The sequence below is a fragment of the Pipra filicauda genome, unplaced genomic scaffold, assembly GCF_003945595.2.
Source record: "Pipra filicauda isolate LSUMZ 115617 unplaced genomic scaffold, ASM394559v2 scaffold3_size10097308_pilon, whole genome shotgun sequence".
NCBI classification, from domain to species: domain Eukaryota; kingdom Metazoa; phylum Chordata; class Aves; order Passeriformes; family Pipridae; genus Pipra; species Pipra filicauda.
This window is the reverse complement of record NW_024104532.1, coordinates 5,778,569-6,059,944: the sequence shown is the minus strand read 5'-3', so window position 1 is coordinate 6,059,944 and position 281,376 is coordinate 5,778,569. Positions and strand designations below refer to the sequence as shown.

At 48.9% G+C, this 281,376-nt stretch overlaps 7 protein-coding genes and 2 long non-coding RNA genes across 21 annotated transcripts in view; 5 read left to right on the top strand and 4 right to left on the bottom strand.

Moving 5' to 3' along the window:
- Window positions 1-66,385, top strand: part of PPP2R2B (protein phosphatase 2 regulatory subunit Bbeta) — a 67,216-nt gene extending 831 nt beyond the window's left edge. The window contains exons 1-9 of one of the 3 annotated variants that reach the window (XM_039385249.1): window positions 1,710-1,807; window positions 48,551-48,648; window positions 50,198-50,363; window positions 51,546-51,658; window positions 58,306-58,483; window positions 59,710-59,874; window positions 63,043-63,212; window positions 63,760-63,851; window positions 64,375-66,385. In XM_039385249.1, coding sequence (XP_039241183.1) covers window positions 1,729-1,807; window positions 48,551-48,648; window positions 50,198-50,363; window positions 51,546-51,658; window positions 58,306-58,483; window positions 59,710-59,874; window positions 63,043-63,212; window positions 63,760-63,851; window positions 64,375-64,654 — 1,341 coding nt within the window. In that variant the 5' untranslated portion in view covers window positions 1,710-1,728 and the 3' untranslated portion in view covers window positions 64,655-66,385. Of the gene's footprint in view, window positions 1-1,709; window positions 1,808-19,297; window positions 19,460-48,550; window positions 48,649-50,197; window positions 50,364-51,545; window positions 51,659-58,305; window positions 58,484-59,709; window positions 59,875-63,042; window positions 63,213-63,759; window positions 63,852-64,374 lie in introns of those variants that run through there. The other 2 variants (XM_027718764.2, XM_027718763.2) reach the window with 2 other exon arrangements.
- A 1,436-nt stretch (window positions 66,386-67,821) lies between these two features.
- On the bottom strand, window positions 67,822-98,498 carry TCERG1 (transcription elongation regulator 1). Of its 7 annotated transcripts, none has more exons than XM_027718533.2 (22): window positions 98,421-98,498; window positions 97,423-97,648; window positions 96,635-96,667; window positions 94,594-94,746; window positions 94,195-94,438; window positions 91,405-91,647; window positions 87,794-87,856; window positions 86,367-86,567; window positions 84,990-85,105; window positions 83,772-83,860; window positions 82,621-82,781; window positions 81,739-81,805; window positions 80,634-80,769; window positions 79,759-79,848; window positions 78,917-79,035; window positions 76,785-76,935; window positions 72,269-72,433; window positions 71,372-71,554; window positions 70,721-70,900; window positions 69,756-69,839; window positions 69,401-69,501; window positions 67,822-69,019 (listed from the first exon to the last, which is right to left on the bottom strand). In XM_027718533.2, exons 1-22 carry the CDS (start codon window positions 98,495-98,497, stop codon window positions 68,818-68,820), a joined length of 3,084 nt encoding a protein of 1,027 aa, XP_027574334.2. In that variant the 5' UTR covers window position 98,498; the 3' UTR covers window positions 67,822-68,817. The 7 variants fall into 7 exon arrangements, with proteins under 7 accessions (XP_027574334.2, XP_027574335.2, XP_027574338.2 ...); XM_027718534.2 differs by having other exon boundaries at window positions 83,772-83,857; XM_027718537.2 differs by lacking the exon at window positions 87,794-87,856.
- Window positions 98,499-109,153: 10,655 nt separating this feature from the next.
- Window positions 109,154-110,531, bottom strand: POU4F3 (POU class 4 homeobox 3). Its single transcript, XM_027718709.2, has 2 exons — window positions 110,372-110,531; window positions 109,154-110,103 (listed from the first exon to the last, which is right to left on the bottom strand). Exons 1-2 carry the CDS (start codon window positions 110,489-110,491, stop codon window positions 109,243-109,245), a joined length of 981 nt encoding a protein of 326 aa, XP_027574510.1. The 5' UTR covers window positions 110,492-110,531; the 3' UTR covers window positions 109,154-109,242.
- A 7,120-nt stretch (window positions 110,532-117,651) lies between these two features.
- Window positions 117,652-140,644, bottom strand: RBM27 (RNA binding motif protein 27). 5 transcript variants are annotated; one of them, XM_027718683.2, is made up of 22 exons: window positions 140,546-140,644; window positions 137,633-137,751; window positions 136,747-136,871; window positions 134,858-134,964; window positions 134,090-134,280; window positions 133,583-133,669; window positions 133,010-133,273; window positions 132,230-132,463; window positions 130,961-131,095; window positions 128,794-128,943; window positions 126,803-126,950; window positions 126,379-126,532; window positions 124,974-125,234; window positions 124,746-124,874; window positions 123,835-123,957; window positions 123,249-123,323; window positions 122,976-123,140; window positions 122,468-122,572; window positions 122,183-122,374; window positions 121,826-121,912; window positions 121,274-121,384; window positions 117,652-120,670 (listed from the first exon to the last, which is right to left on the bottom strand). In XM_027718683.2, the coding sequence occupies exons 1-22, from the start codon at window positions 140,602-140,604 to the stop codon at window positions 120,584-120,586; spliced, it is 3,108 nt and encodes a 1,035-aa protein (XP_027574484.1). In that variant the 5' UTR covers window positions 140,605-140,644; the 3' UTR covers window positions 117,652-120,583. The 5 variants fall into 5 exon arrangements, with proteins under 5 accessions (XP_027574484.1, XP_039241187.1, XP_027574486.1 ...); XM_039385253.1 differs by having other exon boundaries at window positions 134,858-134,949; XM_027718685.2 differs by lacking the exon at window positions 128,794-128,943.
- Window positions 140,645-142,019: 1,375 nt separating this feature from the next.
- On the top strand, window positions 142,020-168,215 carry LARS1 (leucyl-tRNA synthetase 1). Its single transcript, XM_027718596.2, has 31 exons — window positions 142,020-142,138; window positions 143,888-143,975; window positions 144,613-144,693; window positions 145,132-145,272; window positions 146,380-146,541; window positions 147,216-147,328; window positions 147,676-147,739; window positions 148,253-148,320; window positions 148,668-148,893; window positions 149,979-150,066; window positions 150,157-150,233; window positions 150,849-150,902; window positions 151,552-151,692; window positions 152,378-152,455; window positions 153,380-153,465; window positions 153,556-153,621; window positions 153,717-153,799; window positions 154,431-154,569; window positions 156,613-156,825; window positions 157,725-157,782; window positions 158,534-158,597; window positions 159,229-159,412; window positions 159,641-159,731; window positions 160,562-160,702; window positions 161,240-161,380; window positions 161,464-161,574; window positions 162,418-162,528; window positions 164,529-164,633; window positions 166,534-166,629; window positions 167,001-167,133; window positions 167,903-168,215. Exons 2-31 carry the CDS (start codon window positions 143,925-143,927, stop codon window positions 168,106-168,108), a joined length of 3,372 nt encoding a protein of 1,123 aa, XP_027574397.2. The 5' UTR covers window positions 142,020-142,138; window positions 143,888-143,924; the 3' UTR covers window positions 168,109-168,215.
- A 2,571-nt stretch (window positions 168,216-170,786) lies between these two features.
- Window positions 170,787-197,276, bottom strand: SH3RF2 (SH3 domain containing ring finger 2). The gene is made up of 8 exons (XM_027718597.2): window positions 196,733-197,276; window positions 185,509-185,778; window positions 183,427-183,750; window positions 179,011-179,105; window positions 177,618-177,788; window positions 177,293-177,507; window positions 176,378-176,742; window positions 170,787-175,442 (listed from the first exon to the last, which is right to left on the bottom strand). The coding sequence occupies exons 1-8, from the start codon at window positions 197,102-197,104 to the stop codon at window positions 175,164-175,166; spliced, it is 2,091 nt and encodes a 696-aa protein (XP_027574398.1). The 5' UTR covers window positions 197,105-197,276; the 3' UTR covers window positions 170,787-175,163.
- A 10,777-nt stretch (window positions 197,277-208,053) lies between these two features.
- GRXCR2 (glutaredoxin and cysteine rich domain containing 2) lies at window positions 208,054-211,377 on the top strand. Its single transcript, XM_027718801.2, has 4 exons — window positions 208,054-208,372; window positions 209,313-209,332; window positions 209,902-210,117; window positions 211,198-211,377. Exons 1-4 carry the CDS (start codon window positions 208,054-208,056, stop codon window positions 211,375-211,377), a joined length of 735 nt encoding a protein of 244 aa, XP_027574602.1.
- A 13,935-nt stretch (window positions 211,378-225,312) lies between these two features.
- On the top strand, window positions 225,313-228,811 carry LOC120324011. Its single transcript, XR_005565000.1, has 4 exons — window positions 225,313-225,474; window positions 226,676-226,808; window positions 227,932-227,993; window positions 228,791-228,811. It is a non-coding gene; the product is annotated as an uncharacterized LOC120324011 (long non-coding RNA).
- Window positions 228,812-229,416: 605 nt separating this feature from the next.
- LOC120324012 lies at window positions 229,417-232,375 on the top strand. The gene is made up of 3 exons (XR_005565001.1): window positions 229,417-229,840; window positions 230,779-230,817; window positions 232,098-232,375. It is a non-coding gene; the product is annotated as an uncharacterized LOC120324012 (long non-coding RNA).
- Window positions 232,376-281,376: the final 49,001 nt, after the last annotated feature.

The following is a 281,376-nucleotide window of genomic DNA, read 5'->3' as shown; positions in this document are numbered from 1 at the left end:
CTGTAACCACTGGAGACTGCAGTGGGGCACACAGGAGAATATTTAATTATTTATTAAATCTCTAGAGAAAAATCCCACCACAGTGATTAAAGCCAAAATATTTTTTTACTTTTTTTTCCAAATTGTTTGCAAGTGTTTTGAGCTTTTACTGTAGAATCTGCAGATCTTTGTAAATGATCAGGAGCACTTGTTTGCTACTTTAGGATTAATGAAATGTAAGGCTGCCTCTTCTTGCTCACTATTCTTTTCTTAATGTAACCAGCTGAGGATTATAAGCTTTCTTTTTTTACCATTGGAGGCTCAGTGCTGGAGGAATCCAGAGGCATGATGACAGGAAGGAACCCCTGTGATTTTTTTCTTGAGGTAACCTGGGCTCACAGAAGAGTAAATTCTGATTTTTATCTGATGGATAACACTTAAAAACTGTATTCAGTGAAACCAGTAGTGAAAAGGTGATACCATTGGTGTGCTGAGTCTGGCCAACAGGTACAAATAATATCACCATGACTGAGTAGGAAGCTTAGGAGAGTGTTAGATGTGGGATGGGCTTTGGTTCTTGTGCTGGTTTGTGTTTGTATCTGAATGTGCATGTATACAGATGTATACACACACATGAATGTGGTGTATACAGATGTGGTACCACAGATACCTCACCGTCATCAGAAGTTCATCCATAACTTGTTACTGTTATGTGAGTCTTTGTGGCACATTTTTGACCTTCAGAACTCTTGGCAACATCCAAGCACCCTGAATTTGCATGAGGTGATTTCATTAGTAATTAGGAAGCATGTAGTTGTGTGCAGTCAGGTGAAAGATGTTACTGTTATGTTTACAATGTTCTGCACCTTTGAATGTAGTAGAGCCTTCCTCCTTCAGCAGGATGGACTGTCATTCTGGTTTTCAAATAAGATGATACTTCAAATGTTGCCAATAATTCTGCATTAATTCAATGCTAATTGCTTGCTCTTTTCCACACGTGTGAAGCTGCATGAACAGATCTACACAAACTTTCTAATTTTGTTCTTTCCTTGTTTGTTGCTTTCCTTAACTTGAAGAATGGCACCACAGTCCATGGTACTTGTCCCGATGAAACCACGGGTGTAATGGATCCTTTAACCGACGCAACTGTGGGGATGAATGAGCTCCCTTGTGCATACATGGGAGGCTGGGACATCTTTCAGCTGCTCAAACACTGATTTCAGTGTTAAACGTGAAGTACATGATGTTGCTGGTTGCCGTTGTGGTGTCACAGTGCTTTGATCTACATTTCCTTACTGCCAAAAGGAAACAAGTTTTAGAGATCTTTCCCTATTTTGATACATTGATAATTAGCAGTCTAGTGTAGAAATCCGCAAACCCAAGAGGTGAAATCTCCTCGGGGCTGCTCATTCGGCTCCGGTTCCGGGAGCGCGGCAGTTTCGGGACGCGCGTCCGTCTCCCCCGGGATGCGCTCCCGGTGCTCGGCTCCCGCCGGCCGGGGGGGGCCGCGGCGGAGCGGGGCGGGCTGGGACGGCCCCGGCCCGGGGCCCTGCGGCTCCTGCGGGCCCCGGGGGTGTGTTCGCGGGCGGGACGGGCTTAGTCAGCGCTCCCGGTCGCGCCGCAGCCGATGCGGCGGCGGGGCCGGGCCGGAGCGCTCCGCTCCGCCGGGGCCGGGGCCGGGCCGGCAGCCCGGGGACCGGCCCTCCCCGCCGGTATCGCTCGGTGTTTTAGCTCGGTCCGGGGCGGAAGATGAAATGCTTCTCGCGGTACCTCCCGTACCTGTTCCGGCCGCCCGGCGCGCTGCGCTCCGCCAGCTGCCACGCGGAAGGTACGCGGGGGCGCGGGGGGCGCGGGGGCCCGGCGGGCACCGCTGGGAACGCGGGAGCTGCGGTGACGGTGCCGCACGGCTCCAGCTGTGCGTAGCTTGTAGATGTGGCCTTTAATGCATCCGGATATTCCCGAGGAAATGGAACCATCCTGCCGTGCTCTGCCCGCCTCCGGTTACCCGAGACCTCTCCCTCCAGCAGCAGAGCCTGTTTCCAGGTCTTGGCGAAAACAGCTTTGCAGCAATTTGGGAAAAGGGAAATGTTCTCAGCAGTGTTTGAACTTTGCGTTTCCAAGGTAGGAGTGCAAAGTACCGGGGGTGTGTTCGCCGAGACTTCCGTGGGACTCTCCCACCGGAGAGCCCGTTCTTGCGGATTCATCCCCGTCTGACGCGGTGTGGGAGCTGCTGGACGGGTCTGCGGATCATCCGCAGTCACCGAACAGCTCCACGGGATCTACATTCCCAGCACGGCTGCTCCCCGTGTGGAACCGCGGCGGCTTTCCACATTTGCCCTAAACAAAATTAGTTAATGAGGAAAACCACCACCCTGTCACCCAGCTTTCTGCAGACCCATGAGTCTGTGTGCATGGCTGAAGAACCAACCTGACCCGAGAGGAAAATCCAGGCGAACGCTGCAGGGATGTGAAGGAAAGGGGCAAGCAGGGCGCACTTGGCAGCAGGTGATGACACTCCAGGCTAAGTTATTACATTAGCTGAAGTAGTTCAGTGCAAGCAGGCAGTATAGACTTTTTTTTTTGTTGTTTTAAAGTTTCTCTGAAGTTCTAAGCAGCTATAATGATCCCAGTGGATAACTAACTATGAAGTTCTTTCTTTGAAAATTTCTCTGAAGATTTCTTTCTGTTTTCATGTTGACTTTGTCCAAAGGCACAGTCTCTTAAGATATCCTGAATAAGTCACTTCTGGATTTTTGTACTGGAATAAGTAAGTCAATGGAGAAGCAGACCTTGCTGTTTTAGGGGAGGTCATATGAGACTACTGAGAGGGAAAAAAAAAGAGTTAGAGAAAGAATGTCACATCAGTATGCAATCTATTGCAAACAATATAGAAAGAATGAAACTTGAACAGAACTGTTTCTTAGACCCATTATCAAATGCATATAATAAACTTGGGATGAAATTGAGGTTTGGAGAGTTTAAATAACCCTGTTCCAGGCTAAATCAATAGCAAAACCAAGAGGAGAACCCAGGTAAGAGCTGTATCCTGCTCGAAAAGACAGTTGAATAAATAGATTTTTAAAAAAATCACTGGGGTAAATATTATGTATTTGACAATGAGTGTTTCTTTCAAGGCCCCTGAAGAACGGCTGGCACCACGCCGGGGCTGCAGCTGCGGCCGAGGCACAGGGCAGGGACTGTCTGCGGCGAGGGTGGGCACGGGCCGGCGGTGCAGCCCCGCTCTGCCCTGCCCCCGGGGACAGACGGTCCTTGTGCCCGACCTCCGCCATCCCCCGAGGGAGGGCACAGCCGCCGGTGTTGTCCCGAGGGGCGCCAGGACGAGCAGGGCTGTTGGCCCCGTCCCACGTGGTGCCCACTGCTGCTGCCCCAGCCGTGAGCCCACGGGGAGCTCGGCCGGCCACGGAGAGCTCTCCTCCCACCAGCAGTCCAGGTCTGTCCTGCAGCAGTTCAAACAGAAAGTGAATTTACATTTAATCTTCAGGAATTACGTGTGCTTCCAAATTACAGACTGCATCTGGAGGGCAAGGGAGGGCACGGATGAAGTCTGATCTCTGCTGCTTGATAAGTCAGAGCAGCTCCTCCCTTTTCTGTAGCTTCTGTGTCTTTTCCTGTTTGGAAGTTATGATAATTCCCAGAGCATTTTTATGAGTAGTTCCCTGGCTTACAAATGCTCCAAAGAGCAGAGCAGTACCCGTGTTTCAGTAGATCTGAGGTAACTCTCTGTTTGTTTTCTCTGAAACCTTTTACAGATTTCTGTTTTTCCATGTCTTCTCAGCTTGTAACCAGGCTTTGACCAGCGTTTTGGAGGTTCCAGTGGAGGTGACATGAAGGCCGGGATGTTTAATCACTTGTGTTAGAGCTGATATTAAAGCTTAGCTCAAAGGTGCCCTTAAGCTAGAGGGTTAGCTTTGTAGGGGTCTTTAACATGAAAGCTCAGCCAGAGGCACCTTAAACCTAAGCTCTTTACCTTGGGGGCACCTCCAGGCCAAGCTTTTGGCCTTTGGAATATTTTTGAGTGATATATGTAAAAAGTAATAATGATTTCCTCATACACTCCAGACAGAAGATTCCTCCATGAGTGACCGCAGGAAGTGTGTTCAGGTTTCAGTGGGATCAGTGGAATAGGCCAATTAACAATGTGAGGAAAGGTCTGCTTGGGAACTGTTTAAAATGTGCTGCAAAGCTCCTGGTCCCCAGTGCCACCCTGTCAGAGGGACAGAGCAGGGACCAGCTGGCTGGTGGCTGAGGGGTTCCTCCACTGCACTCGGTCCCTGCATGGTGTGTCACAGAGCAAACCCTGGTCCTCATGCTGGAGAGCTCTCACACAAAATCCTCGGCCTGCAATCAACCTAAAATAGCCCGTTTTCAAGACTTTACCTTTGTTATTATGATGACCCTCACACTTGCCACCAACTTGTCAGTTTTGTTCCTGCTGTGTTGACCGTGAGTGGGTTGATTTTCCTAGTGAGCCATTCCAATGGCTCTGACTCAAGTTAATTAGGCATCAGCAGTTGGGAACTTTACTGAAGTCCTGAATGACCCTGGAATGAAACCCACATAAATTAAGTTTGCAGCAGCACTAATCCTACAGGATGGTGTGAATTAGAGGTGCAGTATGGTTGTGTAAGTATGCAAATATGGTTTGGTGTAAGGAATAGTCTATAATTCCATGAAGAGAGTCCATTAGTGTAAGGCTGATGGAGGAGAACACCAAGTTAAGACTGAGCTTTCTACAATAATTGCATTTCCTGATTTAGCTGTTCTGCAGTTTCTCATTCTGAATGCCACATCAACCCTCTCTTTTGAGTGAAGAACATCAGACCGGCTCTAATCTCAGGTCTTACATTAATCAGGGCTTGCACCATGTGCAGGAGTCCAACTGTTTGGTCAGTTTGTTCCACAATAGTAAATGAGGTTAATTCTGTGTGGTCACAAAGAACTGGATTGTGGCTTGGGGAAAAAGGGCAAATTCCCTATCCAAAATACAAAGCATGGTGTCAAGCTGAAGCAGCACAGTGTGTGGAAACTATTCCTCCTTCCAGTGAGCTTAAGGCCTTGTTTCTGTGACAACCATTTCTCCTCTTTCATTCCTGTTTGGCTGAAGGAGGTGAATCCCAGAGCATGGCCCCGCTCTGGCGGTGGTTCCAGGTGAGAGGCGGGCGATGTGCCACAGCAGGGATGGGAGAGGAGTGTTGTTGGCCTGCTTTAATGTGAGACATGATGAGCCATGTCCTGGCTGGGCATGGCAGGGAGCTGCCATGGCAGGGATGCTGCTCAGGACCCAGCAGGATGCCCAACCCACTGTTACCAGGCTCAGGTACTGGTGTTCGGGCTTGGCGGTGATGCAGGTGGGTCAGTTTGTTCCACTGGGGATGGTCAGTGCATCTGTATTTTTGTTGTGGTAACTCAGGAGCTGGAAATACTTTTCCTTGGCTGCGCTGATTTGCACTTTTTTTTACTCTATCCATATCAAAGCCTTTTACAAAAAAAAAAAAAATATCATTTTTGTGTCTGCTGCTGCTCCTTGTACGAGTGGGTCCCATCCCTGTATGGACGCTGGGCTCCGAGCTGGGAGCTCATGGCTGAAAGCTGGATAAACAGGGATGGAGGTCTGAGCTCATTCTGTGCTTGCATCAGTTCGGGGTGGAATTTTTTAATTCTTGTGAGTGGCATTTCTAAACCTCTTAATGCCACATAAAAGTGCTTTGTGTCTGTAAGTGAGCTCTGATAGTATAAACGTTTCTATACTGAGGCCATGATCACTCACATGATCTTACACTACTGTAAGTTTACAGCTAGAAGTGATAGAACAGTGCTGAAGGAGTTTTTTTTTTTTTAAAGAGGAAAAACTAAAAAGCCTGGTAACTCATAGGTTCAGGTATAGCCTGACTTGGAGATCAGCTTTAATTGTTTCAAAAGTCTGTGCTTTTGCACCAGTTTTCCAGGCTGAGGGGTGGAACGAGCATGAGCTCGCTTATGTTCTCTTAAATATGTTGGGTAGAGAGTGGGGTTGAATTTGGTTTTAAATTTTCATGAGTGTGACACTGAGCTGCTGTTTTAAATGAATTAATGTTCACATCCCCCTGTGACCCTTCTGAGCATCTGAGTAAGCCCCACCAAGGGGGTTGTTGGAGTGTTCCCTTTGGGTGGGCAGTGGGCAGGGCCACAGAACTTGTGTGGGTAACACAGGATTGTCTTTGATCAGACTTTGTGGTGATTGACTGGAATCAGGCTGCTGTGTGGAGGAAACTGGGACCAGTCAGTCCTTTTAGGTTTTGCTCTTTAGGGACACTTCTTTGTGCTTGATGGCCAAGGGAAAATTCCTGACCACAGAGTTCATTATAGAGAGTGGGAATGAATGTCGAGCAGGAGGTAATTCTGCTGAGTTAGGAGTCTTCAAAGTTTTAATTAATAGAGTTGAAATGGTGGCTCTCAATTAGCCCTGCTAGGAGGGGGGTCACGGGGGATGCGTATGGTTTGCTTAAACAGCTCCTTGAGGGCGTTGTGTGCTAAAGCTTCGTCTCCAGGCCTCAAAGCTGCAGATTTTATCTTAAAAAACACCCAAACATGATATCGCCTGTTCGCAGGAGGCGAGCTCCACCTACGGGGAGGTGTCACTGCTGCACAGGGCAGGGGCCGGGAAGTCGTGCTCGAAAATACACCTGGAACCACCTGCGCCCGGCCCCGCCCCGTTATCCCGCCCCGCCCGCCGCGGGCGCGCTCCCGCCGGCTACCGAGCGGGGGCGCGCTCGGCGGCGGGATCGGTGCCGGTGCCGATGGGGGTCTCGGTGCCCTTGGGGGTCTCTGTATCCGCCCCTCTGGCTCCGTTCTTTGGCCCCTCCCCGTGGCTCTGACCCCCCGCCGCTCCCCTCGGGACCCCCGCCCTGCGAGGGATACTCGGGGCGGCCCCTCCCCGGACCGGCGCTGCCCCGCGGGGCGAGCGCTCGTCTTCGATGACAGAAAATGTCGCTGAGGGCTTTTCGTTTGTTTTCATTAAAAAATACTTTTAGTTGTGGATGCTCCGCCCTGGCGACGGAGGATTTTGAGAAGGATTTTTCACGTGCCGCAGTTTCCGGTGGGACGCTGCTCCCCGTCCCGCTCCCGTGCTGATCCCAGTCCCGTGTGACAGGAGGTCTCTTCAGGCTGCCTGGAGCTCAGGCTTCCTGCGATTTTCATGTCAAACCGGCTTCAACAAAAGCAAAAGCCGAATTAAGAGCACGTTTCCAAGGCTCTGGAGATATTTCCATTCTGTGACTGTATTTCCCTCACTACAGATGGGTTCAGCTGTAGCTTCCCAGCGTTCCCCTGTTGTCTATATTTAGTTAGTGCTTAAATCAGCACAAAGGTGCCTTCTGTCATCCCTCCCACTCGGAAGGGACCTGATGGAGGTTGCAGGGAAATGCTTCTGAGTGAGAGGGGAGAGCAGCTGGCGGGGGCTGAGCTTCAGAGCAGATCTCGGGCTGCCTTCAAATGGAGTTATTTTAGGCGCTCTTGGGGAAGGCAGGATGGTGAGTGTGGTCAGGGTGACCTACCTGTAAGAAAAAAAAGAGAAGTTGTCTCTACTTGTTGTCCCCACCACGAGCAGCTTTGCCTGTGTAGTGGTGGGATTGCCAAAACCATTCTCCTTCCCAGGGCTGGGGCGAGGGCGAGCGCTTCCCCCATTGTTTGGCACAGCCATGGGCACAGCTCAGCAGCTCTGGTCAGACCCAGAGGCATGTTTAGCTGTTGTCCTGGCTTGGCAGACCCAGTGGGAAATACCCAGAGACAGCCTGCAGCCCCTCGGGTTTTGGGTGCCATCTCCCCCAACCCCACCCAGGAATGTCACAGGGCCACACATGTGACTCAGTGAAAACGTTTACAAAACAATAGGGTTTTTTTCTTTTCTCTGCAGGCAGTTTTGTAGAACAAGGTCACCCAAAAGGTCTCAGAAATTCCTTAAATGTTTTGATGTTGTAGTGGAGCTGCACAGGTGTGATTTCTGTACATGAGACCCGGCTCTTACCATGAACTTCTGTTACACCAGTGACCCAACAAATCGTGTTTGATATTACACTCTAAATAGTTTTCTGATGTGGATTATAAAAGAAAACCAGGCTGTCAGGGGCTGATTTGGCTATATTTGGGAAATAAACACACTCAGCTTTATAAAGCCATATGGTGGATTTATTCACAATCAGCAGTTCCTTTCAAATGCAAGTTCGTGGCATTTAGTAATACATTTTCCACTATACAGCTCAGCACTCTGTTTTCTGTGTTTCCTCTTCCAGCGTGTGATCTGGGAGCGGTCAGCTGGCCGTGGCCACGGGCCACCTCTTGTCTGGGCAATGCACATTCAGCAATATAATTAAGCACTTACATTAGTGAGTTCTTACCAGCTTCTGTGGACTTCATCAGCAGTTTTTGCCCCTGCATGTTTCCAGTGCTGCTGGCTGCTATTTTCCTTTGTGTGCAGCGTTGCACAACAGTGTGACTTTTAGCTCAGTTTCATGGTGCTGTAAGACCCTGCATGGAGCACATGTCCGTGTGGCCATCAGAGTTCAGGATTTTCACACGCACATCCAGGCAAACAGGCAGGCACACGTGTCCAGACCCTGCCAATATAAGCCTGCTGGCGGGCATTACTTCTCTTTAATCTGGTTTCTCACTAACCTCCCTGAAGTGGAAATTTTACAACAAAACCCAAGTGTTCAAAAGCAGGAGCTGATGAGAAGGCTTCCCTTTTATTTTTGCCTTGATTCTCCCTTAAAATTCGATGTTCCTCAGCTGAAATGAAAGAGTAATCAACTCACAAGCAGATGGCAACAAACCCACCACACTAACCCATGAAGAAAAACCATCAAGGTGCATTTTTTGACCCGCTGCCACATAGTCAGATGTTGTTCTGTTGAAGGAGGCTAATTGACTTGCCTGTTTCAGCTAATAGCGGCTTAGGCTTCTCTCCATCCCCACTGTTAATCTGAAGTCTTAAGTGACAGAATAATGGAAGAAGAAAACAAATAATGCAACTGATTAAAAACAGGAGCAGCCTAAGAGGAAGAGGCAAAAGCATTTGGAAAACACGAGGCAGTCGTGTTCCTGCTACGGTTCTTGTCTGTGGTGTCCCCACAGGCATGAGCACCACCACGGGCCATTGCTCCCTGTGGTGGGACAGGCTGTGTCCCCAGGATGGGGTCCTGGGGGCACTCCAGGAGGGCTCCCAGCCTGAGGGTCTGGAGCCCTGCAGCTTGTGGGAGGAGAGTGTCTAGAGTTGCTGAGAGCTGCTCACTTTCAGGAGAGATGCAGGACAGCAGTGACAATTCCTGGTGCACGAGCGGGTCCAGACCCAAGGACACCTGGTGTAGAGCAAGGAGTGAAACTTGGCCCTGTGTGGGGTGAACAGAGGTTGCCCAAGGTTGCTGTGTGCCCCTGGGGGGTCCTGTGCCTTCCCTGGAGGCAGACATCCCCCCATCTTCTGGGGATGCTGTGTCCTGACCACAAACACACATACAGCCACACGACAAAGTCATTGCCTGCAGAGGAGCCCATTTGTAGTCCCCCACTGCTCGGGCTGCCCTCAAATCTTCGTCTTCTTTTTGTGCTGGCTTCGTAATTTTTCAAGGGTAGTTGTCCTTGAGAGGAAAGGCACTGCAGGTTTGCTCTGCTTGAATCAGTCTCTGTGTTGTCGAAACTTAAAAGCCATAAAATTCACACTGATGGATTTTCATGTGTGTGAGTCTGGGAAGGCCACAGAGAATGTTTCTGATGGACTGTCATGCCCATATTTTTCTGACACCAATTATTTGAGGGCAGGAGTTAGGGGAACATTGCTGTTACACCTTTGACATTCCGCTCCCATAAATTTGGGTCTCAGGAAAATGAAGCACTGAAGCCTCTCTGCCATAGCCCATATGATGGTGTGTGGATAGGTCTAAAATAGACTGTGCAGTCAGCAGGATGAAAACTAACTCTTTCTGGTTGGTTGTGGCAGGTTGGAGTGGAAGGGTTGAGAGAGCTGACGTGTGGGAGGTGCTCAGGACAAGCTGGGGGACCGAGAGCTCCTGGGGGATCCTGCAGTTCGTGTGGGAGGAGGAGGGTGCACTGTCTCCTGCCCACGGCATCCTGCGGCAGTACCGTGTCTGTTGCTGAGGAGGGAGTTGCTGATATGGGTGAAATACACCTCATGTGAAACACACTGTTCAAATGCCTCTTTTTAATGAGCACAATTACTTGTTCTGTGTGAGCAATCACGGTAAGACTGCTACAAGTTGGCACCCAGCAATGCACATACAGGGCATGAAGGATGGCTGTGGAGAGTTCCATGGGCTGCGCTGGGTGTCCGGAGAACGCACAGACAGATTGACCATGTTCATGCTAATGAGTCAATTACTCTCCATGCGTGAATGTTTCTCCCTTTAAATGTTCAGAAATCACTCACAAACATGACAGGAATGAAATCAGTTTTGTTTATTCAATTGGATTAAAGTAGCTGGATTCCCATGTGGACAGAGGCAATTGGATTTAATGTTACTTTGCATATTGTTCCAGTCTCATCTTGGGGAGGGGTAGTTGTCTGTTTGAGGAAGTAATTTTTTTTAAAGGACCATAAAATCTTAATGATCACATCATCACATTTCAATGTAGACTTTTATGCCTAATGTCATACTGACCTCATTGCTGATGTTGTTATATGTTATTCAGGAAAAGGGCTTGGGAAAGGCACATGCATGTGTTTGTGTGTGCTGGAGCCTGGGTGCTGCTGCTTGATTCATGGCTGGGTCGGGGCTATTGAATTTCCTTCCCTCAGGCATTTTATAATCTGTTTAACATAACACAGTCATTTGTCTTGTTTGCTGACTGCTTAACAGATGGATATGTGGTTTTCGTAATTACTATATGAACGTTAATAAGACGTGATATCTTTTATTAATTAACACTTTTCCAGGTTTGTTTTTCCAAATGACATGAGGTAGATTATATGTAAATATTAGTGACATACAAATATCAGGTTTACAGCACTGGCGTTCTGAGAAGTTGTGCAAACTTTTGAGGCTCCCCATGGTGTCTCTTGTTTTTATTTTTCCCCTCCCCTGAGCTTTACTTCATGATGATTCTCTGGTAGCACAATTGGGTTTATGTTTTGATAAAGGTTAGTCTCTCATTAGTGTAAGGAAAGCCTAGACCTGGCCGATGCCCTAAGCCATCCTGTATATTTATCCTGCCAGTGTAGTGTTCTTCCAGCCTATATCTATACTTGTGTGATACATCCCATCTTTTCTCCTGGAGATTTCCAGAAGTGGGAGTCCGTGTAAACAAGTATGAAGACTGGATACCACACAGGAGAGAAAACTTCTCTCGCTGCAGCTATGGCCATTCCTGGGATCTCTCCCTGTCTGGTGTCTGAAGAGGAGCCTGGAGAAAGGAGCTCAATTCTCCTGGGAAGCAGCAGGAGACTGGCAGCTCTGGGCAGGGCTCTGCAAGATCTATTTGCACGGGTGAGACCTTGGTCACACCTGGACCTTGCACTGAGACTCCAAAAAGGGGGTATATTTTTGTTTTGTGACGGAGCAGCCCCATCTGCTACCTAGGAGGGGGCCAGCGGGTCCCAGGGCCCATCTAGGGATGGGGACCCAGTTAATCCCAGAGCTGCCTTTCCCAAGCTGCTGTTTTTGCTGAAGGCACCTGGAGGTCCCATGGAGGAGGAGGCACAGCCCTGGGAGTGATGGGTAAAGCTGGAATGCTGAATTTCAGGTGTTCACAGTGAACGAATGACTGACCCGGGGCGAGGTGGAGGGCAGGGCTGGGCAGAGCCAGGGCCACAGGCACTCCCATGTCGGCCACTCCCTGTTCACGGCTCTGAGTCAAGGAGGAGTACTACTGACTGGACCTAGGACTATGTGCACATAAGAAATGTTGAACAGGATCAGCATAACACTCTCTGATGCTCCATTAATGCTTGGATGCTTTGCACACGAACTGTGTGCTGAAAGGTTCGCTCCTTGGGAGCTCTTTTGTAGGACGATCTTGTATAACGTGTTGTATCATCTCATAATGGAGAGTGCAGCCGTGAGGAGAGCGCGGTGCACCCCTACCCTGCCGGCTCCCAGCCCAGGCTGCAGCTGCCCAGTGCTCCCACACTGCTCCCTGGGCTCACCCAGGTCTGGTGGGAGGCTCACGGGCCCCCTTGGTGCCGCAGCTGTTGTCACTTGTGGCAGCGCCACCGTGCTCACAAGACCTGTGGCTGTGGGTACCAGAGCAGCGGGTGAATCAGAGCATGGTGTGATGACTTCTTGTGATTTTCCCCATGCCAGAATGGTTTCATGCTTAGAACATGTTCTGGGTTAACTGAGGCGTGCATGAGCCGGGCTGGCTCTCCAGCACTTCTCTGGGTTCCAGACGTGATTTGTCGTGGGATGTTGCCAACAGACGGGGCCCCTCTGCCGGGGCAGCACGGGGGAAACCTGGTTATTTGGGCAGGCCCTTCGCCTGAGTTTGCTGTTGCTTTGTGAAGTACCACTAAAATTTGACAAGTTCCTGTGAATGTGGAAACAGCTGGTGAGTCAATCACTCCTGATGGGCTCTCCATTCCCCGGCTCTCAGCATCACAGCCAGCAGTGGCTCTGTTTTGCCATATCCCGTTTTGCACTTCCCACCAGCCTGGTTTTGGGTCCCCATCTGTCCTTCTGATGGTTGTGGAACTTCAGCTAATCCCTGTGCAGGTTGGGAGTGCTGCTCTGCCAGTCACCCAGTTTCCTTTTCTTTGGGGAATTAATCCTGTCTGACTGATTAGCCCTTGTGCTTTCCATTTTGCAAGGGTGGCCAGGCTGCATCTGTGTGTGCTTTACTCTACTGCTGCTGGGTGACATCTGAGGACGAGAACGATGATTTTTATAAAGTAATAATCCCAGCTCCAGGTTCACAGTGCTGTGAAATTTACTGTGCTTGTGTTGCAAGATGTGGGCAGCCCTAGTTTTAATTTATATTATGATTTCATTACTTTTTGATGTGGGACACATTCAAATTAACTGAAGGCCATGGAGTAATTGCAGTTTAGGAAACACAATTCACAATGATCTGGATGTGTTGGTGTTTCATGGATATACATCCTTTCAAATAAAATCCATCTTTGGGGCCACACAAAATTTTGCATATTAATTGCTAATTGAACAGAAATAAATGCTAAATAGTTATTTGCACAAATAATATCCCATCTGAGCGCCCAGTGTAAATACTCTGCATGACAAAGTTTGCTTTTTCTTCACTCAGTCTAACCCCAGTTTCCACTCATGGTTTTCCCATGAATGATGTTCCAGTGTCCTCTTGCAACATCTTTACCTCTTGTATCACATTTGGCTGCAGCAGCCTGTGAGCCCTTTAGGGCAAGGACCTGGGGTGTGTGTGATGTGGTGGCTGTACCTTGGCAGTGTGCTCTGTGTCCAATGCTCCCCAGGAGACCTGCACTGGTGCCCTGCGATGGTCTTTCACTCCCAGATACCCAACCAATGCCTGTCAGGTTTGGCCTTCCACTGTCACCTGTGGTGGTGTTTGTTACTCCAGGTAAAACCCAAACCCAGAGGAGCAGGCAGAACACCAACATGGACTGGCCTTACTTGCAGCACTGCTCAGAGTAGCTGTTTTCAAGCAAAAACTTACTCCTCTGGTTCAGATGCTCCGATGCTGTAGCATGTGGCCTTAATCTTCAAAAGTGGCAAATCCTATTTACAGTGTAAGTATTTAAGCTAATTATATCTCTGATGTGAGGAACATGTGACAAACAGTTTACACTGTATCCTTTAAAAGACATTGATGTCTCAGACCCTCATGAAATATTCTGTGCCTCGTTTCATTTTTGGGGTATCACTTGTGTTCTGTAGTGTATTTAGCAATAATATAATTCAGTAATAATATAGAAGACATGAGTATGTTATGGCTGGATCGTCTGTAGAGTAGAGTAAGAAATAATTCATAGCAAGTTTTTCCTGGAAGCACCATGGTTGTGTTGCAGTTGCACAGTTAGGTGGCTGTTGCATGATAGGAGAGATCTAGTGAATAAGATGATGTTTGGGCTTCAGAAAAGCCTGGCATTAAAATGCTTAGTAGGGAAAGAGTGAATCTGAAGAAAGGGCTACTAAAATGCTGCAGAAGCTGGTTGGTCTAATTGGAGGCAGGAGAGAAAGCCCTTGGGGAGCAGCTGTTCCCTGAGCGGGGCTGGGTGTGTGGCAGTGCTCGTTACTGGTGTGTTGTTAATCATGTACAGCTTGTACCAGCACCCGTAACAGTGCAACAGGGGTCAAGGCCAAGTAGATCAATTTATCATACAACCTTTGGGAGGCAGAAGTCTTTGCCTACTTTGCATTCAATGAACTGATTCTTCCCTTTTTTGCCCCGAGGTCCTGACCCTTGTTCTCTGTCTTTCGTGAAGGAGAAGGCTTCAGCCTGCCCTCTGCATGCAACCTGGCTTCCCAATTTTTTTGATCTTGGTTTAATCTGGTAAATTATTGGTCTTCCTCAAGTCATGCTAATTAAGGTTCCTGTGATTGGGACTTCACCCTGGATGTGGGTTATGGCTTCCTTAGCTTGCTTATGTGATTTACAGGAGAAAACATGAGAAGCAAACTGACTTAGTGCAGCGAAGTCAGCTCTTTTGCTGTGCTGCAGGAGCACAAGGGCAGGGCTCCAGAGCGCAGTGGGCAGTGTGCAGGGGCTCAGTGAGGATGGCAACGTGTGGTGGGGGTTGCAGATATTCCCATGCAGCAGCCCAGTGCTCTGTCTGTGGGGGAAGAAGACTGTCCTCCCACACAAGGCATTCACCAGGAAAGTGTTCATCTAGAGTGGGTTCACCCACCCTGCATGGCTGGATGGGAATGGTCTTTGTTGGCTGGCACAAGCTGGTGCCCTTCCTGAGCCTTCCCCAGGCTCCCTGGGCTGGAAGTGAGGAGCATTGGTCTCTCTGGGTTCCCAGCTCTGCTGCTGGGGTAATATTTATCCACCAGATATGAAGGTCTTCTGGAGAGCAGAGTCCCTGACCTGCTGTCTATGTCTCTGGCCATTCCGGGAACACTGCACCTGTGGTGTCAGACGTGTTCAGCACTGGGGATGGTGAGAAGCTCTGGGTCCCTGCAGTGTGTGCAGCATGGGGGGCTCTGTCCTGACGCAGCCCTTTCCCTTTTGGGTTGTCCCTTGAATATGGGCCAGCCAGCCACCAGCCTGCTGGCTGACACTGATTACATGTGGGAGAGTAGGAGTGTAATTATGCATTTTTGCTGCATAATTAGCTTCTCAGATTTGTGAAGCCTAAGTGCTGTGTCTACTGGAATCTGCAAGCTGAAGGGCTCGGAACACATTGGGAACTGGACACGATGAGAGAAATTGTACAAGGGCTTTAAGTGCTCTTCCTCTCAGAATACTAATTGTGTGCCATGACCTTCACCCAGATCATAGACCAGGTGCTGGCTCTGGTGCGAGATGCTGAGAAGTGTCACACCAGCCCTGGCTTCTTTTCCCACACAGAGATGGGCTTTCAGTTAAAGCATCTCAGACCTGGTTAGTGCAGAGGGAGCTGCCCACCACCTGTGTTGGTCCATAGTTTGATAAGTCTACAAATCTGAGATGCTGCAGGGTGGCAGCATGTACCACTTTCAGAGAGCGGTTCCCTGTCCTACCCTGGAGCAGGGGGACGTTCCAGCCACGGGAAGAGGCAGAGCCAGGGCAGCAGTGTCTGCCCATGGCCCAAGGTCACTGTGCTGCCCACATACCCGTAGCAGGCAGAGCACAGGACACCAGGGCTTTCACTGCCAGCCCTGTCCCCTACGCCGTGGGCACAGGCTGTCAGCCGTGTTTCTCCATGCAGGCTGACCTCTGGCACTGTCCAACAAGCTGGCACCCTGCTGATGGCACTGTGCTAATGACCAGTTAACTAACAAAAATAATTATTACAGGTTTAAAAGAAATTCTGTTGCCTATATATAATGGTTAAAAGATTAGGGTAGTGTTCTAACCCAGAGCAGTAATTAGGAAAATAGATTTAGTGCTCATGGATGGAAGGGTAAAATAAATGAGGTGAAGGAAGTTCTGCGCCAAGCATAAAATCGGAGGTTTGATTCAATTATTCTTCACACACAGTTTAGATCTCACAGAAACCTGAGCATGGAGCTCTTAAACCTCTAATTGAAGCAAAAATCATTGGAGTGGAAAGTGTCCTGGCTCTTCAGGAGATGTCAAAGTACAGAACATGATGGACACCTGGGGGTTTGGAAAACAGTGACAGCTACAAGCTGACCTTTGGCGAATTTAATCTGCAAATGGATTCCTGCTTAGGACAGCTAATGCTTTTAGTTATTGTAAAGGCTCGTTCCTGGATTTTAAAAAGCTGAGAATAAATGGATTTCATGATGCAGCTCCTATGCACATTGCATAACAAACAGGTGGCTTGTGGATGTGTTTAAATGATACCGTGTGTTGAAAAACTTTGCAGGACTTATGATACATAATTATAATTCATGCACAATGGGGAGAATAATTTTTCTAGTTAATAAAGGAGAAAGGACTTGGCACTTGTTAAAACGGAAATACACTGAAAACAGAATCTGCTGAAAAGGAAGGAAAGGGGGTCATTGGTTCTGTTTATGATATTCATGGGTGTTGCAGGGGCTTGTTACTCACCTGGGCATTGCCTTTGGCCTGGGGTTTACCATTTGAGATCTGATGGGAGGAGGTGATATGGTAACAACTGCTTACTCAAAATTCATCTTTATTTTTCTTTTCTGGAGTTGCTCCTGTCCCTTACAGGACACCTGTGGGCAAACACACCTCGTAGGCAGAGGAATCCCATTTCCTGGGGGTACTGTTGTGGTATAGTTTGAATCTTCCTTTTCCTTCTCTCTTTCCCTGTGGGAGGTCCATGCCTTTCCTCTCCCTTGGGAGACAGGAGACCACAGACAGAGGTGTCAGCTGACTTGCCCAAAGCCAGCAGCAGTTCTGAGTCCTGTGGTGTCATGTTCAGGTCTGGTCCCCTGTGCTGTCGCATGTACGAGGAGCTGTCAGCAGCACAGAAGTTATTTGTCAAGCACAGTGTTAATGCTGTGGCTCTCTTTGGCCTGCAGGAGAGCTTTGGTCAACACATCTCTGTGCTGTGCTGTGAAACCACGGCCCGGTCCTGTGCCTTGTCACAGGGAGCGAATTCAGAGTAACCTGTGGCTCTCACCCCCTGTAGCTGAGAGCAACCTCAGCCTCAAACACAATGTGTTTGGTTGACTTACACATGTGTCTGGTGATTATAGCAAGTAACTCACATTCCAGCATAATTCAGTAAAGGCTTGGGCACGGAGACTTCAGGCTCATGCCTGTCTGATGAATGCTTCTGGCTTGTCACATCAGTAATCCCTGTATTAATGAGTGGCCTATGATGTGCTGTGGTTGACTGACAAATCCTGAAGTTGCATATGCATATGAGTAATTGCCAGAGTTCTCCAAGGTGCAATTTTACAATGCCTTATATCAACCTCCGTGTGACAGCATGTCAGAAAACGTCCCGGGGAGGCAGGCAGCTGTGGGCCTGGGAATTCACCTTTCCCTCATAAGGACATGACATGGGTAGAATGAGCTTTCCCTCTCTCTTGCCTCTCATCTGAGAGGATCCACACACTCCTCCAAAAGGCGTGTGGCAGTGCTATGGTGTGGGGGCTGTGGTGGGGGGGGGGTGTGGTGGTGCAGCAGTGTAGGGTGATGCCCACAACACCTGCATACTGGATGTGCTGGAGTCCTTGAGCCTTCTCACTCAGAGATGCTCTCTCCTGCACATCCCCTGAAATAAGCAGCCCCAAGGAGTCAGTGTAATCTCAGCAGAATAGTAACACAGGCTGCAAAATTTTGCACCTTCCCAATGAGATTTTAGTTGTGGAACTACAGTTGTAAGAGGAAATTGAGCTGCAGTGCACCACTGTATTTACAATGTTATCCACTGTCTTTGTCCATTCCCTCTGCATCCTCCAGTTCCATGAACAGTAATGCTCCCCACTGATGTGGCCCTGGGCTGTCAAGCAGCTCCTGTGCCATGGCACTCTGAGCTCTGCAGTTCCTGCAGCTGACCCCAGCTTCGTGGTGTGGGGGGCTTGAGAGGTGCTGGCCAGGTGGGCACACAGTGCAGAGGTGCCACAGGGCCTGTGCCCATGTGCACAGCCAGTGCTCAGCACCGATGATGTTCCTGGCCAGAGTGAACCCAGGCAGTGCTGAGGTGGGTCTTGGCAGCAGTGTGGGGCAGGGGTGTGCTCTGGGGTGGAGGCCTGGGTCAGACCCCAGGCTGTGTCCATGCATGTTTCCCTTCAGCAGCTGTTTGGGGAGTGGAGAGTGGGGGGCAGAGGGAACACTGTGGGTTGGTTTGGGTGCTGGTGTGAGAGTGTGGTGTTGTGCCTGTTCCCCCCCAGCTGCCCCGTGTGCACGTCGCTGCCTGGCTGGGGACATCTCATGCCCTGACACTGAGGTTGGGTTTTACCTCCAACTTCAAGTGCAGGAGTTGAGGGAATTTGCTCCCTATGAGTTTCCTCCCTGTCTGCCAGTGGCTCAGCCAGTGCCAAGGCTTCTTCCTGGACTATGCCAAGGCACAAAATCCTCCCAAGGAACAATTGTTTCCCTTTGGCGTGCACCAGATGATATGTCCAGAATACAGCCCTGGTATGCCTTGACCAGGAGAGCCCTCCCTTCTCCCATGGCCCCTGTGCTTATCCTTTTCCCTGGATGCCACCAATCCCCCCACCCACACTGATCTTCACAGCCATAAGTCACTGAGCATCCCTGCCCCCTTCCACAGCCGAGACAGGGTGAGCCTGGGCCAGGTGCCCGTGGGCACACACCTTGGCACTGCTGGCATGGTCACCCCCGTGGCCCTTGCTGCATCCCCTGTCCTGGGTCACCCGGAGTTCACATGCTGTGGTGCTGCCAAAAAACGATCTAGTGTCATCTGGCGGCTGGAATCTTGTGTTTGGGGCAGGCGGGTCAGGGAGCAGCGGTCCTTCTGCCTGAGAGCTGGAGGAGCTTCTCCCAGGGGCAGTGGCGCCCCGGGCAGTAAGGAGCATCCCCGGGCAGAAGGGAGCGTCCGAGGGCAGGAGTATCCCCCGGGCAGGACTGTCCCCGGTGCAAGTGCGTCCCCGGACAGGAGGGAGCGTCCCGTGACAGGAGCATCCCGTGGCAGGAGCATCCCCGGGCAGGAGCGTCCCCCGGGTCCGGGGCTGAGCCGCGCCGCGCTCCGCCCGCCCGCGCGGTGCCGGTCGGTGCCGTATGGGAGGAGCCACCGGGCACCACCGCCCCTGCGCCCCCCCCGCCGCATTTGGCGGCCGCCGCCGCGGAGCAGGGCGCGGGGGGGGATGATGGATCCGCGGCTGCGGCTGCTGACGCCCCGCGCCCGCCTGCCCGCCGTCAATGGAGGAGGACGCTGAGACCCGCAAGATCAGCAGCAGTTTCCTGCGAGACCACAGCTATGCCACGGAAGGTGAGCCCGGCCCGCAGCCCCCGGCCCCGGCCCGCCTGCAGCAGGTGAGGCCGCCCCGCAGCGGCCCCGGCCCCCGCCCGCATCGCCCCGCATCGCCCCGCTCCCTCCCCCGCGGCTCCCCGCGGCTCCCCGCGCCCCGGCTGTCCCGGGACCGGCACCGCTGCCCCCGGCCGGGCCGGGCAGCCCCGCGGCGGCGGCTCCGGAGGGTCGGTGCGGGCGCGGCGGAGCCGCTCCGGTGACTCAGCAGCGCCGGGTGCCGCCGGGTGGGCTCCCCCGGGCCGGGCGGGTCCCTCGGCGGGCGCGGGGCCGGCTGAGCCGGGGCTCCGAGAGCCGTCCGCAGCAGCGCTCGGGGCGCAGCCGCCCCCGTCTCCCGCCCCGGGGCGGCCGCAGCCCCGCGCTCCCGCCCGGCCGCCGAGCCCCCAGCCCCGCCGGGCCCCTCCGAGAGCCCCCGCGCCCTCGCCGGGCTCCTCCGGCTCCGGGAGCGAGGGGAGTCCCGGCCCCTCCGCAACCCCTTCCCGCTGGAGCGGAGCCCGCGGGGCCGGAGGGATGCGGGGCTCGCTGGAAGCCGGAGGGATGCGGGCGGCGGCCGCGGTTCGAGATCGGTTTTCTCAGTCTCCGAGGGCGTTCGCGGTGCCGCAGGTGGCTGGAGCCGCGCTGTGAGGTGCAGGAATACGGCAAACGCTAGTGGCAGGTCTCGTCACCGAATGGAACAGTTGTCTCGGGGCTGTTTTGCCTACAAGCCGCTGCAGGAAGGAATGCGAATCCTGACTGGTGCGTTGCAGAGGCGAGTAGATGCCAAGGCTGTTGGACATGGATAATGTCACAGCCCCAGTGAGGCTCATGGTGCATTTGAAAGTGGTTTCCCATAATGGCTCGGGAGTGGAAGAGACGGTGTGGCCATGTTCGGTTCAGGCATCGGAACGTGAGCTCACCCGGCACATGACGCCGCAGCCGCCACAAAGGCAGCTCCACCAGTGAGGGGTGAAGGAGGGATGGGGAGGGAGCTGCAGCCGCCTCTGCTGTCCTCCCTGGCAGCCGAAGAGCTGTCGACTTCAGCTCTGTCACAACCTCCCTTTGCTCCCTCGCTTCGGGAGGAAAGTGACGCTGCTGTAAAGCAAAACCGAACCCCCCATCCCTCCCGGTAGCGCTGACCCCTTCCATGAGGCTTCAAAAACCAGACCCCATAGCAGGATCTGAACAGGCTTATTCATAGCTTAATTAGTAGCCAAAGAGGCTTTCCCTTACTGTGTCGTTCTCCTGAGGCTTAGAGGAAGCCAACATGCAATCAGACTTTGGGAATTTTATGTCTCCAGCACATGGCTAAAGGAGGGTTTATCTAGTGGGAAGTCTTTGGCTTCGTTTAGTAATGGAAAGCTTTGGATACCTGGTGAGAAAATGATCGTTCGTGTTGCTTATTTGTAGCTGGAACGTGAGTGCTCGGCGTGACAGCCCCCCGAGGCAGGGGAGGTGATGCCCGGGGCACCCGTGGCTCTGCTCCTCCCCTTGGGTGTCTCACACCGTGGGGCCAGGGGGTGGGTGGACCCACCGTGGGACTGTGATGGACCTGTGGAGGCCACGCCACACTGGCAGGACGTTTCTGCTGGGAGGGATGGTGTGAGCCCGTGCTTCCAGGAGGGTGGTGTGGCCAGGATGAGGCTGAGCTCGCAGTCGTCTGGCTCACATCACCATGTGCTGTGCGCCGTGGAAGGACGAGTTTGCCGTTTGCTGCATTCTAAAAGGCAGCTGTAACAGACAGTAAATAAAAAAATAGGCTGTAGCTGCCTGGTTGTGACCTGCTGAGAACTTGGGTTTCCTGGTTGAGAGGGATGGAGGGTTGAGATGAGCCCGCAGTGATTCTGTGACACCAGGAGGTCTGGGGATTTTTCAACCCGAGGTTTCAGTGAGGTTTCAGTCTGTCTGGTAATCTGTGGCTGTATGCTGGCATTTTCAGAAGAGCCTTGTGCATCTACTAGTGAGCTATAGCAATCCCCCTCCGTAGAAACGAAACAGCCAGAGGCGTTTGTGCAGTTGGTGACCGACTCGGCTGGGGTGGTCCCTGCTGTGGTGGCGGGGCGGGGGGAAGTACGGGAGGGGCTTAATGGCTGTGTATCAGCTATGAATTTCTCTTCACCTCATGCTGTGTAGGACCCCTGAGTCTCCATGCAGTGGTTCTGCTAGAGGGAGGCTGAGTGCACTTTGAAATGGTAGACCTTGCTAGTGGGTAAAAAAATAATTAAGTAATTCAGTTTTATTTTTTTGTACATGTGAAAGCAGCATATTCTTAAAACGCTGTGGCTGGTAATCTGTCTTCTGGTTAAAAAAAGAAAAAGATCCTTCCAAACGCTGTGCAGCAGGTGCAGACTTGCTTTGGAAATGAAGGTGTCTCTGGTGTGTCAGCTGAGAGAACAAGGCAGGTTATGTAATTTGGTTTAGTGAAGTGGTGTTGTCACTTAAATAGGTCTTGTATTTTCATGCAAATGTGGGGTGAGGATGGTATTTCACAAGTGCACACTTGAATGCCTTGTTCTTGTGCGGCTCCAAGTACTGCCGAGAAGGAACTCTGCCCTTGTGCTAATTCGACTCGGGTCACCAGGGAGTGTGGAGGTGCTGAGGTGCAGAGCACAACCCCGGCCATGTCATGGGGTTCGCCGGGTGCAGGGAGCGGGGTGAGTGGGTTCCAGGGCGATGCCGGCTCAGATCTCAGAGCACTGCCCCGGAACGGCAGATCTCATGTGAAAAATGTCCAGAAAATATGCTTGGTTTGTTCTGCTGCATAAATCTGTCTTCATTGGCAATTCTGCTGAGCACCCAGACAAAAGTAGGACAAATTGAGACACTTGAATACAAACAACCATTGGAGTAGCTTCCACTTTTAGACATGCTTGCCGGAGATGTAGAAGGGCCCTTTACGCCTCCCCCTTTCCCCCCAGCCCCGAGTTGGCCCATTTCAGCGGCTGGATCCAAAATGCCTGTCTCCTGAAGGCTTCAGGCTGTGGGTGTCACCTTTTTTGTGCAGCAGTTCTATCCACCTGGCCATCTCTGAGTCCACAGTTGGACAAATACCTCCAAATGAGGGAGGAATGGGAGGAATGGCATGAACACCCCTTTCCATGAGCCCTGCCCTGAGGGAGCAGCCATGGGACCAGCTTGTGTGCTCAGCGGATTTAGGTGGGACAGGAGCTCAGTCATGGCTCAGCCCAGTAGGACAACGCCTCATGTTGGTGTTCCATGTCTGTGCACACCTGCCCTGTTGCAGGTGTCCTCTTGATGGAGGAGGGATGCTGAGCACCAGGCTGGCCCGAGGGCTGTGGGTCTCTCCCTGGGGTGGGGAGCTCTGGTGGCAGGGCTGGGTGGGCCAAGGTCATGCTGGCACTGCCTGTCCTGTCCCCCACCTGTGAGTGTGGCCGGGACCACAGCCCTGCATGTCTCCCTTTGGGCACCTTGCTGTTGGGACAGGATTCCCCTATCCAGCTCTGTCCCTGCCCTGATGCTGTCAGATGTCCTGGTCTCCATGTGAAAAACCCTCAGACCTTAACCCCCCATGGGGTCCTTGACCCCCCAATGGCCATGGCAGAGTCACCCTTTCACATGGAAACAGAGACATATCCCTTCTTGCTGGCATGATGCAACAGAAGGAACTGTTCCAGGACGTGATCGGTGCCCTGCGCCCCCCACGCTGGGGACCTGCTCTGGGAAGGCACTGACAGGAGTCTTTGGGTGGGGTGTGCATTTGGGGGACTGCATTTTGGGGTGTGTGCTTTGGCTTTTGACACGGTGTCAATGCCTCAGACTCATCAATGGCTGTGGATGACAGAGGTGTGGCACAGCCCTGGCACCCACAATTCCCAGCATGACGCTGGGAGGAGGAACAGCAGCCTCGCCTGGGCTGTGTGGGAAGGTGGCCATGGCCAGGTGGTTGTGCTGTTGGAGGAGGACCCTTGGGAGTACCTATGGCCATGATGTGGGGCTGCTCTGCAGCCAGCTGGGTCCCTGGCCCCTCCAGAGGGACATTCCTGATTTCTGATGGCTCTGCCAAGGGACCTTCTCCCCTGCAGGCATGGGGCTGACCCTTCTGGGGCTGTGTGGCCTCAGGGATATGCCATGCCCACTGGGCGGGATGGTCATGACACACTGCAGCCACTCCTGGCCGCCCATGGCTGCTCCCTGCACCCTTTCCCCAGGCACTGGCTGATGCGCTGGCAAATCTTTAATCTCCTGGGGGAGTGTTTCCCAAAATGAATAGGTTTTGCAGTTGAGAAATCTACCACTAAGCCTTCATTTCCTTTTCCTGGTTTAATCTTGTTATTCCCTCTGTAACCCCCTTGCCTCTCTGTCATTCCTGTCTGTATCCCTGCCCTGCCATCCTGCTGCAGGAAAGGGCCCTGATGCCAGGGCAGTTTGTCTCAAGCTCTCTGTGGTACAGAGGTGGCTTTTTTAAAAATCTGTGTGTAGTCCCCAGGAAAGCACCAAGTGAGGCGTTTCCCAGTGCTGGGTTAGGGCAAGAGCTGTTGGGTATTTCTGTTGTCGCAAATGATGTGAGTTGCTGTTTGGAGATCATCTGGATTGAGATTTAATTAATCCAGGAACCTCCATGAAGTTGTTTTATCAGATAAGTACTTTGATTACGAAACACAATCCTATCCTTTCTGCTTTTTATTTATACACATACTGTATTTAGAACTCCCTTGCTTTCCCTGAGCCTGTGCTCCCACTGGGTGGGAAGGACCCACGGACATGTCTCCTTCTGCCTAATCCAGGATCACTGCAGGAGCAAAGCGTAACTCAGCTGTTTGCAGTGCACTGCGCCAAAGCCGATTTGGGGATACTTTAATCCAGAGATTAATGAGAGAATAGATGTGCCTGGGGACTCTGTAATCTAGGGATTACTGAGAGGACTGGGAGCAGGTAATGATGTGACTGACCCACCGCTGTGGGTCTGAGATGGGCTGTGATGAGGATGCCTGGTCACTGGTGATGGCATCTGGGGGACTTGCATCTGTCTCCTCCTCCTCATCTCTGAGGACCAAGCTGGGAGCTGCTCCCCCTCCAATGCTGGGGAAAGCTGGGTCACTCCCAGCAGGCACCAACAGCAACATGGAGTGGTGTGGCCTTACAATGCAGTATTGCCCCAGTCCCTGTTGCTCTGGGGTCCTCCTACTCTGGGGACCAGCTGCAGCAGATCAGAACACAGCACTGGTCTTTCCCTCGAGCCCAAGACCTTGGGGCGTGCTGTGGGTGCTCGCATGGCAGTCCTTGGGGTGCCAGCCAGGACAGCCCCATCCTCAGGTTTCCAAATGGAACTGTGGGACTTAGTGAAAGTGGTCGAGGTTTACTAAATGCAGAGAGACCACCTTGGCTAAGGATCCTCCTGAGCTGAACGTTGCAGAGGGTGAGAGAATATTAGTGGAAACGTTGCATGATTGCCCTGTTTGTATGCATTGCCTGTTGCCCATTGGAGATGGGATGCTGGGTTGGATGTGCTCCTGATGTGACCCAGCCTGTCCTTGCTCCCGGGCAAGGTTTTTGTGGCTGCTTGGGTGAACAGGAGTCTGCAGGGCTCTGCCAAACCCCTGATGCCTGCTCCCCAAAGAGCTGGCAAGATCTGGTGCCTGGAAGGTCAGCAGGTTAAAGAGCTGCATGCCATGGCAGACCAGGTAACCACCAGCTTCCCTAGCTCTGGGAGCTGGAGCAGAGGCAATACCCCTGCCAGCAGGTTTAGAATCATAGAATCATTAAGATTGGAAAAGACCTCCAAGATCATTAAGTCCAACCTTGCTCGGTGGTGATCGGCTGGGAGAATAAATGCTTGTGGAAGAAATCCTTTGAGAATATAAGCCCCAGCTGCCGGGTCTCTGGAAGTGCTGCTGGTGCGGGCTGGTGCCTCCTCCCGTAACCGCTGTGAGAGGTGTGTGTCGGTGTCGGCTGGCGCGGAGGTGAGGCCGCAGAGCCGGCACACGGAGCGGAGCCGAGCCGTGTTGACCTGGCAGGATGCTGATCAGGCAGGTTAAAAATAGCGGCTGCTTCCTCCCTGCTCCTCCCCATCTCGGCTGTGCGGCTGCGGCCGGGAGCTGGCAGCGCTCACGCCGATGTGCTGAGCAGGCACAAAGCCCCAGCTGCAGCCAGGGCTGGCTCGGGCACCACGGGGAGCGCCCGGGCAGTGCTGTGTGGGCACCCACCGAGGGTCTGGGCAGTGGGTACACACCAGGGGTCTGGGCAGCCAGCATTGGTGGAGCTGCTACTCAGCCAGTCTGCCTGGAGCTGGTGGGTAAACACCAAAAGACCTCCGGACTTCTCGTCCCAGCATCCCTGTGTAGATCTGCCGTGACTCCTGGACACTCAGCATCCCTAAGCAGTGACACCTGAGCTCCTCACAGCCCTCCCAAAGTCCTCAGGAGTTGGGGAGCTGGAGACTGTCCTGCCCTGGAAAGGGAGGTTGGGACAGAGTGAACCCGAGACTGGCCTGGGCCCGTCCCCAGCATTCCGCTAAAGGGTGAGATGCCACAGTGGCCACCTGCCCCAGCTCCTGGCCACTGGAACCCGGATGTGTGGACACTGGTGCGTTGTTTGTACATTGTCAGGAACACTGTGTCCAGCTCACCACTGTGCCATCCTCCCCAGTAAAGGCATAATTGAGCTGTTGGAGTCAATGTCTCCATTTAGGGCAGTTCCAGCAGTGGTTGTTGTTTTCTCCTGATGCATCATGAGCCCGATTTCTTGAGGGGAAAGGGCCGTCCTCCCTGGCCCGGGTCCTGGGATGGGACAGATTGGCTGCATGGCTTATGTAGGGTTTCTGTTGTTTTGGGTTTCAGCCTTTAGCTGCTTAAACCCTCTGCAGCGTAGCCCTTACCACGGCTCCAGCTCACTGTTTGAGGCTCAGCTTACAGAGGGTGTTGTGGTACTCTGAGGTGCGATGTGTCCCTTGGGAAGGAGGAAAAATGCCAGGCAGGTCAGGAGGTCTGTGTTGCAGCCCCTCAGGGGGCTGCAGGAGCCCAGGCAGCAGGTCTGGGGTAAAGAGGAGAGTCATTTTCAGGCAGCTGAGTATCCAGAAGGATCCTGCCTCCGTGGCAGTGCTGTTTGTCTGCATTGCACAGAACTGTTCTGCAGCCTTTTTGTTTCCTTTAAAGCCTGTTTCCTCGCTCACTCGGGTGCCACCAGTCAGCTGTTCAGCCACGCGCGTGCACTGTCTCTCTGAACGCTGCACTGAGGCAGGTCCCGGGAATGGAAAGGTAACCAGAATAGAAACCAGAAACCAAAATAGCCGATTAATCTCCCGTTTCGATCTTCTCTGTCCCGCGTTTCAGCTGATTCCCTGGTGTGGTCGTAAAACACAACCATTATCTCAGCTTCCCCAGTATGCAAACAAATTGCTGTGATTTTCCTACCCTTGGATCAGTCCGTATCCATATTCTCTGAACAACAATAAAACGGTAATGGAGATAAAGACTGTTATCTCCCTCATGTCTATTTTGTCATTGGAATAACAACTTTAAATGTTAAGAGTGCTGAGATTTATAATGCCAAGCCTGCTCAGCAAAAATAAATCATGTTCCATAGCGCACATTACCATTTATTGCTGCTGTATTATCTGAAGCCAAGAGTGGGTGTTAACCCTGTGATAACATCCTCAAAGGGGATTTTAAGTAATTTTGTAGTTTAATTTAAAAATTCTGTTGGCTGCCTGGTTTGTTCTGCAACTCATTTTAGTGCAGGGGTATCAAAGTGGAACCTCTCCAAATGCTGATAACGAGCTCCCCGAGAAGTACATCAGCAGGAGGTGCCCTGGACCCCAAAACAGCCACTGTTTCAGCTGTGGCTTCAGTGAACCCAGCCCTGCAGGTGGGGCTCCCCAAATGTATTCCCTTCCAAGGTTTCGTAGACTTTGGAAGACCATTGGGTTTTCTAAGCTTCATCTTGGTGTTTTCATCCTTGATATCCAAGCCCTCAGTGACATACATGTTGCAAGCAAGAGAGACGTGTCTCAATTGTGATTTGACATGTGACATGAGCTGGTGTGGCTCCACAGTCATTGCCCTTGGGGTCCTGCCTTGCCCTCGCCCTGCCCTGGCACCCTGACCCCTGTCAGGGATGGAGTGATGCCGTGCCCCAACAGCACATGGTGATGGCCAGCTCCAGACTGGCGTTCTGTGCCCAGTGCCAGCTGCTCTGGGTGTCCCTTGGTCGGTCCCCACCGTGTTATGGTGGTGGTGCTGCCCCTGGATGCCTTGGCAGAGCTGGGGGCAGTCCTTGGGCCCCTGCCCATGTGCTGCTGTGTCAGCAGGCAGCTCTGAAATGAGCAGGGCAGCCTTGGAGCCGAGTTACTCGCATTTCCTTGCATTCTCTTTCTTAGCTCTCTGAGTAAAGGAAAAGTGATTGGACTCTGATGAACAGCAACTTCTCTGAGGAGTGCAGACATTGACCAAACACTGTGTGCCACGACCTGACAGCCCATTCCCGTGCCTGCCTTGGAGCAGCTGCAGCTGGTGCGTGGGGGTGAGGGATCGCTTCCCTTGAAGGCTGAGTCAGTTTTACCGAGCGAGAAGGGGAGGAGGTCAGGGTGGGCAGGGCAGCAGCCCGTGCACCTCGTGCTGTTCCCAGTGCACGCTGATGAGTCTGTCTCACCGCGGAGCTCAGACTGATGGTGCCAGATGCTGACCGGCGTTGGGGGGGGCTGTAGCTTGTTTAACACCTGGCTCCTACCCATTAAACTCGCTCAGACGCACAATGCACAGCACCAAGTGTTTGTCCCTGGGTGTTTGAGGTGCAGCTCCTGCACAATCCTGCTGCCGGCAAGAGCATCCATCTCACGTGTGGTGTTCCAGGGGCACAGGAGCCCTACGGAAGGTGCCTGGAGAGCCACAGGTGTGTGCGCGTGAGGCTGTTCAGCCAGCAGGAAAATGCTTGTGAGAAAATAAGCATGGCTTCTGTGGGCCCCTGCTCTGTAGCTGCCTGAGGTGCTGTCCTGAATGTGGGGTGCATGGTGTTGCCCCTGGAGGCAGGTGAGGAACTCCGGTGACAGCTCAACCACCCTACCTACACCTTCCTCCAGATAGGGCACGTGCCTGCTGCTCCCAGTCTCACTGGAAGCCTCTGTAATGGTTGGGGGGACCATTGCACTTGCTGTTTCGGAGCAGGAGATGGGGTCTGCTGCTGGAGGTCGGATGTCAGCAGAGGTAGAGGTTGCTTTAACCTCAGCTGGCAAGCTGTCCATGGAAACACGTGTCTCTGTGGGATCAGGGGAATGAAAGAGAGAGAATTAGAGAGGCTGTTTTGGAGAGCCCTCCCTCACGATCCCTAAATAAACTTGGCCTTAGTTGCAGCAGGCTGACAGACCCTTAATTATAATAACAGCATGAACAGTGTTGCTTTGTAACTGGTTCCCCACTGAAAATTTCTGGCGAGCAGGAGCAGTGTGCCAGATGTCTGCTTGTGATTGCCTCTGCTTGGGAAGATCCGTTTGGGTAACGCTCTCAGCTGGAGGATACGAGTCATGCAGGGATCCAGGGGTGCTCGGGTTGTTTACCTGATTTCTTGGCAGAAGCCAGAGTCCCATTGGAATCCTTGCAAGTGTCTCTGCAGCAGTTTCCTTCCTCAGAGTTTCTCTGTTACAAGGCACTGGAGTGAATGGGGACCTGCACCTCCCCCAGCAGTGACGAACTTCTGTGTTTCAGCTGATTTTTGGTGACAGTGTCCCCCTACCCTGGCCTTAGGTGGAGGTTCTGGTCTGGTCTGGGGGTTTGTGCAGCCACCAGATCCAGCATAATTTGTGTCTCCAGCACGTGGCTGCTACGATGGGGCCCTGCCCGGCCCCGGTGATGCCTGTGAGTCCCAGGAGCTTTGCTGGGCTGGAAAGTGCTGCTCTGAGCTGTGAGCTGTGCTTCTGCTGTGCTCTTTGTGTCGAGTGGAAACCAGCCCAGGAGCTGGGTGATGGGAGACAGCTGGAGGCACAGTCACTGTGAGGAGCCTCCGGACTGGTAGCAAGTGTGTTGTGGCGATGGAGAAAACCCAATGCTGGCAAGCTGTCACTCTGCCAGTATCCTGGAGGTATCTGCTGGAAGCTCTTCTTCCCCTGTACAGCTCTATCCGAGTTTCCCTGCAGCAGAACGTTTTGGCTGTGGATCCCGTTTCATACTGTGGTTTGACACCTTGATGTGATGTTTTCATTAGGAGTCCTGCAAAGTGCAGAAGTGAGGTGTTACTGACAGAGCATCTCCAGCTACAACTGGGTATTCAGCTTTTTTCAGCAATGGAAGCAAAGCAGCATCATCCTTTATTAGTCATTGTGCATAAAAACAAAGCCAGAGGTCAGTACCTGTGCCACTGACCGGTCGAGTTCACCCAAGATTGTGTTCGTGATGGTGTGCAGAGGTCACCTTGTAGTTGGGGATGTTTCTGATGTCAGTGGAGCCAGATTCATGTTTCCCGTGGGTCTTGAGATGGTTGGAGTTCCCCATTGTTGTGATACCTGTCAGTGGCAACAATCTCTGCTTCCAGGCTGGTTCAGAGATCAGCCTTAGGTGCTTGGAATCTGCATCTGGCTGTGGTGTTGACAGGAGAATAGTAGCTCCTGGTTCTTATCCAGCACTCCTTCACTAGCAGGTTTCAAAGCACTTCATAAACGAGATGAGGCTTCTTGCTAGTATTTTACAGATGTATTTGCTGCTTCTTGCCTGTTAGTGCACTGCCAGGCTGGGCATGGATCCTGCTTTGAAGCTGGAGCTGAAGTCTGCAGTGTTAACTCGTCTGCACAGGGCTCTGGGGAGGACACTGAAATCTTGTCATATTTGGACATTTGATCTAATGTAAGAACTTTCTAATTAGGATGTTTATGAGTTAATCACATGTGACACTTGGTTTGCTCCCTGCTGCAAGCCTGAGATGTGTGTGAGGATATGGGGAAGTGGATCATCCTTTTTTTGGCTTTGTGTCACCCTAATGCATTATCTCCATCTGGTTGTCTCCTCCCCCCTCGTGTCCCTCAGCTGGAAGTAAGTGTGTACCAGTGGCTATTAATAGATGAATCCTGCAACAGTCTGCTCTTGCAGATGGGATTCTCAGCTTCTGAAGCCTAAAACTCATTACAAATAAAGCAATACGCTGTGTGGTCCTTAATACAATTAGCCTTACTCTAAGTTAGGCTCTCGGGGCCAAATGCCACCCTCGGTTTTCCATGTAAAGGTTGCCCGGGAGTGTCCTGGCCTGTAGATCCCAACCAGGACGTCCCCTCATTGCTCATTTTGCTGATTACAGACACAGCCATGGTGCTTTGTCTGTTAAATACAGGTGTAAGATCCCGTCCCCGCGATCTCTGGCTGTGTGGTCCCCATGTCCTGTGTGGTTTACAGCAGCAGGACAGGAGCACTGTGGTTCTACACTTGTCTACGGTGCTGGAGGGTTTTAGCTTGCCCCTGTCCTACCATCTCCTTGAACAACCAAAAAGCTAGGTGCCCTCTTTGCATGAAGGTTCTCTGTCTGGCAGACAGAAGCCATCTCCCCCTTTCTGATGGGGTGTTCCACCCGTGGGAGGAGGCAGAAGGGCAGGGGAGTGTTCATAGGCATTTCAGGGACCCCCTTTCTCAAGGGATAAGCAGTTGTGAATTCAACAGCCCTTATGGCTGCAGGCAGTTGGTTGTGCCTTCACTTGCCACTGTGGGTATCTGTGTGCTTGGCTGCACACACACACACACTCACACTCTCACTTGTCACTACCACTAGTGCCCTCTTCTGCTGCTCAGCTTGGAGTCATGACTCCTGCCCTTTTCCTTCACTCAGCCCTGCCCTTTCCTGGCTCCCCATCTTCATGTGGGTCAGGTGGGTCCGGCCATGGACCTGCAGATGGGGGAGCAGTAGGAGAGCAGTGTAGGGTGAGCCAGAGAGACTCTTCACAGAACTACCAGAAATTGCTCCAAATTGTGCTCACGTCTGGTGTGCTTCCCCTTGCCAGGGACCTATGCAGCCCTGGGAACCAGAAAGGCTTTAGAGTCCTATTCTTAAAGTCTTTGTTTCTTTAATTGAGAGAGTGTTCTGCTTTCTCTTGAGAAAGGAACCTGCAAGGCTGTTTTGAGATTCATTTTACTGCTCTTGTGCTTTCCTGAGGGATGCATCTCCGTAGGGATGCTCGTGTTCCCATGCACAGGAGGCATCTGTCCCTCTCGGGCTGGGGGTCCTGTCCTGTCTTGGCACTTGCTGGGGATGGGCAAAGCATCTTGCCTGATGTCTTCAGTGTGTTTGTAGACCATGGCTTGGCCTTGAGGAGTGATGACCGTGATGAGCATGGCCAGTGCCAGGGCTCCTTTCCAAACAGGGCCACTGCAATGCTGGCTCTGCCTTGCGGTGTGTTGTCCCACAGTGATGGTGTAGCCAGGCTGAGGAATATGTGGGTTTCACTTTGCTGGCTGGGAATGATTGTTCTGACTCCAGACAGGTGCTGTGCCCTGGTTAGAGGTACTGCCATACAGCTGAATTCCTGCCTTTGGGAGCACTTTGTTCTTGATCTCCTGAGAGCTGCTGCCTCACCAAGCCTCTTTCTTTCCTTGCAATCTGTTTCTGACAACGTGTGAAGTTATTGACGAGGTGATGAAAATCAGTGGACTAGGGTTTGCCAGAAAATGTTTTTTTTTCCCCTGCATATGCAGTCTCAGGCCTTCAAATGAAACCACCCCCCTGTAAAACCCGGGTGCGGCGGCCTGGATGGTGGTCTCATGGCCCGTGGGTTCAGTGGTACCTTCTCAGTGCATGTGCAGGCCTGGAGAGAGATGCAGGGGGTAATTAGGAGTAGAAAAATGCCCCATGATATCGTCCATGCGAGCTGTCCCCCGCTGGGTGCTGGGTACACACAGCAGCGTGTTCCCGCCATCGCGCCGGCTGCCTCCCGAGCGAACGCGCTAACAGGCAGCTTGGCTGGCTTGTCGGATTTAGCCTTTGTTACGTCCTTGGCAGTGCTATTTGGAGGCTGGGAGGCTATTTTAGGTATATTTAATTACAGTTTTTTCTTGCTTAGCGAATAGCTGCTGGTACAGTTATTAACCTGTAGTGAAAAGCATTACAGCAGATGGGAAGTATTCGAGGCATTCTTTTGTCCCATCCTCCTCCAAATGACAGGGAAAACAATACATTTATAGGAAAGCACAGTTTATTGGCTAGCAGGGTTTGCAAGCAGTTTACTGTGTGTGTTTCTTTTACTTTCCAAAAGCCATTGATTTTTGCAGTGTTGCAATTAGAAAACAAGAAGCCTATAAACCAGTGTATTCCTGTGTTTTAAAATGGAGTTTCAGTCTCCTGCTGTCTTTTTATTGGTTTCCCCCTTCCCAGCCCTGCTGAATGTTGCTTGAGTCAGCATGTTGTAATTGGCCTGTGGAGATCCAGGTCTGGCTGGTGTCACTTAAAACCCAAATGACTTTGCTACAATTTCACTGTTCCTGGGCTTCCTTGCAGGAGCAAAGGCGCCCACTCCTGTGCAGCTTGTACTGCTGCTGTATTGACTGGGAGCACTCGGCTAATCGCTTCCTGTAATTAAATTCTTCGCTAGGAATAAAGTTAATCTTCTCAGAGCATATAAAACCTGACCCGCAGCCTGAGCAGGCAGAAACACTGTTGTTTATAGACACCTTTATCCAAGTGTAAAGGGCCTGTTCCCAAGGCAGAAGCAATTAGGATAATTAGATATTCCTTGTCCTGAGCTAGGGATATATAATAATAAACTGTAAGTGATATGTCAGCTTTCTGCTGAAGGTTTCGTAGATTTTTGAGGTTGGAAGGGACTGTTTCCTCGTTCCCTGTGACTCTGCTAAGACACTGCTCTGCTCATGCCCTGTCTGCCTGAGGGGGTCACCAGTTCTGCCTGTTGGGGTGCTGGGATTAACTGAGGCTTTGTTGGGTTTTAAACTGTTTTAGATTTACGATTTCTCAGTCTGATGCTGCTCAATAACTTTGGCAGAGAGAAATGGAGGAGACTTTCCCCAACTCTTTTTCTGTGTTTGCATAAACACATTAATAAACTAATTGCCCAAATCCTTGCTGGCTGGCGGAAGCATTAAGCTTGCTGTGGGCAGCTGACTTGAACCATATGGTTTGATCCCAAGGCTTCTTTGGGTTTTTAAAAGAGGTTCAAAAGTGCCTATTTGCATCATCTTGAAACATTAACATTCTGAGCACAAATAGTTTTGCATAATTTATTACTCTCACTGTAGGTTTACTCATACTCCTAAGTTCAACTTCAAAGTACTGCAGCCTCATTCCTAATTATTTATGTGCAGCAAAACAAAACAACATTAAGTGCCATCCAGGCATTGCTGCATTTCATTGGATGGAGAAACTCAGAGTTCTTCCATAGTCATAACATTTCCTGTTCATTTATTGAGAGCCAAAGTCAGAATGAAGATAACCTTTTCAGCAGCCTGTCCTGGAACTCAAACTGATCAAAATCAAGTGCTTATGGAGAGAAAATATGTGATACCTGGAGGATGCCAGGTACTTGCCATCAGCTATTTAATTTGGACAATTATAGTACATTTGTCAGTTCCACTTTTATTCAGAGTGAGACCCACTTGCCAGTTCTCACACACTGTTTTGGTGCAGCAATATTTCATCAGCAAACAGTGTCAGAGGTGTCCGATGTGACAGGTCTGTCACTGCTTCCCCCAGTTTATTTTGTAATACCCATTATCTTTGCAACAAAAATTATATCTAAAATCGGAAATGTGGGTGAAATGTGCAGCAATGCCCCAGTGAGCCGAGCGCCAGGGAGAACCTGAAAGCAGGACTTTGCCAAACCTGCTTCACTGTGAAACCTGGTGTGCCATTTGTTGGGTTCCCCCACCATAATCTGGTTTTCCTGCCCATCAGTTTTGTCCCTAATGGACTGTCGTGGAGAGCACTGGGCATGTGCTCTCATGGTCTGCATCCCTCCCATCGTCGAGCGGATGCTGGTGGTGGGTACCAGGGAGATGTCAGCCATTGCGCTAGATGGGGGCTGAATAAATCAGTGTGCACGGATCATTGAGCCTCTTTGTTGTAAAACAAATGGCCTGTGGTCAGTTAATCATATAAAGAAACATCTCCCAGACCTCATAGCATTATTCATAAGTACTAAATCCTCTTGCAGTTTCATAAACAGAACATCTGTTAAAATATGGGGAAATTACAGTCTGGAATGGTGGTTAGAGATGTGGCTTCCACAGGCTGTGGAGAAAAAGGAGCAAGAGATTTATATGTTTTGCAAAGGGCTCGTCTCTCCCCCATCTGAACCATCCCTCTGCCTTCAGCTTGCAGGTCTCCTTGTGCTGGACACCTGTGCCCACCCAGCCTTGTTGGGTGCTGTGGGAGCCTGCAATGGGCAGAGTGTGCCCTGGGCTGCTGGTCTGGGGTGTCCTTCTCTGTGGCTGATGGCTGTGGAGCCTTTGGTCCCCCAGTGTCACACCTGCTGGAGTGGGCTGCCCGGGGTCCGCCGGCCACCGCGGCGTGAACGAGGGCTGGCAGCACCGGGGGCCCCGGGCGGTCTGGTACGTCTTGGCATTGCCCCTTCCATGTGACGTGTAGCCGTCTTGGTACTGATGAATTGTCTTTGTTTCCTGCCCTCATTTCTCTCTGCTGGAAGGGGAATGAGTGTGCTGGAAGGTTGCCTGCTCTGATGGTAACTCCCGAAGTCTGTCCGCCCTCTGCTTCAGTGCCAGCCCCACTGCTCTGCGGTGAGCGCCGGGCAAGTGGGAGAGGTAGAAAGTCACACTGTGTTGTTTTCATCCAGATTTACCTAATTCTTTGTTAAAAGGCTTTGAGGTGGCTCCCAGCCATGTGAAGGCTGGCGTTCTGGGCCACGTCCGGAGGGGCAGCTGCCTTCCCATGGCAGCTTTTTGCTTGGCCTGCTGTCCCTGAACATCCGTTCCTTCTGCCGAAGGCCTAGAATTGATGTCACTTTTCCATCATGATTTAAAACAAACCCCCCTAACTGTGGTGTCCCAATTTACAGTTCGCGTTTCAAGGAAGTGGCTCTTATGTCTTGCCAGCCCTCAGCACGTTCACTTGTTAAATTATGCATATGCTAATGAAGTGTGAAAATCAGCCAAATAACAACTCTCTGTAATCGCTTAATGTCCCCAGAGCATTGTGGCTTTTTTATTATTATTATTTTATGATTTGTGACCCATTCTGAGTTACGTTTCTGCAGGGCATTCTTCCAACAACTGGGGTTAATTAGTATTTTCACTTTTTCTCCTTCTGAACGAAGCCCAAACGTGCTCACAGCCCACAGTGCAGTTTGTTTCCTGTTTTGAATTCAGTAATCCCCAGATGTCCATCAGAGTGGGAAGCAGCTTCCCAGCAGAACTGCTAAAATCCACACCCTTACCCACAGTGTGCACCTGGGTGTATGGGCTGGGACAATGTCTGTGTTGAGTGTCCTGCAGTTGCTCTTGCTGTGATGGCTGTTTTGGGCAAGTGACGCTGCTCCTTGTCCCCCTGAACAGTGTCCCTGTCCCCGGGATGAAGCACTGTCTCGCTGTGGCAGCGGCAGCCAGCTGATCTACCCCAGGTGTTGCTCCAGAATATACCATTGCTTGAGTCCCCAGCTCTCCCATCCCTGCACAAACAGTTACGGCTGATGCTGGCTGTGCCTGTGTCGGGAGGATGTTGCATGGATAGCATGTCACCTTTCCCTGGAACTGCTGTTCTTCCTGCCTGGCATGGGCTGGTGTAGAGCACCGTGTTTGGATGCTGCCTCATCCCACCTGAGTGGGCGTGGGCGAGTGTTCGTGGTTCACTGACCCTGCTTTGTAGCGGAGATTGTCCCAAATCCCTCAGTGTTCCAGGGCACCACCAGACTTGCAAAGGCTTGACTGGGCTGGCAGTGGCACTCGGAGTCACCGGAGATGGGTGACGCTGTGGGGTTTGGGTGGGGAGCTCTGAACCGAGGCTGGATGTGACTCAGGCTTCAGTCAGGGCTTAGATCTGCCCTACGGTCTTACTCAAACAGCATGATTCACTCCTTGGGGAGCCTCAGAGGGCAGGAGCGTTAGAGAGGGAAGCCCAGTGCCTTGTCTTTGGATAAGCATCGGGCAGGCCACGGATGGTATATGGAAGCAGCATTGCCTAACATCTGGTAACATCTGGTAACCTGCTTTCTCACTGACAACATGTGGAGGAATGGAGATGAGGGGGACAGCTCTTACCTCATTTCTTGAAGGTGGTCTGTAAGAGAATGTACTGTTTGTCACTGAGGCTTTTCAGTGGAAGTTGTTGGATGTTGTATAGTTATGTCTGTTGAGTGTTGACCAAGAGTGCTGCAGACACACTCACTAACCCTTTTCCTGTTGCATCCAAGCCATTTTCAGGCTCGCTCTGCTCCTCTTGTGTCAGTAACAGGTTTGTGTTCCAGATCAGTATTCCTGCAGTGCCACGTTTCACCTGTGATATGTGGAGTGATGCTCTTTACTGCTAATCAGAGCTTTATGCAAAGTGCTGTCCTGTGCTGGCCATGTCCTGGCCCGATGCTGCAGCCTCATGGGAGCTGCTGTGCTCCAGGGCAGGAGCCGAGAGCCCCTATTCCCCATGGACTCATGTGGTAAGGCCAGGTGGACAATCACTTTAAGCAGAATCACTCCTAGCCTATGACAGCAGGATCATAGATTCATAGCAGAATCACATACCACTCAGACAGAGCCTCGGTGCCCTGAGCACTGGGTGTTTCACAGAGCACATTGCTGGGGCTGTTGTGTTGCTCGTGGAGCTGCTGACAGAGCGGCCACCACGTCTGGGCAAGTGACAGCTCCCTGCCCCTGCCCGGCCTCTCGTGTGCAGGAGCATTTTCTGTACTTCTCTCATCATTTGCCACTAGTTTAGAATAGACTAATCAGTTTTCCATGCGCTCTAATTGATGTTGGCGTGTTGCTGTGTTAACGATAAGACCTCACTGGAACAGCCAGGTTCAGCTCTGACTCCAGTCCCTGCACTGTGTGGATAAACAATGTCAAGATTATCTCAGTCCAGCAGTTTTGTCAAAAATATTTTGCACTGATCCTGCCTGGGGAAGCACCATGTTTAGCTTCAGTGATACAGCCCCGACACCAGAAACAGGCTTCCCAGCAAAGGCCTTTAATTCCCTGTCAGAATCGACTTAATTAAATCCCATCTGACTGGGAGAGGGTTTTCATTGGATCTAATGAATGTCCATGCTTCCATTTGGAAGCATATTACATCCCAGAGTTTATTCCCTGTAACAAGCAAAGTTTTTCTGCCTGTTTCCACTAAAGATAGATGTCTATGTGGAATTTCTGATCATTTTCGAACACAAATATTTGTTATTTACACTTGCAGTTTATAAACCAAGCGGTTTTCACACCTTGTTCCTTACCAGCAGGAGGCAGGAATGCTGCCTTGCCCACGCAGACCTTGGGCCTTCCCCAGGGGCTTGTGGCACTCGGGTGTTTTCCACACCCCGGGCAGCAAAACCCCAAAGTTCAAAGACAGATTCATTTATAGCTGCAATCTGCTCCTTCAGCTGCTGCACAAATCACTTTTAAGCAATTCATTTCAGTGGCTCAGGACGTCACTTAATGAACCCAACACTAAATTGAAAGAAAGAAAGTTTAATTAAAATACTGCAAGGAAAATGTCTTGAGACAAACTCTTCCAGGGGCAGATTGAAAATGATGGCACAGGCACCCGGCTTCCGTGGGAAGAACTGTTGAAGTAGGCAGAAAATGTAGTTTGTGGTGAGTTTGAGAGCGAGCAGACAAAATGTGTGTTGTGGCCTCGCGCCGTGCAGGGGCTCTGGGTTACTGTGAGCTCTTGCATTGCCTCGTGAGGGGTTTGTGCCCTGGTGAGGAGCAGTGGGGCTGCGCTGGGCAGCAACGTTGAGCCACATGTGGTGGCAGAGCCTGACAGTGTCCGCCTGCTGCGGGTGTCACTGTGCCTTTGGCACCTCCGGGAATGGAGCACATTCTGGAGGGAGGACCTCGAGTGGCACCGGCCCCCGAAGGCACTGGGAGGGCAGTGGTGTGTGCTGGCAGGCCATGCCACCTCCCAGAGAGGGGTTCTATGGGTGGTGGGACTTGGCTGTGTGGACAGGGGCAGGGGAAATGCTGCTGGCAGAGCACTGTGGTGGCTGATGTCAGGCTGAAATATCCCATCTTCCCAGACATGGGTGCTGAGGTCGGTGTGGCACAGCCCGGTGCTCTGGGTGGCATCACCTGCCCCAGACCCTTTGTGCTGCCATCTTACTTGATACAGACCCAGATGTTGGATTAAGTCATCTTTAGCTGATTAAATTCAAATCTATGCAACAAATGCCAGGGACCGTCTGCACGTAGCGTTCAGCGTGTGTGCTTTCCCCTAGAATCGGAATTGGGGCGTTAAGCACATTCTTTCAGGCACCACGACTCTGACAGCCACAGCCTCTGTGGGTGCTTGCTGCAGAGGCAGATTATGGCAGAGAAGGGTCAGCTGCCCCGTGCAGGAGGTGTTCAAATCCATCAGCTGCATTCCCTGTTTGCCTCCTCTCATTCCCCATCATGTGCCAGGCCCATCATGTCTCACCGCTGACCCACTGGTGCTTCTCACTGCTGACCCACCTATGTTTCTGCCTCGGTGCCACCTCCCCAGCTGACCTGGCTGCAGGCAGCTCATGTTGTCGCCCCGTGCCCAGGTTTGCCCATGGGCACACATTACTGGGACTCTCCACTTGTGTATTGCGTTTTGTGATCCTTCATGGAATAGGTCTCTACAGGCGGTGCCAGTTACTGAGTGCTCGGGTTTTGGGGTCCTGTGAGAAGCTCCTGTCACAGTGGGTGCCTGTTGTGCTGCCCATGTTCAGCAGAGGGGCTTGTTCCAGGGGCACCAAACTGGAATAATGCGACAGAGAATGGCATCAGAGCAAGATGGTAGCAAAATTCGGTTATAAGCTGCAAACAGCTGCTCTACGTGAGAGGAAGGCTTGCTGCTTCCAAATTTTACCCACTTAGCTGACATTTGGGTACTTCTAATTAAAATTTTTAAACAGTCAATAGTTTTTGCTGATCAGCTAACAGATGGCTGCAGCAAGATGACCAGAAAGACAGACTGCGTGGCACACGGAATGTGTTGGAAAGCATCCATCCATCCCGGTGTCTGCACACCGACCCTTCGGCTGTAAGAACAGTCTGACTGATGGGGGGTGCACGTCTGAGGGTTTCCTGGGTTTGCACAGCGGCATTCCCGGGACACACCTACATGCTGAGGGTCAGAGCTGGTGCTGGTCACCACGGTGTTACCTTTTGAGAAAAGCAGCCTTTGTGTTCCTGCTGGAGGTAAAGATCTTGTAAATACAAAGAGCTCGGTGGTGTTAGCATCTGTGAGTTCCTGCTTCTTGTGTCAGCTGTTCAGGTTTCAGCAACCAGCGATGTCCCTGGAAATCACAGGTTTTGGGGAGGTATTTGGGAACCAGACAAGTTTTTGCATTGCTTATGCCTTTATGCACATGCACGAGAAATCCCAAACAGTCCTGGTAGAGAGCCTGAGGTTTGTAGAAATCCTTGGAGTTTTTAAAGGTGTGGGAAGGGTGGAGGACTTGATTGATGCTCAGGTGCTTTTTACAGAATCTCATTTATTTTAAGGATAGATTTTGCAGATGGACTTGGATTTTCCATCACTGTTCCTAAGCCCAAATCAGCCATATTGAGGAGGTTGTGTCTGCTGTGCCGCTAAGCCTCTTGGCAAAGGGATCCCAACGTAAATCCTGCAGTGAGCCAAGGCACAGAACAGTCACCTGGGATGCTCCTGGCAGTGTGAGCCAGCTCCACAGCCCAACACAGACACTGGAGCGTGGGCCTGGGGGAGACATGGGCTGTGGGCAGTGGGAGGGCAGGCTCTGCCAGCCTCAGTCTCTGTCCCAGCACCGCCCTCTGAGCCTCTGGCAATGGGAACACTGGCGTGTTGTGGAGGGCTGCCCTGACGTGTGTGTGTGTGCGTGCATGCAAAGGAATAATGGAGAAAAAAACAGTAAGAAGAGAAAAACATAATTCAGCAGAGGATGGATTTCAGTAATTGCCCAGTTCTCAATTGGTTTGCTTTGAAGTTGCTGTGCTCTATAGAGAGCATGGTTTGTGGTTACCAGGTGTCCTGCCACAGCCTGGGCTGTCAGTTGAGGCAGCATCTGGGAGCCTCTCCTGCTCGACACAGAGCTGGGGGCACGTTTGCTTCCCTCGAGTGGGCGATGCAGTGCAGCCTCCCTGCCAGCTCCTGTTGCCCAGCAGGATTGCTCCAGGTCTCCTGGCAGCAGGGTGCTCTGTGGCACCCTCAACCAGCTGTTGGCCTTCCTCACAAAGTGAGGGTTATTTGCACTGGTAGAGAGATTCTCAAGTCCCATGCTAATTGTCATGATTAACATGCTGTTTCTCCATCACAGGTGTGATGTGTAACAGCTCTATAAGGTGTTCATAGCCCGACCAATTAAAAGCTGTCATTAATCCAAGAGCTAATGAGTTGTGCATCTTGATGCCGAAAGAGAAGTTTTGTGTTGCATGTACAAACCCAGGACCAGTGAGGGCTGGTGGGCAGGTGCAGACACTGGGTTGGGCCGAATGCCAAGGGCCAAGGTAGCCCGGCCAAAGGCAACTCCAACACTCTGCCCTGCTCTGTTCACCTCTGCAGCTGGGCTAAGTTATGGTTCTGCCTGAAAGCTGCTCTTCACTTTCTTCTCTGTTTTATTATTCTCCTCCTATGGATGACCTGACCATTGCAGCCTGAGGCTGCATGGTCTGTGCTGGTGCATTCAGCTTTGAGGAGCGCTCACCCCACTCCTCTCACAGCCCTGCCCTGCACACCCAGGTACCTGCGGCCGTGAGAGCCACTGCTCCCCGTGAGTCTCTGTGCCAAACCCTTCCGTGACATTATTTCCTCATGAACTCTCCTTTCCAGCAGTTCCAGTGAATTCCACCTGGCCAGGATGGCGGAGAGATGTAAATTCACTTTCTTGCACACCCGGACTCTGAGACAGGCGCTGTGGTGGGGGTGCTGCAGCAGCACGGGGGGAGCTGCCAGATGGAAGTTTCTTTCGTTTAGGTTGGTAGCACAAAATTATTCTCTGCTGTAACAAGGGCAGAGAAATTTGGAATGTGCCAGTATTTTTAGAACTTCAATCTAGGAGAGTTATTCCATTTTGGGGAAGAGGAGCAGCTGCTGCTGGCTCTGCAGCACTGCATCATCGCGACGAGGAGCCTTACCCAGAGCGGGGCTCAGCAGTGCATCCAGCCCTGCCCAAAGCTGCCAGGAGGTCCTATCTGAGCCGTGATTCCAGCCCGATCCTGGCAGGAAACAGGACTCAGGATGGGCAGAGGGATGGGCCTGGGCTTTCCCCGGGGCTTGTGAGTGCTCAGGCTCAGTTCTTCCATAAACCCTGTCCTCCACCACAGCCCTGGCCTGGCTGGGGCGGAGCAGGCAGGCAGGTGGAGGTACCATGCTATGCTGTGCCTTGCTGTGGCATGCCATGCCATTCCATGTTGTGCTGTGCCATGCTGGGCCATGCCATGTTGTGCTGTGCCATGCTGGGCCATGCCATGTTGTGCTGTGCCATGCCATGCTGTACCATGCTGTGTTGCACTGTGCTTCACTTCGTGGTGTTGGCGAGCAGTGGTGTTTCAGGGCATTTTGCTGATGCTACAAGATCCTTACTGGGCTTAATGCAGTGGAATTGATTTCTGTTTCCCGGGCTATCATTCACCTCAGCAGGGGAGAATCAATGCCGATCAATCACATGTGATTTTGCGTGCAATTAGATCCCAGTTTAACCTCTGCTGTCCTCTGCCCTCCCACCTCACACCCCCCTACCATGGACCACACAGTCTGGGGGAGGATTGATGGCCCAGGCTCCCCACAATCACCCTGCACGTCACACCTTTCCCCATTCTTGTGGGAGTGAAGTGGCACTTCCCTGTCCCCTTCAAGCTCCATAGCCTTGCCCAGGCTTTATTCCTCTTTAGCCTGTCCTTTCTGTACCTGAGGGGCCCTGAAGCCTCCATGTTTCGGTTCCTCACTGACACTTTTTAATGGGCAGGGAAGAAAGCTGTGTTTGGGTCTTTGGATGAGCCTGTTGCTCTGCCTGCTGGGGTGGGGACGGGGGTCCAGCCCTGCTGCAGCTGCTGGTGGTGCTGGGGTAAATCTGACCTGACAGAAGGGAGAGCAGGACCTGGTTCCTTCAGAGCACCTTGCAGTGTTCTGGCCTGAGCATTGGTGTGTCTACAGCTCCCATCAAACTGCATGTAAAGCCCTACCATGGGCTTCAATTCCTCGTTGCTGACAGCATGTGCCTTTCAGAGTAAACACCTTGCTATATATTTTTTTCTTGGGTTTTTTTTTTTAGAGAGGCAGACAGAAAGGGAGACCAAAGGGATTTCTTTTAAACAGTGAAATGCAGAGTCTCACCATTTCCTGAGCAGCGTAAGACCCACAGGCTGTCACTGAGGGACAGACCCAGGAGTCCTCCTTGGAAGGCTGAGAGTTGTATAGAGTTATTCAGTGAAAACTGAAAGGGTTGTGTCCTCCTTGAAAGCCCCTTTTGAGCTCAGGGTCCACCTCCTGCCAAGGCATGGTGGGATGCAGAGACAGTGGGATGCACTGAGCCACCCTCAGGGGATCTGTGGGTGGGCTTGTGCTCTGGCTCTCCCATTACCAGACATCCTCCCCCAAACCCCTTAATTTTTGATGACCTCTTTGTGCTTTCTTCATCCGCCTGAGTGGTTTCAGACGTAGGTTTTGTTTTCCATTAACGGGACCCGTTGGTGTCCCACTTGCTTTCTCCCTGGCAGCCGAGCAGCAGGCTGGGAGTGGATCGTTGTGCCGTGGCTTGGTCATGGTCCCGGTTGGGGGCTGCATCCCTGTCCCCTCGGCAAACCCCCACAGCCCTCTCTCTCTGTTAGGGGATCTAACGGGAGGAGGAGGGACGTGGTTGTGGTGAGTTATTATCTCGCACTTATCAGCATTAAACTGGATTTGGCAACTCATAGCCCGGGATTTGAATGATCTAAATCCTTCATTTGGCAGCCCGGTTTGCTGTTATTTATGGTGCTTCCCGATTTATTGTCATCTGCAGTTGGAGGCTTTGTGTGTGGTGCCATCCACCGAGTGATTTATACAGATAATAAAGAGAGTGGGGCGTCCGGCGCCATGGTCCCAAAGCCCCTCACAGCCTTCCCATCCCCCAGTGCCAGAGAGCAACAGAGCTGGGGAAGGGTCTGGAGCACAAATCTCATGAGAAGCGACTGAGGGAGCTCAGTTTGGAGAAAAGGAGGCTCATAGGGGACCTCCTTGCTCTCTACAACTCCCTGACAGGAGGGTGGAGCCAGGTGGGGGTCAGGCTCTGCTCCCAGGGAACAAGAGACAGGACAGGAGGAAATGGCATCAAGTTGTACCAGGGGAGGTTTAGATTGGATATTAGGAAAAATTACTTCCCTGAAAGGGCTGTTCAACCCTGGCACAGGCTGCCCAGGGTAGTGGTGGAGTCCCCATCCCTGGAGGCATGTGACAGATGAGGAGATGCAGCACTTGGGGACATGGTTTAGTGGTGGCCTTGGCAGTGCTGGGGGAATGGTTGAACTCAATGATCTTAGAGGGCTTTTCCAGCCTAAACAATTCCATGATTCTATGTTGTCAGAGGCCTGCTTACACTACCCACCCCAAAGGAGACGTGTCCCACTGGGAAAGCAGTGAGTAGGCAGAGCCCCTGGGGGGCTGGGGGACACCCCTCTGGCCGGTGGGTTTGAGTCCAGGGATACCCCTGCCACCATTGACTCCTGCTGTTGCCTGGGCCTCACGGGCTGGACTGGGCATGCCATCCTGTGCCAGTCGGGGCCATGTGCTCCTGGCAGGGGTGGTGGGACATGTGCGGTGTCTCATGGCCTCCCCACCCAGACAGGTGGTACCAGGGCCCTTCTGCACAGAGCTGCTGCTAAAGCTGGGGCAGGCAGGATGTGGTGGGAGCAGGGGCAAGGTACCTGGGATGCTCTGGGAGCGAGGACGAGGTGCCCGGGATGCTCCAGGAGAAGGGACAGGGCACTCGGCCCCTGCCCTGGTGATCAGAAGGGGAGGGATGGCTGTGTGGACAGCTCCCTGCTGCGGATCAGGCTGCTCCAGGGATCCAGGTCTCAGCACCGACATAAGCTTCCCTGGTTTATCTCCTTTCTTTTTAATAACAGTCATTCCCCATTCCTGGTGGAGAGCACGCCTTCCTCCACACTGGGAGAGGGGGAGGGGGGTGTATTGTAAATTTCCTATTTTTCTCATAAAACTGTATCGCTACGGCGGAAATCAAATCCCGTCTTCGATATTTTTAGCACGAGAGCGTGAAGATGCAGTGATGCCGAGGGAAGGGAGGATGGGAGGGGAGGGAGGACGGCGGGGCTGAGTCTCCATGGAAACTGTTTGCTTTAAATTCCCGCATTCGGGGCACTGAGCGTGTAGGAGGTGATGAAGGAAATGAAAAAAAAGCAAAAAAGAGGGAAGGTTTTTTCCTTTCTGTTGTCACAAAACTGCTGAAGGAACCTTAGGAGAAATGGGCATAAATTATTGATCATCTCAGCGCGAATACATGTGCGTTTTAATTAATAATCACCCTGTCATGTCTCTCGAGGGCAGTGGGTGGGATGTGCAGGCAGCAGCCGTGACTGACCGCCAGTGCTGGAGGGGCCCAGGTTTGTCCAGAGACACCTTTGGAAAGGAGCTGGTGCTGCTCTGTGCTCCCGAGCTGTAACCTCTGTAGAACCCCTCTGTTTCCCTTCGGGATGTTCTCCTGTGCCATGCCAGGCTGCTATTACTGCCTGGAGACACCTGGGAGAAGAGCAGGCACCCAGCCCACGGGGTGTTGGGGGATGATGCTCCTGTTGACTGTGGTGGGCTTGGGTTGGATACTTCTGCTCACAAGACAGTTTTTTTAACATTTAGGGCGTTTTTTTAAGGCGTGAAAGGTGTTGTTAGCCAGGCTCTGTTGTTATCCTTGTCTGAAGTCCTGACAGCGGACATGAGTAAACAGAAGGTCCAGGAGAGTATGTGGACCTGCAGCCCCCTGTCCCTGTGGGTGCAGTGTAAATGGGTGGGTGAGCTGGGGTGCCACAAGGGTCCCTGTGGTGCCCTGCCCTAGTGTCTCAGACCACAGCCCTGCTGACAGGGTGATGCATTTGCATTAGGTCATGTCTGAAAAATGTCTCGCTGCAGCATGAAAGTTATTTTTAATTCATTGAAAAGGGAGTGACCTAAAACTGGCAGCTGGGGATGGAGAGGATTAAATAGTGCAAAACAGGTACATTTTCAGCTGAGTAATTTTAGAAGGCAGAAGCATGTCTCAGTGAGGGGTGCACGTTAGCACTGCCTGACCATGGCCGCTGCCTGTCCAGTCCCTTGGCTGCTGCTGGGGTGGCTGTTCCAAGCCTATCCCCAGCGTGTTCTCCACGTGACACCTCAGTGGCACTGGGCTCAGCCCATGGTGTCATAGCGACACTCACCAGGGTGGGGGTCCTGCTGCAGGAAGGAAAACATCTGTGTGAGCTGGGGCTCAGCTGAAGCTGCTGAGCCAGACTTGGTGCCAAACATAGAGTTTCAGTGCTTGAAGGTGTCTGACTTTGCTGTGGCACCTGTGGGCAGCTGTGGCTGCAGTTACTGTGGGAATGGGAGATGGCTTTGGCTTATCTTCCCAGGGATGTGTTAGTTCTCCTATGTGTTAGACCCAATGACTGTTCCACAGAATTGCAGATCTGTGTTCTGGCTCTGCAGGACCTTCACATGCTGTAGCGAGGCAGGCACGTTCCAGGAGCACAAATGGGATTTACCCTGCTCCAGTGTCCCTCCCCAGCCTCTAACAGGTGTTAAGAATGCCTGTCCTGCCAATGGTTGTGGGACTTTGCTAAATGGGAATGATATTTAACCAATAGTTCAGACCCAACCAAGAGAGAGGAGCGGGTGCTCTGAAGAAGTCCAGGATCCATTCCATAACTTTAACCCAAAAAGACTGACATCCCTGCTGGGTGCTGCCCATGCCTGGCTGTAGCCACTGGTGTGAGCCTGAGTGGAGCTCTGCCCCTCTGCAGTGCTCCTCAGCCTTCCTGAGCATTGGCAGCAGATGGTTAAACCCTTCCTGGCATCCGTGTGCCTGAGGCACACAGGTTCCATGTGAGGGAACAAAGTGCTTTGGATTGGAGCTCTCCAGCCAAGTGCCAGCAAATCCAGCTGTGTGTGCCTGTGAGCACTGGTGGGTTTGGTGAGCAGTGGTGTGTGTGGTGAGCACTGGTGTGTGCTATTGAGTGCCCTACACCACTGGGACAGGGTGGCCATTCTAACTCCCACATCTGCCTGGAGTCACTTGCTCAGCTGAGATGGTGTCCAGGGCAGGGCAGAGGCGTGTGGTTTTGGGAGAGCCTGTGGCCGTGTGAGAGGGCTCTGAGGTGGCTTGCCTGGGTAATGCCACAGCGTGGGGCATGTGTTTGGGGGGGTGCTGCCTTGCCTGGTGTCCTGGAAGACAGTCCCTTAGTGGTCCCAGCAACACCAGGAGCCCGGGCCAGTCACTGCATTTCGTCTTTTCTCATCTGCTCTTGTAACTTTCTGATCTGTATCTGAGAGGGATATGGGATATGGGAGGGAGAAGGGACAACTCATTTTATATGGTTCTGAGGCTTTCTCTGCTGGTACACAACAGAGCTGATAATCAGGAGGGGCCACAGCAGTGCTCAGAGGGCTCTGAGGTGCCAGTGCCTGCAGCCTGGGCAGTGCCATGGCCTGTGTGCACAGCCAGTGCCTGCAGCCTGGGCAGTGCCATGGCCTGTGTGCACAGCCAGTGCCTGCAGCCTGGGCAGTGCCATGGCCTGTGTGCACAGCCAGTGTTTGCCGCCGTGCCAGCACCGGGGTCTGCCCCTTCCCAGGGCTGCGGGGCTGCAGCCCTGGGCTGTGCAGCCCTGTCAGTCCTGGTGCTGCAGAAATGAGAGGGACAGAGAGTGCAAATGGCAGGAGTGAGCTGGCAGCTGTCATGGCCAAGTGCTGCTCATCGCAGAATTCATCCTGCACCCAGTGTTGGGGCTCCGAGGCAGTGGTTGCTCTTCCCGTTTCCCGGCTCCGTGCTGGCAGAGTGTGGCTCCCCAGGCAGTGGGTAGAGCACCAGTTGGGCAGTAATTGCTGTGGAATTAACCTCTGACATTCTTCTAAAAATAGGCCCAATAAATCCAATCATTAGCAGCTCCCGTCCGCGTTGCCTGAAGGGTAAACACTGCAGATTAAAGCGTTTGCAGTTACAGGTCCCATCACTTCTCCCGCTGCTGAGCCCAGCACCCTGGAGATGGCACCTTGGTTTGTGGGGAAAGGGAATGATGTGAGCATGGTGGCCTTTGGGCTGATGGAAGGCTGAAAGGTGTCACTTTAATTTACCTTGGTAGGCAGTGGCAGATTTGGCAACAGGCACAGGAAAGCAGCAGTGTGGATGTGGTCACCTGGGCTGCTCTGCCTGGAGAGCTCAGAGGCAGAGGACAAAGGTGTCCTCATTCATCTGCGCCCTCTCCTCTGAGGAGGAAGGCAAACCATCACCCCAGACGGAAGGTGGCATAAGGGCCAGGTGGGAGTGAGACTTGCCCAACACCTGGGTGCCATGGCAGGTGCCAGGATGAGGTGCTGGGGCACTGGTGGCACTGAGCCCTCTCCAGGTCCCAGGAATCAATTGTGTCACCCGAAGCGGTGGGGTGACTCCCTAGGGCACTCCCCTGGGGGACCGTGCCATGCCATGCCGTGCCATGCTGTGCCATGCCATGCTGTGCCACCCAGCCCTGCGCCTGTGCTGCCAGCAGCAGTCCCCAGGCTGCATTTAGCACAGGCACAGTGCCTGGAAATCTCCCTGGCTCCGGCGTTGGGGCACAGGCCAGGGCAGGGGTGCAGGAGCACCAGGCAGGAGCACCAGGCAGGTGTGGGCTCATGACAGCATAGTTCCAAAATGCTGGGTCTGTTTAGTGTTAGAGACAATAGAAAAACAGGGATTTATGGAGATGCCACAGGGGATGGAGCACTGACAGGGCGTGTAGCTGCACGGGGAATGGCGCTTTCTGGATGCCTGCGGAAGCCAGGCTGCAGTTACTTAAATTGTCTTTGTCTTCTCCTTCTCAGCTGACATCATCTCCACAGTCGAGTTCAACCACACTGGAGAGTTACTGGCAACAGGGGACAAGGGGGGCCGGGTTGTAATATTTCAGCGTGAGCAGGAGGTAAGTGCCAGTGAATGCAAAATGCCCATTTTATCCTTTTAAGTGAAGCATCCTGCTGTTTCCTAATCTGCCTGTGTCACTCCTAACCTCAGGGCTCTCCTGGCAGACTCCAAGCTGAAAAGCCACTATTAACATCAGCAGGGCCAGATTTCCTCCTGTCAGACACCCTCCAGAAGTCACATTTCCTGCATCCTTCTGTTCCAAGTGTAACGGGGATCAGGCAGTGGGTCAGAGTGTGTGGTGAGAGCCTGTCTCAGAGGTGACACCACCCCAAGAGCCCCCTCACACCACCAAAATTCTGGAAAGTGTAGATGGATGCAACGATTGCGTTTCCCTTCCCAAACTATGCCCAGGAATTGTTAGCAAACGCCCTGCTGGAAGCTGGAGGTCACGCCTGCCAGGGTGGTGTGTGCTTGGCCCTCAGCCCTCAGCATGGCCCAGCACTGGTGGGTCTCCTGCCAGCCTGGCTGGAGGAGCTGTGCTGGCTCCCCCCACCAGGGAGGGTCCCCACCATTTCCGAAGCCATCCTGGTTTGCTGCTCTGGCCCGGGCTGAGCTGGTGGGACCTGTCCTCCCCCGCACTGAAAGGGATGAGTCAGACCTGGCCATGAGACATGTCACAGTTTTAAATTTTTCTCAAAGTTAAAGCCTCAAAATTATTTCTCTTCAGGCTGGAGAGAACCCAGTGGTTAAAAGTTGCATGTGTAGACAGTCATCAGCCTTTCCATCACTATTTCATTTCTCCTTTCCCTCTCATTTCATTACTCTGCTGCTTTTCTTGAACTTTAAGCCTCCAGCATCACTCCAGGTGTATCCGCTCAGCTCCTGCTCCAGGGGACATGTGGGGCTTCAGCCCCCCAAACGCTCCATTCGTGTGTGGGAGGTTCATCTCCACGGTGGTTTTATTTAATTACCTCAGCCCTGTTTGGAGCCCGGTGCTGTTGGTTCATTTGTGGCATTTGCAGATACACGGTGTCTTCCAAGCACTGAACTGGGGCACAGTGTCAGTTCCCACAGGGACCACGTCCTGCTTCTTGCTGTGTTATCCTTACTCTGTAACCATGGACCCACTGGGCAGGCACTGCCCAGCCCATACCAGTGGCTGCTGCCAGTGGCTCCTCTGTGGTGAGTCCAGCACCCAGCAGGAGCTGGAGCTCAGTCCCACCCATTCACTGGGAACGGCCAGTGCGGTGGGATCTGTTCATGCTACACTCCCTCTCCATTCCCTCTGTGTTTCCACTCCATTCCCTCTACATTTCTTCTCCATTCCCGCTGTGTTCTCATTCTGTTCCCTCACCATTCCCACTCTGTTCTCGCTCTGTTCCTGCTCCATTCCCTCTCCATTCCAACTCTGTTCCTTCTCCGATTCTCCTCTGTCCCCTCTCCATTCCTGCTCCATTCCCACTCTGTTCCCACTGAGCACACCAGGAGCCCTGGTGCCAGGAGAGGCCATCCCGGGGTGTCCAGCCCTGCTCTTGCGTTGCTTCACAAACCCTGGAGAGCCCCGAGCCCGCTGCCAGCGCCTTCAGCTCCTGCCTCTCCCTCTGCAGAGCAAGAACCAGCCCCACCGCAGGGGAGAGTACAATGTCTACAGCACCTTCCAGAGCCACGAGCCGGAGTTCGATTACCTGAAGAGCCTGGAGATCGAGGAGAAGATCAATAAGATCCGATGGCTGCCACAGCAGAACGCGGCCTATTTCCTGCTCTCCACCAACGGTGAGTGCCCACGGCCGCGGGTGCCTGGGCTCAGAGAGAACGGGAGGTGGAGGGAGGGAGACTTCTTCCTTGCTGACAACTTTTGTTTTTTATTCTTTGGATCCTGGGAACTCTTGTGTTTTTTTTTTTTTCTTTTTCAAGACAAACTGCAGCTGATTTGTTTCAATTTGCAGTTCCGTTCAGCTCAGCAGTTCCATGTTATGTTCTGATAAATATCATGAGGATCCAGGAATATTACTTGGGATGAATGGGACCTTAAGATGGATGTGACTTAATTACTTCAGGGGAATAGGAGGGGTCTAATCATCTTCCATAACCAACTTACTTTGTGTTGTAGAATTGACTCTATTGATCATTGTAATAAAATTCAAAGACTTACTAAACTCATTTGAGGGGAGAATCATTGAAATGCAATTAAGATTAATTATACAGCATAATGTTCTGTTAATTGAGTTTTTAAATAGTTTTTTGATTAACAGGGATATTACTCTTCCATGTGGAATGGTGTTCCATACGCAGGCAGGTTATCAAAACGATTCTTTTGGAAATACTCCCGTGTTATGCTGTTTCTTTTTGTTCTTACTAACATTTTATATCGAACCCCCCGAAGTAGAACAGGTTAATAAAAACAAAATTAATGGTGCTCCATTGGAGTTACCGTGTAAGGGAGAAAATGAAGATGGATGATGGGATTGTGTATGAAACCTGGTGGAAGTGATGATAAACTATGGATGGAGTCCCTGCTAGGAGGGAGCAAAGAAAACAACATTATTCAGAATAACCCCATGTGTTCTTGGGGTTCCTTCCCCAAGGACTCTGTGGCACAGGGGATGGGATGCCGGGAGGGGACACTGGGAGGGGACAGGGAACTGTGGGGGAGGTTGGAGCTGACTTCGGTCCCTGGTGAGTACTGGTCTGTGCACAGTTCTGGGTGGGGAAAGTCAGGATGACTCTGAGTGAACTACAGAAACCCTGTCATGTCCTTTGAGGTGTGTCCAGAATGCCCCATGTGTCTTTGCTCCTCTGCAGAGCTGCACGTGAGCAGCTTTCTGTGGGGACAGGTACATCTGTCACCCCTTCCAGCATGTGGCATTGGGGGACAGCAGATTTTTCCAGCCAGCATGGTCTTGGTGTGTCCATCAGTGTGTGGCTCAGGTGACACTCTCCTCTTTCCTCCCCCAGATAAGACTGTGAAGCTATGGAAGGTCAGCGAGCGGGACAAGAGACCGGAGGGATACAACCTCAAGGATGAGGATGGCCGTCTCCGAGACCCCTCCATGATCACCATGCTACGGGTGAGTGTGGGGAACCGTGGCTGTCAAGGAGCCTTTTACTGCAGGGACTTGGATGAAAATTGCTGCTGGTGTCCCCTGTGTGCCCTGGTACCTGCAGTGCCATCCTGCCGTGGTCAGTTGATGTCAGAGGGCATCCTTGTTTGGAGGCCGGTGCTTTGGATGGTGAACGGGCATGGGAATGGAGGAGAGAGCTGCCGTGGGGCTGTGCAAGCTCTGGGCAGGTGTGCCACCAGTGCCACGTTCTGTCCCGTGTCAGGTACCCCAGTGCCACAGTGCTGCTGTGCCACCCCACAGGCCGTGTCCATCCTGGTGAGGAGGCAGGACATGAGCCTACCTCTCCTGGAGCATTCACATGTGCAGGTGCTGCTGCTGTGGGAGCACAAGTACTTCTTCTACATGAGTTTTTCCTCCTGGTCATGACAGTAAGCAGAGCAGACCATCTGGTAATTTATTATCATCCTATCAGAATTTGCATTGTGAGCACTTGTGGGTTTTATAGTACAAAATTGTTACTGTGATTGCCCTGGCCTCACTCTGTGGCTCCCAGTTCCATTGTGGATGATGCCATTAAAAACCCTGGGCAGGTGGTTAATTCTTGTCTCTGTACGGGGTTGCTCCTGGTGGCTGGCAGCCTTTTCCTTTACAGAGCAAGAGACCATTTGTTTCATGTAGATGTGTGTCTGCTGTTCAGGCAGCATTTCCAGCCTAACGTGCCATTGCCTGACAGCCTGTTGGAGAGGTTTGCTTGGCATCCAGCTGTTGGAGCTGGGGCTCCAACAGCTCAGTGGGGCAGGAAGCAGGGTTTGGAAAAGCAGAAGTGTTAAAGGTGTTACCCCAGGTAGTGCTTCCTTCTCTGGTTAAACACACTGAGAAGGTCCTAGGATTTCTTTTTCCCTTGTGGAAAGGCATACTGAAATATCAGAGAACTGGACACTGCTGGAGTCCACTCTCTGCCTTGAAAGTTTCAGCTTTTGTTTTACTCTCAGCCCTTTTCACTCCTGGTAGCAGCTCGGTGCTGTGTGGCTGGAGGAGTTGCTTTTTGGTGTCTGCCAGTCACTGGGATCAGGCACTGCTGTTCCTGCTCCTGGTGAGTGGCCCCGCAGGAGCGCGCGGCTCCTACTTCACCACGGCACCGGGAGGTAAAACACGCTGTAAGTGCTCGGTGTTATGGTTATTGGTATCTGCTGTGTAGTGCCTGCGGTCCCTGAGGACAGAGGATTGAGGAGTCTTCTGCCAGCTCCTTTTGATCTAATGTTTTGATGATTTTACTTAGACAGATATTTACATAGCTGTAACCGTTTTGCTGCAGCTTGGTGTATCTCTGCCATGTAATTGTCCTGTGATGCTCGTGCTTTGGAGTAAAGCCACATCCATCCACAGTTTAATTTTCAACCACAAACAAGCGAAAAAGGGTTTTAAACCCACCTTGCTGCAGTCATTTCTCACCCATTTGGCTTAATGGTTTAAATGCGCTTGATGAGCATCATCCTCTGAGGAATTTCTAACCCACATAGTGCAAAAGGAATATTTAACTCTGCTTAGGGTGTGAAGTGTGGTGTTTGCTGTCAGGAGAATAGCTCTGCTGATTTGAATCGCCCCAGGTCTAATAACTGCAGCCCTTCAGCCTCGTGTAGCAGCCTCGATGTGCTCCTGAGCGCCGCTCGCTGTACCTGTGCCATGGGATGTGTGCAAGAGATAATTGACACAAGTAATATTCAGGGTTTAAACCTTTTCAAAGAGAGGATGTGTTTGCTTTGGTCCCTCACAGAGCAGTCAGTCTGTGGTGACACCCTGGGTGCTCTGTCCCTCGGAGCCGGTGGGCACCGGGTGCTGCCAGTGTTTGGCGTGGGCTGTGCCGCTGGTGGGAAGGTGTGATGGGCAGGGCCGTTGTGTGCCTAATTCTTCATGTTTGTAGCTGTCACACAGCCCTCTCTGATTAGGAGCTGCCACTTCACGCTCTCCAGCAAATTCCATCATAAAGCCTGGTTTGTATCTCCCATTTTGCCGAAGCACTCGGAGTTCTTGGCTCCTGTGCGCAGTTTCCCAGGGAGGCTGTGCTGTGCCCCCCTGATGGCAGCCCCAGAGTGGCTGTGATGGGAGACGCCTCAGAGGAGGGCTGCTGTGCTGCTGCTGCCTTTCTGCCCCAGCAAAGAGATTTGTCTCTTTTCCTTGTGTACATTCCACAGAGCATTTAAGTGGCAAGGCGGTGTGGGCCATTTGGCTTTTTTTGGCTGTAAAATGCACATGGCAGAGCTAATCAATTTCAAATGTTCGTCAGCAAAGCAGTGCCATGGAAACTAAGAAAAAAAAACAAAAAGGGTTTTCCCGTTTTAATTAGTTGCTTCCAGTGCCTCAGAGCAGCTCAGGGTGTGGCATCCACACACTTGGCTGCCCTTTGAGGTCCAACCCCTCAGGGTGTGACATCCACACGCTCGGCTGCCCTTTGGGGCAACCTGGCTGCTCTGTCCACTCTGTGCTCACCACCACACATTGGGAGGCTGCTGAGGGGGGCACTGGCTCAGTCACTGATCTTTCAGATATTTTTTCCTCTCTTTTCCACAGCAATGACCCTGCTGGTATCTGTGTCCAGACGTGCTGTAACAGCAACGTGCCAGGCAGGGTTATCACATGGGTTTGAGTCACTGTGAATGGGGTTTGGGAACATGGCTGTGTTTCTGCACACTCCTCCTTGGAAAAGCAGGGAAACTGTGAACTGCCTGGTGGGATTTTACTGACACTGGCTATTTTTCAGTGGGAGAAGTAAGTTAAAAAAACATCTTTTCAAACCATCACTTCTTTAAGGGGAATGCTGTTCTGATGGGAGTAGCATGAGGAGTTCAGGGGTTTAACTTCAGATAAGAAAAATGTTCTGTTTGTTCTCTGAGGTCTCTGCAGACTCAGGTGGGTCTTTAGTGGGCAACAAGTCCATGCCCATGTCTGAGAACAGGCTCAGGGACAGGCAACAGAAGGAACAGTGTGAGTGCAGTGCTGGGCAGTGAGGGTCATGTCTGGGGACAAGAGGTGGAACCAGCAGCTCCATCAGCTGTGTGGATGAGCAGTGAGGCAGCGGCTTTGTCCTCCCACAGGAAGGTCCCTTCCACATATCACAGGGCAGGTCTTATGTGACAAAATCCTGAGGAGCATGAAATTGTCAGTCTACCATGAAAATAGTGTTTGATGCTCATTTCGTCTGCAAAATATTAATCTGGAGGTGACATTGGGCAGTCACAGAATGTGCCTTGTGTAGGTAGGAAATGAATGGGGAGTGTGCCTGGGGGAGCTCAGCTGCTGGAGGAGCTCAGCTGCTGGGGTGGGTGGAAAACTCGCTGGATTTATCCCTGAGCGCTCGCTCTGCTCCCGATTTGCCAGGGACTGGATTATAGTTTCCTTCTCGCAGACCCAAGGCTGGGGTCAATCCAGGCTTCGGTTTGACTAATCCCCCTTGTCCAAATCCTGTGGGAGGCTGTGGAGCAAGCTGGGTGCCAGCCATGCTGGTGCAGAGCAGTGGGGTGGGCTGGGGGGAGTGGGGTTGCACAGTCGCCCACTGGGCTGGCCTGGCATCACCACTGGGCTGATCTGGCACCACCACTGTCCTGATCCGGCACCACTGCTGTGCTGGCTTGGCACCACCACCCTCAGCTCTCACTGGAGAGGGATGTGTGTCCTGCTGTAAATGCAGGAGCGAGGAAAGCTCTCCCCACTGGCTCACAGCACGGCTGGCCCAGCTGAGCATGGCTGTGCCTGTCAGGGTCACAGGGGGAGCTGCCTGCAGCTGGTCCTGCAGTAGTCCATTGGGCACAGAGGGTTTCCATGGAGGTAACCAGAAGCAAACCCCCCTCTCCATTGCACAGAAATGGGTAGGTGGTCCTACTGCAGTCAGTCATGTCATATTCACACCCTTTGTGAATTCCTGGCCTCTGGTGCGTCCCATGAGGATTCACAGCATTGCTTTCCGTTTGCATGTGGGTAGTTGGGTCCCTTCCCTCTGTGGGGCTGTGTGGGAGGTCCATGTCCCCACCTGACCCCCAGTGCAGGGCAGCTCAAACCCGGCACACGTTGGCTGTGGGCTTTGGGAGGTTTGTGACTGTTTGTCCCAGGAGCTGAGCCCTTGATCCTTTCCCCCATATATTGACCTGTGTTTTGCTAACGCTGCTGCCACGTGGCACCTCTGGGCAGAGGATGAGGCGTTCCTGAGAAGCACTGAATCTCTGTGGCTCTGCAGGCCACGTCCATCACAGCTCTGTGGATGACACGGAGAGCTCGGCCACGCGGAGCTTTTCCGCAGGGAGCACCCGGTGACAGCCGACATGACAGACAATGAAAGGGGAAGCCTGATGGGGACAGGGGCAATTACTGACACCACATCCCCGGCGCTGTGGTCCTTCGCTCAGGGCTGGAGGTGGCAGGAGGATGCACAGTAGCAGTGGTGGGAAGGCCAGTTCCCTCCACCTCAACCACAGAGTAAATGAGTTTACAGCTCAAGGGCAGGTTAGTGTCTCATAAACTCGGGGAAGCCTTCGCCAGACACAGGGAGAGGGATCAAGTGTCATGTGTGCTTGGAGTAAGTGGGATGTCTCTTCTGCAGGGGGTGCCTGCTAAAGGCAGGAAGAAAAATTAAGACATATTTTGTTTTAAATGAAAAATGACTGGAATTCCCCCCTTCCTGAAAAGAGAAAGTAATTGAATTTATTAGTGCTTTATTTTATTTGACAGTCTTTCTGTGTACTTGATGCGCTTTGTTACACTGAATTACCCTTTAATAATGGGTGTGTGTGACACCAGAGCCTGCCCTGAGGTGGGCTCCGGAGCTGGAGCAGGGATGTGTGAGGAGGCCTCTGCTGTTGAGGATTGCCATGGCACTGCTGATAGAGTCAGGTTGGTTGGGCAGACGCTGACTCAGCCTGTGCCTGCTTCAAAAAAGCATAAAACCCAGTTCCAGTTGCTGTCACATTGCCCCATTTGTTAATGTTCCCTCTCCACTGCAGCTGAGGGCTGGGCAGCTGCTACCTTCAGCCATCCCAAGCCAGGGTTCCCTGCGCTGCAGGATCCCACTGTTGGGGGATGAGCTTTTCAAACCAGTGTGTGCCCCTGGCACATTCCTGGCTGCTCCTGCCTCAAAGTCCTTTCAGGGTTAAATCCTGATTGCTGATACCCTTAAGCAAAAGCTTGCAGCATGTGGGTGTGCTGGTTTCCATATTTCAGTGCAGATTCTTCCCACTGTAGCAGATAAAAATCCCTGCCTTAACAAACCAGTCATGCATGACCAGGTTTGTTGCTCTCGTGGGGTTTTGTCTGGTGATGGGCCAAGTCCCAGGCATAAAAGAAGTCTCCCCAGGATTTGGCTCTGAAGTAACATGGAGAACGTTCTTGGCTGAGGAGTTTATTGTACCACTGTGGTTGAGTGGCTGCCATGTAGGAACAAGTAGGGAATTGCGCTGGGGCACTGGGAGCTGCAGGCGCCCATGGTGCTGGGATCAGCCCAGGATTGCCTGGATTGGAGATGGGGACCAGCCCAGGTCTGACCATGAGCTGTACCAGGTCTCACAGAGTCATCTCGCTGAGCAGAATCCCCTGACAAGCCTTCTCTGTGCTTGTTTTCATGTCCAGCCAGGCTCGGTGAAGCTGCTGAACCCTTTCTCTTTGCACAACCATCGTGTTCCCGACGGTCAGGCTGACAGCCGGTCCCTGTGGTCCTGGAGCCGCTGTCCCCCATCTCCAGCTGGCTGAGCAGAGTCCGTCAGCGCAAACGATGCATCATTGGCTGTGTCAGGTGGAATTAGCAGGCAGGCTCCTCACATTAGGCTCAGGCTCTGAGCTGGCAGCGCCAGTGCTCTCGTGTCACTCGAGCTGGCTGTCACTCCCATCCCCACCTCTGCAGCCATGGGAAATCTCTTCAGGCAGCACACAGATAATAAAAGTAATGAAGTAGCTGGAGGGAACAGCTCACTGGCGAGCAGGAGCACGGACTGACACATTCCTGGTGTATTAAGTTTCCTTCAGAGCGTTGTGTCCGAAGTTATTACTGACCCCACTCCTCACACACATGGTCCCTACTGCATCTCCCCATCCCCTCTGGGTTATGCTGATTCATCTAAAGGCAGCTCTGTCCCTGGTCCTTCCCTCTGCCCTTGCCTATGTGTCCCTCGCTCTGTCCCTTTTCATCTCCTACTTCTGTCAGTTTGCTGTGAGGCAAATGCAGAAAGGTTAAAGGAAAACTTGTGCTGACCTGGCTCTCTCAAGAAATGCATTTCTGTTAGAAATGCTACAGGAATATCAGGTCCCAGCTATCAGTGACAAAACGAGGCAGAAGTTTTTTTCGTTGTTTTTTTGTTTCAAAGCTGGAGCACTTGCTGCGGCGAGATCAGAGCCTGGTTTACTGGGCTCTTGCTGCTTCACTGTGGTCTAAGCATCCTGGAGCCTCTCTCAAAATTAGAAGGCTTTTGGTTTTGTTTGTCCTTCTGTCATACACTTGAGAAGGCATTAGGTTTTCCTAGAGAGAGTCTGTTAGGCAGGTGGGATGGAGCGCTGGCAGCCAGAACTCTGTGGGACGCTGTGGGGGTGTTCCCCCACGCCGGGTGCTGGCATGAGTTGGGGGGGACGACCAGACCCTATCCTTTGGTGCTGATGCTCTGCTCCCCATCCTACAGGTCCCCGTGCTCCGGCCCATGGACCTGATGGTGGAGGCCACTCCCCGGAGGGTGTTTGCCAACGCACACACCTACCACATCAACTCCATCTCCGTCAACAGCGACTACGAGACCTACATGTCAGCGGATGACCTGAGGATAAACCTGTGGAATTTTGAAATCACAAATCAAAGTTTTAGTATCCTTTGGTGCACATGGCCCTGAGGACAGCCCTGGATTCTGATGAGGGCCAGGGCTGTGCCTGTGCCTGTGGGGGTTAGTGACCGGGCAGTGCAATGGCTTGCTTGGCTCAGTCTCGGTGCCTCAGTACAGGAGCTTCACCCTCTGGCAAGGCTGGCCTGGGCTCAGGAGTATGAAATAGTGCTGCCTGCTGTGCACCTGACGGCAGAGTGCCCGAGGTCCCCAGTTCCAGGTGTCATTGCCAAGGCACTGCCCTCTCATCTCTGCCTCTGCTGCCGGTGGGAGGCTGGGCTGTGTCCCACGAGCACATCCAGCCATCACACCAAGCCGCTCCCTCCATGGCACGGGGCTCAGCTGGCATTGCCATGGCTGCTGCTGTCACCTGCCGTGAGGGTGACACGTTTTTGAATTTACCTGCAGGGTCTGGTGGGGTGGGTAGAGGGAGGGGGATCTGCAGGTGGTGGAGGAGACAGATGCCTTGGGGAAGATGGAGACACTAATGGTGCGGTCCCCGTTATACCCTGCAGCAGGTGACAGGCTGCCAGTCACCGCCGTACAAATGAGGTCGTACCAGTCACCCTTGTAACAGCTGCATCGGAAATAATAACACGGGGCACTAATCATCAGTGATATTTATATGGTGTTTCCTGCCGAGAAATCCCTGGGGCACAGTTTAGGCAGCTGGAGAGGATTTCAGCAGTCACAGGCGTGTGGCTGTGGGAGCTCAGAGTGGGTGTGGGAAAGTAGGGCTGCAGTGCCTGCTTTTTTTCAAAGATGAAGATGAGAAGAACTAAATCTGGGTCAATCCTCAGGGAGTTCAGATGGCCCCAGGGACTTAGAGGGGGTTTTCTGTTGGCTCTTGTGCCCTGGGTTTTGAGCCCCCACTCTGCAATAAAAGATGTTTATTCTGGCCTGGGGTGGATGGACAAATCAGGTCTTGTGCCCCGCAGAGGGTCTCCTGGCTGTGGTACCAGAGCTGGGGTTCCCAGCTGAAGAGAAAATGTGTTGGATGTTGGCTTTCCCCTGCACTGGTGGGAGCTGGGCCCTCTCTGTGCTGCAGTTTTGCCCCAGGATGGTGCTGCCACCTGGCAACACCTGGTTTGCCTGAGGCGAGGGGGAGCCCCCGTGCCCAGGGACATCAGTAGGAGTGGGGGTGAGAGGAGACCCCCTGGGAGGAGTGGGGTTTGAGCTGGCCTGTGTGGGCTCCTTTACTCGCCCTGTCAGACATCGTGGACATCAAGCCCGCCAACATGGAGGAGCTGACGGAGGTGATCACGGCCGCCGAGTTCCACCCGCACCACTGCAACACCTTCGTGTACAGCAGCAGCAAAGGCACCATCCGGCTGTGTGACATGCGCACCGCCGCCCTCTGCGACCGCCACGCCAAGTGTGAGTGCGGGGCCCCTTGGGTTAAAGGAGCACAAAAGAGGGAGTGTGGAGAACCACCTGGGCTTGGGTCTGCCCTACCACCTTGTCTCCTCTCCCCCTGCTGTGCCAGGCTCTGGTCCCCATGGCGACCCACCCTCACACATCCTGCCTGTCCCCAGGAGGAGCAGCTTCCCCTGTGTCCTGGCTCCACACCTTTCGGGGAGCAGGTTAAACCCACCATGGTGATGGTTTGGGTTCAAAGGGTCACAGGAATGTCAGTGCACAGCAACTACTGAGCTGTCAATGCCAGAGACAGGGATCGGTGTATTCCTTCAGGCTGTTTGCCTGAACAGTCCCGGGTCCTGTTGTCAGCTGTGGTTGATGCCACAGGGATCAGGAGGGGCAGAAAAGCCCCCTTGAAGTTTGGAGTAAGTGGGACTTGTGGGGATGGGTGAGCTGCTGTGTCCAGCACAGCCGGTCCTGGCTCAGCCTGCACGTGTCAGGTGGTGCTTATGGGGAATATTCTCCTTGTCAGCAACTGCTCAGTGGAACATAGGCACGAACACCATGGCATTCATGGGTGGGCTGGCGAATACCTGCTGCTGCTCATTGTGCCCTGGCAGCTCCTGGAAGGCAGTCCCGTGCTGGGCACAGTGTCGAAAATCAGACACAGAGGTGGGACAGACTGAAGGGGTTTGGTACCTGCCTTAGAGATAACGAGGTGTGGCAGAGCCCTGGGCCGCTGTGCTACGTCCCTGGGCAGCCAAACCCCTGTGTCTCCTCTTCTTGTGTGAGCTTGCTTCAGAAAGTGGCCAGTATCCCATGGGAAATTAAGGAGACTTTCCGTATTCAGAGTGTGATCACATTGCAAGGACAAGATGCACAAACTAGGTGCAGCTGACTGCAGCCCCCCACTAACAACCTGCCTCCAGCAAGCCCCTGGCTGTGTTTGGGTTTAGGTCTCCTGGTGTGGTAGGGAATTACACCCCAGCTGCTGCTTCTGGGATCCTGAGCCACAGTTGCAGTCCAATACCTGTTTTTAACCTGGAGTAAAGCAGACAGAGGAAAGCTCACATTGCTGGTGGTAGTTTGGGAAATACTGAATGGCAGTATTCCCAAATGCTGAGGAAAACACACCTGGTCTGTCCCTGTGTTTCCCAGCCATGGCTCACAGTCTGACAGCAACGGTTCCCAGCTGAAAATCATAATACAATTAAGGAGCAAACAAAATTCATTTTCCTGACACTTCAGCAGCAGAAGCCCCCAGCATTTCCCTTTGTTTGGGCACTGCCTGGTCCCACCAGCCCTCAGCAACACACTGGCGGTGGTGCATCCCGCTTGGTGTGACCTCTCCCATGACATCTCCTGATTGATTCCCCTCCATCCCTCCGAAGCATCAGCTGCAGTCAATTGTGGTTCAGCAGATGTGGGAGTCGAAATTGAGACAGTTCATCAAAGTTCAAAATGAAAAGCAACATTGGCTTTCAGAGCAAATCCTCCAATGGAGACATTTAATAACTGTCAGTATTTAATAAAACTGCTCTGCACATCCTGTCAGGTTTATGTAGATGGTGCAGTCACTGCTTGGGGCAGCTCTGACTTGGTGCTTCTCTTATTAAGGTTTGTTTGCCCACATTATTTGAAGCTCCTCTCTGACATCTGTGTTACCCTGGTGTGGAGCTGGCCTGAGGGAACAGCAGCTTGGATAGGAACGCCCACTCTGTGAGGATGTGAGGAGCTGATAGGAATGTCCTCTCTGTGGGGACACTGTGAAGAGCCATGTGCTGTAGCACTCAGAGGAGCAGTGGCCCTGTGAGGGGATACCTGCCCTGGCTCAGCAGGCACATGGGAATCCTGTGCGTTATCTGAAGCACCAGGGGAAGCCAGAGGGGAGACTGGGATCCCAAGAGCAGCTGGTAATGCCAGCAAAAGCAATCCTTTTTGGAAAGGATGTGAGAAAGTGAGGAAAAGCCCTGCTGGGGGTTCTACAGTTATTTCCCTTTAGCAAAAGGCATCGGGCTTTCCACTTGTTTTTTAGGAGCCACCTGTGATTGTACCTGCCAAGCTCCTGAACCACACGCTCAAGGCACAGCCCCCTTCCCTCAGGACCTGCTCCACCTCATCCTTGCCCTGCTGACTGCGCTGCTGCAGCGCTGTTCTTTGCTGAAAGCAGCTTCAGCTTCGGGTAGAAATAAGAAGCTGCTGTGATCAGGCAACTCACAGCTGCACCTTCACTCTCCAGCATTGCAGGAGTGTCTCTGCCACAATCCCTCCTCCCGTCCCCGTCGGTGGGCCGGCATTGCTGCCTTTGGGGGAGCCCCAGCCAGACTTGGCACTGCTGCTTCCCAGGCACGGGATGGATGGAGAGGCCGTCGGTCCCCCGAGGAGCGGGATCACTCCACGGGCCGTGCAGCCCTTCGGAGCCATCTCAGGGTTCAATCAGGTCGCCACAGAGAGGGGGCTGGGAAGGAGGGAGGGCTGGCAGAGGGAGCCGAAGTGGGCAGGGCAGCACCCGCTTGGTGCCAGAGAAAATAGGTTTGTTGTGTAAGAGAGAATTAGTGCTCAGAAATCCTTTCCATGAGCTCAGCAGCCCAGATCTGCTTCTGCAGCAGGAGCAAAGCCACACAAAAGCCTTCAGCTCGAAGCAAAAATAGCTGCCCCAAGCCCCTGCCCTGCCTGGCTGCCAGCTTTGGTTCACAGACCCACCTGGGGACTGGGCAGCACCACCTGTGTGTTGAGACCCTTGTCCTGACATCACCTCTGTGTGTGTGTGCTGGCACCCCTGGCATTGCCTCTGTCGGACCCTGGTCAGGGCACTGATGTCACTTTCAAATCCGTAAATATATTTAGTTTGGAACTTTATTGGTCTCCTTCAACCTGTGATTTATTCAAAGACTGATCAGATCAAATCTGTAGGTTGCAGTGGCTATAAAATATTTACATTGATGTCAATTATGCTGCCTGCCAATTCCTGGAGAGCAGAGGTGCCGTGCCAGGGGCCCAGGCTCCTGGGCTGTCCGTAGGATCAGTCTCCTGATCCTTCTTGCATATGGCAGTGTAGTTCCAGGGATGCCTGCTTCCATCCCAGGAGCTTCCCACGGTGCTGGGACAGGGTGGCAGGTCCCTGGCCTGGGATCAGGGAGCTTCTTCCTCATCTGATGCCGGGGCTTGTCCTTTCCTCTTCTACAGTTTTTGAAGAGCCTGAAGACCCGAGTAACCGGTCATTTTTTTCTGAGATCATCTCCTCAATCTCCGATGTCAAATTCAGCCACAGTGGGAGGTACATCATGACCCGGGACTACCTCACTGTCAAGGTGTGGGACTTGAACATGGAGAACCGGCCCATCGAGACCTACCAGGTGAGTGTGGCATGGCCGGGCACCTGCAGCGGTTGGACACCAACTGTGCTCCTTCCTGAGCCATGGCCTGGGCAGACGCTTGGAGTGGCAGGTACACACCTGCTGGGTGGGAGCTTTGTGCCTTTAGATGGTGGAAAACAAATGTAGAGTTGTTAAATATGGGCTTGAGTGGCTGGCTGAGCTGTCAGCACATCCCCAGGCTGAGGGTCGGTAAAGAGGGGAAGCTCAGGTGCCGGTGGCTGGGACAGCCAGGTGGGAGGCCTTGTGCAGAGCAATAGCCCTGTCCTGCCGCCCTCTGCCAGGGGATGTACCACTGCCCAGTGCTGTCCAAGCCATATGTGGAGTGTGGCTGGAGGTTTTTAAAGGAGAAGGGTGGCTGTGGCAGGGCACAGGGTGCCAGGCAGTGCCCAACGCTGCCAGCTTGGCTGTGGCGAGTGTGGGGCTGGGCTGGGTCCATCAGCTCCCAGTGATCTCAGGGCTGGATCTGCCAGTCACTGTGCTGTGCTGGTCAAATGTGGGGAGCTCATCCCATCCCTCCTGCTGGCAGGTCCATGACTACCTGCGGAGCAAGCTCTGCTCGCTCTACGAGAACGACTGCATCTTCGACAAGTTCGAGTGCGTCTGGAACGGGTCCGACAGGTGAGTGTGTGGTGGTGGGGCTGCGTCCGGCCCAGGGATGCTCAATTTGGGGTGGGATGAGGGGTTCCACAGCCCCTGGCAGCCCCTTCCCTGGCCTTTGGCTGGGTGCAGGGTCTGGAGAGGTGCAAGAGGGACTACCTGCACCTGCAGGCTTTACGTGAGTCTTGCTGGGGTTGTCTGAGGGTCCCACTCTCTCCTGCATGGGATCAGCTGTCTCCCACAGCTGGAGAAGCGTGGTGATAAGTTTAGCTCCAGAGTGCCAGAATCTGGGGATGATGAGTATCCAGGTGTGACTCACACTGAGCCAGGCAACAGGAAGCGTTCAAGGCTGCCTGACCTGGCAGGGCTGACAGATTTTTTTTGTCTGAGCCATCAGAGCGAGCTGACGAGGCGCAACTGGGCCTGAGCCAAATTCCAATTCTTACCAGATCTCATTATGCCTCTGAATGTTCAGTCTGCCTCTTGGTCACCAGCAGTTTGCCTCTGAAAAGGTGCGAAAATCATCTGTCCTTCCCCCTCACAGTGTCATCATGACCGGCTCCTACAACAACTTCTTCCGCATGTTCGACCGCAACACCAAGCGTGACGTGACGCTGGAGGCGTCGCGGGAGAACAGCAAACCCCGCGCCATCCTCAAGCCCCGCAAGGTCTGCGTGGGCGGCAAGCGCAGGAAAGACGAGATCAGCGTGGACAGTCTGGACTTTAGCAAAAAGATCCTGCACACAGCTTGGCACCCCTCCGAGAACATCATCGCCGTGGCAGCCACGAACAACCTGTACATATTCCAGGACAAGGTTAACTAGGAGGACCAGGTGTTCTTTAGGAGTCTCATGTACTGATACCAGTAAACACATGGTTTCAACTGTTTCTTTTCTTTCTTTCTTTTTTTTTTTTCCCCTTTCCTTCCTGTTCTCTGTTCAGTTCCTGCTCTGCAGATCGCGGTTGTGCAGAGGAGCACTGGGGCACCCCGGCCCAGGGCCACGGGGGGCACCCCACAAGACACCAGATTTACACAGGGAGAGCTGAGACGTGGTTGGGAGTGTCAGGCCCGGCTATCCCATGTCCCCAGGCAGCAGTGGGGTGGCAGTGACCCTCCACTGATGGCCGAGGGGGTGATACAGGGGGGGCTGTTGGCTGGGGAGGAGGGTGTGGGGCTAACACACTGTGACCCCTGGGCAGCTCTGGTGACAGTGATCCCGCTCCAATTGTTTTAAACTTGATCCCAGAAATATTCCACCTCTTGTGTTTAAGATTGGAACATCGCCTCCCTTTGCCATTTTCCACATTTGTCTTTTTATTACAATTATTTTGTGTTTTAACAACAGAGACAGCAAAACCAAACGTAAAATGGAAGAGTTCAGTTTTGCAATGGACAAGCTTAAGAGGGGGGGGGATGTGCTGCACCCTCAGATCTGTCTGCTCCAGCCAGGCTGCCCCCTCACCCCCAGACCCCTCCTGAGGATTTGGCTTTGTAGATACTGTGGTGCCTTCTTTGGTATATGAAATACCTTTATAAACGATGCTTCCGACCTGCATTGATCGCAAACCAAACCGACCCTGGGCTCTGCTGCAGTTCTGGGCTTTGCTTTGGTCATTTTCCTCATTCTGTTGTGAGCTCTTGCATGTCGTGACTGACTCTCTCTCTCTCTTTCTCTCTCTCTCTTTCTTTTTTAATTAATTTATTTATTTATTCAATTTTTTTAAAAGATGAAGTATAAGTTGCTAATTTATGACCTTCTAAAGAAGAATCCAACCGTATATTGCTGTTAGCCCCTGACTGTGTCAGAGAGAGGCTGTCTGCAGTCCTACATTATAATAACAATGATAATAATAATAAAACCAGTAACTCTTTCTCTCTGCATGGCGAGGCTGCCTCTTTCTACTCTACAGATTGGCCAGGTCCCTCTTTTACTTGAGCAACTGTTCAATTAAAAAAAAAAAAAGACGACTGGATTTTCCATAAATCAGAAAACTGCTCCTGCAGCAAGAAGCAAATGAATAAACGAAGTCAATATAAAATCCAACACTGTCACTTTGGCAGTGGCTCTGCAGGGGTGACCCTGCTGCCATCCCTCCTGTGGGGGCAGTGGGCACCCCCAGCACCCATCGCCTGGAGGGGCCGGGACACGGCTCGCCGAGGGCCAGGTGCCTCTGGGACAGCCTCTCTGCAAGGATCCTGGAGTGTCCCGACCAGGGAGATGAACTGCTGCACACCCATGGAGCGCACGGACTGCCTGGAAAACCAGGAGCTGGGCAGCCGCAGGGACCCAGGGACCCAGCTTGGAGTGCGGAGCTGCTGGGATGTCCTGGCCCCGCACACCACCTTCGGAGGAGCCATCCCAAGGCTAAAACAAAGTGCACTGGCTTATGGATTTATTCCAAGGGATGGCTTTCAGGAGTAACTTTTTTTTTTAAATGAAATGATAAAATAAAATAACGAGAGTAAATGAACCATTTTTTAAGAAAACGCTCTTTTTTGGTTCTGTAAGGAAAGCCTGCGCTGCGGTGTCAGAAGTAAAGTTGTCCCAAACGTGTCTGTGTGGAGTCGCTGCCTGTTGTGCCTCTCGCGCGCGGGGACGGTGGCTCTGCAGTGTCCGAGGGCCCCTGGTCTGAAGGTGGCTGCCAGTCCTGTGCTGATGAGGGATGGCTGAGGGGTCCCTGAGACCCCAGGGATTCTCTGGGTCCCTCTGAGGGTGTGGGACGTGGGGCCCTGTGGAACATGGGGAGTGGGAGCACCTGGACCTCCCCCACTCAACAGCAGAAACCTTGGTACGCGCAGCCCTGCAAGGAGCTGCTGGTTCCCCCCACAATCCCTGTCCTAATTCTGGGCTGTTCCTGCTGATGAATTTAAACAGCAGCCTTTAATTAGCAGCTGCAGGGCACAAACTGTGCTGCCAGGGACATGTTCCTCAGACACTCTTTTACCTCCACATTAACCATGGGACCTTAATCAATTGAAGCAGCATAGATTCAGCCCTGGCTCTGCTCTGTGGGTTGCAGCATGTCCTGGGTTGCTGAGCCTGGTTGCTCCACAAGGCAGAAATGAGTCTGGCTTTTCAAAAATAGAGTTTCTTTCCCTTCCTCAAGCTTGCTTGGATTTCACCTCTGCCCTGCTCTAAGTGCTTGGCCACAGCAGCAGCCCAAGGGCAGGGCCAGCCAGGGGAGCTGCTGGGCTGTGACAGGAATGGTGTTAGGAAATTTGCCAGCATCCTTTAAACCCAACCTTCTCTCTGAATGAGGTTCCCACAGGCTGTCCCTGCCTTTGGGGACACAGGGACCCTGCCTGAGGGGCTGCCAGGGGGGACCAGCTCTGTGGTGTCACACATCACCCACACATCCTCCAGCAGCAGCATTCCCCGCCCCAGAGTCCAGCCTGTGGGTGTGATTGCTTTATCCACAGAATAAGCAGATAAATAAATGTTAATGAACATCTGGTCTCCATAAACCAGATCAATTAAAATTAATAGCCATCTCATTCATTTAATGAGTTAACCATATTCTAAAACAGCCATAAGAAACACACGGCTTCCTGCCGGGCCACACCAAGTGAGAGGAAATCCCATTCCCATGTACCACCATCAGCAGCACAAATCCCTCCAGGCTCTCCAAGTCTTTGTGAAAGAACAACCCTTCTCTCTTGATGTTCAGCCTGCAAGTCCTACCCCTGGCCATGAACACCAACTGCTGACAAAAAAAAAAAAAAAAAAAAAAAAAAAAAAAATATCACTTTCTCAGGGAAGAAGGGGGCTCCTTCCCCAGCCCTCGGCCAGGGGAAGAGACCCACATCAAACACAGAAGCAGCAGAAGGAAACTTTGGCTCTGCCAGCCCTGCCAGCTCACATTCAAGCAACAGATGAAAGCACTAAAGGACAGTATTATTCTGCTCACCTCCCTTGCCCACACACTGACCCCACACTGCTCAGTGCCACGGGCCCTGTTCTGCCAAACACATCCAAGAATGTAGGCGGTATCACTTCAGTTGTTTGCTTTACTCATAAATTCACAAGTCCAGCAAAATTCAACAGAAATCGGGATTAGGCCTGTACAATCCATATATAAAAAGGGTTGGTTTATTGTAGTTCAAATACATAAACTGAACAATCCCAACATTTTCAAAATTAAACTTTAGAAACACAAGTTTAACATTCAAAACAGGAGTATAGTTTACAAGAATTGCCCAGAGAGGGAATCCACAGTCTAATCCAGAGTATGTAAAGATCACTTTATCGTAAATAAAAACGTGTTTATACAACCGTCCTGGCCTGCTCGGTCACCTCTGGGATGCACCAAGTGTTTCCAGCTTTGAGCAAAAGTTATTAGACAGATCTTCACTTGGGCAGAGCAACCTGACTGCTGCTAATTGATGGCTGGGGGCAGGAACAGAGCAGCCTGTGAACAAACCTGGGTTCGTCTCTGAGTCCCAATTCTCCGCTCAGCTCTAACCCTGGCTTTAACGGATTTAGTTCCATTCCCAAGGGTGGAAGCAGAGAACTGGGACCGGTGTTTCCAGGGCAGGCTGTGATCAATAATTTAAGCTATCAGAGCATGTCACCTCCTCAGCCAGGGACTGCAGGAACCATGAGGCAGCTTGTGGCACACACGTAGGACACGCTCAAACCACGACGTGATCACGCCTGGGACTCACACGTATGACAGTGCTGAGAGGAAAGCCCCAGGTACCAGACATCCACACCTCACACACCCCGCCCCGAGACCTGCAGTCACCAAACAGCCCCACACCTTGGGATTTGTCAGTCATGCCCCAATTAACTCATAAATACCTTTAATGTGGGGCTTTGTTGTTGTTTCCCTCCCCAGAGACCATTTTATGTTCACAAAAGCTGCTCCTGCCTCTGCTCCTCAGATGTTTGAATATATTCACGGCAATGGATGTGTGTAACCTGACAGATGGCTCATGCAAGCGTTTGGATTTAACAGACACCCTTGGATTAGGAGCATTCCGTAACTATTTCGTGGTTCTCCGTGTGGGCTCGGAGGCGGTGGGCGGCGGGGGTGGCCCGCGCCGGTCCAGGTCATCCACGTAGGACACGATGAGCTTGCGCCGCTCCTCTGGCACACAGTCCAGCACCAGGTACCGCTTGTCATTCTGCAGGATCTTCTCCACGTCCTTCAGGTGCTGATCGGACTCCTGGATCAGCTTTTTGGATCTGAAAGCAAGCGAGAGAATTATCACTGGAGCATAGTCCGAGAAACCAGGATCCCCCCCGCTCGGGCTCAGGGAAGCTGCCCCACCATAAGGAAGCACAGGGACAGGCCAGGTAGGGAAGGGTGCAGGGACCTGGCCTTTTTCTGAGCTAGAAAGTTGTCCCATTAGGTTGGGACTAGGCACGTAGCAGTGCTCTGGGCACAGGAGACAAAGGTTCGTTGCCTACACTTGTGCCACATTAATTAAGCACCATGAAAGACTTAAGTAACTTAGACATCAACTTGTTTATCAACTAAGTTATCAAATTAGACATCAGTTTGCTGCTTTTTATATGGCAAAGCACAAAAAAAGCCAAGTCCTGCACTGGCATCACGGTCCCCACCTGTAGGTGATGAATTTGGTCTCTTTGAGCAGCGTCCGGAAGTCAGCTTTGGCAGTGATGTATTTGTCTCGGATGTATTCCTCAAACTCCCTTTGCTTTTTCTGGAAGATAAAAGTTAAAATCAAATCACTGAATGCAGCTCCAGCACTTCCTGCAACTGAACACACTGAACACCAGCAATAATTACATGTTAATTACACTTTTCCTTATCTTTACATTTTAATTTTTCACAAATTGTATGTAACTACTAACATCTGCATTCACATAGAGCACAGCCCAGTGCAGCAGCCACCAGCTCACTTCTCTGTACCCTGCACCACACTGGAAGTTGGCAAGAACAACACAAACCACTTACCCTGTCACTCGAAGAGAATTTAATGCACCTTGGATCTTCTTTAATGATTTTTTTCACTTCCTTCCATGTTGATGTTAAAGTTATCTTTCAAAAGAAACAAAAATAGTTAAATTAAAAGAAAATTAGATTCTAAGAATACAGAATGCAAACACTGCTACCACTGAAGCCTTTAAGTATCTCCCAAGTCCACTGAGAAAGTTGCTGCTGTATTTAAGTGTTGGGTTTTGCTTATTCATACTATTACATTTGTATTTTTAACTAGCAGATTGTATATACTGGCTTTTCCTTTGTATTTTGAGATGGCATTTTTCAGGTCAAGGTCCTCCAAATATCATTTACTTCCCAAAGTCTTTTTCTAGCACATATTCATGTATATGAATGTGTTGATAAAAGTTACCTTCAGAAAATCTGCCTCTAAACTAAATTAACTAATGCACTAAAAATGAGGTAAAAACTTCCAGGTTAAGTGAAAGCTGCCTGAAGTTAGCACAGAACTAAAAGAAAGCAAGCCTCGCTAAACCCCCAAATGCACAAAATCAGGGATGGATTCCACAGCATGAGCAGGCTAAAAGTTCATGTTTGGCAGCACTAGATAAAGCAGGAGATCAAAAAAGATGAACTGAGTAAGACTATACTATGGTCACTAAAGCAAACACCCTGGATATCTGAAAGAGTCAGAAGCCAGACAGTGAAGAGTATCAAATAACTCAGTGCTGAAGAACTAAAAAGATGAAGAGATCACTGATTAAAAGCTTCTATGAAAATCAACTGTGTGTCCAAAATGGCACTCCAGAGAAACAGGTAAGGAAACGTAATGAACAGATTTTGTTATGAAGGAGAAAAGAGAGTGTTGAAGCAAAGGGGCCCTGGAAGTAAACCCAATCAGACTGTGGGACAGAAAGACACAAAAAGAGAAACCCCAATGGGCTGCAAAGATTTTCAGTTTGAACATCAGCAGCTCTTACCGCTGAAGTTTCATCCAGAAGTTGCCTGAAGTGTTCCCTCTTCTTTTTGGTAAGTGCCTCGATGTGTTCGTTAAAGAGCTTCTCTTTCTCCTCTCTCTCGAGCAGGGACCCCGACTCCCAGCGGTGATCTTTGCGCAGGGTCCTCCTGGTGTCAGACCAGGACACGTCTGAAGAGCGCACCTGAGCCGGAGATGATTCGCTTTTAGACCAGTTTTTCTAAAGTTCATTGATAATTCTTACACCCTTATTTTTTTATTATTTATCTTGCTTGAAGTTAAGGTTAAAATGAAAGATAAACCCCCAGCTTTTAAGAGGAGACTGTAGCAGGTGCCTCACGAACACTGAGCAGGCAGTGGCAGAAGGAATCCCTCTGCATCGAAGCAGACGGAGACGCCCCACTGACCTGGCTGAGCATTCTCAAAACCAGGAGATTCCAGCACTCTCTCCTCTGTGCATAACACCCTGTTTTCAGCAGAGTGCTTGGAAAGGCATCCTCGGAGATTATTATTTCCAGAGACAACGGGAGCTCTGCTAAAAACCTCAATGAGATTCCATCTCTGTATAAGCTGAGCTCCAAATGCCAAAAGGCTTTTCCAGGGAGCACCAACCTAAGCCTGCCCTGACCAGCCGAGGGGCCTGTCCGTGCCTCACCATGTCCGAGAGCAGCGCTTTGAAGTTCTGTATGGCCTCTTCCCGCTTGTGCTGCTCCCGCTCCCGATCGATCTCCTTGGTCTGCTCCGAGCGCGCTTTCTGCACCTCCCGCTCTCGCTCCCGCAGGCTCGCCTCGATCCGCGCCTGTCGCTCCAGCTCCTTCTCCTTCTCAGAATCTAAGTTCTGAAATGCAGGAACAAAGCTTTCTCAATAAAAACAACACAACACCTTTCATTAGACAGGCGAGCGAACTAAAGGGTTATCAAACTGAAGGCAGCTTGGAACAAAATACTTCAAAGGGATTTGGGATCCATGGATTACAAGATTTTGCTTCAAGAGCTGTGCTGTAGCATTACAGGGTTTACACAGGGGAGAGGCAAGCTTGGTCACAGAACTATTCCCAGAAGCACATTGTGTTCAGCAACAAACTCAGAATAAGGGGGGACAGGGTGATCACTGTTGGCCCAGTTTTACATACTCAACCATTAATTGCCTGGAAGAGAAAGGTAGGAATACTGGACTAAGAAAGAAGCAGCAGTGAAAGAACTATGTATGAACACAGATCCCTGAAGGAAGCTCAGCTCATAGGGAAAAATCACGGCAAGGGAAACGCTGCCCATCTTAGGAGGAAGTAATCAATGTGGTGTCTGTAGTTTCTGAAGTTTTACAGCCAATTTTCCAACCAATGGCTTCACAGGAGTCTCTGAGGGATAAATTCTCCCAGATATTGTGTGTGAGCACGCAGGTCCCACGCACACCCCACCAGGGACAGAACTCCTAAGTTCCAAGCTGCCATGCTGGGGTACCAGCACAGTAACTCTGCACTGATTTCTGTTCAGCAAGGATCAGTCTCCCCACAGCACACCCCCAGCCACGCTCCCCGTGCTCCCTGCTGACCTTGGCTATTTTCTCGATGTACTGCTTGAACAGGTCCTCCCTCTGTGAGGAGCTGTCCACCGCCTTGTACCGCGGGTCAGTCTCCACTTTGTCCTTCACTTTGCTCCAGCGAGACTGACTGTCCAGGTGGTGGTTTGCCAGCAGCTCAAAGAAGTCCATTTTGATCTGTTGTACAGACAGAAACAGAAAGACAACGCTTGAGAAAGACACTTTGATATCCCACAGTTTGCTCTTATGAAAAAAGGAGTCGACTTACCTCCATCAGAGGGAGCATATTAACATTACATACCATTGCAATTTAGAGAAATCACTAAAACTCTGAATTTAGCCATAACTGCAGCCCAAATTCACTGTCCCTTGGGACAATTTTGCCAAAGCAGATACATTAAGGTGATCTGCTACACTTTAGATGAATTCTCTTCTTTAAAGAACAATCCACCAACAGAGTTTTTATTATTTTCCTCCAATTTAAGTTTGGTTTTGAGCTTTTATATATATCAAATTAACAAGTTACTGATGCTGCATGATAGCATTTTGCACATCAGTACTCCAGAAGCCATACAGCTTGCAACAGGGCTCTAGAGAAATCAGGTATTTATGGATTCATCCTCCAGGTGTACAATGAACAGAGGTGAATGCTTGGATCTGCCGACAAAGAGCAGTGTCTTAAGATGGATCTAACCAATAAAGAATTACCCACATTAAAATTAAGTAAAATCTAGAATTAAGTAAATTATATTTAGGATGGACATGCACATCTATATAAAAGTTTAAGGAAACATTTTAATCTACTTTGTCAATTGGAAGTGGCATGTCAGCACTCTGCCCACAACAACTGCCATAGCAAGGGCTGGCAGAGGATCAATCATGGCAGGTTTTATTTCAAAACAACCAGAAACATGTTTTCATCTGAAGTCCCAGAACCAGCAATTGTAACAGCAACTACTGTGCCTTTATTAGATATTTTGGTTTCTGGGGCAGATGATCTCCCTGTTCCTGCTGCACTTTATGTCCTTGGTCACCACTGTATCCCTGGCAGGCTGGTTTGGCACTTCAGCCTCCCCCCCTCGGAAGCAGAGGCGAGGGGCTGGGTCACCTCGCCAGGGGCCAGGGAATGCTCAAGGGCCCTGCAGGCAGGGAGAAGGGTTCTGCCTCCACAGCTCCCCACACCCTGCTGCATTCCATAGCACCCCACATCCTGCCGGGATGCAAACTAAAGCTGGTTTTATGGCAGAGGAATTAAAAACCCCAAATCTGGGAGGACTGGCCATAGGTTATTTGCTCCTTATCTCCCCTCCTCATCCCTTAAAAAACAGAAACCAGCAGAAGCAGTTTAGCTGCAGAACACTGAGGTTCCTTAGGGAAGGGAGCAGATGGACAGAGCAGGCTCCAGCTTGCCAGAGACCTGGCACATCCCCATCCCCTAAAATGTGTTTAGCTACAGAACGCAGAAACGGAAGAAAGATCAGCACCAATAGTCTGCAGCTTTGCCCACGAATAATTTTAGTTCTTTGCAATATTAACATATAAATATAAAAGGCTCTATAGGCTCTTTCTTTACTATCCCAAAGGAGACTAAGACAGTAAAGCAGAGATCAGAGAAAAGCCCATTAGTGCCAGTGGGATGTTGTGCTACAGCTACAGCACTACTGCTTTATCTTGCAGGAGCTCAACAAAATGCTAAGCAAACTGTTTATTCATTGTAAAATTAAGAATGTTGTTTCAAAACATCTTAAAACATGCATGCAGTATTGAAATATGAAGCTTTCTAAGCCATGGCATTTGAAATATTTGTTAGAAACCAAATAGTTCCCAGCTGTTACCACAGAAGTCTCTAAGGTAAGGGTATCTCCAAGCTCCTGCACAAATCACCTGTGCATGGATGTATTCCACAGGATGAGGACTGTATGCCTGCCACACTGCTGGGAACATTGTGGCATGAGCAGCCACACAAACCCTCACCTGAGACCACCACCACAGGCTGCAGGGAGGTGCTCCCATGGGAGCTGCCAGCAGCAAACCCTCGGTCTCCCAGGAGCTCCTGCCCAGCAGTGTGGCTGCCAGTGGCACCCCTCATTCCCTCAGGAGTTCCTGCCTGGCTGTGTGGGCACCAGTAACACCCCTCACTCCCTCATTCCCTCAGGAGCTCCTCCCTGGTTGTGCAGCCACCAGCAGGACCAGCTGTTCCCTCTCCAGCCCCCGACTGGACAGGGATCAGGAGGGCACAGCCAACTCCCTCCCCCAGAATAACCAACGGCAGGCACTTCAGGCCTCAGTGCTCTAAAGCACAGCTTACACTTCACTCAGGTGCCCTGTGCACAGCACAGGTGTTGCCACATCATTTCTATTTTAAAAAAAGAAGGTGAAAATGTCTCAAAAAATTGAGTCTAAAACATCTCAGCAAGGAATAACCTTTTCAGACCCCAGCTCTGGACGGTGAGTTCCATGTGCCTGCACACAGGGACTTGCTCGACCAAGTCGAGTATCACCCAGAGCTCTGGACATGGGGCAGGTGACAGGGGACACAGCCACCAGCACGGGGCTGCAGGGCATCTGCAGCTCAACATTCCAGTAAGTCTGTAAAGTGGGATATCAAGCTCATCCTCTGCCATGGCTCGTCCTGGGGACACGGAACAAGGCCGTGTCCCAGGACAGTACAGGATCAACTTGGTCATTGTTATCTGCCCACAGTCCCTTTCCTGATATCCCCAAGTTCCCCCCATATTCCTTCTCTCTCTCTCATCCAAGAAGCATTGGCATCAGACTTACTCACTGAAATTAGGCACAGGAATAAAAGCAGGCATTGGAAAAGCTGGCTGCACCATCCCATCCTGTAAGCCATAACTCCATGAGGCAAAAATCAAACATTAGATAATCTAAAACCCTTACGTTAAAGATTTCTGTAAAGTTGATCCTCCCTAAATAAAGAATTTGGACTTTTACGACAGACTGAGAAAGCTTCAGGTTAAATGCCTTAAATTTTCTTTTATGTTTTAAGCACTTTCAAAATCAAAGGAAAATAAGGCTGAAAACATTTCAGGTGTATTTAGAAGTCTTTTTTTTTTTTTTTTTTTTTTGGCAGTTAACACATTGCAGGTACAACTCTCATCACTTCACAAGGAAAAAAACTAAAAAAATGTAAAGTACCGGAACTGCGGGAGGCTAAAGTCACCACACAGAGATACCAATGCTTTCCTCACTAGGGAATCCCATAATATTTGCGTGTCAGTGATTGACAGCTGTCAGACTGAACTGATTGACAGGCCGCACAGCACATAACTGTAAAGTCTATCCACTTGTTATAAAACAGAATACATAAAATGGTTACAAAAGGCTTTTGGAGAAAAAAAAAACATTATTCAAAGCAAACAAATACAATCTCTCTTCTTTTAACTTTTCAACTTTAGAACAATCATGCAACAACAATCAAGTTAATATTTATTCTTTTAAGTCTTCAACTGCACTATTAAGCTGCAAAAATGCTTTAAAATTCCATATTCACAATCAAAATGCAGTATGTAAAATCTAGTTTTGAACTACATCAGTTCCCCTCTGAAAGCACAATCATTTACTGAAGACAGCAGCAATAAGGCAACATTTGTGAAAATTGAGTGCAGAACCAAATTAGATCAGAGTATCGAGATTTCAGAAATATGGAAAGCTTCCTGAAGAATGAAATTGTCCCCAGATCTGTCCGCCAGCACTTCTCTCTCCCAAAAGCACTCCAGGGAAATCTGCAATAACTTCATACTACAAAATAAACATTGCAGACTTCCAAATATCAAAAATGATTGGCCTTCAGAGGTGACCTCCACTCACACACACACAGGGACGTGGCAGTAAGTGGCCCCAGGTTCTGGTGACCCCATTTGATATCCTCTCTCCAGGGGAAAGAGCTGCTCCCCACCAGCAGCAGTGCGGGCACATGACACTGGGAGTTCATTAATCTGTAATAGCTGACCTTTAAATCTAATCAGCAGCAGTTTACACATAAGATCTATTTACTACAAAAGTCCCTAAGTGTCTGTTTTGAGATGGAAAGGAAGGATATGGGAACTGTTTGAAATTTAACTGCGGTACCGTCAGGGAATTGCAAGTCCTGCCTGCCTCCAGTGAGGGAGCACAGAGGTAATGGCAAGCTCTGGGGTTATAGCCAAAGAGGACACGACTCCTTTTCCTTTTCATGCTTCAGGATAATAGAACTTAATAAAGAAAATAAAATCAAGCATTACTCAGGTTAAGAAGATAATGTTACTTGCTCAGGTAAATTAAAAAAATGTCATTATTTAAGCAAACTCAGCTTCACAAATAAACACAATTCAATTCTAGATACTCTAAAAGTCAGTAAAACTGCAAACTTGAAATAGTTCAGAAAGACCAGGGGGACACCACTGAAGTGTTTGCCTGTAGGAAAGTGCAGGCCCATGTCTCAGGGAAGGCTCAGGGAAGCCAAGCACTGGCTCTGTCCCATCTCATTCACACCACTCACACTGCTGGAACTCAAGAGTCCCCTTACCTTCTCTCCCCTGGTCTTCGAGTCTTCCTTCTCCTTCTTTCTTGCCGCTGTGATAAACTCATTAAACAAGGCCTCTCGATCTTTCATCTTTTCAATTGCCTTGAACCTCGAGTCTTTAGCATGCTTGGCTGCAAATTCACTAAAAGTAGTTCTGCAACAAAATGGCAAGTGAACTCATTTGGCAGAGCTGTCTGGGCTGGGAGGCAGGTTCAGCAGGGAAGTACTTCCTCTGCTGCAATACATGCCAGAGCACAACTTAAAAATTCCCAAAAGGCAAATCCTATGGTCTCACTACAGAGCTGCTTGACCAATGAACTCTATAAAAAGAGCCAGCACTCACACGAGAGGTGTTGTCAGAGACTTACAGGGGTGGGTTGGTTTGTTCAGATACAGCCACCTGCAGAATAGGCAGGTGCAGAGAGAGACTACAGTGCAACCAAGGAGAAGAAATGAAAAAAACTCAGTTGTCTACAAAACTCTTCTTTTCTGTGGGTTAGCAGTTCAGCCACCAACCAGTCTGTCCAGGTATTTCACAGCTGTGAAACCAAAAATCTCAGGTGCATTCACTTGCAGCCAAACCATGCTAAGAGTTCACCAGGAAAACCAGTCTTTGGTAGGAGTCCCCACAGAACACTGGCTGTACCAATTCTTCCCCCTTCAGTGCAGAGCCTGAGCTTAAACCACACAGAGCTGAAACCCCTTCAAACACTATGGGCAGAGGCAACAATCCTGGGCTTTTGACCCATCATCCCACAGCGTTTCCCTGACCGTTCTCTCACCTCCAGGGCCAGATTCCAACCTGTGCAGTAGGTACAGTACTGCCACTTACCTCGGAAAAAAATCACTACTGTGCTTTTTCCAAGCTCTGATGCAAATCTGGCCCCAAGAATACGTGAGACACTTATAATCATAGGAATGTTTTCATCACAGCATGGAAATAATTAGACTTGGAAAATCCAGCCTACTGTTGCTGTAGGGTAAATTGAAACAAGAAGAGAATTTGGTAGCTTATTCAAAAGGATTAGAAAGTGAATGTACAGCTAGATTGAAGAACAAGAGCTGCTCAAGTGAAGTGGAACACAAACTCTTGAGCATGTTGGACTGAGATAGATGATAAAAAACCAGTCTGGCACTCACAGAAGTACAGCAATATCTTTAGACAAACACTGAAACCAGAAGACAAAGGATAAGATTAAACAAGACAGTATTTCAGCTGGAACTCTCTTTCCCACCCCAGCCCATAATCAGGTAAAGAATCAGTCCCAACATGACATACTGGAGATATGCTGGAAACTGAGGATACTAAAGCCAACGTAACTGTTCCTTAAAGCATTTCCATGCCTTCATTCTTCCAGCCTACTACTGAGTTATTAGTCAGATCTGAAGCAATTTAAAAGTTAACATAGCACCGTCACCAGATTTCCAAAACGAGTCACAGGAAAAAACTGAGCTGAAGTGAAACAAATGAGCTGTTATTTCACTGGAAAAGAATTAATGCCAGAAGAGCCAGGAGATGCTGAAAGAGGATGCTTTGGACCTCATCTGGTGACACAAGCACATAACTCATGACCTCTACGTGAGGAAGCTGTGAAATAAACAATCCCAGAAATGAAATCTTGAATGTACTTTCACTGTCATCCCCTCGCTCTTATCACTGCAGTGGGTCTGAATCGGAGGGGTGTGTAATCATTGCTGTATTAAAGCAACCAGAACACTCTATCATATTATCATTAACATATTTTGTAATCAGAGAAACATCCCTTTATCCCCCTCCAAACCCAAGAAACCTCCCTACTACTTTTCAGAGAAGAAGGAACAGGGTTATTAAAGAAACTTGTGGTGGATCCTGAGGCCTTTCTCACAATCCAGGCAGCACGCTGCGGATTTCTTCAACTTGAAATATGTAAATCACTATAAATATGTAAATCATTAGAAATACGTAAATCATCATAAATCACAAGTTCTATTATTTCATGGATTAGGTGAATATAAGTACATAAAAGAAGATTTCAACAGTATCTGATGATTTTTCTCCTCTTTGCCCATTTTGAACAAGGTTAATCAACCCAATACAACCCAACATCCTGCGTTCTAGTAGAGCTTATGTACACAAACCACAAAGAAGCTCCTACCTTGGATTAATCTTTGCTTCTTCCATCATTTTCTTGAAATCCTCCTTGGCCTGCATTATTTTATTTTTCTTCTCCTTGCGCTCTTCCTCTGCTCGTGTTTTCACATACTGATCAAACACCTACAGAAACACCAGTCACCCACAGCAGACACCCAAACGTGACACACAGAAGCTCTAAGTAAGAGGGAGGAAAAATCTCACTTCTTTCCTTCTCTATTTCCTTTCCTCTCACCACAGAACTAACACAGATGAGGCAGAAAGAAGGGTTAGGGTCTCTTTGTATCCCAATGTGCAAATGATCCAAGCTGCTGCACGTGCACGGTGCTGTACCTAACACATCATCTGAGACCTGGGAAGAAGTTCCTTACACATTCCAGGTAACGTTTTCCTGGGTCCCATGTTTCAGACACTTCTGTGTTCTCAAAGCTTTCCATTTCCCTATATCCACTCGAAGAAAAGCTGCTGAAGTGAGAATTTGCTTAACAATAAAAACGCACTTTAGTCTTCCTCCCGACCACTTTTTTTCTTAAATAAATAGCTGGAATTATTCATTATGCCAATACTTTGAAGAGATACGGATGACTCTCACCATTTCATTCAGGTTTTGGCAGCACTCTTACATGTACAGCTTTAACTGTATTAAGGTACGAGATCTTCTGACCACAGGAAATAAAACAACTATCAACACTTTCCCTTGCTGGCTTCTTCTGTTTCCAGACAAACCCTAATCATGACAGAAATTCCTTGCAACACTGGAAGGTTTGCAGGAACAAAAACAGACTGAAGATTCAGATAAATCTGCAGTAGTTGTGTCTGGATGGTGAGTGAATTTGACTTTCTTACCTGTTTCCTTTCTTTCGGGTTGAGCAGCAAGTACCGAGGATCAAACACGATCTTGTGCAGCTCTTTCTCCCATGTTGAAAAGGCAGAGACCTTTAATTAAAAGAAGACAAACATACATGAGAAGTTGTTCGGTTTTGCTTGAAAACTCCAAGACATCTGATGAAAACAGGGAAACAAACTCATCCTGGAGTTTTTATCACTAGTGGATGATCGAGGCTGTCACAGAAAGTTTCAACACTAATTAGCTCTGAAAACTTCTAAATGATAATACACACTTAATTATTACTGCTGTGTGACATTAAAACCAAAAAGTACATTGGAAGAAAGTCTTGAGAGGCTGTGTTCCACAGGCAGCTGGAACCACTTCCATTTTTCAGTTACTATCAAATTTATATTCTAATAGCCTAATTTATCCATCAAAATTGATTGGCATCAAGTAGATTCCAGATTTAGTTAAATAATAGCAAAAAGTCTCCCATTTAAGGATAAGACTGCACAGACTAGAGTGGAAGTTGCTGCTTTTCTCAGTAGGAACATTTCCAAAAACATTAAGGATATGTCATTCGTGTGCCCTAATCATCTTCAACGGCAACTTCCAGTTAGGTAATTACTTAACTTGGGGAAAAATTGAAAAAAAAAAAAAAATCTGTCTTGACCTTGCTTCATTTCACTTACTAAGGAATCAAAACTTTGCTGTAATTGTATCTTTCTTTGAAATCTGGAGCCTTGTACCAAGAGCATCCATTCATCAGAGGAAGGATGAGATTGCTTCCTTACACCAAAACATTGCAGCTTTGGAATTCACCAAGAATCGAGACCTCTGCCTGAACTTCCCTCTCTCCCTTCTCACACACACACACACAGAGGTTTCTGACCCCTCTTTCCAGCAGCATGTCCTTGAACTGCTTCATCCGAGCCTCCAGTGGGACAATGGCTCTCTCCCGAGCAGCTTTAATCTCAGCCTCCATAGCAGCCTCCTTCTCGGAATCAATGTCTTTGATATCATCTTTCCTGAAAAAAAACCCAACATAAAGCGTAATTTGAGAAGCACAACGCCAGCCCTGTAGGTCAAAAAACAAACTGTGCCAGGACAGGATGGATATCACCCATTGCTCCAGAAGAACAGGCTTACAGCCTATGAAACCCATTCTCAGACATAGATACGAATGCTTTCCTACTGAGAGCTCAGGAGCCAAGGTACTCCAAATAACTTCAGTGCCAACAGATGACTCCAAGCAATCAGAACACCCTGGCTGCGTTCAAAGGTCTTGCCAGACGTGCAGCAGATTTTACATCAACAGCACTAATTTTCTGATCTCCTCTTCAGGGCCACGAGGCACTAAGGGAGTTTGTTTAGACCGGGAACACCTCACGATCTTCTGGCCAAGTGAGCTGTTTGTTGATTTATGTTCACTAAGAGCAAAGGCCCTTCACCCCAAACAACAACCAGACCTTACTGCCAACAGCTCCATGACTGTCCCCAGGAGCACATGACCACAAATAACACAGCAAAACCACTCGTAAAACAGTGTAAGTATATCACATATATCACTTCCAAAAGGCAACCAGACCAAAGGACCTAAACCAAATTCTTAAACCTTTATAACAGAGTGAAAATAGAGAAACCACTATGAAAATCTAAGTGGTTGGATATTCTAGCAACAAAGTCTTGTGCCCAGAAATCAACAAACAACAGAAGCAAGTTATTTAAGACAAACTGCACTCAAAATATTCCTTGGTTTCACCAACTTACACCATTTATTTCCAAAAGACATGCTATTTCCTCTCTGCATACGTTTCAGCTATCTCAGGGAAATATCAAATACCTGAGCTGCTGAGCAGCAGAAAGCTGATGATTGTGTTCCCCAACCCTCTCAGTTCCTGTTCTGCTCCGCTGGACACAGCATACACATCTCAGGTTACAAACTTCAGTTATTTTACCTACACAGACTGTTTGGCATTGAAAAAGCAAAAACTTACTTGCGCTTTTTTATTTTAATAGGCTCATCTTCGTTTGCTTCCTCTGCAGCTTCGTGCTCTTCTCTAACTGTAACAGATTTCAATAACACTTCAGATTTTGTATTGATGAAAGGTTTGTAATTTACAAGTGAAGGCTCGTGGACAAACTGAGGACAATGTGTGCAGCAATCATGTTCTCACAAAGGGAGACACGTGGTTCTCAGTCACTTTCGGAGTTACACCAGGGGAATTTGGGAGCAGGACTAGTGGACTTGTGATCAGCTTGGGATTTAAAATGACAAACACTGACCTCTTATTTCCAGGGAAAAACAACTCAGGCTAAACAGTCTAATGAAGCACATTTGGAACTCCTGATTACCCACTTGCACTTTGCTCTCCTCCGGCTACCAAATCCACATGTCATCCCAGGACCATTTACTAGAATTCAGGCCAGAGAGAAATCTCATCTCAGCAGCTCCTTGAATGTTCTCTGTTCTTGGCAGTTGTTTCCAAACTCTACTCTGGTTGGTGGTCTTTAAGTTAACTCCTCTTCTGTGAGAGCCCACTTGTACATTATGATCAATCTTTTCTGGCCTCTTGCTTATAACACGAACACATTCCCTCTTTTTAGTCAGTAAAAACTGTGGGGTTTTTCAGCCTGTTGGCATTTTACAGAACAATTAACCTTGTTAGCATCTACTTTCTTCAAATGGGCTGTTTTTTCCCCAGAGGACTCTGCAATCTGCATTCCCACCAGCCTCTTACAATGTACATTTACACATATTTTCAGTGTGTCCTTACATTTCTGTCACTTATTTAAATGTTACAAGCTATGGAAATCAACACAAAACAAGTGATAAATTATACTCAGGCTTCCTACGATGGCAACGAGATTGCTCTTACTAAGTTTTTTTCCTTCTTCCATTCCTTTTTTGTGAGGAGGTTCCTGAATGATTTTGTCCACGTCAGCTCTCCCGATGAGGTCGTCGGGTCGGTCCCACATGGACAGTCGGGTGGTGGGGTTATAGAAGAACACACGCTCATCCCCCGTCCACACCACACACCTGGGGATGGGACAGGAGGGCTCAGATTACCTTGTCTTCACTCACTATGTACCCATTACCATGTTCACAGACTGAAGCACAATGGCCACACACCCAGGTTACACTGACTTCACAACTGCCAGACGTTCCTACTGCCCAGCTGGGACCCCCTGAACTGCTCCTTTTCTCTGCTGGCAGATTTGAAAATGCAGTAATTGAAATTTGACACTGAAAATGCAATTTTAAAAATGCTTTTTTATCAGGAGCTTTTTAAGAGGAGACTCAGCTCTTCTCTGGAAAAATGTTTTAGAGAGTGGAATCAGATTTTGGGATAAAATTACCTCATCTCTTCAACGCCCCACAGATTATGAGAAAAAGCAACCTCAGGATCTTGCCAGATTTTTGTATGTGATGGGATAAAAGAACCACAGAGGCAATTTAAAGGGAGACAGTTTTAAATACCAAGCATTATTAAAAAACAGCGATAGCTAAATTGCAAAAATGAAAACAATATCACTTTCCCATCAGGAAGATTTTTACCTTTGTCATGCAAACACATAGAGATGATTTACACATACTACAGCAGGAGTCACCCTCCTGACACCACACAGGCACCTGAGCAGTTTCTAGGCTAAGTTAAAAAAAAAAGCTTATTTTGGCCAGCAGCTGCAGCTATTTGTTTCCTAAGGCACAGGCCAAGAGAAGCCTAGGATTTTTTTTTTTTTGGCCAGTATATCATACCAGATCAGGAGGGATCAGTGGCAGGTGAACGGGCTGGGATATGAAATCCTGGCAGTGGGACTGCAGGCAGCGAGTGGCACAAGAGCCAACACTGAGCACCAGGAGAACTGGCACCATGTGAGCAGTGCTGGCTGGAGGAACATGGTGCTGTTTGGGAGCAGCACACCAAGTACAGGTTCTTTGCACACTATCACTTATTCTAATCCCCCCAGCAGCCCTCCTGGTGGCTCCAGGACCAGCCCTGTCAGTCCCACGGCAGCAGCCACCTACCATGGGGTGCCTGGAATAGGGGTGGTGGCAACCGGCTTGGCCTTCTGAGCTGCCTTCTCTTCCTCTGTCATTTCTTCCTCTTTTGGCTCCTCGAGGAAAAAATAAGTTAGAGGATCAGGCAATGACAGCTGGCTAACTATTTACTATACAGTAACTAACTTGTTCTAAACAAGCAAATGTATTTCGAAGCCATGCTGACAAGCAGCTCACAGTGACACTTCATCCATGCCCAGAACAGAAGCACTGGAATTACAACAGCAGCTGCTACTCCAAAACCTCAGTTCCTAAACCTCCAAGCATTTTCTTAACTTTTGACTTCGGCAAAACCTGACTTAAATGCCTTCCTAGATCTGCATGAATCCTGGAAATCCAGGAAGGCCAGGATACAGGGGCAAGGGTGTGGTTTCTGACAAAGAAATTTTCATTTATTCTTAAAATGCGTTTATTTGAAAACGAGACACGGAGACTGAAGCAGTGAAAACCTGCAATAACCTCTGCAGCAGAAATAAGCTTAGGTTATTGCTACAGAAACTGGCAACTACCTCAGAAGTAAACAGGGTGGAGTAGCAACAAAACCCAGACACTGAATTCTGTGCTTTTGCCTACTAAACTACATTGAAGTTCACAGAAATCAGGATAAAAGTTTTGATGTTTATTCAAACACCCCTTAGCACCCTCAAGAACTATCCTGTTCAGCACAGCAAAACACCTTCCAAGGAAGAAGGTACTTTTGTTTACTGAAAACACCACAGTACACATTCTAGGACAAGTGTTCCTAACAGCCTAAACTTAGCAGTTGCAGCACATGGAAAACATGTGAGCTTTGTGTCAAACTGGTCAAAATAATGAAGTAAAGAAACAGAGAAAAAGCTATTAAATATTTCAAACATTCAGGACAAGTTTCATTTTCTCTTAAAATCAGTGAGAGAACACCACGTCTATGTAATGAGCTAACTTTTGCCCCATGTTCTTACTAATTTCTTAACTCACATACTCTGTACCTTTCTTTTAAATGACCTTTTTATCTTACGTAAAAAAAATAACAGGAAAAGGAAAGGTCTGAATCCAAAAAGGAAGGCTTTCAAAATCCCCTACAGAATTTAAGAACTCAAATTACTAACCATGGCTCCTGCCAACCTGCCTAGGCCGAGATGCAGCCACAGCTGTGGGATGTGGGAATCACTGACCAGACTGACTACTGGGTTCAAGGTATTTTACCTCTTTTATCAGTTCCTTTATAGGTTCTTCTTTTGGCTCTTCTTCTTCTGTCTCCATCGGTAAAGGCTCCTCCGAGGGTTCTTTAATTGGCTCTTTGACCTTCTCTTCCATTTTTTCTAAATAAAGATAGACTCTTCCTGAGTATTAAGGAATCATTATAGAACCACAACAAATTTAATTTTATTGGTATAATTTTCCAAGCACAACACCAACCCAATACTTCTTTTGAATGTATTTTCACCACCCTCTGTCCCTCTGAGGCTTTGCAGTGTCCGCTTATAAAGTCATGGTTATCTCCTGTGCCAAGATCTACTTGGCACTGGAAAATGAAATATTCTGAGACAGCTAAAATACTAAAAAGCTGACTAAGGGGTACCCCAACAGGAATGCTGAAACACTAATAAAAATATCAACTAACAGTGCAACACTGAAGACCACTTTCAGATGTTAAATGTTGTGGACAAAAAAAAAAGAAAGATCTGAGACAATTAATGCAGAATCGCCCAGGGACTGCTCTGCACTCAGTTCAAAAAAGCATAAAATGCATAATCTTTTCTCAGCAAAATTGCTCTCTTAGATGTTTTCATCACAGTAAAAAGACCTATTATTTATTCTGAATTATTAAGAAGATGGGCATTAATTGAACTAACAGTGTAAGTGTCCTGCATTTGCCTAAGCAAAGATTTCTTGCAACTAAAAATTCAGGAGAAAATAAAAGACAGAACTATTCGGATCTGTGTTCTTAAAAGACTTTATAAACTGAATAAAAGCCACAGGATTTTTGTCCCTTCCTTCTTATTTATGATACAAGAAAAATTTCCCCCCCATATGACACCCCCCATAGATCTAAAGTGCGTTTAAGTGAACACATGTCACAGAAGATGAGTGGAACACAATGTAGGGATGTGGACAGGGGGAGATGATATTATTTTACTTCATATTCCAAATCTGTTTATATGTTCTTGAAGATCTGAAATTCAGCCCAACGATCTTCATTTTTTCCTGGTTTACAGCCCTTGGAATAACTGACTTTTCTCCTCCCTTTCTATCTGCAACTGGAACCTTCTCAAACACACGTGTACATGAAGCACTCACTTTCTACTGGCACAGGAACACGCATTTACCCAAGGCACAGGATTTGAGGGCAACTCTAGAACCAAACACTCTGACAGTACAGTGGGAAACAAACTGCAACATTCAGACTCAAGACCAACTCACGTGGATACTTACAATCAGAACTTAAAAACATTCTTAAGGGAGATCAGGGATCAGAAACATTCCCGCTCGCGTTTTCAAACACAATCACTAAAGGTCCGAGTGATGTTCCCAGTACGCTGCCGTAGTAAAAAAAAAAAAAAACAACCAAACCAAAAGTACCTTTTTCTTTCAGTTCTTGGGGTTTTTCCCATGTGGACTCCAAAGTCCTGTTGTTGTAGTAGTAAGTCTTTCCATCTGCTGTTTTGTACTCCGTCCACTCGGACACCGCGGTGGCTCCCGCCAGCGTGGCGGGGGAGGCGGCGATGGCCACCTGCGGGTGGATCATGGGCACGATGGGGGGGGCCATGCCAGGCAGGACTCCTGGGCAAAGGGAAAGAGGGAGAAAAGGAAAAAGAAACCAGTAAGTGACAAAGCAGGACCTAACTTACCACCTTAACCCATAGAAATAGACAGAGATTGGTTTTCAAAGTTAAATTGGAAAAGCAAGGCATTGTCACCAAATTTCCTTCCTGTGTTTTGCAATCAGTAATGCCCATTCCCAGGCAAATTAGATGGTTCTTAATTTTAATTAATGTGTAATTCTGCAGAGCACAAAGCTTGTTAGCTTTCAGACATTTGCTTTTATATTTCAAAATTAAGTGCTCTATTTATTAAAAAAGCCTTTACGAGATCTCTGTAGCAAATAATTATTTTTTAAATCTACTCCACTTCTTAATTATGCTATCACTGTAAGAGATAGTCCTATTGCTCTTAAAAAAAGGCAACAGTGGCTTGAATTTGAGCTATAGAATAAAGAGTAAAACTCTGATAAATCTTAAATACTGACATTAATTCAGAGCCTTCAATAAAACCTGATGAGAATGAAATAGTATCAGATTGTTGGGTTTGTTTAGTACTGCAAACTGATTGAAAAAAACCCACTTTATTGAAATCCTAAAGTAAAATGGCAAGCAAATATCCAAAGATAAGAAAGCCAGAATGCTGCACTATCCTATTATCTCTCCACTCATCCCAACAAACTGGGTATAATGAACAGATTTGGAACGACAAGTTCTAGAAGAACCAATTGGATAGGACTGGAACTACAATATCATAAATTTGAGCCTTTGACATTGAAAAAGTCTTGTTTTAAATAATGGAAAAGCACACATTACACATTGCAATAACGTGTTCTCAGTGAGTGACTGTTCTTAAATCCACAATTGAAATATGGAAGTTCACACTCAGACGCACAGACACGCACACAACATGCGAGCACAGCCAGCCACTGCACATGTGGAGCAGGAAAACAAAAATCCACACAAGAAACTAGGAACTAAGTATGGGCATGAGAGTCACAGTCATTACAGAACTCAATGGTTACAGAAAACTGTATGGGAGTCTGGGTACAGAATAAGCTGACACTAACAGTTATTTGGGAAGTTATTTCCTGGCCAAATATGATATTTGCATTTATACTGGTTTTGAAAATAAAGTAATATATAGTCATTCAAGTGGGGAAGCAAATAAAGAAATAAAAGAAACAACCACATTCACTACCATGCCAACTTACAGACAAAACGAACTAGGATGGGTTTGGAAATTACCGGTCTTGGTGGTAGCGACTGTCTTTACATACGGGCAGCTGACTATTTGCATCATTGCTACACCTGCAAAACGGATAGGAAGCATGTTGGAAAGCTGCCATGGGATGTCAGCTACCACGGGGTGCTACGGACTTCCTGCCACAATTTAGAATGCCATTTGCAGCTGGCAGAGAGGGAGCCTCCCAGCAAGAAAATGTGAATTACTTTTGCTCCAACATTTTACGCCGGATCAAATAAAAACCTAATTTTAAGCTGCAGCAACGGTCTCTGTCTACGTTAAACCAGCTGTTTAGCAAGTTATTGGGATGTCATTAAAAAGAAAAAAGGTATTTCAGCGAAGATTCAGGGGTTTAAGTTCATCCGAGGGGGAATGCAGCTCTCCTTGTAGGGCAGCACCACGGGAAAATATCCCATTACTGGGGCTGCTTCCACAGGCAGCCTCTGCTGGGACAGACCCATGGGGAGCAGCAGCACAGTGAAACTCACAGGCTTTGCTGTCCTCAGTCTGCTGCTGCACTTAGAGAGCAGGGTAAGGCTGGAAGGACAGATCTGAACTACTCAGAGCAGCGAGACGGGGTGACAGCCAAGTGCAACCCAGAGGGAAAGCTGAGGGTACAAGGGTCATTACAGAAAGGCTGCAGGTGGAAGAAAGGGGGTAAAAAGCAATGAAGCTGCAGACAGAGGTACACAAAGCTGCACTAGCACAGGGGCAGCCCAAATTTTCTTTATTTTTGATTATCAAGAATGGCACAAGCTGCAAAATATTTTAAAAGCCATAACTCGCCCTCAGAAAGGTGGCACCATGCACTGGTCTGCTCTCCAGCTCAGTAAGAAGTGACACAGAAAGGCACAAGGAGAAAAAGCAGCTTGTCCTCTTTGATCAGACCAAAATTCAGCGGGAAATTAGACAGGGATAAGGGGAATGCATTTCCAAAACCTCCATTTTAGGTGCGGAAGGCAACTATAGAAATTCTCTCTGTCTGGTTCAGTCTGGATGCTCAGAAACTGAAATACTCCAGAAACTTTCTCTTCAAGGGTTTCAATTCATCATTGAGGTGGAAATGCTCCAGTGGAAAGTGAAATTAAACCCCTGTGTTTATAACCAAAGTAATTTCTGGGTTTGTTCATTACAGATATAGTGTGGAAAGCATACACAAATACTGTCAATTTATTTAAAAAGACAGGATTAGAATTGTAATGTTCTGTAGTAATAATTTCAATGAGAGAATCCCAAACTAGTTTTATTAAAAACTTATAAATTGAGACATAAAAACATTGACTCAAACAGCACTGACTGAAGTGTTCATCTAAATCAGGGGGGTGGTCATGTTGTGTACTTGACAGTGGATCTGCAAATTCGTTTTGTTAAGGAAGTTACAGCATGTCTCCAACGTGGGTCAGTATAAACACCACTATCTGCAGGGTGCTGGAGTTAGGGATGCTGCAGCACAGGTAAGACTGAGCAAACACCCAAGCTGTTTCCTCTGCCGAGGTCATTCCCAAACATAAAACTGACTTAGAACATAGGAATTGAGAGAAAGCAGACTTACTTTTTAAGATCTTGCTCCATCTTACTGCAGTGTAACAGAGATTAACTTTGAAAGGACTAGACAGTGGCACTGTTCACCTCTGCCCCTCTAACTTCAAATCCTCTGGCTGACACCACACCTAGTGCTGAACATTCCAAACATCTACAGTCTAACCTTCAGAAGCCCTTCTGACTTCACTCAATACCACCACAAAGTAATTTTGATTTCTCTTCTGTTTCTTGTTAATGTAAAAGCTTTTAAAGGTTTCCTTCTCTTTTACAGTGTTTATAAACCCTCACAACCAACTCAAGTCAGAATTAGCTGAAAGTGGACAGACTTCACTCTGTAATCAGGTGAACTGACAAATCAGACCCACTAGTGGAAGCAGCACTTTGTTGTCAGGTGTTCTTCCTACATGCTGTGGGTTCCACCTGAGCCCAGCTCACTGGGAGAATTGGTCAGAGCCCACACTTGTTACCAGGGAAGTTCTAAACAAAGTAATTTTCAAAAATGAGTTTCAGGAGGAGATCGATGTTCCTGCTCTGCCTTTGCTCCTGTACTGCACTACTCCCAAAACTTTTTGACTGACAGCTTACAAAAAAGCCCAACCCAGGCACATACCCAGTGTCTCCACCTCCACTGGCACTCTTCTCCACTGCTCTGACCATCCCCACTTTACCCGACAGGTCACACTTGCATAGATTATATCCCTCACAGCTGTGTAAGGAGCCCTCACTCCATGCTGACCTTGCCAGCAAGGAATCAGAATTCACAGTTCAGCACGTTCAGCCGACCACCTTTAAGGCTTAACCCACTTTACTGTTCCTCCAAACCTCACAAATATGTAGGACTTCTCCCTCTATTCTTTATCCATTTCTTGTTCAGCCTTGAATATCATGTTCCATTTGTTTCCAGTCTTAAAATGAGTCCTACACTGCAATTTCCTTTTCAGGCCAATACAGATTAAGGTAGCTTTGCTCAGTTATTTTAAAAGACTGTTCTAAAAGCAGAGGCAGCTAAAAGCTGGTGCTCTCTTCTAGTCAGCATTTTAACTGTTTTCAGGCTTACTTCCCTTAGCAAAGGAGTGTTCTGAAGGGTTACTTTACATCCACCCAATTCAATGGAAGGTAAAGGCCTCCCTCCAGCTGCACTGGGTGGCTGTGCTAGGAGGACAGCAGGGAGGTCACCTCCCTCAGCTTGTACAAGAGTTAGAAACGCAGTGATGATTCTTTGTCATTCTTAATCAGAAACTAACTTGGATCCAATACAACTGCAGTCTCCAACCTTCCTTTGCAACACGAAATCGACAGCTCGTGGTGTATGTTTAGTGCTACTGTGCACTGAAACACATCAATTTTGTACTAGAACAGGAACTCAACTGTATCCATGCAAATGAAACGTGGTGAGTAAGCACTAAGTGGCATTAGTGACCTCCTGCAGCAACTACAGAGAGCAAGTGAGCCCAACAATTTCCCAGCCTAAAATTCCTTCCTTAGGTATCTAAATATTTCATAAAAACTTAGGAAACTGATTTACCCAGAAGCACTGTGCTGCCACCTAAGATTCATTCTCAGTGGTCTTTAAACCTAAAGCCTGTGAATAACATCCTGGCACCCTGAATGCCTTATCATGGTCCTCAGGTCACACCTCAACACTCAGCATTGTACCTGATGGCTGCAGCCTGAGAGAACTGGGAACACCTGACATCACTGGGTCATGATTTCCATGGTAATTGTTCCTGCTCATCCATGTCCTAGTAAATATTTATGACTTAAGGTCTAAATCAAGCAAGTGAAAAAAATCATAGCAATATCGCAATTAGTAAAATATAGCGCTCAATATTCTCATTTAAACATTATATGTTTAAATGCAGCTGTTTTTTGCTAAGTATAGCAAAGAACTAGAAGTCAAAAAATTTTATGTTCTTTGTTAATTAAAAAGTCTGTCTGCTAACCCTGAATTCTTTCAGAAATACTCTGAGGAGAGGATCCAGGCAAGTTCTGTACACAGTGGACACATGAGTGCAAACAACTGACAACATGGACATGTAGCAGACAAGACAATTACAGTTTGCCAATTTACCTGGAAGTGGAATAGGCATGCCAGGAAGGGGGACACGAAATGGAGGTACCATTACTGGTGGAAAAGCAGGAATTGCTGCAGTTGGTTGAGGTACTGCATGAGGAACTGCAGGAGGCAATGTCTGTGGGACTGGCTGGGGTACAGTCTGCACAGGTGTAGCAGAAGGAGCAGAGGTTGAAACACTGACTGATGGTGTGGCAACTGAAACACCCGAACTCGGGGTCTGGTCTTGTGTGGTAGGTGCTGATAAAAAAACACAAAAGAACACCTTGTATCTTAGACACTGCAATATATTGCTGCAAACATACTGGCGCTCTGTTTCCCGGTACATAAGAGATATGCTCGGATATAACCAGCAGGAAGACACTCCTGGACAAAAAATACTTTGCCTTCTCTGGAACATTAAATATTCACATAGAAAGTCAATTTCCAATTTCACTTTGTCCCATTCTTTGCACCTAACAAGTTTCTACAGCAGTAGCAAAGGACAAATACAGCCTGAAATGAGGTTCTACTCTGTATCCCTGTTCAGAGAAACAGAAAGGGAAGGTTACAGAGAGTTTCCCATAGCAACAGACTGTCCTTGTGTTACGTGAACACAGTTTCTGCTTTTAACAGCAGCATCTGCATGACAGCAGTCTGCCTAAAACTATGCCGGGCTGCATTCCCAGAACAGGGAAATATCAATAAAAATGTGTAAATAAGTAAGGAAAAGGAAAGTACTTTTGTTCAGCAGCTGCAAGAACTTTCTTGGTCTTCAGTGCCTCCCAGTGGGAAAACACACGACTGGCATTTAGTTCCATCATCCCTGCAGCATGACTGAAACCAGCCCTTAACTGGGAGCAAACAACCTCACAGCACGGGCCAACAGGAATTACAGACAAGTCTGCTTAAACTTCAAATTCACTCTGCAAGATTTGGTGCAGGGAAGGAGGGAAAAGAAAAAAAAAAAAAAGAAACCACACCAATTTATGGCCATATTCCAATGGGCACACCATGCATTTTTTTAACACTACCAGAAACATTCCAAATAACATAACAGTATTAGCATATTTAAACAAAGATTTCTGATCTTTTGTTAAGCACTTCAGAAAGGGTGAAAGTTCTTAGCAGTGCCTAACATTTAGGGAAACAGAGCAGACAGTCAGTATTTGATTTGTAAAACTTAAGTCAAATCAGTACCAGGCAAGAATGAAGCTCAGCCAGAAGTCCCAGTATTTTTTACATTCTGAGAGTTATAAAATTATTTTCAATTATAGAATTTCATCACCTAGGCACAGACACCAACAGTAACAGTTCTTGAAAGCAAAGACAAAGTTTAGCAGATAGAACAGGCAGAAGTGAAAGAGATTCTCAGCGTTCGATATTAGGAAATTTAAGTTCAGAGAAGGTGTGTAAAGTGCTGTCACCAAAGCAGGATCAGCTCTCCCAAGCCTGGCATTGCATCAGGAGCTAAGATTCATCTCCTACAGGTTACTCGGCACAACCCTTAGGTTAGAGCAGATCATAGCTCAACAAAGCTGCTGAACACAGTACTTAGTTACCTTTCAAAACACACAAAAGCCCTAAGATGCTTTGAGCAACACAAGTCTTTGTTGCTCTAATGATGTGTCCTCCCACAGCCTCAACGAAAACAGAATCTGAGGGTCACACAAATTTGACTCCTTTTCATACACAGATTCTGAAGTTTGGGCTAAATGGCGAGTTAAGCTTCATTTGTCTCCCCTGTTACAGGAAAAAGACCAATTCCAGAGGCTGCAACTCTACCCCCAGCTGGAGTTAGAACAGTTCATCTCCTGCACACTCTCTGGCCTGGCTCAGTGAACAGATCAGAGCCAGAGCAGCTACAACACCCAAGGCTGTCCCAGTGCTGGATACCTGCTCATCACCAGTGCTGTCTGTCTGTCATGCAGACAGGATGCTCTGTGATCTGCTCCCTCCCCAGCACACCTCGCTCTGGACATGAGGAGTGACCTCACTCAGTTTGCTGCTGACAGACTCACATGCAAACAGACCCATAGTACATAACACACCTCTCTGTCAAGATGCACCTGAGGCTCCTGGGTAGCACACACGGGACAAAGTGCAGTGCCAACCACACTGCTGGTGCACAGTCATGCATTATGTGCTTGCTGTGTAAATTCAGCCCCCTTCCCTCAGTTGGGAAACCCTTACAAGCAAAGGTTCAGCCCATAGAAGCAGCACTAATCCCCAGACTATTAAAACATCATGAGTGAACAATAATGGCTCTAAGGACTTTCTTTTTCCTCTTTGTGCAACTCTAGAAAATAGGAACTGAGGAGGCTTAGGCAGAAGAATAATACTAATAAAAGTAACACACCAAAGTAGCTCTATTCTGCAATCAACCAATACTCACAGCCCAGCAGCTCTCAGAAACCCAACATCCTACAGCAACACATGCCATGGAGAAAACCACCAGGAAACTGCTACAACTAAACTCCTACCTCAGGCCAACTTTTCTTTTGAAACACCTTTAAAAACAGTTCAGCTCTATCTAAAGTCAAAAGGAAATAGATGCGTAATAGCTCTGAGATGATGTGATAACAGCAGGAGAAAAATATACAAAGACCTGAAGAACTCTTTGAGACTGGGGGGGAAAAAAGGTTTGCATGCAAGGTCCTTCTGGATTAAACACTGTACATTAAATTCACACTCCACTTCATGCTGAAACAACCTTCCTGGACACCAAGTTTTTGCTGCCATTCCCCATGCAGCACCCCCACCACCTGCTCCCCCATCGCGAGGTCCGGGACACCCCCGGGTACTCACTGGAGTTGGTCTGGGACACTGAGGTGGCCGTGGTGGTGGTGGAGGTGGTGGAGGACTGTGTGCTGGAGGAGGTGGATGGTGAAGCTGCGGACGCAGGGCTGCTGGTGGTGGGGGTGGAGGCCCCCACGGCCTGGGCCTGTGCTTGGGCCGCCAGCATCGGCGTCAGCTCCGACTGCTGGATCACCTTCACCCCGTCCGGCTTCGTCCAGGCCGACTCGCGCGTCCGCGCGTTGTAGAAATACACCTGAGGGGAGAGCGGCCCCGTCACCACGGCTCGGCCACACGCGGCCCAGCTCCTCCAGTTTTATAGCAAGGAACGGGGGGAGCCAGGAGCGTGGCTTCAGCGCCCAACTGCGTGGCCAGGGGCTCACAGCGGGACCACCCCGGCACCCATCTCACCTTCCCGTCGGGAGTTTTGTTTTCTACCCAGATCTCCTCAGCTGGGGGCATCGCTGGTGTTCCCGGCGCGGAGACCGGCGGCATTCCTGGAGGGAACATCATACCAGGAGGTGGTGGCATGCTACCCATGGGAGGAGGCATAAATGGTGGTCTCTAAAGGCATATAATAACAATAATGATCACAATGACAACAACAACAATATAATTTCCAAGCAGTTTTCCTTTCTTAGAGCATCAACAGACAGTACACTGGCAGTAAGGATAACTCTGCCAGGCTTGGGAGCTTCTCTAACAATCCAGTGCTCCCAGCTCAGGGAATGTGCCTCCTGCCAACCCCATCTATAGCAGAACAGCTGCCAGCACTTCACTTCTGAGATGCAAGCACCAATGCATCTGAAAATGGTGACATGAAGAGAAGTGTGGTGAAAGAAAAGTCCTCTCCTGAAAAGGACAAAATATCTTAATGCAAGGAAGAAAAAGAATGGAAGAGCTGTTCCCAAATAGCTGCTGCTCAGACATCCCCACCTGTGACCCAAATACCCCACTGAACAGTTACCCAGTGACCCTCCCAGGGAAGAAATGTTAAAAAAAAATTAAATTATAAGTAAGGGCCCAATTTGATAGCACAGCTGAGCAGTGGGTTTCATTACAATCCACTATTTTCCTCAATTTCCCATTAACTAAATTTCTAACTAGTGCCAATTAAAAGTAAAAAGATGTAATTACATGTTCATTATTGCCTCATGATTAGAAATCCCAACCTGCCCTGCATTCCACAGTTACCTGAAAGCCTCAACACCTGTCTGTAATTCAAAGTACATTCAGTTCTTTTATTCTACTTGTTCATTTGTGCTGTTTGAAATTCCCCGTGCACAAGTACAACAAACACTTCCCTATAAAAAGACAGTTGACAAAATTCACTGAGCTCTTTTAACTTACTCTGCAAACACCTACAACTACAGCCCTAATTACCTCTATCACTCCAGCTTGAAATGAAGCTGTGATTCAGAAGCTTTGCTCTCCAGTGACAGCCTCGAGCTGAATGCTCACCTGACACCCCGAGGGCTCTGCTGGGGCCAGGCCAGCCCAGGACATCCCGTGGCACAGGGAGGGGGTGGCTCAGTGCCAAGCTGCACACACAGGCCCTGAGCTGCACCCCTACACCCAGAACTGGAGCTGTGCCCCTGGCAGCTGCCAGTGCTGCCATGTCCTCGGCTTCTGTCTGCATTTGGCTTTTGTTGGAAGCTTCCCCGAGATCCAACTTTCTGCTCCAAGAGCGGTATTTTAAACTGCTCTTTAAATCCATGTACCAAACCAGAAACAGTTATTTGTGTTAAACACTACTATAAAGGAAGCCAAGAGTGCATGGACAGCCTTCTGTACAAATACATGAACCCCTCAAGGCAACTCCAGCCTGCCTTCTCCTCCCTTGTTCCTCCCCCCATCTCCTGCACCTGCCACACAATGAGCTTTCCTGCTCTACAACCTGTGTGAAGGATACAGTGAAGCTCACTTTTCACCTACTGCTGCTGCTTTCCCCAAAGCAGGAGTCACACCATGAGGGCAGTTGGTGCCTGGTGCATAGCCAGGGCCTCAGCACGTCCTGAGCCCTGCTCCGAGCACAGCTTCCCCACTCCCACCATGAACCCCTCACCTCAGTGCGGAGCAGAGCATGGTGCTGGCACAGCCTGAGATACCCAGCTGTGCCTGGCACTGGTGAGGAGCTGTGGAGCTCCCAGCCTGGCACAACCAACCAGCCCCGTGTGACACCGGGAGCAGCAGCACCCTCAGGATGTAAATCAAACACAGAAATCCCAGAGATACCAGCAGCCGGGCCTGGGATCCAAAGTATCTCTGGCTGGTTCTTCAAACTGCAATTACAAGTAGTGGATTTAATCCATTATTTACAGCATGTGGTAGCATTGAGCTCCTCAGCCCACAGAGCACTTACACTGCCCTAATGGCACCGCACCCCCACAAGGCAAATAAACAACAGCACTGCACCCCACAAGGCAATTAAAATAATCCATTTTTCACTCACAAAGGTCTTGTCCCTTCCAAAATGTCCAGGTCTCTGAAAAGTAGACAAAAGACCTTAAACCATCCATCGGTTTAGCATCGCCTCTTGCCTCGAGGAGTTGTGCAGCAGCTCATTTGCATACCACAGGTATGCAGTGGTAAATAACACCACATCTGAGCCTTGTGCTCTGTCCTGCCCCGCTGTTTCCATACCCATTTTAATGTCCCTTTTTGTACAATTGGCACAGAAACACACAATCACTGAGGTTGGAAAAGAGCTCCAAGATCATCGAGTCCAACCTGTGACCAATCCCCACCTTATCACCCAGACCAGAGCACTGCGTGCCACGTCCTGTTGTTCCCTGAACACCTCCAGGGACAGTGACTCCACCACCTCCCTGGGCAGCCCTTTCCAATGTCTGACAGCCCTTTCCATGAAGAAATTCTTCCTGATGTCCAACCTGAATTTCCCTGGCACAACTTGAGGCCATTTCCTCTTGTCCTGTCCCTTGTTCCCTGGGACCAGAGCCCAACCCCCACCTGGCTCCTCCCTCCTGTCAGGGGGTTGGAGAGAGCGAGAAGGTCCCCCCTGAGTCTCCTTTTCTCCAGGATGAGCCCCCCCAGCTCCCTCAGATGCTCCTGGTGCTACAGACCCTTCCCCAGTTCTATTCCCTTCTCTGGATACACTTCAGTCCCTCAATGTCCTTCCTGAACTGAGCGGCCCAGAACTGGACATTTCCACGTGTGAAGACAAACAGGAATAATCCCCAAATCCCACTTAACCCATCCGAGAGAACCCCCGTTCCTTACCTGTAGATGCGGAGGCCCCATGGGCGGGGGGATCCCCCCCGGGGGCGGCATCGGGGGCATGCTGGGGTCGAAGGGGGGGCGGCCGAAGGGGGGCCGGGGGGGCGGAGGGGGTCCCCGCATCATCCCGAAGGGGGGGGGCGGCCGCAGGAGGGGCGGGGGGCCCCGCAGCACCGCGCTGGGCGGGGGCGCGGGGCCGCGGAACCGCAGCGCCTGCTGCTGAGCCATCCTGGGGAGAGACAGAGAGGGATACAGGGAACACGGGTCACTGCCGATCGCTGCTGGGCTGCGGAAAAACCAGTGGAGACCGTGAACAGCGATAAACACCGAGAGACACAAAAATCGGTGTGAAAAAACCGCCAAGTTTGAGCGGGTAAAGCTAAGCTTGCAACTACTTTAAGAGGTTCCTCTCCTTCGCAATTCAAGGTTATTAGTCCCCAAATGTCAGTTTCTACTCGTGGGAATCGATACCCAGAGGTGGGAAGGGGCGGTCAGGTGCTGGGAAGCGCATCCCGACCTGCCAGAGCTCCTTCAACACGCCCTGCTGCTCTGGTCCGTCCCGGGGCCCTCCGGCCGTGCCCGGGGCGGGGTCGCTTCTGCCGCTCCAAGGGCTCCCGTGTGCCCCGCGGACGGGACCCGCGGCAGGGCCCGGCCCCTGAGCACCCGAGACAGGAAACACCGTCATCTCAGGGACCGGCCAGCGCTGCCCCGCCGGAGCTCTCCTACTGCGCGAAAGCAGTACGGGCATGCCCCGGGACCGGGAACAACACGGGCTACGAGACGGTGACCGGCGACACACATGGTCTGTCCGCACTGGGAGGAGTCCCCGCGGCACCCGCGCCCGGGGGCGGCCCCGGCCCGCGGACCAGGGACAGGGCCCGTCCCGCAGCACGCGGGGCTGGGAAATGGAGGCGGGAGCGCTCCCGCCGGCCCCTGCGCGTCCCAACCCCATCCCCACTCCGCCCGGGCCCGGTGCGGCCCGCCCCGCGACCCCGCGGTACCGCAGGTCGGTGCCGAAGCGCTCCCCGGCCGCCGCCGCCGCCTCCCCGTCTCCGCCGCCGCCGCCCCGCTCCGCCATGGCCGCCGCCGCCGCCGCGCGCACCCGCCCCGCCCCCGCGCGCGGCCCCCGACGCGTCCCATTGGCCGCACAGCACGCCCGTCAGCGCGCGCGGGGGCGGGCGCGCCCCGCGATTGGCCGCCGCGCCCGCCGGCTTTGAATGGGGGGAGCCGGGCGCGCCCTCATTGGCTGCGCGCGGGCGGCGCGCGCCGCTCGCGGACGGTGGCGTCACGTGGGCCGCGACCCCCCGTGGGGGAGAACCCGGAAGTGATTTTCGGTCGTAAAGGGGAGGGGGGGAAGAAGGGACGGGGCGCGGGGCCCAATCAGCGGGCGGGACGGCGCGAGCCAATCAGCGCCCGGGGCGGTGGCGCGCGCCCGGCCAGAGGAGACGAACATGAGGGGACGTCCCGCCCCGTGACGTCACAGTGTCTCGCAGCCAATGAGCGGGCCTGCAGCGGGGAGTCGGGGGTCCACTAGGGGGCGCTGTGCCGGGGGGAGGGGGGGGACAACGAGTACTGAGCGACCCCGCGGCGGGGAAGGGCCCCCGTCGGAGTTAGCGCCGGCCGCACCGCACGGGGAGCCCGAGGGCGGGGGCAGCGGATCGAACACTGCCTGGATCCCGCCGGCGTCCTGGCGAAGGAACAGCCCGGACGGCTGGAGCAGCTCCATCCCCCGCGGGTCCTGCGCCGGCCTCGCTGGGCCGCCGCTCCCTTCCGCCTCTAACGGGCTTGGATTTGTGATCCCGCATTTCCCGTTCCTCTCCGGCTCTCAATGAAAACATCTGTCTTTTATTAAATAATGAAAATAATGGGAGTGCTAAGGGGCCCTTTGTCGGTGGTGAGCCACAGAGACCCTCATGCACTTTGTGAGTTTGCTGCTCGGGGTTTTTATTCGTGGGTTTTGCTTGAAGTTGCTGCCATTGTGAAGGTTTGGGGCAGGTCAGTGGGTGCTGGGGCTCCCCCAGAGCCTGCGTGTACCACTCCATCCCAGCATATCCTGCTCCATCCAAACGTGTCCCAGTCCATCCCAGTGTGTCCCTATCTCCATCCCAGCATATCCTGCTCCATCCCAGTGTGTCCCACTCCATCCCAGTGTGTCCCTATCTCCATCCCAGCATATCCTGCTCCATCCCAGTGTGTCCCACTCCATCCTAGAGTGTTCTCAGCTCCATCCTAGCGTGCCCCGCTCCTTCCCAGCGTGTCCTGCTCCATCCCAGAGTGTCCTGCTCCATCTCAGCATGTGCCACTCCTTCCCAGTGTGTCCCCAGCTCCATCCCAGCATGTCCCCAGCCTGTCCTAGCCCCAAACCTGGATGGCAGCAGCCTGGGGAGCTGTGGCCCTCCCTGTTCCATGGCCCCTGAGATGGGGATCAGTTCCTGGCTCTGCCCCTGGGGTGAGGGGCACAGCACCTACTCCGCTCTGCCAGGGGAGAGGAGGAGCCAGGTGTGCCCCCCACATACCCCCTCACCAGCGCTTTCCTATGGCAGAGATTGAAACAGGTTTTGGCCGCTGTGGCTCAGATCCTCCCCACACAGTGGGGCTGCCTGTCTTCCACACATCTTTCATCCCCTTTTCATCTCCCTCTTCCAGGCTTGTCTCCATGTTTTATTGATGTCAGGCTGGCAGGCAGGAGCAGCTGCAGGGCCCTCTCCTGGGTTTGGGGAGGGAGACTGGCACCGCTGCTGCACCCCAGTCCCCCTCACCCTCACCTTTGTTTTCTTAAAACATTCCAGCCAGGAATGCTCTGACTGCAGCTCCTTCAGGAGCAGTTAATGGTGAGCTGCAAAACAGGAGTCATTTCGACGAATCTGCTGGCAGCTCCCTGTGCCGAAGGACGTGGCTCTTGGCAACAGTACAATTTACTGTGACTGATATACGCTTCCCTGGATTTCATTAAAACACAGAATTCCAATAGCTCAACTCGCTGTTTGCCTGGACACCCTCCCTGATTACCAGCAGAGTGGGCTCTGGGGGTGCAGGGACAAGGGTGCAGGTCCAAACCCACACCCAGGGGAATTCCAAACAGATCCAGGGCTGCTGGATTGGCTGATGGGATCGTGCAAATGGAACGCCTTTGGGGCACACGGGGTATCCAGGCACTTTTCCAGAGAAGTCTGTGGCTGGGGCCGCCACTGCAGCCCTGGTTCCCCTCTCCCTCTCGCCGATCCTTTCCAGGCCTTTACTCCATGGCTGGAAAGCTGCTGGCTATGCTGTGCCAGGCACCGGCTCAGGGCTGCTGCCACTGCTGCTGCTGCTGCTCCAGAGAGTGTTCCCAGGGAGGTTTTTGAACTGTGAACCTTTTCAGATGTTTGGATTTCTGTAGTTTTTAAAAGACTATTTCTGACACGATCTAACTTCTCTGCCAGACATACAGGGAGTAATCCTGAAATCCTGTGGTTTGGATGCTCCTGCCCACATTCTCATGTTTCCTCATGTCCAAGGCGAGTGGCCTGTTCCATCCTCATTGCATCTCTGTGCCAGGAGCTGGTTTCAGCACCGAGGTTCCCTCTGGCACAGTGGGGCAGCCCTGGAGCTGCCGGGACCGGCCCCTGCTCTGGAGCTGCAGCAGCAGTAGGGCTGTGCCACCTCAGAGACGCTGACATCTTGTCATCCTGTTTTAATTTTTTTTTCAGATTTCATGTTGAAGTGTGATGCCAAATTAAAAATTTTGCCCTGAGCTGTCTGCAGGGCCTCTGGGCTGCTGCGGTGCCAGCATCTGCCGGGGAGACCCCCAGGTCCCGTGTCGGAGAGCGGCAGCAGGGGGAGGCTCTGCTTCCCCAGTCTCCCCCTTTCCCCCTCAGCCTGGCAGTTCACTGCTCAAATTGGGAGTGAAGCACCCTCCTGCTGTGGGTGCTGTGGGTGCTGTGGGTGCTGTGGGTGCTGTGGGTGCTCTGGGTGCTCTGGGTGCCATGGGGGCCATGAGTGCCGTGGCCCAGCTCAGTGGTGGGGCTGGGCCAGCCCATTCCAAGGCCATAGGAGGCATCAACCAGGCGTTGTGGGGAGCAGGTGGGTCTGGGCATTGTTGGAATTTAACAGGGCATGTCCCCATCTGTTGGCATGGCATGGCACAGTGTGGTTCATGCAGGCCCCAGGCACGGAGCTCCCCGGTCTGGCCCAAGGTTTTCCCTGTATTTTACATGAAAAAAATCCCATTTTCTCTGTACATGTGGAGTCAGCAGATTCCCCTTGACACAGGGAAGCAGGTGCAGGCTCAGCTGTGGCGAGGGCAGCAGACAGGTGGGAGGTCTGGGAGGTGTCCTGAGTCAGCCAGAGCAGGGGGTCACCCAAACTAGGGCTCGTTGGAGGTGATGGCTGGAGAGGGGACAGCAGAGCCGAGTCCAGCCTGGCTGCCTGCAGTGTGTCATCTCTTGCAGCTCCTTGGCCAGGATAGTGCCCTGCGAGTCCTTCTGAAATTATCAGAGTCCTGTAACTGCATCAGCCACCACAGAACTGGGAGCAGGCCCTGGCCAGGAGGCCCCATCCTGAAATTCTGGGGGCATCCAGGGAAAGTTCTCCTCACTGAAACCAGCTGCAGAGCTGACACTAATAGAAAAAGACCACTAAAAAGCTGTGTGATATTGTGTTCTGCTCCCGGTCCCTCTCTCCCTTCATTGCTGCTGGCATTTTATGAATTATTGATGTGCCAAGGTGCTGCCGCTCTCCCGTTTCCTCCGCACTGCTCCCACTGCCGCAGCCAGATCGGGCCGGGGCTGGGCTGCTAGGAGGGGATGCCCGGGAGGGGCTCGGTCCTGGCATGTCCCCAGGGCAGAGCCGAACACCTCGGTCCCGGTGCTGGGGCACAGACCGAGGTTCCTAAACGGCGCAGCGGGGGCTTCACGCGAGTATGGCGATGCCCCGCGTGCTTCCCCGCTCCTGCGAGTCTCTGACCACGGCTTGTGCTCCCCCCGGGTCCCTTCTCCAGCCCACACTGCCGCGGGCTTCTCCCTCGGCTCCCTCGCTCGGAGCACACGCGGTCTGGCAGAGGGGGCTGAGCGGGGTCACCCCCAGAAGTGCCCCAGGAGCGGGGTCGGGGCGGCCGTCGGGGATCGCGGCAGGGTCAGCTGAGGGGACAGCCCGACGGGGCTCCGTGTCCCCTCCCGGCGGGGCTCCGTGCCCCTTCCCGGCGGGAGACGCTCCCGGGACCACGTGCCAGCCCGGTGCAAGTGTGCGTGACGGGGTGTCCGGGAGAGGAGATCATCCTCGGAGCGTTGCAAATGTGCCTCTTTCCCCAGAGAGACTAGGAACGCTCCGGCTCTGGGGTTAATATTTCATGAGGTGCTGGGACAGAAGCTGACTCCGAGGCACGGGACAGACGTGCTCTCCCGCAGGGTGCGGGAGGGTCGCGGTGGTACCCGCAGCCACCCCCCGCGGTCCCTGTGCGGGGGCGCAAGCCAGGGACGGGGTCGGGGGAGGCTGCGTCAGGTGATGGATCTGTGCCATTCCAGAGGGCTCCTCCAATCCGGTGCTCCTTTGGCTGACTGGGACTGTGTTGAACTGGAGCCAACTCACTCCTCGGGCCCCAGCTCTGCCGTGGCGTCCTGTCCCGGGAATGGCACTGGTGTGAAATCCCAGGACGCTGCATCTCATGGCCAATTTGCTCAGGTTTCCTCGGCGGGGGCTAATGTGTTTTCCATGTTAATGTGCCTGCACGTGGCATCCAACCTGACTGCAACATGGAGCCACTAATACTACATGACTGGCTCACGTGCCCCGTTGGCAGGGGACAGGGCTGCGCGTGTCGCCGCTGCTCCGCTTCTCCACCCAGCTTTGGCCTGGGCTGACCCCAGATTTATGATATTTCAGGTTTCCTCATTATAGGAGGAAGCAAACAACTCCTCTCACCCCAGTGTCTTTGTCAAAGAAGACACTTGCTCTATTCAAAATATTTCAGGTTCCTTCACTGCCCCTCCTCTGCCTCCCCACTAAAAAACTACTGAAAAAAGCAGAAGATCTCTATTTGAAAAGTCCACCATTAAAAGGATTATCAAAGTTTTTCCTAAATATTTTCTTCTGTCTTTAGATGAGAGTTATTTTGTGTTGTGAGGCATTTCAGCCTGTTGGCAGCATCAAAACTTGGTCAGCTCATTCCCCATGTGACCTTCTCAGAGCTGGCCCCAGCTACCCCTCCAGCTCCATCTCATCTGCAACTGCCTTGGAGGTTCCTCCACCAGCAAGGGATCCAGGAATCCACCCTTCTCACCTGCCCAGAATCCCCATCCCTAAACCTCCTTCTCTGTCCTGCTCCAAGGACATGCTCATGCCTCTGCTCCACAGGAAGGGGCCTGTGTGTCCCATTCCCTCGCGAGTGCCTGGAGCTGTGTCTGTCAACCGGGGAGTCACAGGGTGTAAAACCAACCAAGCAAAGAACAGAGGTTCAGATGTTTTCCAGAGGCTGTTACATGTTCTCACTGCAGTACCTGAAGGAGGATCCCTGAGCTGTGCTAGTTTTCCTAGCAGAGATCTGCACTCAGGCCAGGATGTGGCAGTGGCTGCAGACTAATTTGTTTTGACATTTGGGGAAAAACAAATGTATTCTGAGACAACTGAGATATCAAACTTTAACTACATCTCTGACTCAGATCCTTGGCGTGTTTTGTTCCTGCTGGCAGAACCTGTAGGGTACAGGGAGCTGTGGGGGGCTGAGGGGGGGCTGCAGGGCCCAGGGGAGGGCTGTGGGGAGCTGTGGAGATACCACATGCAATGGGGGAGACCTGCTTGGGCACCTGAGCAATACTTGAGGCTCTGGGCAAATGGGCCCAGCTGAACCTTCGTTACTTTGCATCACACACGTCCTGAAAATGTAGTCCCTCTACCCAAATAATGTCCTGATTTTTGGTGGGTTTGTCCTCTAACCTCCTGCATGTGTTGGTGTTGGTGTGGACTGCAGTGTTTGGGTGTGCTCTGTGCAGAGCTGCAGCTCTCAGAGGAGCCTGGAGGGTGTGTCTCCCCCAGGGCAGCCCAGGCAGTGCCCCTTGGCCCTGCCGGGGGGAGCACCCGGGGGAGGATTTGTCTCCTGTGCCACGGTCCCTTCCCCTATGACATCCCCAAGACTTTGGGATCCAGTGTCAGGGCTCTCCCGGGATGACTGAGGGCCCTGGTAAGCCCACAGGTGGGCGCTAGACACACCAGCCTCAGGAGGAGGAAAATCAGAGGTTTCCCTGCCCATCCACCTGCCCTCTGACTCTCTCAGCTTTAGCTCCACACTCATGCAAGTTTAAAAGCAAGTAAATGTTAGCATTGTGATTCACCTCCCCATCTGCTCCCTCCTCCTTTCAGTCCTGGAAAGAGAAGCTCTGCTCACCTGCCTGGTGGGAGCATCTCCTCCAAGGACGAGGAGATGGGGAGTGACACCAAGATGATTCCACTGAAAGCACAAACCCCTCCACTCGAAACAGGCTCTGGGCTATTCACTGCCCTCACTGAGCTCTGAATGCTGAGCTCTGTTGGAGGATGATACCTCGGTTTCAGTCCTGGCTCGTCTCTTATGACAGTGAGTAAATGGAGAGAGATCACACTCCTCCAACACTTCAAAATAATGACCCACACTGGGATCCAGCTGGTGGTGCCAGGGGGCTGGTCCTGGGACCAGCACAGCGCTGGATGTGCTCAGGAGCTGGCAAGGCTGTTCCCCCCCCTCCCGAGGGCTGCCCCCCTCGCCCATGGTCTGCCCTATCCCCGTGGTGACTCCAGCACTGCCCTTCCCAATCCATGGACAGTGAAAAACAGTCAGGCACTGAGCCAACCCTGAGCATCCACAGACTTGGCTGCCTGAGGGGGCCTGTGCAGGTCCAGCAGTTCTGACACTTTCTCTGCTTTCAATCAGCATCTGGGAATGCTATTTCCACCCGGCAGGTTGAAGATAATTACCAAGTGTCAGTACAATTTGGCAGCAACTAATCTAGATTTGTTTAGAGTTGTATATTCTTAATTCTATTTGGATTTAAAAACACAGCATTTCATTTTCCTCTGAGCATTGTTTTGCTCCCCTATATAAAATTCTACTGCAACTGTTGTGACATGTTTCTGCATACGTAGTTCTAAATTTGCTTAAAGAAACAAAGTCTAAATGATCTTGATGGAATAAATTTGTATCTAACTTTTCCAGGCAAACTGCAAAGCACAGCGAGTGTCATTCAAGACAAATCTGCTTAATGGCTTTAAAACACTATTCTGAAAATAACTCTTGAGGCTGTACGACCAGAGTGAGTTCCCTCTGCTTTGTACCAGTGCAAAGTGGGACTTTCTATGCCTCGGTGGGTCTCCACAGAGCTCCTGGCTGTGGATGCCCACCCAAAGCCCACGGCCATGTACTCTCAGCACCCTTGGGCTGGTCACAGTGAGACAGTGGGTGATGGAGGGTGCAGCACCATTTCTGTGCGGGGCTGAGTGCTGGGCTCCTTGGGGCCCCTTCTCAGTGTTCTTCTCTCACCCTGGAGCCCTGCTCGAAGGTGTCTGACTGTCCTGGAGTGGCTCTGACCGCTGCTCCTTGCTGAGCTGGGCTGGGTGCTGGAGTGCTGAGGCTCCCAGTCCTCTAGTCCAGGGGCCTGGCAGTCCCTCATCCCAGAATCCCACATCTCCGGATGCAGAGTCCAGTCTTCACTCCAGCCATAGGAACCACAGCCCCCAGCCCAGGGCCTGGAGCAAAGCCTGGGCTCCAGCAGAAACCGCTGTCCTAAGAAAGGTTTTTCATCCCAAACTGAATGTGTCTCCTGGGGTGGGCAAACATCCTTGAAAACTCAGAAGGGAAACCTTGAGTGTGGAAGGTGTGGAGGAAAAAAAGAGACTGGACGTTGGGATTTTTGCAGCTGAAAACACCAGTTTTCTCTGGGAAGTGGCATGGCCCCTGCTCCAGCCTGTGCTCCCCTTGCCAGTAGCTGCTCCTTGGACCAGCCCCTGGTGCCACCACAGGTGTGGGTGAACACCACCAGGGACCCTCAGGGGGTCCTGCTGCTCCCATGGGACATGCCCTGATGGGGATGCACACACACACACAGGCTCCTCCCAGGCCATCAACCGCACTGCAGCACCTACTACCTCCCTCCTGCACCCCCAAACCCACCCGTGCTGGGTGTCCCCATGTGCCCCATCCTGTGGCCTCTCCCACACACGCTTCTGTACATCTGGGGGCTGCCCCCAGGTCCCCCCGTGATATCAGATGTGCTGCTATTGATTTCCTCTCTGCATTTGTTTTTGTTATTCATTATTAATGGGATCATTTTTCCACCCTTAGTGCACGAAGGCAAATTTTGTGTAAAAATCAATTGAGTGAGCAGCGCCAATGGCTTGTTTGGTTTTCTCTGCTTTCATCTCCTGTGTGCAGGGCCCGGGAGACAGAGAGCAGGATATTAAGGAACAAGCATGGAATGGAGGAAAAAAAATAATAAATCAATTTTTATTCGTTCAGAAACCACAGAAAGGGATTTGCCTGCTGAGCCTTTCATGCATGTACTGGGCATTTCCTAGTTCAGCAGGTTTCCCTTTCCACTTTACCTGGGCTGTCACTGAAAGGGAATTCCCTTTCTCAGCAAATTTCACCTGCATTTTTCATTTTACCTGTGGGAAGTGGGTTTGTGCAGAGGGTGTGTTTTGAAGAATTAATTGTTTCAGGGTGGGACCCACAGACCTACTGCCCAGGACAAGGAGCCCCAGACCTTGATGACAAATGGGAGTCCTGATCCTGAGGCACCTGGAGAGACTGAGGGGGCAGGAGGGAATGCAGGGCTGTGCTGTGGTGGCAGGACATCACAAATTCGGTATCCCAAGCACTGGCTTCATCCTGCTTCCTACCACCCCTTGGCAATGCCATCTGGCTCCAGGGCACTGCTCATTATTCCAAGGGGAAAACGTATATGGACAGCTTCCTTGTGTCTCCTCAGCAGTAAATATTGGTTCTGAATTATTCCCACTGAAATCGAAGGAAGTTAATCCCCAGCTCCAGGAAGACCAGATGAGTTTCCTGTATCACAGTGGGTTTATCTGGCATCAGAGCTTGGGGAGCCAAACCCAGGAACAGACTAAGGCACCAGTGAGGACCAAACAGGACGTACCTGATCTCCAAAGTAAATCTCAAATGAAGGGGTCAGGTCCTGTATGTGACATCTGGGCAGAGCAAGGCATGAACCTGCACACGTAAAGTGAAAATAAACCCGGGATTTTCAGACTGAAATCTGGGAAGAGCCTCTGTAGGGCTGCTGGGAGGAAAGGATCAAGGAGCGAGGGAGGGTGAGCAGAAATATCCAGGGACTTCAGATCTCCCTGGTGAACGTATTCGAGGGGAGGAGGAGTCCACAGAAGCTGTGTTCTGGGACAGTAACTCCAGGTTTGGGAAAGTTCGTTCAAGATTTTTTTACATCTTAAAGCCACTCTCCAGGGCTGAGCAAGAGGGACAAATGCAGAACTGTCACAAAACGACAGATCTAGGTAACACCAGAACAGCCACAAATAAAACCGCAGGGCCCCTTTTGCCATTGTAGGAACAAGCCCTGTCCGATCTCCCTTCCAAAGGCGAACAGGGATAGAGGTGACGGCTCCGGAGCTGTGAGGGTGTCCTGCACTGTCGGGCAGGAGCGGGAGCTCGGCGGGGCGCAGGCTGGGTTAACCCAAATCGGGCAGGACACTAATCCCATTGGAGGGCAGCGTTAGGAGCTTTGCGTTATTTCTGCTGGACGCTGGAATATAAAAGGCTTGAGCGTGAGGTGCCCCGCGGCAGTGGCACCACCAGGGATCCAGGCTGGATCCCCATTCCTGTGCCAGGAAATTCCCCCAGCCCCCGGCCTCGCGTTCCTCTCCCACCGCTTCCCAGCCTCTTCAGCCTCTTACCTGTGAAAAAGCCCGACGGCTCCGGGGCCGTGCGATGGAGAGCGACGGGGAAAGATGCCGTCGGAGCTGCCTTCCTTATACCGCGGAAGGCGATTAATACTGCATCGCCCTTATTCTTAATTTCCTGAGCCCACAATATAATGTAATGGCATAAGGGTATTTATTATTAAAGGACATTTGATTGGGGAAAAATCACTGGGGTTGACTGGAAAAACGCCGCGCGAGGGAGCGTTCCCGGGGACCCGAGAGGAGAAGCTGGATTCGTGAGATCCTTCCCTGATGGGGGAGAAGGATGAGACCCGGTTCTCGGGTTCGATGTTTGTCACTCATTGAAATGCTAAAGTGGAATATTCAGAGGAGGCTCGCGCTTCGAGCATTAATCTTTAATGGTTAAGGTGCTTCTGGGAATCGTAAATAAAAACCCTTTTCCCCCCTCCTGAATAGCTACAGAAACGAACCCGCCATCAGGTTTGGTGGGGGGATGTTTGCGTTTCGCCGGGGCCGGGTGGGGGCCGGGGGCAGGAGGGGCCCAGTCCCGTGTGCCGGGGGTCGCTCCTCCGAGGGGCGTTCGTGGCGATCGCGGGTATTTCGGGTATCCCCGTCGGCGCTGCGGCGCGGGGCGAAGAGGAACGACACGTCCCGGCGGATTGAAAAATAAAGCTTTATTGGGGGAGCACGGGGCTCGCCCGGAGCGGCGGGATGGGGCGGGATGGCGGGGCGCGGAGGGGGCGGCTGTGCCCGAGGCGCTCCCCGCGGCCCCGCCCGCCGCCAACGGAGCTCGGGGGGACCCGCGGAAGCCCCGCCGCGTCCCTCCCCGGCTCCGCTCCCCGCCGGGCTCCGGTCCCGGGACCGGGCTGGCTCGGCGGGGCGGGGTGCGCTCGGGGCAGTCCATCTGTCCCGTTCCGGGGTCCGTAGGGCCGCGCCGTCGGGGCGCTCGGGGCCGGGCCGTCAGTGCACCGCCGAATACTTCATGCGCTTCTGCTTCTGGCGCTGGTTGCAGAACCAGACGCGCACCACGTTCTTCTTGAGGTCCAGCTTCTCGGCGATGGCCGCGATCTTCTCGGCCGAGGGCCGGGGCTGCAGCGCGAAATACGCCTCCAGCGAGCGCCGCTCGGGCGCGGCGATCGAGGTCCGCCGGCGCTTGCGCTCGGCGCCGGGCGGCGGGTCGGGGCCGGCGGGGCGGGCGCGCCGGGCGGCCTCGGCGCCCTCCAGCCAGGCCTGGAGCACCGGCCGCAGGGCCGTCATGTTGTTGTGCGACAGCGTCAGCGACTCGAAGCGGCAGATCGTGCTCTGGCTGAGCGAGCCCACGCCCGGCAGCTTCAGCGCCGCCAGCGCCGCCCCCACGTCGGCCTGGGTCACCCCCAGCCGCACCCGCCGCTGCTTGAACCGCTCGGCGAACGCCTCCAGCTCCCGCGGGTCCGCGGCGGGCGCGGGGCCCCCCGGGGCGCCCACGGGCACGGGCAGGGGTCCCGCGGCGGCGGCGGGCAGCGGTGGCGGCGGCAGCGGGGCGGGCAGCGCCGGGGGCTCGGCCAGCCCCGCCACGGCCAGCGAGGGCGAGAGGTGCTCCAGCAGGTCGCCGCCGTCCAGCGCCGGGTGCGGGAGCGGGTGCGGATGGGCGGCGAGCGCTGCGGGGTGCGGGAGGGCGGCGGCGGCGCAGGGGACGCCGCTCATGGCGTGGAAGGCGGTGTCCGGCTTGAACGGGGCGTGGAGGTGGTGGCCCTTGGCGTGGGGGGCGATGTCCGCGGCCGCCAGCGCCTCGGCGCGGGCCAGCAGGCTCTCATCGAAGCTCCCGAATATATTGCCCTGCAGCTGCGAGCAAGAGCGCGCATGGCGGGGTCAGTGGGGAATTCTGTCATCTCCTCCTGAAAAACCGGCCCCGGCACCGCGGGTCCTCCCCGGAGCTCGGGTCATAAAAATTAATAGGGAGGCAGCGGCCCCGCTCCGCATCGTGCGGATTCAGGGGCGGGCGAGGGGGGGGGCGCGACGCGCGATGGTGCTGCCGACATGAAAAAAACATTAACTCGGTGCCTGTCAGAAAATGTGCCTTAGAGCGGTATTTGCGCCGCATCTAACGTACCTGCGGGGCCGGGAGGCAAACTCTGCGCATCGCGTCGGCGCCGGCGTGCAGGCTGGGGAACTTGGGCTCCTGGAGGGCGGCGGGCACGGCGAAGGGCTGCTTGGCGTCCATGGACATCATCTCCGCGCGGCCCGCGGGCGGGAGGCCCCGGGCATGGGCGCGGGGCTGCCTCTGCCCTCGGCACTGCCCGAGTGAGCGGTGTTCGATGGCAGAGCTCCCCCGGCGCCCGCCCCCCCACCGCTCCCTCACTCATCTTACAAGCTGCCCGCCCGCACACGGGCCGCGCACGCGTGATGCGCCCGGGCAGGACGGGCAGGGCACGGGCAGGGCACGGGTAGCGGGACGCCTCGACCCACCCCCCGGTCCCCCGACCCCTCCAGCCCCGCCGCCCGCAGCCCCCGCCCGGGACCCGGGGCCGGGACGCGCCGTCGCGGGGGTCCGGCTGCCGCGCGGGGACAGGGAGCGACTCGCAGCCCCGCGTCACTCCCGCTCGAATCCTGCCCTTCCCCGTCGGGAATAAGGGAGAGCGGGCATTTCTCCGTGGGTAAAACCCGCGGGCTGAAGTTTGGACTAGACGGACAGATGTCCACACACCCGCCCCAAGGGAAAACAGCCCTGAAGTTGGCGACGTTCTACCGTTGAGCGGCCGTTTAATTTTTGCTCTCCCAGTCTTGACCCGTCTTCAGACACTTTTGGATTTTGAGGCACTAGGGATGCAAACATTTTGATAAATGCGAAGTTCTTAAACAAAAATAAATTCTACTTCGAGCTTTAAAGTTCCCAAGACTTTTGTGAGCCTCGATAAATACGGACCAAGAGCCGAAGGAGCTGCTCTCTGGTTTCCTGACAAATGTACTGATTCAGACCGTGGGCAGAGAAAAGAAACGGCAGCGCTGTGGTGAAACGGCTTCGTTTGGGGAAACACACACAGAGCAAAGATCACAGAATCAAGGAATGGGTTGGGTTGGGACCTTAAAGATCATTTCTCTCTCCCCGCTCGTACCTCGGATCTTCCCGGCCCGGACGGGTGGCGGCTGCGGCGAGAGAGGGCTCGGGGGGCTGCGGGGGCGGAGGCGCGGACCAGCACCGCGGACAGCGCCCGTGCCGGGGCGCACAAGGCGGGGGGATGCGGCCGTCCTGTTCACGCTCCCGCTCCCGCCCCCTCCCATCCCACTGCCCCCCGCCCCCGTCCCGTTCCTGTCTCGCACTCGCTCCGATCCCACCCCGCTCCCATCCCGCTCCCACACCGCCCCCCGGGGTCCGCCTCCGGGCCGGGGGCGCGGGGCCGGGCCGGGCGAGCAGCTCCCTCCCACCGGGGGGGAAACCGGCGCGTTGTGGAGAAGCTCCGTGCCCTGATTTATGATGAAACATTTAAAGGAAATCATTTATATTTCAGAGGCCCTAAATAGCTGCATGAAAGTTTTATCTGAAGTGGCACCGCTTTATAGGCAGCCCTGCTTGCTGGAAGTAATTAATAGAGGGATAAATTTCAGGTCTTTCTTTTGGTTTGGGTTTAAATTTTATTTAGCGCTGTCTGGTTAACGCCAGCAAATAAGAGGATGCAAAGGCTGGATGCAGAGCTCGATTAGCGCCTGCTCGTCAGAGCCCTGCTCCCTGGCCCTGGCTCCGATGGCGTTCGCACAGGGCTGGCAACTTTTCCCCGTCTCTCTGCTGTTGCTTCATTCCCTTCCAAGCGAGGAGGAGCTGCCGGACCCCTCACACTTCCTTGCCGGGGACCCTGCACCCTCCTTCCCCCGGTCCCGCCGTCACTGCACGGACCGTTCACTGCCACAGCCGAGCATCATCTGTGTGACCACAGCGCTGGGCTCGGGGCTGCTGTCACAGCTCAGAGGGTCCCTGTCCCAGCCCACCACAGGACACCTCTCTTGGCCGCCTTCTTTAAGCACGGTCCTTCCCTCCCCTCCCGAAGGCAGCCGAGCTGGGCAAAGCAGCTGCTGATCTCCCTTTAATTAAAGCTGTAAAATATTGATGCTCCTGGCCCTGTCTGCTGCCATTACACCTTACAGCCAGGGGAGAGGAGTCCAAAGGATAAACAATAACAAGTTAAAGGAGCCCAGATGGTTTGCCATCAGAAACTGTCTGCAGACTCAAAGGTGTCAGTGCAATAGATTTCAGAGATCATTCACCTAGTGGTAAATAATTAATGGCATTTCTGGAAGAAAAAAACCACCAAACCCATACCCTGATGAAACATCGCTGGTGACTCATTGGAAATCTGGAGGCAAAAGTCAGATTAAAAGCGTGTGCTATTTTATCCTCTGTCACAGTTCAGGGATTGTTATCCATTTTCCTAATACATCAAAATACTCTGTTCTTATTTAGATTTTAATTCAAAGCCCATCACAGAGTGGTGTTGATAGGCTCTTGGTTTCATTGTATTAACTCAACCTAGTTTAAAAAATATACAGTACAGACTGACACAGGGAAGGGCTGACTGATGGGAAGTTTGAAACAAAACCACGAGTTATTTAACCCCCAATTCATGCTGATATCCTCTCTGCCACGGACTGGGAGCAGCACTGTCTGTTCCAATCACAAAGCCAGCAGAACGTGCCCCATTAAGTGTTGAATGTGCCCCACTAAGTGTTCTTCAGTTGCCGTTTAAAATAACCACACAGTGTCCTGCATGCTCAGCTCCTCTGGAAGAGGCCACTGCAGTTGAGACCCATAAGGCAGTTAAAGCACACAGAGCTCACACTGGGACACTTCCCCTTTCCTGGGGCACTCAGTACCTGCACCCCCTTCTGCCCCAGCTCTGAGCCTTCCCTCCCTTTCCCAGCCCACCACAAGGCCTGGCCAGATCTCATTGTGGAGCCCCCTTTTTTTTCTTCACTGTGGATCTGGAAAAGAAATCGTGTTTCCAGACCTGAGTCAAGATTCACATGACAAAATAAGTCCTGTTGCTGAGATGCAGCCAGTTATCAAAATCATAGAATCGGGGGGGTGGGTTGGGTTGGAAGGGATCTTTAAAGATCATCACTTGGCTTTGCTGAACCTCATGAGGTTCCCATGGGCCCACTGCTCGAGCTCATGTGCCTGATTTGTGTGGCGAAGGGGATGAGCACCGACTCTGGAAGGTTCCTGCAGACCCTGGGTTTGCACAGCACATTTCCAGCACCCCAAAAACATGGGCTGTGCTGCGCCCTGGGTGATATGGCTGTTGCACAGCACAATCTGATTGAGGAAATATCTAGGGTTACCCAGACAGTCAATTATTCATCAGCTAAACAGCCAAGCATCAATTACCTGGCCTGATTCTCTTATTCATTAAGGAGATTGAAGAACGCACCTAAACAAAGGAAAAAGTTGCTAAGTTACAGGAGCTGCCGGGTGGAGGGGCCAAGTCAGGATTTCAAAGGAAGGAGTCTGGCAGTGAGAAACTTCCTGAGGCCACAGTGTCCCCCAGAGCACTCGGGTTTGCAGAGCCCATTCCTATGCAGGGTTGGGAGCAACAGGGTTACAGAGAGCAGCAGGATGTGCTGCTTGTGACTCGTGTGGGACTGTGGGCAAGGCCTGAAATGGAGCTTTGAAGAACTTGGAGGGTTAAAGTGAGGGGCAAGAGTGGGATGCCCATCACTTTGGGAAGTTTTTAATACAGGTGGGGGTGGGATGGGAACTGTTTCAGAGAAAAAAGCTGTCAGTGGCTTCTTGTCCAGGACAGGCTTCCTCTGCGGGTCCAGCAGTGAGGGCCACTCAATGCAAGAGAGCTCCAGAGGGACTGAGTATTGGGCCAGCTGCTGAACTTCCTTCCAAAGAGAGGGAAGGGGAAGTGCCTGGATTCTGTGCATTGCTTCAGATTAAACCAGAAGCACTCGCTCTCCTCTCCTCTTCTGTAATTAAAATCCAAGCAGAGCTTTGCCAGCTGCAGAGGTGCTCTAGTCAAGCAAAGCTTTGGACATGTCCCTGGCCACAGGGGGGACTCCAAGGGCTGACCAGGTGTTTGGGGGTGTTAATCCCAGACCCAAACCAAAAGCCTTTGGCATTAGCACCTGAAGCTGCCCTGCAACATTGCCGTGCTGGGTAATGAAGGCAGGACAAACAGTCTTGTCCAGCAGCAGTAGGTGGAAAGCTGATTAATCTTATTTTTTAATTTTTCAGGAAACAAGGTTTTGATTTGAGGTCCCAGGAATGCATTCTCACTTGTAATGTGCATGAATTATACTACTTGTTTCTCGTCTCATTCCCTGAAATTAAAATTGTAATATAGGACACACCGGTGCTTGTTCAGAACAAACCCCTTCCCCTCTTGCTGGAGAGGATGGGAGCAATGGGATAATGCTTTCCAGGGGTGGAACAGAGCACTCAGCTGCCAGGCATCTCTTCCTTGTTACATTTGCTCCTAGTTCTAGAAATACATCTAAATGCAAGGACTCTGTGCCACAAGAAATTAATGAGGAACAAACATTAATTATTCATGCCCTGAAACAGTAGGTCTGCTAATGTTTTTGCTAATCAACAAGTGAAACAGCTGCATCTCTGTCAGGGCAATCTTTGGGAGGACAGAAGAACAACGCTGGAACGGACTATCCCCAAAGTCTCACCCTCTGTCTAACTCAGTGAGGTGTGTTTGTCTCCAGCCCAGCCAAAGGAACCCAGAGCCTGGGAGTGAGAGCAGTCCCAGCCCTGCACTTCCTAGCGGTGCCAGAAGAGCATCCCTTCATCCTCACACCGTGCTCCTACATCCAGGGACACTGACGGGTGGGTTTAGCCAGGGATGATCCAGGAAGTGCAGACATTGAGGGAAGGTGCCACCTGTTCCCAAAGCCAGAGAGAGCTCAGACTTTTTAAAGTCAGAGTTAACTCCCTGAACACTCCCAACAGCTGAGAGTGAGCTTCTTACAGGAGTCCCCTCACTATTATGTGACTCACAGGTAACCCAAAGTCACATGAAAAAGTGAAAAGGAAGAGAAGATGGAAGTGTTGTCTGACAGAGCTTTCTCCACCAGAGAGCACACAGAGGTATGTTATGTTGAGTTGACTCCAAATAATTTTCACATGAATTACTAAAGTGCCAGAAATGTATAATTTATCAGTGTTTAAATAAATCACTGGCAGAAGTGCTTTAAGGTTACGGGCGCAGGATGCGCGGGCTGGGCTATAATTAACTCCCACGTCAGGGAGCGCGGAGCTGCTCCAGCGGTGCCACAAGACACCACCAGGGCTCAGAGACAGGGAGTACAAAAGGGGTTCGGCTCCTAAAAATAGGATGAATGGCACCACAGCAGTCACAGCCCTGAGCTGGGGGCAATGCTGGTGCCCCCCCTGCCGGCCCTGGGCTCCTCCCCACCCCCTGGTGCTCCAGGGCTTTTCCCTGGGATCCAGAGTATTTGTTTTCCGCTTGGGAGCACTGGCAATCCCGGCAGTGCCACTGCACAGCTCCCGGCAGCTGTGGCAGCGCCCGACCGAACCTGGCTCTGCAGGGAGATGTGACCTCGACTGGGGCGCCTGTCCCTGATCACCCACAGCTGGCAGAGGGTCACTGACGTGCTGCTGGGAGTCTCTGCTGCACTGACAGGGTACCTGCCACTGTTCCTGCTGGGGGGTTCCCCTCTGGGGGTTCCCCAGCGGGAGGCACTGAGCAGTGACAGCTCCATTTGGACTGGAGCTTATTGACCAAATAAAATGTTTTTTTTTTTGAAGTTCAAATCCAAAAGCCATTTCTGACAAAAAGTGAAATGGCCAGATGCCATTAAGAAGTAGTGAAAGAAACTTGGTTTTCTTTTGTGGGAAGAAGGAGGAAGCTCCAGGTGAAGAAGAAGGAGGCATCTGGGGACACCCCACACAAGGCCTTACCCCCACCCTGTCCAGCTCCACACGCCCAGGATCCCATAGGGATCAGTCTACCTGATAATTACCAAGCAGCAGTTGGAAATTGTCTGTGGAATGATCCTGGGGAAGGAGAGAGAAACAGCTCTAGTTTATCCATTTAGGTTTTGATCATCACAGTTGTAAATCTGTCATGGAACAAAGCAGTGGCAGCACATAAAAACCTCCAGAGAAACATCAAATTACTTTTCCCTTTTCAACCCCCCTTGTGTCAGTGATATTGTCAGTAAGGGCCCAGACACGTTACACAACCTGCTCCACAGGACAGAACTGGGTCCCACATTTCCAGAGACGAGTTAAAATTAGATTCCCACCTTCGGGAACCCTCTCCAGACAGTTAACACTGTATTCCACGCAGCCTCGACCGGAGACAATAAAGACATTCTTGGCCTGACGAGTACACCAACAACTTACCTTCATGTGTCTGTTCACTTCAAATAGTTCCCGTAGACATTTGCTTCTTTCCAACAGGCTCCTGGTAGGATTCCAGCCCACGGCTGTGGGAAGAACTGTCCCACCCTGCTGGGCTTGGGGAACTCTCAGATAATATTTGGAGTGGCCAGGGGGAAAAATACATCCAAAGACACACACACACACACACACACACAGATGCTACTCCCCTTCCACGTTCTTTATATTCCCTTTTCCCATTAAAATGAATTTTGATCATGTAGGATGCAGCAAGTGCTTTGAACTGGATGCCAGACCTTTCCTGCTCTGAGTCAGGACCCATCTCTGGAAGGACGTGGCTGCCTCCTGCAGAACGAGACTGGTTGGTGGCTGTGGACTGAGAAGGGAGCTGGGGAAAACTCTAAAGTTCAACTCCTGGCACTGAGAAAATGTCCCAAAGCCACAGGTTTGTCATGGAGGGGCTCTTCAGCAGCACAGAAGAGCCAGGCTGGCTTTTAAATCATCCCCAGCAGCCGGGAGGGGCTGCAGGAGGGAAAGATTTGGAAAAACTTGGATCACAAACATTCACATTCATGAAGGCAACACGGGGAAGAAGAGGGAATAACAGGAATTGGTGAAAGGAGCACAGACCAAGAACAAAGGTGACAGTGGAATAAATTAACTTTCACCCCAACCTGTGAAGGAGTCAGAACAGGCAGGTGTGTCCTCTCAGGGCCTGTACCCAATAGCCCAGAACACTGCAAACCTGGGAGAGACCAAGAAGCTACTCCGGGCTCTACAACCTTCTTTCATTTTCTGTTAAACTTTGAGCCCCCCGAATGTCAAACAACCCCCACCCTGCCTCCTCCCACATCCATTTACCTGTCTTAACACCTTCTGTTCCAGAGCACTGAGACACTTGGAAGATTTATCTCCCAGCTCCAACATAAACCAAACCTGCACACAAATTCCACACACATAAATCTCCCTTCATACATCCGCTTCCCCCAAAAGAAGTGATAATGCTCTTTTTGTGAGAGTTGTAATTTTTTTGAATGGTTCTGCTTCCAATTTATTTCAGTTAGAAGTTTGTCTTTTCTAAATCTTGAACCATTCCACAGTATATCTTTATTGCAAAAAAGTCAACATGCATCTTAGAAATTCAGCTTGTAATCAATAAAACAAACATTACATATATGAATTTCAATGTATAAACAGTTAGAAATTCATCAATATCTCCTATTACCCTATTACACAAGGTCACAATCTGTAAAAACTATAGTACAAGGTTACTATACACCAAGAGGAGCTTTGTTCCTTTTCACATGATTTTGTTAAAGTGGTGCTTTCACAAGCAGGTGCCAGGTTGCAGATTTACCTTTTCAGCTCTGGAGATGGTTTTATTTTGCTCAGGTTAAGTCAGCAAGGAAAGGGATGGAATTCCTCCCACAGTGACTTGCTTTCCCCATCCTCAGTGTCTGTCCCCCAGCTCAGGCTGGCACAGGGAATCACACCTGCCTGGGGCACACAGGTACCCTGCGGGTTGTGTTTTGCCCAAGGTACACGTGAATTTCCCAATAAAGCATCGCCATGAAATAAACTCAGCTGTACTGCCCTGCTGCCTATGGAATCCAAACCAAACCATTCCAAGAGAGTTCAGCATGCCCTGAAATATAGGGGGGTCCACACACTTTGGCAAAAGGCAGGCCAGTGTCACACGGCTCCCCTCCCCCTGCTCCAGCCCCCCGAGCCAGTCACAGCCCTGCTGCCCCCTGGGCACAGCCAGGCTCGGGGGCACTGCCTGCCCCACAGGCACCAGACACCTTTGGGATGGCACCAGGGACTTGGGCCAGCCTGCCAAGGGTACTGTGAAGGCAAAATTAACTGTATGAAGCATTCAAAGCCATTAAATAAAGCTCTGACCCTCACTCCCCTCCTCTCCCCCAGCACTTTCCCCTGGAAAAACAGACGTCACCCCAGTGTCACTTTAGAGCTAAAACCATATGAAAAGGAATCTATTCCGTGTGTGTCGAAGGCTACTGCAATTTGCTTACAGCTTAATTAATCCACTGTAATTTTCATTTTCCAAATACAAAAATACAACAATTCTTATTGAAATCTATACGCCGGTAGTTTTAGTACACAAAAAAAAGCAGAATATTTACAAAATTATACAGTTTAAGAAAAAGCTCTGTACAAAAAAATATATAAATCCTTTTGATCCCTCTCTCATTTTTTAAGTTGTCAGGACTCGGACATGTTTGCTGCAATGGATTTTTCAAGATACACACTGTGCCACAGACATTAAAATCCTTAGGGATGATGGGAGAAGAGCAAGACATTCCTCTAAGTACGTGGGGGGAGTGGGCTTCCCCTTGTTTCTTCATGCCTGAAATTTAGACTCAGTCCCAATTCTAGGAAAAGGTGAGTTTTGGAAAGAGACAGAATACTGGAAACATTCCCTTCAACTGACAGGAAACAGGACATTATACAGATTGATACCCCACCATGGCTCAAGGATAGAGAGTCAGCAGGGCTGCGACCCCAGAGGGTGCTCAGCACCTGCCCCTGGCCACGATAGAGCCACAGGCAGGTGAAGGGTGTGGTGGATATTGTCCTTCCATCAGGAGCCCCTGGGGAATACAGTGGTGATCACTCAAGAGAGAAGAGCGCTGTGCACTGACATTGTGTTTATTTTGTGTAGAAATGTACATAAACTGCACTGAGGAGTGGCCAGGACCAGTGGACAGGCAGGGAAAGTGCTGCTGGGTGACTCAGCCGTGAGCCCTGGAGCCTGTACCAGGCACAGCACCCGGCTCAGGACCCTGACCTGGCTACCTGCATCACCACCAGCACACACCCCATTCCTGGGGGGGTTAAATGGTACAGCAATAAGGCAATTGAGAATGTAATGGAGTTCAGCTCAACATGTCTGAAAGAACTGCCCTTGGCCATGAGGGAATCCCCTTGGAGACCCAGCTCTGAACACCCTTGGGACACTCGTCCCTGGTTTGGGGCTGGGCAAGACAGCCTGGTCCTGTGGGCTGAAACCCATCCTGCTCTGAACACTGCAGGGCTCTGCCTCGAACAGACAGCTGGAAACAGGGAGAGGAAGAGAGCTGCTCCTGGTTGGGGCCAGATTAGCTGCTTTTGAGGGAGTCTGGAACTCCTTCCATTCCTGCTCACAAATACTCAAGTGCAGTAAACAAACAGTCTGACTTACACTGAGCCTTACACTGGAACTACGGAAGGAAATCAAGAGGGAGTGAAAATCCACTCCAGTGTGTCCCTGCTGATGTTTTCTGTGAAGCAGAATTTGGAGAAACAGAGTGAACTGGACCATGTTATAGCAATACCCTGTTAAATTGTTTCTTCCACCTCCTCTCACAAAAAGCAGAACAACACAGAGACTGTGTGGTTGTCAAACATACTGAAATAAATGATTTATGAACCTAGCTACAAATAATGCCTACTATGAGAGACTCCATAGGAAACAAAATGCTACCCTTTTTCAACGAGCAAATGAGGCCAGTTTTTCTTTCATAATATTTAATGAAAGTTTGTCTTTACCCTAACCCCATAATATTGCTGAATAAAACCTGTAATATCTTTTCAATTATAAACTAACAAACCAATCACATTATAAAAAACCCAAAACAAGGTAATACAGGTGACACAAAAAGAGGACAAGAAAATACTAATTTTCCCCCCCCTCTCTTTTTATCCTTCTTAAATAGAAAAAAAATCACCATCTTGGTGAGCTTGATAATCCTGTAAGAAGTTCCTGGGCCTTTGGCTAGCTCAGTCTCACAGCTCTATGTCCCAAATGTTCTCATACCAAACTCTGCTCATGGTAAATCTTGTGGTTTGAAAAGAAAGTAAAGCTTTTTTTGGCTCATCAACTTCCTTAAATAAACGTTTAAAAGATGCAGCTTGAACTATATTCCTAAAATTATACATTTCCAACATCAAGTTTCATCTTCTCCAAGAACGAGATTCATCCTCATCTTCGTCATCATCGTCATCATCTTCGTGCAAAAATAAATCTGAGGTTTCAGTCTCCTGAAGGAAGAAAAAAAATGGACTTTTAAGCACAAATTCCACACTGTGCCCTGGGACACACCACACCACACAGCCTCAGCTGTACTTGTACCTGCCTGTGGAGTTACAGTGTGTCTCACAGACACACAAACTACACCCAATCAGCTTTAGGGGAAGAATGGCAGCCTCAAATCAGGAGAGGGAAAGAGAGCAAAGCTTCAGAGGAAGCTGGAATAAACCATGACCCACGCCCCTCCCAAAGAAGGTTCCTGTTAAGTGCCTCAACAGAAACACCTTTAAAAGCTTAATGTGTTCAGAATTATGGGGAAGAACAGAGATAAAGTTTCCTACAGTGGAGCACTAACAGGAGTTAGTGCTTTGCAGTCTGCATATAGAACCTGAGGTATCATCATTGACAAATCAACATCCCATCCACAAAGTGTCTTTTGTTTTTCTTTTTTTTGCTCCTTTTCCCCATTTTAAAATGTGGGAAATGCAGTTCAGTTCCTGGTCTACAAAAACATCTTTTACAAAATTTCTTCAGCACACAGAAAACTGTATATTAAGAGCTCTGAGCTATTAGATTCCAGGAAGAATGGTCAGGTTATTAACAGATTTCCATACCTCTTCCTTGGACTCCTCTTCCTCGATTTCTGTGGACACAGAAGGTACCTTGGGTTTGTGCCATGAGATCTGGAGCCGTCGGTCCTTGAACCGGGATCCCTGGTTAGCAGCCTGAGTCATTTAAATGAACAGATTTTCAGAGAGAGGATCAAGTAAAGAACTTTTTTAGTATCACCAACAAGTCAGACCCAGTGCATGAGGTGCAGAGGCACATTTGAAGATCTCAAATATATAAACCACAATCACCCACTTAAGTCTTCTGAGAGCAACTTCACTCGCACCCAAACTTGCCAAATGCTGCTCCCGCCCAAGAGGATGAGCAGAGCTCTGAGGGGATGGGGACACGGAGCCTTTACCAGCCAAAGCCCTGTGTCACTGTTCAGGTGGTACCTCTCTTTCTGTGGCACTACCTGCAGCAGCACCAAACACTGTCGAGTTCAAACTGGGGGATCAAAGCCTCCGAAATTTTACAATACAAAAGGTAGACATCAGCGGTTAAAAATTCTTATTTTAGGTCTGTGAAAAAAAAAATATATCCATGATTCTACTTACATTCTCAGCTTCTGAGCGAGACTTAAAAGTTAGAACAACACTTAATGGGGAATCCTCTTCTTGAAGGTCTTCAATATCTCCAAATTTCTGTGAGAGAAAAGTTCATTAGGACCAGCAGTAATATTCTCCTCCAAACCCACGATCATCATGGGCTACACTTGCAGTACTAAAGTGTACTGAAGTCTGATTTCTTGGACAGAAAAGCGAGAGCCAGCAGACTCTCAGCTCCATCACCCAGCAATATTGCAGCACTTGAATTTTTGGACAAAAGCTCAGATTTATTGCTATCCTACTAAGCACAGCTTAATTCTGCAGGAGGAAATGAAACACACGTATTAATTTACAGCTCACACTTACAGAGAAGTGCTGTAACAATTCATCTTTTTCCTCTTCAACAAAGCCTCCAACGGTGAGTGCTTTGGGCCGGTGATCCACCACCATGTGGTTCAACATGCCCCGTCCTCTGCCCCCACGGCCCCGGCCCCGGCCCCTTCCTTGGGCTGGCACTGTCTTTCCTCGACCAACAGGCAAGATTCCTAATCGGGCAGCCTGGGGAGAGAACACAGCCACCCCCACCGTGAGGGGATCCAAGGCACTGACACCTCAGAAATTCATTCCCAGCACCAGTGCACACCAGCTCACCTCCACCTGTAACTGGTTGAGCTTCTTCCGCAGCTCAGTCGTGTCCTCTCCAGAGGACAGCCTCTTGTGGAAATCCAGCTCTGCATCCAACAGTTCCTTCTGTGCCTGGGAGGAAAAGGGACAGGAAGAGAAAACAGGAGGGAAGGGCAGAACCGTAAAATAGAATGTTTATTCTACTTCAACATGTTGATGTGAACGGTCCAGACAGATCAGGACACGACAGCCACACTTTTCTCTAAATTCAGACTGTTTTAACTGTGTCTGTGTTGTCCCTACCATTTTTTGAAGGACCCAGAATCCTCTGCTTTAGAACTGGAACAAGTGTGAATGAGCTACAAGCAAAACTAGGTCATGGAGTTCCTTAAACCATGGCTTGCTCATCCATAGTTATCACTCACATTAAAATACTGCTTGCAAGTGTTTTGATCTAATGTTGCTGCATTTTTAAGAAATATTATTGGAAATAGTTACAAAAGATAAACAGGCAAGTATGTCGCACAAGAAATACCTCTGTCTTGGACTTCAATTTGGATGGTGTGGAGGTTGTAGATGAAGTTTTTAATTCATCCTTTAACTGAGATATTTTTCCTGTTAGTTCTTTTAAGGTCTTCATAATTTCTGCTCTCTCTTCTGGTTTCATGGCCTTGTTTTTCTCCAGCTTGGATATCAACATCTATGCAATAATAAAAGAGCAGGAACATAAAATTCCAGGCTAAACAGCCCTGAACAGACAGGTATCTACAAAATCAGAACGTATTTACTAGAGACATTCCAGGCTTACCTTCTGGCATTCTATCTGTTTTTCTAACATCTCCTGCTTCTTTTTCCTCATGTCTTGTTGGAGTTTCATTGCCTCCTATATGAGGAGAAAATTCTTTCTATCAGTAAAAAGCAGTCTAGCATTCTATGTACTCATACAGATCATATTGTCCTCTTCAAGCTATGGAAATGAAGTCCACAACAAAAACTACTGTCTGCAAAAAGCACAACTATGAAGTATAGCTGATCCAATAAAAAGCTGCTAATTTTCCACTGTAAAGTACTTTACTTTTCACCCCCTTCAGACACCTCTTAAGAAACATACCCTATGCTGTCATTCAAGTGTCTCCTACCTGCAGAGATGGAAATCAGAGACATGCCTCCAGAAAACCCCACACAGCCCAGTGTGTTGAGTAAGACACCCCAAAAGGACTCTCTGCCCATGATCAGCCCCAATGTGTGTTTGCACGACAGTCTCATAACGATGACAAAGCCCACACCCGTGCAGAAAGCTGTACAGCAGTACTGAGGTTTCAGGTGCCCATAAAACCTTGCATTTAAAACACTTTGCTCACTACACTGTCAGTCAGCCATCAATAGTCAAGTACCTGTTTTTTTTTAAGGGCTTCTTGCACATCGTGAGGTTTAGACCCTGCACCAGACTTCAGGGATGTCTTTAAATTTGGAGAACTGTAAACCATTTTTGAGTGGCTTGTAGAAGTAGGAAATATCTGAAATAGTAAAAACAAACACACTAAAATATGGAATAGCTGAAGTGACTGATATACCATCAGGAAACTTCAGAGGGACATATATGAGCACAAATGTCCAGATTTGTACAATGAGGTAGAAAGACCAAGGCAATTAAAACACATAGATCAAGACATAAATCTAGTTAAAAGGATTTCTGCAAAAGATACTGTCTTTCCTTCTCCATGCCAGACTCCTTCTGCATCCTGATTCCCACTAGGACACCACTGAAGGTGATGATTTCCATCCACCTTAGTTTCAGCTTCACAGTCACAGCCTACCATCACACTTTCTGATCAATGAAGCAGCAAAAGCCACTTCATGCTTCCTTTCTCAAAAGGACTTCTCTATGGCCCAGAACACATGCTGCACTTCAGTACTGAATTAAACTGTATCAGCTTGAACTCTGGGCACAAGTAGTCTCTAAGCTTCTAGCACTGCTGTTAAAGCACAGCATAAGCTCAAAAATCACTGAAAGCCAACAGATTCGCCAACAAAAAGCTGATCTCACAGGCTGTCAGATTTGTTTACTATGAAGCACTGCCAAAAATATTTTATGCTATTTAAAATACTGACACTTTGTTCCTTAAGTCATTGTCCCTATTTCATATAAACAGCTGATGAAATGAGGAAGAAGTGACTGACTGTGGCTGAGTGGAACATTAAGTGAAAAGGAACAGAACCAAGTGGGAACAATTCACAAGTCCTTCCCAGCTGACAGGCCAAAGCTGTATCTGAGGGCATGACCAGGGCTGGTTTTCAAACGTACCTGAGACTCTTCTACCCCAGCCCCAGGCTGGCTTAGCTCAGGTTGGCTTCCACCCGCTGCTCCAAGGCGCCGTTTCACCGGGACTTTGTTAAGGACATAGGCACCAGATGCCAGGGGTTTGTTCATCACCTGTGTATCCACAGATATTGAAACATGAAGATTAGATAATTTGCTTTCCTGCAGCAGCAGTCACTCTGGAAAGCTGCTGACCTCCCTGACAGCACGTACCTTGGACAGGCTGCTGTGCACGGTCACGGCAGGCGGCGTGGCCAGGGCCTGCTGCTGGAGGTGCAGCTGGTGATGGAGGGCCTGGGGGGGGGTTGGCTGCTGCTGCTGCTGCAATGTGGGCTGCTGCTCACTCTCCCTGTGCCACAGCACCCGGATAAAACGATTGCTCAGCACCGCCTCCGTGCTGGAAATCGCCTTCCTCGCCTCGTCGTTACTCAAGTACTGAATGAGAGCAGCTTCAGGGTCGTTCTGGAAAGCAACCTAAAGCAAAAGTTCATAAATGCATTATTTGTCAAGAAAGGAAACATCTCAACTGGCAACAAACGCATCTACAAATAATCTGCAATGATGAGTGGGACACCCAGTGTATTAACAGCTCAAAACATGGGTAGGACGCTCTATGTAATTAAAGCCAAGTACATTCTGGCAAACATTACATGTCCTTGCAGCAAAGCCTATATACAGTAAAATAAATAAATAAAGACTCCTCCACCAGCAGCATCACATTTAGAGCAGTGTGCAGTGCCACTGGGATATGGCTGAAGGGACCCTGGTACTGACCCAAAGGCTCTTTATTCCAACCTCCCAGAAGGCGAGTGCTACCCAAGGGTGCACAATCTCAGCACACCCTCAAAGCAACAGTACCTCAGAGTCTTGAATAAGACTCTTTTTCTAAAAATTAGTATCACAGTAATAAAAATGTATCTTGGACTTTCTAGTGCAACGATTCAGACAGCATGTTTGAAATGCATTATTTCCTTATGGAGGTGCAGAAAGCACCACAGTATCTTTTGGGCTAAGACATAAAATTATCAACTCAAGAAATATGGAGGCTTCCAAGGCATGTGTCTTTTATTTAGACCTGTAACTGAGGACTTAAGAGGCCACTGTTTATTCTAGAAAAATAAAATGGAAATTAAATGGTGTTTTAACTATGTAACCTTTTTTTAGTACTTTTCCCCTTCTTACAGGACAAGGGACACCATTGAGCTGGAACCAGTTCTAGGATGCCAAGTGGTAACAAACTGATGCAGATAAAGACTCTCCTGTAGCATCTTTGTCAAAATCCTGACTGAGAAATACTGTAAGACTACCATACAAGACAAACTGTCTCTTTAAAAAGTTACATACAAGCTCCTCAAACACCTGAGTCAGTTTAGACACTGTTAAACTGGTCAGTTTTTCAAATGTAGTAAGGCCTCATGAAGGCAGAAGCCAACACACTTTTACAGAATTAAGATAATAATACACAGTAGACCAAGAAAAGGTTTCCTTGAACTTGATTACCTCCTCTCCCAGTTAGTCACCATTAAGATTTCTCAAGGAAAACATGCAATTATTCCAGCAGGCTTTGGGGAAAATAAAATAACCATATACAGACATAAAACTGAACTTTGGCTTTTACCTGAATGTTTACAATAGTTCCAAATTTGCTGAAGTGTTCGTTGAGCTGCGTAATATTGTTCAATTCTGGTGGAATTTTTCGAACTTCTAATTTTGTATTTGTGTACTGATTCTTTTTCAAAAACCCTGGCTTGTTCTGGTTGTTATTTGCTTGCCTAGAGAAGAGGAGAACAGGAGCAGTTTAGATGGGCACACGTGTCCCCAAGTAAGGCAGCAAATGTTAATATACATTTTTCCCCTGAAAAGTACACCCCCTACACACTAACAAAGAAGAGCTCTCCCCACCACCCAATATTTAGTCACCATATTACGTGGACACAGATTTTCTGACCCAACTAGCCCCAACTGCAGAGACTGGGGAACAGCAATGTTCACAGCACTGACAGCAATCAAGTGCATTCCAATTAATTCCAGCTAATTCTTACTTTCCCAGCCAGGGTTTCTTCAGTGGTGGACATTCCATGTTACTTGGAGATCTTTTCCTGCTGTCTGGTTCCAGGACAACTCTAGTGACATTGCTGCTGTTATTTGTAATGGGAATGGGAGGTTCAGTCTGGATGATAATATTGGCAGCTGGAGGGAAGGAAAAAGGCCTGTGTTATTCCACTACACATGGAAAAGCTTTGCCTTACACAGCAAAACAGGACTGAGGTTAAAAACATAAACATTAGGAAGACTTTAACAAATTGGTCAGTTTTGTTTCTGAAGTTATTCCCACATTAATCCCTAGCCTAACTAAACATCCTAAGGGAAACACACACAGTCCAGCCAGGAGGGATAAGGTTTTGACCTTTAAGGTTAATATTAGCTTGAACAAAGCTATAACTTCATCTTTCAGGTACTGAAAACTCAGATTCTGCAGGAAAAGGAGAGGGAGGGGGAGAAAAAAACCCAACCCAACCAAATCCCAACAAAACAGAAAAGGAGGCAAAGAGCCAAGGCTGCGTTCCCAGGTTCCCAGGCTTCAGTTTAGAGCTCTGCAATAGGCAGGGGCTGAATATACAACCAAGTTCCCCTGTATGAACCCTTGACAGGGTAAAAGCAATGAAGAACCCATGTCTTCCACTGCTATCCCCTTGCCAGCCCTCCAGCCAGGCTTCAGCAACAACCTGTTAATTAAATACAACTATTACGCTCTCCAAGACATTAGATTTAAAGTTTGAAGCAACTTCTACCAACACAAAGTTTGCTAGGAATTTATTTATAACCTTTGCAAGAGTATGCCCTTGCTATTAGTCTCCTGCCTGTGCCAAATATTCAACTCCTAAAAAGAAGTCTGAGTTATACAGCAATTTCTATGACTTTTATATAAGCCAGAGCTCTGCTGGTTACACTGGTGAGAACAGGCTGGGCATTTCCAGGCCTGGCTTTGATCTCACTTTGGAGGATGATTTGAGAGCAAACCTTTTCCACCTGTGACAAAGACAATAAAACAAGTGGTGTGAAGCTCCACCACCAACCGCTCACCCCCGTCTTACCCCTGGGATGGGCTCTCAGAGAGCCTGAGGGGCAGCAATAAAGCCCCAACCCTGCCTCTGTGACAGCCATTAAGATACAAATGGCAACAGCGATTTCTGCAATAATATTTAACTATATTCTTTACAGGATGAGTCACTGGAAGGAAATACTGAAAAAAAAAATCTTTCTTATCTACTGAATAAGAAACACTGAAGTGTAACAGCAAACATTAAAATTTAGCATCTTTGCTTTTAAGGATCAGGGCAGGAAAAATAGGAGGGAGAAAGAAAGTTTTGCTACCAGAACTAAACTTTCTTTAAAGAACCTTGACTTGTTCTCTTCCCTAAAAGATATTTTCTACACGTCACCACTAAGAGACTACACCTACATCCATCCAGGTAGGGGTTAGGAATTGTTTAAGTGCAGACTGGGATTCCCATGGGCTGGGAGAATTGGAATGCTACCTGCAATGTTCATTCAGAGAGAACACCTGTCTGACAGAGTCAGACCATCAAGCACCAAAACATGCCATGATAGTTCCCCTCTTCACTACCACAACAGCCCAGGCAAGGACTGTGGATCATCACCTCTGTGCCCTTGGCTAATCAAAAGCAGTCTGCAGACTGTGCTGCCAAAGCCATCTTTAGGCACCATTTTTCTTTCTAGGAGTTCCCAGCACGTGGAAAGTGCCTTCACAGGCTAAGGAGGAATAAAAACCCACCCAACCAACAAACCCCTTGTAACATTCCCAAGCGAGTGGTTATTTTTAACCAAAAAGGCTGCTTTGACTTTAATGTGGTCATATTAGCACCTTCAAAAAAAAAGGTAGAAATGTCCAAAAATTGCTCTGAAACACTAGAGCAGTCAGAAAAAGGAGTGCCTTCAGCCTGAAAACAGGGAAAATTGTTCACGGTCTTGGACAAAAATAGCAACAGCAATGACCAGAAACCCTTCCTACCTCGAGGATTTGTATCCATCTCCCCAGATGTTAGGCCAATTAGATTTGGACGCTGCATTTGTGCTCTCGTAAAGAACTGCCGATACTGAGATCTACCAGCACTGGTAATACTAGGAGCTTCGGGGTTATAGCCATCTGGCTCATATGTATCTACAAAAAAAGGAGAGAAACGACAGGATTTTTCAAATGAGTTTAAGACTCAGGGTTAATTTTCCTTTAAGGAAATGCATGGATGTCCAAGAGTCAGAAGCTGTTTCGGATGAAGAGAAAAGAGAGGTGGTACAGCCAATGTGTGCAGCCATTTCAAACCCTCACCTGGACCCAGCCTATCTGGGCACATTCTCTTTTGGTTTTTAATCTGGTACTGTTTGTCCAAATACAGGTCACAATACTGAGTATTGCTGATCCACTGACTGGAAAGGCCCAAGGTATCTGTGTGACAAGCTGCACAATGTCTGGCACTGTTTCAAAGGGAGCAACACAAGGTTTTGTTTGGGCATTTATACTGTAGGGCCTAAGATGGAAAGAGATTTTCAGTCTTTGCTGCCCAAGGGTCTAGTTCACTTCAGAAAAGGATTTTGGGGGAAGAACATACTTAAATAATTCCAATCAAAGAAAGCTGAGAAGTGAGGTAATGGGATCAATACTTACCTACTGGATTCTCTTACTTTATGTAAGAGTGAGACCAGCTGCCTATCCCAGGTAAGGTAGGAATGATCATTTTCATTAGAAGGGGTCACCATGAGAACACAAGATGACAGAATTGACTGCTATTGTTCCTCCAGCCCAAGGTCCAAATCAAGGACGATGTAATTTTCCAAAAAAAGAGAAAAGCTGTACAAGAACTAGAATGAATGAAGTCTATGAAGAGCCTCCACAGAAACACAGTACATCCTGGAACAGAATGAATGCCTGCACAAGGGGACCTGACAGATGTGAACTCCCCTAAATCTCAGCTCCTTATTCCACAGCAGCAAAGACAACTCTACAATTTAAAACAGATGCCCCAGAATATCCACACTGACGTTTTACAGTTTCAGGCTCTGCCAAGAACTTTCACTAACCCTGAAGGAGCTGAACCACAAGTTCCTCCTCCCTGATTTGGCATGTGGTTGACTGCAAGAGGGCAGCCAGCAGTTATTACCACAGCAGTCCAAGAACAGGACATGAGAATCTCCACAGTGGTTCTGGAGAACAGAACTACTGTGATGCCCTGTGACCTACAACAGGCAGAATCAGCCACCAGAAGTTCTGGAGCTGAAAGGATCAGATGGTGACACCTAAACACCTGACAGCACTTGGGGATAACTGAACAGATTATCAAACAAGAAATCTGAGTGACTGAAGTTCTGAAAAGCATGGAAGTCACAAAGATGATGACACGGATCATGAACTGAACTAAAGCCTTCCTTTGAATAAAATTCAGAATATTTATTGTAAAAACCCCAGATGAGAATATTATAAAACACTGACATTTAATTATCTTATTTTGCTCATATAGGATAGGGAAATGCCATTAATCCTTTCATTATTAAAGAAATAAGCTTTATTGTGTTCAAACTGAGCAATCTAGGACTCTCCAGGCATTTTGCTATTTTCCCTTGTAAAACCCCACTTTTTAAAACTTTGAGCTCTGTTAAGGAAGATGGATATGTCCAGTGAAAGCCATCCACTTTAAGTTAGAAAACTAGAACTAAGTTGAATCTGGAAAAAGGACAGAAAGCAAGTACTTATGTATATGAAGACTGTACAGACTATTGTGATACACAGCTGGAAAAAAAATCTCTCATCTGCAGTAGTCCAAACTGGAAAGGAATAAAACCTAAGTTAAACAGCAATTACAGGTTTCCAGATCCATCTTTTGCCTTCTAATATCCTACTGAACAGCTTGAGGATGAAAGGATCCCTTTCTTATGCAACAATCTGATTGCTGTGAGCACATGAAACCCAAAGGAAGCTCCCTACAGTGCTCTTCCCTCAGACTGTGACAGAACACTGTTGCCATTCCACACTGGAATGGATGATGGCCTGACCCAGGGAGACCCATCAGACTTCTTTTTAGATTTGTACATACTGGAGGAAGACAGAAGATAACTTCTAATCACGCATCAGAGGAATTTCACAATTTTTACGTCGAACAGATTTAAACCAAGAGACATTTGCTTACGTTCTGACACTGTATAGAGCAGGTTCTGGGGCAGAGGAGGAGGCAGCCTTGCTCCCACAGGTGCCAGGCTGGGCACCGCACTTGTCCCCGGCTGGTCACGGTTATTTATCAAGCTGGACTGTGTTAAAGGTGGTCCTACAACAACACCACAGAACAGATCACACCATCACACACTGACAGCTCACAGACAAAACGTGCAAACAATTCAATGCCATTTGTTTATGCTTTGCTTTGAGCAAGGTCAGGGTTGTAAATACGTTCAATCCCACTACAGCAACACTGAACTGAGAAGCTTGTTCAGGTAAGTTACTCTGCTTCCAACACCTTTTCCCGTTCCCAGAAAAGACAATGCTCTAAGGGAAAAAAGTGTCTTTTCTTCCCCAGAGGTTTGTTAGTGCAAGAGCTGCATTAACTACAGCAGCTCCTCCCTCAGCTTTGCCATGGAGAGCCAAAGCTTGCTCAGAGCAAGAGATCAGATCAGCATCATTTAGGCTGCAGTTCTGAAACAAGACCTGCAGGGCAAGAGGCATTCCCAGAAAGGAATTTCTCTAACTGGTTGTGCTTTGGTTACCTCATGTACCACACAGACATTCTTACTGAGTGTACGTCCAAAAAGGACCCCAAGTGACATTACACAGCCCATCCTGAGCACTGTCAGTTCTCTCACTGCAAGTCAGCTGACCCACTAAAGGGCTCATGCAAAGGTTAGGGTTAATCCTGTATCAAATTATTTCTCATCCCAAAGCTGCTGCTATTGGACACAACCACCACAGCATGTATTGAGTTCCTGGAATAGAGAGCACTGAACCAGAACAACCATGTCCTTCATAATGCTACTTCTTCATAGAATTCATAAGATGCAGTAAGATAACAAAAAAGGCTGAACATCTCAGATCACTGCTGAGCTAAGACAGATCTTAGATGCACCAATGATGTATTACTTTCTAATAGCAGATAATGTAGCACCAACACTGGAGCTTTATTAGAACCTTTAGGAGATCGAACCTCAACATTTTTTGCACTTGAGGAAAACAAAAACCTAGAAAGTGTCAGTGACCAATCCAACCACCACCAGCTTGAAATGAGCTGAAAGATCCCCCCCGCTCCACTCCCGTGCCCTGTTTAATTCAGTTTGGAGTGTGAGGCACATCGTGGTTCACCAGCCGAATTTTCGGGACTCCTTTGGCACTATTTCAAACAGCACACGGACGGCAAAGAAACCGCAACCGGTTCCTACAGTGGTGCCAGACACAGGCAGCTGTGACTCACGTGGGACGGGCAGCACGACGGGCGGCGGGGGCTGCGGGTGGGCCGGGGGCACCGGCAGCCTCAGGCCGCGCACGGGCCCCGGCAGCGGCGGCAGGAGCATCCCCGGGGGCGGCGGGAGCCCCGGCGGCGGCGGCGGAAACGGGATCATGCTTGGCAAGGAAACTTCGTCTACGACTAAAGGATCATTTCCGTGGTCAAACTGGCAGAGATCGCCAAGGACACAATATCCTCGCTCTGCAAAACAGGACATTTTGTATCTTGTCAGGAAAAAAAAACAAAACCCAGAAGTTCGCAGTGATTTGTAGCATTTCAGATTTTGTTGGAATTTCTTAATAAGGAAAGCACGCCGTCACTGATACATTACATTATCAGATAAGGTTTCAAAATAATTCAAATTAGAACAATCCTTCATAAAAGCACACAAGCTTCCAAGTATCCATCATAAAGGCTAGTCAGAAGTACTTGTTTATATTAAACACGCACACACACTGCAATCTGCAGCAGCAGTGCCAGTGGTTGAGGTATTTGTCTAGCACATACAGAACTGTGAACAAACTCCATATGTTCTTATGCAGCAACTGTCACAGCATAAGCAAACTGCTTCAGTAAGACTAGTTATGTCCTCAGTACGACACAGGTCATCTCTGCACCTCTTACATACAAGGTACATGTCACACACCACTGCACTGTGACTTGCTGCCCACATTTAGTGAATACCCCAAAAACAAGTCACACAAACATTGAAACCAGGCATGAAATGGAAAACTAAGGAACAGTTACCATCATAATCTTGACATCTTCTTTTAGGAGGAGGGTTTCTGCCAAATGAACTGGGATTGCTGTGATTGTTGAAGTAATTTGACCAGCTCTCTGTCGTGTTTTCAAGGTGGTGTGCAGGCGCAACTACAGTAACAGCACTGGGAATAGCTTGTGCAGAGGAATACTGTTCAGAGGATTTACTGGAAGATGCGGACACCGGATTATATGAGCCTTCAACATCATTTTTTTCACTCTTGTATTTTGATCTCTCTCTCTCTCGGTGCTCTGTTGAAAAAAAATAGTTAGGTAAAGTCTTCATGCTTTGTTCTGTACATCAGAGCCATGAGGAAGTGCTAATACACAACATTTCCTGAAATATTGACTGTTCTGCATGTTAAACTGTTCTTGAAGGAGCTCACTCTTACCAATGCAGTAAGAACTAAACATAATGTGAACAGGGGTTTAATTTCAGAAATGTCAGCGTTTTCTTTGCAAAATGCACATTCATTCCTCTACTCCTTATTCCATTCTGGATTACAGCTCTCTCTTAAAGGAGAAAGAGAAGGGCAAAAGCCTTTCAAACAACAAACATACCTCTGCCCTTAACTAACGTGGTCTCAAGGTGCGTTGAAATCTGCTGTAATCTGTGGCACTTACTTTTCCAACAGACCTGAACTAGCCCTAAAAGAACAATGATCACATGGTAACCACTGCAAATAAACCTTCTCTAAAAATATACAGTAACAAAGTGAAAGAGAGGGAAACACTGCTTTGCAAAAAGCTCGATCTCTACAAGGAGAAAAACAAAAAAATAAAAATCAACAGCTTTGTCAGAACACACAGCTCAAAAATACAATCTACTGATATCCACGGGTATACACCTGTGGATAAATTAAGAGGTTAGCAAAGAAGAAAACAACCCCTTTAATTGTTCTACTCCAAAGAACAGCATCTTAATTAACAATTTCAAGAACACAAAGTTCCCAAATTTTGCTCCAACTACCCAAGGGCACCTCCTGGCTGCTAAACCGTAGAGTCCATAGGAGTCACACCCAGCACTGCCATGGGATGTTCTCCTGCAGCAGCACCCTGGATACTCACCACTCCTGCTGCCATCCCGGTCTTTGCTCCGGCCCCTGCTGCGGCTGCGACTCCGACTTAACCCTCGGCTTTTGCTCCGGCTTTTACTCCTGCCCCGGCGCCAGCCAGACTTCTCCCTGTACGGGTCACTCCTGTCATAGTACCTGTCGTAGTCCCTCCATTTCCCATCATCCCGCTTTTTCTCTCTGGTCCTAGAAAAGACAGATGTAGATGATGTTTGTGAAAGGAGGAACCAAATTAAAAAAGAAGCTCACGAGAAGGTAAGGTACTGCTTGTCCTTCCGATCCATCTGAGCAGTGAGACATTCCAGTCAGAATTTCCCAAGTTACAGAGAAGTACAGAACGTCACAGCTGAATCACTGGTCTGTAGCAAGCAGCAAGGGCAGGACTAGGAACTGGCAAGGTGAGACAGTTACAATGCTCAGACCCCAACAGGCTTAAAAGTGATGTTCACTGTGAACAACAGCCCCCAGCCCCTACAGACCTCCCAATAATGCTCTTCATTTATATAACAAGGGAAACAATGGAACTGATGACATTCCTAGGAATTGTCATATGAAGAATACTATCATTTTTTTGGAAGAGGCCAACTTTTTGTGAAGGGTTCTCACACACATAATCAGCATACAGACAATATATCACAGATAGAGAAAAGGAGGGACAAAAATCACTAATTTTTCATAAAAATCACTACCTACAAGGTAAAAACCACGTAAAGATTGACAACAAATACAGAAGAATATCTTAATATTGTGGCTCAAAGCTAACCTTTGCTCACTGGAATCTCCACGGCTCCTCTGGGGACTGGAATACTTCTTCTTCCTGCTCTCCCGCTCTTCTTCAACTGACTCTTGAAAATTCTGTTTAACACACAACTACCAAACGAGGACAAGTATCACTTTTTTTAATGAAGAACACGACATCAAAATGTACTTCAAGTTACAGACAGCATCCCATATAAAACAATATTCAAGTACTACTTGCCCACAATAGCGAAGCACTACAAGTAATCAAGAACTAGAGGGTTTTTTGTCTCAAAACTTCCAAGTTTTTCTGCAGAGATGCTCTCAAATAAAACCACTTCGATGTTTTGTTTCTAAACAGGATTCAGGAAAGACAAGATCTCTCTCCACTCTACTGCCTTATTTAGCATAAGCAATTCTATAAGTTGGGTATTTCCTGGACCTTGGAACATGACTCAGGAGTCACCTTTCCAGGTAGGAAAGTCACTAGATGACATTTGGAATAACTGCTTTAAAGTAAAAATCTGCTCACATGGTGGAACTGGTCACATTTCTTGTTGGCCTCCACCAAAGCAGGTTCACAAGTCTGTCAGCTGTACCACCACTGCAAACCACTGACCCACACTGCACTTCTGCTGCCATTTCACACTGCTTACAAGTTACTGTAAATTTTGGTGACAAAAGTTGACATGCAATAATGTAAAAGATTTTTTTTCCCCGAGTAAAACAAAAAGGAAGGCTTCCTACATGCTTGTATAACAGGATTACTGGGGAGAACTGGTAGAAATATTCAAGACTTGGCTTGACAGGGCTTTGGACAGCCTGACCTGCAGCCCTGCTCCCAGCACAAGGTGCATCACACCTGGGTCCCCTGCAGCCCTGACTCTGCTGTAATTCTAAGTGTAGTTTATTTTATGGCCTCCATTTGCAGGACTCACACCATACACTGAGCTATATGACAGATCTTGATGATCTGCTGATGGCCTTGCTGATGTCAAAATAACTAATTAATGTCCTGATCCTGTAAAGTTGTCCCATAAAGCTGTCCTAGATATCTTCTGCTTATTGCCACTCCCCTCCACTTCCCAAACCTCCCCCTCTGTCCCCACCAGAGCACTGGTTAAGTCAACTGAAGGTAGCTCTAAAGGACTTTCTATAAGCTATGACACTACTTTGAGAACTGATGAGAAAGCTCTTCCAGTGAAAGTCTTGTACAGTGGCAAATTATGAACTTCCGTAAGCAAAATTCTGTGTCACAACCTCAGATAAAACAGGACATCAGAATAGAGAGTAAAAAAGTAAAAACCAACTTTAATTTAAATCATCTGATGAATGACGCTCTGGTAAATAAGGACTTGTGTTTGTTTGGATTGACCTGGGTTTGGCTGACTGACAGATTTCTGCAGTTAATTGTCACCTTCTCTCAAAAACTTAATTGCTTTCAATTTTGTCAATAGAACTTAAAATCATGGCAAAAGAGAGAACTGCTGGCAAACAAACTCTATCTCACTTTCCAAAGTAATTATTCCATTACAGAGGCTGGATTTCACTGGTTTTAAGCATCACAGAAAATATACTAAATAATTTACATTCCTCACAGAATATAAAAAATTGGAAATGTTTTGGACTGTTTTTGCTGCTTTCCCCTCTCAAACCCTTCCAAATAATTATTATCTGGTATTGCTAGGGCCACGTGAATAGGATTTCTGAGTGCCACTACTCTCAATCAAAGGCAGGCTTTGGAAAAGTATTTAAAATGTTCTTGTCCAAATTGTCACCTTCCATTGCTCTTCAGTCACACACAGGTCACAGAGATCATCAGTCACAACAGAGTGCATTTTTCTTTCATGTTTGGCCTCACAAATGTATGAGAGCTAATTTGAAAATTAAAGGCAGGTAGAGCAAATACGTTACCTCCTCCTTGACTTCTTCTTTCTCCTGCCCTGCAGGCTTCGCCTCTGCCTTCGTGGGCTCAGCAGAAGGAAGGTAACTCTTGGTGTACAAACTTTCAAAAAGTTTATCTACAAACCCTGAAGTTTCTGAGGATACAGAACACAAGAAAATACTGTTACATGTGGATTTAAGGGCATGGTTACATTTGCCAGAGAAGACCCTGAAAACAGGTGGGCTGCTCAGAGCAGCGGCACCTCAGATTAATGAGCCTTAGCCCCACTGAAGGAGCTGGAATTACACTTGTGGGACTTGAGGCTGTTCATTTAGAGAAAGCAATTCATCAGGTATATGAAAGACAACAAGAGAAACTTCTGTTCTAAAGGGTGAGTATGATCAGAGCTTGTGATCAAGGAACAAGTCCATAGCTACTTCATCAGCTACTCTCAGCAACCTCTTTAGAGCAATTTTTACGAGAGTAAATAATTCACAGCAGCAGTTCAACATCATGAAAAATGCACAATAACTTCCCCACTGAGTGTTAGAATTTCAGGTGTTTAAAACCTTGAGTATGAACCAAATTGCCATGCAAAGCTCCCCAGGAGCCTGAAGGATTAACAAGGACTAGGTTTTCAAAGGTGACCAAGCACCTGTCAGAGAAGCTTCTGGCAGCACGACTAACACTTTAAACTAAATTGCTTTCATTTCAGAGCACTTCCTCCCACCCACCGTGAAAAGTCCAAGTTACACAACTTCACCTGAGGATTATTATTTTTTAATCCCAAGATCTTTTTTCCATAACATTCTGTAAGAAGTATTCATGGATGCCAAGAAACATTTTGAAGGCAACAGTGGTGCATCACCCTCTGTCCTCCCCCCAGAGAAGCAAAGCCCCTGGAGAGCGCTGTACCTTTCTGCAGGAAGACATCCAGCTGGTCAGCACAGAAAGCTTTCAGCTCCTTCTCGGGCTTGTCTTTCTTGACTAATGCCACGACATAGTTGGCCAAGGCTGAGGGGTCTGCGTCACATCTGGGGAGAGGGAGAACCACGCTTGGCTGCTGCGGGACACCGACCTCGCGGGGACAGTCACTGCTCAAGGACCCCCCCGAGCTCCTGCAACACCCCTGGGGTGCTGGGCTCACACCCAGCACCAGCACAGCTGCCCTGGGACCACGGGGCCAGCAAAGGGCTTTATGAAACCACAGTCCAATATTTTAGTTGCCTTGTGACCCCTCAGCCACATGTGACAACAGTCCCACTTCTCTGCTCTTCCTGAGCTTTGCTGAGGGACAACCACCTCTCTTTTGGACAATCAGACCCACTGCTGAGGCCCCTCTCAGCCCAGCAACCACAGCTCGAAGGGCTCTATGGATATGGCAGAGCACAAACCATGTACCAGGGAAGGTACTGCACAAGGACTGGGAAGGGTTAACTGGGTTTAAACATTAAAATATTGTTATGAAGCAGTTCAGAAAATGTCAGAGGCACATTTTCAATACACACACAGGTAAGTTCTGCACAGCTTCAGTGGTTGTGCCTGACATGCTGGGGTTTCCTCCCCATGGATACTCTCATGCCAAATTTTACAGTAACCCTGTAAAACACCCAAAGGGGAACAGTTACTGAACAAGTTCTCTCCCCACACTCCCTCCCCCTTGTCTGGCTCCACAAAGGCCAAAGACACCAACTTTGTGCAGTGTAATCTTTATATGGGATATTGCTTTAGATTCCACCATTCAGCCACTAGAAACACACTCCAGGTATAAAACAGAACAACAGTGTGACATGATGAAGTGACAGCTCCTCATTTTGCCTCTCAGAGGATGCAGATGTCAGCTATCAGCTGAGGGCAGGAACCTAAACACTCATGATTTAAAGACTTATTTTTTCAAATTAACATTCAAAAGGGGATTGTGTATTTTCTGAGAATATTAACTATGGAAATAAAAGGAAAAAGTATAAAGTATATGGACCTCAAAATAATTTAAAGTAAGGAAAAAAGCCAGAAAACAAGCAGAGGGCAAAAGCCACACAGAGGGCAACTGGTGAGAGAAATAAAAATCCTCAATGAGCAGCAATGAAGCAGCTCTACTCTCAGCCTGCAACAACATCCAGCCTCCACTGAGAGCCAGGATAAATGGAGCAATTAACAACAAAGAAACCACAAATTGACAGATTTTACACATACACAGAAATAACCTGTGTGTGATGCATTCACAGTGTGTGATGTACTGGGGCCCTCACACACTGATTATAAACCTTCCATTTCAAATAAAGGAGATGATCCATCACTTCACAACTATTCCCTTTCCTTTCTCTGCACATTAGTCTCTCTCAGGCATCACCATCCCATTATGCAGTGCAGGAGCACACAAGATGTGTGCGCTCCTCCAGGTGAGCCAGGCTATATTGTCACTCTGTTGTCACTACACTCCCTGACTGTCCCTTTAGAGTCCCTGACTGCCAGGGCCCACTGGCCCAATCCCTTGATTCTCTGCCACAAAAGTCTCCAGCTCACATCCCCACAGTGCAGCTCCAGCGCCCAAGGAATGCTGGAGGCTGACTGGAGCTGGCAGGGACACTGCAAGAGCAGGAGTCATGCTCCAGTCTAGAGACTTTCAGCAGAGTTTGACCAAAGACACCTGTGATCTTAACAAGGGGAAAGGAAAATTGGGAAGAACTTCCAAAGGTCTGATACTTAATGACAGCAACTGAGCAGTCCTAAGGCCTATTTACAACACTTCACACAGGTCTCAGTTGTACTTTGTGGGAACCCTAAGGCTGTCAGGCACCGACAAGCAGCTTCTCCCAGGAGACTCCTGCTGCAGGTGAGACCCACCAACCCCTCCTGTACCTGCACCACCAGCACCAGATGTGTTTAGGCACTGCAGAACTCAGGACCAGCACCTGGGGCTGTTTAGGCACTGCAGGGCTCGGGACCAGCACAAACCCACCACCACGTTACAGCCAGGATGCATTATCAGAAACCATAAAAAGCAGCATGAAACAATGTGGATCCATGCTGACTCCAAAAAAGTCCCACTTCCACTGTAAGAATGTAAATGCAGAGTTTCCACAGGTTTAACATTATTCCTGGTTTTGTCAGCTCCTGCCAGCCCTGGGCTCTGCTCCGAGGTCACACAGCTGGGACTGAGCGACCACAGTGCAGCCAGGGAGGCAGGTGGGGCGGGGGACACAAGCAGCCCACAGCCAAGGCACACAGAACCACTGAGGCTGGAAAGGAGCTCCAAGATCATCACATCCAACCTGGGACCGATCCCCAACTTGTCATCCAGCCCACAGCACTGAGTGCCACGTCCAGTCGTTCCCTGAACACCTCCAGGGACGGTAACTCCACCACCTCCTTGGGCAGGCCTTTCCAATGCCTGACAACACTTTGTATGAACAAATTCTTCCTGATATCCAACCTGAATCTCCCCTGGCACAGCTTGAGGCCATTTCCTCTTGTCCTGTCCCTTGTTCCCTGGGAGCAGAGCCCGACCACCACCCCCAGCTCCACTCTCCTATCAGAGTTGTAGAGAGTGAGGACGTCCACCCTGAGCCTCCTTTTCTCCAGGCTGAGCCCCCCCAGCTCTCTCAGCCGCTCCTGCTGCTCCAGACCCTTTCCCAGCCCCGCTGTCCGTTGCGGAACAAAAGGCCCCCAGCCCGTCCCCGAGCCGGGGCTGTCCCGGGCTGTCCCGCACTCCGGGCGCGCCGGGCCCGGGCCGGGGACAGGCGGGGTAGGGCCGCAGCGCCTCGGCCGGACCCGACCGGCGGGAAGGGCTGCCCGCGCGGCCCGCCCCGCTCGCCTTGCCGCACTCACATGGGCTCCAGCAGCTTGGCCAGCCAGGACTTGAGCGCGTCCACGCTCTCGATGATCATGGTGGCCCCGCGTCCGCCCGCTCACAGCGACACCGCCGCCATGGCCGCAGCCTGCCCGGCACCGCCCGCAGCGCAGCCTGCTGGGCACGGCCGGGGCGGGGCCGCGCCGTCACCGCCAATCAGGCACCGCCGCCCCCGCCGCCAGCCAATGGCGACGGCCCAGAGCCCGACCCGAGGGTCAGGGAGAACCAGCAAGTTCGGTGGAGCGAGCACATGAACCCACGGCGACATCTTGGGGGGGGCGCTCTTAAAGGGGCATCGGCCTGGCAGGAGCGCACCCCGAGAGGCGTGCCGGGTTTATTTCCCCTTCTCCGCAAGGGACAGGTGACAGCAATGATCGTCCTGCTTTCCCACCTGCCCTCCTTCCCTTCCTTCCTCCTTCAGCTGCGGTCCGCTGCCTTCGCGCTACAAAAGGCCCGCGTTCCCCCCGCCCTGTGCCGTGGTACGGTCCTGCTTCCACCCCTTGGCTGTGCCGCCGTTGGTACGGCCCGCGCGGTCTCGTCAGGCGCAGCAACATGGCGGTGAGTAAATGAGGGGTGTCCGGCCTGGGGGAGCCTCGGGGGCCCCGGGCTCTTCTGGGGCCCCGCACATCGCCCCGGGGTCGCTCTTCGGGGCCGCGGTCGTCGGGCAGAGGCCTCGCACAGGCCCCTCTGGGCCCTCTGCGCCCTCTGCCCGGCTGTCGCGGTCCTTTCGTGTAAAGGTCTTAGTAGTGTCTTGGTTTTGAGGGAAAAGAGCCTAATCCTCTAGCTTTCTGAGTGCGGAATCTGCGGTGCGTGTGTCCCGTAACAGCTCCCATATGTTTTATGGTAAAAGAATAAGCTTCTTTAGCATTTACCATATGTTGCATTATAAAAGAATAAGGAGAAGGGCTGTTTAACAAGCATTTAATTAAAATCACTTGGGATATTTTATCTGAAGAACCATGTCGGTGAAGTACAATTAGAGCTGTTACCAAACTCTCCTCCTGGCATGGGGAGTGCTGTTCCCACTTTAGGTGTAGCAAGAGAAAGAAGCATCAAATCGAGTTTATGGAGACTCTGGAATGAAACGGAATTCCATGGGGTGTTTTTAATTGTATGATCGTGTCCTGTCTCCCTGGTTGAGATCCCTCTGAGTTTGTTCAGTATTGGCAAGATGATCAGTGTATTCGTGTGTTACTTGGCTGCTGTCCCTCTTTTGCCTTGGAGAAGGGTTGTTAACCCTTTCCATACAGATCCCGGGCCCTGTTTTGGGAGGGTGCAGGTCTGCACAGAGCCACCGCTGCTGCTCTGCTCTGGGGTGGTGCTGCAGTGCCCTGGAGCCAGAACAGCGCTCACCCGAACCCAGGGGAGTTCAGGAGTGTTCTGTGAGAACTCGCAGCTCTGTGGTTGTGAACTTCTACAGCCAGACTTTTCTTCCCCCTCTCCGCTGAGCAGGAGCGTAAAGGGACAGCGAAGGTGGATTTCCTGAAGAAGATTGAGAGAGAGATCCAGCAGAAGTGGGACCATGAGCGAGTGTTTGAGATCAATGCTGCGGACAGGAAGGACCAAAGGAGGTACCATTGTGTGCTTTTTCTGCAGGTTTTCTCTTTCACTTCTTGAAATGTTTTTCCATTTAAAGTCTGGGGAGGGAAAAGTGGCCCCTTTGCAGTGAGCAGTGTTCTTGGCTCTGCTGTAGGGACTCACTCACACATTGTTGGCATTGCTGTAGCTGATGATGTAAAGCAGATGAGTACGTGTGTGGCCAAGTTCCAGCAGGGACAAGAGAAGCTCTTTCATTCCTTGGCAGTGTCTGTGCCCTCTGTGGTTTTAAATCCAGGTTCTCTTTGGTGACTTGTACACTTGGAGGAGGTTCCTCAGTGTGATACCCGAGCCCTCACGACTGGGAGGTTTCACTCTGATGGAGGGTGTGTCCTGCTCTGCTTGACTGAGAGAACAGTATTACACAAAATCATGGGTCCTGCTGTTGGCCAACCTCTTGTACTTTGTGCAGAAGTGGAGGAACCACATGTGTGACCATCACTGTTCCTCAGATGAGGGGCTGTGATTTCTTTTCTTACATGAACTATGCAGAGGTGCCCTATCATGTGGCTAATTCTGGTCCTTTCTAGACCATTCTACCATTAACCAAACCTGTGCTGGATTTGGTTACTGTTTTGCTTTGATAGTGGCTTTCTGCTCCTGTGGTAAGACACTGCTGAGCTGCTGTGTTGATGTAGAAAGTGCTTCTCTCTTGGGTTACACGTGCTCCCACCTGGCTGGTTCCACAGTTGTTCTCAGCTGTCTGAAATTGGCTCCAAAGGAGTGGGCAGGTGTCACCTGGCTCTGCCCTGAGGAGGGGATGGACCGGAGCTGCAGGGAGGAGGAGCCTTTCACAGGTGCAGAGAGTGTTCTGCAGGATTGGGAAAGACCATTTAACTCTTGGTTTTATTTCTGCCCCAGAGCATCCCTGAGAAACTTGTTTACTCCCTGGGAACGTGCGGTGTGCTTGGGAGCACGTCTCCTTTGGGATCAATGTGATCCATGCTCTTCACACTGTGGAGGGGCTGCCTGGGGGAACGGAATTAGTCCTCTGGGAAGGTCTCTGCCTGGAAAAGCGGTGACCTTGGCACTACGAGGTTACTATTTGCTGTGTGGGAAACTCAGACTAAACCAAGATAATAACTGAACTGGTGTAACAGGTGGCAGGTTCTTAAATTGTAATTTTTGCAAGCAAACAAATGACTTGGCCTTTATTCCTGCATGTTTATAGATCAGTGGGAGCGTGTGAAAGGAAGAGACAAGGTGTGAAGTAGAGTGCAAAGGTAGAGGTAGAAATTCAGTGTCCTAAAGATGTATTATGTTGGTGGAACCTGACTTTTCAAAGCAACTAAGACGATGTTTATATCTTTGAAATACCCTGCAACAATACATCCCTGTGAAAGGAGTGATTATTTACAGTGTGCCCTTAAAATCTGAACTCAGTCAGTGGGAGATTAAATAAATGACTTTAAGCCTCTGTAGTAATTAATTTACAGAAGCAGGATTAGAATTTATTACCTGTGGGAACATGTTATATCCATTTCAACATTTCTTTTTGATGTCAGTCCTCTGAGGGTTTTTTTGTGTTTAGGATTTTTTTTTAAGGGGATAAAGCCTGTAAAGTGTAGCAGCTCTGTAAAATCAAATACTTGTGTTACTGGCAGGAAAATAATATTTTAATGTCACTGTGGGCTGATAACTGAACATGCCAGTTACCTGTTTTACATGTTCATTGTCTGATGGTCACTTTAAAAGCTGATTGTTTTAATTCTTTGGCTTCTCAGCAAAGGAAAGTACTTTGTTACCTTTCCTTACCCCTACATGAACGGCCGCCTGCACCTGGGACACACGTTCTCCTTATCTAAGTGTGAGGTAAATATTCTCCTTTGCTGATACCTTTAAATACTGCCCCAGAACAAATGCTGATTTTGTAGTTCAGTTTTAAGCTAACAGAATGCTTTGCTAATTCCTTTATAGCTTCAGTAATGACTTATTACACTTTTTTTCCCCCCGTATTTTCAGTGGGAATATTGCTGGCTGAAAGGAAATGCCATTCATGGCTCTTTGAATTCGAGGAGATGGGGCTGCAGGTGTTTCCTCTGTTCATTCTTTCAAATGAGATTTTTTTTTTTTTAGGAAGTGCTGCTAAACAGCTCAAACTTCACAAGAGATCTGACTGTCTGTTTTGTTTGTGCCTGCTGTGCTCTGTGACCTGTGTGGGAGCAGGTTTTGGGGCACTAGTGGGTGGGATTCCATGACATCCATCTCTTTGCTCCCATTCTTCTCTGGTCAGCCTGGAAGCTGGACAAGCTCGTGCCTGTGCAGCCCAGGCAATACCAAGCTCCAGTTTCACCTTCCTGTCATGAATTCCCTCCCCAGCTGGGTGCCTGCACTCACCTGTCTGTCCGTAGCTGTGTGTTAGAGAAGGAATCACAGCTGGGTTTGAGAAGGGGCTTCCTCAGCCCTGTGCCATTCCTGTTTCAGCTGTTCCTTTTTTTTCTGTCTGTAGTTTGCAGTTGGATACCAGAGGCTGAAGGGGAAGAGCTGCCTGTTTCCCTTTGGGCTGCACTGCACAGGGATGCCCATCAAGGTGAGAGCTTTGCATTTGCTGAGGATCTTTTCTGTGTGGATTTTATCCCTAAGGCTGCTTGGAGCCTTGCTTACTGTCCATCCCCAACATCACCTTAGTTTATTTAAAAATTCATCAGGACAGTATGATTTGGAACCTGAATTTGCTGTAAAGATGTGTTGTGCTTGAACTGTATATCATCACTTCCTAGAAGATAAAATGCTCTAAAACTAAATTTTACCTGGTATATGTTTTTCTCTGCGAGAAAATCCTCACAATAATCCTGTTCCTGCCCTGGCAGGCATTCTGGGAGTAGCAGGATCTCCTAGAAGTTAATACAAGAAAAAGTTTAAAGCATTGTAGTGAAATGCAGAGTGTTATCAGTAAAACACACTCCTGGGCTGTGATTTCAGCCAGTGCCCAGAGAACTGCTGACACACTCCCAATAACTCTGTTCAGGCTTGTGCAGATAAGCTGAAAAGAGAAATGGAATTGTATGGCTGCCCACCGGAATTTCCTGATGAGGAGGAAGAAGAGGAAGAAAATTCTGGTAAAAAAGAAGAAGAAATTATCATCAAAGACAAAGCAAAAGGCAAAAAGGTAAAGTTTAAACCAAGCCTTCCTGGACTGAGAGCTGTGCTGTCAAAGTTTCAGAGTGTGCATTGCAGTATTTTCCTCCTCTGGGCTCACAGAAACTCGTGATGTAAAGATCTTCATTGTTTTTTCCAAGGTAGCTGGGTACTTTTAAAGTAGACTAGAAAAAAAATGCATCAGCTGCATGGTTCCAGAGATACCATGGTAATGCATGAGCCCTTACTGGTGAGCTGGTGCACTGCTTCATAGTTTCTTGGGAAAGAAAAAAACAGATAATCAAGAGTAATACTCTCATTTTTTTTTTCTCCTTTTTTTTTTTTTAAACCCTTCACAAAACATTCACAAACAGGTCATAGGAAATAACCCTACTTTTTCAGAGGTAGGGGATGTGTATACCTACTGTTCTGATTATTCTCTTGTAAATTGGTATCTAGCCAATTCTGGCTAGATATGCTCTAGTAAAATCATCTAAACCATTTTGGCTCACCAGGTATTTAAATGAGATTTAGGATTTTGGGAGTATCAAAAAGCAAGGCAAAGAATCAAGTGTAGGAAAAGCTTAGAGATGTTCTTGTGTATGTTTTTGAGGTGTGCTGAAGAGGTTGTCTTGCTGTCAGTGTTGGGTTTCTCTGTGTGACAGAAGGAGTGACCTTTCCTGCTCCTGTGGGCAGGGAGTTGCTGTTGGGGAGAGACAGGAGATACTAAAAGGACAACAGCTGGGAAAAGTACCATGAACAAAGTGACAGCAGCAAAGGTTTTTGGTACAAGGGTGTGGTAGAGGGCTCACCACCTTTCTGTGGTGCAAACACCCATGGGTTTGAGCAGGAATGGGCCATTCCTTGCCAGGTTGTCATGGCACAGCTGCTGCAAGTGTGTTGGACATTGGCATGGAATAAGTGGGAAGAGGGGGGTTAGGGAGTGTGCAGTGAGTGCAAGGTAGGAAAGATTGTAGAATGGAAACTCTAATCATTTATCTTCACTGCTAGAGAGAGGATGTGAGAATATTTGTATTAACTTGTATATCTGGAATTGGAAACTGTAACATTAACAGAGCAAAATGCTCTCATGAGTACAAGACTGTGCACTTCTTCCTGATTCCAGTTGTTCTTTTAGAGCAAGGCTGCTGCCAAGACTGGCTCTTCCAAATACCAGTGGGGAATCATGAAGTCTTTGGGCCTCTCTGATGAAGAAGTGGTCAGTTTTTCTGAAGCTGAGCACTGGCTGGATTATTTTCCTCCCCTCGCTGTCCAGGATCTGAAGAGCATGGGATTGAAGGTGACTCTTGGAAATCCAAATCTCAATTACACAGGCAGCCATACCTGTACTATTAGTGTGTTTGTGAATGTGCTGCTTCTCCTTGGAGATTTTCTGCATAATACCAACATTATTCTAGAAATGTTTCTGGTATTTATGGAATTACTCATTCAACCTTTTCATAGTCTGGGATGATAATTAAATGCTTTCATGTTTAGAGCTTGTACCCCATGCAGTGGTCTTAACTGGAAAATTGTCAGCTAAAGGAATTATGACTTCTGGTTCCCATGTGAGATAACTGATTTGTGATCAGTACTGACAGTAGTTTTAGGAAGAATAATGATGTGATTTTAAATAAAGGTACCTGTCCTGCTGACAGCAGATTTTTAAAAATGAAGACAGGTAGAGATGATGAAACAAGGCAGTGCTGAAATTCAATTTAAGTGATTGGTTAAAACTGCTACAAAACCTCTAAAATTCCCAATCAGTGGAGGGGCCTCAAGCCTCAGACATCTCAGCTCTGAGAGACCAGGCACAAACATGTGTTTAAGCATACAGCCTTTGTGGGATATGTACTGGCATTGTCTTTTTGGAGAGAAAATTCTTTTTATTTTTAAAATTATAAGTTTGCTATTATGAGATTGCTTTAATCTCTTGATTGTGTTTACTTACTGGAGCCTCTTGCCCATTTCCAGGTGGACTGGAGGCGTTCCTTCATTACTACAAATGTCAATCCCTACTATGATTCCTTTGTACGATGGCAATTCCTGACATTAAAGGAAAGAAATAAGATCAAGTTTGGCAAAAGGTAAGCTTCCCCTCAGGTCTGGGTTTATTGGGAGTGTGGATAAGCTCAGCTTACCAACGACAGAGCCCTGTGACACGTCTCTAGAGCGTGTTTTTCACTCATATGAAACCAGAATCCTTTCATTGCCGGTGCTCTGCCTGACATGGTGAAGTGTAGTTGTTGCGCCAGCAAAGTGTGTGAAATTGTGTTCCTGGTTTAATTTTTCCATGGGGACCAACTCAAAGCAAAAAAGGGCCAATACTAAATGCTCTTGCAAAAACTGAACTCTTTCCCGAAGAGCTTTATTTTTTCCTCTTGCTCTGCACTTTGTTGTACTCACTGCTAAATGAAAATATACCTTTTTCTAGATACACAATTTATTCTCCTAAGGATGGACAGCCTTGCATGGATCATGACAGGCAAACAGGAGAGGTAATATTTCTACTTGGCATTTTCATGCATTGCTTATGAGCTTAAACACTGAATGGAAAATAAATTGTATCTTGGAGCAAAAACGAGTCTGTACGTGCAGAATCACTGGGTCCCAGTTGTCAGTGCGTGTGAAAACTGAGAGAACTCCTCTCCTGAGCAGATTTGTCTGAAACTATGGATAGTATTTTCCATTGTAGCTTGTTTTTGTGATTCTTTGGCAATATGTGCCAGCAGCATCACTCTGTCATGTTAAAACAAACAAGCTGTTGTTAATTTAGATGTTGCTGAGACAGTGTCTGACAAGTTTTTGGGTGTAGGAATACAGTATAATCTCTGTGCAGTCTGCATTTTAGTGAGGAGCCATTCATATGGATGGAAATAGGATTTACTTTGAGGAAAGCATGAGTACCTTAAATAGTGTTTGGATTAGCTTCCTACAGAATAGGGTTTATTTTCTTTCCTGCTCGAGTCAATGTCACTTATTGATTATTGCACTGTTTGTGGGAATTGTAGGGTGTTGGGCCTCAAGAGTACACGCTGATAAAAATGAAGGTGTTGGATCCTTACCCTGCGAAATTGAGGTAGGTCTTTACTTCTTAATGGCAGATAGGCTCTGTCTCCTGGCCAGAACTGACCATTTTAAAGAGTCTGTTTTGCCTAATGCAGAATTTGATTTCACCCGTTTTTTTCCCTCTCGTGAATGACCTGGTCTGTGCTTTAAGCTGCTCTGTTCTCTGTCTCTATGTAGAACTCAAATTAGAGATTAAAAAAAAAAAAAAAAAGAAAATGAAAAACTCACAAAGAATTAATGACCCACTTCCTCCTTCAGGAAACATTACCTGCAAGTTGATATTGGCTTAATAGCCTGTTCTGTGTGATCTGGAATGTTTTTGTTTTGGTAACTTACCAAATACTTCCCCCCCTCCAGTGGCCTGAGAGGAAAAAACATCTTCCTGGTGGCTGCCACACTCAGGCCAGAGACCATGTTTGGTCAGACCAACTGCTGGCTTCGCCCAGACATGAAGTACATCGGCTTTGAGACCAGGAACGGGGACATTTTCATCTGCACCCAGCGCGCTGCCCGGAACATGTCCTACCAGGGCTTCACCAAGGACAACGGGGTCGTGCCTGTGGTCAAGGAGCTGATGGGAGAGGTGAGCATCCTGCAGTGTGCTGGGCAGGCTTAGCTGGTCCTCTGAGGCTTAAAGGTGATGGTGGAGGTCTAATTACAAAGAAAATACAAGGAGCTATTACAGAAATTTTGGAGTGTTTAGTGGCTAAAAAAGCAAGCAGCAGGCAGCTTCCTTGGCACCAGAGGCAGAGCTGCTGCTGGGAGGGTAACCTGGTGTACTTACCTGAGGACAAATGCATTCCTATTGCCTCCTTTTGTATGACTTGGTGAAGGGATGGTTTTAAGTTAACATTTTTCTACTTGCTGGGAAGAGTGAATGGAAAGGGAGGGGGGAAAAGTAATAGCTGGAAAGGGTTACGTGGAAAAGGCTTTTGTTGGCGCTGACAGTTCCGGTACATCTCTGTGAATGAAGCTTTCTTAGCTGAGCAGTTGGATGTCAGTGGTTTTGAGATTCACTGTCCTTAACTTGTTTGCTTTGAGCAATTTAGTCAGTGGCATTTGTTCATCCTGATCCAAAGGACCTTCAGCTGTTTGCATCCCTCAATTTCCATTCACTACAACTTGTCACTGTCTTTCTTGATCCTGCTTTGAAAAATGAAGTAGAAAATACTTCACTTTTTCTTCCTTTGTTAGCAGACGTGATGTGAATTCAAGCAAATTAGTGAGATAGAAGACAGCTGCCACATCTAGACTGCCTCCTGTCAGTGCATGAAATACCTTGACAATATGCTTTTCTTTCTTGGTTTAATGTAGCTTTTGACACTGGCTTCCTAAGTCATTCTTGCCTTGATGCTGATGTGCTTCAGATATTTGGAAACAAACTTTCCTCCTGCTTCCTGTGTTTTCCAAACTCTACAAGCCAGTAGTTTAGGTTTCTTTGTCAGTATTTGACTTTTCTACGAGTAAATAGTGTATGTACTGTCTGAAATGGTACCACAGGTTTTCTTAGGTACTTCCTCCTTGCCTAACTGTATACGTAAAATGTATTTATTTGTTTGTAATGTGTAAGGAATGCCAGAAAATGTGAAGAATACCAGCTAGGAGAGCTTGCTCAGCTAGGCTGAAACCCTCTGATTTACTGTAACGCTGTTCCTTTGTCCTGCTCAGGAGATTCTTGGCGCTGCACTTTCGGCACCGTTCACCACCTACAAGGTTATCTATGCCCTGCCCATGCTCACCATCAAGGAGGATAAAGGTAACTCTACAGCAGAGCCTGTTGGATGGACACTGGGCATTCAGAATGTGTGGGCTAATCTTTTCATCTGTTTATCTTTTCTTTGCCAAGGAACCGGCGTGGTGACGAGTGTTCCTTCTGACTCTCCAGATGACTTTGCAGCCCTGAGAGACTTGAAAAAAAAGCAGGTCAGTCAGTTAACTGAATTGTTTCTGTTTCCTTTCCATAGTGAAGAGGGTCAAAAGTGGATATCCAGTGGGTAAAATGAAACTCACTTTAACTAGAATTTTTCCATCTCTAACTTGAAATCAAAGTAGTTAAAAATAAATGAAGTTTAAACCAGCTGGGATGGTTCAGAATTTTTTCTCAGACTTCGTGTCTGAGTTTTAGGCAAGAATTACGTAACTTGTGCTGCATGTTAAGGTAGGGAAGAGTACCAGTGAGACAGAAATGAATTCCTGTTGTGGGAATTACTTCCAGAGATGAGATTAAGATTCTGTCTGAATTTCAAATGAGACTCAAAGTAGCTGTTGCTATTAAAACTGCAAGAGTACATCAGTGTCTGAACAGGTATCCCTGAATGTTAAATTTTTGTCCATTCATTTTCAAGGTAGAGCAATATTAGTTTTTCCACTCTTAAAAATGTAGACAGTTATGACAAAGAATCACCTGGAAATGAGATGGAGATTGAACTCAAGTGTGAGAAATGGTGAGAAGGCAAGGAAATGGCTTTGTTTGCTATATAATAAATAGAATATTTTTCTCTATCTGTGTTGCTTTTTTTTCCCCTTCCAATTTTCAAGGCTTTGAGGTTGAAGTATGGCATCAGAGATGAAATGGTCCTGCCTTTCGAGCCGGTAAGTGCACCCAGATGTGTCCATGTGCAGCACACAGGACCTTGTGCTCACTGATGAGAAATGAACCAGGAGATGTGCCTGCCTCTTCCAGAATTTCTGTTTGAAGTCCTCCTCAGCTGAAAAGCTTAGAGTAAATTTTTCTTTTTTTCCAGTAGTTATAATATTTGATCTGTTAGTGGTTGCAACCAAGGCTTGTTATTCTGTGCTATACTTCAGAGAGAAAATTTCTGTGGGAATTATTGGTTTGGAAAATGGAATATAACCTGTTGGTTGATTTAAAAAAAAAAAACCCAAACCTTTGAGCCTTAATGACCAGATTATGAATGTATCTGTTCTATGCAAAGAGCTGAAGTCCCTCACTGTTAGTGCAGCCTCAGGGCTGAGTCAGTTTTCATTGGAAAATGCAATCCCAAAAAGCCATCCCAGTGTGTTGCAGTACCCTTGGTTCAACAAATCAGCTCCAGTACTGGGACAGCTTGGTACTGGTGTCATGTCAGGAGATTAAAACTGGGCTGCTCAGGAGCCACCCTGGGGACTGCCAGGAACTTTTGTTTGATGAGTGGAACTGCACCAATACTTCATAAGCCCTTGTAACTTGGTTTGTGTTAGATGCTGCAATGGGGTTTAACAGCCCTTTGTTAATTCCCAGGTGCCCATCATTGAAATCCCAGGCTATGGCAGCCTCTGTGCTCCGTTTGTCTGTGATGAGCTCAAAATCCAGAGCCAGAATGACAGAGAGAAGCTTGCAGAGGCCAAGGAGAGAGTGTACCTGAAAGGATTCTATGAGGGAGTAAGTAATAAAAGCTTGTGGTTTCTTGCTGAGTTTGATTAGGAAAAAGGAAGTGGATGAAGAATTAAAAAAAGACTGCAGGAAAGAGGAAGACTGTCCTTTTTCCCCAGAGCACTTTTCATTTAGGCTCCTCCTGCAGCCGGGTTCTGCAGTTGGAAGAATGATGCAGAATTGGAGAAATACAGTGGAGGAATGTATGAGTGCAAACTGAGATTTATAACCTGATTTCCTAGCAAGTGGTCACCTTCTGGGGAGCTGATCCATTTTGTTACAAGTATTGATTGGGAAACTGATATGAAAAGAACAAGGTGTTGCTGTGGGTGGGGTTTTTTTTGTTGTTTGTTTGGGTTTGTTTGGTTTTTTTTAACGTGTGTGTGTTTTTGTTTTGAGCTCTTTTGGTTTTGTTTTTTCCTCCTATCATTACTTGTGCAGTAAATTCTCAGCTGGCAACAGTTTTTATTTCTGACTTTTTATACTCCATCACCTGTGTGGATGCTGATGTGTGTACAAACTCTTTTTGGGTAAATATGGTTACACTTAATGAAAAAAAAACCACACATATTCTTGTTTTTTACATGTCAAAGATTGTGGTACCTGCTACTTCCTTCTGTTGATCTAAAGAGTTATAGCACCTATTTCTTGTTAAATTTTTAAAAAATCGTCTCCTGTGACCCATCTTTTACAGGTGATGTTGGTGGATGAATTCAAAGGACAAAAAGTTCAAGATGTCAAGAAATGCATTCAGAAGCTGATGGTGGATAAGGCATGTGACAGTGTGCACATAGCTGCTGCTGAATTTTCCATTTTTACAGTGGTTGGAAAACCCCCAGTGTGGTTCTGCAGCCCTCAGGGTGCTTTGGGTCTCTGCAGAGCACAGAACACTGCTCAGAGAGGGACCTGGTGTTCTTGGGCTGAATGGGATGAGTAGCTTAATTAGTCCTCTTATTCCCTGCCTTATCCCATCACCTTGCCTAAGGACATGTTTTGGTGGTCTTATTTATTCTTTAATATAGTTGGGAGGGTACTGGAAGCGTAGGATCTGAACTCTAAGTCTCAAGCCAGTAAAGGGGATGTATGATGTGCAAATGCCCAATTGCTGGGCTGCTCATCCTTCAGAGAAGGGAGAGCAGTAAATGAACAGCATTTGTGGCATCTCTGTAATGCCACTCTAATCAGACTTTCCTGATGAGAGCTGGGAGTGGGAGAGGCTTCTGTCATTTAGTTGTTATTCCCTTGTTGTTGCAGCATTGTTATGACCAGATTATAATGTAACCCTTCACCCTGCATCAGCATATGTGGTGTGTGCAGGTAGATTGGAAGCTCAGCATTCAATTTTCCTTTACCTTCCCCACCTCTCTCTGTCCCCTGGGGTTTTCTAGGAGCTGTTTCAGTCAGTGGGGCATAGTCAGTGAGGAATATTTTGTGCTTCTGTCCTCCTTTTCCTCATGCATGGAGACACTATGTACAAAATGCTGTGAGCTGGTACCTCAGAGAAGCACAGTCAAGCCTTGCCTCATTTTACCCAGGGGAATACTGAGGCAGAGAGCCTAGGCAGGGATGAGAGCCATGCAGTAAATGCCATAAACCAGATTAGAATGGATAGGAGATGCTTTTAGTAAGTTGTCAGGATTTTCAAGACTTTGCTAAATACTTAAATCTCTGCCTTCACTGCCCTTTCAACTCTTAGAATGAAGCCATGATTTATATGGAACCTGAGAAACAAGTTATGTCGAGATCTGCTGATGAGTGTGTCGTGGCCCTTTGTGACCAGTGGTAAGTGAAGTAAAGCTGTAGTTATAAAGTGACTCCAACTGTATCCTACTTCTGGATTGCTTTATCACAATGAATCTTTCCTGACTGTAGGTATTTAGATTATGGTGAAGCAAACTGGAAGAAACAGGCCTCAGAGTGCTTGAATCATCTGGAAACGTGAGTTATGGACGTGGCTGTGATGGGGAGTACCTGTTTGCTGATGCTGGTGGGGTCTGAGAGGGCTGAGAGCAGTAAGAGCTTCTTTCTTACAGGTTCTGTGAAGAGACTAGGAGAAATTTTGAAGCTACTTTAGGTTGGCTACAAGAGCATGCTTGCTCCAGGACATATGGCTTAGGTAGGCAAAACACTCCTTTCTCACTCAATGCTTCATGAGGATGGTAGTCCTTGTTTCATTTGGAAGGTTTAAGTGCTGTCTAGCATCCCCAATGGTCTAGGGAAGTGTGGAACAGCATTATCCAACTTGCATCTTGGCCCAGTATCCCCGAGAAGGAGTGCTTTGTTGGAAATGCAAGTGGCCAGGGCTGTTTATTTTTGCATTGCTACAGGGAACCTGCAGCATCTTGGGAGCTTTTTATCTGGGCCATTGATTTGGAAGGGACCTCAGGAGAGAGGGAACTAATACCGTTTCTTGGGTGTTGGCCTTAAATTCTGACTAGCCTTCATTTTGTGTAGCCTGACATGGGACAGCTGTTAGAAGTGCACTATAACCCCCAGCAAATGTTTGTGAGCTGAGCTGTGTCAGGAGACTGATTCAAAACCAGCGTTTGCTCTTGAGTAAAATTTTCAAACACGTAGTTTAATTTTTAAAACCATTATTTTTAAAACCATGAGCATGAACACTAATGTATATATGTGTGTGTATATGTTCCCCTGAAAGTCATAAACTGCTTATGTGTGCTTGAGAGTGGTGCCTGTTGGTCGGGATGGTGCTGACTGTACCTGAGAGCTGCCTTCCCCCTGTCCAGGGACCCGCTTGCCTTGGGATGAGCAGTGGCTGATAGAGTCTCTCTCCGACTCCACCATCTACATGGCCTATTACACAGTGGCTCACCTGCTACAGGGAGGGAACCTGAGGGGCCAAGGAGAATCTCCTCTGGGCATCAGGTAAGGAGACTGAACCACTAAGTTCTCTTTTTAATTGGATGTGCTTATCTCCCGAATTGCTCTGCACAAAGACTTGCCAAGGAGGCCGAATCTTTGCTTTTGTGTTTAAAAAGCATTGCTGTTAAACTTAACCTCCTGTGAGCAAAGTTACAGCAGCTCTGCAGAGGGGAAATAAGGAAAGAAAGGAGTGTGGTGGGCAGTGTGAGAGAAAAGGAGGAGAAATGCCTCTGAAAGCAGAACTGTGTGCAGATTAAATCATGCTTTTCAATACTTGTTTGACTTGCCTTGAAATGGTCCTTGCCAGGTGTTTGAGTGATTGGTTTCAGTGGCTGCTGAGGTCTCTCTGCTTACTGAGGCTGCTTTGCACTATTACAAATTGTAGGCTGCAGTGTACAGAGGGAGGAGGATTTAGCACTTAGTTTTTGTCACTGTATTAAATGTTGGTAACTCTCTTATGAGCTTAGAACCATCTTTTCTGCACAACTTGTATGTGGAAGCCTTCAGAGTAAGAGGGAGGGAGGCATTTGTACCAAAAACCCTCTTAAGGCTGCCCCGTGACCTTTTGGTTGGAATGGTTGTGAACTTCAGTGATAGGGATCAGAGAGATGAGATAGTACAGCTCAGTCTGGAATTGAAAAAATCACTTCCTATTGTGCCTTGAGTGTTCTGCTGTAATTCTGTGTGGTTTATTAACTGCTTTCTGGAGTAGCTTACACACTGGAAATGAAACTTTTCTTACTCAATGCTATAACTAATCTGAAAACCATTTCCAAAGTAAAGATTCTGATTCTTACAGAGAGAAATAGGTCTGAGAGACTGGGCAAGGCTGTCATTTGGGCTCAAACCTCTCTAATTACAGAGAGGCTACCCACGAGCTAGTCATGTCTGGAAACAAGCTTTGAAGTGAGCATCCTGAGCCTTGAATTACAGATTTGATGTAATTAAGAATGGACAATTAGAGTGCACTCCTATGTGAGTAGATAACATCTTACAGATTTGGCAAATGCTTTTTACTGGGACTTGCTGTGTGGGGTGAAGGAAAAGGGGTTTTATGGCCCATCATGTTAGTCACCTTCACCTGTTACAGCAGATTTGCCACTAAACACAAGCTCAGTCACAGCACAGGAATTTAAAGCCTAGAACAAGAACTACCAGGACCAAACCAGTAAGATTTATTCTAGGCTGGTGGTATGGAGTGTCATTTGAGGTGGTTGTTTAATGTGTACTGGAGGTATGTGGGGTCCAGAATTTTCCTCTCTGCACAGCACAGGCCAAAGCCCCTTAGCAAATATTAACACATAGCAAACTTCAGTTTGAAAGTATTTAATTTGGAATGCTTGCAGGCAGTATCTGGTGCATTCCACTGAGGTTCTGAGGAGCCAGGAGTAAAACTTTCTCTGTATAAATAAGGATATGTGTTAATGCAGCCCAGTGGCTGCAGAGCTGTGGGTCTAAGTTGCATCTCAGCCGTGTTCTCATTCAAAATTTTGGATCCTGCCTCTAATAATTGGCAAGATGTGCCTTGTAGTAAATGTTAATGTTAACTGTTCATTCCATTCAAAGTGGGAATGTTTTCCATGTAGGAGGTGAATTGTACAGCAGTTCTCTCCTGGCCTCCTGCCCTTTGACTTCCATGGAAGCCAGAAGGAATGGCTCTATGATACGTGCTAGTGATGGGCTCTCAGTGTTCAGTTACGGTGGTGCTGAGGTTTGGGGGTGACAGATGGAAAAGAAATTATGGGGTTTCCAGGACACTGAAGATTATGCTTTATTTATTAATCACTTTTTCTCTGTGGGAGTCTTCATGCTTTATTGTGAAATCTCAAAAGGCAGTTTAAGCAGGGCATGGCTCGAGCAGTTCTGAGTTTGCTTCTGTTGTTGGACTTACTCATCTGATCTCAGGCAAAGGACCTGGGCACTCTGTCTGTGTTTGCTGATCACATGGAGTGTGTTGTCAGAATGGATCAACATTCTTGTACAAAATGCTGTGGAATATGAAAGGAGCTTCTACTGACATCTCAATGTGGGACTGATTCTGTGCAGGGCACATCAAATGAGCAAAGAAGTCTGGGATTACATCTTCTTCAAGGCAGCTCCATTTCCTAAAACTGAGATTCCAAAAGAAAAGTTGGATAAGCTAAAGGAGGAGTTTGAATTCTGGTATCCTGTGGATCTCAGAGTTTCTGGCAAAGATCTTGTTCCAAATCATCTGTCATACTACCTCTACAATCATGTGGCCATGTGGCCAGGGCAAAGGTAAGTTGGGATGTGATGCAGGTGTGCAGGAGGCAAAGCTGGAGAGTTTGTAGTTCCACTACATTTGCTAATTGCCTTTGGACTGTACAACATTCAGAATTGGGTTGAAAATATGTTCTTTCGTATTGCAGCTTTGATACAGTTGTCTGTAGTAGAAGTTACTGAAATGGGAGGGGTTTTACCATTATTTCCCCTGTTTTTTTCTGCCATATCTCTTCCTGTGGATTTTCCAGTGTTGAACTGTATCCCTGCACTGGAATTTGCATGACTATATTAAGTCTTCTTAATTCCTTCTCGAGGATGGTTAAAACAGACTGTGGATATGTGTATATATACGTGTGAGTGTACACATATATATATATGTATGCATTCCCATTGACTCTGCTAGGTTGAGAATCTTTGCCCATCACATGGTGCTTTTAGGATGAAGATTCTGTTTGCCTTCCCTTGAACCTCTGTTTAAGGGTTGTATAAAACTGTATCTAGGAAAAGTGGGTTTCTGATGTGCTATAAAGATGATTGTGGGGAATTTGATATCTGCTTCCTCTGTGGGTAGAGATATGTGGACCCAGTGCTGTCGTGTGCTCTTGGGCAGTGCCAGTCACCTGCCTTTAAATTAAATGTATCTGAATAGAGGGAGGTGAGATAAATGAACTAGAATTGCAGGTGCACTGCTCCCTGCTTTGCCTTTCAGCAATGGTAATTCCTAACCCTTATACTGCAGTTCTTTTCATCTTCAAAGACACTCCTTAGTATTTTTAAGACAGCCCTTAGGTATCTTTTTGAAGATTCCACTTAAGGCATTCATCCCAAACTAGAACATAAAATGTTTGTTCTTTTTTTAAAAAAGAGAAAATGTGTTTACTTGGCCAAATGCTTTGTATCTTGTCTTCAAACAGAGAAAAATGGCCAGTAGCTGTGAGAGCCAATGGACATCTGCTCCTCAATTCTGAAAAGGTACGGTGAGGTTTCATGTATGACATGGCTTTTGTGTTGTCAAAATAGGCATTTGCCAGCCAGACTGGAAAATTCTTCTTGGAATTTAAGAGGGGGAAATACTGAAATTTCTTCATTGGTGCCCTCCATTTTTTCATTAATCAAAGACCTGCTTTTCCTCCAATTCTATGGAGGCACTTCTCTTAAGTCAGCTCTTGTGTAGCCTTGCCAGTTTAGTAAAGAGTTCAGTGCATGTTTATTAAGTTTTAGGGTAATATGGAATACTGAATGATTTATTTATTTTACTAAGGTTCAGCTTTGTAAAGCATTGAAATAGGTGCAGCGGGAGGAAAGAGTTTGTGCCAATAACTTGCTAATGTGTGTGAGTTCTGAGACTGAGTTGAATTAAAAGTGGCCAAACCCAGGAATTAGGCCTTGGAGATTGTCTGATATGGGGAAAAAGAAACAAACAAAACAAACCAAAAAACCCTAGCAGAGTCCTTAATGAAAAATCAATGAAGGGTGAGCTGATAATGCCAATTTTAAAGTAGTATTTAAGTTTAATTTAGGGAATTTCTGGGATTATATTTTGGTGCTGGGTGCTTGCAGAGTTCAGTCTTGCTTTTGCTGTGAGACCTCGTTCAGATTTACCACGTGCTTTTTGCTGTGATTCATGAAAAAATGGTTTACCCAAACCCTTGTTGGGTCTGTCTTGCTTATCCACCAACACAGGGGATGTGTGAGAAAACAAACACTCTTCTCTTTCTTTCAGATGTCTAAATCGACAGGCAACTTCCTCACCCTCACTCAAGCTGTTGACAAGTTTTCTGCAGATGGTGAGTGTGTTCTGACCTGCATCTGATTGTCAATTATGCCAAAATGACTAAAATGAGTGTTTTGCTCTAAGGAGTTTATTGGAATGTGTTTATTGGAGTATTGAATGGCAATAAATCTGCCACTTACCACCTGTTCTTGTTGAAAGGCTGCACTCTGTTTGGAAGATTGGGATGTGTGTTAGCACAACACCTGGTTCAGCCAGGAGCTGCTCCTGGGGTTGAGCCCTCCAGGAAGGGCCTGTTTCATCTTTCTATGTTCACTTAAGAGATCAGAACACAAGACACATGCTGTTTGTGAGCATGGTGTGCATACATGTTTGTGCACTGTGCATCCATGAGTGCTCATGTTCCTTCTTCCACACTCCTGTATTTTGGGCAGTGACTGTGCTGCTCTCCTGGTTCTAGTGTCTGTCTGGTCCCTTCCCAAGGAGGGCAGTGTGCCTCTCCCAGATGAAGTACCTCCTTTGAGGCATCTCTGGCTGGCCAGGCAGTTTATGACTTAGCTTTGCATTTATTAACTCTGACTGAAGTGAGCTGTCAGAGGTGCAGGAGGCACCAGGCTCCATGGATATCTGCCAGCTAAGGGCATCCATTGTCATCCAGCCACAGTAGCTGATCCCGTTTCCTTCAGGCATGCGTTTGGCCTTGGCTGATGCTGGAGACACTGTGGAAGATGCCAACTTCGTGGAAGCCATGGCAGATGCTGGTATTCTTCGTCTCTACACATGGGTGGAGTGGGTGAAGGAAATGATTGCAAACAGAGACAGCCTGAGGAGCGGCCCTGCCAACACCTTCAATGACAGAGTCTTTGCCAGGTATGGTACAAAGGTTAACAGTACAGTTTGGGCCACTTTTTTTCCTTGCAAGGAGCAATCCTGTAGTTATTTTTTTTTTCTCTACAAATTAATGAATTCCACGAAACATTACAGAACAGGTGATGTGGTTGGGCTGCACTGGTGACAGTGACAGTGTTTTACAGAACATTGCCATTATGTGGGGCAGACTATGCAATACTGATGTTGTCACTTCCCTTCCCTCCCCAGTGAGATGAATGCAGGCATAATGAAGACAGAACAAAATTATGAGAAGATGATGTTTAAGGAAGCTCTGAAAACTGGCTTCTTTGAGTTTCAGGTAGGAGGGCTCTTCTGAGGTGTAAGAAACTTGACACCTGGTATTTGTTACTTTGTGGATTTCTTTTGATCCTGCTGTCTCTGATCCTTAATTATACAGCTGAATTGGAATCAGAATTGTGCCAAGAAATGAGTACTTCAGTGGAATAAATCTGGAATTGCAGAGGTCTGCTTCCGTCAGTTTACAAATGTCCGAAAGAAGACAAATGTGATGCTGCAAATAGTCTTGATATTCTAGTACAAGCAAAAAGCTGCTTAAAAAAGGACACTATTAAAAAGTGTTGCTTTTCTTTAACTCCTTTGTAATAAGGAACTCTTCATAAGAAATCCCAGATAATTCATCAACAAAATTGTTTGGAAGCAGAGTGCTTTTTGATATCCTCCATAAACCATGTCTCCAGAGTGTCTGCAGAGCCGTGCCGCTCCACTTAACGAATTACAGACACTCCTTCATGTGGCTGCTTTGAGATACTCAGGAGCAGGATTGAATAGGCTGAATTATGTTTAATGATAGATCATATTCATTGCCTTTTTCTTAGTCCTTATTAGTATCTGTATGCAGGCTGTTTGGGATGACAGCACCTGATACACAGCTGTGGATGTTTTTGTCTTTTATGTTTGTGCCAATAAACACTTTTTTAAAGTACTACATTAATGCAAAAATCCGAGGGCCAACTGGCAGATTCACACTCCGGTGCGTCAGGAAAATACAGTTCTTAGAACTCAGTAATGGATTATTACAAGCTGCTCACACTGTGAAGGCATTAGAGCCCAGAAGTGTGTGTTTTTCCCTGGCAGCTGAGGGCTCATGGCTGTTCTGGTGTGTTTCAGGCAGCGAAGGACAAGTACCGGGAGCTGGCGATCGAGGGGATGCACAGGGAGCTGGTGTTCCAGTTCATCGAGGTGCAGACTCTGCTGCTGGCTCCCATCTGCCCCCACCTCTGTGAACACATCTGGTCCCTGCTGGGGAAGGTACTGGTGCTTCAGTTCTGTCATTGATTCAGACCTAAGCTCTTGCTGGATTTCAGTAACGCTCATGTCAGGTGTTATTCATGTGCAAGTAGAAGAAACGTGTCAGAATCCAAAGAGCCAGAATGGCTCCTTGTCCCTGGGACAGGGAGCCTGTCTGTTGCTGTGATGATACATGCAACTTTAATACCAGTCTCTTTGGTTGTCTGCTGACAAGGAGGTGATCTCAAATTAAGCCAAACAATTCAATATTCTTACGCTTATGCATAAAACTTAGTTTTGTTTGTTTTTTTAAGTGGCTTCTGCTTGTAGATGGAGTTCTGTAGCCATATGGCAGTTGTGATTGTATAGTCCTGAACACAGTTGCAAAGAAGTGCTTGTTGGCTATGTGCTCACTCCTTTACAGCCTAGTTACAGGTGGGCACTCACTGAGGTCTGAACTGTCCAAACTCCACTTTGCAATCAAGCTGTAATGGTTGGAAAACCCACCAGATAATGTGCGTTCACCCCAGTGCATGTCTCTGCTTCCTCTCTCCAAAGCCTGACTCCATCATGAGAGCCTCCTGGCCAGCAGCAGGGCCCGTGGATGAGGTGTTGATTCGCTCCTCTCAGTACCTGATGGAAGCAGCTCACGACCTCCGGCTCCGCCTCAAGAGCTACATGGCACCTGTGAAAGGAAAGGTGAGGGTTGTCTGCTTAAGTGTGCATGCTCAATAATTCTATAATGCCTAAGGACTCATTCCTAATTTTTTTTGTTTCCTCAGAAAAGCACTAAAGAGCCTGCCCAGAAGCCTTCTCACTGTACCATCTACGTGGCGAAGAACTACCCTCCCTGGCAGCACACCACCCTGTCTGTCCTGCGCAAGCACTTCCAGGTGCTCGTCCCTTCCTGTTCCCTTGACCTGCTTCCCTGCTTTTTGGGGGCTCTTTTTCTATCTGTAAAAAATTTATAAGCTGTAACTTGTTACCAAATGATTTCAGTAGATTAATTTTCTTTATGTTTTTACAACTGTACAGTAAGTTTTGGTGCTTAATGAAAATGTCCCTAGGACCATCGGATTTTATTGGTTTTGACAGTCTGAGTAAAAACATACCCATGCTCTGTTACTTTCATTTGTAAGTGATTAGCTTTTAAAATATTCTTTTTCCCAAGTATATTTCTGTGGAAACATTGTTGACTGACAGACTAATACTTCCTTACTCTGTAAGTGGGCTTAGAAGCATTGTTCTGATCCTTGAATGGGTGTGTGTACCACTCAGCAGTGTTACACAAGAAATAGGTTGAAACGGAATAAATGAGTCATAAGAAGAAATAATCCTTTCTGAAAGTGGAAGGATCTGTGCTTCTGACATGTGGAAACAGCTCAGAGTGGCTTTTAGGATCCTGATGAACTGTCCTGGGCTTGAACACACCTGGGTTGTAGCTGATAGATTAGGGAGTCCTGGCTATTCCAGCTTGTGGCATTGAGATAAACCAATATTCCTCATGTGGAGTTCTGGGGGTATTCACCTTTGGGCATTGTTTAGGCTTTTTTTCTGTATTAGTGTTAAATGCTGTTTGGGCTGATGTTTCAAAAGGATGAGTAAATTATCTGTGGAATCAATGATGCTGAAAAACCTTGCTGGCATTTATAGGAAAGCAGGGAGGGTATATGATATTAAAGGGCAAGTTTTTTAATGATACCTGTTCTCTTCAATGGTTGTTCATCTGTGTTTAGGTCAGTGGAGGGCAACTTCCAGATAATAAAGTAATTGCCAGTGAGCTGAATACCTTGCCAGAGCTGAAGAAGTATATGAAGAAGGTGATGCCTTTTGTTGCCATGGTGAAGGTGAGTGTCAGAGAGACAGTTCTGGTACAGGAAAAGCTTTGGTCAGTGAAGTGTCTCCCCTCCTGCCCTTTGCTTATTTGGCATCTTCATGTGTTTGTTAATAAACATCTTTAACATCTCTGGAAGAATTACATAATAAAAATGTCTCTACGTGAATTAACTCAGGTGAGCTCAGGGTCTGGTTGAGGTTTGGTGCTTGCAGGTACTTCAAACACACCTGGATTCTTCTGCATTTTAAATGTATCATATTTGACTTCTCCATGATGAAATGAGAATCAGGTGTTGCTCTGGAGACATAAAATTGGAAGTTAAGATCAAGGCCAGAGTTTTGCATTACTTTAAAGGGAGATAAAAAGGGACTGTTCTGAGCCTCGAATGGAATTATGGATTTTGTGTATAATTCTTATGTTTATCACTTATTATTCTGATATTCCATTATTTCCCCTGAGTCATGGAAGCCTATGAAAATCTTGGCTTCCATTTTTTTAAAGGAACTTTTTTCTGCTTGCTTTCACAATAAAAATTCAATACAGCAAGAAGCAAGGGCCAAGAAGCAATGAATTCACAAAATTTTAGAAAAGGGGGGCCTGCAGAGTGGGATTTAAAACCTCTTTGACTTCTCATAATCTGTAGAAGTTGGGAGGGATTAGTGATGGAAAAAATCTTAATGAGTGTAAAAAAAAATTACTTTTTCTCCTTAAGCTCTAGCTTGATTTTTGAAATGCACGCAACAATGTCTTCTATTTAAAAGCTTTGTCATGTGCTCTAAATGGAGGTGCTCTTTGCCCTCTCTCTGGGGTTACTCTGATTTTTGCCTTTTCATGGGAGCTTGGAAGCCTTCAGAGGAACAGAGAGCACAGGGCAGCTCTGCAGCTTCCTGTCTAAGTTTGTAAGAGCTGTAGGGATGTATTGGATCCACTGAGCCAGCTGGGAAAGATCAGACAAGCTCTCAGTCCTGGGAGTTAAGGCTGAAACATCCCTAGTTTTTGGTGTCCTTAGTCTGGCAGCAATGAGTGATCCTGGGGCTCACAGGGGCTGGTGTGCTGAGGTTTACCCAAAATCCATCCTTTCACTTTCAAAGAGAGTAAGCGATTTCACAGAGACACATGGAAACACCTGACCTCAGACTCCCCAGATCAGAGTGTTTTTGTCTGAAACCAATTATTCAGCACTTCCAGAGTACAAGAAGCACTTCTGCTTGTGCTTCCCACTCATCAGAGGAGGGCTGAAATGTAGGAGAACCTCTGTGATTTACAAAAGGAAGCAGTTCCGTGTTAAAAGGGAATCTTTCACATTAAACTGATGAGGAAACCAGGAAACCACAACCATGCTGAGGCTGACAAAGCAGAGCTTCAAAGGAGGCAGCTGGCTCAGCGTGTGAGAGCCAAGCAGGGGCAGATTAAACTCTGAAGAGGAAGTTCTGTTTTAGTAAAAAAAAAAAAAAAATACGCGTGGTTTTTATATTGCCTTTAATACTGTGTCTCTTGTGACTGTTGCTGCTGGCTTTCTGGACTAATTAAGTTACTTTTATGTTAACATACAAAGTGGTTGTTATTTCCCTGCAGAGAACTTGTTGTACGGCTGCTGTGAGCACGTCCAGGTGTTGTGGGCTCGTCCTTTATTTTAAACTGGGTCATAAGCCTGAGTTTCCTGCTGTGAAATGCCACTGAAATGCTGACTGATTTTGTGAATTCTCAACCTGCGCATTAAGTAGGGATTATAAATAACTGTGAATGTCAAACACCTTTTCAATTCTATATTAAAAATGTGTTCTAATTGCTCTTACTCCTCCCATCAGTGTCACCAACTCCCTGCAGAAGAAACCCTGTTACAAGAAAATTATTACTCCAACGCTAGTGTTGTGCCAGCAGAGAGCTCTCGGATTTACAAGCCTGTTCTTTTCATGACTAATGTGGATAGTTTGCCATTTCGAAGCACCATTTTACTTGCAGCATTTAGAGGTTTTTTAATACCCTTTTCTTTTCTTCCCACCCTGACAGGAAAACCTGGAGAAGAATGGTTCACGTGTTCTTGATCTGGAACTGGAGTTTGACGAGCGTGCAGTGCTCATGGAGAACATTGTCTATTTGACAAATTCCCTGGAGGTTGGTACAGACTTGGCACCCAGCATTTATTGGGATAGCTGAAGGACCAGCCTTCCCTAAGGCTCTAAGCCTGTTTACATTAACTTCTGGGTGTACATTGCTCAAGTAACAGTTTTTTAGCAACTTTCTCTTTCCGTTTGTCAAATGAGGGTGTATAAATCTGTTCAATCTAGACATGAGACACAGGGGTAGGTGTGTACTACACAAACATGGACCCAGAAACCAGGGCTGTTTTTTACTGCAGAACTGGATGTATCTGTGAGAGTAAAGTGAGACTTCTGAAGAGACATTTTTCTCTGAGCCAGCCTGTGTCTTACATGTTTCCAGCTGAGGAATTGAGAAAGGAGCTGGTTCAAGGCATTACTAGAAAGAATGATCAGAGTCTTTCAGCTCCTACCCTGGCACACTGACTGCAGCAGGCTCTGGTAAGGGATTTTCACACTGTGCTCTGTGAAAAGGGTCCAATCTGGTAGCAGTTGTGCTGCTTCATATGAGGAACAGAATTTAGTTTAATAGGAAACACGGCAATGACGGCACAACTCAGGCAGGTGGTGTTTAAGAAAAAAACAACAAACAAAACCCCACTAAAGCAATCAAAAACCAACCCCAAAAGCCCAAACCAAAAGCATCCGTTTCAAGAATTAGAAAATATGTATCACAGAATATGCCAAGTTGGAAGGGACCCACAAGGATCATCGAGGCCAACTCTTGGCCCTGCACTCATTCCCAAGAGTCACACCATGTGCCTGAGAGTATCCAAATGATAATTGAACTCTGTCAGGCTTGGTGCTGTGACCGCTGCCCTGGGAAGCCTATTCCAGCATCCAGCCACTCTGTGGGTGAAGAACCTCTTTCATATATTGCAGAGCTTGATGTAACCTGTACAGTGTGAAACAAGTGTGACTTTGCTGGGCTTGTCCCATGTCAGAACAAAGTCAAGAGTGAGCAACAACTTTTACTTTAAACTATCTGTTAATCTGCAAACCCCACTGACCTGAGGGAGGGAGCACTGGCTCAGTGCAGCTGTTAAACAGGGGATCTTTCATGTGGGACAAATTGAGCAGGAGTTGTCAGGTTCTGCCCCAGTGCAGACTCACCCCATGTGATGACTCCCAGTCATGCCATCAGCTCTGCTGCAGGGAACTGGGGTTCACTGGGAGGTTTTCAGGGTTAATGGGAGCTTGGTGTGGCTGTGCTGTCCCTGCCAGCGAGCCACACTGGGTGCTGACCTACATTGGAGGGAGTTACCTGTATAGGACATGACTGGGCAAGTCAGGAAGTCACCCCTCAGCTCTGGTGAGTCTGAATTGGGCTCTGTCAGTGCTGTGCCCCCCTCACCTTCCCCAGTGCACAAAGGCTTTGGGGACAGGTGGTGGTGAGCAGAGGACCATGAGGAGGGCTGGGGAGCCTGGAGAGCATGACCTGAAGGCTGTGGGCTTGTGGAGACTGCCTGAGGGGAAGATTTCAGAGCAAGTGGTGCTGCTTAGAGAGTTAAGGGTGACCAAGCCAACCTCTCTTGGGGTGGTGGGCTGCCAGTCAGAAAAGGGACAGTGACCAGGAGTTGGGTGCAGCTTGTGAGGCTGGGGGAACATTGTGGGGACAGCAGTGTATCCTCAGAACAGGCCACCCAGAGAGGCTGGGGGGTCTCTGGGGATCCCTGCCCTCGGAAACTCACTACTGGGGTCTTGGGCACCTCACACAGGGAGCAGGTGACACTCCAGTCCCTTCCAAACAAGATTTTATGGTTTTAGGTGTGCTGTTGTTGCCTTATGTCAGTGCAGGTTTACTTTCCACTTCCTTACACGAACAGCTGTTTGATGGGGCTGTAACTCCTGCTGTTCCTTCCAAAGCCATTAAACTCCTGCTTATTCCCTCCTCTCCCATTTTTTTTGTTTTACAGCTGGATCATATTGAAGTGAAGTTTGCTTCTGAAGCAGAAGATAAAATCAAAGAAGACTGCTGTCCTGGAAAACCATTTTCTGTGTTCAGAACTGAGGTAAAATCAGAAATTCAGATAGTGGAGGTCTTAAAAACTTAATTTAAAACTTAACAAAACAGACAAAAGTGAATATGCCACTTAAGAACTTCCATCAGACAGGATTGTTCATCATGTATGAATATTTCTAGCTCTTTTAGCAGTAAAAATGTCATTGATTTCCCTAAATATGTCCTAAACCCTTGTTGAACTCTGGGCTGTATTTTAGATTTGGGGCAGTGCTGGCATCCTGCACTGCCGGACAAGTTCTAAAGGGATTTTATCCCCCAGAAGATTTGCGGACAGCAGATGTTTATTTGGTTTAGTTTCATGTTTCCCCTGAGGGATCACAAGCACAGGTTCTCCTTTAAGGTCTGTGTTGTCTCTCACAGCCTGGTGTGTCTGTGTTCCTGGTGAACCCTCAGCCCTCCAATGGCCACTTCTCCACAAAAATGGACATCAGGCAAGGGGACAACAGAGAGACCGTGATCAGGCGCCTGATGAAGATGGACAGAGGAATCAAAGGTAACCACTAGCACAGGTGTACAGCTGACCCACCTGGTGAGACCAACATCTCCAGGAGAGAAGTGGAAGTGAGTGCTGCTGAAGGTTGTGCTGGTGCAATGGGAACAGAGCTGTGTTTTGGTGAAAGATGCAGGGACTGAGGATCAAACCAATCTGAAGCACTGTGAGCTGGGTGTAAAGGGAGATCTGGACCTCACCCTTAAACTTGTCACAGCAGAGGAGTTTTTCCTGAAAACAAGGGAGATGAAACAGGGACTCCCTCTGTCTCTTCCCAGAAGGTGTCAGTGTGCTGTTGGGCACAGGGCTCGAAGGCTGTACTTGCAGGAAGGCTTGGTTGAAGGATCGCAGGCTTCCTAAGGATTTTTCTTGGACTGCTTTAGAGGTCTTTTATTAGTGTGTATTTTAATAGGGACTTGTATTGAATGCAACTCTGACCTTCCTCTTCCTCCCAGTCTCTGCAGCTCATTCCTCAGAAAATGAGAAATAACTCTTTGGTTACTCAGAGCTGTCCTGAGCCAGATAAGGAAAATTCAGTGCTTGGAGTGTGGTATTGGGAGCTGGTATTTGTGTGGGTTTTCCCCATTTCTGCTGGTGATTTGCTGTGTAACCACTGAGGGACATCATTGTATTGGTGTAAACCTTAACATGACTGTTACTCCAAATAGAATGTGTTTCCTTGTAGCAGGTGTGGAAGTCCCAAAGGGTAAGCATTGCTCTGGCTGACTTGTGTGCAGCTCCCATGGCCTGACCAGCCCCTCTCTCTCTGCAGATCTCTCTAAAGTGAAGCTGATGAGGTTTGATGATCCTGTGCTTGGGCCCCGCCGTGTTCCAGTCCTTGGCAAAGAGGAAGTAGGGAAAACTCCAATCCTGGAACAAGCCATCTTCCACATTGACCTGGCTCAGAGGCACGTCCGCGTCACCGAGAACGGCCTGACCAGGGACATTGGGGACACAATTGTTTACCTGGTTCACTGAACTGGCACGTACCTGGCAGTGAGGAAGGCTCATGGAGGGACTTTGAAGCATCTGTAATAAACAAAGAATTTGTTCTATTAAAAAAAAGCCCACCCCAACCAACCTGAGTTCATGTGTGAGTTCCCCCTGCTCTTTTAAACAGGGATTTAATGAAATTATTTTCCTCTGAACCTTTTTGGCTTCTCTTGAAACAGTTACCCTGAATGTTAATGTGGAGACTCTTCTTTCCAGCTTTGGGCAGGGTGTTCAGAAACAAATGCCTTTGTGGGATTCCACTCCTTCCTCAGGGGACACGTGCTGGTTCCAAGCTGGATTTGGCTCCATCCAAGCCCCATTCCACTGAAGGCTTTAACTGGAGAGCCTGCTGCTGCCTGGAGGGATGTGGGGAGGAGGGGTGATGGCAGGTGGGACCTGGTGTGACACAGGGTGCAGAGTGTGGTGATGTCACTTGTGCCAGGCTGGAAGTCCAGCTGGGAGGATGAATGTCTAAGGTCCTATCACTGTTTATTCCCATCCCTGTTTATTCTGTCCTGGGTAATGCCTGAGGATGGCACTTCTTTTCTTATCTGGTCTCAAGTACAGAGCAGAGTGAGGAGCCCCATCCTTGGTTAACACTGTAAGTAGTCTGGTACATAAAAAGATAAATCTGTGTAGAAGCCATACAGCTGGTGAGAGAGGAATGCTCTCTGTTGCATATCACCCTGTAAAATGTCTCTCTGCAGAGAGCCTTGGGCAGGAATTCCTTGCTCAGGAATTCAGTTCAGAGCAGTTTATTAATCCCTGCAGGCTCTACAGACAGAAGAGAGAATTATTGACTCTGTGGCACCAGTGGAGCATCCAGAACCTGCGTTTTGTTTAAAACAGCAGCAGTTACTGCTCAGCAGAGCCTTACTGAGTCAGAGGGATTGTGTGACCTTGGGGAATTGTTTTCCACTGAAGTGGGGAGCAGCAACATCACCACCCAGAGCTGCCCCTGCACATGGGCTGCTGGGCCGGGGACACAGCTTTGGAATGGTCTTTGTTAACCTTTGTTTGCACTTCCAAGGATCCCTAGTTGGCTCCTGGACTGTCTGAGTGGCAGTGGCAAATCTTGGTGCTATGGCAGAGCTGGGCTTTGGTTCCATGTGGTTACTATGATTGATCTGGGGGTGTCTCAGCCTCCCCTTTTCCCCCATCCTGTCCCGTGGTCAGTGCTCTGGGGTGCTGCCCAGCACCCAACAAAACCTCTCACCCTGGAAAAATCCGTACTAGTTGCAAAAAGGTAGCTCTGGGCAGGGGTCATGTTCCTTTCCTCCAGGTTTCCTTTTTGTCTTTCACAACGTGAGGAGGAGAAAATCAGCTGACTTGTGTTGAGGCCCTGAGTTGGATTCCAAGGCAGATAGTTCTGCAGGTTTTGTTCTGATGTGGCTGAGCACTGGGGTGCTGGTGGGATGGTGGGAGGTTGGTTGTGCTGCCTGGCCAAGCACAGGGGAGACATCCCAGGCAGGGCAGGGGCTGGACTGAGCTACCCCAGAGCAGGGACCTTCACTGGATTGGGCCCATGAGCTCCCTGGGGTACTGGAATGATCTGGTGTGATGTGCAGGATGGGAAGCAGTAGCTGATCCTTGGTTGTGCCATGTGTGAACCCTCCTTGCTGCTCCCAGGCTCGGTGACACTGGGCAGTGCTTCCAGCTCCTGGCCACTTGCTGCTGCCCTGGCCTGAGGAGCTGCCCTGCACTGAGGCTGTCCTGGTTCAAACCTGCCAGGGGGGGAGCCTGAGTCATGGTTCCTTTCATCCATCCCTTTCTTCTCCCTCACCACCCAACACACCTGGTTTTTAAAACTAAAGTGCAGGAGTATTTTACAATAGTCCCTGCCTCTGCTGCTGCTCCCCTTCAGAAAGTTAAACTTGGATGCAGCTCCCAGTACCCCTGGTGAGTTAAACCTGGACACAACGCCCAGATCTCATACCACAGCAGTTTTCTGACCCAGTGGTGGCTTTGGGAGCGTGAGCCTAAATTGCCACCTCTAGCTGGGACTTGTGAGCTGAAAATTTCGTGCAGATTTATTTGCTGCTGTTGGGAGGGCAGCTGTGACCCTCTCATTCTTCATCTGAGGTGCTGATAGCACAGGGGGGGCCACGGGGCATCACCCAGGGCTGGGACTGGAAATAGCACCCAGGGCCCCACCCCTGCACCCCGGCTGTCCCTGCCCCCATGGACTCACTTCTACAACAGAGTGAAGTGCTGTGCTCTCCTCTTGGCCAGGGGTTTCCAAGCACTTTGAAAAGAAAGAGGCAAGAAATGCTAAATATCATCATCCTGTTTACTTGTCGGTTCCTGATGGGGGCAAAGAGCCTCAAAAGTAGCATTGGGAGCTTGAGCTGGAACTTGGCCATGAGCAGGAGGGCAGAGCCCGGATTCCTGGCCTTGGAATCAGGTAACCCCCCCCTCACCCAGGTAACCCCCCCTTGCCATCTGTTCCCGAGGGTGTGAAACCTGAAATAAGAAAGTGAAAATAAACATTCATGGTTTTTTTTTTTTCATGCAAAAAGTTTTAATGGTGTCACAGCAGCCCCCATGGGCTCGTGAGCCTCACGCAGCGGGTGCCCAAAGCTTTCCCAAGCCCCGTGTTTCCCCCAGTTCCCCGCCCTGTTTCTCCCAGTGTCCCCCTGATGCCCTCCCCCAGTTCCCCCCAAGTGGCCCAACTGTGCTGGCAGTGCCCTCATGCTGCCACTCACTGCAGCTGCCACGGCTTCCAGTGCATGAGGGGCCATAACCCAGTTGGCCCCAATTAATTTAATTACCTACAGGCTACAGAGGTAAACATTAGTGCTATAAACTTAGATGAATAAACTTCTCAAAACTTAAAATATCTTTAAACCTTTGCTTTTCGTTACAGAAATACAAAATAAATAGCTTGAGGATTAATACAAAACAGGAAACTAATATTTTCTTGTTTATTGACTTTTCTCCCAAATAGTACCTTAAGTTGAAAAAAATCTTTTTAAAAAATGAACTTCATGGAAAAAGTATTCAGCATCCCTGAATTTATACAAGTGTTTCTGAACAATAAACTAAATGTATTTATTCCTTCTACCCATCACCAACTAAGCAAAGGTTATATATCCTACTATTTCTAAGTTATACATGTAAAAATAGTAATTTCTGTTTTCTCACTGATAGTCACCTGGTTGTAACATTTCATTGGAGCATTCCCTGGGCTCAGTGCAGAAAGAACTCAGTGAAATTCCCTGCTTGGTCACACAGGGGATCAGGGAAGCTCCTTTTGTTGACCCCTTCTGCCTTTAAAACATATTTTGGTTGGAACTTCGGTATAAATAGATCTTTTTCTCCTTTTGTTACCCCTGCAGTCCTCACCAGCCTGACACTGCGGTCTCTGATCCATCATTGCTTCCCACTGGGAACAGGTATGAAGGGATCAGCCTGTGGAGCTCCCATGGACCTCAGTGGTAAGTCCCCATCACTTCATGGACAGTTTGGGGTTCTAAACACTGATTTCACGAATATTTGGAAATGTTACTTTGTAAAAGGGGCAGGTACTGAGGCTTATGACAAGAAACCTGAAAACCTGAAGTCTTGAGCTGTGATTGCACTTCAAACACATCGTTGCACAAATGAACTGCAATAACTGCTGGGCAGGGAGTGAACAGGAGAGTGGTGTGCAGCGATGCTGCAGCCAGTCCAGTTCTGCAGAATTCCTTGCAGAATTCCCTCCTGAGACTAACATCATCCTTGTGGCACCTTTCCTGTGGCAGGTGGAGGGTGAGTCCCCTCTGGGCCCAACACTCCAGCCCCAGGATGGACTGGAAAGGGGGCTCCTCTGCATCCTCCCGTGTCTGAGACAAGGTGTTTGTGCCCAGAGCAGGGAGGCCCTCTCCACGTGGAAGGTGTGGGGAGAATTAGTGAATGCTTTGTTTTCTTACTTCTGCTGCCTCTGCTCATGATTTATCAGGAAGCAGGACTGCAGCCCAGGCTCGGGGGCAGGTTGTGTGCTAAAGCACTCCCAGGGTTCTGCCAGGCTGGGCAGGCAATTAAAGCAGCTGATGAATTATCTGATTTGGGCTCTAATTCATTAACTAATCATAAGGAATGAGCAGATAGAAAATAAACCCAATTGAAGAAGTTGGAGAGGTTCATTAATGGTCCCTCTGTCCCTGTGTGCTGCTTTATGCTTTTCCCAGAGCTCCATTCCTGAGCTGTGCTGATGGACACGGTGCTTGGGGTGTTTGGAGCCCGGCTCAGGCTGTCTGGGTTGGCAGAGAATGGTGTATTTTCATTATAGAAATACATCTTGCCTTTCTTATGCTGTTTCCTTGGTGCTCTGTGCTCCCTGTGATGGTCTGTGGCAGCACAGGAGGCTGCAGGCCTGGAGGGTCTGCAGGGCTGGGGATGGGACTGGTCCCTCTGTACCACTGGGAGCACAGAGGAATGACATCCAGGGGGGAAAGAGGGCCCTCCTGCCAATATGGGAAGGACAAAACAGGGTCCCAATGCTGATGTCTGACCTCTCTTCACTGAGGAAACAGGCTGAAGAGAGTCTGGAGGGTGGGAAGGCAGAAGGGAAGTTAAATATATATATATAAAGAACAGAAACCCTTGAAGAGCTTGCCCACCTCCATGAGAAGCTGCCACCCTCCTGCCAGCATGTGATGCCTCCCTTTCCTTTGCTACACTATTAAAAAAAATTTGGATGACAGCAGCCTGAAGGCCCAGAGTTTGGAGCAGATCCTCAGGGAAGATGCAGTGTACTTCAGGTTGCAGTCCAGAGCTGAAACAAAAAATGTGAAGTTTGCTGATATGCCGGGAACCCAGCGTGGTGATTCTGGTTGCAGAGTTAAGGGGGATGGGGTGATTCTTTCAGAACAGATGGTTTTGGCCCAGAGCACTTGGGGAATTGCTCCTTGACAGTTGATGCCTTTCCCAGTGTGACTGGTTTCTCCACATGGATTAGGACCAGTTGTTGGGCACTGCCTCACTTGGGGATCATGACAGTTTAGCTCTGGATTAGCTCAGCAGGCTCTGCTTTAGCCTGGGCTTTTGGAAGAAAGAGGTCTGAGTTCTTGTCCCTCTTTCTTGGAATGTTCCTTGGTGAAGTGACACAGTCCAGGAGCTCCCTCCTGGGGAGGAGGTGAGGAGGAGGTGCTGCTGGGGAGGAGGTGAGGAGAACTTGGCAGTTCTGCTCAGTGGGCTGTGGCATGAAACCCGTGGGCAGGGCTGTCTGTGGGGACAAGAGGCTTATTAGGACCTTTAGCTTTAAAGTACGTCTTGTTTTTAGTTCTGTCTCCCTACATATATTGAACATATTTAGGGCACTTATCACCATAGCATCACAGCTCTGAAATATCCTGCGTGTGAAACACAGGCATCCATCCCAAAATAGCTGCCTGCTCTTTTACCAAAGCACCAATATCGAGTGGAATTCTGTTTATTTCTGAGTATGCCTGGGATACGTGGACGTGTCTCGGTGATAGAGCCAGCTGCTTTCTGGTTCAGCTTTAAAGGGATTAGAGTAGTCTTCGGCAGAGGACCAGCTTGTCTCCCCTGAGGTGGCATTGCTGAGTTGTGCTCACCTTCCTGTTTGTGGCTGGTGCCACCTTTTATACCTGGGCGCACGACATGTTTTCATCTTGTCAGGGTGTTTCTGCAGGAGCTGAAATACTGACAGAGAGCACAAGGTGAGAACTTATCTGTGCCGTGGTGGTTGTTGTGCCCCTGAAAATCCCCACAGGCAGGCCCAGCTTCCTGTTCCACAGAGAAAGTCTGGAAGAGTGAAGGACCAGGGGCTGTGGCCCAGTGACTGATTTTATCCGTTCCCTTCGCTTAGTTCCAGGAGAAATTGTCCTTCTCTGAGGTCCATGCCAGGGCCTCAGAGAGTTTCCATTGACCAGTGGAGTTCCTTCCCTGGGTCTGTATGCAGGTAACTGAGGATGGGATTTCATGGCAGTTTTGGAGGGAGCACAGCTCCCACTGTCAGGAGAGGTGGTGGGTGGTGCCTGCAGCTGGGGTGGGAACTGCTGGTGGATAAACCAGCAATGGAAACAAAGTACGAAACCCAAAATCTGTTGTGCAGAGGTTTTCTGAAGAGCAGGCACAGCTGTGAGCCAGCACCACTCTCTGATTCTGCTGGCTTTCCTGGGATTCACAGGAAGATGCTTGGAAACTGGAGCTGGTGCTGCCATGGCAGAGGGTGATCTGGGGCACAGGGAATTCTGCTGAATTCTGCTTTCTGTTACATAGATGATGTTTCATGCACCTGAATGTAGAGTGAAACCCATGAATCCCACTTAAGATATTTACAACAGCCACATCTCAGTGAGTGGGCAGTGGGAAGGGGTTGGAGGGAGCTCATGGGGAGGAGGTAGCTGACAGAGGTGATCAGAGGGAAACCAAGCAATGAGGAGAAGCAAGATTCAGTGCCCTGACTGCAGAGCTTGGGTGACTGCAGTGATGGCACAGCCCTTCCCATTGTCTTTTTCCTCTCCAAATCACCTTTTAGACTGTTCTGAGTTAAAATTCCTGGGCTAAAACCAAAGAGAAAGGCAAGCAAGCAACTACCCTAACAAAAAATCTAAGTGACACCCCCCCCCCCCCCCCCCAAAGGCAGCGTAAATCGTCAGCCAGGAGCTGATTGACTCTGATTTATGGTTTCTTTATCCTGAGACAGGCAGGTAATGACCCGCTGTTAGATTTCTGTGGGCTTCCTGCAGCCCTGAGAAGATCAAAACAAGTGTAACTCTCTCTGATACCCGCACAGGCTTCCCTCCCCTCCCGCCGATCCTGCGGTGCCGTACAGGCAGCGACACCGGGGAACGTCAGTCCTCGAGCCCCATCTCCCGGCTCTTGGGCATCCCTGGGGCAGGGGGGCTCCCTCGGGGGCTCCCACAGCTCTGGAGGCCTCAGGCTCTCAGGTCCCGAGGGTGCCGGTGGTGCGGGGACACGGGAGCACCGTCCCCTCGCGCAGACGGGGAGCAGTGGAGGCTGTGCGGGGTCCGGGGTCCTGCGCGGGAGGGAGAGGAGCAGGTGCGGGGAGGAGGCAGGCGGGGGTTACCCGGTCAGTTTGCAGAGATGCTGCTGTAGCTCTTCTTGACGGGGAAGGTCAGCTGCCCCGACAGGTCCAGCGACAGCGCCTTGGGGTGCAGTGCCCGGCGGGGGTGCAGGGGGCTGGAGCCGAGCCGGGGCGAGTAGAGCACCAGCAGCTCGGGGCCCAGGCCGGCTTCGGGCAGCAGCACCTCGGGCTCCGTCCTGGCGCGCTGCAGGCGCGGCGAGGGCTGCAGGCTGTGCCGCTTGGGCGGCGGAGGGCTGTGGTTCTGGAACCGCACCGTCTTCACTTGCTGCAGCGAGAAGAGGACCAGGGTCAGGTGAGAACAGCAGCCCCCCCGCCCGCCGCCCCTCTGTGCCCAGCCCTGCAGAACCAAGGGGGATGTGCCGAGGGGGCGGCTGGATCCTTCCTGGGGCACTGGATGCCTGCGGAGAAGCCCAGGGGAATGTGCAGCCGATGGCAGGTGGAAGGGAGACCCAGGGACCAGCACGGGAGTGCTGGTGGCTACTGGAGACCAAGGAGAGTCAGTCCTGAGAGCCATCGACTGAGTTATCGGGAGGGAAGGAGCAGGAGGAAGCACTGCACCGGGAGGGTGGGCAGCCTGTCCTGCCCTCAAGAGACCTGCGGGTTCTCTCAGCTGATGCTGTACTGCCTGGGAGCTCTGAGGCTGCCTGGGCTTGTGGAGTGATTTGGGCACCTCTTTGGGTATCATGGGAAGAGGAAGCTTCACTAGTGCAATTTACAAAATGATTTCACTTTTATGAAATTTCTCTCTGGCTGCCAGAGGGGAAAGAAATTCCCATTCCAAATAGCTCAGCCCAACCGACGTGAGGGAGATGGGGCAGCTCTGCAAAGCTCTGCCTGACACAAGACCTGACACCAGGTCTGTGGCATTTCCCCATTCCCTCCCAAACTCTTGGAGACTTTGATAGGATTCTTTTCTGATTTAAGACCTCAGAAAGGTCTCAATATTTGCTTGTGACTGAACTTGGTGACAGGGACAAAGCCCCTGCCTTCCTGTAGGGCTTAATCTGGATGGCAGTGTCAGCAACACAGATACCTGATTTCTGAATGCAGGTGCCAATCCCAGTGATTTCTACTGGAAGAAAACCTGGTGAGGATGGAGCAAAGCCCTCGGGGGATTTGGCCCTGGTCAGTATTGGCTGACACTGCTGGTTCCAAGGGGAGGGGGGGACCCTCTGGAGCACGAGGAAGCACTGGCTGTACCTTCTCGGCGCTGTTGCGGCAGGTCTCTGGTTTCACCAGGATGGACGGCGGGGCTGACGCAGGCGGCTTTGGAGCTGCCTCACTCTTCACTGGAGGGTCTTTGACATCCAGGATCACTGAGCTGCACACGGAGGGGGTTCGACTCTCCCCTCCCCTGACCACAAGCGCCGGTGAAGCCTCGTGGGAGAAGTTTGGCCTCGTTGCTTCATCCATGCCGGCTCCAGGAGGGACGCTGTGTGACGGGGAGCCGATGTGTGGGTAAATCTGGAACTGCTGAGGTCGCCCCGCAGCCGCGGAAGGACGCCTGAGGGAGCCCGTGATCTGCACGGGGGTCCCTGCTTGCCCCGGCCTCTGCAGGGATCCATCTGGGGAGCAAGGAGCGATGGATAAAGAAAGTCAGCAGAAATCCAAAATGACACAGAGAGAGCAAAGGGGCAGAGTGAGCAGTGGTCACAGCCCTGCACGAACAGCCATGTTCACAGGATGCTGTGGGGCCGTAGCTCCCAGGGATTGCCACGTGCCCTCCCCCAGGCACCGGGACTAGCAGGCAGCAATTCGACCAATTTCGAGTCTAAAACCACAGACAGTGTCCCCTGCCAGGGCACTGCCTGCCTCCAGCAATACTGCCAGTGCTAGGAATGCACCACTTGGTTCCTCACACACTCCTGGAAATGTATTTTAAAACAGTGTGCATGGGCTGACGATAAATCTTGCAGCCTCCTTGGAAAGGATATAACCACTGAGCTCTGCATAAACCTTTGCAAGGAGTTTTTCCAGGGTGAGGCAAACACCCTGGAACTCCCGAAGCAGCCAGAGTGGGGCCAAGCAGGGGTGTGGAGCCACGAACCGCAGCAGCTGGTGTGGTTTTGGGGAAATGTGTCCGCTCTCCCTCCCGGAGCCCCCCCAATCACTTACTCTTCCTGGCGCTGCCGCGGCCACGCCGCAGCGGTGCCGGTCCCACCGTGCTCCTCCCCGGAGAGGGGATAGGGATGGGCAGCAGCACCGGCTTCAGGGCTCTGCTTTGCCTCGGGCCATTTTCGGAGATGCTCCCTTGGGAGGAGAGCGAGGAGGTCGACAGTGTCCATGAAGTGTACAGAGAAGGCATTTTTGAGTCGGTGAGACTAGATTTCCTGTTGGAAAAGGAAAAGAAGGGTGAGAGCTGCTGGGTGCCATCCTGCCTGGTGAGGGACCACCCTCTTCCCTCTCCAAGTGTTTTTGTTTCATGTAAGAAAAAGCAGACCTGAAGAGGGGAGCCACATAGTTGCTGGGGAAGACGCCGACTCTGCCCGTGACGAGAGACATTCCTCTTAACCAGCCATCATGGTCCTTCCCAAAGACACGGACCCCTTCTCCCTTCTGCAGCTCCAGCTCATCTGGTCCATGAGGCACATAGGAGTGGAGAGCCACACACCTGGGGAAAGAGGACGTAAGGGAATGCAGAACTGCCCCCGTGCAGGGTGGCTGGAGCATCCTGGAGCTCTGGGGTCTGACTGACCCATGTGTAACAGCAGTAGAAGAAGATAGTGTATATTTCAAAACTGTCTCCTATTTGTTCTTTAAAGAACTTTATTTTGTCTCCAGTGTAACACACTTAATTGCACTGTTGTTTTTTTTCAAAGGGAATGTGATCTGCTCCCAAGTATCAATGAGTTACAGCCAGATACAGCAATTACTGGGTGTTATTTACAAAATAGAAACAACAGACTAGTTGTCTGGACAGTAAGGGGCTATCCCAGAACCTGCAGGGCCAGTCTGTGTGAGGGGCTGCTCCCCTGGGGACTGGCACAGCCCAGGTGGGTCAGGGTGTTCTCATTCTGCAGTGGCTCATTGCTGTACAGGAGCCACCTCAAAGGCAGGGCCTGCAGGTGCTGGTCTGATACTGCAGGGTTGGAAAGGAGCTGCAAACCAGGCAGCTGGTGGGACCCTCTAATACCTTCCTCATTCTGCAAATTATTTTAATGTCTTAGGAGTTTTCCTGTCCTTGGCATTAAGTGTGTGCAGGAATCTTGGCTGACCTACGATGGTGTGTGTAGGTGCCCGAGCTGTGGGTGCTGCTTGTGGGCACCAATGTTCCCACAGCCTGGCTTGGCACTGTGGGTGCTGAGTGCTGGGTAAACAGTGTGTTGTGATGCTGTTTTTATTTTAGGTCCATTACTACAGCGCCAGGCTGGTAAATCTTGTCTTGAGGAAAACAAATCATCACAGCGTGTTGTCCACAAATTTTAACTCTGGGAAAGTTTTCAAAAATTGGATCGTTCAAAACACCAATGGCCATGAAGGTTTTAAAATAAATAACTAGAGGTACTTGAGGAGTGATTAGTTTCTTCACTCTTAAAAAAATTTAAAGTGTATTGTTGACAAACAGGCAGAACTGTTTGTCCATAAATACTGCAGTGAAGGAGTAAGAGGCAGGGATGGTTTGCCTGCTGGGAATAGAACAACTCAGATGTGACAACAGGTCTCTGCCACCCCCTGCTAAGACCAGCCAGGTATGTTCCTAGGTGGATCTGCATTTGGATCTGAGCTGTGCTCCAGTCTGCCTGCACCTCCTGGCTGGCAGGAGCAAGCTGAGGGAGAAGGTACAGGGAACTACAACCCCCTTCCCCCAGAAGTATTTCAGCTTCCTTACGTACAGGTAAGCTGGCACGTGGTGCTGCAGGTGGGGAAGGGTGATGATGGCTTCTGAGGGCCCCAGAGGTCCTGGTGCAGGGTAGTAAGAGGTGCTGACCTATGGGAGAAAAAAATCAAAGAAAACAAGGTATTAATCTGGTTATCGGCTTCTTTTAAGACACTGGAGGAGCAACTAAAAACATCTGACTGGCTTCACCCAACCTTCAAAGAAATCATCAAAGACGTTTCAAGAAATAGAAGTTTGCAGCATTTGACTTAAAAAAAGACCAGGCAGTGAGAGGAAGATAAAGAATCCCAGAATCACTGGGGTTAGAAAAGACCTCCAAGATCATCGAGTCCAACCTCTGACTGATCCCTACCTTGTCAACCAGACCAGAGCACTGAATGACACATCCAGTCATTTCTTGAACACCTTCAGGGATGGTGAATCCACCACCTCCCTGGGCAGGCCATTCCAATGCCTCACAACCCTTTCAGTGAAAAAATTCCTCCTGATGTCCAACCTGAACCCTCCTGGGGACAGCTTGAGGCCATTTCCTCTTGTGCTGTCACTATTTGCCTGACAGAAGAGCCCAATCCCCACCTGGCTACAACCTCCTTTCAGGCAGTTGTAGAGAGTAATAAGGACTCCTTTTCCCCAGGGTGAGCCCCCCCCAGCTCCCTCAGCTGCTTGATTCATGGTCCTTCCACATGAAGACACTTGCCAAGGCACAGCTCGGTTGGACTGATGGTGCTCACCCCATCCTTTAAGAACAGAGCCTGTTGGGGCAGAAAAGCTGGGGTGGGGGGAGGCTCTGGAAGCAGTGATGGAACAGGATAGCCTTAACCCAACAGCCGTGACTTCCAAGAGTCATGGGTAAGCCCTAAACCCGTATCTATTGGTAATCCCATAGATGGGAGATCCACTTGAGAGGGGAGACCCTCCTTCCCCTCTCCTTGCATTTGGTATTCTCTCATCCCTCTTTGCTTGGCTCTGAGCAAGACGAGTGCCTTTGATCCGTTCATGGTCTCTGGTGCTGCTTCAGGAACTAAAAGGTGTTTGGGAAAATGGCATTTCAAGCCCAGGCTTTGAACCAGGAGGAGACCATTGCATCTGCCAGGTGAGGACTGGTGTGATCACTGCCATTTCACTTGTTTATTTAGCTCCAGCTGGAAGTATTGAACCCTAAAGTAATACAGTCCTTGCCCCAGTGATCTTTAATGACTATGATTAAAGCCATTTACCACGTCTGTGGTGTCCCAGCAGCCCCACAGGTCTGTGTGCAGGGCGGGCAGGGAGCAGCCGTCGGCCACATGGGCAGAGACCCCTCGCTCAGGGTTGTGTGTGGCTGGGGTGGGCCTTTCCCCACTGTCATTCTGCATCTGCAGAGTGGTACCAGCCACCATAATGTCCTCTCTGGGCTCTCATAGGATCTTTGGTGTTCCAGGTAGGAACTGCAGTCCCGTTTGTGTTACTGAGGTAACTGTACCTCACACGTGCTGTGCCAGAGCTGCTGTCACCTGCCAAGGGTCCCTGTCATGCTGGTGAGGCCATGGGCAGTGTGCTGGGCTGTTCCCATGCCCTGTCCCCCCTTGTCTTGAAGTTTGGGTGACACCCCCACACTGAGGTGGTCTCTGAGGTGAGGTGTGAGCTGTTGGGGGTCCTCTACCTGGCATCCTGCTGAGGGTCTGGAGAGCACCCCCAAACCAGAACCTGCCTGTGGGCTGTTTCCATTCTTTTTCTGAGTTTGGTTTTGTGTTCCTTGTGCTCACTGGGCTGTGCAGGGAGCCCAGGAAGGTCCCAGCTACTGAACCTGTGGGTCTGTGCCAACCAGGGCCACTCCAACTCGTCCCTTTGGCTTCTGCCTTTGCTCTTCTGGTTGCCAGTGGTGCTGGCAGCACAGCAGCCCCTCGGGGTGGGGGCGATGAGGGAGCACTCGCTGCTGCTCCAGCCTCTCCACACAGGAGACGCTGCTGTGTGGAGGAAGGATGGCAGTGGGCAGCCTGGCATCCTTGGGATGCTCTTCTGCTGAGCTGTCCCTTCTGCAGCACAAAACGTGCCCTGGGGTGAACTGCTGCCGGCAACAGCTCATTCCCGTTTGGAATCCATCGCTGTGCACGCTGGAAGGTGACAGCCATGGTGCTGGCGTGTCTGTGCTGGGCCATGGCTGTGCCATGACTGTGCTGTGGCTGTGCCAAGCTGTGCCACAACTGTGCTGTGCTGTGTGGTGGCAGGAGTGTGGCTGCTGTCAGGAGGAACAGAGCTCCCAGCAAGGCAGGGTGGCGGCAGCAATGTCCCGGGAAGCTCAGAGCAGTGGAACATCTCTGGGCTGGGATGTGGCTGCCTGTCGTGCTCTCCAGCAATGACCACAGGCTCTATAATGATGCAAACTGGGGCTTTAATCTCGTGTTCATTTCAAATCTAATTTCTAGTGGTCAAATCTGTAACGTGGTGCTGGAGCACTGGCTAGGCAAGGACCTAGAGAAAAAGAAAAGTGACTCACCAGCTCTGGTGCTCTCCAGTAAATTAAGTTAATTAAAACACCCCAGCAATTCCAGCTTCTGTCTCGGACCTGGAGTGGCAGGTCAGCTTCAAAACATCTCTGCATTCCTCATTTGCTAGTCCAGGCAGGGTCAGACCAGTTGTGTTCATAAAGTGGATTGGAAACTATAATTCTACTTTAATAATTATCATAATCAAAACGTTTGAAATTTTGGGATTCAGAGTTTGTTTTTCCTGCATTGGAGAAAAATTACAGCCTTTTATGGGTATTCCTGATGGAACTGTGTTGAAGTGTCCTCTTTTGGCTGGAAAGTCCCACGTTTTTCATCTCTGTGTTCCCCTCTGCCTGGGAGCAGCTGTCCTTTAGCCTCCTCAAAGCTGCCTTTGGGTTTGCAACAGAGAGGAAAAAAGACTGGATGAAATATTTTCTAGCCATGTATAACTGGTTTCAGCATTCGCTTTTGCTGATCTCCTGCAAGTACCTTGCGAGCCCTTGTAAGTACAAAGGGTTTAACTCCCTGCCTCTCCTGAAATCCCTCTCTTACTCCATCTCCCGTTCTAGTGTGTCATCATCGTGATTCCCAGCACTGCTGACACAGGCAAGTCCCTGCCGAGAGTGTCCATGCACTGCCTTGTGGGGAGGGAGGCTTTCCTCATCTCATCAGGGGGCCATGGGAGCTCTCAGTGCTCTGCTGGATGTTGGGTCCTGCAGGTTCCACATCATTCAGTGCACAGAAAAGCGAAGGGCAGCTGTGGGGTCTATCAGCTCCCTTCACCGAGCGGCAAAGGGGAGCAGCAGCTCCCAGACAGACGTTCCCTGGCCCAGGGAGCGCCAGGTCCAGGGAATAAGCTCAGTTGTGACTAGGAAGAGATTCCCGTGGTGGAGCGGGCGGGCGCCCCGCTGCCCTCACCCCGCAGCCGCTTGCGCAACAGGCACATGCACAGACACGGCGGCCACAGCCCTGCAAACTGGTTCTGGCTCCGTCTGAGCCCGGCTTGGCACCGCCAAGGGGAAGGAAGAGCTGGAGGAGGAAGGCTGGGGCAGTGCCGGTTATTCCCTTTTATGGGCTGAAAGGAGTCCGACCGCTCGGTGGTGGTGGGAGTGCCAGGCAGGCAGGTGGTGCTGTGGAGAGCCCGACAACCTCCCAGCGCAGCATCTCCCGCTTCGCTTCTCCAGCCGTGCGCTGTCGCTGGCTGTGCCCGGGTGCAGCCTCCTGTCCCCTCGTCCTCTCAGGTACCCTCACAGTGCCCACCTGAACTTGCAAAGGAATCTCAGCTTTGCAGCTCAGTCATTGCAGGCCAAATCCAGAGGTGGAAAGAGAAAGCTGCATCCTGTGCAGCCTCAGGAACAGCACAGATCCCCCCCTCCCCGCCGCAGACCTCTGGGAGCAACACTGCAGCTTGGAAACAAGGAAATCCCAACCCTTCTAAGGCCGAACCGTAAATGTTCCCTTTCTTGCTTCTGCTGTTGGCAGTAGTTCAAACATTTTGGGTAAGATTCCATTGGGGGTGTGAGACATGATACTGTTTCAATTGAGTTATGGAACTCTGTAAGGCTTCATTTCCCTTCCACAACCCAGGATCTCACATGCTGGCTCTTTGCAGGCTGGTGCTCAGTACAGAATGCCTGCTGGGTGTTATTGTCCAGATGTGAACTGCCAGGGGCTGAGTGATTGCTTTCTAAAATGTTGGAAGAGCCTTGATTATGAAAGATGTCACATAAATCTAAAGCAACCCCTTTTTCTCCCGTTTCAGATGATCTGTGAAGATTCTGGACTCAGATCTTTAGTCAGAGCGGGAAGAAGGAATGAGACTCTTCTGCCTTCTAAAATAAAGAGTGGATACAGTCCAAAAGGTTGGTCTATGTTTATGTCTCAGTCCCCAGATCAGGATAGTCCCAGCTTTAGGATGCAGACTGGCATTGCCACTGCCTTACCTGGACAGGGGTGCTGTAGGGGAACTCGGCTTTCTCGCTGTTCTGGGTGGCCACGGTGGGGTTGCTGGAGCTGATGAGCACAGGGGAGCTGATCTCCAGGGCTGGGCGCTCGGCAGGCGCGTGGACCATCCGGTTGAGGGTGTTGAGGGCTGTGGTGATGGAGAACTGCCGCAGGCTCTTCCTCCTGGAGTCGGGCACCTTGGGGAAAGCCGGCGAATCCGCGCCCTTCGCCTTGGGAGACACCGTTCGCAGGGACGCGCTTTTAAACTGAGGGGACCAGTGGGTTTTGGAGGTCTGCAGGAGCTGCCGGGCGGTGGTGTTTGGCTGGGGGAGACAAAGGGAGACGTGATGTGGTTTCAGAAGTTACACCTGGCACAGCCCCCGGACTGCTCTGTTTCCCCTTTCCATTCTGGCAGCAGAGCTGCAGGCAGGGTTCAGGTGACGTTACAGGTGATCTTTAAAACGTTGGGGCTCAGTCATTTTCCTCATCTATCATCAGTGACAAATCCTAGGTGTAAAATTCCTGATGTGAAGCTGACAGCAAAATTAAATTCGTTTAAAAAACTTGTTGCTGAGACAAGGGTTTATTGAGGTTCAGTGCTCCCCCTGATACGTTCCTTGTCCAAGGCTTTGGCTGGTAGAGGTGCAGGGAGAGCTGACTGGTTCTTTCACAGTGCTTAATAACTCTAACTCTGAATTAGAAGGGACATTTAGATACATCTCCCTTTCCCCATCTATGTTGGCACACATGGGTGCATCTTGCAGCAGGACACCCAAGCCCTGCAGCTGAAGGCAGGGCACAGGCTCAGAGAGGCCATCACTGGTGGTGACTTTCCCAGCAGCATTAGATCCACTCAATTCCATCTCCCTCAGCCTGAACATTCATGGCCTGATGCTGCTTCCACTGAAAAAATCCTGGCTTGTTAAGCATTGGGGTTAATGAGGGAGAGGCAAGCCCCGAGTTTGCATATGGGCAGCATTCACACAGTATTTCTTGGAAACTGCTGATCAGGGTGTTAATAGCAAAGGGCATGTGGTGACAGTGTTTTTCACCACGATGGGTGCCAGAGGAATTAATCATGATTTACTGCTGACATTGACGAATTGCAAAACTTGGAGATTCTCACCCACTCGTGGGAGGCAACGTGCTCGACGCCAGGGATGGACAGGGGACTGAGGCAGGAGAGGTGCACATGGCTCCCAGGCTTTGTCATTTTACAGCAGGAGTTGTTTCCACATTTTCCCTCTCCAAACTAAGTTTAAAGCCCACAGTGTGTGCGTATGTACATGTGTGCCATGGCCATCCTGTCATTTCTCTCTGTGATCAAGCTCTAGCCTGAACTGGAAACATTCTTCTGCCTCTCCAAATACCAGGAGATGCGAAAAAAGGGGGCACAAACTGCGTGTCAGAGCCAAGAGAAGCCTCGTGTCTCTCACCAGCAGCCCTACCTTTGCCTTCTCCAGGATTAATTTCTAATTCCTTGGTGGGTCTATGTGTCCCTGACTAACTTGTGTCTGTTAACGCCAGACTTAAATAAGTCATTACTGAAGCTAAAATGATTTCATTAAATGAAAAGACATTTTACAAAATCTATTAGAGCTTCAAATAAGGTGTTTTGCTCATGTCCTCCTATAGAACAGCCACAAAGCAGAGCTTGCTGTAATTATGGGCATTACAAGTATTAATTTTATTTCTAGGAATTGGTGCTGGTGCCATTTACACTCTGCATCTCAAGCTAAGCTGCACAACACAATTAATGTCTAGACCAGTGCTAAAAAAATTCTGTCAGGGAGCGGAGTGGCTGGATGGCCTCCAGAGCTGCAGCACTGGGAGCACTGGGAATGCCGCCTGCGATGCACTGAGCTGGCCCTGGCTGAACTGGGGGGCACCTGCCTCCCTCTCTGGGTACCCCTTGTTCCTCTGTGTGCCTGTGGGGCATTGGGGGGTGTTTAACTGCTGGCAGCAGTGTCTGAGGGGACTTCGGAACCGTCCTGATACCCCAAAGGAGCTCCCAAGGATCTGGGGAGTGGCAGAGCACCGTGCACTGCAGGGGAGCTGTGTCCCGGTGCCGCGGGTGGTACCTTATGGAAGGTCAGGCTGTCCTTGTTTTCCGCCTTGTCCCGGCTCCGCAGGTCGAGGTTGTAGAGGGCCCTGCCGAGGGGCTGGGGCAGGGGCAGGTGCTTGATGACTTGCACAGAGCTGGCTGGGAAAACGCCACTGATCCCGTTGACCTCCCCCAGGTACCAGTTCTCGTCCAGCTGCCGGAGCAGCACGATGATGTCCCCCTTGTTGAACCGCAGCTCCCCGGGGTTGTGCCCACGGTAGGTGTACAGGGCCCTGGCTCGTGGCACCTGGGGGGAGAGAAACAGCCCCTGCAGTTCATCTGACACAGACAGAATTCCCCAAAAGCATTCGTAATTACTGGGAAAAAAATGTAGAGGTCTAAGGCTTAAGCATGCATCTGTTGGGATTAACTACCCACATCCTTTCTTGATGGGTTTTACTAATGAAGACAAGCTCCCAAATACTTATGCTAAGTTTGTATCAAGATGAAAAGCAGGCTGGACTTGTTTAAGAATATTAAGAAACAGTTAAGGCCTTAAACTAGTCTTCCCATGGGATCTGAGTGCCTGCTATGAGGTCTCCTCCTAACAATGTCTATTTTAATGACCCAAGTATTTCTATTTTAGAAGGGCTGGAGCTCGCAGCCATCATCCAACTGACCTGGTGGCTGTCACCTGCAAGGAGAACAGAGCAGAGCAAGGTGAGTGCAGGTTCTGCTCTCACATAGTTCTCTCACCCTTTAACACCTGGGACTGTGGTGTTACTTCAGCCTTTACCAGGGTTACAGTAAGGGGTGGCTGAATGTTATCGTTGCTGCAGTGTAATATGAGAAAGAGGAGATACACCAAAACCAGAAGATGAGAGAACTTTACCATTTCTACTCATCAAAATAAAATTACAAAGTTCCTCTAAAACAGCTGCTGTGCTGAGCCCTGCCTGTACCAGACCACTCTGGAGCTCCCATCCACCCTGCAGCGATGGGTCCCTGGCACAGTGCAGTCTTCAGTCTTAAGGGATAACACAAATACTGAGCCTCTGAGCTGGTGGCACAGATATGTGTGAGCTCTGTGCTGAGAAAAGGGGAAACCAGGATTGTCCCCAGCTCTAGAGCCTTGATAAGTTTTAACCAGAGTTGCTGGTGCCTGGACAGGGACAAGAGGCTTTTCAGCAGCTTCTGTGCTGGTCTCTACAGGTCTGGATTGTCCTTCTCCTTTCTTTAGAGGCTGCCAAGTGCTGTGGCCTGCTGAGTAGGGCCCTGGCCTGCAGTTTCTTCAAGCCATAGTCACCCCATCCCACCGATCTCACAGGAGATGGCACTTCTGTATCAGTGACACTTTCTGGCTTTTCCAGTCTTTTACTGTAGATTTCCCCAAACCCACCTGTGTCAGTGCCCAACGCTCAGGTAGGACTCCTGTAGAGCTCCCTCCCCCTCAGCCACTTTTGAGAGGTCAGGAAGGTGGAAGAGAGAAATTCAACATTAGTTTCCTGAAGTGTGGAAAAGGTCAAATTTCCCATGGAAATTGTTTAGGTTTTGGGAAGAAGACATCTTCCAGCATTCCCAAACACTGATGCTTGGTAGAAAAAAGGAATCAAGAAGAGAAAAATTTCATGTACTGCTTTTACTTCAAAGCCTTTGAAAGGGGAAGCAATTAGTTTAATGTTTAGTTCTAATTAACTCATCTTGCCTGTTAATTTGTGTTCATAGTAAACACATGTGCTCGGCTCAGTGACACTGAGTGGGGAAAGTGAGGCTCAGGCCAGCATTGTTCTCCATCAGATCTGAGCTCCTATGGAAAACAGGGACTGTATCCGTGCCAGGGCCATGGAAACTCCCTGCAAACACACTCCTGGACGTACGTGCTTTCCCATGAGAAAAACAGATCCCGGCGATAGAAGACATGGGTGGGCAGTTCTCCTTCAGAACCACTCAGGGACAGACTTGCTGGTGTTACACAAGGATTAGGAGCACAGACCTTGGGTTTGCCTCAGGAGCGACCAGAAAACAAACAGGGCTCCTGCAAAGTGTGAGAACAGGGCTTGGGAAGGAGCAGCACCAGCGTCCGGGATGCGAGGGAATGGCAAGATACAGCAAAACATTAAAGGCCGCAAGAACGAGTTATGGAAATATATTAAAAATAAGAGAAACTCTGCAATGAAATGCATGCCTGGTGCTAAGTGGGAACAGGGAGCCAACAACGGGGTGCTCAGAGCCTGGAATATTCTTTCTTCAGTAAGCAAAAGGATGAGACAGGAGGGCAGACTGGGATAAATAACCGAAAACCAGGTGGGAGAGGTGTGTTTGTGTCCTGTGGCTGGCTGACAGGACTTGGATGGATGGCTGGATGGTTGGATGGATGGGCTCTTTTTTCCTCTAAGCACACTCACAACCTTCAGTTCTTCACCTCCTCTTTCACTCTTTCCTCCCACTTTTGTGCCCTTTCACATCTCCCAGCCCAAGTCAGATTTTTTCAAAGTCTATAATTTTTGCTATTTTAATTTTTTTTTTTTAATTTTGTTTGGCTGTTCATATACTGAACCAAAAATATCCCAGTGATTTCCCAACTTTATTTAGGATATAAACCAAGCCTTTATCTACCCACAGGGAGCAACTAATGTGGTTTTTACTGTACAGGCCCATCACAAAATAAAGCTGCAAGCTGAAGATTTCAGAAAGATGTGCACCTGGGTCACTGGTTTTTAATATGTTCATAGGAAGCAGGAAAGACAAAGAGGAACACCAGACCCACCCTGTGGCAGCCACAACGCTGGCGCTGGGGTTGGGCAGCAGAACCCCCACGGCCCATCGCTCTCCTGTGGCCGCAGATCTGATCTGATCTGATCCCTGTCTCAGCTTGGGCTGGTTTCTGTCCACTCCTGGGTGTCCCAGATCCTCTCCAAGGCATCTGTTTTGCCTTGTTTAAAGTAGGTTAATTGCAAAGCAGAAACTGAGGTACTAATTAACCTGGCGATAAAGACAAGGAGTGCCTGGAGGTGGCTCGCCCCGGGCTGAGGGCAGAGGGAGAGGCTTTCCTGGGCCAGGACATGGTCCTGGGTGCAGGGGCAGGAGGGAGTTTTGTGGAGTTTTCTCCCATTAGCATGTCCAGTTGCTTTTTGTTAATCCAAGGCAGCATTTCAATTTAGCAGGGTGGTAGTGGCAGCAAAATGCTCAGCCAAATATTGCAGAGGCTGGCTGGTCCCTAGTGTGGGTTTGGTGTCTGTCTGAATATCTCTCTGGGAAAACAGTGGGAGCAGCTCTGTGGAAAACTCAGCTGAAGGTTTCTGATAATTTGTGTAGTTTTGCTGCCCAGTAGCAGAGAGGGAGAAACTAGAGATAAGAAACCCATTTTGTGGGTGGTTGTAACTTTTTTCAACGCTGCCTCATTTTTTCTGGTTTTTCCCCTCTGTTTTTTCCTCCATCACATCTGAGTGGGACAGGACCCTGTCCCTGCCAGGCACAGGAGGTACTTCAGGCCGAGCCCCAGGGAGAGAATGCAGCAGGTAACACCAGGTGTGGAACCAGAACCCCCCCACGGCAGCACTGTCTCTGGGTGAGATGCTTTTCTCTCCTTGGCCACTCCACCAGCAGGGATGGTCATGGCAGATGCACCTCAATGCTTTTCCCCCATTCTCAGTGGATTTGAGGCCAATAAGGGAGAAAAGATTTTATTTTTTTCGCTATTTTTGGCATTTGGCAGCAGGCTGTGCCAGGGCAGCCATCCAATGCCTGAGTCTCCCTCCGCACAAAACAAAGCAGCAGATTAAAAATACGTACGTGTGTGAGGAAGCAACTCAGGGCTTCTCTTTCTTGTGGAGAAATGAACTCTGTAATGATCTGAAAAGAGCTGGTTATAACTCCTTGTGATTGGCAGGAGGGGATTCATGTAAGACCCTGTACTCAGAGCATGGGAATTGACAAAAAGGAGAAGGAGAAGCAGCATGTAAGGCTGGCTGGGGAGGGAGTCACCAGGAGCAAAGCCAGGAGCTCAGAGAAGAGGAGAGGCTGCTGATGGAAGCTGGGAACACCTGTAAACCTTGTCCCAGGCAACTCCCTTTAAAACTACCCCATGGCCCCATGGTGACACCGGCTCTGCTGGAGGAGACTGAGCCACAGTTTGGATACTCCAGGCTAAGGCCATGAATGGATACTTGAGGATACTTTGGATACTCCAGGCTAAGGCCATGAATGTCCCTGCTCTGGGATCCATTCACTCCTGCACCCACTTCCAAGCACAGCTCGGTGAGATACAGCTGGAGACGTTGGATGGGATCCTTCTGTGTCCCAGATGCTCTGACTTCACCACCTTCCCTGACTGTGCGGATGGACATGTAGGATGAGGGGCATGTGAATCCTTGGAACAGCTCATTGCTACGGATGTCCAGGGGTGCTTCCTTCTGATTTACTGCCGTGGCTGACGCAGAATTGGACCCAACCCCTCAAACCTCGGTGGGCACCCTACTGATCCAGCTGTGGGGGCAGACCCATGGGTCTGGGGATGCTGCTGGCAGATGGATCAGGAATGGCCTCAGACAGGCTTGGACCTGCACCTCGGTGTTTCCCCAGCTCTGATTTTCCTAACCACGTGAAGGGAATGCCCTGGAGTGGCTCCTTGCTCTGCTCCATCCTGCCCCTTGAAGGCACTTGAAGGCAGCCCGCTGCCCCAGGCCTGCTCTCTCCTCCCCCTCCAGAGGAATGTCTCTGCAGTAAATCCCCAGGGACTGATCCAGATCTGGGTGATGCCGAAAAGCCAGAGAAAAGGGAGGTCATACTTGTTCCCTTGTTCTTCCCAAGGGCCTCCCGCAGGAGACCCGTCAGCACAAATGTCAGCAAAAATCAGGCAGCACAAATGTCTCACCTGGAGGCAACCAGTGACTCCAGGACAGATCTGAGGGCACAACCCAGGCCACACTCCTGATGGGCTGTGACTTACACACTGAACGTATGGAGATGGGTGTTATCCACACGCTGATGCCAAAGGAAACGGACACGCTGGCTCTTCACAGAGATGATCAATAACATCTCTGTTCGTTCTGATTCCCGAGAGCCACCTCGGCTCCTGCCACTGACTGCCTGCGTCTCCATGGGATGAATGAGTCCCATTCCCTGTTCTGTGTGCTCAGCTAGCAAAGTTCAGGGCTCTGCAGGATCCAGGTGGATGAAAAGAGCTATTTGAATGTAAATTAATTGCCATTACAATTCTGTTTTTCTGCGTTTCGCAGAGGAGATAACTTCAGCCTTGTCACAGAGAACAAAACCTTCAAAAGTGAACTTGTCATTTCAATCTCTTCATATAATTATATTCTGAGGATTCAGACAGTTGGGTGGTTTCTGCATTATTTCTCCCCCGAGGAGGATTGTTCCCATCTTCCAAGCACATGCAGACTGTGTGCAGCAGAGAGAACAAAGCCAGTCCCTCCTGCTTACGTCAGCCCTGGAGCTCACCAGATCTTCCTAATTCCCTCCTGTGCCTGCTGGAAGACGAGGCCATGGCTAACAGTGGTGGCCATCTGCCCCTGAGCTGACTGGCCATCATGGGGGGATGCTGAAGATGTGAATTGTATGGATTTAGGTGGTTTTGTGCTGCTCCAGCTGCAGGGGTGATGGTAGAGGGACTGGGAGCACTTACCCCTTTGCTAACTCACACCCCTGTGATGCCCTGATGATAGAGGTTCATGTCACTTCTGAAAGTGGCCTATTGTAGTTCTGGCTTTTTAATGCAAAGGTGACATGAAAAATGAGGAAAATGATTAAAGAAAACACAGAGCAGCTTCTCTGATGGAGCGGCTGAGGGATGCTGAGGTACCGTGGCCAGTGTACAACCCCATGGGGAATGCCCGGCCACGTGTCAGTGACATCCCCATACTGCTCAGGAGGCCAGGGCTGGATCAGGCTTTGCTTTGCCTGTGTGAAACACTGGAGAGATTCAGGTGGGCAGGAGGAGTGCCCAGGTGCACACAGGGCAGGAGCTGGACCTGAGCAGGGCTTTGCTCCTGGATGCCGGCGGAGCTGCAGAGGGAGCAGGGACGGGTCTGTGAGAGGAAGGAGGGGACACGGGCAGGGCACGGCAAGGGGATGCTGGGGACTGGGGCCAGCGTGTTCGAGCTGCAGTGTCTGCATGAAACCCTTTCACGCCTCTTCCCTCGCTGCTGCCGTATCAGATGTGTCTCTGCTGCCGTCAGCAGTCCCGGGCAGTGGTTAAGTTGTGTGTCATGGGTTTAAGCTGCACGGAAAACAAACTGTGTCAGCCCTCGGCGTGCCCAGTCTTGATGCTCTGCCTCAGCACCGCCGTTCTCAGAAGTGGCTGTTTACTGTGCAGGGAGGAAACCTGCATCCCTCTCCCTCCTCCTCCTGCTGCTCCCGAGTCCTCTCCCTGCCAGTTCAGTGCCCTCCCTGTGCCGGGAAGGGGAGTGCTGATGTGGCTCCTCAGCCAGCACTGCCAGCCCTGGGCAGCACAGCCACCTCTGCCCATGGGCACCGGGCCCAGGCATTCTGCAAGCCAAGACAGTGCTGGCAGCAGGGAGGGCCCTCACCTCTGTCAGGACACCTGCTACATCCAGCCCTGGCACACTGCAGAGCTGCACGGGAATCTGCCTCCTCCTCTCCCTTCTGTCCAGAGGGAAAATGACAAACTCAGGCCAGTGACCGACTCCATGGTCCCAGTGACAGTAGTCAGTGACCATCAGGGAAGCTGTGAGAAAAGGAGGACTCAGACTTTGAGGCTCCTGGCTGACCACGGCACTGTGCAGGTGAGCTCGCAGAGGAGCCAGCCCTGCTGTGCTATTCCTGACTCGCCATCTGAGCCTGACTCATTGCCTTGGAAACAAATTAAAACACTTTTATGTGTTTGCAGCTTGGTACCTAATTTTGTAAAACCAGGGAAACTGGCTCCTGCTGTTGGCCATGGAGGTCCTTTGGCTTTCCACCACCTCTGGTACCACCCAGGAGTGCCCCACGCCCGGACTGTTGCACACACAGTTTTTGGGGGGTGGGTTGTCCATCAGTCTATATTGAGGTGACCCCACTCTCTTTGCAGTAGATAAAAGTACTAAAACTACATGCAAAGGGACAAAAGGCACACACCAGTGTCCTGCACAAGGTGCCACCAGAACTGCAGGAACAGCTGCTCATTCTGCTAGAATGAGGCAACAGTGATGGTGGAGGAGAGTTGGGACAAGCCCTTTCTCCAGAAAGGCCACAAGGCCACACAGAATTTTGTAGGCAAATGAAGTGTCTCCGTGTCCAGCTGAGGGGCCCCATGGTGCACACCTGCCACCCCCAGCAGCTGTGGGGCAAGAGGATGCTCCCTGTCTCTGGTATGAAAGGAGCCAGCACCACCACTTCAGGCAGAGCTGGGCCTGGACAGCATCCCCGAGTTTGTGAGGTCCCTGCAGTGGCTGTCCAGCTCAAGGGGATGTGACACGTTTTGAGGTCATTGCCATGACTGCATGAGAACTGCTGGGGGTTCTGGGAGGGTGAGGAGGGGGGTTGGCTCAGTGAGTGGGCCAGGAAATGTGTTTGCCTCTGGTGGGTGCAAATATGGAGGTTGCTTTGAAGAAGACTTCAAGAAGCTCCAACAATCCAAGTGCTGTCTGTCAAATCTAGAAAGGAGCTGGAGATGATTCCGGAGGAGAAGAAAATACCAAGATGCAGGCACTATCTATAGACGTCCGTGTGAAGGTGGGACGTTGGAGTGCAGAGTATTTTTATCCCAATAGAGGTGTTATCTGTCTATCTCCCATGAAATGCTGGAGGGGGGTGTTAAGCACTCAGTTCATGCAAAGATAAAATAGCCCAAGTCACAGTTAAATCTGCGTGGTCTGTGTTTTCCCAAGGCAAGCTGTCATACTCGGAATTTTTCTCCTCTAGCTCACTGTCCCATGTTTGTTGCATGACAAAGTTCAGCGCCCAAGTAGCTGTTTAGTGGCCTGGACGGAGTTTTGCCGTGTGCAGGGTGCAGTTGGGTCATCCACCCCATCAGAAGTGGTTCCTGCACACCTCAGCACACACGGTCTGCTTGCTCGCCAGCGGCAGAGCCGCGCTCAGCTCGCAGCGGGGCTGCAGCCGGCTGAGGAGGAGCTTCAGTACAAGCCTTAACCACACCTGGCACATGCCAGGGGCGGTTCCTAAGAGTTCAAAGGCTTCGGCGTGGCTTATTTACGCATATACCTCCCAGCAGATCCTTTTATTCTTAAATTCCAGACAGTTTATTACGTGAAGATCCTGAAAATCCAAAGTCTTGTCCTCTCTGCATTGATGTTAAAGATCTGAAGGCCTGGCCTGAGGTGCTGGGAGCAGCTGCGGGGTGGTGCTGGGGGCTTAGGGCAGTGCCAGGTGCTCAGGGCTGCACTGCTGGAGTGGCTGCTCCATGGAGGCTGTGCAGGATCTGGCACAGCCTGGCTGTGGATATGCACGGCCGGGCCCACGTGCACAAACCCAGCACGTGCCCACCCCACGGTAGCTCATAGGAAGTGGATTCAAAAGGGATTTAAATGCCAGCAAATAAATAGCTTGGGATGGGCTGTAATTAGAAAATTCCCTGTATTTTAACAACTGGCTCTGGGAAATTCCTGGCTAAAAACAGAGTGCTGTGTTTGTGCTAATCCAGCAGCCCTGCGGGGGCCTGCTCACTCTTCCTGCTCAGAGTGAGAGGAGCTCTTGGCTTGCTGGGTGAGGAGGGATTTATATTACTTTTTGCCTTCATGGATGCTTATGGGGATGAAGAGCAAAGAGCTGGCAAGGAAACATCTCTGCTGAGAGAGAAACTTTGATCAAACTTGTGATTTTCTCAGCTCCAGGGAGTAAAGGAAGTTTATTTATAGAACAGCCTTGGTAAAAACAAACCCCAGCCCATATCCCGTGTTGGATGGCAGCTCTGGCTGCAGTACAACATGGGGCATGTCAATTGTGTTTGCTCTGTAGCACAAGGTTTGGATAGCATTAGGGGTAATTAACAGCCCTTGCAGATCAGGGCAGTCTGTTTTTGGGGAGCATATGACCTTCCACTGCAGTAGAACACGGACACTGCAATTCCGAGTACCCGGGAGAGCACTGTGGTGGGATGAGCAGGACTGCACAGTAGCTGCTCTCACTGTGATTCCTGACAAAAAGCATCTACTCTGAAGTTCACATCATCTGGAGGCCTCTGCTTATCCAGATTCCTTCAGGTGAATACCCTGGAACTCAAGCACTCCATGGTGTAGGGTGATAGCAAGTCACCCTCATCAGTGTCTCGTCTTTGCACTTCACAGGCAAACGTGTCCCTGCTGTGACCAGGTGCCAGCACAGGGGAGGCTCCAAATCCCACTGGAGCACCCAAATAACGGCTGGTCCTGAATGCAGGTATTTAAAACCACCAAAACCAAAAGGTGACTAATACATTGCATTCTTCACCTTGCAACTGAGGATTACAAAGTGTTTTATAATTAAGTAACTAATTAAGTCTAAGAGCATTTCAGTGTAATGTGTTTTATGTCCCTTCCCAGAGAGGCACAGGAGCTCAGAGTGCCAGGGAGCCAGCTGCAGCCACTGCTACCCCACCACTCGCTGTCTCTGCTGATTCCCAGGAGTTTGGTCCTAAAACTGGTCTTGAAAACTTGTGGAAGCTGCAGACTGATGGATGTTGACATTATGTATCAGCAGTAAGTACCTACCTGCCCTGAGAACCAGTAAAAGAAACATGAAATGAGTGAGGGAAAAGAAAACCAGAGGAGACTACCTGTGCTTTTTTATCCAGGGGAGTCCAGTTGGAAAAACTATAACCTCCTTGACAGCTGGAATGTCAGCCTGGGATAGCAGTGACTGAAACCTGTCACCGTTGGATGGTTCGTAACTCACACGAACGGCACAAGCAGCTCCTGCAGCTTCCCTGGAGAGCTGGTGGCTCCCAGCAAGGGTGTCGCTGCTGTCACAGCCCTGCGGATGGAGCAGGGTCCCCACGGTCAGAGCAGTGTCCATGTGGACAGAGCAGGGTCCCCACATGGGGACCATCTGTCGGCAGCCCAAGGACCCACTCTGCCCTCCCACCTGGCCCCCAGGCACCTCCCAGTGCTGCAGCAGAACGTTCCGGGATGGGCCATGTTGCCCACCCACCCCTACCCCCCTACCCCTGGCTGTGATGTGTCCAGGCAGCGCTCCTGGGAAGGGACCCGGAGCCCGTGGCTCAGGGCTGCACTGCCACGTGGTCCAGTGGGAACACCTGAGAGAGGAGCTCTGCAGGGATGCCTGGTTTTGGTGTGTGATCCATCCAAGACCCTTATTGGTGCCACAGAGATTTCCTGGGACAAGCATGCCAGCTCATGGCCACAGGACACAGGGCCTCCCCCAGCAACACCTGCACGTGTGCACGGCTCCAGGACCCCGGGAGGACAATGCAACGCAGGGGAGGACACCTGTCCTGTGCCTGCCAGACATTTACAGCTCTGCAGTTCTGCCCAATGCTCTGGGATGCAACAGCCCTTTCAGCCGAGATTTTATGTGCCATGAAAACGTTTGTAGAGACATTGTACAAAAGAATAGTTCAGGTGGGAGAAATGGAAGTCCAGGAATATAATGTAGGAAAGGTGAAGCCACAAGTCTCTAGCCCAAATTCCATCTAAGCCAAGCTCCTTTAACAGGTCTAACATCACATCCTCATTATTCAAGAAAAGCTTTTGTACTGTTAAAGAAAATGACAGAAAGAACTTTGAATTTTAAAATTAGCCTAGTAACTCATCCCTAGGTACAGTCAGTGAGTGCGTCAAATTTAGTATTTTTAACTAGTGAACCTCCCAGTACTTTGGCAGGATCAGCAGCATCATTGGGCAGGCTCCTTCCTTTCCAATGCAGGGGAAACTGAGGAGCAGTGATGTGAAATACTTTCTCCACCACTAACAGTTACAGCTCTGCAATTACTGACTTAATTGCTATCAGTCAAAAGCAGTGTATTGCCCAAAAGTCAAAGTGCCTGAAATGCCCTCAAAAGCCAGGAAGCACCTGAAAACTCTGTGGGAAAACAGCTGCTGGGAAGTTTTTGTAAGGAGAAAGGCAGTCTGGCTTTGTCTCAGCCTGGGAGTCAATTCAATTCCTGCTGCAACGAACTTGAAACAGTCAAATATCACACGGAAACAGCAGCCAGATTTACAAACAAAACGCTCTCTCTCACTTCAAGCACTCTGCAGTGCTGCTAACAGGGAAGGTTCCTGGCTCTGGGCACGCAGCAGGAACCTTTCTATGCTCACAGAGTAAAGAATATCAACCTTCCTTACCCCTTCCATGTGGATCCTGGGATTCGTTGCCAGCCGGTGCTGGTGCAGCTGCAGCCCCCTGGGGATTCTCCTGATGGAGGCAGGGGAGGACAGGACCCCTGACCTCTGGATCGAGCCAAACCTGGTGATGTTTTGTCCACACCTGACTCCATCCAGGAGGCGAATGAGGAGCAGGTTGGAGGGGAGCTGCTCGATGCTGCACAGGACGAGGGTCCTGCACTCAGGGCACCGTAGCTCCTTCTGGGATTTCAGGATCCTTTGCAGACAGGGCTTGCAGAAGGTGTGCTGGCACGGCAGCACCTTTGCCGTGGCGTCGAGCTTTTCAAAGCACACAGGACACTCCAACAGGTCAAGGAGAGCCAAGTCATCCATCTTCAGTGCAGAACTCCGTCAGGAGCGGAGCTGGAGCCATCCACACCCCACATCCACTGGAGCTGGCTGAGATGCCTCCCTGTGCCTGCAAGAACCAGATCCTGGGCTCCAGCAGCTATCCTGCTCGGAGGGAGAGGGAGGAGGGAGCGCGGAGCAGAGCTCCACTGCTGGAGTGTGTAACGCAGCCACCTACATCGCAGAGCTGTTCCTCACCAGCCAATCTGCAAACTCACACGCTGCGCTCGCATCCCAGTTTGAAATGAGTCACTTGTGACTCAGTTGGTGCGAGGGGACGGGTCTGGGGTGGTGCCGGGGGCAGGAGCCCCAGGTCGTGCTCCCCGGGCAGAAGATCCCGGAGCTGGGATGGGGAGCTGCAGCAGGCCGGGCACGCTCCCCTGACACTGTGCACAGGGCTGGCTGCAGAGCTCCTGCTCTGCACATCAGAACTGACACGGCGGTAAAAAATTCACCAGCTCAGGAGATGAGAGTCCCCGATAAACATCAGACCGGACCTGTTTATGCTCGGCTCCGGCTGTTCGCCACCACTCGCTGCTCACATCCCTCGCACACCTACACGCCGCCTCGGCTGCCAGATAGTCCCAATTTAGCTCGCTCCGTGCTCGTTTTGACAGCAGTTCTATAAAAAGTCCTCCAGGCGCAGCCACTCTCCGGGGGTACCTGGCGGGGCCGTGGGGCGCTCTGCGGTGTCGTCCTCGCCCGGTTTGGCTGCCTCAGCTCGCTGAATCAACCAAGGAGGATTATTCCTCCCACAGCCTGAAGTCGCTCAACCTGTTCTGCTCCCCGGCTGTGCTGGCTGAGTCCAGGGCACCCACCATGGCGGGGTTCAAGCCTGGGCTTGCCGCGGCTGCGTGGCCCTGCAGCACAGATGGGATGGGATGTCCTGCACCAACCGAGGGGCCAAAGGGAGCCCTTGCACCAGGAGCTGGCACAGTCCTGCTGGGGGGGAGCAGCATGTGCCAGACCCGATCCAGACAGAGCTTCCTGTGCCTGGCACTCTAAACAGGGATTGACTGCTCTGGCTGCTCTGTCTGACGGATGGTCACCTCAACAGCAACTGCTCTGTGGGACAAGGGGGGAACTGGACACTGTGTTGGTTACCAGGGACAGGCTGACCTTTGCATGACTTTTGGTGCTGTTACCTGGGTTCCACCAGTTCCTGGTGTTACCACTCCCAGGCCAGTTGGCGATGGGCTTCGTGCTGGGGAGTCCACAAATGGCCCCTGCAGGAAGGGTGTCCCTGTGCTGCAGTGAGACCTGAGCCCAGCAACAGCCCCGTGGAGTCTGAGGGGCACCTTCCTGCCCCAGCGAGCCCCTGGCTATGGCATGGGAGGCCAGGGGACATCTCATGGTGTCTGTGATTTGCATTCCCTTTATCAGCTGGATTCCTATCTCAGGTCTGCCAGCTCGCACATACCGATGGATTGCTTAAGGAATGCAGGAGATGCAGCAAAGGTCCGAGACAGTTTTGCTTACAAACCCTGTCGTATCTCAGTTGTGTTTACAACCTACAAGTGCTACTAATACTAGAGGAGGAGTGTAAATCCAAAAATCTCTCAGATAACGCCACCAGATAACACCCTGCCCTCCTCTCAGGATCCTTCAGAAGTAGGGTGTGGAAAGGGTTAATGTGTCTTTCCAAAAGTTCTCCCCCCCAGATCATGATTTTGCCAAAACAAAGTTTTTCTTTTCTTTCTTTAATAGAGTAGCCATTTGGATAAATTAAACTGTTGACAAACATCTTCAGGATATGCCAGGAACCAATGACCTCACTCTGTTTCATCTCAAGTTTCCTGTTGCTTTGGTGCTTCTTTGTAGTCTGTCATATGGTGATGTGTGCTGGGTGCACACTGTTTAATGAGTGATGCTGCAAACAACATCAGCTCGTCCGCCGGAGGTTGTAAATGCAATGCATGCCATAAACTTTATTGAAAACAAAGGTTTTGAAGGTTATTTTTCTTTTTTACATATTCTTCCCTATTTGTGCCCTGTGATTAGCACTCGGGTTGTATTTTCATCTCATTAGAAAGGAAGCAGAATTATGAAGTATCCTGCAGTGGGCAGGTGCTGGAAAGGAAGCCAGCTGGCTGGTTCTCTGCAAACCAACTCTTGCTCATCTCTGATCAGATCTGTTTGGTCCTTCAGTTTTCCTGAACTTCAGGGGCCAGTCTGTGTTAGCTGCACTTTCACAGCAATGGGTGGGAGTGAGGGTCTGCCTGGGGGATGCACCTGCACAGTGCAGTGCACAGTTCCTGGTGAATTCCCATCACCAGCCACAGTTGGAGCATCCGGACGCTCTGTGGGTGCCTCAGGAGGACCCAGGCCAGGGAATTCTGTGGTGCTGAGCACATTCCAGGGGTCCAGGGAACTGGGGATCTGGAGCTTCTCAAGGGTCGTCAGTGATATCGGTGTCTGCGGGAAGGCCCTGCGTTCTCCATCTCTTGGGAATGCCATCAGGGATATGCTCTGTACAAGCTCCCCTGAGTCTGGCAGCAACTCTGTCTCCTCTCTGCCTGCTTGGGGCACAGGGTGTGGATTGCAGGGACAGGGGCTTTTCCAACCAGGAGTTTCTGAACTGCCACAACAGCCAAGTGAGACTCCGATCTGGGCTGCAGTCTCTGGTTCTGCTGCAATACAAAAGCTACCTGTGCTAACACACTTATATAACACATCAAATGTTCAGAGCACTTCCCAAAAGCTCATTCATCTGTGGAATGCCCCTCGAGCTAAGCATCCCACCACCACTTTACATGGAGGAAACCAGGAGACGAGGCCACAGTGTCCAATTTGGGATCAGGATGTGAGGCTTTCCTGGTTCTCCACTTCACACTCAGACCATTATCTGCCATCGCCTCTCCCTTCCAACGCATCTCATAATTGGGGTTAAAAAATAAAGGCAGAGCTAGAAAGCTGCTCGTCCTTCCCTTTCATTTCAACAGCCTCTGTTTGATGCTGACGCTGTAATTAACTCAGGGCTGGATGCAGCGGGATGCCTGGTCTGGAGGACGCTGCTCTCGGGCCGCAGGCAGGGCTCCTGCCTGGGCATGGCTGGCTGCTGTCCTGGCCCTGCTGGTCTGCAGGAGCCCTCTGCGGCTTCCCAGGGAAGGGATGCCTGTTACTGAAGGGATGGAACTGCTGAAATATGTCTTGCAAGAGTCGTTTAATCCAAGAGGTTTATCATAGAGCTGGAAACTGCGAAACGATGTTGAGAGCGATGTGCCTGTCCTTGCTTCCACACCAAGGAGCTGCACACACGTGTCTCCCCTGGGAGCTCCCCTCTTTTGGCTTCCCCCAGCTCCATTGTGGACTCAGAAAAGAACTCCAATGGATTCCAAAGAGAACACACTTTGTCCCCATCACTCACAGGAGCTGTGCTGTGCGGTGTGTGCTCCTGTCCACCTGAACAACATCAGTGACTGAATGTGCCCAGCCTTGGGAACTCGTCCATGGCTCCTTGGAGGAAAAGGCTGGTGTCATCCACACACATTGTGTAATGGGAACTGAACCCTGTCACTGCTGGGAGCATGGAGGCTTGGTAAGATGTGCCATGGCAGGAAGTGTGAAGTTTGTTTTCTGCAGGCTGTGTCACAAGTGCCTGTGGGAGCCTCAGTCTCTCCCATCACCTTACTTCAAACCCTGCTCCAAACGTGTCTCCACTCTTTCCAGGGAGGGACTCCAGTGGGATTGTCGCACCCTCAGGATGCCACGTCCTCGGGCTGACTCCCTGCATGCCGCCTGTGCCAGAGGGCTCTCCAGCAGGACCAACATCCCATGGGTCTGGTGATGGGCTCCCAAGAAGTCCCTTTGGCAGCAGTAATGGGGTGGCTCTTGCCTCTCGGTCCCTCTGGGCTCTCTGCTAGAAATTAATGCGGAAGAGTGTGAACAACTGAGAGGAGCTTCTCTCCACTGCCCTTTGTCTCACGTGCTCCGGACCATCCTCCTCACCCCATCCTACATCCCACCAGCCAACCCAGTGCCCTGGTGTCACCAGCCAACGCTGTGCCCCCCGAGCACCGCATGGGCACCGGGCTGTTGTTCAGTGACTGCTGCAGGGCTGTCACAGCTGGGGCCACGTGTGCCGTGACAGGGCACAGCACGGCAGCACTTTCGGGTAGTATAAAAAGCCTTTGCCACTCTACACCGTGCAGGTGGATGCCACATGCCTCCTTCCTGGGGGAAGAGGGACCTTTCAGGCTGTTTTTAGCTCCTGGAGGGCAGGGAGAGGGGGTGCCTCTTACAAGCTGCTACAGATTATAGATCTGAGCTGGCAGCCTGTCCTCCCCACCCACCCACAAACACGACGCCCAGTGCTGCTGCTGAAGGGGGTGAATGGCAGGACCTGCCTGTGCCTCCGGACCCCGAGGGCCAGGAGGGGACCGTTCCCCTGGCATGGGGTCAGTGGTCCTGCGGGAGCGCCCCTCAGCCCTGACGAGTTGTGGTGGTGTCTGCACACACGGCTGGTGCTGATGGGCAGAACCCGGTACATTTAGTAAATATGTTGCATTTGCTTGAAAATATAATTAGGCCAGCGTGACTCTGCAGGGATCTGCAGAGTGTGGGGACCTGCAGCCATAAGAGCAAAAGGCTCCCTAAAATTTTCTCTCTCTCAAACCAATGTCTGGTGCCCCGTGATGGGCAGCAGCCAGTGGCCACCACCTCCCTTCTCCCCATGCCTGCCCCACAGCCCCTGAGGGGCACACAGAGGGACAGACCCACTGACAGCTGGGTGTTTTAGGCTTCCTTTTCCTTTTTTCCCTTCACGAGGTACATACACATTGTCTGGCAGATAAAAGCCATCTACATGTCCATAAGAAGAGGGGTTAGGGAGCTGTTTATTGAGCTCATGGAGGGTTGAATGCTGTGTTTTGCCATTACAGCCTTGTGCAGTCTGGGTATTGGGTACTGTGAAGGCTTCAGCTGATTCTGAAGTAGCTGGAGCAGAGCAGTGCCTGTCCAGAAATAGAGAAGTATTTTTAAATTAAATTTATTCACTGATTTTCCTGAAGACAGATTGTTGTGTGTTTGTTGAAGAGTCATTAGGAGTAGTTGGCGGTGGAGCCAGGCTGAGCAACAGCGAGCGGATGGACGTGTCCTCCCTGTGACTGGGGAGGCCACCCGGACCTCCTCCTCCTCTTCCTCCTCCTCCTCCTGCTGCCATCTGGTCCCTGCACCTAGGTCTGCAATGGCAGCCCAAGGATGGAATGGAAGGGGGGTGATTAAAGCTGACATCAGGCTTGTGAGACTATGGGCCAGACTCAAAACAGGCTCTGACACCCCTGAACTGCACAGCCTGGGGCTGGAGCTTCTTCCTGGGTAGGGAAGGGCACTGGGCAGCCTCTGCTCAAGTGATCCCCACTGGGAGCTGAAGCTCCCTGTAAGCCCCTGGCCCCCCCAGCAAACAGTACCCAGGTGTCTGGCACCAACCCTGGGCTTTCTGGTGCATTCATCCCTTTTTCCCTGCAATGCAGAGCAGAGCTACAGAACATCAAGCACCACAACCTGCTTCCATGGGATCTGCCCAATGAGTGCCGAATCTGCAGGGACACAATTTTAACTCTCTAAGACAAGAAGAAATCAGAGTTTCCAAGTAGCATGGACCTGAGCACCACCTCATAGGCATTTGGAAGCTGCTCTCCACACAGGTCTGACCACAGACCTGCAGACGATCAGGCTGCAGTTATCTAATTAAACACAGGTGCAAATGACCCCACTGCTTGTAGTGCTGCATCACCTTATTGCTCCCAGGTGCTTCTGGCCACCAGTGAGTGCTGCATCCAGGAGCAGCTTATAAATCCTGCTGCTCCAAGGGCTCCAGCTCTAGGTGCAGGAGGAGCAGCATCGTGGAGGGGTGAGTATTGAACAGAGTGCTGCAGATGTGTGGTTGCTGCTTTACTGAGAGAGTGACTGGGTCAGCTCTGCTGCTTCTCACTCTGGTCACATTGTGACCTAGGGGCTCAGTTTCAGTTGGCTTCTCCTGGAGCTCCTGCTTGCAGAGAGCAGTGCTCCCTGTGGAAGAAGGTCTGGGGAGTAGGAGCAGGGCCAGGCTGCTCATGAGCCCACTGAAAACACACATGGAGTCCTCATGGTGAAGTTACTCTGTGTTGGCACAACAGTTTCCATGTCTGTAGTGCCCCACTGTATCTGTGTTTTCTGGGACTCTGGTCCCAGGCTGTGCTGCTGCCCTGAGGAGGAGCCCAGGGAAATTTGTCTCCATAGGTAAAACTCAACCACGGGAATTTTCCTCTTTGAAGCTCTTTTTCCTGTTTGTTTCTTTGTGACTTCAGGATTTTTATGCTTACTTAGGACTCTTACCTGCCCAGGTAAGAGTCTCCAGGGCTGAGGTGGGTGCAGAGTAAACTGACTGTCATCAAGGAGCCTGCCTGCTGTCCTGGAGGTGCTGGGCTTCCTCCACTCCCACTGACTTCAGCCTCCAGGAATGTGCGGCAGGCCCTGCCTTTTGCTGGCAGAAGGGAACCTTCTTACCTTGGGTTCCTAGAAAAATGAAGTCCTGTGAACTCTGTATCTGTGCTCTGTATCTGTGCACCCTCATAACTTGTGAATCCAGCTCAGTGGAGTGTTAAAGTGTAAATTCAGAATTTTAAATATCCTGTGACTTTGTGAAAACAGCACAAAAGAAGGAAGCCCTGTTAGCCTCTTCATGAAGAGAGATGATGCAGTATGACATCACACACTTTAGTTCAGATCTAATTAGGTGCTCAGGACTCCCCGAGGAGATGTTAGATGTGCTCCAAGTGCATTGTAACAGACATCAGAGAATCCAACCCTGAGCTAAATCCATATGCAATTAGGCTGGCTTTAGCTGCTGTATGCACCAGGCTGCTGATTCTCATTCACAACACCAATGGCTTCATTCCTGCTGTGTCCCAGTCCCTTGGCCTGTGTGGGATGTACTGACGACAGGCTTCAGCCCTTTTCGGAACAAGGAGTTTGGATGCAGGAGGAGAGATGCTTGGGAACGCCCATGGTGGGAGTTGTTAATCCAGGGCTGGTGGTGAGCAATCAGCATCTGATTCCCAATGGATGCACGTGCTTGTAGTGAGTTTGGTGCAGGTCAGGCTGCTTCCCTCCCCAACTGGAGACATGGCTTAGAGCCTCCTGATCTGAACATTACACCCAAGCCAATTCTGCAATGTTTTCCATGATTTGGAAATGGTGGTGTTGGGCTAATGGGTGTCAGGGCTGCTTGTGCTGGTGCCACACATTGCAGTTCATGTATGTTGCTTTTTCATGCCTGTTTTCTGCTGATGAAATTAAACAAATCCAGAACTGTGCATCTCTGTAGGACCAGGGACACTGACCAGGCTGCTTTGTGTGGGAGGCTGGATTAGGTACCTCCTGAAGTTGCTTCCATGCTGGTGATCCCAAACCAAACCCTGAACATGGCACAGCCAGTACTGAGCACTGTGAGACCCACGTGGTCCACCAGGTCTGGCTGGGGCAGCTCATATTTAGAAAATTCTTCAGACTTTTAAATTTGTTCATTTAAAAGATGATGTGATGTTTAATGTCAGATGAAAGATTACAGATGTTATGAGCTGCTGGCAGAGATAAATGGGAGGCAGCTGGAAGCAGACCTTCTTCTGTCTTGGCTCACGTGGATGAGTTTGTAAGGCCCCAGTATAAAAGTTTCAGCTGAGACTGTCTTGATGCTGCTGGATAGGAAACTCCAGAGCAGTAATTTGCAGAATACTCATGTTTTTTAAGGTTTGCTTCTGGCTGCAGATGCTGGTATCCCCTGGCACAAGGAATGATGAAATCCAGGCACAGACTGCCAGGCCAGAGGGAGTGATGGCTGTGCTGCCTGCCTATGCCCTCCCAAGCCTTTCTCTTTCCGATTGCCACGTGGCATGTTGAGAAACATCCTCGGTGTCCTGGCACCTCACTTTAGGATGCTGCATGTGCTCAGAGTGATGTGAGCAGCAGGGCAGGACTGGGGCTTTTGGGCATTGCTGCAGGCGAAACCCCAATGCTTGTCCTTATCCTGCTCGCTGCCTCCCTGTGTTCCCAGGGGAAGGAGGGCTACAGTGCTTGCTCAAAGGAAGCACAGCATAACAAAACATTTTCCATCAAAACTTGCAGGTGGAAACATGCCTTCAAAGACTCAAGTCCAGCTCACTGTGGCTCTTCTTTTGGCCCTGCTTTGCTGCAATAGATCTAACCCAGCATGTTGTGCTCCTCAGGGTAAGGGCTGGCTCTTTGTTCTGCAGAGCCTCTGGCTTCCCCAATCCTTCCTGTTCCTGCTGTGGGGAACAGGGTGAGGAGAGGCCCCACGCTTGAAAGACAGATATCATTAAAATGCAGTGGAACAGAGTTTTGAAGTCAAATATAGTGCCATGATGATCTAGATCGTGAAGCTTAATGATTTCACTGCTGAATGCAAAATTATTATTGTTGCATTTTTAGTAAGACTTGTGGGAGCTGTGGGAAACAAACCCCCGCTGGCCCCTGGGAGCTGCAGGGCTACAGTGGGGGCTCCTCCAGCCCACCAGTCCTACACCCACCACTGCCAGCCTTGCTATGCTCTGTGCCTGCCCCTGGCACGCTGCACCATATGGGACTGGAGAGGGATGGGATCAGCTTTGGGGATGGCCTCGGAAAATCCCTGTTTGGGATATTTAATGTGGAAAGATTGGCTTGAGCTGTTCAGGACAGCTAAGAAATGCAGAAAGTCTGTTTGGGGATCTTTTCTTTGCAAGATTCATCTGTACAAAGACATAAATGGAGGGTGTAGCTGTGGGAGTGAGGAACAAACAGCCTGAGCCACAGCCTCTGTGTCCCAGCCCAGGGGGGGACACAGGGAGTGCGTGGCTGCAGGACAGTTGGGCAGAAGGCTGAGCTTCCCCCAACCACAGCCCTGTGCAGGAGCCACAGGCTGTTTGTGCACAGCTGAGAGTCCTGCAGAGGATGGGGTGTTCCAGAGGGACAGTTACAGGGCCAGCACCTGTAAGTAACTATATGGCCGGGAGTCACTTTGCTCGGCTTGCAGTGGTGTTCTTACTCTGTTCTCTCATTGCTGCTTTGAACTTCTTTTCCTGTCTGATTGTTCCCTTAATCAAAAGAAAATGAACTCCAATTAAGGTATCTTCACACAGTGTGATTTGTGTCAGATTATGGCTGCTGAGGACCCTTTGAAAAGCAGCAATTCCGAGGCCTGATTCACCAGGGCTTACAGGGAAAGGGGTGGATCAGGCTTCCCAAGTGAATGCAGCAAGAACATAGTGTGATTCATGCAAATCGAGGTTTTCATATAAAGTGAGATCCTCCTGTGTGAGATAGGATGGGAGCCTGGCATCAGCATTACAGTAGTGTTTTGGAGATGCCAAGGGCGTCTCCGGGGCTGTGTGTTTACCCGGGCATGCTCAGGCATGTTCTCCTGGTGCAAGACATGTCTTTTACATCTCCTTATGGTGAGGCTTCCAGCAGCCCGAGGGACCTGCAAGAGCAGAGTCTGTCATGACAGAAACTGCTTGTGGTGACTTTGGTTGGTGGAAGCTCTGCGTGGTGGATTGTTAGCAGGCAGCTTCTAAACTGTTGTTCTAGGATTTCATCAACAAACTCTTAACGAACATAATGAATTAACCTATTGAGAGTATTAAGCTTTAAAAGTGGTGGGTTTGAACTAAAAGAAGATAAAAGAAGCTCTCTGCCTACCTCCTGCTGAGGCAAAGTCCCACTCAATAATGCTGCACGTAGTGGTGGAAATTTACTGAAATCTTGGAATTGAAAAAAAAATGGTATTTTAACTCCTGTTGTGTGTACTTGATACAAGTAGGTACTGGGAGATGTTTAAAGCCCAGACAACAAGTATCCCATAGATGCATTTTGTGCCACTCATGCTCTTTATTTTACCCCTCAAAAGGACAGAGGGATGCCCCTGAGGGATGGGCACAGGAACCAAACCCCCACTGTGACAGAGGGGCAATGCCAGTGAGGTACCAGCTTCAGGGTCGTACCAGTGGGACCTCTGAGGGCAGGCTGTCCTGGGAAGCTGCCTGGGACATAGTTCACTGCCTGGGGATGGAGGTCTGGGAGTGTCGGGGAACTAAGTCCCTCAGTCAGGGGTACCCTGCAGAGCTGCTGCTGTGTGGAGCAGGGACCTGCCCAGTGCTGATGGCTCTTCCCCAGGATGGCCTAGGGTCTCATCCCCTCCTGCCCAGCACCTCTACAAACCCTGCCTTGCCTCCTGGGATAGCTGCACCTCCTGTGCTCCTTGAGCCAGGCAAGGCTCTGCAGGTGAGCAGAGGGCTCTCAGCAGGTGAATGTCTTCTAGAAATGAAAAGCAAACCCAGAATGGTCAAAAGCCACTAAAAGGCAGAAAGAATTACAAATAGGGATTGAAAGCTAAAGAGAGAGAAAATCTTAATTAGATCTCACCAGCCTGTAGAGGAACACATTGGATTAAAATGAAACGGAGCTTTGTACTCTCAGGGTTTCAGTGCAAGAATGCAAGAGGAATTATTCACATTTTCAATTTGTGAGGCTGGATTGCTTTTTCTGTGAACCTGTCTTTTTAACTTCTCACCTTGTCAGAAAATTGTGAAAAGCTGCTGGGATGGTGTATTTGGGGTAGTTCTTATCACGGCACATGGTAGAAACATTTCCATGGTTTCAGAACATGGGCAGAGTTTCCTATTTAATCCTCTCCTTCTAGGTTAACTCCTTTCATCCTGTGGTGTCCAGCCTGGCCCCTACTCACCAACCTGCCTTTGACTTCACTACCAGCGATATTTTCTCTTTGTGAATTTCTATCAATATTTAATACAGTGGTGTCGGTTATGCTGTAAGATGAGAGGAACTACTAGAAACCTTGAATTATACATCATGTGGTGGGGGAAAGCTGGGAGCATTTTCTTTTGGATCCATAGCTCTTGGAGTTGATCCTCCAGGACCTGCAGCTTGAAACCCCGATAATGGATGAGCCCCAGAAGAAACTCAGCCCCCGGCACGAAGGAAGGCCCCGCAAGGTGAGGTTCAAAATATCCTCAGCTTACAGCGGTCGAGTGTTAAAACAAGTCTATGAGGATGGGCAGGAGCTGGAGCCCCCGGCCAAGGAGCACTCGCGGCGGTTCCTGCGCCACAGCTTCGAGCCAGAGGACCATTTCTGCGGGGCTGGGGAAGCGCTGGAGAACAGGTTCTACTGGCCCACGGCACTGACTGCCCAGCGGATCAGCATCTTCAGAGAGGATCAGGAACACGATCTCACGGCGACCTCACCCCTGCTCAGTGACTGCCAGCCCGGTGCCAGCCACTGCAGGGTAAGTGATGCCCAGGGCTGTGCCCTCTTTGGGAACCAGCCTCAGGCTAAACCATGTTTAGAGTAATACAGTGCCAGGAGTCTCACACTGGAACCTCATCCAGATAAAACCCAGTTTTGTCAGTCTGGGACTTGAAAAGAATGATTGTAAATCCCCAGCCTTTATCCCAGAAATTTCGTATGCTGTGTATTCCACATGTGGCAGGATCAACAGGGTCTGCAGTGGTGCAGTCAGTGGGGAACGGTGTCTGCCAGCTGTGCTCCATATGTGCTCCATCTTCTGGTGCTGATCTGCATCTATCTATTGGGTAGAATAAGATACAACATTTCCACAAATACTGATATCTGTGCACAGGAATCTTACTGCATCTAGAGCAGTCAAATATAAGGTGGATATTAGCTTAATTAGGTATATTTAAAACATTAAAGTTGCATGACCTCAGCTTCCAGGAAAGCCAGTGTCACCACGAGGGTACCAGGAGCCTGCAAGCCAGGCATCTTCATCCTCCAGCAGTCAGAATTCCCCTTTGGCTACTTGGACAATCCCAGCTTAGTTTCACTTGCTATTTTCTTAACATGTAATTAATACCACTGATATAGAAGTGTCTCTTTAGTTGTAATAAAGAGACAGAACATGTGCAATATGTGTAAACACTTTCTATGGCCTTGATTTGAACACATTAAAAGTCTGATAATTCTTGGTACTCATAAAGCTGTGTGTGGGAAACCCAGATGACTGATATTTGACCTGTGTTTAGTTGATACACTGGACATCTAGTTTACCTGAAAACATCAAACCATGATGAATGTCTCCTGCCCAAAGGCAGAACAGTATTGTGATCTTATCCACCCTGTTAATTTGTTCTGCATTCTTGGGTAATGCTCCTCTCCCTTCCCCAGTCTCCTCAACCACAGATACCTTGAGTGACCATGCTGTCCAGTACCAGTTTGTGTTGTAACAACATGCACTTGGTGTTTGGAGATGCCATGCCCCTGTAACACACGAGACTCTTTCTGCAGCTGGTGAGGACTTGTGCTCACCTGCCTCCCCCTCATGTTTCTCCTCACAGAGAAGCAGGTGCCCCATTGTCAGGAGAGCACCATCCACCTTGTGTCAGCTGATGTGACTTGGCAGGGCATTTTTTAGGAGAACATCCCTTTTGCATCACTTCGTGACACAGATACTTAGAGCGAAATACGAAGAGTGTGTAAAACAATAGGCCCTGGTAACTCCATATGACATCCAGAGAGGGGGAAGGAGGGACCAGATCAGCAAAATGCTGCTCTCAGGGAAATGTTTGACCATGCCAAGTTTAGCTTTAAAATAGTTAGAGAAGAATACAAATTCACCCATTAGGACTGTCCCTTCACTGCTCTGCTGGGTGCTCTGTGGGTGGTGGGGGAGCTGGGTGGGTGAAGGGGATGCTCTTCTGGAAGCCCAGGGACCATCAGTGTTTGCAGAGTGAATTTATACTGGTGAGACACTGATAAGTTCCTTCTTCAGGCTTCCCCAGTTGTAGATTTTGGCAAGATCATCATCTACACTAATAACCTGAAAATCATCCGTGCACCGATGGACCAGAAAGAACTCATGAGAAGAATCATCCAGACTGAGGGAATAAATGACTGTACCTTCCTGTACCGGGAGAGGAAAGAAAGATTTGGTGGTGGACATAAAAAAGATGTGGAAAAAAAGATCACCTGCAACCAGCATGTGCAGGTAAGAGAAAATGGAAAGTGCTTTTTATCCCTGAGGCTTTTGAGTCTCTAAGTCCTGGTCAGACCACAGAATATTGCTATTCAAGCTCCATCCATCTCTGTATCTGGCTCCTAGATAACTTTGGAGTGAAAGCATCACTTTGTTCCTTGTTGCCCTCAGGAGGTAACGACCAACGCTGTGCTGCAGCCTGTGCTCTGGGGATGGCTGTGCTGGTTCCAGATGCTCATGTCTCCCACTGGATTCTCCCCCTGGAGATGGCTGACATTTATGTACCTTGGCTGGGGCTCATCCCTCGTCACCTCTCCCAGTGGGATAAGGGCAGGCTGGAGTTTCTTCAGCCTGACAAGGCTAAACACAGCTGCTCTGTGGCTGAGACTGCTGCAGGCTAAAATTTTAATATCAGCTGAAGTAAGGTTGTGCCTTTCACTTTCTTTCTCATGAGGGAGTCTTTGTTGGTCAGAATCCCAATTAGTCTGACCATAATTTGATCCCACAACACTTAATGTTGTTGTTTGGGACAGATACAGTTTCACAGACTGGAGTCCAGCCTGTGCTGAGCGCAGGTCACCAAGGTCCTTCTTCTCCCAGGAAATTCGAGGTGGGACTTGAAAGAGGCTGCCTGGCACCCCAGGAGAGAGATGCGGGCACAAGGGAAAGCTTGAAACAAGGTGTGCATGGCAGTGATAAGGGATTCAGGGGGAGAGGGTGAGAAGAAACGCCTGAAGAAATGAAGCTCAGCTCAAACCTGAGGCTGCAGAGCTGAGATGGTATGATAAGAAATGACAGGAGGACGGGTGGAGCTGTGCAGAGGAGAAAGATGAATTTGGAGTTTTGTGTTACAAGCCCGGTCACATTAACTTCTCATTTTTCATCAGTAGGCACAAATTGTCCCCAAACATATGGGAGACTTTCTGTTGAAGTCCTTGTGTAGAGAACTGACTGTCACTGGCAGAGTGGTGTGCCAGGAGCAACCGTGACGGGAAAGACCAGAAGACAGAACTTCCTTCTTTCAAGTGTATTCCTGACTATGGTGCCTCACACCCACTAACAGATCTTTTTTTCCTGCTCTCTCTCCTTCAGGAGGGCGATGCTGAATACGGTTGTTCACAGTGTAAAGGTTCAGGCTCTGCTCCCTGCTCACTGTGCCATGGAAGCAAGTTCTCAATGCTGGCAAACAGATTCAGGGAGTCCTACCGGGCTCTGCGGTGTCCGGCGTGCAACGAGAGTGGGCTGGAGCCCTGCCACATCTGTACTGCCTGACTGGGCTGCCAGGGTTCGTGGAAAACTTGGAATTACTTAACATCCCAACAGCCTCGCAATGGCAAGTTTTTAAAAGATGGGAATGGCACGTTATACATATCTCACTGTGAGTGTGAAACTGCACCTCTCCTCCCGATCGTCCCTCCAGTCTGCCCTGTGAGCCTGTCCAGCTTTGGAATCAGCCTGACCCTGGGTGGAATGTGTCCCTGACACAGGACGCAAGGCAAATGTATCCCTGGCCCAGAGCAAAAGATCAGCATTTGGTGGTCAAGCACCTGTGTAAACACCTCTGCACCTGGAACTCAGCTGAAACAGTCCCTGTGCTGGCACTGTCCCTCTCTTGGGTACTTGGTGCCTGGCACAGCCAGGTCTGACCCCTGGGTGCTCTGTCATTAGACGCTGCAGGAGTGGGTGTGCAGTTGGTACTAGTACAGGTGCACACTGCCTGTACAAGCAGTGCCTCCCCCGGGTTTTAACTTGCCGAACACTGCAAGTGACACTGTTGTTGCTGTTAACTCTGTCCGTGCCCTGCAGGGTCACAGGCATTTCCTGAGGTTTTGTTGATCTTACACCGTCTTTAGTGACACAGTGATACCTTTGGGGTCTGATTTATGGGAGGCAATCGAAAACCCTTCCCAAACCTGGAGCTATAAAAATAAAATAAACATGTATTTATTACTATGAATAGAAGTTACTAAGTTTTTAGTCTCCTTACAAGGAAGGGCTGGACTAGAAGTCCCCTGCATGCTGCTCAGCACTTCTCAGGACCAGGCTGAGAATAAGCAGGATGGCTCTTGCTTAATATTAATCCCATGTTGTAATCTGCAGGAGGTAAACTCTAATTAGTGAGGTGAAGCAAGGATGGGGATACTCTGCAGGGTGCCACTGGTGCACAAAGCATGGGGGCTGTGAGAAGCTGAGGCAAAGGGGAAATAGTATTTTTTTCCCCAAAGCAGTAACTTATTACATTGTATATTCAGGAGTAATGTCAGTGCAGCCTTAACTTCCATATTACCTCCGAGACCCTGATGAGTTAGAGGCTGCTCACACGTGCTTCATGCTGAGTCTGCAAGCCCAGGCAGGGTAATTTATGGCCAAGTTTCTATTTTCCTGTGGTAGGTTACAAGATTTCTCTGCAATACTGAACTGATTCGAAATAATGCTGTTTTAGTTCTTAGACTTCCATATATCTCCTGCTGAAATTGTGAGGTGGGTACTGAGGGTTTATTTTTCAAATTGCATCAATCTACAGCAGATATTTGATTGGCTTTATTCATCATATCAGGATTTGCAATATGAAAAAATGTTGTCCTTGGGGTCTTACTGAGGGCAGGTGAGACCTCCCAAATCAGAAATTGCTTTTAAGCAGATATCTTCAAATCAGACCTGTTTGATCTCAGTTTGTTGGGCTTGTTGGAGAGTTTGCTGGCTTAAGAGAAGAAAAAGCAACCAGGTGAAATTATAGCCTGATAACGTTTACAGTAAAACCAGATGCAAATATGCATTTATAAAATCAATATTTATTGTTCTTTGGTAATTACAATGTTTTTCAACCTCTGTCACTCCTCTGGGCTGTGTCAACTGTTCCCATCATCCCAACACGTCACTAGGGCTACGGCTGCAGCCAGGAGCTGAGCTCTGCCCTTGTTCATCCCAAGCCCTGCAGGTCCCAGTGCCCTGGGGAGCATGGACCTGTCTGTGCACTGGGATTGGGCTGGGAGTGACATGGTCCAAGCAGAGCGGGGGGATTTGCTGCCTCCACTTCCAGTGCACTCCTTTTACTTTGGTAATGCACTGACTTGATTTACCCAATAAATGTTCTTATTTCATGTGACAAAGAAGTTTGAACTTTCCTGCAGCATCGTGGTGAGGTAGCTGTTGAGGCAATGGGCTACTTGTCACATGTTACTGGTTTTATTTCTGCTGTAGTCAGAGGCTCCTGCCCATTCATCTGTGTGTCTGTCCTGGCTGGGCAGGCAGCATGGGGTGCAGGGTGTGAGCTGGGCCAAGCTACCCTTGCAGCCAGCACTGCCCTGCTCCAGCCTGGTTCTGTCCCCAGCTCAAAGAGGCACAAATCTAACCAGGGCTGTGGCCCAGTGCTTGTGGGCAGAGCCCCTTGCACTCGCTGGCAGCCTGGGCAGTGCCACGAGGACCTGTGCTGGGCAGCCTTGCTCCTGCTGCCGCTGTCCTGGGCACTGGGAGGTGAAGAACACCTGCTGTATAACCTCAAAAATTGTCAGATCCTTAAAAACTGTATTGCTTTATGGGTCAGGATAGAAGTAGATGATGTGTTGCAGTTCTGCCAAGAAATAACAAGTTTTTCCTGTTTGCTGAAAGCCTGTAAAGACATTGTTGGGCTTGCTGAAGTCACCAGGCTTCTGCACGTGATCTCGCTGGGGTCAGGTGGAGTGTCCATCTCATGAGGGAATGACAGATGAGATATAGGAATTTCTAGATGTGGTGTTGTGGTTTTGTTTAACTGACTGCCTATTTTTTCCTAATGTTTGAGGGCTCAATAATGGAAGTGAATCCCTGGAGTGGTGTCATGCCCTGTACTGAGTACCAAACTGTCCCCTCACAGTGTATGTGAACTGCATGTGAAATTCTTTTACAAAGGAAAAACCCAAATATCCTCACAGGTGCTGGAACTTTGAACAGCAAATACAGGTAAAGGTGCCTAGTCTGAATCTATTTGTCTTGTTTCTGTTAACTTTCTACAGTTTGTTGTTTTGCCTTAGAACAGGAATGTGCAAAGATGCATTTAACGGTTTCTTTAAAGGAAAAACAAAACCAAGGGCAAAAAGGCAACAGTCTCTTCTCCTGCCCTGCTGCAGAACTCCCGAGCTGTGTCTGGCAGGCTCGGGCAGCCGGATTCACCAACCGTGTAGTTGGCTGCCACACCATGGCGAAGCGACGGATGTGCTCCCAAACACGCGGGAGAAAACTCAGAGCGAACTTGGAAAGGAGAAGGCAGCTGATTTTTCTTGACTGTTTGGCAGTTCGAGGTGAGAGAAGAAGAAGGGTTAGTGCTTTTCGCTGTGGAGGATTTGAACCATAGCAGAAACGCAGATGGAGTTGTTTCCTGTGGTACAGGTCGGTGGGACTCGGGAAGGGCAGTTGGAGGTGAGCAGGGAGGCTGACAGTGACACCCGGGGGGGGGGGCACAACAGGAAGGTTAAAATAATCCTTGTTTGTACGTGGCAGCAAAGTGCATTGCATGGTTTTAACCCAGAATGTGATAGGATTGAAGAGGTAATTGCCATAGTTACTCATAAATGCCTTAGTTAAAGTTGATTTCAGGACTTCTGCTCTGGCTGTGTCTGCCGTGACTCTGCAGGTGGAACCCTGGAATGTTGTTATGCTGCAGAACAGGGTGGGAAGCTGTGACCAGATGAGCTCTCAGAGGAGACCAGAGCCAAAGCTGTCAGGGTTCTTCAAAGGCATGTTTATGCCAAGACATCTTCTGGCCCATGGAAATCACAAGTGTGGCCTCAACTGCGGCATTTTGTATCAGCTGCAACTTGTGATCCATGAGGATGGAGCACAGAGGTCCCTTGGACACTGGAAAGCACCAGTGTATTTTTTTGGGTGGCCTTTAGTTGAGTGCAGTGGTTGTTTTAAAGTGAGCCCATGAACTGGGAACCAAACATTTAGTTCAGGTGTGATGAAGTGATCTGTATTTGAAATATGCATATCTATATGTGAAAGGCTTTTGTACTTATTGATCTTTATCACAGCAACTAATCTGTGTAGTGGATTTTTAATTTACATTTATTCACAACCACCATCCTTCCAAAGCAGTAACTAAGTGGAGGAATCTGGAAAGCTTTAGCTGAATTTGCATTATCACTGCCTCATTTCCCTGTGGTTAAAAAAGAAAGAATCAGAATATTTATGAATTTAAACGTTATTATTTTTTGCAAGTCTTTGAGGCTGTCGTTTTGATTTATGTGGGCTCCATTTGATCTTGTGTGTAAACCCAGCCCTTCATTGCTTTGAAATATTTTGGTTTTACACAAATTATCCTGTGTGAGCTGCATGATTTCTCTCTGCTGTGGAACATGGTGCCACCTGAGCGGCCCGTGATTCCCTTCCAACAGCTTCTGAGAAATGCTGCTGTGGCTGGGAACTGCTGCTTCTACAAATGACTGCACACCTTCCAGTCAGCAAAGGTATGCAAAGTCTTAATCCCCTGGATTCAGAATAACGACCAATGTGATCAATTCTGCTTGTTGTTGTTTGTAGAAAACAATCGATATGTTTGCAGGAAGACAAGCCGGAGTGCAGGAATTCTTAGTGTATTTTTACTTGCTGGGTTTCTGCAAGTGGAGAATGGTCGGTTCTGGTCAGAGTGATGCAAGGGGTGACCCCGTAACTGCTGAGATCCCCATGCTGGGGTGCTGAGGGGTTTGGGGGGTGGAGGGCTGGTGCTCCCGAACCGCCGTGTGCTGGTGCTGTGCTCGCGGCTCTGCGCCTGCGAAACGGGCTTGGAAACCTTCAGGGAACGCTCGTGGCCGGCAGCGGGGTGGGAAAAACAATCCGGGGCTGCAGATGGGTTACACAGGCAAAGTCAGCTTTGGGGTTTGTTTGCGTATTCAGTGTGTTAGAGGAAGAAAGTCCTTGAAATACAAACAGTCTGGAAAGAAATTGACTCCAGGAGCTCATTGAAATTTATTACGGGAGCTCATTGAAATTGACTCCAGGAGCTCATTGGCGCTTTTAGGAGAAGTGCGCACGCTTTGCCGGGATACCTGTCCCCGTTTCCCGCGATCTGACATTCTGAGCGACGGTGTGCGGGGCTGCGGGATGCGGCTGCGGCCGGCGGGGAATGAGGCGGGCGAGGGACCAGGCTCGCCCCGGCACCGGGGCAGCGCCAGCCCCGGGGGTCCCCTCAGCCCCGGGGGTCCCCTCAGCCCCGGGGGTCCCCTCAGCCCCGGGGGTCCCCTCAGCCCCGGGTCCCTCAGTCCTTCCTCGGCGCGGACGGGGCCGGGTCCGCCCGGGTGCGGCGCTGCGGGACGGCCACAAGATGGCGCCGCTGCCCGGCCAGTGACGCGGCGGTGATGGGGACCGGAGGTGCCGGGGACCGGGTGTGGAAGGCCGGGGGTGCCGGCCCTGCCCCGGCCACTCTGAGGCTTAGCCTCACCGACCCTGCCCGTCCCGCCGCCCCGGCAGCGGCAAGAGCTGCCCTGGTCGCTGCCCTGCAGTCACTGCTCACCTCTCCGGCTCGCAGCCCGTGCCCCGGCCAGCGCCGCGCTCCCCCGGGTGGCACAGGCTGAGGGGACAGTGGCTGTGCCTCCGGAGCTCCTGGGACTTGTGGCGGGAGCAGGTGGACAGTCCATCCCGTCCCGGCACCCCGAGCCCTCTCTCCTGGCCGGGAGTGCCCGGTGTGGGTTGTGTTCTCGCAGTGGGAGCAGCGATGTTTGGACGTGACGGCGGGGCAGCAGCACAGTCGCAGCCCCCTCCCCTTCGGGCAGTTCCAGATGTTGGCAGTCCTGGCTCTGTCCCGTGGCCCGCAGAAGGTGCTGGAGATGAGGACACTGGAGCCAGTGTCATGTGCAGCTGCTGGAGGGTACACAGGGCTGGCCGTGGCCTGGATGGGCAGCAAAGGTGCTCAGGACAACAGGTTCTGCACTCTGAGCAAGAGGACACTGGTCTGGGCTGGAGTCCTGTGTCACCTCCATGGGACTGCTGTCCCCGGGGCTGGGGCACAGTGACCATAGGGCTGCGGGGCCGGCCAGGCTGAGCTTGCTTTGCCCTCTGCTGCTCTCAGATCTGGCTTTCCTGGGGAACGAGACCTTGCAGGGCGGCTGTGCCTGACTGAATACTCGGTTTTTGGGCTGTTCGGCTCTTCCAGCCATTACATCTACTTGTAGACTTGTAATGTTATTTCTTTCACAGTGCTGTGTAGGAAATTGAGTCTATTTCTGTTTAAATACTGGGGTAATAGAGCCTGCTATTTAGTGAGAGATTTATGTAAATGGTTCTTTGTTTCACATGATTGGGCCTCAGAGAGTGCAAGTTACATCGATAATGTAATTATGCCACTACTGCCATTTGAAAGCAGCACGTCGTGGAGAAGCCTCCAATTTCAGTATAGAACAGGACTTGAAAACCTTGTGCTTTTTAAATCAACTTGTATTCTGCAGCAAGAAAAAATAGTAGAACTGGGTTATTGAACATGCTGTTCTGGAGTTGTCTACCTTTTTAGCTTAGAACCCAAGATTTCTTTTACATCAGAATTTTGATATATCAGAATTTTTGAGTACGTATAATTGCATTACATAACTGAGTTAGACTTAAAATGCAATTTTCCCACCTTTCCTTGAGCTTCGTGTTTTGTTTTGTGTCAGGCTGATGGGCAGTATTTCTTCAACCTGGCATTTGTATTAGCATGGAGGTCACAGTAATGTTTGAATATATTACTTGAGATCAATAAATTACCTTGTGCTTTACAATACAGAGTTCATTATTCAGGTGAGTGTTGATTGCTTTTTGCAAGGGAGAGTGAGCTCCTTGTAGCCTTCTGTCTCTCATTCCTGGCCAGAGTTCTGTAATCTCCAAAACAGACTATTCATCCTCAGGAGTCCTTTTCTGTGCATGCATTTCTTACATTGGATGGTTCCCTACAGCAGCCTATGCAATGTATAGGATATATTAACAGTTGTGGCACCTCGTGGGAAACGTGCCATAGGGCTTTGCAGGGAAATTAATCTCCTTTCTTCCTAGTGTGGGAATTGCGATCAAATACTCGTTTGGGATGAAATAACAACTCGCAGACATTACATTTTTATTCCCAAGTGCTTTAATCCCTAAGGTTTTAGTCCCTAAATTCTTTGTTATGCATTTAGAGATGTCTTCTGGCTTGCAGCTCAGGTTTAATGCCAGGTTTATGCTGTTTCTGTGCAAGCTGTTAGCGAGGGTGTCCCGAGACCAGGAACACTGAGCATTGGTGCTGCTGCTGCCATTCTCTTCAGGTGCAGGAAAGCACTCTTCCCGAGAATGCTCTCCTGCTCTGTGCTCATGGAGATGCTTCATGTTATCCATGTGATGTGTTTGTTCCAGTTCTGAAACCAAACCCCATGAACTTTATTTCCCAAATCCCACCAAACACAGCTGTTCGAGAAGGTGCTCCCTGATCCCAGAGAAGTCTTTCCTCTGGGCCACCTGCCAGCTGGCTGCTCCTCCGGGAGCGTTCTGTTCTTGATCTGGGTCATTAAATATTAAAAGGCAAAGTGATTCTAAAAGACAGTCGTTTTTTGGAGATACTAAATAACTGTAATTTGTTTCCTAATAGATAGTTTTGTCCTTGTCACTGGATCCAACTCAATACAAAAATAAGTGTGTAATGAGACAGGGCTGCTCTGCAAATCTCGTGCACAGTGTGTTCGCCCAAGGAATGAGCCTGAGAATAGCAATTGTGGTGGGGACAGGATTAAACTAAAGCTCAGTCTATATGCTGGGCTGGTCTCTCCGTTCCCTGACCTTTTCTCTCAGCCCAGTCATTGTCCACCCGGTGCTGCCAGGAGGAAGATTCTCCAGGGAGTCCTGCCAGACCCTGCCCAGGCTGTGGGAGAGGTCCTGTGTCCCTACACAGCCTGGCACTGCTGCAGTGCTTTGGGGCCCAGGAGCACCAGTGCACCTGCCAGTGAAATGTTCATATCATGTACTGGGTGAGGGGGGCTGGATTGCAGTGCTAGATGCAGGTGCCCTCCTGAGGCAGAGCACAGAGGGCCTGTGGCAGCCTTGTTACAGCTCTCTAGCAAAGCAGCAGCAGTACTGGGTTATAATTTTAAAAAATAATTTAAAAAAATCACCCCCCTCCCCACAATGCTCTGTAATTTGCCAGTATTTCTGCTTGCACATTTGCTGTTCTATGTCTCCCAATTCTTTGTTTTTATTTAAAAAATGGTAATATATGTTGCTGTGACTCTTCCCTTCTGATTCTCTTATCTCAGCAGGTTTGTTTTGGGGATTATTTACTGGAGAATTGCAACGTGCCAGAAGGTAATTCCTGAAATTTTAAGAAAGGTAATTTAGTCAAGTTGTAAAACCTTAATGCTTTGCTGTGGTTTGTCTTGTTTAAAAGGATCACATTTCCTAATGGCTGTTTTCTTTTTCAAATTAGAAGAGTTAGTGTTAAAGAGAAGTTCCAAGCCTTTCTGCCTGGTCTAGCGGCAGGTTGGGCTGCCTTGCACGTAACTGGAATTGCCTCCTCTTATCCTTGTCCTAAATTGACTGTCAGCAGCAGGACAGAAAGTATGAAGTGCTGCAGGGGAGGTGGCCTGCAGGGGTCTAGGAGGTCTGGCTGGGGACCGAGTGGCCTTTGGTAGTGGCTGAGAGAGCCAAGTGCTCTTGTTTTGGCTCACCTTGCTGATGTGCCCTCCAGAATCCTCAGTCCTGCCCTCTGAGGCCAGTAATGCTTTCCAAGTACCGAGAACTGATTCTACCCTTTTTTATTTTTAAGCTATAATTCTTCCATTTCCCAGGCCTGACATCTACTTGGAAGAGGAATCTTGGCTGGGGATACAGAAAAGAAATACGGCTCTGAAATCTCAGCGTCTGACATGGACACAGGATGTACCTACAAGCAAGGAGTCTGGAGACTGGGAGAGGACAGGGAGAACCCAGCCTGGGGAGTACTGGGCACTGGGCAGCAAAGCCCTTGTGTCCACTCAGGTCTGCTGCTGCAGGCCCAGAGCTCTGAAAATGGGCTTTCTGTCACCTTTTGAATGCTTGGAGTGAGAGGAGTCTGAATAATAATTTCTTTGGCCCTTGAATGCATTTGAAGCAGCAGCTGCAGGTGTCCTGTAGCTTTCCTCTGGCTTGTTCACACGCGAGGTTGGATTCTTTGGCCAGAGCACAAATAATTGCTGGAAATTAATTTTCTGTGCTGCTCTGCAGTCAGAGCAGGCTGCCCGCTGGCCCGCACAGCAGGTGAGGCAGAGCCTTCGTTTTGCTCTCACATCTACCAACAGATGCTTGGACAGAAGTTTAAAAATTATCAGCTCTCTCTTGCTTGCCAGCCCTTGGCATGGAATGTTCTTTCCCAAACAATTTCCTTTCCCTGGTGGTTGCCTGCTGTGCCCCAGAGGTGTGAGCTGCCTGCGGGGCTTTGCCTGGGAGAAACACACACTTGTGCAGAGTGGAACCTAAAAATCTCTGGATGCACATTTACAGCAGGATCAGAGTGGAATTCCTAATTTCTGTAGCATTTAAATGAGCTGGTATGTGATACATGTGACTGTCTTTAAAAAAAGATTTATTTCCAGCTGATGTCAAGCCCATTAATTCTTACTTTGTTCTAGTGTCTCTTGTAATTCGTTGTTGCTTTTGCCTGGTGCTGTTCCCTGGGAAGTGTGGCAGGGTTGTCGAGCAAGGTCCACGTGACTTCAGAAAGCTCTGAGGATGTTCAAGAAAAAAAGCAACAACTTCAGATGAAATTAAATCCCTTGTGGCTCAGGTGTATTTGAAAGCCTCGTGCTGGGATGCTGCTGTTGGAGGACACGCTCCTCTGGCTTTTTAAACTGTTTTGTTTTAAAAGTTTGCTTGGACCCTCTGTCCTTACTGGGGCTTCCAGAGCTGCATTGCAGTGGTGAATGTTAGTCCTGTTGGTGTAGAGACTCCTTAACTGCTGTAACTGGTCACTCACTCATGCCCTGTTTTCAAGGCTTTTCAGTTAAGGAAGATGCCCATCCTTGGCATGTGGCTTCTGCTCCTGCAGCTTGTGCAGGAGAGTTGTCCAGGCTCGGTGTCACCTCTGCACACGGGAGCATTCGCAGGGACTCCTGCAGTGTGACTGCAGCCTCAGCAGGTTGACTTACACCTGCTTCCAACACCTGCCAGGGCACAGGTGCCTCCAGAGGTTCCCTGGGCTCTGGGGCTGGTCACCTGCTGCAGAACCAGAGGAACCCACGAGCCTCAGCCCTGCTGCCCTGCCCAGGTCCCATCAAGGACAGCCAGGCGTGCACAGCACACCACTATCACATCCTCAGGAGTCCATGGGATCGAGCACTGACTGACTGGAAAAACAGGTGTGAAATTTCCACACATAGCAACGCACAGTGACGTTCACGTGTGGATAGATGAAGGACTTATGGGAAGGGTGTAACATCAGGAGCACATGAGTGTACAATTAAACCGGAGGGAGACAAGGAAACACACAATGAAGAGACCCAAGTGGTGCAATTCCTGGGAAAATTGTACATTGTGCCCCTAAAGTTGAGACCAACACTGTGAGAGTGATGTAACCTGAGATGGGAATCCGGAGTATTTCAGCCCTGTCAGGTGAAGTTATAACTGTGTTGGCTTCAGCCCAGCTACTTTGTAGACCAATACGCTGGAAAAGATCAAACCACGAATCCAGTCCCTGCAGGGACCTGTGGTTTAGACATTGAGCAGACCCTCATCCATAGGCATGGATGAGTTTATCCAGTTTGAGATTGACAGTTACATACTTTATTATTTTGAGCTAGAGAACTGCAAGTCAGTGAAGGGAGACTGCGACCTTCCTGGTGTCCCTGATGGAACTGGGGCAATTGAAGTGACACTTGCTTAGTCCCAAACAGGCAGTTTAACCACAGCATAGTTCTTCCTCTTAGAGTCAGGCAGTTATTTTGCCCTAAATAAATATGGATTTGGTGCTGCCAACTGCTCGATATTCTTGTACAGTGAATTCTTGTGGGTGCTTCCAAGGAGAGCGTATAAATGTCTGAAAAGACCTAGTAGCAAACAGGAATTACCATAAATAAATTATAAACCATGAAAAAAGACATGATGAGTCATATCTGTGTATTTGGATGCTGAAAGCACCTGTGTAATCATCTTGGCTGAGCTCTTACCACTGCCCCATTGTTCTCCATCTCCATGAGATGCAGCTTGAGAGGGAGGGCTCCAGGGCTTCTGGTCTTCATTGCTGGAAAATCAAAGACACACCAATCTGGGTCTTGTCAGCTGCTCCCTTCCACTTACATGTGTCTATGTTTGGGTTAGGAACAATTTCTGGAGGAATTCACCTGGACTTGCCCTAAAGGCATGTGTTACTTTAAGTATGAGCTTGAGCTTACTTGGGCAGGGTCCCTGATGCCAAACTGAAGGGAAATTTGGTGGTCAAACTCCCCTGTAAATGTCTGGATTTATGCTGAAGTTGTGAACTGGCAAATTTCCCGGTCTGAGCAGGCGATACCTGTCTTTCTGCTGTGGAGAAACTCTGTGTAGTTTTAATTTTTGGTGTCATTTGCTGTCCCTCAGTGTTTTGGCTTTACTGCTTTCTGCCTCTCCACTGGGAACGTTTCTTTGCTTTATCATTTTGTATCCCTCCATTGCTATCAGATTCCCATTATTGCCCAGCGCTTCCCTCATTTCCCATGGTCTGAGGGAGCTGCAGTCTCACGGTGTGGTGGGTGCAGGGTGAGATGTTTCCCTGATGGGGAGAGGGGCACATGGTTCAGGAGCAGGGCTTGTCAGCTGGAGCTGGGAATTAAAGCTCTCTCCTGCACAAAAGCTCCCTCTTTTGAAGAGCTTTGCATTGGATGTAACTTTTAATTTGTTTTTGAAAGCCAAGCAGGCTTTGGAAACTCTCCCTGACACTATCTGAACAAGGATATTGCTAGACTTTTTATACAAAAGACACTTTAATTAAACTCCCATCATGAAAACAATTAGACCAAATTTGCAGTGCTTAACTAGTCAATAATTTAGTAGTTGGAGCTCATTAATAGACTTCTCCCTGTGCCTGTGTTGTAACGATGCTGCACTGCCAGCTGCCTGCCATGGAGATCAGTCTGGGCTCGATATCTTCTGTCCCCTGCAATGGTGACATCGGTGTAAACTAGGTAAATAAGTAAACCCCAGGTGGGTGCAGGGGTGGGTGTTTAGTGCTGCCATCCCTCCTGGATCGGGGGAGCTGCTCACGTTCTGCAGCCCCTTGAACTCCACGTGTTTGTGTTCTCACCCAATGGCACCGACAGGGATAATCTGTGGCTCTTTGGGTGTCCCTCGTGGGGAGGGTCCTGCTGGACCTTTGGTGGTGCTGGCCCTGGGAGGGGGTGTTACAGACCCCCCCGTTCCGCTGATGTTCCTCTGCCTCCTTAGGCTGCCTTTGGGGTTGTCATACAAAGAATGTGAAGGGAAAATGTGAATCCCCTACTTGGGGATCAAATGCCAACTTTCTAATGTAGAGTTTGCTCAAAGTTTACTAAGTAGACAGAAAAAGGAAAGGGTGTTCTGCTCTGTTCCTGTTTCTTAGGACAGAGTTCACACAGACAGGCAGGATATCAGTTATGGAGCAGGTTTGCTCAGCTTGTGTGTTGAAAGCTCTTGCTCAATCATTTTTGAAAGAAGGTGTGAGAGGAAAGTAAGTAATTTACTGCTTGAATTTCATTCCTGAATTAGATTCTATTTTTTTTCAAATCATCGGATCATTTGGGCTCAAAATTAAATTGATGATTTTAAGTCCTTGTTCTTTACATCTTTTAATTGGTGAAAAAAATGTTTGACCTTTTCTTTTGTCTACAGAGAATAAGCAGAACAGAAATGGATTTACTTTTATTATGGTAATCGTTTTATTTCAAATACATTTTAGAACAGGGCATGTGTGACTGTATCAGTTTCTGTAATTCATTCTCATTCCTGATTTCCCCCAGGCACTGAGGCAAGTCTTCTTCCTAATGCTTCGTTGTACCAGCTAATACTGTAATAACAATTTGTGCTTCTGTAGCACCTTTACACTGAAATAGTCAAAAGTAGGCCCCAGGAATTTATATCATGTCACGCATCTTTCTCCAGTAACATTAGATGGTTTTTGCAGCTGGATGTATTTACAGGAACCCCAGTCAATCCCCCTCCAGCAGTTCTGGCACTTCAGTAGTTCTGTCTCAGTGAGAATTATGAACAAGGATAAAAGCTCTCCAGCAGAGCATCCCGAGGGAGACAGTGTTCCAAGGCCTTTCATTTCGGGGAGTCATGTCATGTTGACAAACCAGGTCTAACAGCCACACCTCCTGGGGTGCTCACTGGGAAACGGGGTTCTGTGGATATCTTTTGTTCTCTGAAAGTTTGTGCCTTGAAGAGATTTGGGGGTTCAGGTTGTGCTATGTGGACTGTTTAAGATTTACACCTGCTGAAAAAGAAGCAAGGAGAAGGAAGGAATATTTAATTAAACCTTTTTTAAAGAGAAGCTAAGAGGGGCCTTTTGTCCCTTTTGTTTTTCTTTTCCTTCCCCTTGCAGTTTGTCTCTTGTTTTGGATGAATGAAAGCATCTGTATGTACCTGAAAACATGGGGTGTTCATGGCTGAGCTCATGAATCTTACGTACTGTGAGACTTTGATGAACTGATATTTACCATGATTTATCATTTTTTAGTTATCTAAGGGAGAAATTTCATTTTCAGATGAACTGAGATGTCCACATTTTATATCATGCCTTAGGCAACTCTTTAACTATTCATGGGGATCAAGTGGTTAATTCTGTTGAAGTTTGGTTCGGTTTTTAGGTGGCCGTAGCAGCGTCCTGTCTGTTCTCCCACTGGCGTGGGTGGGTGTAGGATCCTGCATCCCGGCAGCTCCCGCAGTCCCTGCGGATACTCCGCTGCACTGGTGTGGAACCCAACCCCCCCAACCTCTCCTTGTTGATTTTGCAGCTGATGTTGGAATCTGTGCCCTGAGCTGCAGATGGAAGTGTGTTTCAAACAGCACAGCCAGTTATTCATTTGCTTGTTCCTTGTAGCCACGAGATCTTTGTGTTGTGGCTTTAAAAGAAAAAAAGGAGCAGCAGCAGCAGCTGTGCTGGTGTGAGCAGCAACCAGGAGCGGCGACACGCGTCGAGCCGGCGGATAAAACACAACGGTGGATAAAACAGACCAGCTCAGGGGGCCTCTACAGGGCTGCAGAAATCCCTCAGCAATTTTGGCTATGTCTGCAGATCTGTAAGAGAGGAAAATACAAGCACACCAGGTCTGGTATAACTGTGCAGCCTCTTGCCTCCACAGCATCCATCTCCCTCGGGCAGCAGATGGATCTGGGCATTCCATTCCTCCCATGCTGTTCCACAGGGATTCTTCCCTGGCTCAGCTGTGGTTTTGAGGCGCATTTTGCCAAAAGGTAATCAATGGCAGTACAGTGATAATATTTAAAGCTTTAAAATATACATTGCATGAATGACAACGATTGATAAATGTTCCCCAGGCTTCCGTTTGCTCCTCATCTCCCACCCCCTGACCTGCCACCTTCCTGCTGGCCTGACCAACAGGCACTGCTTACTTGCACCTGCTGTACTGGTTGGAATATGTGACAGTGCTGCTTGCAGAGACAAACCCTGATTCCTGCTTTATCTACTTGATGCTGACAGCACTGCATTTCTCCATCCGTCTGTTTGGAGAGCTTGGAAGAGATAAGGGAGTCAGGGATCAATGGGAGGCAGCAGTGTGAGGGGCCAGGAAATAGAGTAGGGGATCAGCTGCATGACGAGCAGGAGAAAATACTGTATGAATATTAAATGTTGTGAGTGGCTACGATAAAGCTCATGTATTCACAGAGTGCAGATTAGATATCTTCGCTTTATAGAAAGAGAGGGAAAAGTTATGTTTGATAAAACTCTTTAGGGACACCAAAGGAACTGATTTTTTTAATCATTATTTTTGAAACTGATATATAAGCCTTTTCTGTGGGTAGGGTGGGGTTTTTTAAATGCCTAACAGAATGGCAGTGCCATTTTATGACTCATCATATTTGTCACATTTCGCTTATTTTATTCCAACTCTGAACAAAAATATGTGAGAGAAAGTTCTGCTTCTTTGCTTTTGTTTGTAGAAGTCATGGTGCATTTGAGTGGAAAGTACAGCATTTATGATTTTTTTTATTACCTGTTCAGAAAAGGTATTAATGAATGAGCAGATATGCCAGTAAATCCCAGCTACCAGCACAGCCCAGTCTGGACCTACTGGTGAGAGCCAAGCTTCCTTCTGAGAGGGAAAAGGAGGTGCTGGGGTCTGCAGGTAAAGTTTGGGTGAAGTTTCCAGCCCAGGAGGGGAAGTGGTGACCCTGAAAGTCAGCGCTGTGTGGGGGAGGTTTTAAAACTCGATTAAAAAATGGCTGAATTAGCTTGTATGTGCCCAAGTAATGAGCCCTCTGGCAGTGGAGCAGGACAGTGACAAGTCATGAGGGCAGTTATGAGCCGAGGTAGGGCCACACAATAAAGAAGCGTTTTGTAGGAAGAAACTTTTGGTATGTTGATTGATAATTTATCCCTTCCCTCTTTAAGTGCTGCAACATTTCTGCCACTTTCACTTTGTTTTCTTTTTAGGTTCCTTTTGCTTGACTTCAATACAAGAGGAGGTGGCAACTGACAGCAGGATGTGGTGTTTGTTAAACACTGAGCTCAAATAACAAATATTGGACTCAGCAGTGTTTTGTCGTGGTTACAAGAAGAAGGAAAGGTATTGGGTGCTCTTTTCAGAGACAGCATAAAGGACTCTGCTGGCCTGATGAACGTGGCCCTGCTGTTGTGCTGGATGTGGTGATGAGGGTGCACTGTGCATGCATTGCCCTCATTGTGGTCACACAGGCTGTGGGTGCTTATCGTGTGCAGCCCTTAACCCCTTATTGAAAACCCACGGGGTGTGGGAAGGATGTGGGGTGTGTTACAGATGTGATATGTGCTCTCTGTCCCTGTCACCTGGTCTGGCTCCTGCAGATATTCCAGGTACAAACGTAGGCTGCCCAGCCAAGCCCGTGGTGCTGGAAGTTCCTGAGGCTGCCATTTCATGTTTTCCTCATGATCCTGCCACCCTGCTTCTGGGACAGTGTGTCCTTGGGGGCTTCAGTGACAAGGTGGCCTTCACTGGAGGGGTCCCCCAGAGCCATTTCTGCACTGGGGACCTGCTGGGCTCTGTTGCTGTGGGGTGCCACAGTAGTGAGGGCCTTGTGTGGACATGGATGGCAGGATGTCTCTCACAGGAGCTGAGTGCCTCCACCATAAAACCTCTCCATGGATTGTCCACCAGGGAAGCTTTTAGCTGCAGCTGTGGAGGTGCAGAGTTTAATGGGCAGGTGATGTTTGTTCTGCATTGCATGTGCATCATTGCCCTCTGAGCAGTGTAAATTTAGCTCCTTTAAGCCTGATCTCCTGGGGCTGAGATTTAAGTGTTTGAACTTTAGTTGAAAGGAATATATTGATTAGGCTTTGATTTAGTTGTTCCTTGCTGAAAAGATACCGGGTAATGACTTTACCTGCCCTTTCCTATTTTATTCATTTAATGGAGTCCTCTTGTTCCCCTTTTCCTCCTCAGCATCATTTTGCCTGAAAGTCTGCAGTGGTACGAGGAGAAATACAGGAGAAAGCTGTTGTCACACTGTGAACATGATTGATTCCATAAGTAACTCCCTTGGCAAACCTCTGAGGCTTCACTGATGTCAGTTAGTGCTTCCTCCTGTACACGAGGGCATGTCCAGTTTAGACTGATGGACTGAGGTACTGCTTCTTGCCTTCGACAGAGAACAGGCATGGAGGAGGAACTGGTTTTCATAGATATAAAATATCTTGTCCATTTCTTTTTACAGATGTGAAAAGAAGTTCTCTTGACCTATTTGGTAAATTGTCCTTTTTTTAACCTCCTTTCACGGTGAGTCAAACTGAGAAATCCCTTTTCTTTTATCTTGACAAACAGAGCACATGAGGGTCAGCCTTGACCCCACATGGGTTTCAGCTGAGCTCCAACTTTGCACCAGCTCACAAGATCCAACCAAACATTAGAAGTAGGGTTGGCAAATCACAGTTTCAGTGCACAGACAGAGCCAAAAGGGGAGGGGGAGGGATGGTATGGATTTTCTTATCTAAAGTGAGTAGTTTTTGCTTTTCACCAAATAGGGAGCTGCTTCTCTCTTGCTTTGTGCTGAACCTCGAATTCAAATGGCTTTCAGCACAGAGAAGTGTCTGGCTGTGGGGGGCCTCTGCAGCCTGGTGTGGGCAGAATGCAGGACGAAGACTGAGCTCTGCAACCCCCCTCCAGGCAAACAAATCCCTCGGATTCAACCTACTTTTTTCTGTATTTAATAGTTCATTGGTTTGTAGTTCCTCCTTACTCCATGGATCAGTTCTGGAGAGGAAGAATTCCCCCTCATGGTCCCCTGATGGCATTTTCACTTCATTTCAATATTCCTTTCCCTCATTACAGCAGAAATCCCAGGGGTGTTCCTGGGAGTGTTGATCCTCGCACACCTGATGCCTTCTGAGGAACACACATGAGGCTAAAATAAGATATTAGTTCTGTCTAAGGACTTTTACTGAAAAGAAGTATCTTCGGGGGTTATCTGTGGAGGGAAGATTTGGTCAGCTCCTAAATTAGCTTCAGAACAAGAGTAAATGGCTATTGATTACCTTCTAATAAACCTCTAAAACCTATTTTCTCTGTTTTTGCAGGAGAAAATGTGTTTGCCTTGAGTTTCCTTGCTTCTGCATGTCTTCATTGCCTTCGGAATTCCATGGCTGAACTATACTGGTATCCTTTTTTTGAGGAAAGAGAGTTTAATATGCCCAGCTGGAAGAAGAGAAGACCTCAGACTGCAAATTTTTTACAAGAGATGAAGGAATCATCCTGATTAAGGAAATGTTGATGGTGAAAATCACAGAGGAATAAGGGTAGGCTGGGGAACAGCACCTTCCTGTGCATCGGTGCTGTAATCCCTAGAGACTGAGAACTGGGTAAGGGAGTGCAGAGCAGCAGAACCAAAATAGCCCTGGTTGCCATGAGGACACAAGTCCTTGCCAAGTCACCGGGTTGCTTTGTATCTCATCGAGGGAGGTGTAAGCACACCCCATGTGCTGTTTAATTCCATGGGGAGAGGTTTCCTTCCCCAGAGCTGCCGCAGCCAAGGAGTGTTACTGCTCCAGTCCCTCACTGCTGCAGTTCTGGTCACTGTGTTGGGAATATTTGGTTATTGCACCCTGCCAACATGATTATTTTCAGCTGTAAATACTTGCCTCAGTAGAGGTTTTCCATATATTTGAATTCTTTCTGAAGGTATTTCTCTCCCATTGCTGCTGCATAGAAGAAACCTGGAAGGGAAGGGATCAGGTGTAAGTAAAGCTCCTGACAAGGAGTGTCTTGCAGGCTTCTGCTCCTTCAGTTCCTCACACAGCATTGGGATAGTTTTATTTTACACTTTCCATTTAACCTTCAGATCATCAAAACCCATCTTTGCCACCTGCACTGAGTGGGGATAATTCCACACTGTACAAACAGCCCCACTGATGTTTGTGTTTGCTTGCTGGGGGGGATTTGAACCCATTACTTTAAAGCACAGTGATGGGATTTGTGCTTTTCGGTTTTATTTTATTTTCCCAGATGTGATGTAAACTCTCTGTGGACTCTTCCTTGTGCTTTGCCCAAGTGCTGTGGTCCTGCTTATTTCAGTGTTCAGTGATCTCAGCTCTCCTGTTCTGAAGGCAAATGGACATGGTGCTGTACAGGTGTGTGTGGTGCTGTACAGGTGTGTGTGGTGCTGCACAGCCCAGCCATGGGCCGTGGCCAGGTACCAGTCCCCTGGGGCTGTGCTTCCCTGGCTGTGCTTGGAGCCCAACAGGGTCCGTAGGAAACGGGTCTATTTTGTGTTAGCACAGCAGAACAAAACACTTTCCTTCATCTTTCTTGTTTTGATTGGTAACTGATTCTTGTGAATTTGGACTCTGAATACTGAGCAGTAAATATTTATGAAATGTAATGGCCAAGACTAAATACAGTCATTAGCATATTTATTTTTATTGAGTTGTTGCTTTGTGTGCCTGAGGAAATTATCAAATTGCTTCTATTTGAACTGCTATGTACAATTTTAGGACTGTCATTTTTAGTCTCGCATCACTCTGGATTTTGGAATTAGAGTAGGGAGCATTTGTGTCCTCCCCCAGCCCCAAAATAGAAGTTTATGAATAATGAAAGTTCAGTAAAATCCAGTCCAGGTTGCCCATTTGCATCCTGCTCGGTGCCAGGAACAAGAGGTGAAGGTTTCTTCTGGGACTGTGGTGCTCTGTGTGAGGCCCTGAAGAGTGGGCAGGGTGGTGGAACCACCTCAGCTCATCTCCCAGGGCTTTGGGGGCCCTGGGCTGCAGGGGAGCAGCTCCAACCTGCTCCAGGTACTGCTCTGGGGTGTGTCCTGTGCTGGAGCCGAAGCCATCCCAGTGCTTCAGGTTATCCCTGTGTTTCCTCTGGGAGCAGTCCATGACTCGGAGGGCTAAGGAGCTCCTGTTCGGTGGGCAGGAGTGATGAGGACACAGGGGTGTGATGGATTTGTTCCCTGGGGAGTGTGTGTGGTGTCACCATATCCAACATTCCAGTGATCCCGGTGAGTGGTTGACTTCGCCCATCTCTAACTTCTTTCAGGAATAACTTGCCTTTGTTTTTTTCTCTGTAGGTCTTTTCGTTCCTTCTTGCTGCACACTGGCATACCAAGGTAAACATTTTCAGATACAGAAAATAAATGGACCAGAACTTATATCCCCTCTCTGGATCCTGTGCTGCCTTTCCCCTAAACTCTCCCTTTTCCAGCACCCGATGGTCATCCTCGCTCCCCTATTTACTGTGAATCCACATGGGTGTGTTAAACATTCCACCTGGGCTGGAGGAATCAGCACAAAAGCTGGGAAAGGCCTCCTTGCTGTGACATGTGCAGCTCTGGTTGCCCAGAACTGTGGCACATGGGACATGTGTTACTGGAGCAGGAGAGGGAACAGTTGGCTTCAAGGAAAATAGTTTCCCCAGGAACAGGTTTCTGCTGTAGATATTTAACTGCAACAAAATCAGTGTCAGAATTTAACAAGCTGCTTTGGTGGAGCTCCAGGACGGGGTGAGACGTGGAAGGGCAGCTCTGGGAATTGGGAGCGGAGTGGAACAGAAGGCACAAAAGCAAAAGCGTGACACAAAATCACCCTGTGAGAAACATGGCTGGATCACACGTGGGACTGAATAGCAGAGGAGCAGGGAGTAAATCCAGAGTAGGAGGGAGGAACCAGCACAGGAATGAGGAGTTGATGGGGCTGTGGTGGGGTGGGACACAGTACTGACAACGTGCTGCCCCAGGGCTGAGCCTGGCCTGGCCCATGCCACAGAATTCTGCTGTCCCCAGTAAAGCACAGCTGGAAGTTTGCCCTCCCCAGTCCTGCTGCTCGTTCCCACCATGGCAGCAGCTGACAGCTCCAAGGACACCAATTAATTCAGTTCAGAGTAGTTGTGCCGTGATCTAAACCCATCATTTAAACTCCTTGTTCCCAGCTTTCAGCTCTGTGTGATTTTTTGCTGTGTCTATTTGTTGTTTTGTAAATTGTTTCTTGTCTGTCTCACTAATGTGACAAACATTCCAGTAGGAGTGGCAGGATTTGGAGCATTACCTGCTTTAATATTAATCAGCTGCCTGATTTGAAGCGATGCTGGGGCCTTGGGGAATGCTGCAGTTCCAGTTCCCTTTGCAGCTGGGAATGCTGCCCTTGGGACAGGGAGCCTGGGATCTTGGCTCCTGGCTGGGGGGCACAGGACGGTCTGACCCCAAACTGGCAGCTGCCTGGTGCATCTCCCCTTGGATGAGGACACCTTGCAGGCAGATACCTGTGGTCACCCTCCTGGGTTTTTAAAAGAAACTTTAAACAGCATTTGCTATTTCTTTTGCCTCATGCTTGTTTACATAGTCAAATCTTTTTTCTGAATGTGACTGAAGCTTTGTTTTGTTTTTATTCCCAGTGAATAAGCTGTTCACCTGAGCTCCCAGCTGGAACCCAGTTTGGCCCAGAGCCTGAACCAGCCAACACTGTGGGCAAGAGCCAGGCACAGGCAAGAGGCCAGTTAAGCCAGGACACTCTAAATCCATCTGATGCCACTGAGCTCTTGTTTGTATTGGCTGAAGAACCAAAGTGCCCAGATAAGGGGGCCTGGCAGCCCAGCCCAGACCTTCTGCACTCTTTAGAACTCAGGTTTTAAAGGTGCTGAACACGTGGTGGACAGTATTGGGGGTTGGAACTAGATGGTCTTTAAGGTCCCTTCCAACCATTCTATGATTTTGTGGCAGTGTTTTCCTTCTTAAAAAAAGTCCCATTATATTTTCAAAGGAAATAAAGAACATCCAAGATTGGATCCTTCCAAAGGGAAAATAATTTCATTTGCTCCCCAGATCATTAGGCAGGGCTGGGAGAAGGGAGTTGCCATCGGGAGGCAGGATAGGTTCAGAGCTGTGCACTGGAAAACTCCCACATTTGCTGTTGCCTTGTAAACAGAAAATGGTGAGAACATTTGTGACATTTGGAGGGACATTGCTGCTATCTCGGGTCACCCACCCTGGCTTTGGGGCAACACACAGTACATTTCACAGTTGTTTTTTTTTAACTGCCAGACACCATTCGTGTGAAATAGAAATTGTTCCAAATGTCAGGAACCTCCTTTGCTTTGTGCAGGAAGCAAATGTTTTGTTCTTCAAAGGCACAGGCAGTTTCCCACTGAGGGTCAGCCCTTTGCCTGCTGCCTCAGCCGGGTGCTCCAGGGTGGCTGTGAGGGGCAGGTGTTGCCTCCCTTACCTGGGGGTCTGCCCCTGTGCTGCTGCTACAGACACAGGTTTGAGAAAGGGCTTAGGGACCTGAAGGCACAGCTGGATTTCCAGGAATGTGGGGTGGCTTTCAGTGCACAAGGGGGGCTGGAGGGGGCATGAGGGAACCCGCTGGGCTGCCAGCTCTGGGGGCCAGGAGCCTGTGGAGCATCCGTACCCGCTCCTCCTCTTCCTCCCTGGGTCAGCAGTTCATTGGTCGGGAAGCAGCTGCTCAAGAGCATCCATAAAGCTGCAGAGGTTTAGTTTGGGGGCTCTGTTACGGGCCCAGCCCCAGGGATAGGAGGCTTCAGAATCACTCCCTCTCACCCCAGCAGGTGAACCAGCCCCTCTGCCCTGTGCCCTCACCAGGGACCGTGGCTGGGCCTGGTGCTCTACCCGCTGGGGCTGGAGGGCACATGGCCATGGCAGCCCCTTACCCCACAGCCAAACTGCCCTCGTGCTCACAGGCTCCTGCCCCCACAAAGGCTTCCTCAGCCTTGGAAGCAACCCTTGTTCCCAGTCTCCTCCCAGGTCCCTGGCACCCAGAGCTGTGCCAGGCAGTGGGGGCAGAGCCGTGTGCTTGCTGTGCACGGACTGTCCCTGAGCGCAAACTTTCTGTTTCAGTGGCACATTCTCCAATTTCTCTGTAGAATTCCATCACACCCATTTTGCTCTTCCTTTTGTGTTGGTTCTCATTTGTTTTAAACACTAGCAGAGGTGAGTCTGGGTCCCTTTGGCACCTTGGCCTTGTGCAGACGGTGCCGAGGCCGTGAAAGTGCCAGCGTTTTATACGCGCTTCCCATTGACACTGCGGGATAGACCTTGCAACCCAAGTGCTCTGCCTTGATCGATTCATTCTCATTACAGCCCTGAATTATTTGCAGAGGGAAATGACAAGGCTTTATTTTCTCATGGTGCTTTATCTTTTTACAAAATGCATCCAACGAAACTGCTAATGGAAAAGCTTTTAACCTTAAGCGGAGGGTGATCCGTGTCCGTCCGAGTGAGGTGTGACGTGCAGTGCTGACGAATGCCCCGGGCTGCAGCAACCTGCTGCCACCTTCACAGCCCTTCCCAGGTCACTGGGAGATGGACTAGACAGCCCAGGGTGACAGACGCAGCAGCAGGATGAACTGTTTGTTTGAAAAATTGAAGAGAACAGAAAGGACAGATCTATTCCCCTGCTTCAGAGGCAGGAACGCTTCATGGTGGGTCTTGGTGTCACTGGTGGATTCCAGAGAGACCAGGCAGTGGAGGGATGGTGCTGCTTGTGCTCCATGACAAAATGAAAAACAGATTCCCAGGGACATGGGAGGAATTATCAGGCAAAACTTTCACTTCCCCTGGGATAGGGCACTGCCAGATGCATTCTGTACTAGCAACGCTTCTCCCCAGTTGCATCTTGTTGAGTATTACTTTTTAAGCCTACAGCATTTTCTAATGATGAAAAAGCAGACTGGCTGGGCATTTGGGGAGAGAGATGCAGCTCTGAGGAAGAAGATAAAGAGCTTCTGCAAATATTTATGCACAGAAAATCGAAGGATTGGTAATGAACCTCATTTACAGAGGAGTTGGATGTGTTTGTGTGGCTAAAGCAGGTGCAGGAAGGGGCAGCTGTTCACCACAGACTGAGCTGGTTTAGAGATTACCCACTGACGTGTACAGGGGTGAGGGGAAAGAGGGAAGGCTTTTGTGCTGCCTCCTCCTTGTACAAGCCCGAGGGAAATTCTTGGTGCTGGGCAGGTGTGTGTGCTTGGGGTGATGCTCCCAGGTGCCTCTGTCACAGCCATCAGTACCTCCCTGTGCTTGCCCACCACCTTTATTTAATCGTCTGCATGGAGGGTGGCTGTGCTGTAACGGGGGCAGGTGTCCTCTGCTCCTGGCTGGGCCTGGTCCTGCCCTGGGGGCTCCAGGCATCTTTCAGCAGCACAGGTAAGAAGCCTCTGCTCTCAGACTTTCCATGGGGAAGGGGATGAGCAGCTTCTCTGGACATCACCAGGGGTTGTGGGCACGGTGGTCACAAACCTGGGGGTGGAAGGGCTGTGTTCCATCCCTAGCCTGGAGAAGGGGAAGGAATGGAATGAGGATGAAGCTGTCTTTAGGTGGCCTTAAATCCTTTTGGTGCTGCTCTAGGAGCAGGGAAGGCTCTTTGGTCATAGCAGCAGCCTGCAGCTGGACTTCATGTTTTAAGATGACCCCAAGCCCATTTTCACCCACAGTGTAAATTTGTTCCCTTCAGTGTTCTATATTGTGCAGTGACCTACTTTACAGTGTTTTTTTAAAGTACTGGGAAAACTGCCAAAAAGTTAAATCTTAATTTTTCTGAAGCTGTCCCATTTGCTCCTGTCTGTCCATACAGGAGCAGCAGGGGGTGAGTTTGCAGTCAGAGCTTGGTGTCTCTGGGGAGCTTGGAGCAGCCTTGGCTCCATGGAGCCTGCCCAGGTTTTCCAACTTTTGGTTTTAGACCAGCTCCTGCTAACAAAATTCAAACTTTTACCTAATGGCTCGTTAAAGTCACTGTTTGGCACCTCAGTGCCAGTGACCCTCGAGGTGTGGGAATGCTGTGGTCGAGTCTCACAGGCTCTGCTCTGCACTGGGTGTCTGTCCCTGCATCCATCTGTCCATTTGGAGCTGGCCGTTGCCTCCAGGCTAGTTTTCCTTATTGGTTGCTACAGGCTCTGTGACTGTTTTCAAGCAGAGATAAGTTGGGCTCATCAGTCACATTAATTTTTCCTGGGTGCATGTGGTTATTTGGCTTTAGAAGGAAGGAAAAGAATTTTACTGAATGTGGCAATGAATCAGAGTTGTTTTCTGTAGCCATCTTTGAGTCCTGCTGGAAACATAAACGAGCAGTGGGAGGAGGTTGCGGGGCTGCAGTTCCAATTAGAGACCGTCTGCTCGAGTTCACGGGCTGCAGGTGATTTGTACAAAGCGCTGGCAGGGCTGTGGATGCCTCAGCTGGCTGGGGAGGGAAGGAGGTCAGTGCTCACCTGAAATATGCCCGTTATTAGCTGCGCCGCTCGCTGTTTCTGCAGGGCATCATTTAAAAACAATTTTTCTGAATTGCACCATCTGGAGGGAGGAAAAAAAAAATCTATGAAGTATTTACATGAGGCTCGGTGCTCTCCCCACCTCAGCAGCGCCATGTGCGGCTCCTGGGGCTCTGCCGTTCTCGGATCCTGAATAAGGCAGTGATGGCCGGGGCACGGGAGCTGCAAGTGAGCTCCCAGGTGGGTGTGTGGGGAGCAGCGATACCCTCAGCTGGGGAGGGATGAGATCTCCTCTTCCTGTTGCTTCAGGCTCCCTATGTCTGCGGGTGTGTCCTGCCCGGGTGGCAGCTCAGGCAGAGGACACCGGGAGCTAGGTCTGGCATAAAGACTCTCCTGCTCCTGTGCCTGTGGCAGAACTGCTCCATGTGAGTGTGCCAGCTGGTCACCTCCCAGTACATCAGGGATGGGGCTGAGGCTCATTTGGTGGCGGTGGGGACCGCTTGTGCATCCTTTTTTTCACTTGAGAAACCCGGTGCAAGAGAAGCACAGGTCTGTGACATTCCTCCTGCCGGCTCCCTGCCTGAGAGTCTGCTGCGTGTTTCGAAATGCCTCTTTCAGCTCTGGTCAAAATACCACTTTTGCTGCATTGTCCAGGATTTCAGTTTTGCTGGAGCTGTAGATAAACTGAAGGTGAACAAACGGAGGATTTGAGAAAGGCCAAGCCCAGCTTTGCCTCTGCTGCCTCCCAGCACGATGTCTGACACCAGCTGGCAAACCCGTAAACGCGGAACGAACAGCTGTAATTATCCTTCTGAGAGCCGATCTCTGAGCTGTTAATTGGTAGTGAATTTCACCTTAAAAGCAAGTCAGGACGAAATGGCTTATCCTTCCCCTACCCCCCAGCCTGGGGACAGCAACACACCTCCCTGCAGCCTGGGTACATCATCTGTCGCTTGTGTGCCCTCCCAGGAACAGGTCACACAACAGTGGTTGGTTTGCACTGCCAGTGAGAAGGGAAATGCAGCCTTGTCCTTAGCAAGTGGATTCCTCCCTTTGGTTAAAAAAATAAAATGTGCACATTTCGTGATAAGCTGTTTGCTGCTGAATTTTCTCATGAGAATAAATTTGAGTAGCTCCAGAGCAGGCACAGCAGTGCCCCTGGTATGTGATTAAGACCGGTGTGGTCTGTGATGTTCTGATGGTGCCTCCAAGCCCTGCTTCTCTCAGGAAGCTCCTGCTGTGGAGAAGATGCTCTGCTGCCATTGTCTGCTCCCAATTCACAAATCCTACCTCCTTGAACTCTGTTTTGTGTGTGGGTGTCAGTACTGTGGGAGCCTTTGGATTGTGTGAGCTGAGGAGTTGTGTCTGGCATGTGTTTTCAGGCTTTATTCTGCAAGAGGAAGAAGCCCAGGGTGTCTTTGAGCCCCACAGATCCCATGAATCAGAGGTTCTGCAAAGCAAAGCACCTCCGTGGGTTTTCCTTCTTGTTCACCTGTAAAAGGAATAACTGGTGGTTTCTCAATCGTGTCTTTACTTCTAACCCTATTGATGTGTGCCCTGGGTCAATGAGGTCTGTGTCGATGTCTTGGGGTTCTCCCCCCACCCCCTCCATCCTCTGGCCTCCACCTTCACGTGGAGCATCCGAACATGTCTCCACGCAGGCGCAGGATTTGCAGAGCAAGGTGGCTCTTCTGCTCTCTGTATGTGAACAATGAAAGATAAACTGAGACCCCAGGAAAACTGGCTCCTTTGCACTGGATTCCTCGGCCCTGTGATCCCAACAGTTGGATTTGGCCCCTGTGGTGGGGGTTGTCACTGTACAAGGCTGGGTTTTAACAGATGTGTGGATGTGGCACCTTGGGATGTGGTTCAGTGGTGGCCTTGGCAGTGCTGGGGGAACAGTTGGGTTCAATGGTTTTAGAGGGCTTTTCCAACCTGAATGATTCTTTGATTCACTGATTATTCTGCTTTTCAATATCACTATAATTGAGGGCCGAGAAGATCACAAATCCAACAGCAATCCTCTGTTCTTCTTTTCCCATCTTCCTTCCATAAAAGCCCCTTGTTAATGCCAAGTGCTCACAGCTGACCCTGCCAGAGCACCTGTGTGAGGCAGGACAGTGAGCTGGGGTTATTGTTCACAATTCCATTAGCCTGTGATTCCGGAGAGGGCTCGAGTGTGTGAGCCAGAAATGTACACAGGATAAATGCTCCTTTCTTTCACTTGCAGGAAAACGTTCCTAAGAAGGAACAGCCTGGTCTACTCAGTGTTACCTGTGCTTTTCAGCTGATTGAATTTCATTGACCAGGTTAATATTGAGCCCTTGTGCAATTACTGGGAAAGAACGGAATATCATTTCTTTTTGCCTTGCTTTTGTGCTGTGGAGGAAGGTTTATATTTCAAATAGTCTTTTAATCATGCAAGTAGGCTCTTATGAAAAAAAGCCCCTTTAATTTAAGGCAGGCTGAAAGAGTGCAGTTTGTGAGATTGTTCTCCAAGTAAAACTTGGATTTATTTTTTTAAAAATTTTATTTTTTTTTTTTAACGCTGAGCTGTAGCTAAAGAAGCCATTAATCTTCATTACAGAATAAGCCTGATCTAAACCTTTGTGGCTTCTCTGTGACCAAAGCAGTCTTACCTGCATAGCTCAGGGAGCAGGACTGGGAGAGCTGGTGGCTGTATGTAGGTTTGTGTTGCCTTTTTTTTTTTTTTTTTTTAATTCTTGGCTTTATGGATGTTCAAAATGTAACTGCCCAGGTCCAGGTTTGTTTTCAAAATGAGAATCCCTGCCCTCAGGTCTCAGCTGCACTGAGAAGTTCTGTTGGCAGGCTGAGGGCAGGCTGGGCTCTGCACAGAGCAGGGATTTGTGGGAAGGACGGGAGGCACTAAGCAGGGAAGGGGAAGGTGTTACTGAGGATTTTGATTCTGAGTACTCCTTAAAAGGGTCTCAAACAGGGACAGAAACCTCCTATTTTGGCATGGAATTAAATGCTGAATTTAAATGAGATCTTGAATATCTAATATTAATCGAAATGTTTTCTGTGCTGAATCTGTTGCATTAAAAATAACAACAAACATGGAAATTGAAAACTATGGGATGTCTGTTTTGACACTTTTGACAGCATTTAATGACATGTTGTCAATGGGTTAGTTAAACGTGGTTTTAACACAGTACCATTTTCCAGTGGAAAACAGGTTTGATGTAAACTCTCTGGGAATGTTTTCCCTCAGGCAGCTGAGTGGGTGGGTGGGTGAGCATTTCCTCCTGCCTGGGCATGGGGTGATTGGGATGCTGCAGGAGGCTGGGATGCAGTGCCCAGGGAGAGTGAGACGCTGCCCTGCTGCTTTTCCAGGGAACCCTGGTGCCTTCTTACAATGCTGAGCTCATGTCAATGCTCACACAGCGACGGGTGCCTGGGTCCCTCCTCAATAAACGCATCCAGCTGCAGCCAAAGTCGCTGTTCCTAAGGCTGGGTGATTATTTATGAGTCAGAACAGTGAGGTGGGAGCTCCAGAGCAGAGCAGTAGTAAACAGGATCCTACAGTCTCTGAGAAAACTGCTGACTTACAGAATGCAGCACCTTCACCTCCCAAAAAAGCACTACTAATAGGTTTATTTTCACGTTGTTGTCTCTACGTGGTTAAGGCTGATGAATCACAGCAGGTTCAGCCCTGAAAATCACATTGAAACACATATGCTCACCCCAATCCAGGAATTTTAATTATCCTGGCTGCCTAAGCTTGGTTCCTGGTGTTTTAACATCAACTTGTGTTTGTTCGAATGAGGTTTGGGCAACACAACAATTGAGTAAATAGGGTTTTTTTAATTCCACCACTGTTAATATCATTGGTACTTGTAATTGCAAATCTGTACAGTCAATAGCAGACCTCACCTGGGGAGTGCTACCTCTTCCACCCCATGCTCAGAAGAGACCTTTCCTCTGTGCAGTGCTGCAGTGATGCACATCTGTCTGCTGCTTCTTTAGTATTGTTTAAATCTCAGCTGTTACATAATGTAACTTTTACACTTTTGTCTGTAATCTTCAAGGTCAGATTCAGGTTTTATTTGAACAAGCAGAAAGAGCCTGCAGGGGAACTGGGGAGGTCCAGATGAAACGTGTGCATGATGTAACACGAGGATATCAAAAAGATGGTTGCAGTAGTTGTCTGCCATGAGTGTTTTGGGAGGATTACTTCAAAGCTGGGGGTTTGCTTATGGAAGATATGTTAAAAAGCTTGTCTGAATTCCAACTGGCCGAACTGTGTCTGTTGGTGAATGAGTTTTCTTGTGTTGGCTCATCTTTAATGCCTTTATCTGCTCACTGGCAGCATGGACAGGACAATTGGTTTTCTTTAAATAAAGGGAAAGAAATGAAACCTGGTTGTGGGTTATTTGCCTTGACAACATGTAATTGTAAAACTGGGACAGGTTGGAATTTATCAGCACCGAGTCATCTTCTGCCAGTTCTACCTGATGTTTGCTGAAGTTTGGGGTGTATCAAATCTGTCCTTGTTTTCCAGCTGATTCCTTCAATGTTTGAAAGCTGTTGTGGCACTGAAGGCTTTGGACATCAGAGCTCCAGCACCATTCCCCTTGTTTCTCATTTGTGGTCCTGTCCCTTTGCCACCCATCCAGGGTCTTCCCAAAAGTACATCAAAGCCAGTGAAGGACAAGTTAACGCAGAGAAATTCCTGGGTGGTTTCCAGCTGCAGACGTGCGTGACACTGCACCGGTCTGGGAGAGCTGGGAAGCACAAAATGGGCAGTTTTGGTCCTGTCTCAGGAACTGGGACAGGATGTAAGCTGGTTTGGGAATCTGGGCTGGTGAGCTGGGCTGAACATGGGCTGCGAATTAGGTGTGGATGTACCCCCAAAGTAATCGGTTATTGCACAATGTCAGTGCAGCTGTAGCAAGACCTGGGGCTCTCTCCTGCACCAAAGGGGTCTTGGCTGGGGAGCTCCGGCAGAGCTCAGCCTGTGGCACTGCAAGGCTTTCCTGGGCAGAACTTTTGGGGTTGGTCATAACTGGCAGTGGTATTTCAGAGGATTTGAGAGTTCACGTATCTGACAACATCCCTCTGTTTTTCCAGCTGCATGGCTACTTGCCAGCTCTCTGGGAGCTGACTGCCTGTGGAGCTTGAGGGGAGACAGTGATGAGTCTGCCTCCTGTCCGTCAACTATGGAGGAACTGTGGGATAGATGGAACTTGAGTTATTTCCAGCAGTGACATCTTGCTTTCTTGTGTGCAGTTGCCAAGGCAGCTTGGCAATTGTGGTAACATCTGCAGGGCTGGAATGCCCCAAACTTTCATAGTTTCCCCCCCTGTAGTTTTGATCTTGAGGAACACCAAGGTGAAGTGACATGGATGAGGTCGGAGGGGTGGGATGGCTTTGTGCCTGTGTGCTCGTGAAGCTCTGACTGAGGAATGTCTCCTGTGGGAATATGAAGGGTTAAAAATGCACAATAAATAACAGCAGCAAAATACTGGGCTCATGTACTCTGCCAAAAGACCGTACTGTTTTCAGTCCCATGCAGCTGGCAGTTTTCTGTTTTCAATAACTTAAAAAGTAGAGCCATAGAATTTCAATCACCTTCCATCTTACCAAGAGCCTGAGTCCTCCAGAATAACTCAGAGGAATTGACTCAACCGTATTTTTCATGTTTCCCAAATGAGCAGTGCAATGCCATGAAAATTAGGAAATAGGCAGCTGTACCATATCCATCCTTCTGAGAAGATGAAGGTAACAGACACCTTCATTCTTCTCAATGTTTTTCCTCCCACAGGGGTTGTAAAGGTGAGCACAGCACAGAGCAATTAATTGTGGAGAAAACCAATTTTTATGGCCTATTAAAGGATGGAGAATGAGTTCCTTTGATGGTAGCTCTGTATTTGGTGGTGTTATCTTCCTACTGTATCTTGGACCTTGAATTGATTTACATGAGAGATATTGAAATTAGAATAGCTTCCTACATGCTTGACCATAATCATGTAACCTCTACTTTCCCCTCCTCCTCTGTTATACATTCTTCAGCATTCCCAACCCCTCCATGTTTCTCAGGCTGGCAGGAACCCTTTGTCCCCATGGCACATGCCTGTCACCTGTCTGTCTTCTCTTCCCATCGCTGTGTGCCAAAGTTGGAAATCCCTGAACTACCTGTCATTTTCCTGTTCCCCTCTAGGCAGCTTTTATCCTTTTGTGTGTGACACAAGTAATCAATCCTCAGATTAAACAGAACTTTTAAATTTGAGTTTGTGCAGGTTAAGATCCAGTGACGGAATTGCTGCACGTGTCAACCAGAGCAAAGAACTCCTGCTCTTACGCTGAGAACAAGGGCTGTAGAGCCTTGACTTTGTCCATGTTTGATAAATCACTGGCACATTTTTTTTTTTTAATGAAACCTTCATCTTGTGCTGGTTCCTTATCTGGAACTGTACCTTCACTTGTGGCATCCTTTTGCTTTCCACACTCACTGTATAGAGAGATCCTCACTCCTTCATGTTGTCTGAAATAGTAGCAATGGATTGCCCAGAAAACAAAATTAAAACTCACCTTCACCTCTTAGGTACCAACCTTTCAAGTTAGATCTAACCCAGGACCAGTTTCTGCATCTTCTCTCACTGTATTTTGTCTTCACTTGGTTCTCACAAGTACTTAAATGTTTCTTAAATAGTCATAGTACACTGGTTCCTTGATTCTGAATCCCAAGGCTCAAGTCTGTCCTCTGTTTTCAGTCAAATGAATAATTATAATGAAAAGCAGCAAACAAAAGACATATGATAGAGGCTATTTTTTGAAAAACAACCCTGTATTTGGACATTTTCATGAGAGGCATCTTGCAGCTCTCAAAGAATGACCATATTTGCCATTACATCAAATGTTCCAACCTTGCTGCCTTGTGTTCTCTTCATTTGTTTGGAAAAGGAGATCTGGAAATTACATCCTGAACATATTTAAAACATATGTCATGAAACAGCTGTCACTTACTGTTACATTTGTGCCTTAGCCAGCCAAATTAGCTGAGAGCACAAGTCTAGACACTAAGATAAATACCCTGTTTTGGTGGAGTTTACGTGCAATACTCACCTGTGGGCTAGGGAGGAGATCGTGGTGAACGTGCCTGTTGTGAGCAGTGAGAGGGTTAAGTCTGAGCTCACTAAACCCTTTTTAAGCCTGTGCTTGTAAAGCAGAGGAGGATTTCAGAGTCATATACTACTTGAGCTCATTTTAGCCTTGAGCCTTTCTTAAGGCAACCCCATCCTTGTGTTTGGGTGTGCACACACTGGTCATTATGGAGGGATTTTAGGCTTCCCCAAGGAGGTGTGTGACTAATAAGGAGGTTAAAGTGCAGCTGGACTTGTCAGTCAAGTGAACAGGAGCCTTCAAAATCCTCTCATAAAGGAGAAAAAATAAAGGGAAAAACAGATGGAGCATGCAGTTTCCCACATCCATAAGGTACAATTTCTCCTCTCAGTGGATCATTCTGTGTCAAGTATTCCATGATTCCTCTGAAAGCAAGCATTGCCACTAGCATGACCTTAACTGCTTAAAGCAGCATGATGGCATCTGTATTGTTTTATGCTTTCTATGCCATACTAATGTAATAATGATTTTGAGTTTAGTTTAAGCATATTCCTGTTTACATTTTATATAACTGAAAGTTATTGATAGGCAACTGGTCTCCATTTTTGTTAGCCTGTAGTTGTGCCCAATAGCATTTAATGATTTTTCTCAACCAAAGACATAGCATTTAATGATTTTCTAAACCAGAGACATTGCATCTCTTTTAAGGACTGTGGCATACAGAAAATTGTCAAATCATTTGCAATGAATTTTAGGAGAGAAGTCTCTGGAAACAGGCCAAATAAGGATTGTGAAAGCACACACTTGTTTAACAGCAAACAGTGCAAGTGACTTTACAATGGTGCATTAAATCTGTATTAACTTTCTATGTATGGATATTTAATCAGATTCCTAAATTCTTAATATGGGCCAAGAGTTGGAGTGTAGGATACCCACCTGACAACCTGGCATTCAACTGCTTGATGTCCTACATATCCAGGTACCACCACAGGATTGGGAGTGGGACTGCTGTCCACTGCAGTGGCCAGAACTGCACGGGGCCAGACATCTGTTCCCTGCCTGGTGCTGAGCACTGCTCCCCTGGGAAGTGGGAATTGGGCATGGCAGGAGGTGGCCAGTGGGAGAGTCACTGTTCAGGGGGAATGGAAAGTTCCCGAAGCTTGATGGCCTTGGGACAACCTGTCCACATTTTCAAGGGAACCAGATTGCTTAGGTGTTTCCAGAGGGACGGATATCTCTTAATTGCAGCTTTTTTGCCCTGAATTAGTGTCAGTAATGGTCTGTCTAAACAGCATATGGAGATGCATGAGCTCATTCAAATGCTGGGAAGTTGATGGCTTAATTAGCTGCTGAGATCCCTCTGAGGGAATGCAACTGGATGATGCCCAAGGTCCTGCTTCTCAGGCGCCTGTGTCCTGAGTACCAAAATCCTGCCTGTGCACTTTGCTGCCTGCCCATGGCAAAGTTGCCTCCAAGCAGTGTGGGGACCTGTTGATATCCAGAAAAGACCTCCTGGCAAGATTTCTGTTGGTGAAAATGTGCTTTCAGCTGTGAGCTGTTCCATGCAGCACTGCTAGGGAAGGGCAGGTCCTCCCACCAAGAGTTTTACAGCATATCCTAGGGCACACTGGTCGTGTCCTAGGACACATTGGTCCTGTCTTAGGACGTGGTTAGACATCAGCGATGTACTCCAAAAGCAGCATGTAGGAACCTGCTCTTACAGTGGGTTTTATTCTTCCTTTTGGCCACTTTCAACGTGATGGGCATATCCTTTGATCCTGTTTTATGGTTGATCAGTGTTTGCCAGAACAATATTTCTATAGCTCTTCGAAGGGTGCAATTGCTGTAGTGTGTTCCTTTTTGTGGGTGTTGGCCTCTCAATTTCTGTCTTCTGCTCCCTTTTCCTGCCATAATGCTGCACAAAGGGTGATGGGGGTAGGTTACAATACACAGCCTGCACTTGAGTGGAGTGTCGGGATAATGTTCAGTGATGTTGTGGCACAACCTGAATTGTGTCTTATGTTGTGTAAGTGCTACTGAGCCATTGTGAGGCAGAAATGGCCTTTATGAAACATTTTCTTTATCAAGAGCTTCAAAGAAGCTTTTTAGTTGAGGTTGCAAGTCAGATCTTCAAATTTATTATTCTGAGAGGCTAAAAAAATAGATGAATTATAATATTCTTTCTTCTTGGGTCACTATGCAGTATTGAGCTTGGTAAGGAGGGAGATGCTTTTTATCTCTTCTGAGGCTAAACCCAAAGCTTTTTTGTAGTAGAAAAACAGTCACAATAGCATTGCAGTGAATTTTATTAAAAGCCCAAACAAATGTATTTGCATATGGTAAATATATTCTGCCTGCTCCATATACTGCAGTGTCCGCTGAGCTGCTGTTATTAAAAATGGTCAGAAATGTGTAAGGACTATGTTAGATAGTTTAAAACGTGGAAAAAAGCTGCTTCATATCAATTTAAAGTGGGGTTTTTTTCAACTGGAGTTGGCTGAAACTGTTTACCGAGTTTTGTGTGAAAACTTCCAACCTGCGAATTCCAATTTCATAGTTCATTCATATGTGGGAACTTAATTTGAGATCTGAGCAGTTCTGATCTGATTTAGGAGGTCTGGTGCTCTTCCATTTCTGGACGGAGAAGCAGAGCTCTCTGTGCTGGGTTTCAGTGTGTGTGCACACACACGGGTGCGGGCATTGGTCTCCATGGGTGATGTGTGGTGAATGTTTCTCTGATAAGTTGGCATTTCTGTTGGTGAGCTGTTCACTGCAGTGTGCGTGGGAGTGCCTGTACAAAGGCACGGGAACATCCTACAAATCACAGAATCCCAGAATGGGGTTTGGGCTGGAAGGGACCTTAGAGATCATCTCATTACAGCCCCTGCCAAGGTCAGGGACATCTTCCACTAGACCAAGTTGCTTCAAGACCCGTCCAACCTGGCCTTGAATGCTTCCAGGAACTGGGCACGTTTTTCTCACCTGTTGGACAAGTTGTGCAGAGTGGGAGGGCTCTTGAGCTGCCTCTATCCTCCATATCCAAATCAGTGAAATCACATTTGATTTTAGGATTTCTGCCAGGAGCCTCAGTTCTAGTTTCTCCCCACCTAATACAGAGCAGAGAATGCCTTTTCCCATTTATTACCCAGACCATTTCCTTGGCACTCCCAAGATTTTATCCAATGTGACTTGTTCTAACCTTTTGGAAATTGAAGCGATGGAAGATGCATCAGCAATTTTCAATCTTATTTCATTTCCAGGGGTGCCCATCAGCTGCTCAGCAGTGCAATGAATGAGCTCACGGGGGCTCCTCTGTTACTCTCTGAAAGGAACTGGATTTTGCTCAATGAGGCAGGTGGGAGAGAGGCAAGGTGAACTAAAGTTTACCTTTTTTTCATACATGTCTAACAGAATACGATTAAATATTAAAACTATGCTGTTAATTCTGCTGTATTTACCAAAAGAAGATTTTCTGAGGAGTGGTTGTTATGGAAACAGTAGCCCTCTGTCCTTCCACTTGGAAAGGATTTATTTTAAGGGAGCTAAACCCCTTTAAATATTCAGCAAGTATAAAAAGGTGAGATCATAATATTCATCTTACATATCCTCTGTGAAGCTTCAAAAACTTCCCTGACGATGCAAAGCAGGAAAGGCTCCGGAGCCTGTCTTTAATGTGGAAAAGGGAAGAGACTCATAAATAAGGGAACTGGGACATTGATAAAGGGAGGTGAGGTTACTTGAGTGGAGACACATCATCATGTGGGATCCTACCCAGGAGAACAAAGTGGGCATTACCCTTCACTTGGGGGCCTGAACCCCCTGTTCCCCTCCTAGTGTTGTGTCTGACTGTCGTGACTTGCTGTGGGAACAGAGTCTATTTATAGGGTTTCCGTGGGCCTCAGAGCTGGGAGGTGTGGGAATCTGGGTGGTGTGCTGAGAGCCTTTCCCTCACGCTGTTCAGCAGCTCCAGAGGGGGTCTCTGTGGGGTATGAGAGGAATTCTGTGTTCAGTGAACCAGAATCAGCACAACCGGTGCCTTGCATGGCAACTGCAAACACTGTAATTTGCTGAACAATCACAAGCGTTAAAAAAAAAAAAAAATTCCTGGACTAATGGCAAAATAACCCACCTAAAGCTGCAGCAGGAAAATTGTTCCCTCAAGTATTTTCAAACTAAAAGTCAAGCTTCAGCTTTGCTGCATTCCTGTTTCTTTTGTGCTTGCTTTCAAAAAACATTTAGAGCTCAACTATAGGTTAGAGATTTATTATTTTTTTTGCCACCAAAAATGAATTATAAATAAAACTTGAATTGGAATTTTCTATTTGTTAACCTTTCTTTGGCTACAGCACACACATAGGTGTGTTGTGTTTCTGACGCTTCCCTGGTAGGGATTTCTTTCAGGTTTACAGATTATAACACGGATGAAGCGAATCTGAGCATTATAATGAGGTACAAACCTACAATTCCTTTTTATTTTGTAACAAAATCTGTAATTATTAACTGCACAGATCAGGCCTTTGAGTGGTGATGTGGGCAGTGGGAGAAGGAATGTGGGAGCCTGTGCTGAGGGAGTGCAGCACTTCAGCACTGGCGTATCCTATCTGCTGCTACCGGCCCTTGATGGAAACAGTGAAAAGAAGGGAATCTTGGATGAAAGGAGGTGCCTTGTCCTGGGAGGGAGCTGGCTGGATGCAGAACATCACCTTTATCAGGGGCTCCACGTAGTGATGGCATTTCCACACTGGTGTGGGAACACTGCTGGGTGAGTGGGCTGACAGACTTCCAGTCTTGACAGCCTCTCCTGCTTCAATTCCATGGACTCTCCACTAACACTGGAATCACACACCAACTCCAGTATTCTCCTATGTAAGCATTTTGACTGTAATTAAGAAAGACACTGCTCACAAACTCATCTTCTGAATTTAACTGGCAATATTTCATTGTGTGCCAGAAAGAGCTTGTTAAGCTTCCAGATCAAACAGGAGCTGACATAGGGACAGGAAATCAATGCTGCTTTAATTAACGTTTTGCTTTTGAGAAGGGGAGGAGTGAACATCACTTTCAGTGGGAAAAATTGAAATTCCTCTTTGAAATTCCTCCAAAAGCTTTTGGTAGAAGTCCAACCATTATGGACGGGGAGGTGCGGAGGAGAAAGACTCAATCCTGGCACCTGTGCCCTGGCTCTTCATGTCCTGGGTGCACTCACTCCCCACAGGGGAGACTCTCAGGGCACCAGTGAGCAGGGGACCACGTGGAGCCACTGTGCCAACCTGTGCCTGTGGTTTGTTTGTGATTTCTTTTGTTTGGGTACAAACTGGGGCTGCCGGAATCATTAACATGACTCCATGCACTTGGCCTCTGTTTTGCTGGTCCTATGCAGCTTGTGAATGTCACCTGCAGAAAGTGGCTGCCTGGGCAGGGACAGGATTTCAGCTCTACCTGAGCTGCCTCCTCAGGAGGTTTATACTGAGGTTTATGCGTGAGGTTTATCCTCTACATCAGGGACAATGACATTTGCGTGACTTTGAGGATGGCTGTCCTGTCAAATCCATCCTCTACATCTGTTAAACTATTTTTAAACACTGCCTTTTACGGTTCAGGCTGGATTTTAAGAGTTTGGGTATAGCAGCATTAGCAGCTTCCCCTGCAGCCACTGGGTCCAAGATTTTTCCATTCTGGACACTCTCCACGTGGGATAAGGGAGTGTCAGTCCCTGTCCCCAAGTGTTTCTCCCTTCTGCTGCAGTTCCCCCTGGGTCAGGGCTGAGGACCCCTGGATGGCTGCAGAGGTAGGGGACCCTCTCCAGAGTGGAGGAGGACACTGGTGCTGTTCTTGGGGTGGCACTGGCTGCCCCTCCCCACCAGAGCTGTGTATTTCCTCTTCCATAAGCAGAAGGCTTTAGGTGACAGTGTCCTCAGGGAATAGCATGGTCCTGTGTGCACACCTCCCTTCCATATGGCCTAGATGTACGTGGACCTGAAGCTGAAACTTGTCCCTGCCATTCCTCCTGTCCCAGCTCCAGCAGTCCCTCTTTTCCGTGTGGCTGTTAATGGAGCTGCCTGACAGCGGCTCTGCGAAAGTGCCACGTTTATAAAATCCATGAAATGCTGCTTTCTAAAATACTGAAAATACAAGAAATCTTCCTTGTCCAGGAAAGAACAGTAATGATAGGCCACAAGGGTTTATGTCAGGTGGGTTTTGAGCTGAGTGTTTTGGATCAGGGAGAGGAGCTTCATAATGAACTAAGAAGGTGAATTTATTGCCTGGGTATCAGTGCCTGTTTTCTCCTGTGGTCCGGTGACAAATGACTTGCACTGAAATCCAGGATAACTGCTTTGGTTACTGCTGGGCTGATCGTCACAGGTGGTCAGCATTGGTAACTAAATTGCGCCCTGAGATGCTGATTCTGCAGCCAACTGTGGAGTTTTACAGTCCATTTGTTAAAGTCCCTTTTAGCAACTCTAGAACAAATGTATTTTACTTCTCTGCTTTGATCTATTTTTCATGAGAAAGAAAATACAAATGTTATTCCTCTCCCCAAAGTAAAGGTGCTCAGAGAGAAGCTGTTTTAATCGGGAGAAAAAGTTTTAGAAACAAAGTTTTAAAAATAAAAGATTTTTTTCTCCTTTCCTAAGAAGAGGGAACAGCAGGGCACAGAGAAGGTTATTTGGGACAGAGAAAACCAAACACCTCCAGATCAGTGAAACTAAACCTTTAATTGCTGTGTCTGCATTCTTTCCAAGACTGTTTCATGTTAAATTTTGAGGTGTGTGAGTCTGCTGTAGCCATCGCTGTAGGTGATAGTCAACAAGAAATATAATTTTATTCCATACGTTTTCAGAGTAATTTTGACCTTTTTTTTTTTTATTTATGTATGGCTAGGGGTCATTCCAGTCTGGTTGTTTTTTGTATATTTAAGTATGAAATGAATTCATCATGAAATGGTTCACCACTTCCAATTATTTTAATGGGATCTTAGTTTTGACCTCATTGGATCAGAGCCTGGGAATTGAAAAGTAGCTGAGCTCTTTAGTGACCCCCTTCCAAACCTTGTTCTGGGTGTTGCACGTGATTGCTCAGGCTAAAGAAGAGCTCACAGTATCAATTCACCCTGACAGCCCGTGTCTCTGATGCTTAATTTCATTAATAAAGGAACATTCGTGGAGAGTGTTCAGGATTGTGTGGGGCTGCTGCTGTGGGAGGAAGTTAATCATCTTGAAATAAATTATTGCTTCAGGGCATCTGGGGAGAGTGGCAGGAGGAGGAAGGTGTTTGGACACCAAGAGCCTATCTCCACATTTCCTGCTGGTGTGTGGGTGAGCATGGGGCTGGGGATGCAGTGCTGCCCTTGGTGTGGAAGTGCAAGGTACTATAGATCTCCTCTGAGGGTGCCAAAATTTAGTAGTGGGATGGAGACTATCAATTTTGTCAAGTTTGGTGGTTGCCTTCTGTCTTTTACTTTCCATTCTCTATTCTGTCTACAATCAAATAGAAACTCCTGGATAAGCTGAACTCCTGACCATCTTCTTGGATCATAGAATCCCAGAATGGTTTCGGTTGGAAGGGAACTTAAAACTCATCTCGTTACACCCCCTACCACAGGCAGGGACATCTTCTACTATCCCAGGTTGCTCCAAGCCCTGTCCAACCTGGCCTTGAACATTTCCAGGAATGGGGCTGCCGCAGCTTTTCTGGGCAACCTGTGCCAGGGCCTCCCCACCCTCACAGGGAAGAATTTTGTAGTAATTCTCTCTCCAACATACATAAAAAGCACAGAGCTCTGCATCTGCTCCTGGGATGTGGCTGTTTCTGAAGGAGAAAGCACCTTGGGACAGGAATGGAAGTTGGAAGGATGAGCCCAGCAGGGAACTGGAAGTTTGGCAGACAGCAAAAATAAGTGTCCCAGTGGCAAAAGAGATAAAACCCAGAAGGCTGATTGTGGGATCTGTGAAGCCAGCAAGCGGGCAGGGTGGGAGGCAGCCTCAGCTGAGAATTAGCTGCTTTTCTGCCCATTTAGAAGGAAGAATTGCAGCTGAGTACATGATTTTAGCACCAGGGTGTAGCGTAGGGAGGTTTTCATCCAAGCATCTGATCCAGCCCTATTTGCTTTATGCGATCTGACAGGCACCCCACATAAAATCTGATGGCTTCAGGCAGGTGATTAGTGTAAGCACGGCATATAATTAGTGAAGATGTTTATCGTGCAAATTAATGGAAAGTTTTACTTGTGCACATCAAATTGAAGTGTCTGTGTGGGTATAGATGTGCAATGAATTCTCTTTTTATATATGTGTGCAATGAATACCAGTTATCTTATATATATGGGCAATGAATTCAATTTCTTTATGTGCAATGAATTCCAGTATCTTTTCCTGCCTGCCCTGGGGTGGGGATGTGCATCCTCCCCACACTGCCGTGGGGCTGGATCTGCTTCCTGCTGTGATGAAGTGGCATTAGAATTTCCAGCATCTGTTTTCTGGTGATATAGTTATTCCAGTCCTGCTTTGCACCCCACAAGGCTTGTCCCTGTCCCCTCCTGCTCCATCCCCCCCTGCTCCATCCTCGGGATGGTGGATCTTGGTGCTGTGATAAGGCTGTGGAGGAGCAAGTGCTGCTGATCTGAGCAGCACTCTCAGCTCTTCCACTCTGAGATTAAACTTTCAAGTATGCCCAAAGCTATTTTTGTATTTTATCTTATTTTGTGTTAAAAACTGGGTGGGGGAAGGGAATTTGCAGAAACTTGACGTGTGATGTGTGTTTATAATCCATTCAGGGGTTGACCCTTTTTATCTTGCACATGCTTTGCCTTGGGAGGCAAGAATATTTTATTAGTTCTTAGGGTTTTATACACTTCCAAATAAAGTTGCTATACTGGAAAGCTGCTATCCGAGCACCCTGCTTATATCATCTCTGTGAATGTTTGCTCCAGAAAAGGAATGTACTGAAAAAATGAAATTCAGAATGAAATGTAAGAGACGTGGCAATAAACTCTTTGACCAGAAAAGAAGTTATTTTTTTAATTTCTTCATTCCCTGGTGATAAAGTCATACCCAAAATAACTGCTCCAGACAGAATTTGGGCTGTGACTCAGAGAACTGCAGGGAACTCTCTGAAAAGTTGTAAGGATGTAGATATTTCTGTTGATTTTAGGAGAATGGACTTGGAGGAAGACATGATGATAAAGTTGGATAAATAACTGAAAAAACTTTGGACATAGTTAGGTTCAGAATTCTGAAACCGTGAGTCTAGTCTGCATCCTACTGATCTTTTCTCTTCCTTCTCTTCCCAAGACTCTTCAGTCCTCCTCCATCTGCATCCTTACTTCCTCTAATTCTGTTTCCAGGTTCCTTGGTTTCACAGTAGCTGCTGAGTGCCCTGCAGTCGCTTATCAGCCTGAGTTTGTAGGTAACGTACCTCTTTAAAACCAGTTTTAGTCAGCAGAGCACGGTGTGCTCAGTCCTCACTGTCATAGATCATGGTTCCTGAAGGGACTGGAGGGGTCATTGGGCAGTTCAGTGAATTTGCTCAGATACTCTCTGCATTCTGGAGCCTGGGGAATCTGAACTCATCCTGCAGAAACTGACTGCAAATTGATGGGCTTACATGGATACAAAGGGCTCGCTGGGGAGGCGCAGGGAGGCAACTGCATCCCAACTGCTGATGCTGTGACAGCAGCTGCTGTGTTTCCACCAGCTCAGTTGTCCCTGGGGTGTTCACAGGGAGCAGGGCCGGGAAAGACACGTTGTAATATTGTGGCTGGAAATGAGTCCTGCAGGAGACACGGCACAGGCGGTGCTGGCTCTGGGCACACGGATTCGCCGGTGTCCAGCCGTGCGTGCCAGCTTACACCAGCACTGAATGAGGCTATTGAGGCCTTGCAGAAAACCAGGACAATTTGTCAGGTCTCCAGCCTAAAGTCTTCCCTTGCCTGGTTCCCAAGAGAATGAGCGTTTTCTTTAAAAAAAACCCCAAATTGGAAGTAGCAGCTCCAGTTGGCTCCATCCCTCGCCGCAGAAGAGGCTCATCTCAGCCAGGAGTTAACATGGTCCCATGTGCTTTCTTTCCCCACTCTGTGTTCTCTGGAACTGTAAATATAGTTTCCATGTCAAATGAGCTGCTCTGTTGTTCTGCCTGCTCTGCCCACCCACCCCTCCTCTGGCTGCTGCCCCAAAGCCTGCTTTCACTCCTTTTTATGCTGCCTCTACACACCACTTCTGACTGAAGTGTTGTCCCCATCCTGTTGCCTTTTTTTTTTTTTCTAACCAGAAGAGCTGCCTATTATGAAATCAGTGACCTGACTTTATGGATACTTTGTGGTATATGATAGGGAAGATACTCTGCTGGGAAGTCAGAACTGGGATGCAGGCTTGGTCTGCTGAGGATGTGGCTTTTTTTATGCTTTCTTTCCTTTCCTCCATCTCTCTTGTAATCATTGTGCCATGACAGAGGTGTTACCAGGGATGGTTTTTCTCTTTTCATATTTTGGAAGGAGAGTTGAGACAATGTTGTGTTTTGATGATTTTTCTGGTGTGCCATGGGGACCCTGGAGCTCCTGCTTCACTGGCTGCTTCTGGTTGTGCTGACTTTGCTGCTGATAGCACTGGGGAAGAGCCCAGTGAAATCAGACGTAGGACTAGGAATCCCTTCATTTTGTGAGCCTTTATGCCCATATTTAATCTCTAACTTTCATCACTGGGCATGATCTCCTCCATGAAGTGCTACCATAGCTTGGAGCACACCAGCACAAAGCTGTGCTGAGTCCTGGATGTCTCCGACCCTCGGGGAGTGTCAGCCGTGCCCTTGTGCCTCTGGGACTGCACCTGCAGGAGGGAGGTGCTCCATACTGCATATCACAGATGCAGTGGGCAGGAATTTGGGTTCCTGAGTCCCAAATCTGGTTGGCAGCCCGTTGGCACGTACCCTACAGAACACGGGCTGTGCGTGGCTGTGCTGCCTGGGGGACTCTGAGCTGTGGGTCTGCAGCACCAGTGACAGCAAACAGCCCCCCAGCAGCAAAGCTCAGCTGGCATGCAAGGGAAGTGTCCCCGGGGAGCTGGTGCCTGGTCCCACCAGAGTCCCCCGGTCCCTGCGGGCACTGGGGTGGGTTGTTTTCCACACGAGTGGACTGCTCTCGCTCTATTGCATGGTCCCTTGCCTCTAAGCTTGAGTTATTGCCTACATGCATGGGTAGAGCCTTTGGAAAAAAGCTAAGCATGTAATTAAGAGAGTCAGTGTATTTTACGGGGATAGTGACTAAAGGAAACAGCTTTTCACTTTAGGATTTGTGAGCGCCTGTCAAAAGAGATTTGTGGTGGAGGGAGGTCAGTTGGGAAAAGAGCTGCTGCCAGAGGAACGCCGACTTCCCTCTCAAATGGGTGTAATTGTGTTCATTGGAATCACAACTTTTTACAGATGCCGTGCATATGGATGGGTTTGGTGTGCTCAGGGCACATGCTGCCTGTGCAGCAAATCCGAGACCAAAACCCCTGAAACCAAACCCACAGACCTTCCCGAGGAGAGGCAGAGTCACGCAGAGTCACAGGCTTTGGTACCAGCACTGACACTTGCTGTGAGAACAAATCTCCCCTGCCTGGAAGCCTGGGCTGGGAGCCTGGGGGGCTGCAGGAGAGCGGGATGTGCTGTGGCTTTAGCAGGTCAGGGCACAGCAGCACAGGCCACCTGGGGTCCAACAAATGGAGAAAGAGTAAGTGGGAAAGGCAGAACATCATTGGTGATGTCTGTTCATGGCTGAGGGTGACCAGCAACACACACAGGAAATCTGACACCATTCCCTGCTTGTCTCCTTGCACAAGGGGATCCATTGCTATTCCTGCTTCAGTCCCAGCATTGCCGATTCTGCTGGTATTTTTCTCTAAAATGCCCTGAGGTGTATTTAGGCTGATTTGATGTTGCTTCCATAGGGGAATGTCACACCAAAGGATGGCTGGAGAGCAGAGCCTGGTGTCTGCCAGCTGCTCCCAGTAGCCTGCTCTGGTTTAAGATCTTCTGGAACAACTCCTGGGTCTTGAGTTGGTTTTCAGAGCCTTGCACTGATTTTCTCTCTTTCATGTGCATTAACAAGTGCTGTGAGGTTGTCAGGCCTTTCTATTTGCCTATAAACAAACAAATTAGCTGATTTAGCAACGAAGGAGACAAAAGGTCCTTTTGTGAAAGCCACATGGAAACAAGCAGCAGTGGCTGGTTTAAATCAAAAGTGGTGTTTATTTTTGAGCAGATTTGCTGACATTTATCTCCAGTGGCAGAGACATAGATTAATAAAGATACATGGATAAACAAAGACAAGGCAAAACGAAGGGTTTACTGAATACTTTGGAGGTTGTGCTCTGCAAATACCTAAAGTAGTGGCATATTAATGTATCCTACCTGTTTTCCAGTAAGCCATTAGTCGCTTAAGTGAAGTTGTTCATGCCAGTTTTCCCTTTCATTAAATATTCATGTTTACTAATGGAAATTGTCTTGACAAATTGGTCAAACTGATCAGCTTATGAATTTATGCTGTAGACTAAAAAAAGTTGTTTTAGAACTCTCAGTGAGCTAAAGTAATGCTTAAAACCATTAACACTTCATTGATTTTATAATTAAAAAATCCCTAGAATAAATAGAGCATCTTTTAAATGTAGCATGGCTGTTTATCTCGTTGCCTAGTATTAATATTCACATTTTTTCCCTGAAAATATCCATGAACTTCTAAAGATGCTTTTTATTGCCAAGCCTTTAGGATTCACTCCCTTTAACTTTTAACTGGTGGCCGGTACTGTCGCTGTCTTCAAGGGGCTCTTCATTTTTCATGTGTCGCCCACCCAAGAACCAGGGGGATGCAGAGAATTTGGGTGGCAGCCAGGACCTGTCCTGGAGAACTGACCCAGCTCTGTGAGCTGTGTGTGAGGAGGTGGGGACTGACTGGGGTGATGAACCGCATTCATGGGTGAGAATCTGGCTCAGGACTGGGCAGTTGGATGACAGGATGAGATTGTGATGGGGGAAGATGTGACCCCATGTTTTGCTGTGTCTCATCACTGCACGAGGGCAGCAGGGACAGGGAAGGAAAGTTCGGGATGGGACTCAACAGGCCAAACTGGGGATATGTGACTGGGACAGACCCTGTGTGCGATGGGCAGTGGGGCTGTGGGGAAATGAAGGATCCTGCCCTAAAAAGGCCCAAACTGACTCTTAGTGACCCTTTGATAACAGCAGAAAATCTACCTGGAGCTTGGATGCCTCTGGGACCCCCTGAGTGTGGGGATACAGGTATTCCATGGGGAATAATTTCACTGAGAAACCAACTGCTAGAGCTCAGGCAAAATTAACGTGGCCTGAGGCAGCAATAACAAGCATTAATTAATGGATCTCTATCTCCTAAGAGCATGTGTGTGTGGCCAAAGGCTTATGATAAAGTCAAATAGGGGTAATTTTTCACGGAGACTAATTTAGCCCATTAACCAATAGCCCATAACTAGTTTCATGGAAACTAACACTCGAATTCTCTGCCTCAAAGCTTGGCTGCTGGGGTGTCTCGAGGAGAGATAAGATCTTTTCAACAGAAACCACCGTTTTTTTCTTTATTTTTATTTTCAACTTATATTCGTTTGATGATAATCACCCTGCTACTTAAGCAAAGCAAACAAAATCTTGAGACTCAGGCACTGTGTTGTCCTTGTGTCAGTGCACACTCAGACTTCACAGCTGTGCCTTGTGCACCTTCCCTGTGCATGTGGCTGTGAGGATGACCTGCTCCTGTGGAACCAATGGCTTCTGCTGAGCGGGGGGGGACAGGGGCTGCCAGCTCAGCTGCTGGTGCTCTTCTTGTATTAAGCCTGGAATGACAATTTATTTTCTAGTCATCTGGAGCAAACATGCCCTTGTTAGCCTTGCCGGGTACCCCACCAGACCCAGGAGTGCACTTAAAGGAGCTGGAGAAGCACAAGCAATGGGAGGGCAGAATGTGTGTAACTGGCTTGACATTTCTTGGGATAATGAGAGCTTTCTGTCACCTTGATATCGATCTGTTTTCTCTTCTAATTAGTTTTCATCTGACTATAAAATATATTCTAGTGGCAAACTCTTGGAGCAGCATCAAAGCCTTACCTGCCACAGGCTGTAACAAACCGTCACAGGAGTGTTTAAACAGCCCATTTGCATTTAGGAACCCAGGACTTGTTGGCCAATATGACCCATGTGAAACCCATTGCACCAGCTGTTCTGAGGGGATGTGTAACTCCAGCAAATCCACGTACCCCAGCTGCCCATATGGCCCTGAGATTAATATCTCAAATGGGCAGGAAACTGTTTCTGAAAAAGAATTTACTTTGATTCTATATAGTGTGCGATTAGAGGACAAACCATTTTGCAGGAGATGTGCACAAATATTTTTTAAGATGTGTTCCTGGGTATTTGATCAGATGGAAAACACGAACTTATTTTACTGGCATTTGATATTTTCTGAATTTTTTGTTTGTTTGTTTTCCATGTGAGTTACTTTTTCCTTCAAACACTTCTACTGGATTGGCTGATGGAGATCTACTGGATGTTCACAGCTTTTCCAAAGTTGCTGACTCTGGCTATGTAACCTACCTAGGGGGGTTTCCAAGGCAAAACCCTCGAAATTAAGCCCAGCATTAGACTTTCATTTCTAGTACTTTATAACTGGGTTCATCAGGATTTAGTCTTTTTGATCAAGTCAGGAGGCTCAAGATCCCACAAGGCTCAATATGTTCTTGCTAACCAAATGCTCATCGGTGTTCTATTCCTACACATCATTCATAATCCCGTGATTTGTCTTTGCTTCTGTCTTTCTACGGCTTTAGTTGATCTTTAGAGAAAGTGATTTGCTGAGCTTAGTTTAACAACAAAAAGCATTAAATAAAATTTGCTCTGGATAGAAATGTGCCCCTCTTCAAAATCCAAGAAGATTTTATACAGATTTTCTCCTTTTTGCTGAAATTTTCTTTTCAAAAGAAGGAAATTGTCCCTGGGAAAAGACTGGATAACCAAACCAGAGATTCCACACCTTGGAGGAGTCCGCGGTAGGAAGCAGATGAAGTAGAATAGATGGCTCCTTAAAACTGAGTGATGTGACCAAGTCAGGATGCTCATGGTCTGGGCTCTCCTGTTGTTCTGTAATTTATGGTGACTTAAGTTACCTAAATTAGGCACTTCCCTCTCTACTGACCCCATAGGGACCTGAATGATGTTGGCCTCCAACTGAGGAGGCTGTTTCAGAGATGGCTGGTGGCTTGGTTTGCGTTGTTTGGCTGAAATACCCTTCCCTGCCAGTCCCCAGCAGCTCTAGGCTTGTCCTTGGCTCCCTGATAACACCCAGCAGTTGCTCCCTCCCCTCCTGGAGCTGCTCCACTGCTTCAAACTGGATCTGAACTGAAATATGGTGATCAGACAGCTCACATCCTGCTCCCTTGAGTGCTTTCCCCTGGTGGCTATAAGAGTTAATGTATTTCAACATGATCAACATTTAACTTTAAATCTTAAAAAAAGAAATAAAAAGCATGAGAGTACAGGGATAAGGAAGGGCGTATTTCTCTCTGGATTGAGCCACTAAATGTCAGAGTTATGTAAGGACTTCATCTGGAATGAATCAGGATGAAAATGATATGAAATGTCTCAAATGCCATCTGCTTTCAATTCAGTCAGTGCATTGAGACCTTGAGAGAGGAGTTGGAGAACACGATCTGGTCTGTGGCTGAGGAAGGGCCAGGGACACAGCGCCCTTGGAGGGGCTCAGCCTCATGTTCTTTAGCCCAGCAGAACTGGCTCAGGGATGGCAGGATGTGATTCTCCCTGGGTTTTATTTCGTATTGTTTTGTTTCATTTCATTTGTTTGTTGTTTTTTTTTTTGTCTTTTAAGATGATAAGATCATCTTTGTTTCCTAACAGCAGTTGGCAACCTGAGCAACCTGATCTAGTAGGTGTCCCTGCTCATGGCAGGGGGGTGGAAGGAGATGAGATTTAAGGTCCCTTCGGCCACAAGCCATTCTGGGATTCTGTGATTTTGTGGTATTTAACAGTAGTTATATTTAACAGTAGTCATAATTTGAGTAATAGAGTTGCCAGAAACCCCTGGGTAGTTGCTCGAGTCTGAGCTGTGTACGCAGTGTTGGTGCTTTTAGCACCAGCACGGAGGTAACTCAGGTTCCAGTGTATGACTCGCAGGGTGGTGACTGAGGGGTCACACACTTGCAGCCCTCATGAAATAGTGTCTGAATCCGTGGCAGAAATGCTCTGTGCCACAGGGAATCAGCTTTATGGCTGGGGAGGGGTGGCACGTGCTCCAGCGCCCAGAGGAACGGCTGCCTCTCCCCGTGCTTAAGGATCATTATGCACTGCTCTTTCATCCAGCAGAACTTTTATGTCTCGCAAATTAAATTCCCGGGCAAAATAATTACATAGAAATGCTGCTGGGCTGTTATTCACAAGGGGCCAATTTTGTAGCCATTTGTTGGCATTTGAAAAGTCAAATTGTAACATATGCAACATATAGTTCAAAAACAGAACATGAAAGGCTCCAATCGAGTCAGCAGATGTAAATTTTGAAGAGAGCTGGACATCAGAGAAAAAAGAAATTATCCAAGTTAAGACGAATGAGCATTTGATTTCAGCTGTGCTTTGTGCCCCTGAGTGTCACTGGGTTCCTGGAGTCCTGTGCTCCATCCTGACAAGTGTTTTTCCGGATGTATTTTCCAGCTAGAATCCTGCCTGTGCAGCTAGTTTAGGAGCTGGGGCTCCCTTCCCTGCCCTTCCCAGGGGTGCAGCAGGATGCTCATCACCAGCCTTATGTCTCACTCTTCTATTGATGGGTAATGAATGATTTTATACATGGTTTTGTGTCTATAAGGATCACAATTAGAAATCACATCATAATTAGAGCAGCAGTACCACTGTTTGGAGAACCAAGTGGTGTCTCCCTTGCAGTTTGAAGTTTCATGGGATTTTCCAGTAATCTGAATTGGTATTTTGAACAACCACCTGAGGAAAAACAATCAATACCTTTCAGGTGAAAACAGTTTGGCCTCTGCTGTTCTTGTCATTTGGGGATAGGCCCAGAAAAGGCCTATTTAAACTATTCCACCTTGCTCTGTAAAGCTTCAGAAATACACAGGGAGCTGGCAAAATGTGCATGTCACTATTAACAATATATAATTTTATTAGTACTTGGGTGTATGATATACCCAGTGTGATAATTCTGCATGGCATTAATAGTTTTTTCTGCATTAATTCAGGGTGATTCCCCTGCATGTGACCTGCAGAACTAGCCAGGACTGGGACCCTCCCGCAATGTTCTGTTCCTGGTGGGTGGCAGCTTGGCCTTCACAGTCCCCTTGGGGCTTTTGTCAAGTTTCCCATGGAAACTCAGTGGCTTTTTTGCACCTGCAAACTTCTGGGTAGATGTTACACACCAGGATACTCCCTGACAGTGCGGTGAAAGTCACCCCTCTGGTTTAGCCGCCGTTCCTGCTGTTGGGACGTGCAGGAGTTTTAGTGGCAGTGGATGTGTGGGATGCACAAGGATCTGGGGCTGTGGGATCCCCGGTGCCCCTGGTGAGGGTGTACCTGCCTGTGATCCTGGTCTGGAGGCTCCCCCAGGCTCCCACTTTTGCTGTGTAAACGAAGATTAAAGTCCTTGCCTCTCACCTGATGCTATCTCCCCATAAAGTTTCTGTTAACGGGAACACCCCCCACACTCTTGTTTTCTCTGATGGTGCTCCTGGAAAAACAATCGATATAAACCCCGTCGTCTCTGCGTATGGCAGATGACTAATGAGCTGTAATTGCTCCTCAGCCCTACAGGAAGCTGACTTCAGGAGGAGTTGAGGATTATCCAGCTGTATGTCCCCGGGAGGTTGTTATTGTAGGAAATTAATTAGTTTAGACCTATTAGAAATATAGAGGGAGAGCTGAGGGTTGGTAGGGCAGAGATAGAGCAATGTGTTTGTTAAAAAATGCTAAAGACCGAGTGAAAGAGGTAATTTTAAGTTAAAATTGCTTCTTTCTCCTTTGGGGCTTTATTGTTCTGAAAATAAAATTCTATGTTGAAGTGCTTTAAGGCAAACAGCTTTATTCTCTTCTCTTCCTGAACATGGTGTGTGTAGGTGGAGATGCAGGTGACCTGAGTGCCATCCTGCTGAGTCCATCCAGGATGAGCAGAGTCCTCTCCTACCCCCCTCCCCAGCAGTGGCTGTGACCTGCAGACACGGAGAGGAGAAGCCTGGCAGATCCCTCCACATCCCTCCGAATAATCACCCACCTCCAGCTGGTTTCAGCTCTGGAAACTTGCAGTGCAAGAGAAATCTTTTGCATTCAGCGTCCCAGTGGATTTGCCCTCCATTGTATTTGTCCAGCCTCCTTTACTTTTTATTAATGTAAAATCTAACTGTGCTTTCAGGTGGTTGAGATGGAATACATCGGTTTGTTGTGGTGTTGGGTAACAAGCTCAGGATGTAACTGAGTGAGGTTTTTCCTCGAGGCAGGAGCACTGTTATTCCCCAGGCTGGGCTTAGCTGCCGGGTGTTGTCAATGATAGAGAAATTTTGAAAATATTTGTTGAATTTGCTTTGTTCTTGCAGACTGAACAGAGGTGGGCCACCAGCACTTGGCTGTGTGTGGTCCTGCAGGATTTCCTGGGGCAGGCTGCTCCTTTTGGCTATGGAAAATGACCACAGCTGGCCAGAGAGGGCAGCAGCCACAGAAATCACTGGGACAGGAGCCCCTTCCCAGTGGCACCTTGTCTGTACCCCATCCCTCCATCTGTAACACAGAGTGTGTTTTCTGCTCTTGAGTGAGAAAAACACCTCAAATGTAAGTTTAGATAAGTTATTAGAAGGAAATTCCTCCCTGTAAGGTTGGTGAGGCCCTGGCACAGGTTGTCCAGAGAAGCTGTGGCTGCCTCATCCCTGGAAGTGTTCGAGGTCAGGTTGGATAGGGCTTGGAGTAACCTGGTCTAGTGGAAAGTGTCCTTGCAAGGGGTGGGAATAAGATGATATTTAAGATCTCTTCTGACCCAAACATTCTATGATTGGATGTTTTGCCTTACTAATGAAGGAGCATGAAGGAACATGGTGCTTCTGCTCATCCATGCAGATTGTTGGGAAAATATTGAAAAATATTATTCGTAATTATTTTTAAAGTGTGTGGATGTGTGACAGTGTATGTTCCCCAAGGAAAATGCTCTCCAAAATATTGAAACCCAGTGCTTCTGGTGAGTTTCCCATCACCATCCATCAGTCAAAATCTGATCCCTGATGGGGGTCGTGCTGGTGGGTTTCCACTCTTCTTGAGGGAACTCCTGCTTTGAGGAAAATCCCACCCCCTGAAAAATGGTACAGCATTGCCAAAATATTTCTACCCTGCATTTCTCATTTTGGCCGAGGTCAAGGCCAGCACCATCATGTTTCTGTCTAGGCTGAGCAGTAACCTGGGCTTTCTCTCATCCTGTCCCTTGGTGGGTCCAGCCCCAGCCCACAGCTCTGCCTTGGGCACCCCACAAAGCTGAACAGGAGCTGGACCAAACGTGCTCCCCAGGGACCATCATCTCACCCTGCACACTGGAAGTGATCTACCTTCCAAGAGGGGCAAAGAAAGGAGTTGGAAGCAAGATCCCACTGGCAGCAGCTGGTCAGTGAATCCAGCTCAGTTTTGTACTTTGTGGAAGCAACTTCCATTTTCATCCTTTAAATTATGAGGAGGAGAACTTGGGCAAATGCAAAATGTGGCTGGAGAGGGTGCCCAGGTCCCTGCTCTGAGTGCAATTGTGGCAAGAATAATAGGCTTTGGAGTTGTTTATGTTTCTGTAGGAGATTTAAGCAGCCTGCTCAGGAGGGGTTTATGTTAGTGAAGGAGGGAGGTAGTCCCTGAAATGGATTTTCATGCTCAGAGCTTCCAAACACAAGCACTGTGCAGCTTTCTGTTTGTTTTGCAAATCCTTATCATCCCACAGTTATTGCTTGTGAAGTGGAGCAAAAAATGAAACCCAGTGAGAGCTGAATGGCAGGACTTTGGTTTCTTTTCTGGCTTAGCTGTTTTGTTCTGGAAAGACACACATGTGCCTCCAGAAGCCTCGGAAACGGGTATCTACACAGAGTAATTAGTTTGGAAGTTTAGCTTTCTAGGAGCTTAGTGTAGTGCATTTCTGCTTGGTGTGAGTTGTTTACAGAGTCCTTGTTTCTTGGGGTCTTCAAAATGATTTTATATCTCAATATTTTATTTATGCAGTAACAGAATTATCATAGAAACAGAAAATGGTTTGGGTTGGAAGGGACTTTAAAGCTCATCCAGTTCCAACCCCCTGCCCTGGGCAGGGACACCTTCCACTAGACCAGGTTGTTCCAAGCCCTGTCCAACCTGGCCTTGAACACCTCCAGGGATGGGGCAGCCACAGCTTTTCAGGACAACCTCTGCCAGGGCCTCACCACCCTCACAGGGAAGAGTTTTTTTCCTAATATTCCATCTAACCCTGCCCTCTCCTCTCTGTTTTTGATTCTCTTTGACTTATTTAAGGTGGAAGATAGAGAAGCAGAAGTCTACTGCTTATTAAATGTCACAACAAAGTTCACCTGGTAAAGCTGAACTGAGGGGTGGAAGGAGGGGGGTTGATGTATCAGTCGCTTGAACCTGCTGTCAAACACCCTTTATCTAATTGCTGTCAAAGAGCTGCAGCTGCTGTAGGCAGATTCTCAGGCTTAGGCACAAAAGGAAGCTTCTAATCCCCCTTGGCATGGGGGGTGGTGAGTTGTGGGGTGCAGAGGGGTCCTGTCCTGAGCTCCTGCATCCCATCCTGCAGCATGGCTGGTCTGGGCTCTGCTTGTGTGACTGCTCTCGGGCATCTGAGTAGGGGAGGTTCGAGTTGTGTCCTTTTCTCTTGTTTTGTGTGTGTGCAGCTGCACGAGAGGGCAGGGAAGAGCCTTTGCAGAGCCTGATCGAGGTGCACTGTGAGACAGCTCCAGTCCTGAAACTGGGCATTCTAGTTATAAAAAGAAAATAAAAGCGGAAATAGGAAAACACATATTCAAAGTGAACATTTGATCTGCAAGATTTTTGGTTTTCCTTTTTCTCAGAATGTGTATTTTGTTTTTTGTTTCTTAGATGTGTTGCATAGAACCATTTTGTGGGTAATTGAATCATAATACATAATAATAGGACAATTTTACCAGCAGTTTAAGCTCCACCATAGTGTCATTCTTGTGTGGAAATGTGCCTGAATGTTTTCCTCCCAGCTCTATTTATTGCATTCCACCCAGTTATGTGGTTTCTGCCTGCTCAGGGGACTATGTTCTTCCTTCAGCCTCGACTGATGCTCCTCTTCATGGCCATGAGGAGACACAGCACCCCCAGGTTAAATTCTTCAAATACTCTGTATCAGACTTCCCAAATTAGGACATTCATATATGGACACTGCTTGGATGTTTGGAAAAAGATGCATTTAGCAGGAGAGAGAAGAGGGTTTCTACTCCCTCAGCTGACAAGGCTGCAGCCCTCATTAGGGAAAGAAGGAGGCTGAGATTCAGGTGCAATTCCAAAGCTCCAGTGTTTAGGAATGAGAAGGAAACACTAAATATTACCAGAAAAAGCCTTCCCAGCTCTGCTGATTTGGACTTGAAGGTTGGTGAAGTGTGTGTTTCTGGGAAGCTGTGGGTGGCACAGAGGAACCTTAGGGCTGCCCAGGCCTGGTGCACTATTTCTCGATGGAACAGCTCCTTTGCAGGACAAGGGGGATTTCTGGTTTTGCCAATAAAGGTTTTATTTGTCTAACAAAGGCAAAAAGATATTCTGTTTATAAAGTGACTCAAGGCATCCATGGAGTACATGTAAATTGGCTTGAAAGTAGGTCAGCATGGCTTTGCACAGCACAGTTTGATGTATTTGTGTGTGAATGCAGCTCCAGAACTGTAAGTGCTTACAGGGAGAGCGTTGTGCTGCACGGGCTCTTCGGCGTGATCGCTCGGCTTTAATCTCTTCAAGCTGGTGAGTCTGGGGAGAGCTTAATTAGAGTCAGTGGAAGTAATTCTGGAAAACACCGGTCTGTGGAATGCCTGGACTGCTCCTCGTGCTCTGGCCTGCCAGCCCACCTCCTCCTTGCCATATGCTTGCTGCTGGTTCCTTGCCTGATTGACAACAGCACCAGAAAGTTAACGAACTCTGGGAGGGATCCTCTGGGGGGGGGGGGTTAAGCTGAGCCTCAGCTCATGGTCACACGCTGTGGAGCACAGCCTGTGGGACAGGCACTGGGCTGGGGAGCTCCTGGTGAGGGGCTCTGTGGGTCCACAAGACCCTCCTTGCAGGGACCCCGTGGCTGGAGTGGCTGTTGTGCTGGAGGTGCCCCACTGCCAGTTCCCCAGTTCCCTGTACCCACAGCCCTCTGACTGCAGTGTGGCCCCACTGGATGAAGGCTCTGCCCACCACACACAGTCCTGGAACAGCCATCTGCAGACAGTCCCATTCCACATTCAAGTCCTTTCCCAATGCCAGGTCAATTATTGTTCACTGAGTTATGCAGTTACAGACAGCAAGGCTGAATGAAGAATGTTCACAGCCTGGTGTTCTCTGGCTTTGCATGTGGCTGCTGGTGCCCCAGGGAGACCTTGCTCAGCTCCAGGGCAGACTCAGGGGTCTGGCTGAGCCTTTGTCAGGGGGCTCTGCACATCCCCAGCCCCTTGGGTGGTCCCTGGCCCCTCAGGTGTCTCGCTTACCTTGTTGCCCCCAAAGCTGAGCTGAGGCTCCTGCTCTTGGAGAGTCAGGCTGGTGCTTGTGCTCTTGGAGGGGAGAACATCCCACTCCAAGGCTTTGCTGGCATCACTCTCTGACCCCTGATGTTCTTGGTGTCTGGATTGTTGGTGGAGGTCCTTGAGCAAGATACAAGCTGGGTGATGGGTCTGAGTGTGGGAGGTGAGATCGAGTGAGGGGATGGGAATGGGGAGGGGAATGCTGGTCCTGAGGGCAGGGGCTGGGAACAGCAGCACGGTGACAAGCAGGAGTTCAGGCACAGAAGGTTTTTCTTTCCCTCAGACAAGGAAAAGATGAAAGGTGCACAGGGATGAAAGACTGAGAAGAAGTGAGACTTCTCCAGCAGCAGCACTGTTCACACAAAGAGCCTCAGACAGAAAAGCCTCTTTGCCCGCCCCTTCTCCCTCTTCATCTGCCAACACCAGGCAGTAAATTACCCTGCTTTTTCGTATCACTGGTTATTGAGTGGTTGGGTAAGATGGAGTCAAATTATTTGCATGTTCAAAGAGAGAAGATAAAACTAGACTGCAGCATATTTTACGGCTTTTATAAAATGTTGATGTATGTTGTTGAAGTAGATGGAAAGGCACCACCAGTGCTCCAGGGCAGAGCTCCTCTCTGGGAACCTGCTGCTGAATTAATGTGAGTAAAGAGTCAGTAGAAAGCAGAAATGTGCAGTTAAAGTTGAAAAAATAAATGTTTTATATTTATATTTGGACTGCCGAGTAAGAAAGGCACCTGATAAAAGAAATCTGATTCTAGTGCAGCCTTAAGGTTGTATATTTAGCATTTAAAACTCAAATTTGGGCAGTTGCTCATTAGAAACCAGGAGGACAAAGTCTCAGGAAAACGGGATGTGCAGGAAAGGGAAGGAAAACAAACACAGTTCAAACAGTGTGGAGGCTTGAGTGTGCATGTGAATTTTTAAGCTAAAGTTTTAAATGTGTTTTTCAAAGGACAGGGTTGTGCTGTGGGACTGACACCTTCTTAGTCTTGTTGTCAGCTGTCAGCTGTAATTATTTCATGTGTCCATCTGCTCCAGGGCTGGTTTGTGCACAGACTGGGATGTCTGTGCACTGCGCTGCTCCTGCGCAGGAGCACGTCAGCCCTTCCAGCACGGTTACTTTGGACCTCGCGTTTGTCGGAGTCAGGAAAGCCAGGCATCGATAAAACAAATATCCCCATTTCCTCTGGATTAAGCACCCTAAATAAACTCCAGGTGAGGATTAAGGTTTCTTCCTGCCCCTTCTGCGGCAGGAGCAGTGGTTCCTGTCACTGCTGGCCAAGTCTGTCTTTGTGGGACTCCATGTTCTGCTGATGCCTGGAGCTGGTGGGACCCTCCTGACCATCCCCTTGGGTTGTGGTGTGGGAAACAGGGACCTCCTGACCCAAAGGTGAAATGGCAGCAAGGTCAGGGTGTCCTGGCAGGGCAGTCCCACAGCTCCAGGCCATCTAGCTCTGGTCTGGCCCAAGGGTGATGAACCGAGCCCTTACCCACAGCTGCACATTAAAACTCCTAAACAAGTGAGCCTGGGTTCTGCTGTGGACTCAGCACTAATCTGTCAGTGTTATTTACACATCTGTGAGATGTGCCATGGTTCTGGGTCTGGAATGACTCCTTTCATTAAAAACCTACCTTGAGATACCTTGGGGTTTTTTTTTCCCCTTGTTTTATGAGTGAATTTGACATTTCTGGTTGATGTGCCTCAAGCTTCACTTGGGTTTTCGGGAATCAAATTCTTTTGTCCCTGTACAGCGATTCTATCGTGTTAGTATTCAGCATATCTGCCCTAGATTGCAGCTGGGTGCTTATGGTGATGTCAGGTAAGAGCTGCTTCACACCCTGCCAGTCTGGCAGGCGTCTGTGCTTCAAGCTGATCTCTGTCTGTAAAAGCTTCACTTCAAGGTTATGTTCTGTAATATTGCTTTGTGCTTTGAGGGGCAAGTGCCTAACAGAGCTACCAAGATGATTAGAGGGATGGAGCACCTCTGCTATGAGGAAAGACAGAGAGAATTGGGATTATTCAGCCTGGAGAAGAGAAGCTTTGAGGTGACCTAATTGTGGCCTTCCAGTACCTGAAGAGCTACAAGAAAGGTGGAGAGAGACTATTTACAAGGGCCTGAGGTGACAGGACAAGGGGGAATGGCTTCATGCTGCCAGAGAACAGGGTTAGATGGGATATTGGGAAGAAATTCTTCCCTGTGAGGGTGGTGAGGCTCTGGCACAGGTTGCCCAGAGGAGCTGTGGATACTCCAATCCTGGAAGTGTTCAAGGCCAGGTTGGATGAGGCTTGGAGCAACCTGGTCTAGTGAAAGGTGAACATATAAATATAATGTGAGTATATTGTCATTATACAGGCACTTACATGCAGTTGCTTGCCTGTACATACAAATGGATTGTATGATTATGTGTGCCTACAAATTCGAGACAGCTGCAACATGCTTGTTTCAGGAAAGAAGAACTGGAATTTAAATGCTGAAGAAAATATGCAAATGCCTTAAAAACAGGAAAAGCTCAAATTGCTTTGCAGGCTGAAAACAGCTGTGGAGCCCATGGTGCTTTGCTTACCCAGGCACACACAGGAGCCACCCAACCTGCTCTGCAGGAATTGTTAAAATAAATATCTCTTGGTTTTGTTTTCAGTTCTAAACTAACAGTCTCTCCATTTGCATATCTAAATTCTCCCGTGCTGTAGCAGGAATGTGGCTGCTGCTGTGGGAGGCTGGTGTGAATTGCTGAGGATCTGCCACATTGCATTATGCATTTTTGTTGTTGTTTTAATGAATAAATTCCAGAGAAGGCAATCAGTAATTAGCTGCAATATGGCGAGGTGTGGGAGCAGTGAGGAGATGTTAACTCGATCTGAAGGACCCATCTGTAGAACTTCCAGAACCGCAGCCCAGTCGTCACCACACACTGGAGGGAACCTTTGGCAGCGTTTCAGTGTGTTATTTGCCAAAAAGGTTCCTTTGGAAGATAGGAGCGAATTGGAAGCATGGGGATTCACTGTGATAGGCCTGCCACAGGTAGGTAGCGTGGGGACAAGAAGCAGCTCAATATGTTGGAGTCTGGGGTTTGAATAGATGAAAAAAATTCTGAGCATATGCTAAACTATTCTCCACATGAATAACAGTTTCTAATTTGCTCGACACATCTCTAATCAACCTGGCAGCTTTTCTTCATAATTAACATCTTTATTTTGTTGCTTTCTAGAGGTGGAATGTCTGTCCTGGTTTGGAGGTCTCAGCCTCTTGGTTTCAGGCATGGGAAGCAGAGCCAAGCTCAGGTGTTGAGGGATAACCAGGAGAGCATCTTGTTATTGGAGGATGCTCCAGGGGACCAGGAGAGCATCCTATGATGGGAGGATGCTCTGAGGGACCAGGAGAGCATCCTGCTGGGGTGAACCAGGCCAGCAGGAAAGCTGGGCTTCCCTGGGGCACATCCCCACCTTGCCTGTGCCAATGTGTGCTTGCACATGGAGTCAGCAATGGACAAGGAGAGTAAGTTATGTTTGGCTGATATGACAAGTGAAGCTCTGTTTGGAAAATGTGTGCTAAATAGAGACTGGGCCTTTTAGTGTGAGTATTACTGCTTGAGTATTAATTATTACTGGTTGATGCAGCTTGTAAAACTGCCCCATCTCAGCACTGTAGCACCACTACACACATTGTGGTGTTTGGGCTCTTATGGTGAGGTGGGCAAGGGACCCTCAGGTATTGTGGCACCTTTGACAGCGAGCAGTTCCCCCTTGAGGGACATTTGTATGCACAGGCTGCCACACATGGTCAGCTCTGAGACGTAGGAATGCAAACATGGCTTTTGTAAAAGCATTTCTGAATGTATCATCATTATCCTTCTAAACTGAAATACATGTACTGCTCCTAGGTAATATATTTTAAACCTCATTTTCAGAGAGCAAAATGTCCTGAGGGGTCTGTTCCTTGTCCCTGGCAGCTTCTCTAACCAAGAGGTGAGCCCTGGGTTCTGGTGCAGACGTGACTGGCCATGGGTGTGGGCGGTGAGCAGGTGAGTGCACCCTGGGACACCAGCCTGACTCTGATGGCTGGGACCTTCCCAGCTTTGGGAGTGGGCACATGCAGTTTCCCATGTGATCTTGAGGCCATTTAGCACACAGGGGGATCAGCAATTAGGAAAGAAACCGTGCCTCAAGCACTGGGTTACCCTGTGCTCCCATGGGTGGCAGAGCAATATTGAGCTTTGGGCTATAGAGCATCTCTTCCCCACAGCTCCTCCCAGTCCATGCCCCTGGAATCCTGGCACAGCATCACATGGGAGTGTGAGCGGGTGGTGATGCTCTGGCTGGAGCCCCCTGGCAGCAACTGCTTCCCAACAGGCACAGCCCTGACCCACCTTGTCGGAGACTGCAGCCACCCAGGGCAGAACTGGAGAGCTGATGTGCTGGGGGTGGGTGCAGCACAGGTGGAATTTCTGGGTGGGAACCCCCATCATCGGTGTCCATCAGCCAGGAAGCAAACTTCCCACTTGCAGTCCCACCCCTGTGCTGCCTCACAGCAGAGGAACTGGCTGCGTGAATTATCCCCAGAATACAAAAGTTATTTTCCTCCCCCAGCTCCTCCTGCCTCCATGACCTAGTTACCGGCTCAGCACATGCAGGAAGCCATGGGAGGGAAAAACAGATTTCTATTTAATAAGAGAGGTTGATTACTATTTTAAGCCCCTTATCATGTAGAAGCATTTCAAGCTCAAACACCCTACTCATCTCTAACCGTGAGGTAACTACAAAGGCTTCTCCCTCCCCACCCTGCAGTTTGACAGTAGCGGAGTTTTGGGCAATTAAAATCCCTTTGTGTGTCTCCAGTGTACCTGTTGTAGTTGCTGTGTTCTCAGTATCTGTTCACACTTGAAACAGCAACTTATCTTGTTTGGAGGAGGCTTTATAGGTTGTTTTACCTAATTGGTGCGAGGTGAATATTTCAGATGGATAAATTTAATTAAATGAGAGCTGAGTTCTGTCTTGCTTTGGTAGAGAGGCAAGGAAAGTCCCAGTGCTGGTAACTTGTGCAGATAAAATGCAGGTTCTTTTTTCTGTGCTTTAGAAGGAAGCTGCAGCCTTTCCCTGAGCACTCCCTGGGCAAGTTACAAATATGCTGGAAATGCCAATTCTCAGCTTTAGAGGGATGGGACATGTGTCTCCTGAATGCTCAGATGTGGGGAGGGTGTGTGGTGCTGCCATGGCCTTCGGGGACCCCAGTGCTGCCAGGGGGATGTGAGGGTTCTGCCACTGCTCTCTGAGGCTGGGCAGCAGCTTTCAGGCTGCCCTGAGGAGTGTAGGGAAGGAGCTGAGGTGAGGGCTGGGGTCCTCTGGGACTAAGGGACTAAAATTTTGGAGGTCTTACTTAAGCAGAGCTCCTAGACCTGCCCCAGTTCTAGCCCTTTTCTGAAAGCTGTGCAAATTGAGCTTGGTCTTCAGTTAAAGGTGAGTGCAGAGTTCTTCCTTCCCTGGGACTTCAGCACATGTGTAAAATGCGACCAGTGCTTCAGTTCTCGATTAAAGGAGATATATTTTATATTCAAGTACTCCCAGATAGCAGGACCTTTACTGAGTTATGCAAGGGCTTAGGCTGGAGTAAAACTTCAGATCCAGGCAGTTTGCACGGTGCAAACCGAGACCACCAGGGGTCTGGGGAGCCCTGAGAGCAGCTCTGATGTTGCAGATCATTCTCCACCTTTTTGCCCACCTTGTCTTTGAGTGGCAAATCAGACCTAGAAGGGAGGAAAGTGCACTTTATTTTTTTCCTCTGAGTACTTAACAAAAGCTCATTGGCTGATGGCTGTATTGCCACGGGACAACTGGAGTGTGTGGTAGCTTGGCTGAGGGTTGGTCCCCTCTGAAGGTAGTGAGGATGAGCACCCACAGGCTCCATTTGAGCTCAGCTCCCTCCTGGGGAACAGCCCCCCGGGTGGGCAGTGCTGAACCCCCAGCACAACTGCAGAACCCGAGTTCTGGGGGAGTGCTCTGATGGATCCAGTGGCAGCCCCGTGACCTGGAGATGCTGTCTCAGGGACAGGCAGCAGCCAGTGACTGGGCACAAGAAGCCCAAATGGCAGCTGTGGTGCAATTTGAATAGAGAACCTGTACAAAGAAAACTGGGGAAAGGCCCCTCAGACCCACAGCGCTGCTCCCGTTGCCTTTCGTTCTTCCCGGAGAAGCAAAGAAATTTCCGGTTGCTCTTGCTTTCCCGAGGGTGCTGCTGCGGATATTTACGACTGAACAAACATGTTCTCCCCTACAACCTCTATTTGTGTTTTGTTCTTTCCAGCAGCTGCACATCTGTTCCATCAGCAGTCACTCCATGTGGAGCAGAGAGCAGAGTGATGCCACTGTGTCTGGCCAGAGATGGACAGCAGGACCCTGGACCAGGAGAAGGTAGACTGTGTTTTTGGCATGGTGTCACTGACAGGGATGGCTTGAGAGCTAGAACACAGTGTACAAAATATACCAAGGAACAAAATGCTTTTGTTCATTTTCCAGTGCTCCCACGCATTACTTGGGATGAAATCTCTCCAACCCCCCTCCATAGAACCATGTAGGGGGTACCCCCTCACCCCAGCAACTCTCCCTGCAGAGGCTCTCCTTTGGGAGCAACATAAGGCAGGAACCTCTGCCTGGAGAAAAGAGTTCTGTGCATCTGCCAGTGTGTGACACACTCAGCAAGTGACAGCAGGAACGGTTGGGATGCATTTGGCATTTCCTGATGTGCTTTGAAAGCTGTGTACAAATTCAAATCAGAGAAAGCAACAGGCCCAGGTGCATGATACTAATTTTATATTACAATTTCATTCAGATAAATTACTCCTGTGGGTTCCTAATAAAAGCAGATGGTGGCTTATTTCAGAATTAGTGAACAATTCTGATAACAGGAGCAGCTATTTTTAGTTTCATGTTATTCCAGTTCAGCCTCACATCAAATTGTATTAAACTTGGAGGATACAAATAGGATCCATGGGTATTCATTTGCTTCGAAGCACTCCAAAGCCATCTCCTCTTCTTGGCAGGGTGGGTGGGAAGAGGGGGTGGCTGGGGACAGGTTATTTGTCAAGTCTCAAGCAGCACTTGTCATTTGGTGTGCTTGTAACTGCTGTGGAAACGTTAATTAGGGGAGTGAGCTCTAGCCAAGTGACAAGCACAAAAAAAGGCCACCAAGGATATGGGTTAAGGAGTCTTCCCTGCAGGAAATGCCTCCCACTACTGGAGCAGTGGGTTAGGTGTGCAGGAGGGTGAGTGGCAGCCCCAGGGCTGGGAGGAGTCAGTGGGACAGATGACCTCTGTGGAAGGAGATGAGCTGTTCCCTGTGTGTCAGCACTGTCCTTTGGACATGGCGGAAGCTGGAGCTGAAGGAGGAAACCCGAGAGGTTGAGGGATGGGTCCTGTGTCAGGAGGGATGGATGCTCAGAGGCACAGCACTGTCCGTCCCGTGTCCTTCCCAGTTGTCTTTGTTACAGAATCGTGGAATGGTTTATGTTGGAAGGGAACTTAAGGCTCATCTCATTCCACCCCCTGCCATGGGCAGGGAAACCTTCCACTATCCCAGGTTGCTCCAAGCCCCCTCCAACCTGGCTTTGAACATTTCCAGGGATGGGGCCACAGTTTCTCTGGGCAACCTGTGCCAGGGCCTTACCACCCCTACAGAGAAGAATTTCTTCCCAATGTCTGATCTAACCCTGCCCTCTGGCAGCATGAAGCCATCCTCCTTTGTCCTTCCAATATATTCAACATATATTTGAATTTATTCCCGTGCAATGTGAAGCCTTTCCAAGGGGAGTTCTCTGTGAGTGGTGGGGTCTGAGGTACTGTGTGGGAAGCTTATCTAATGAAGTCCTGAGCTATTCTAGACTAGAGCAGCTTTTTGGAAACTTCATTTCATCATTTCAACAGTAACCATTTGGAATTATATTATAGAAAGTTTCATTTTCTCCCAAGGCAACTTAAGTGAGGGGAAATGCAATGTAAACACAGAAAAACCCAGGTTTTTCCCCCTAGTTTAAAGCACAGAGAATAAACTTCATAATGATTATTGAGTTTTGTAAGGTTTTAATTTCACTGACACCCTTTTTCAAAATTTTGGGTTTTATCGACTAATAGTTGCCTTGATATTAAGGGTGCTGCTACAAACAATTTAATCTATTTCTACCAATTTTTGTCTTTGTGGAAAAAGTTTTATTTCAGCTCTCATTATCTGAAAGTGATTTGCAGAAAAAGTACTATTAAGAAAATGAGGCTCGTGGCACTTAGGGTGAGCTGAGCGTGCTGTTAAGCAAATCAGAAATTAGTGTAAATTTCTTTCATTTGACTTCATTTGCTGCAGATCAAGTTTGATACTAATGATAAAAACTAGATCAAGCTTTTAAATATATTGAGGAGTTTCTATGCAATGAAACTGGAGTGGCAAGAGAAAACTTTGGCTATTTTATTTTTCTGATCTAAATTGGAATAATTTTAATAGTTCTATTATCTATGCAGTCTTGTCTGAGAAGAAATATGTGAAGCTACCGCTGACTAGCACAATAGCAACAAATAAAAAATGCAGAAGGAGGAGAGTAAAACCTTTAGGAAGATATGAGACCCCCCCAAGAACGTTCCTGAGGAGCTGCTACTTGGAGGTTCCCTCAGAGGGGTTCGCTTGCAGCAGTAACCTCCATCAGAACACTTTTGCCTTACAAACTAAGGTTTATGTTTACAAGGTAAATGATCATTTTCTATTTTCTCAAAAACCTTTCAGTTCTGCTGTGTTAAGCCAGGAGTAAGCCCTGATAGACGTGTTGGACAGTGCTGCCCCAGCTGCACTCTCTTCACCCAAAATCAGCCAAAGTGACAGCAGGTTCATATGACATCTGGTTTATCTGGTGAGGTCTTAAATATCTTGAATGCTCTGGAAACATACTGGGGGGTTCTGAGGAGCTGCTGAGAAGCCTGATGATTTCAGCAGGAGGGCGAGTACTTCAGAGATACATCGATGAGTAGTGCTAAAGTCCCAAATCACTCCTACAGCTGGACCTGAGAGAAGGGGAGTCTGTGTGGGAGGTGAGACAGGACACGTGGTTCAGAATGGGCTGAAAGTGAAGCAGAAGACAAGGTTCATGTTCACTATCTCCTCACCCAAGACAACCTAGTGCTGAAGGCTTGCTTCACCTTAGTTTCCTTCCCATCCTCTCATTGGATGTGATCAAAGAGGAATTCTTCCATTTCCTCCCTCAGTGTATAACAAAATGTACTTTGATTTGAGAATGGGATGCAATTTTAACTAGAATAGTGGAAAGCATGTCACTCGTTTAACAGTTGTAAAATTAGAAGGAAAGAAAACCCCTAAGAGACAGGAAAATAGCTGCTATTAAAGTGATAGAATAATCTTACTCCGCAATGGTATTCTGCAGTTGAAGCAGCTCTCCGTAGCCAGTGTCTGTCAAACCCCATCAGGATGGAAGGTGACATTATGAAGTCTCCAGATATATTTTCATGTCATTTAGCTGATTTGTGTCATTTGATAAATTGCATGTTTGTAAAATCAATGTTCCTCACTGCGTGTATTCTTGTGCTTTGGCAGTGCCGCAGTTCTGTGCTGGAGACAACAGCAGTGATTTGTAAGAGCTGTCACTTCATGAGATCTTACCCCCTTCTGGTAAAAGCCCTTGTTCATTGTCCAGCAGACCTGATATAACAATTAATGAGATCCATGAAGGTACATCAGGTGAGTCTTTAATTTTGCTTAATAACATCTCTGTTATTTTTTGAAATGTGAAATAAGGAGAATGAAATCTCAGTGAGAAGGGAAGACACAGGCTCTTGTTTTCTGGCTTGCAGCACTTGGAGCAGGGAATGTGTATTAGTTCTTGGTGTGATGGGCAGAGCTTAGCCCCAGAGTGCTTGAGCTGAGCAGGTCCCAGGTGAGAGGACCCCTGCCCTCCAGCCCAGCCTTCCCACAGTGCTCCCCATGTCCTCCTGAGGCCGAGGACGGGTTGGGTTGAACTCGTGGGTCCAGGGAATATTCAGCAGTGGTGAGATGGACCCACAGCTCTTGGGTGCTGGGATGAGCTCTGGACTCGGGTTTGCAGGAGGGACCCTGTGTTTGTGCCAGGCTCTCCAATGCAGTGGTAAGTGGGCATTTAGGCACTGGCAGATGAATGCCATAACTAATCCTGTGAAGGTTTAGATAAGCTTGTCAGATAAACTGGCTTGGAGAGGAACTTTTAGCAGTTCTATTTTAGCTCCAAATGCAAAGTTCAATGGCTTTTCTGATGACCCGGCATAATGCCTGAATTGTTTAGTAAAAAAATCCCCATAACAATGAAGCTTAAAAGCAAATTCCTGAAGACTTGTATCAGGTATTGTGTTTTTGATCACAGATAACATGTATTAAGTAATAATAATGTGAAGCTTTGGGCTGGCTAATTTTCAACACATCAGTGATGGATGAAGGATTTTAACAGCATCACTTGAGCTATGCTGCATAGTCAAAACCACATCTACTGAAGTAAAAACCCATCCATTTAAATAGTCCAAATGAATAGATTTGGTCCCTCATTGTAATTTAACTCAAGTTTTCAAATGTGTCTTTGTTATTCCAAAAAGGGAGAACAGTATGAATAACTCCGAAATGTGACATTGCATAATTAAACATATTTCTGGCTGTATCCATCTATCTAGCTGTCTATCAAACCCCGCAGCTTTCCTTCCCTGGAACAGCAGAAGGCTGGCAGTGCTTTCCACGCCAACGTGTTGGAAACCTTGGCTGGTCCCCTGCGATCGTAAGCTGGTGGGTGGGAGGGAAGGCACAACAAATTTGGTACTGTGGCTTTACTGCCAGAGAACTAAAGAAGATGAAGTTTGTCAGCCCACTTTTGGGGAAAATAACCTAAAGATATTTAGAAAAAGCGAATTAAAATTCATCATCCTGACCTGACTCTTGCAGGGAGGCGTTTCCCATCCCTACAGCCAAAGCTCTCCCATCGGCTGTTGGATCTGGAGTATCGAGGATATAAATCAAATCCATATGATGAAGGCAAATCACACGGGAAACACAGACTTTCAGAGGGATTTTAATGGTAGGTTAAATTCTGCTTCTGAGACTGAGAGCTGAAAGAAAGTACAATGTAATTCTGGATTACAGGTGTTGAGTGCAGAGCAATTGCAGTTGTCTCTCCATGTACATCCCTTGTCACTGTCTACTGGGGCCCTGCTCACCACACTAGGTCTGGGGAGATGGCTATAATTCAAGGAGCAGATAAAAATGGGTAAAGCTGGGATAGGATTTCTGGGGACATATAAAAGAATTAAGTATGTACTGCCTGGCTAAACAAAAGCTTAAAGGGAAGTACAACTCTTTATGAGCATTTCAGGGCTACAAATACCAAGGACTGGAAGATCCGTTCAGCACGTCTCAGGCAGAATTGCTGAGAGTGACACGATGATACTCAGAAAAAGTCAATTTTCAAGTGCTGGTGATGTCATGTGATCAGGTTTATTTATAAGGGAAAACTAAACTCTAACAGCATGGAGATGACAGGGATGTCTGAGATCTGTGAAGACCATTTTTAGTCTTTGGTTTCTCAATTCCCAGAGTCCTTCAATGGAGACCATGCACACCGTGCAGAAAGGTGGACAGCTCTCCCTTCCCTGCCAGCACAGGAATTCTGAGTTAGATCCACCTGCACAAGGACTCCAGCAATGGAGACCAGACTGAAAGGTTGTAGTGGATTTAGTCTGATTTTTGTCTGAAGCCAGTCTGATTTTTCATTGAATTCCAAGGCTCTTGAGTTAAACCGCTTGTGAGAACCTCCCTTAACTCAACAGCAGCAGCAGTTTGGATTTTTCCCCTCTCTCTTTCCTTAAATCTCTTCCTGCCCACAGAGGAGCCTTGCTGCACTTTTCCCATGGACCCTTCTCATGTACCCAGGCCATTGCTGGTGCTGAGACCCCACTCTGAGTGCCCAGGTATGCTGTAGGATGTGGATAGGTGCCCCAGCATCGCCCTCCCTGTGGGCAGGAGCAGCGTCCTGGCTGCCAGCCTGGGCCTGGGGAATGGCTGGGCAAGAAAAGATCTGTGCTGTGAGAGAGGGGGCTGGGGGGTCAGAACGAGGTTTCTGCTGGAAACAGCTCTACACAGCTGATTTGTTTAGGTATTTCTGTTTTCTTTACAAAAATGAAGCTCCAGGTAGCAATCCTGCATCTGACAGAATTATCAGTTAAATGACTTCGGTTCCAGGGTTTTGGTGCCATTTTTCCTGAGCTGCCTGTAAAATGGACGGTGAATCTTTTCATGCCCAGCTCGAGGTGCTGAGATCCAAATCTCTTCTGGAAATAGTCTCTCTGACAGCCCTTTTATTGGCGATGGAGCTGTTTAAATGAGAAGCCTGTGCAGGAGATGAACCGGCTGCCACGCGCGATGCCAAGCGGGAGCTGATGGATTCTGCACGGACAACCAGGTGACCCCTCTGCCATCCACCCTCATTATCCTCCTGTCAGATGTTCAATTAGAGTGACAGGGTCCCAAATTCCCAAAGATCTCTGTTTAGTCTTAGAAGATTAAAGGGTGGCAACTATTTTCAATATGATTATCATCATTATCTCTGGGAGATTTTATACTTCAGAAGTCAAAGTCATAATAGCCCAGCTCACTGCAATTATTTGCAAATTGCCTTAATGTATTTTCCAAAAGCTCTTTTGGCACTTTGCAATTTATTTATTTGCTAAGCCAATAACACATTAAAATGCTAAAATGTCTCAGAATCTCTGTGAAGCCTGTCTGGTGGGAACTTGCATGGACTTTGCCAGCATCCCCTTCACCCACCAGTAACCCCATCCTTTTTTTTTTTTGTTAAAATACCACTTGGTTCTCTCTCTGGTAACAAAACTTGAAGGATTCCTTTTTTTTTGTTGTTGTTGAAATTGAAGGGAATTTGTTAATGTTACATTAGCTCCCTATGCTGATGGAAATGCTTGTGAAAACATAGACTTTAACCAACATAAGAAAATATTCAGACACACGCAAAAATGCTCAGTTTCTCAAAAAATGCAATTTTTTTTCTAGGTTTTAAAGTGGAATTCTCCATGTGCCAAGGAATGGAAGTAGCCCACTATCACAAAGCAGCATAGGGGTGACTCTCCAGTGGGCTCCAGTTTCTCTCTTGCAGAAGCCAAGAATCTCAGGAGAGCGACCTGGGTGGTTTTGGGCAGAGTTGGTGGATGCGGCTGTTTGGATCCAAGCCACATCTATTCCCTTTATTCTTGTTCTTAATGGTGAGTAGAGAGTAAGGGACAATGTGCCCTGTGCATTAAATTGAAACTAACCCAAATAGCTTCTAAAACACGCTCAGCCAATTGTTCAAGAGTAATTTACAGACCAAGAGTTACGGTGCAATAATTGTGAATAATGAGGAAACCACGACAAAAATGGTAAATAGCTTGCAGACATTTTAGGAACAGAAAATGAGGCTAAATTCATTGAATAAATTAATTGCTATGGATTATTCTCTCGGCTTTAATCTGCTGCCTGCTGAAAAAAGTCTGTGCAAATGGCAAAGCTGTTCCACAGCTTTTGTTTAGAAATGGGACTGCTTCATACTGAATAGAAGAGAGGCTGAAAGGGGGTTTGCTGTGTTATAATAGTGTATCTTGCTTGTAACACAATTTTCACCTTCATAGTTTTACCTGCCCTTTGGGATGGGGCAGTTTTATAATCCTGTTTTATTAGTGAGCAGCAGATGGAGAACCTGCAGGGAGGAGAGGTGGTTTTTCCCCAAGGCCACACATTGTCTCTTTGGCAGAATCCAAGTTGGAGCTTGGGATTTAGCAGTCCCTGGCTGATGCTTGTGATATTTTTCTGTTTGAAGACTTCTCCTTCCTGCAAAAACATCCATACTGGGGAATGAACAAAACAACCCTGAGCAGGTTTGAGGCTTCACCAGTGAAAACGTAGAGAAAAACAAGAAATGAGGAGCCACATCCCCCAGCCTATTTTAGAAGATCCATTCTAGTAAAGAGGAATTATATTTTAAGAACTGGACAGATTGTCTCAGATTTACTATCTTTGAGGACAGCAGTGAAGGTGAACCATTTTTCTGTCAGGATTACGATTATCTGACAGGGTCTTACTGTTCTGGGAGAAATGACCCTGATTTAGAAAAGATCTGTTCATTTGTAAGCAGCTGTTGCTTTTTAATAGCACAGCACTTTCTTACTGCTATTAGTAGTAATAAAAATAAAACTAAGGCCCATGTCTTTACTTGCATGAAATTTGTGATTTAAAATGAAACTTGGAGAACCTTGTAGATCAATCCTGGGATTTTATAAGCTGCTAGTGGTGATTTATGTGGATGTGAGGCCACAAAACCCTCCCAGGTTGTGTGCACAAGCTGTTTGTCAGGTCTTAGCTCCTTGCAGCCTTTTCCTCCTGCCTTGAGCTGGCGGGGCCTCATGCCTGAACGGGGCATCCTTGAGCTGGAAGTGTCTGGTGACAGCTTAGGACAAGCTCTTTGCTCTTAATGGGGCTCAGAGTAGTGCGACTTGGCTCAGATTTGTGCACTGTGAAGCCAATCCTTTGAGGAAGCTTTAGTGTTTCTCCCCGTGCTGGGTCTGCCATCCCCTCGTGCTGTGCTGTGATTTAGAGCCGAGCACTCCCTGCACAGTGGCACTATACAAATCCATAAGTCCTTCCCCGTTTAGCTCCCAGTCCAAAGTGAGCTGTAGTGCAGCTGCTGGCGGAGCTGTGAGGCCAAGCTGCTGCCGGGGAGTTTTGCTGAGCGGAGCACAGCTCCCACATCTGGCTTTCAGTTTATCAAAATAGATTTTTCCCCTCCATTTGATAAAGTTTAATAGAGCAGAACAAAACTCCAACTGTTAACATTAACCATAAAGTGAGACGCAGGGAGGTGCAGTTACCCCAGGCACGGGGAGCTCACCAGAGGAACCCGAGCTCTCTCTGTGCCCTGATTTGCTGCCTGGTGACAGGAGGAAGGGGCTCCACACCCCACTGATGCCCAACACACTCTGACCCCGTGAGGTGGGAAGCCTGTCATGTGAGGAGCACATCCCGTGCTCTGCACGTGTGCAGGCGTTGGGGTTGGTTTGCTGTTACCAGAGACTCTTCAGTCTCCTTTGCTTTTTCAAACATGACCTGAGAATCAAAATTTCTGCCTTCCATTGAAATGACACCAACATAAAGATATCAAAAATACGTGTGTTTTCCGAATGTGCCTGAAACCATAAAATGGTTTGTATACAAGATCAAAATAAATAAATCAGAATCCTTTTTTCCACATTTGGGAAGGTTAAAGCTCCATCAGCAATGGCAGCGACATTTTTGCTCCATTTTGCAGACATAATGTCACTCTTTTATTTTAATATACAATGTAGTTCTCCCTAAATTACATTTTCTTCTTTTAATTTATTTGCATGCAAACGATGGCATGGCATAAATCATCTTGTGGAGGTTGTTGGGTTATTTGCATTTCAGAGGTTGGTTTTAACATTGTATTAGAAAGGAATTTGCAACTGAGAAGCTCTGGGAGGCATTAAATTGCTGTGAATGGTGGTTCTCCAAAGGTGATGAATGACGTTCATTTGGCTTAGGACAAACAGCCTCA

Excerpts from the sequence above, each read along its gene's own strand:
- TCERG1 (XM_027718533.2), bottom strand. The coding sequence starts at position 98,497 with ATGGCGGAGCGGGGCGGCGGCGGCGGAGACGGGGAGGCGGCGGCGGCG. Across the intron at positions 69,840-70,720 it reads TTCTGGATGAAACTTCAGCG|ATAACTTTAACATCAACATG; the intron begins GTAAGAGCTGCT and ends TTCTTTTGAAAG. Across the intron at positions 69,502-69,755 it reads AATTCTCTTCGAGTGACAGG|AAAAAGCAAAGGGAGTTTGA; the intron begins GTAAGTGGTTTG and ends TTTATCTTCCAG.
- POU4F3 (XM_027718709.2), bottom strand. The coding sequence starts at position 110,491 with ATGATGTCCATGGACGCCAAGCAGCCCTTCGCCGTGCCCGCCGCCCTC. Across the intron at positions 110,104-110,371 it reads TTTGCCTCCCGGCCCCGCAG|CTGCAGGGCAATATATTCGG; the intron begins GTACGTTAGATG and ends TCTTGCTCGCAG.
- RBM27 (XM_027718683.2), bottom strand. The coding sequence starts at position 140,604 with ATGATCATCGAGAGCGTGGACGCGCTCAAGTCCTGGCTGGCCAAGCTG. Across the intron at positions 137,752-140,545 it reads GCCAAGCTGCTGGAGCCCAT|ATGTGACGCAGACCCCTCAG; the intron begins GTGAGTGCGGCA and ends CCCTCTCCCCAG. Across the intron at positions 122,573-122,975 it reads AATTGAAGTCCAAGACAGAG|GCACAGAAGGAACTGTTGGA; the intron begins GTATTTCTTGTG and ends TTTTCCTCCCAG.
- LARS1 (XM_027718596.2), top strand. The coding sequence starts at position 143,925 with ATGAACGGCCGCCTGCACCTGGGACACACGTTCTCCTTATCTAAGTGT. Across the intron at positions 143,976-144,612 it reads TCTCCTTATCTAAGTGTGAG|TTTGCAGTTGGATACCAGAG; the intron begins GTAAATATTCTC and ends TTCTGTCTGTAG. Across the intron at positions 150,903-151,551 it reads TGGTCCTGCCTTTCGAGCCG|GTGCCCATCATTGAAATCCC; the intron begins GTAAGTGCACCC and ends GTTAATTCCCAG.
- SH3RF2 (XM_027718597.2), bottom strand. The coding sequence starts at position 197,104 with ATGGATGACTTGGCTCTCCTTGACCTGTTGGAGTGTCCTGTGTGCTTT. Across the intron at positions 176,743-177,292 it reads CCGCGGCAGCGCCAGGAAGA|ATGGATCCCTGCAGAGGCCG; the intron begins GTAAGTGATTGG and ends CTTGCTCCCCAG. Across the intron at positions 175,443-176,377 it reads GCCGCAACAGCGCCGAGAAG|CAAGTGAAGACGGTGCGGTT; the intron begins GTACAGCCAGTG and ends TTCTCGCTGCAG.
- GRXCR2 (XM_027718801.2), top strand. The coding sequence starts at position 208,054 with ATGGATGAGCCCCAGAAGAAACTCAGCCCCCGGCACGAAGGAAGGCCC. Across the intron at positions 208,373-209,312 it reads CTCACCCCTGCTCAGTGACT|ATACCTTGAGTGACCATGCT; the intron begins GCCAGCCCGGTG and ends CCTCAACCACAG. Across the intron at positions 210,118-211,197 it reads CCTGCAACCAGCATGTGCAG|GAGGGCGATGCTGAATACGG; the intron begins GTAAGAGAAAAT and ends TCTCTCCTTCAG.